This window comes from Sphaeramia orbicularis, chromosome 2, assembly GCF_902148855.1.
Source record: "Sphaeramia orbicularis chromosome 2, fSphaOr1.1, whole genome shotgun sequence".
Taxonomy (NCBI): domain Eukaryota; kingdom Metazoa; phylum Chordata; class Actinopteri; order Kurtiformes; family Apogonidae; genus Sphaeramia; species Sphaeramia orbicularis.
This window is the reverse complement of record NC_043958.1, coordinates 12354109-12622694: the sequence shown is the minus strand read 5'-3', so window position 1 is coordinate 12622694 and position 268586 is coordinate 12354109. Positions and strand designations below refer to the sequence as shown.

General features: G+C 36.7%; 11 protein-coding genes across 23 annotated transcripts; 3 read left to right on the top strand and 8 right to left on the bottom strand.

The window, feature by feature from the left end:
* Positions 1-1316: 1316 nt before the first annotated feature.
* On the bottom strand, positions 1317-34659 carry LOC115434161 (voltage-dependent L-type calcium channel subunit beta-4-like). 3 transcript variants are annotated; one of them, XM_030155934.1, is made up of 14 exons: positions 34560-34659; positions 32904-32987; positions 20344-20514; positions 20088-20210; positions 18512-18639; positions 13671-13747; positions 13218-13237; positions 12004-12084; positions 10231-10289; positions 9681-9790; positions 9418-9569; positions 7920-8015; positions 5522-5707; positions 1317-4238 (listed from the first exon to the last, which is right to left on the bottom strand). In XM_030155934.1, the coding sequence occupies exons 1-14, from the start codon at positions 34620-34622 to the stop codon at positions 3975-3977; spliced, it is 1614 nt and encodes a 537-aa protein (XP_030011794.1). In that variant the 5' UTR covers positions 34623-34659; the 3' UTR covers positions 1317-3974. The 3 variants fall into 3 exon arrangements, with proteins under 3 accessions (XP_030011794.1, XP_030011777.1, XP_030011784.1); XM_030155917.1 differs by lacking the exons at positions 32904-32987; positions 34560-34659 and adding an exon at positions 25588-26058; XM_030155924.1 differs by lacking the exons at positions 13671-13747; positions 32904-32987; positions 34560-34659 and adding an exon at positions 25588-26055 and having other exon boundaries at positions 13218-13236.
* Positions 34660-53002: 18343 nt separating this feature from the next.
* On the bottom strand, positions 53003-110455 carry LOC115435929 (semaphorin-5B-like). The gene is made up of 23 exons (XM_030158563.1): positions 110317-110455; positions 100712-100755; positions 86214-86405; positions 82916-83015; positions 81370-81415; positions 80936-80998; positions 80729-80827; positions 79480-79693; positions 79111-79396; positions 78065-78200; positions 76656-76863; positions 76357-76564; positions 75704-75821; positions 74439-74623; positions 74206-74349; positions 71812-71959; positions 68556-68781; positions 66533-66754; positions 65101-65271; positions 61890-62039; positions 61579-61614; positions 59148-59359; positions 53003-57301 (listed from the first exon to the last, which is right to left on the bottom strand). Exons 3-23 carry the CDS (start codon positions 86359-86361, stop codon positions 57140-57142), a joined length of 3282 nt encoding a protein of 1093 aa, XP_030014423.1. The 5' UTR covers positions 86362-86405; positions 100712-100755; positions 110317-110455; the 3' UTR covers positions 53003-57139.
* A 1910-nt stretch (positions 110456-112365) lies between these two features.
* kpnb3 (karyopherin (importin) beta 3) lies at positions 112366-123379 on the top strand. The gene is made up of 26 exons (XM_030158553.1): positions 112366-112532; positions 114629-114709; positions 115220-115412; positions 115646-115748; positions 115864-115960; positions 116049-116153; positions 116395-116517; positions 116606-116726; positions 116808-116895; positions 117078-117184; positions 117705-117829; positions 117930-118019; positions 118099-118272; positions 118365-118583; positions 118770-118853; positions 118934-119066; positions 119269-119390; positions 119529-119625; positions 119736-119908; positions 119989-120100; positions 120200-120255; positions 120341-120463; positions 120987-121206; positions 121314-121542; positions 121623-121764; positions 122302-123379. The coding sequence occupies exons 1-26, from the start codon at positions 112455-112457 to the stop codon at positions 122386-122388; spliced, it is 3282 nt and encodes a 1093-aa protein (XP_030014413.1). The 5' UTR covers positions 112366-112454; the 3' UTR covers positions 122389-123379.
* Positions 123380-124683: 1304 nt separating this feature from the next.
* On the bottom strand, positions 124684-138412 carry atg13 (ATG13 autophagy related 13 homolog (S. cerevisiae)). 2 transcript variants are annotated; one of them, XM_030158573.1, is made up of 18 exons: positions 138253-138412; positions 137580-137660; positions 136856-136936; positions 136632-136751; positions 136394-136440; positions 135548-135688; positions 135301-135341; positions 134073-134169; positions 133424-133531; positions 132954-133047; positions 132693-132791; positions 132000-132083; positions 131193-131302; positions 130817-130970; positions 130103-130180; positions 129913-130020; positions 129562-129690; positions 124684-126344 (listed from the first exon to the last, which is right to left on the bottom strand). In XM_030158573.1, exons 2-18 carry the CDS (start codon positions 137646-137648, stop codon positions 126267-126269), a joined length of 1638 nt encoding a protein of 545 aa, XP_030014433.1. In that variant the 5' UTR covers positions 137649-137660; positions 138253-138412; the 3' UTR covers positions 124684-126266. The 2 variants fall into 2 exon arrangements, with proteins under 2 accessions (XP_030014433.1, XP_030014442.1); XM_030158582.1 differs by lacking the exon at positions 132693-132791.
* A 165-nt stretch (positions 138413-138577) lies between these two features.
* Positions 138578-144057, top strand: harbi1 (harbinger transposase derived 1). Of its 3 annotated transcripts, none has more exons than XM_030157556.1 (7): positions 138578-138688; positions 139229-139394; positions 140251-140453; positions 141095-141182; positions 141274-141481; positions 141564-141739; positions 143134-144057. In XM_030157556.1, exons 2-7 carry the CDS (start codon positions 139230-139232, stop codon positions 143332-143334), a joined length of 1041 nt encoding a protein of 346 aa, XP_030013416.1. In that variant the 5' UTR covers positions 138578-138688; position 139229; the 3' UTR covers positions 143335-144057. The 3 variants fall into 3 exon arrangements, with proteins under 3 accessions (XP_030013416.1, XP_030013426.1, XP_030013434.1); XM_030157566.1 differs by having other exon boundaries at positions 138639-138745; XM_030157574.1 differs by having other exon boundaries at positions 138656-138688; positions 139226-139394.
* Positions 144058-144545: 488 nt separating this feature from the next.
* Positions 144546-179202, bottom strand: creb3l1 (cAMP responsive element binding protein 3-like 1). Of its 3 annotated transcripts, none has more exons than XM_030157532.1 (13): positions 178789-179202; positions 165405-165537; positions 164164-164250; positions 158469-158623; positions 158276-158357; positions 156447-156643; positions 154329-154475; positions 153963-154021; positions 151719-151787; positions 149301-149403; positions 148956-149112; positions 147383-147548; positions 144546-147279 (listed from the first exon to the last, which is right to left on the bottom strand). In XM_030157532.1, exons 1-13 carry the CDS (start codon positions 178894-178896, stop codon positions 147243-147245), a joined length of 1500 nt encoding a protein of 499 aa, XP_030013392.1. In that variant the 5' UTR covers positions 178897-179202; the 3' UTR covers positions 144546-147242. The 3 variants fall into 3 exon arrangements, with proteins under 3 accessions (XP_030013392.1, XP_030013405.1, XP_030013397.1); XM_030157545.1 differs by having other exon boundaries at positions 148956-149007; XM_030157537.1 differs by lacking the exon at positions 164164-164250.
* A 4273-nt stretch (positions 179203-183475) lies between these two features.
* LOC115433862 (ras-related and estrogen-regulated growth inhibitor) lies at positions 183476-200445 on the bottom strand. 3 transcript variants are annotated; one of them, XM_030155421.1, is made up of 9 exons: positions 200180-200445; positions 199910-200001; positions 196887-196943; positions 196505-196578; positions 196105-196243; positions 193447-193540; positions 191427-191498; positions 189616-189765; positions 183476-183541 (listed from the first exon to the last, which is right to left on the bottom strand). In XM_030155421.1, the coding sequence occupies exons 2-8, from the start codon at positions 199959-199961 to the stop codon at positions 189657-189659; spliced, it is 597 nt and encodes a 198-aa protein (XP_030011281.1). In that variant the 5' UTR covers positions 199962-200001; positions 200180-200445; the 3' UTR covers positions 183476-183541; positions 189616-189656. The 3 variants fall into 3 exon arrangements, with proteins under 3 accessions (XP_030011281.1, XP_030011295.1, XP_030011289.1); XM_030155435.1 differs by lacking the exon at positions 183476-183541 and having other exon boundaries at positions 189356-189765; positions 199910-199988; positions 200170-200445; XM_030155429.1 differs by lacking the exon at positions 183476-183541 and having other exon boundaries at positions 189356-189765; positions 199910-200002; positions 200178-200445.
* A 2163-nt stretch (positions 200446-202608) lies between these two features.
* On the bottom strand, positions 202609-210629 carry ndufs1 (NADH:ubiquinone oxidoreductase core subunit S1). Its single transcript, XM_030155412.1, has 18 exons — positions 210536-210629; positions 210227-210318; positions 209859-209966; positions 209651-209727; positions 209438-209519; positions 209180-209310; positions 208840-209025; positions 208460-208594; positions 208185-208299; positions 207916-208061; positions 207703-207831; positions 207171-207300; positions 206919-207079; positions 206546-206700; positions 205650-205825; positions 205175-205309; positions 204506-204578; positions 202609-202912 (listed from the first exon to the last, which is right to left on the bottom strand). The coding sequence occupies exons 1-18, from the start codon at positions 210627-210629 to the stop codon at positions 202821-202823; spliced, it is 2217 nt and encodes a 738-aa protein (XP_030011272.1). The 3' UTR covers positions 202609-202820.
* Positions 210630-211998: 1369 nt separating this feature from the next.
* On the top strand, positions 211999-217292 carry unc50 (unc-50 homolog (C. elegans)). 2 transcript variants are annotated; one of them, XM_030158608.1, is made up of 7 exons: positions 212025-212098; positions 212595-212638; positions 213570-213841; positions 214199-214319; positions 215059-215198; positions 215706-215813; positions 216685-217292. In XM_030158608.1, exons 3-7 carry the CDS (start codon positions 213574-213576, stop codon positions 216819-216821), a joined length of 774 nt encoding a protein of 257 aa, XP_030014468.1. In that variant the 5' UTR covers positions 212025-212098; positions 212595-212638; positions 213570-213573; the 3' UTR covers positions 216822-217292. The 2 variants fall into 2 exon arrangements, with proteins under 2 accessions (XP_030014458.1, XP_030014468.1); XM_030158598.1 differs by lacking the exon at positions 212595-212638 and having other exon boundaries at positions 211999-212098.
* Positions 217293-218118: 826 nt separating this feature from the next.
* On the bottom strand, positions 218119-225934 carry LOC115431805 (inosine-uridine preferring nucleoside hydrolase-like). Its single transcript, XM_030152459.1, has 8 exons — positions 225826-225934; positions 225166-225346; positions 222295-222474; positions 222090-222201; positions 221874-222010; positions 220534-220614; positions 218589-218705; positions 218119-218505 (listed from the first exon to the last, which is right to left on the bottom strand). The coding sequence occupies exons 2-8, from the start codon at positions 225343-225345 to the stop codon at positions 218353-218355; spliced, it is 960 nt and encodes a 319-aa protein (XP_030008319.1). The 5' UTR covers position 225346; positions 225826-225934; the 3' UTR covers positions 218119-218352.
* A 4587-nt stretch (positions 225935-230521) lies between these two features.
* On the bottom strand, positions 230522-266136 carry arhgef7b (Rho guanine nucleotide exchange factor (GEF) 7b). Of its 3 annotated transcripts, XM_030152435.1 has the most exons (22): positions 265729-266135; positions 262370-262453; positions 256037-256121; positions 254065-254189; positions 253673-253877; positions 247868-247959; positions 244698-244792; positions 243288-243383; positions 241133-241255; positions 240915-241053; positions 239798-239857; positions 239440-239586; positions 239184-239270; positions 239018-239096; positions 237811-237947; positions 237512-237736; positions 236346-236439; positions 236079-236168; positions 235466-235624; positions 234508-234604; positions 234144-234198; positions 230522-231553 (listed from the first exon to the last, which is right to left on the bottom strand). In XM_030152435.1, exons 1-22 carry the CDS (start codon positions 265891-265893, stop codon positions 231431-231433), a joined length of 2562 nt encoding a protein of 853 aa, XP_030008295.1. In that variant the 5' UTR covers positions 265894-266135; the 3' UTR covers positions 230522-231430. The 3 variants fall into 3 exon arrangements, with proteins under 3 accessions (XP_030008295.1, XP_030008299.1, XP_030008308.1); XM_030152439.1 differs by lacking the exon at positions 235466-235624 and having other exon boundaries at positions 265729-266136; XM_030152448.1 differs by lacking the exons at positions 262370-262453; positions 265729-266135 and adding an exon at positions 258061-258077 and having other exon boundaries at positions 256037-256123.
* Positions 266137-268586: the final 2450 nt, after the last annotated feature.

Here is a 268586-nt window from a genome sequence, read left to right as displayed (position 1 = left end):
CCAATGGGATTCATGCTATGGGGCAGAATGAGACAGTTAAGCGTGCTTGTAAACAGTAGCTTCTGCACTTGTCTTCAATCCACTAACACACAACAAAGAGATAAACAGGGAGTGAGGGCAAAGAAATACACACATCCCAATAATAATCTGTGCCCTTTCACCAGATTCACATTACAGGAACATTAATCAAAAGCTCCTTTAGTTGTTTTTTTTTTTTTTTTTTTTTTTTTGCTTACTCATTTTGTGCTATAAAGTTATTTTAAAATGATTCTTTTCCTTTTCCTGTACAGAGTGATCTATAAAGTGTGAAAGTTTGGCTTCACATCAGACTTATTCTAATCAGGTTGTCAAGTGAGCGTCAGATTTTATGTGTAGTGTCTTTCACACAACTAAGGCTGACATATATTGTTAAAAATAAGCTTTCTTGAAAAAACACAGCTCTGTATGACTTGATTTCCTATTCTGTGCAACAATTGTACACTACTATGGTCTGATTTTATGGTTTTATAATTGTATTGTCATTTTATTTTAGCTCATTTATTTAGTTTTCCTTTATTTATTTATTTATTTATTATTTCTATTTACCTAGAAAATCCTCAGATTTATGGTAATTACTTTTAGGTATGTATTTTCTGTATGTGTGGATTTGGGTTTGGATTTTTCTGCCAGGGTTAGGGTAATGTTATTTCTTTGTTCATTTGCTAAAGAAAAATAAAGGGGGGGGGGGGGGGGGGGGGCAAAAAAAAAAAAGGAATTAGGAACCAATTATCACTAATTTTGCAGCCCACTGTGAAAAATGATCACAGAAATGAAAAGCAAAGCATGGGGAAGTGCAAATTTAATAACGCCTGGTTGGAGTAAATAAATACATTTTCCTAAAAAAAAAAAAAAAAAAAAAAAAAGGATTTAACTTTCAAGACTGTTCTTCTCATTGGTTTTTGCATTTATGGAGGAGAAATGAGTGTTGTCAGGATGATAAATGCAAGTTTGTGTCCAATAATAGAGCTATTTAATAAAATATTAACATTAAATATAGTTAAGGATCCCACTGTGACAGGGATTATCATTTGTATTTAAGCCTTTTCTTTCTCTCTTAATCATAAATTCTAAATGTCTTAATCATTAACCTCTGCTTAGACGGACAAAACCAGAGAATGGCCCCGTCTACATTTTTTTTTTTTTTTTAATTTTTATTTAATGCTGGGACTTCAAGAGAGCAATAATAAAATGAGCTTTCAATTTGACTTGGGTTTTCACCTCAGTTTCTGACATTTCCTGTTTGCAGCCCTTTCTCTGGTGATTGTACTGATTTTTTATGAGTCTATCGCCATCTAGTGGCTGTATGCTCCATCTACAACCTCAGACCCAAACATGAGCAGCTTCTTGGCTGTAAATGCAGCAAAGTAAGGCTCAAATCAAGTTTTCTCTGAGTGTGTTTGTTGTTCTTATTTACAAGAACCATAACATCATAATACAAAAACCTTTAAATAGATGCACTCTGTACAGACCTCAGATAAAAATCATTTTGCAGCCCATTACATGTAACGGAATGGATCCTTTTTTTAGCCACTATTATTTTTCTGAGCAGACTGTTCAAGAGGTTTGTTCACTGTTTGTAAGGCACCAATTCTAATGTGGTGCTGCAGCGATCACTACTGTACAAACGCTGTCTAAGTGTTTAGATTAGCTTCATTATTGGTCTGAATATGCCAGAAAACATCTGATTAACATGTTTTACACTGTACATATCAGCAAATGAATCACTCATTTCACTGGTGGATGCTACCATGAAAAGAAGGAACAAACATGACATGAGAAAATAAATAAAAAAAAATGAAAATCTGGATTTAACTGGTTTGTTAAGTTCATTTTGATGTTTATTATGTCAGGTTTGGTCCTTCTTAATATGCAAAGAAAATATAAATAGCTTTTTAATTCAATAAAATATTAGGACAACTTAAGACTATACTTAAATTTGATGATACACGTTACGAGTTTGTTCTTACAGAAAGAAACAAAAGAGAGATCAGACTTTTTAAGACCCGTTATCTTGTCATCTTAATATAACAAACTATTTTTTCCTAAACCGTACCCTAACATAACTTTGCTACGTCCTAATATGTACTTTAATTCATGACGTTGGATTGAGCCTAATCTAATTCAAAGCCTGTTTTAATCACAAACAGGTTTAGAAGTTTTAGATAATTTATGTATAATTATTATGAACTGGTTTGATATGTCAAGAAAACAAGATATGTGCGTTAAACTTGGAAAAAAAAAAAACCCTTAAAAAGACATTTAGCAGCTTTGTTTGCATCCAAAGCTTCTACAGATAAGCTTTTGCCCGTTTTATCTCAGCTGAACCTTTTTGTGAAGGTCCATGTGGAGCTACATCACTGTTTGACAGCTTCAGTGTACTTTCTACCGTTTTACACTCAAATTATTCAGTTTTAATGGAAACTTGAATCGTTCTAACGCCTCCTCTTTTGTGTCATGCATCCACTGAAACTTGACGTTAGTTTGTGAGCGACTTAAATCAACATCTAAACGTTTCTGTCGAGGGTTATTGAGTTATAAAACCTCAGGCTTCCAGGGATCATTCATATGTAATTTGGGCCATCTATCTCTTTTCTTTTTTTCTTATTTATTTTTTCGCAGAAAGGCGCCCTATAGCTCTACAAACACTGACTTGATTACAGTAGGGTTCTATTTAATGATTGGAGGAAACATGCTCTGCAGTCAGGACAACATGCCAGCTACACAGAGGATGAACATGATGCAACCGATCCTGTCATGTGACATTCCCATTGGAGGAAACTTAGATGGCGATGAACCAATTGCATGACCTGTTAACCTTTACATTAGTTTTACTTCTATTCATCTTTGATTCCAGTGCTAATAAATTATCCAAAGCTTCTGTCGTTCACGCTGGCAGGGGCAAAATGATCAGCAGAACATCCTAACCTGCTCAAAGTTTCTCAACATTTAGTTTTTTTTTTAATGCCAGTCCCCATCTTAACAACATCAAATGGCATGTCAAGCAGTATTTTGCTATTGTTTTTCACTATCCTACTGTGTCTGACAGACTATTGCCTTCTCTAACTCTCTAAGTGCTCACTGTTCAGAACAGAAGCAGTATTGCCTTCCTCTACAGTGAAACTGAGATCTGATCCCAGCACCATCACAATCTGTTCTGCTCATGACAGCGGGGGTCTTCACCCAAATGAAATCCTAACGCTATGCTACAGAAAAGCTGGCCTTGCTCAAAGTGACTTTCAAATAGCAAAATAGTTTGGGAATGTGAAGCACCAGTTTTTTTGTTTGTTTTTTTTTAGAAACTAGCAGCCAGAGATCATCCGACTAACCCCACCACGTACGGCCTGTTCACAATCAGGTGATTTTGTTTAGAAAAAAACCGACCTCCGTGTCTACAGCTCATCACAGAGGATCCAAAGTACTAGGTATAAAACATCAATGGAATGGATGCGGAGGTTGGTCATCTATCAGCATGCAATAAGCTAAGTGGTGAGAGGATTTATACATGGCCCAGGGTAGGGGTCAGAAACACCGGCAGCCTTCAGCAGTCTGTGTGCGCTGGACTTCCCTCTGACCCGGTGTTGAGTCCCAGGCGCGTGGAAGCCCAAACACCACCGGCGTCTGACCGCTATCCAGAATGAGCTTGCCGACGTACGCCACAAGCACAATCTGTGCTGCACGTCTGCTGAGCGTTGTGTTAGTACCAGGTCCCGGAAACATAAACGAAAGGAATTCAGATTACAGCAGAGGCGAATCCTGAACCTCTTTGTTAAGCTGTTGAATCATGTGGTTGAAATTTTACCCCTGGATAGGATTTTGTTGGGCTTTGAAAGAGAAGAAAAGCCAAACAAACTCAAAGAAAATGGTACAATTTGGGACCGTCTTGGCTCTTTTGCAGCGTTTATTTCGGGGCGGCCCTGGTGGTGGTCGACACGGGCTCAGAGCCGGTGCCGGGAGTCATGGCTGTAGCTGCCTGGTGAACTGCGATTGCGATGTGGCTTGTATGCATCCTGATAGGGGTCCTGGTAATCCTGGTAGGGGTCCTGTTGCTCTCGGCTATGCTGCGAGCCAGACGACATGCGGTTGCGTCCCTTGTGCGCCCGCTCGTTGTGGTAGTTTTCGTCTGATGTCATCAGGTTGCGTCGTTCGTTTGGAGTAGAATGGTCTCCTGTGTGGTTGCTCTGTCGCATTCTTTGGCTCTGCTAATCACACCAACAAACCAAACCCAGTTAAACATCTGATCTGGAAGCATTTGTGCCAGTTCATTTCCACATTTTAATCGTTTATTCCTTGCTATTTTTTTCTACAAAGCTGCAACTTCAACATAACTTTCAGATTTTTTGTTTTTTTGACTATTAATTGTTCCCATATTAGTTTTCAGAATCATCTACTCTTTAATTATATGATTGGATTTTGAGTATTTCTCTATTTTAACTGTAATTTCATGAGTGTTTTGCCAGATTTTGGGCATCACAGTCACATGACAAATAACAAATGCTGACTTTCCACCACTTTGTGACAGTTGTTCAGTTATTATCTGCATAGATGTAGTTATTTGGGAAAATACAGCTTTCTTATGCTTTCTTTTGTGGAACAGATGATGTATTATTTTATGATGTATTGTAATGCAATCTACATCTGTGCCACCATAAGGATATAAAAATCCTGTTTTGGAGATTGTTTTAAGGACAAATACAATTATTATTTACAATTAAGTCAAAACAAAAGTGTAATATTAACTGGACACATACTAATAAGTTTGATCTCCTTAGTTAAATTTTACAGCCACTTATGGAGTAGTGCTGTGCATATAAAGAAAGTAGTATAAGACTGATTTACTTATCAAAAGATTGCTATCTAAACTCAGTAATTAGAGGTGCATGTTTATTCATTCATCTTTCAATTAACAACATTGTTCCTATATCTGGTCAAAATAACATCCAGCTTGTCTGTGTCTCTATTACCTTTCAGTAATTCAAACAAATATTTCTCAGTTGTATTATTTTTCCTAACCTGAGAAACTGAAATGGCTGTTTTCTAGTCAATACTTGGTACATTATTATGATGCAAATGTTTCTATTTTAATCATTTACTCTAGAAACATCTCTAAGCATCAGTGCCAGCCTAAGTTTTCTTAGATTTATTTATTTATTTTTTTTAATGTTTTTATGTTATATACCTGTTGTGAAGCACATTGAGTCTGCCTTGTGCATGAAATGTGCTCTATAAATAAAGTTGAACTGAATTGAATAGGTTTACAGTAGTATTGCACATCACTACCTATGACTGTGTGTATTTTACCCTGTTTGTTTACATTGAATATCAAGCTTCATTCTAATAAATGTCAATCATACATGCATTTTAACAGAGTATGGAGTCAGACAAACAGAAAGAAATGAATGAAACAAAAAAACCCAAAGCCCTTACTTTCATTATGTCACAAATACAGTTTAAAAAAATAAAAATTCTGTCTCTGAATGTGTACCTGCAGTCCAGAGATGCTGGTGGGGTAGGGGGTGAGGGTGGTTGGGCCCAGGTTGCGTCCCAGCAGAGGGTTCAGGGGTGTTGCCATCGAAGTGTGGGTTGCTTTCCAGTAGGCCTCGAGGTATTCAGCGAGATGCTCACAGGCGTCCTCCAGCTGGTTCTCATCCAGGATGATGTCAAACATTTCCTGTTAGAAGCAGATGGTCACAGGGAGAAAATCAACGACGGATAATCATCTGATGAATCCGATCAAAACAAAAATGTGTGTTTGTTATTGAATCTAGCATAATCATAATGATAATAATAAACTTTATTTCGAACATACAGTCATGCAAAAAATTATTAGACCATCTCTTGTTTTCTTCAATTTCTTGTTCATTTTAATGCCCAGTACAACTAAAGGTACATTTGTTTGGACAAATATAATGATAACAACAAAAATAGGTCACAGTAGTTTAATTTCAGAGCTGATATCTATCCATTTTCCATGGTTTTCTTGATAATAACCAAAATCACTTCAGTTCTTACATCAATAGCTATGGCACTGTACTGACAAAAACAGTGTTTTTAGGCATTCCATGTTTTCTTTTCTGTGTTTTAGTCACATGACACACACAGGAGTTAGTACTTGATTGCATAACCATTGTTTTTGATGCGTTTTGATGGTCTAATCATTTTTTCCGTGACTGTATTAAGGCAACAGTCTGTCTTTGCAGGCAAAAACAAATTACGAATTCAAACAAAACACTCCAAAATATTGAAGGCAATAAGTTAAAAAAAAAAAAAAAAAGTCACACAATGTACAGCTATTTCATTGTGGCTCTTTAACAATGCTTAATATCCAAAATTGAGTAAGGAGAAGCTAAGCTTATATTATCCTACCCCAATTTTACATGACTTGGCTAATCAGCTGATGAAAACAGTCCATAAAAAAAGAATAGGCCATTTGTTAAATTACTGAAAAAGAGAATAAATTATAACATACCATCAATAACTATAACTGCTGTATTCCCATTCATTATTACTATATCTCTGGTAAATAAGGTTTTTATACATCCTTTTAAATTTTATGACATTTCCACACTGTTTGATATTTTGTTTCATTTTATTCCACAAAACCACTCCAAAACATGACATGTACTACATATACACAGGGGATCCATGTAGAATATTAGACAGTAAGTAAAATAAATACAGTGTAGATGATTGTACAACAGTTATAAGAACAAATGTGAAATGAACATATGAACAAGAGCAAGAGCACAGACAAAACCATCGACAACGAGGCTGATTAAATCCATACACACAGTAACAACTAGTAGACTCTCATTTACTACTAATAACACCTGCAATGAACTCATCCCACAAACAATATCGTTTGAATATTCACAGGCAAGGAATGTTTATTCATATAAAGGCTAATTAAACAGAAGGGAGCAAATGAATAAATTAATAGATCAAATTAAGATACAAATTAAGATGCTTTGGATTCAGTAGAGAGTAAATAATGTGGTGACAGCTGCCAGAAAAATATTTAAACAAATCATTGAGCCTCAGAGCTGCACTGTGTGACAGGATTCAGCTTTAGGAAACACTAATTTCTAATAAAACTGTACCAAAGTCTAAACAGAGGTTGATTTTACAGATACCTATGAGTGTAAAAACAGTTAGTCATTATTATAGACTTTGGTATTATTGTCTGTTTCCTAAAAAAGATGATGTGATTTTGATTATTTTCAACCTCTGTGGAGCAGTTTAGCACAGATAATAAACTAAATTAGGTATAAATGTATTCTTCACAGTAACAAAAGTGTATAAATTCAACATCGTACCCCTAAAATGTGCTGTAGGGTCAAAACACGGTATTCGAAATCTCTCCGATAGGACATTTTAAAGACAATTTGACAGATTAGTGTTGATAAATGACCCACATTTTTACTTTTAAATTCATTTTTGTTTTAAAAAATTAATCGGAAGGAATGCTTCTCGGGCCAAAAAAAGAGGTTGTTCGAGGTGCTCTTTGCAAAAAGGGATTCAAAAAGTAGATGTCAACTGAAAGAAAAATCCAAGGCACTCTCTTTAAAGATTAAACTGCCTTTACTGACATGGCACGATCATACCTAGGGTCTAGATATAACCGTGCCATGTCAGTAAAGGCATTTTAATGTTTAAAGAGAGTTCCTTGGATTTTTTGTTTTAGTTGATATTTTTATTTTAGTTGGACCATAAGGGATTATCCAAAACAAGGAGTTACTTTATATTGAAATAAATGTTGGAATGGCAATCAGTTAAAATTCAGTCTCTGACAGGACATTACTGTGTTTTGACCCTGGACAATATGAAATACTTCAACTTTGCTTTTGCGTAGACGTGTAGATTGTACATAAATGCGGACGTACCGGGGGACACTGGGCCAGTTTGTCGGCTGCCACAAGCTGCACATTCAGGTGTTTGCTCTGGGACTTCCCTCTGGATTTGACCAGCCGTTGTAGAACCTAAAAGACAGGGTGATGCTCCAGTTACTGAAACGCTTCAAGTCACTCCTCATCACATGGAGGAAACACTTAAGTTTATCATATTAATGTCTTATTTCAGGCAGTGATCAGAACATTGCGGTGTACGTCTACGTGCAGAAACTCTACTACATTAGAAAAAATCAAATTCTTACCAAGTGTATTTTTTTTTTATTTCTAGTCAAAATATCTCATCACACTTAAAATAAGACATAATCACCTAAAGAGTAACTTCCCAGCAAGATATAGGAACTTATTTTTAGACAATAGATCTTATAATAGAAATCTTACCAAGATAATTTTCACTCGTTCCATTGGCAGATTTGTTTGCTGAAACTAAGCAACAAAATCTTTTTTTTTTTCTTCCTTTTTATTTTTTAAATTTTTTTCTTCTTTTTTATGGGCTCAGCTGGCTGACAGGCAGCTGTCTGTACCAATAAGGCAGCAGCCAACACCAACTGTACTCCCTGTACTCCCTACTGTACTTTTTTTTTTGGCTTAATTCAAGATTTTGTTTGTTGGGAGAACAAAATCTTGAATTATGCAAAAAAAATCTGCCGGAAAAAGTGAAAATTATCTTGGTAAGATTTTCTGAAATAAGATTTTCAAGATCTATTGTCTAAAAATAAGTTCTTTATATCTCACTGAAAAGTTACTCCTTAGGTGATTTTGTCTTATTTTAAGTGTAATGAGATATTTTGACAAGAAATGAGAAAAATACGCTTGGTAAGATTTAGATTTTTGCAGTGTAATCTACAGATATTCACATCAAGTTTTCTCCTTTAGTTGCCAGTGCTGTTTCAGTGCTGTAATATTTGCATGTTTTAAGTGATACTAACTTCATTTTAATATTATTTTACCTTTATTTAATGTGTTTGAAACCATTTGAAGCTTGATTTTACTGGCGAGTCATATTGGAGCAGTTAGTAAAGTCTGCGTAAAGCAAGATCCATCCATAATACCTGACAAATAGTTGAAGATGTCACTGCTTTAATCACTTACTGTCCTGTTAAATTAAAGGAAGATGACACCAGTGTGGAGGTGCAACAGACAAACCCCTCCATGCAAAGGTGACGTTGTGCAAATGGGAAAAATCTTGTGACTTCATAAAAAAATCCTACAGCTCGGGTTTGAAGTCCAGGATTTCATGCTGCTTTTAGGGGGAAACATTGTGATTGTGGAGGGAAAATATTAACCTAAAATCAAGGCCGTTACCTTTGGTTTCCTGGAATTTCTTTACATGTTTAGTTGTTGTTAGTCTGCTCCAGCTAAATGAGTCTGAGGGATATTTAAGTTGATTAGTCCACTGAACCAACCGGATCAATGTGGCGTTCAGGAAAAAAAAACAAAAAAACACTGCTTTATTGTGTTTCTTATTTTTTACCTTTGGCGAGGAAACTTTCACATGGACGATGATGGGGGCCAGTGAGGTCTTGAGGAGCTGGGCTGGATGGTTAATAGTGTCAGCATCCAGAACCACCAGCTGGAGGGAGCGTGCCAGCTCAAAAATCCTCTCAATCTCACTTTGTACTTCAGCTAATGAGACACGTCAGTAAAAAGTGTTAGGAATTAGGCTCCACCAGCAGATTTTTTTAAACCTTTGAACTTTAGACGAAAAGAAAAGAACGGCGGAAGGAGTTTTCATACCTAAGCTGGAGCGGGTGTTGGATCGTTCGATGATGGCCCTCTTACTGGGGTTGTTGAGAACAGACCGCTTGGCTAATGATATATCTGCTGTGACACGTGTGATCGATATCCTGCACAAGATATCAATGAACATTTCAAGAAAAATCAAGTGTGTACAGGGAAAATATGTGGTTTACTTCTGGAATATCCTGTAGTTGTGCACCCAAAACACCCTCCAGTCCAACAAGTAAAAACAAATAGGCCTGTTCCAGTGACATTTCTTAAAGTTAATCACTGATTTTCATACTTTTGATCACATTTACTGCAAAATGATGGGAATTATGTACTAACCATGCAGCTATGAGAAAGTTGGATAGAAGGTTAGAGGGTTAACATTTGAGAAACTTTCTTAAATGCACCCTGTAAATGATAATTATTTGTGTTTTGGTCAATAATAGAAGGATCTTAGGGTTGGGTTTTTTTTGTTTGTTTGTTTGAGAGACAGTAGGACTTGATAGAATGGTTGATGTAAGGGATGAAGATAAGATTAGAAATAAACCCAGTGTCTTACCTGCCATCAAATCTGTGTTTGAGGAAGTCGAACAGAGCTTTCTGCATCATGTCTGTTACCTGTATCGTAAAAAAGGAGGTAGGAGAAGTAAGTCAGTCAAATTAAAATTAAGTCCAGTTATTTTCAGGATTGATCAACGTGGTTAACCACATTTTTAAAAATAATTAAGAAAGGATTTCACATCGAAAGAAGATGAACTACAGTAAAACTCCTATATTGACAAAACATTTTTGGCTGACTAAAACTACTTGGAAAACGTTGTTCAACCTTTGTACATGTGATATGAAATTGTGATAAAATATGAAACAAAAAAGGCACATGTAAATGCCACTCTGTTGAGTTCAATGCAAATATTGCTCTAAAAAAACCCAGAATTCATGTGAAAGTGCAACAAATGTCAGTTTGCTTGCTGGAGCTTCTCTGACCATTTGGTAATAAATAATGAGGCTTACGCTGTCGGGGGTTGACAGCAAGGGTATATCCCCGAAATCCCCCCAATCCTCTGCTATATATAAATCTATCCACGATAACTGTTAGAAAATCGGTATGAACTCAGTTTGAGCTACGTCGACCTGATAGTGGCAGAGAAAAAACTCCGCCTAGTAAATGAAAATGACACCATTTGAACTCTGGATGGTAGCGAGAAAGTGGACATTAGTAAGATGACCAATATAAACCAAATTTTATCTCATTCGGCCTATTACTGCTTGATTTATGTGCAAAAAACAGATTTTCAACTAAAGCGCGCCCATTTGGATGACTGATAATATTTATAGAGAAGCTGAAATTGATAGGGGTCTTCCACTAGGGGTCCACTATGTTGGTTATCAAGGGAGAAGAAATTAAAACAAATATGTCCTAGTTATCGTGCTCACACAAAGGATATTTGGCGGCGGCGGCAGTGTTCATGGTAAAACCCATTATATCCCCAAAACTAGATTTCAGAGTTATAAAAATAAATATATGCAACCAATGAACACCTAATAAGTTTAGGTTTACAGATTTAGATTCAAACATTACATATTGTGGCCAAATAAAATTAAATTTTTTTTTTTTTTCCTTTTGTGACCCAAAAGGTAAATTATCTCAATGAAAACTGATGTAAACATGAATGTGGTTAAAATAACAGATAAATGCATGGACTTCATAAACCCCTCTATTAATAACATGCTTTTAAGAGAAAGATTCAGTCTGAGAATAACATGAATATTGGCATGTGATGTGACAGAGTGACTGTTCTTTTTTCATTTCACATTGCACTTTATGTATTCATCACATACTTTATTGGGCTTTACGGGTATTGTAACTGTATTATACTTGTACTGTTTTATTCATTTTTCGCAATGTAACGTTGCTACTTTACAGTGTTACATGTACTCCATGTGTCTCCCCCTATCTCCCCCCTCTCCCCCAGTCTCTCTATATCTCTATCACTCTCTCTTTTCTCCTCCTTTACTCTCGCTCTTTAACCCCAAATGGTCAAGGCAGACGGCCATCCTTCAGGAGTCTGGGTCTGTTCAAGGTTTCTGCTGTTAAAGGGAAGTTTTTCCTCGCTACTGTCACCAGTCACAAGTGTTTGCTCCTGGAGGATTCTGTTGGGTTTCTGTAAATTTGATTTGATTTTGATTTGATTTGATAAAGCACTTTGTGACTCTGTCTGTGAAAAGTGCTCTATAAATAAAATTTACTTAAAAATTACACATCCTCAGATCTATTTTAAAGTTAACCATGGCAGTTATTCGTCCCCTTGTCATCGCTCCAGCTTTTTCTCACCTCGTAGCCTTTGAGTGAGGGTCCCACCAGGACCACCGGCCTCATGGAGGGAACCACATCATATGGAGGGATGTGCTCCGTCTGTTAATATGAACACGTTCAATCAGCATCAGCAAGTCATTGCAAAACAGAACAAAGGCCAAAATGAAGTTACAACACAATCGGATAAACTCTAACTACACGACTGATGTAAATGCATACTTCCATGTTAAGACATGTAGCAAATGATAACGTATTTATTGTTACAACCAGTCAAAATGTGATATTAAATGGTAGTGAGAGTAAAGTAACGTAGTTAAATCCTCTGCTAAATGTGAATGCTATACTTGTCCTGTTGATGTAGTTTATGATAAACTTGCAAATTCTAAACTGTTTGGTCAGTGAAAAACTTTAATTATCTTAATTTACATTTTGACTTGCTCATAAATGTTTTATCATTTGCTGCATGGTTAAATGAATATGATTCACTACTCTGATGTAGTAAACTGCAATCAAACCCATTAACACAATACCAGACCAAACACTACAGTAAGAAATGCCATCACTCTAAACCCTCTTTAAGTTCTATTTTCAGCAACTGAGTATTTGCAGTGGTCTAAACTTTTAATCTATTAATGATTTAATAATAATAAAAAACCTTGAAATTACATACTGGAAACTGTAAATGTTGTAATATTTATGTTAACTTTTTCTGTTCAGTGACTACTTTTACTTTCAATACTTAAAGCACATTTTGCTGATAATACTTTAATATGTCTACTTCAGGTTTTAAGTGGATAACTTTTGCTTGTACTCATAGTATTTTCAATATAAACAGACTTCCTGAAAAGGATCTCATTACTTTTTCTACCACTATCACTAATTAAAATATCTCAACTAAATATAATCAGTGGATTTCAGCTTATTAATGCATAATTAAACCCCCCCTTCCTTGTCTTTGAGTCAACAGGACAAACATATTATTAATTTCCTTATTATTATTAAGTTATCCACAACATTGTCCACTTCCTGAGTATGGAAAATAAAGAGAGGGACAGTACTCTAATACTCTGGCATCTCAGGAATGGTAATGATTTGGCGCTGTATACTTCAGTAGGGCTGAAGTATCTGTGCGATAAAATGTTTCAGTGCTACGAGCTTCTGTCAGTTTATGATGGCAGCAACAAGAGATCGAGCGAATGGCAAATGAGTGGGTTTTACCGTCACCAACTTACCACTTTCTGTTTCTGCTTTCCTGTAGGAGGGGAGAGAAGACAGTGACAGCGCTGTCAGTGGCATGTGAGAATATTTCACAAACATTCAGACAATCACAACTCTTTGCAAATAAAACCTATCAAGGATAACCGATATGATATAAAAGATTAAAAAAAAAAGGTTTGCTATTGTCCTAAGGTTATATTCACAAAGTCACATGAGTGCAGTTCAGGGGGGTCATAGTCTTGTCGTTGGGTTCACACTGTGGTAAGCCCCAGTCTCAGAGCGCCTGCAGTCCTCAACTGGAGGAAGAGGAGGATCATGGGAAAATGTACCAACAACTCTACGCAGTGAACTTATGCTCTATGCGGAGACATGGGAAGCCTTTATAGTCTTATTCTCTGTGTGCTGTAGCGGCTCTAAAGCTGGCGGCTGGCTATTAACGGCCCTCTCCCCCTGACTGATGTTCTCACCTGCCGAGGATATGAGGGGTCGGATAGAGGCTGAAACCTCATCCTCTACACTGGATGAAGAGTTCCCTCCAGACTTACTGGAAAAGACAAGAGGGGATAAAGAAAGACAGAAACACAGCATGGCATTAATGCAGAAAAAGGTAATTATCAACTGTAAAATCTACACATTATTATTATTTTTTGGATGGTGGCTGATTTTTTTTTTTATTTTTGCAGGTGTCAACAAGTTAAACTGCAGATGCTCCTAAAATCCATACAGAACTAATCTGGGTAAATGGTGGATTTTTACATGGTTTTATGTTTTTCTACCTTCCAAGCTTAAAATGACTCCTTAACTTTCTATCTTGAGCATTTTCTATCACTATGTAGAGAAGGTTTCAAGGACTAAACCCAAGTTTTTAAGACCTGACAAACTTTTAAAAAGCTTCATAGACAACCAAAAAAGGCAGACCCTACAGGAGACCCTTTGTCCTCCATGAGGTTGTGCAAAACCTGAACAAACCAAACCAAATACACATATCATTTCAATGCTTTGACGATTTTACTACGATTATGCCATCTAAACCCTATTGTATTTATAACTACTTTTATTACAGCTACTTCCTTGTAAATAACTAATCTTTCGATTTATCTCTGTATATATAAATATATATATTTTTTAGCATGTTTTGAGGAATATTGCCTTATACTGTCTTGTATGTAATCATTACACTTGGTCAAAAGTGATTACTGATGAGTATAAATAGGAATAAAAAGAGGAATGTGTCTAAAAACAGAATTAGTCCAACTTTACGGGCAACAGCGTGTTATTAATGTCTTTAATCTATTCTTGTATTTTATTCTTTTATTTTGTTTTTTATTTATTCTTCTGTACAGCACTTTGGTCCACCGTGGTTGTTTTAAACTGCTTTAAAAATAAAGTAGAGAGAGAGAGCTTAATTGTAAATCTTCCCCTATAAGTCACTTTGGAAAAAAGCATTTGCCAAATGTATAAATGTAAATATAAATGTAAATGTATTAAATTCTGCATGTCTCAGAGGTCCAGCTCAAGAAATGTCCATTAGATGTTTGTAGAATGTACAGTCTGTTCTGGAACGTACTATTTACATCTCTACAGAAGAGAACTGCAAAGTCATGAATGTTTTCTATTGTTTCAGATTATGCTCCATTGTTTATTCTGTTCATCATTTGGATTAAACTTTCTGTTCTTTTACACAGCACAGATGCAGGCAGAATATTTGCCTGATGGCAACACAGACAAACATGTAGGGGGGTGAACATGACATATGACATGTTTTCAGTGAAACTTCTGTATTTCTGTACATTCTGTATTTTTATTTATTTTTTTTAATGGTAATTCAAATTAGTGGCAAAGGAATTAAAACCATGCCAGTGCAAGCATCCTATGTGCTGAAATGTAGTAATGATGGGATAAAAGCAACTCATAACACAGTGTTATTGATAACTTTTTTAAAAACTGTTGGCTTTTCAGGGGTTAAAAAAACTACGCATATGATGTCTACCAGTATCATTATATTCATACACTGTATCTGTATAAAAGCAGAGTTAGAACCGACCCTGTTACTATAACAACTGATGCATGATTCATATGTTTTAAACTACTGTCATAAGGATTATCAGCTATAGATAACAACACATATATATTTCTATATATATTTTTTTTACACTTAGTTTTTATTCGTTATTTCTCATTTTGTCATAACAAACAACAATCGGCAACAGATGATAGTCACAATCTAACAGTAATGATAATTAGGTTACAGTTATGAAATAGCAATCAGGTTACCTCATTAATAACACTTTTAGAGTAGCAGTTTATAAAGCATTTCACAGGACTATGAGACAAACCACACATTAATTGTAGTTAAAGAAACAAATCCTTTAGCCCCAACAGATATACATTTTATATACTTTTATATATTTTGCTCAGTATATTCTCTGCTTTCTCACTTATGTGAAGATTTGCACAATGGCCCAAAATAAAAAGAAAAAACTGATTAAATGTGATTACCTTGTAGTGCCTTATATAAGTATTTATTCATATGATCTGGATAACATAATTAACAGACATAAAAAGAAAAACCTGTGCAGTTTTTCTCTAGTTATTCCTGTCATAATATTTAGTCCATGTGGGTGTGAAAGGATGAACTAATGCTCTGTTCTTCCAGGCCTACAGCTCAGACTCTCCCTCTTAAAAGGCTAATGCAGTCGAGGGTGAAGTGGTTGGATTGTCCAGGGGCTTTGGTTAGAATAACCCACAGTTAGTAAGTGAGTTGTTGAGACACTGCAGTCAAGTAAAATTAGTATGAAACGCAACGACACAGCATGAACAAAGTGAATGTAAGTAACGGAGCAAACTCTGGATGACAGAACCTTCAAGACACATTTCACCCAGCGCAGAAAAGAGGCTCATAGAGTTGATAATTAGAGCTATTGAAACTGTTTTCACTGGTACATCGTGCATCAGTAGATAAAGGAATCAGCCATGAAAAGTGCAAGGGCAAATTTGGGGTATTTCAGCATTTATTTTTTTTTTTATTCTTTGTTTCTATGTGTTACAAAACGTGTTCATATTTCAGAAGTCGTTAAAGTTGTTAAAAGTTCCACAAAATGTAATTGTTTTAACGAATCCTCCAACATTGTGTCATTTCAACAAACGCTCAGTTCATCAAAAATTAAAGAAAAAGCCTTTCCTCTCCCATTAATTACATAATAATTTATCTGGACATGAAACTTGAAATAAAATAGTTCCAACTAGTACTGTATAATGGAATATCAGCCAGGTGGGCCAAAGTTTTACCTGTATTTTTCTCTCAATCAGGACTTTTCATACAGGACTACATTTGCCTTGCTGTATCTGTACTTTAATTCAATTAATTAATACTTCTTTCATCACTGATTATAGCGTCCATGAAAAATAAAGTGGCACTGTCATCATTGGACAACCCTGTACAAATAAAGGTTGAATGAATTAATCTTTTTTTTAATTTATTTACTTTCAACATATCAAAAATATCTTTTTATGAGCAGCAACAGAAAGATATGCCCACACTTTCATAAGCTGGAATGTAGACAGTTCAGCCACAAGTATCCTAAGTGAAGGTTCATTACTATTTGAAGATGATTAATTATTTTTGTTTCAATAGCTAATCATAAACTTACCAAACATCTCAGGTTTAAGTGCTTTTTAATTGTGTATTTTGGTTTTTATGAGTAGTTTTTATCAGTTTGGTTGCACAGAGAGAGTTACTTCAAATGATAATCAGATGTGGTGGCAAAATTCACCATATATGTGCTAATATCTTCTAATACATAAGTGCATTTTTGTTTGTTGTTTCATCATATGGTGCCACGTACCACACCATCATACCATACCAAATACAACCTTTTTTATATATATATTTTAATATGTTTTTCAAAGGTTAAACTGGTGAATCTGCTAAATATTTCACAACAAAAATATCTTATATCACTTGGTAAATAATGTGCTATATTGGTAACTAGCAAACATCTTCTCTGTTGTAACGCTGGACCCAGATTAAGACTTTAGAATGACAATGGAAAGAAACTTTTAAACAGCTGATAATGAAATGAATGAAGCTTTTTCCACAGTCCGGTGTTATTTAGACCAACATCACATGCTGGTTTGTTCAGGTTTGTTCTGTTGCAACTTGAATGTATGTTTTTCTGGTATTGTCATGTTAATATATACATTTTTTTTTAAAGCTTGTGTTGTACATTTGAAACCAGCAGCGTTTCATAAAGGGATCACTGCTCTGCTTGTTTGTCACTTTAATAATGTGGTTTTAATGATCCTGTTTCACTTTACAGTCATGGAAAAAATTATTAGACCATCGAAAGTCATCCAAAACAATGGATATGCAATCCAATACTAACTCCTGTGTGTATCATGTGACTAAAACAGATGGAAAAGAAAATATGGAATGCCTAAAACCACTGTTTTTGTCAGTACAATGCCATAGATATTGATGTAAGAACTGAAGTGATTTTGGTTATTATGAGGAAAACCATGGAAAATGGTTAGATATCAACTCTGAGATTAAATTCTTATGAACTGTTTTTGTTCTTATCATTATATTTGTCCAAACAAATGTACTATTAGTTGTACCAGGCATTAAAATGAACAAGAAATTCTGCGACTATATGTGTGTGCTGCCTAATTCTACTTAGACACTGAAAGGTACATGTTAATGCAGGGTTAAATACACACAGATCACATTCACTCCTTCTACGAGCACAATAATATTCCACTATTATTAAAATCCAATATGCACATAAACAGCACATACTTTTATTAGCTATTCTAATTTAGGCCTCATTCTGATTGAAATGTTTTTATAATATGTGTTGTGCTGATATTATAGGTATTATAGATATGATAGGTTTTTCCCACAGTTTATGACACATGAACTACAAGCTAATGTTTTTTTACAAGAATGGAAAATAGAGGAACACACCTTCTTTCTAAAACTTTATATAACTGGACATCAACTGGTTTTTGTATAGATGCAAATATTGCAATGCTACAATACAAAGCAAGAATCCTGTTTCAGTCAGAGTGTACACAGCTGCATATAAACCGGATTATTTTCACTATCCATTAAAAAAACGAATAGCTAGAATAGTACTTTTTTGGAAAAAAGGGTGAAAACTGCAACACTTTGTGCATGTGGTCACTGTGATTAGTAAAATCATAGATGGAGTTAATATAAAAGCTGGACTTCCTCCAGCACTGACCTATAGTTTCGCATTGACCTACATTTTAACATTGTGCGAAAGTGTGTTTTCCTGTTACTTACCCTTGGACTCGTCCTCTCTTTTGCTCCTGCTGAAGCCGGATATTCTCGAGCTTCAGGGGGCTGGGGATGAAGCCGATCTCACAGCCCTCTTTTACTAACCGACCGATCCACCAGTCATTGTTGAACTTCTACGGACGACAAAGAAGAGACACAAACACACAGGTCAGGGAAAAAAATATTATAATAACTTTCATTGTCACATTTTCCTGTGAACCTGTGTGATCTGTGGGTCATTGGATTACTGTTGTTAATAATTTGGGGACCCCAGTGACACCACAAACAAAAAACTCACCGGCTTCTACTAAATTTTATTAACATGTTAACATGATGTAAAAACCATATCGTTTTTTTTTTTCTTAAAGTTGCATAGTTGTGTTTGGCTTTGATATTGTTGCTTATAGATAAAATATTGCATTTTATGACCAATTTTTCTAAGACTAGGATCTGTTGACCCTGAAACAGTTCTTATACATGCATTTTCACCTTTTAATTCTTCTGTTACAGGCTTTTTTATGAGCAAAAAATGATATAATACCAATACTGCATATTAATGTGTGTGTGTGTGAATAGATATAGAAATATAAAAGAGTAATGTAAAAGGAAGAGGGAGATAAAAATATATTATTAATAATATTTTATGGAGAGGGGGTGGGATTAAATAAATTGCACTTCTTCCCACCCCTTTTTGGGCTTGTAAATGAAACTATTGTGCTGTTCTTCTGTCTAAGATTGTCTCGATTGTTGATGTTTGTATTATTATTTATGTTTTGCTTGTTCATATATATGTTAAATTTCATTGCATGTTCAGAATAAATCACTAAATCACAATCATTAAACCATTAATAACATATAATGAATAACAATATAACAATATCATAGAAACACTGAATAATACCAATACTGTTTAGAATAAGAATTTCACAGATGACTAATAGTGAGTCTTTTGTTTATTTTGTTACAACAGACACTGAGCCCACCAATACACTGATCATTGTCTGATTTCTGGAGTTATCAGATTATTCAAGGGATCATACAAACAGTATAATCTGATATGTTTTGCCAGATAACAGCAGTTACCTGATTATGAGAAATCGGATTAACACACCTGGATTTCTCCCCAATACTCCAATACCTTCTTGCATGTATACAAGTTAATCTGCTTTATTTCGTTCTTTTACGTCTGCACATGTGTAAAAACAATTAAAATTGTAGAAAACAAATGTTACAAAGTCAAATATGAGCAATAACAGGAATAACAGGAAGTTTAAGTCTACCATTACTATGTGCGCATGTACTCCAAAAGAAATCTGATAACGAACTGAAGTGTCTGAACCATGGTTTTTGATTGTTACATTTCCTAAGTACATGTAAATGTGTCAGATCTGGTTATTACAATTATCTGATTACTCCTAGTTATTGGATTTTTATGATCATGTAAACAGCCTTACTGTTGAATATCATGTTATTGTCTGATAAGCTAATGGAAGTCAACGCGTCTGATATTAGCTGATGAAGATTCTGATCATATATGTATGCATGTCTACTACTTTTTTATTTGTTAAATGTCCACATGTACCTCTTTTATGTGGAGGAAATCCTTGGCGTCAAAGGAAATGGCTGTGGCTGGTACTGGAACATCCTCATCCAGAGCTCCACAATAGCTGACATTGGTCCTTACAGCAAATGCCACTGGTTTGGTCTGATTAAAAGATGTGAAACAGAGAAATATTCACCAGTTTTCAATATTTACTGACTGACATTGACACATTTTCCAGACTTAACAGAGAAATCCTTCGCTTAATCGGACTTATTGCGTGACGTAGATTAGCTACCTTGGCTCTCTCCAGTTGAATGGCGGCCTGCTGCTCCCTCTCCTGACGGCTCTGTCCCGGTCCTTGGCTCTGGCTTGGACTCTGGCTCTGGACCTGGGCCTGCACCTCCCGTTCCTCCTCCAGAGAGACATCTGAGTCTGATGGTCTGCTAGTATATGAGTCAGCTGAGCCCTACGAGCCGAGAAACACACGGGCTGCAGGTTACTGGAACCGTATAGTTGGGATACAGAATTTATGAATGCAGAACAGGTGAAATGGATGATGGGAAAAAGAGCAGACTGCCAGGAGCATCTCAGACAAAGTGGACAAATTTCCATTCTGGTGTGGTCAGCAGTTTGCGCAACCACACAAAGCCAATCACAGACAGTTCAGGGGAGTGAATTTTTCCTACTCCCAGACAGAAACATGCACGCGTCTGAATCTTAAACATGTTTCACCTAATAATGTCACACAGACATTAAAAAACTACACTCAGACACTTTATAAACGCAATACACCCCCTTTTTATAACACTCAGAGATAGAGGAGACTAAGAAGAAAGAGCAGTGTCTCCATTATTTTATTTTTATTAACCTTTATTTAACCAGGAAAAAAAAATCCCATTGAGATTAAGAACCTCTTTTGTGAGGGAGTCCTGGCCGAGAGTAAATATAACACAGTTACAAGATTACACAGTTAAAACACAAATAACACACATTTAACAATAAAATTTTTTTGTAAAAATAACATTCATGGGCAAGTTATGGAGTCAGACTCCTTTGTGGGTATTTGATTTGTTTTTTCATGATATTAGATAAAAAAAATAACATCTTTGGATTAAAATCCATCTTGCCTGCATTAGAAATTGAATATCTTCTGATACATTACAGTTGAAACAATTTAGAGGAAAAATAACAAGCAGATCAATCAAAAATATAAAGAACATGTTGCAAATTCACTCATCTACAAGTAATGAACACTAACTAATGTGCCAATAATTTAATGATTAATCAAAGAATAATATACATCAATAAAATAATAAAATAACTGATTTATGTAGAATTTAACAAAATATAGTGATAAACTGTGATTTACTGGCCTTAGATGATCCATTGAAATGTGTTTTTTTTCCTCATTCATTCAACATATATGCTCAATTTACACAAATATGATTCAAAAGCTATATCAAACTATTAATCTGTCTTCCAAAAAGCTAACTAAGATAATTTTACTTCAGCCTAATTAATAGGTTAACCATTCTAGATTTAGAATTACTATGAATAATCCACAGATAAAACTATAAAATGTTCAAAAAGGACCAAAGTAAAATCAGTTTCACCTTGTTTTAAATGTTTAATTTGTCTCTTACAGCAGTGGAAGCAAAGTCACCATCAGATACTTCTATAATAGACAAATGAAGTACTTTAAATACAGTATAATATATATTTGTATTTCCTGAGAGCCTAGAGTGAAAGCAGTTACCGTACCAATTTAGTGGATGAGTGAACTCTTTTACTTACTAACACAGGGTGAACTGAATTCCACAGTGACATTCCACATTCGGTTATTTCCACTGCTATAATGACAATAATTTCAAGATAAAGACGATATCTATTAACATCTGGAGCTTTTCCATCCACATCATCATCATCTTTCCTCTGTAAAGTGGGACAAATTCTACTTGTTGGTTATAGAAACCCATCAGATAGATTCACCTAAATGACTAAATGGTGGACAACAGTGCTATCTTGTGGCCAAAATCATATAACTGCATCCCTAAATGAAAGTCAAATTAAGTGGATAATGAGCTAATTGATGAAACAATGTGTCACATGTTTAATATATAAAAACACATTTAATAGATTAATAGTTGAGACAAAATATGCAAATGTAAACACCTTGTCTCGAAGCACAGACATGAAAATACTCCAACCAATAGCCTATATCTTCTTTTTTTTTAATTTATCTATTTATTTATTCTTTAATCAAAATATTTTAGATGTTATTTGAACTCATTTGCTGTCAGTCAGATATGGATCCTGTGGGTCTGTCTTCACACAGTCATTATTCTGGTTGTGATGATTAATATTCTTGTGATTATTGCTCAAAATACAGTCATTTAATCCTGTTGTGTAAGATTCATTTTCTATCAAGTGTCTGCTAAACTACCTGATGTACCCGCTCATGATGAAGATGGGCAAGGTGCAGGCAAAGACTGAAATGTTTACAAGACAGCAGAAACTTTAAAGTGTTTCAATTGCATTTGACAAGTGGCAGAAAACCAGAAGAGTGTATTTTGCAGGTTTTTCCATCTATATTGTAAAGATGAACCAGCAACTTATATAGATGGAGGAATATAGAGGCATGAAACACCTGAACAGGACAAATGTGGGTTAAATTAACAGTAAATGTCCATAATATATCCAAATATTTTTACTCACTGCTGTACAAGCACATACAGTTGCGGAAAAAATTATTAGACCATCAAAAGTCATCAAAAACAATGGTTATGCAATCAAGTACTAACTCCTGTGTGTATCATGTGACTAAAACAGACAGAAAAGAAAACATGGAATGCCTAAAAGATAACAGCTCTGAAATTAAACTATTAAGAGCTATTTTTGTTGTTATCATTATATTTGTCCAAACAAATGTACCTTTACTTCTACCAGGCATTAAAATGAACAAGAAATTGAAGAAAACAAGGGTTGGTCTCAAGTTTTTCCGCAACTACATGTAGAGTGTTTCCATATTGTGCAGTTTTATACCTCTACACCTCTACGTCTCAAGTAACTGTACTTTTTTACGCTTATATGATATGATGTAGTTGTAAACAAAATATCTGAAACTGGCTCCACATTGATGCAAACTTCATTAAAATGATCTTAAATGTCTTTGAAAACAGACCATTCTAGTCTATTTTCCATTCAGCCAATCAATACAGTGAGAAACTGACTTTTATTTATTTATTTTATTTATTTATTTATTTATTTAATAGGGACAGTGCATATTAATGAACATCTACAACAATTGCAGCTGTAAATATGCCAGATTGTAGCAGCAGTGCTAATTTCCATCTGTAGTCCCTAGGCAGGTGACAAGAAAGACAACTGACAAAAAGGCAAAATATTGTAAAAGACATTATAAAAAAAACAGTACAAAGAAATGCAAAACATCCTAAAAACACACAGGACAACACAGTGAGGATGATCTACTGATGGTCACAGGCTTGGTTTTCCTTCATCCAGTGTTTAAGTTGTGATTTGAAGGAGGCATATGATTGTGAGTCTCTTATGTTGAGCGGTAAACTGTTCCAATATTTAGTCCCAGTGACTGAAAGTGCAGTTTGTCCAAAAGTAGTGCGCCTGCGTGGCACCTCACAGTCTCCTCGAGCTGTGGCCCTGGTGACCATCCCACTGACAGAGCGGGATTTGATAAAATCTGTCAAGGGAGGAGGGGCAAGTCCATGCAAGACTTTAAATATCAAGCAAGCATTTTTAAAATTCACAAAATTATTAAAATTAAGAAATTTATATTTATCTAAAACATTTTACTTGTGATACTTAAAACTTCTACACTTTCACTTTAACAACATTTTTGATTTACTTATAATACAGTACACCTATACAGTGATATTTGTGCATGAGAAATGTTCATTCACCTAAGGCTAAAATACCTTATTCATTTATAGTCTCTAACATCCAAACTTTTGTCATTAAACTCCATAATACCTCTGCATAAAGACTTATTAAACAACTCTTACTGTGGGTTTTAAAAGCGTATTTGTTGTCTATTTTTTTTTTTTTTTACTTTGCATCCGTTTTCTTGTAACTATTAGAACATCCTTTTGGTCCTTTGAGAGATGCTCGCAGCAGTTCATCCCGCCATTTAGTGCAAATTTCAGTAAGACTGGACAAAGCATTTCCTTCTGCTGTGTTAATCTAAACAATCAAGCACTAATGATGATTCAATTACAGAAGACCATTAGTTTGAAGAGGATCAATCAGCGAGTCATCACAGCTAAGCACTTTTTTACAAGCTAGCAGCAGCAAGGCCTGACTTCAGCACACTGCTCATTTGGATTCTGCACTTTCAATCACAAAGTGGCATGTTTTGGGGGGAACTAAAATAGTGAAAGGGAATATATAGTAACAATAAGACTGACGACATAAAGTAATACATTTTTTAAGAATTGACAAATTATGGCTCAGATACTTTACACATGCAAAACAAAACCAAGTTTTGGAGTTTAAAAGACATGGGCACTATTCTTAAAGGGATGCTGCACTGAAAGATGCTACTGAGGTGCATTATGGGAAATGTAGGAAATGAAAATAACCCACAAAAGGGAGTAAAATCTAAGGTTTTTGGCAACTGCTTCTCCAGTGTCAATGAGCTTATCCACGTCTTTCACATTTAATGCTGATGCAAAGCTAAAATTTCTAAATAAACAGATTGTTATTTTACACTCACACGTGCACAGATAAAAAGCTTTATGTACCCTGTCAGTGTTGTTTTTCTCATCATCCTGTTCTACTAACCCTTCATGTTATTGTATTCATATACTGTATTTCCGAGAAGAAGATGAGTATTTAAGGCTGTACTGTAGCGTCCAAGCTATTATCCAATGGAGTAGCTTCAGCATGTGACTCATCAACATCAGAATCCACTTAATGACATCACGATGCATGTTTCTCCGAGCCTCAGCAGAACCTATAATACATCACGCAGTCGCAGGGACAGATAAGAAATGCTTGGCTGCATATCTTTAAGAAGTGAATAAATACGGGGATTTATCCTCCCAGTGTAGATGTGAAATGAGCCTTAAGGAAGGAACGGGTAATTAACATCTTTCCATCTTTGAATCGTGGCTCAGTCCATCTCTGAGAGGTGATGAACACTAAATGGCTTCTCCTGACTTGGTGGCTTCCTGGCGTCCTTATTTTTTCTATTAAACAGGATTACAGGGATATACGGCACACACAAGACAACATATAAACAGAAATGTGTGCAGAATTGTCACACGTCAGAAGCCATCTGCCTAATGTGCACCCCCCCCCCCCTCTCCCTCCGCTCCCCTCCACACACACCAACACCCAACCCCCTTCCAGCCAAGCATAGCCCACGATCACGCTACACTGTACTGCTGGCTAACCCATCAAAGGCCTCGTGTGTGTGTGTGTGTGTGTGTGTGTGTGTGTGTGTGCAGCTGAGCCATCAATAAACACACACCGACACACTGAACACAAAGGTCCAAACACTCACCGCCTCCGAGTCTTCAAATCCATGCAGGTACAAATTGTCATACATGGAGGTTTGATATTCCAACGAGCGCCTCTAGAAGAATGAGGGGGAAAAAATGAGAGTGGAGGCGGAGGAGGAAGGAGGGGGCACCAGTGAGAAAAAAAAAAGAGGATGGATAAGGGGGGGTATGACGACAATCCCTTCTCTCCACAGCCCGAGAAGAATAATTTAAAAAAATATCTCCCCTCCCGTTGGATTGCGCCTGGTCCTCCGGAGGCCCCGTCGCTTGATGGATGCAGCTTCTCCCAGATCCCACAGTGCTGCTGGCTGGCTCACATTATAGGATGGAGAGGCTCTCCCTGGAGGTAGCCCAATCCTGGCATTTCATTTCATCAGGCGCACACACCAGCGCAGACACACTTATATATATATATACATACACACACAGTGAGCAGCAGAGGCGGCAGCAGCAGCAGCAGCAGCGGCAGCAGCAGCAGAGCAGTGGATCCTTCCTCAATATCCAAGCCTGATGACAGAGCCAATGTGCACGGAGCCGATTGGCTGGCTGGCTGTCCACTCAGCTTGGATGAGCACTCTCCTTGATTCTTTTTTTTCCTTTTTTCAGTGCAGGAGGTTGGGGTGGTGGTGGTGGTGGTGGGGGTCGGTGGAGGGGGAGGGGATGGAGGGAAGGTGGAGGAGGAATAAATGAGGGGAACAGCATCCTCCATTTCCCTGTTACATCTCATCCTCACTTTGCTTTTTTTATACATGACAAGAGCACAGACATGTTTAATATGGAAAGGTGGACGAGTACATTATTATCTTTGCACAGTCGATTATATAATATACTGTATGTAATGTGTGAATTCAGACATATTTTAAAAAGACTGGAAAAAGATAGCATTTGTGTTTAAGGTGAATATTTTTGTGTTTTGCAAATTATTACTTATTTTTAAAAGATAGTTATTGCAACTGGCAAATAAAGAGTGGAACGTGTTTTCTACGTTTTAAATAACTGACTGAAATGTGGTTTAGTTTGAATGTTCGCTTTATGCCCTTTTGACTATAATAAAAAAAGAACTGACTATTTCATTTTATTTTTATTGCACTAATAAAATCATCTTATGTATCAAGATGCATTGATGTCCTGTATTGGATTATCATTAAAATTGTAAAACTGGATGTAGATATGACTAAATAAACTCACATTAAAAGAGTTAGTTTATTATTTTTACATTATTTAGATAAAATATACATATTTTAAAGACTTAGTGAAAGTATATGTACTGAACTGTTGAAAAGAAACATCACTGCTACCTGCTGGACAAACAAAGTAATAAAAATATAGTGTGAAAATCATCGTTTTATTTATTGACCAACACTGTATAATTACTGTCAAATCATAATATTACATAATTTGTCGGTTAATACTGACTGACTGAACATTGGCCAGTATATGATTATTACTAATCAAAACTGAATCCAATAACTTTATTCAAAAAACATAAACATTAATTCATTACTTCATCATACTGGATGGTAGAAGTCTTCAGTATTTGCCATTTTATCGAGCAATTTACAAAATTTTGAACAAGTAAGTAATAGAAGAGACAACTTGGAGAAAGTTAGTGAACCCTTTAAATGTCTGCATAAAATAAAAATAGATTAAAAACAAAACTAAATTGGACTTTTAACAAACCAACTACTTATTTATTCATATATATCTTGATGCACCCTTCTCTGTTATTCAAAATATGTACTGGTATTTGCACCTTGTTGTTCTGTGTTTTTATGTATATCGTTGTATTTTAACATAACTGGCTGCTATTACGACTAATTTGGGATTAAGGGATTAAGACAGATCTGCAGTTGTAACTAGTGCATGTAAAATAAATGAATTCAGAGGTCAGGTTGTCAGTATGAGTCCTGAGACCCTTACGCTGCTCTTAAAGATGAACAACTGATCAGAGGAATGAAAGTTGAGCGAAAAGAGATGATGAGAAGGTCCGTCACCTTCAAATTATGATTAAAAAAAAAAAAAGATATTGACAGCATCTTTTAAAGGCACTTTTGTGTTAACTGCTTGCAACAGTGAGGTCTTCTTTGTGTAATTTTTTGGTGCATTACTCAGTTGAACAAGTAGGAAGTTACTGCCCTCTGCAGTCTGAAGGAACATGTAACATATCATATGAAAAATGAAACTCAGAAACCATCTACACGTCACTGTACAGCACTGGTCGATGAGTTGTTTAGCTCAAGGCACAAACGATAAATGCAATATCTCTTCATTTTACTAAGTTCTTCACTAACTTTTACATCATTAAAATAATCGATATAAAGACAGATACATAACTCCTGTTCATCTTACATAATTTTTGTCATGTTTTATCTTATACCTAATTTGTGTGTTTTATATAATTTTGTCCATAAGGTGTTTTTCATGTTTCATCTGTTTGAATAATGACAAATTTCATCACATATTATATTCCTCTTGTGTATTTGACCCAATAAAAACATCTCTGTCACCCATTTTGGGTTCTTATAGGTTCAGGTAAGACTGTATTTATGATTAGAAGCTCCGTAAACAGTGTGGATAGTAGAGGGTTAAACATTTTACTACTTCTAAGTTACATGGTCTCGTAAAGCTGCTCTCAGCAAATTCTTTCATTGTCCCTGTTTGAAGATTCCACACGAATAATAGGAAACACTTTGTGAGCCACTGATATTCCACTGTTTTTTGCAGGAGTTTATAATAGCATCGTCCTCATTTCAGTAGAACCACGTGATACAATAAATGTGTCAAACAAATGCACTAAGGCAACTGAGGACAAATACTTTATTACTCTACTTACTTAAGGAGCTCAGATATGTGTACTTTACTTAATTATCTTTTTTTTTTCTAGCCTACGTTTTACCACAAGTATCTGTGCTTTTCATTTTTAAATACTTCAGTTTTGCTGTATCTGAGGGGAATTATTGCTTATTTTTATTGTATTTCACGTTGAACTTTCCCAACCAATCACCACTCATGTCAATCTAATAATACATTATATAACAGGCTTTCTGCAGGTATCAGCAAATCTAATTTAATGCTTTTTAATGTCACTTCAAACAAATTTAACGCCAATGTCCAACTACAGATACAGTTTTATATATAGTTTTATGGAAGTTTACCATCGACAGGCTTTAACCCTTTCATGCATAGTGGTCACTACAGTGGACAGTTATTCTACAGTTGTTCGATTGTATATTTATGGATTTTGTTGTTTTAGTTCCATATCGGTTAACACAGTGGACGCTTATGCATCATCCCAAACACTGTAATTCATACCATTACTGTAAATTTGCTGTTCTAGATAAACCTGATCTGCACTAACATGTTTGATTGTAAAAAAAAAAAAAAAAAAAAAAAGCAAACTGTTATTAAACTGTAACTAACTTTTTTTTTTTTTGCATATAATCTCCATGCAGGTATTGTTGAAATATGAGAAAACATCAAATTAGCAGCATTAAAAATGTTTTTATCTCATAGTTTTCACACAGTATATCAGTAGATACATGTTTCTTTGCTTCCAAAATTAAATGCATGATTTTGTAACTCCATGCAAAATCGGTTCATAAAAAAAATAAATACATAAAAATTCAATCACATCGGTTCTTTTTTCATGCCTGAAGAAGAATAAAAACACTTAGGAAAAAAAAAAAATCTTGATTAAGGTTATCATAATTCATGCATGAAAGGGTTAACCAGGTTTTGAATAGTTCCTCCTCCAATCACTTCTGCTGAAACTTGGAATTTCCTATTTTTACGACATTTGTTAATATTCCCTCCACTCTTTTGCCACAGCATGAGCATGCTCACAGCACACTGCATTCCAAGCATCCAGTGTTGGGACTTTGTGTATCGGCCATAAACAATAGCCAATTAAAGGGTTTCGCCTGTCACACTATACTTTGGATCAAAATTATTAAATGTTTATATAATCAAAATAAATCGTAAACAACAATATTTTTTTTTCCATCGAGTATATTTTATTCTTTAATGCCTCTGGAGATCAAAGTGAATGCTTTGTAATGCCATTTAAGGCCTTAATTTTCCCAAAATCTATTTAATGACTTTTAATGCTTTTTCCTGACCCACAGAAACCCTGTATAATAATAACATGCAGAAAAGATGATCCCTTGGAGAACCCATCAGTGTTTTTCACATGTGACAAATATAACAAAATAAAAATGATATAATATAGATGTGAGAGACTAGGACAGAGGAGAAATGATGTCGTAATGTTTCATGTTCTGTTGCTGACAGTCAAAACTGAAGTGAACATTATTGTGAAGATGCAATAAATATTCATTCATTCATTCATTCATTTTCTGAACCTGCTTTCTCCTCATTAGGGTCACGGGGGTCACTTGGAGCCTATCCCAGCTACATAGGGGCAAAGGCGGGGTACACCCTGGACGATTTGCCAGTTCATCGCAGGGCTGAACATATAGAGACAAACAATCACTCTCACATTCACACCTATGGGGAATTTAGATTAACCAATTAACCTATCAGTGCATGTCTTTGGATGGTGGGAGGAAGCCGGAGTACCCAGAGAGAACCCACGCAGACACGGGGAGAACATGCAAACTCCACACAGAATTAATGCAATAAATATATTGTTTTTAATTATTTAGAATAGATTTTGCATTATATTAATATGATGCAAAGTTTATTTAGCTTTACCATCTCTATTTTTCACTTTGTACATGTCTGAAACTAAAAAAAAAGTCTCTAATATTGGAAATAAAACATTAACAAAAACGAGAGGAGGCTAATATATCACAAGAGGATTGGGAGAATTTATGTGAGCTGTTTGAGATTTTGGTGGAAAATAGCCTGTGTTGCTCCATAGAGAGTTCTGTCGAGGGACAAAAAGACCTTATCTCATTTTTCATTAGTACTGTTCAAAAGACTCCATCTTCCAGGCAAATCATTATCATAAATTCTTGTCTTGTCCATTTTTAAATGATTTCCATTTTGGACATTTTTCAATAAATCCTGCTGGAGTACTCAACATAGGCGTTTAATTTGGGAAATTGTAGATACTGCAGATGGGTGACAAATTAAAGGAAAAAACAGTAGCTTAGAAAGACGTTAAATCAGAACGTGCCTTCAGATTAGCTTCAGTGAACATTGGTACTGATTCTCCAACTTTATGAACTCTACTGGTAGTATACACACATTCCTAAAAACATATTCTATCATTTGGTGTTTTGATGATAGTAGTGAGAGCACTGTCTGACATGTAGAGTCGAAGATTTATGTTCAGAAAAAGATGGGTTCACGGCATCAAGCATATGTTTATGGTTATGATCAGAAATTAAAACATACACAATGTTTTTGGTTTAATGCGCACATAATTGAAACCATTTTTACTTTGAATCTTCAAAATAAAAACAATTCAAAATAATTGTAAATGAATGGGAAAAGGACAAATGTGGATGTAGATATTTTTCGAATTGAATTGGGTTCGGCTTTGAGACGCTTTCAATGAACATTGTTGTCATACTTTTAATTCCTTTTTAAAAATAATGGTGACGTTTTATATGCATGTTCTTCTCAGTTTTAAGATTAGTTTTAGTACTGACTTTTATTGTGTTTATGTATATTTTTAGTGTGGATGTGTGGCTGTGATTTCCATTTTGTGTAACTTCTGCTGCTGCTGCTGCTGTCTTGGCCAGGACATTCTTGAAAAAGACATTTTTAATCTCAATGAGCTTTTTTTCCTGGTCCAATAAAGGTTAGACAATAAACAACAAAAAACAAAACAAACAAAAAAATAAACGACTGTTGCAAAAAATTTGGTTTATGTTAAAATCAATAAGTAATGTTAAAAAAACAAGCAAAAAATGATGAGGACGGTGGAGTCGAAATGCTTTGTCCCTGTAGATAATAATTTTTGGGTATCAGAACACCTTACAAACACATTTGACTGATATTTTACTGTGTTTATATTTTTGTTTAGCATTGACCATTGATTATTTGTAACATTTTTTTTTTTCTTTTCTTTGCTTTTTCATTTATTCCACCTGTCCTTTATGCACATTTTTTATCTAGTACAACATGAACTATTATGATACTGAAGTCAAAGTTTATATTTACAGGGACTGAAGAGACGTAGGGTTTGCACAAGATGCTTTGACTACTATGTTTTGGTTTTTTTGACAAAGTAAAAATAGACACTGTTATTGAACAATGCTGTTAGAGAGAAACACTGTTATGTTTCTGATGAGGAGGGACTGAACTGGGCTCAAATGGATGACTCCCACCCTTTGCACTGCCACTTGCAGCTTCTTCTCTATGAACAGAGGTTTGTAGATGTAAGACACAACGATACAAAAACAGTTTTGTTCCTACTGTATGTCTGTCTGTCTGTCTGTCTGTCTATCTATCTATCTATCTATCTATCTATCTATCTATAGCATACAATTTATTCATTTATTTACTTATTTATGGATTTATCTTGTATTTATGAAGGTATTTACTAGATTTTTAACTTATTTTTTATTGTTTTTTTAATGTCTTTTAACCTTGGTTTTAGTTTAGAGGTTTACTTTTATCTTTTATCAGAATCATGCTTTTCTTGACCCATCTCTCTCTTATGTTTAATGTCCTGATTGGTGAAACTTGGAGCATTTTTGTTGTATAATGTCTATAGTCGGCTCATGTTTCATATTACATGTCATTATATTTTGAGAAATGTCAAAAGGATGTCATCATCTACCTGCGGGTATGATTAAAGTAACCTGAACTTGAACCAAATAGTGTGCTAAAATAACTTATGTCTTCAGTTATTTCCATGTCCATGTGATGACCCAATGTGATAAATGTGGTGAAGGGTTAGAATATCCATATCTGGTGGATATTTGGTGGTATTATATACATGAAAAGTGTATGTATTTATGTATTTAAATTGCAGCTACTCTTCTGTATTTCCTGTTTTTACTCTTGCACTTTGTTTTCTGTATTTTTGCTGCTGTAAACAATGTAATTTGCCCACAGTGGGATCAATACAGTCAAATCTTATCTTATTATATGAATCCCAAAAAACACTTCAGCTCAGAATCTCCTGTATGTGTTTAACCAGGTTCTGATCTTCCTGTGAAGGCCACCGCAACTGATTCACATCATTTTCATCAGATCACTCATCAAGCCCTCATGCCCTCATAGATGGAATTTAGAGAGACAGCTTTTTTCCTTCCATTTCTGACCTGTCTGTAAGTAGGATACTGAGTGCTTCTGGCAGAAAGGCTCCTCCTGTCTAGGGACTTTGTGTGCAGCTCAGTACCTGTCTGAGGATGAAGCTGGTGGAGGTGGTGCTGCCATCAGACCTCTTGAGCCGACTCCTCCGAGAGTAGGTCCCTCGATTTACCTGAGCGAAGAATACAGTATATATTTGTAGATTTACCTATAACAGGACATGGCAGGGAGTCGTACCTGCTGCTGCACGACACATGTAGTAGTTTTATATTATATGCTTGCCTTGCAGACTTACTTTTCCCCTTACCTCCGACTTTCTTTCTTTCCATTTCTCTTCAAAAAGTCCAAATATACCAGCAGAGTGAATCTCCAGAGAGCTAAATTAATTATCTGCCAGTGATTTGCCCCATTTCTGTTCAAATCTCCAGAGTTAATGACAATGTCACCGTTAAAAAGTCAGAGCCTACTTCCCTGAATTTATAAAACAGGGCCATTAATCTGGGCCACCATCTCTCTCTGTCTCACATATGAAGCCAAAAGCCAAAAAGAGGAGGCATGAGGAATAAAGTCAGCTTAGTCTATGAAGACCCTGCTATAAATACCAGCAAACAGCCTCCAAAGAGCAATTGAACTGAAGAACAATTATTTATCATCTGGCAAATGATAGCATACATGCTGTTCTCTTCTTTCCTGACTATTCTACTGTTTTTACACAGAATTCCTTATAGATTAACACAGTTTGCACTTAAAACAACAACTAATCCTCAAAAAAGTACACATACATGATACATAATTTACAATCTTCATGGGATCCACCTTATTTATAACCATTACTGCTCATCAGAAGCTTAATGTGGTGTTTAAAATGATGACAGCGGAAAAGAAATAGTTTTATCCACCGTAAGAGTTAATATTCAGTTAAAGTAAAGCACAAGTGGAGACAGGGCTGGTATATTACAAGGACTGAGGTTAAAGGATGGCAACATAAATGCAAATACTTACATTCATAAGGATTAAATAGTTCTATTTAAAGTAATAATTCATGTAAATCTAGTCTAGGAAAACTGAAATGTGCCCACACCAATTTTGTTCTGTCCAAAGTATAACAATGATGCTTAAAAACAAGTATCACAAGTTAAAAAGAGGAATGAGAGGTCAAAACAATGAAAGGAATATATCAGTAAGCTGTGATATAAATAAACAAAGCATTCATACAAGTGATGTGTTTGAAACTTAATGTGTTCAGTAAATTATCTAAATCCAAACTTACAATGAATGCATTAGTAAAATACCACACACACACAAAAAAAAAAATCTCTAAATACATACACGTTACATTACAAAATTATTACAACATTTTAAAAAGCATATTATTGACCCACAATAATGTCATCTACTTCTACGTTGACACTTTTATGGTCATTTTACTTTGACAGAATTCACTTATTTTTATGTCGAAGTCATATTCGAAGCAAAAATGACAAACTTTTACATTTGTTGTGATAAGTAACAACTGTAGAATGTAGATACTTAATTAAAAACTTCTTTTCATTTCATTAATATGGACCTTTAAATAAATCAAGAATATTAAATTATATTGAAGCAACATAAGCCTCCATGTGCTAATATGACAGAAATAATAATGTTGTATTTGTGGAAAAGGAAACTTTCCACTGTGCCCTCTGTGTGTGCTTTTGTTGAAATGGTGCGTTCAGGGTCCAGGTGAGGCAGGAGAAGCCCTTACCTGGAAGATGGGCGCCTGGATGCCCTCGCCTATCTTGTTCCGGATGTAGATGTGTCGGGACATCTCGGCCAGGACATCCGTCCAGAGCGCTGGCTGCTCGGGTCCAGCCCAGCGGAGGGGTGGCGGGTTGCGGGCTGCGTGCTCCAGCTTCACGCCACACTACGGAACATGAGCGCTCGCGAGCCGCTGCGTCCAGACAGATGTTTCGCTTTGGCTGCTGCTGCGCGCGCCGGCCGGGCTGCTCCTCCTCGCGCACACTGCTGCGGCTGAATGATGGACGGAACTATTTCACACGGGGGGCGGGGGGGGGGACACCTTAAATGAACCTGGAGAGTAGGTGAAGTGTCTTAAAGAGGAACAGGGCCGCTATTTCAGACACAACACCCAACTATTTCTGCTGCAGGCTGGAAACCATGGAAACACATTTACGGCACCCGGGCTAAAAATGGATGTCCCCATTATGAAAACTCACCTCTGAATTATACTATGTCATAATTACAATTTACTATATCGGAAGACTTACTTTTTTTTTTTTTTCCCCATACTTTATTTACAAAATACAGGACATGGCATGGAGATAAAAACATAATGCTTGAGGTGAGGCAGGAAGAAATTAAATACAATTACATAAATAGGTAAGTAAATTAAATAAAATAAAAGTAAAGGAATAAACAAGAAGAGAAAAAAACAACAAACAAACAAACAAAATAATAATAATAATAATAATAATAATAATAATAATAATAATAAATAAATAAATTACAACTTAAATTCGTCACATAAGGCTTTAGTCTTCACAGCTTTAGGGTTAGTGCAAAAGCTAAGTGTGTCTACATAGGATTTCAAATCAGATTTAAAGACCACAAAGCTGGGTTTCTGATTGGCAGATTTGCTTGTATGTATATGAAATTTAGCTAATAAGGAGATGAGATTAAGAATAAACAATTTCCAAACAGGCAAATCAGTAATAAAGAAACCAAATAAAATATCTCCAATTTTGAAGTTAGAAGAAATATACAGCTTTCTATTAACAAAAAAAAAAAAAAAAAAAAAAAAAAATTAATATCACACCAAAAAATTGGACAAAAGGCACATTCCCAAAATAAATGAGTTAATGTTTCATCCGAATTATGACAAAATGAGCAAAAAGGGTCGACATTGATCTTATACTTATAATATAATCAGAGCTGAATTAGTTGGATAACGAAATAAAAAACTTCCTTGGTAATAACCATACCTTTTCCCATTCCACCTCAGAATATAAATTACTCCAAAAAAAGATGGAAGCTGGCTTACAAATTGTATCCCTTTCAATCACTTCTCTAATGCATTTATTATTAGTTTTTTTACTCAAGAATGGATCTAAATTTCCTTTGTATAATTCTGATTGCGCAATTTGAGGGGTAATGGTTGTTGAAGGACTAATAGTAGAAGATATCAAAGTTTTTAAACCTGAAGGGATAGCATCAAACACAACTGCATATTCTCTTGGGAGTACCGGAATTTTTTATTCTAACAAAAATTCACTCTAAGTAAATAACTGACCTTCCTTGTTAAACAACTGACAGACAAGCAGTATTCCATAATCAACCCAATTCTTTAAAAACACGACAGACTTATGTTTGAAACACATATTCTGGTTATTCCATATATAACATTTGTGAGGGGAAAAGTTTGTCAGAAGACTTACTATCCCACAGTTATCATCAAGACTTTTAACCCTTGTGGATCTCGAATTTAATACCTTCTGGAGCCAACAGTGCACAAAAAATATTATACAATCTTCTTATATCAATATTTTTCTGCTTTATTGTGCTGTAACCTCTCAACTCTGCTCAAAAGTACAAAATGCTCAATACTAGTCAGCATTTAACCCTTTAAACCAGTTTGAATACCACTTATTTAAAATAAAATAAAATAAAATAATTATGATACATAGTGGAGGTATGTGGTATTGTTTATACCAGTCTTGGATATGTCAAAAATGAACAACAGCACTGATTTCATTGTATTAGTAGTTTTTGTTCAATGCAGGACCCTCATGGCAAAAAAAAAAAAAAAAAAAAGACTTACACTTAAACCACATATTTAATCACACCTAAAAAGTACTAATGCAGTGAAATCTGTGTTATAACTCTTTGATATATTTTTTTTAAAAAAAAGTCTCTTCCCTCCATGTGTTATATGGAAATATCTCCATGAATTAAAAAAAAAAAAAAAAAAAAAGTGGCACCATGTATTCAAACTGGCTCTGAAGGCCCTGAGGACCTGAAGGAAACCCACACAGCATGGAGACAATATGTAAACTCCATACAGAAAGGCCCTGATACAACTGGGAGGCAAACTCACAATCCAATTCACTGAGTTTGTAGAGTTAATACTGAAAAAGCCCAGAGGGGAGCTGAGGGACACTGGCTCGAACAAGGGCTTTTGTGATTTTTGCAGTCGCTGAAGTAAATAGTGATTGGTTCATCTGCAATAGACCTTTTTCACAGCAGACATTTGGACTTACAGCAGCAGAAAATGCACAGTTATGATTTCTGTTATTCACTCTGGCTGCATTCCATATAAGTTCATGGTCTTAGCTGGTTCATATATATATATATATATATATATATATATATATATATATATATATATATATATATATATATATATACCCCCCCATAATCATGTTGAACACATTATTTTAATGTTTTAATACATGGAATTAGGCTGTTAATAAAGCTATGTACAAAACAAACAAACAAACAAACAAAAAAACAATAGCAACTGCTTATTTGGTTCTAATAAGAAGAATATGTGGAAGGACATATGCCTGCACATGTCAGATTTAAGTTTCATACCATGTAAAAATAATATAAAGCACTAATTGGAAAAAAGTACCTGTAGTCTGTATAGAAGGTCTGGTTTCTGAATCACTACTGTTAAAAAAAATACGCAAATACAAAAAAATAATGAAGGCAACTCTACAAACAAGTAATTGAAAAGCATAAATTATGGCATAGACACAAGAAAGTTTATTTTGTTTTACTTCCGTGTCTACAAACTACTTTTGATTAAATGCCTTCCATTTATATTGATTTCTTTTATTTGGAGGATTAAAGAAAAATAAATCTTTTCTGCATCTTTTGTGCTGCACATTTGATCTGCAAGTTTGGGTGAAGCGGCAGAATATTCTGTAGAAAACTGAGCTTAAACATAACCTTAAACCTTGTAATGAAATTAGTTGTCGATGATTATTGCAACTTTTGGTGTTAGGAATTTTGTGTTTATCACCTGAAAATAAAAGAATCACTCAGTCAGTCTTTCCTTCAGGTCAATAAAACCTTATCTTGAAACTCCTCCCATTATAAAAGTAAAAACCTATTACACTGTATTGAATATAGTGCGGTTATCTGCAACATCTTTTTCCCAAAGTCTAATTATGTTCTTTTTTCCGGACACAAAATGCTGTTTCTGTTTTGACCACCAGATGGCAGCATTGTCAAATAAACAGTCAACTTCATGTCTAAAAAGGAAAGTGAAATGTGTGATTCTACTGCTGGCCTCCTAGAGGGTGATACTGTACCTTAAACATTGTATAACAATATTCAAGAATTCAGGTTTATTTTTCTGTATTTATGGAACATTACTTACATTTTGACATATTTTTTTTAATTAATTTATTTATTTCTTATGGGTGAACTTGGAAACACTGAATGCTACTGCTTAAGTTGCTCAGACCACCCAAATCCTCATTTTTGGCCAATTCATTCATTTGACCAGTAAAGGAAGGAGCTTAACCCTTTAACTCCTAATGTATCTGTGGTAAGTGTTGTGAGTGGATGCTTTTTTTTTTTTTTTTTTTTTTATTTTATTGTATTTCAAATTTCATTTTATTTCTTGCACTTCAAAAATTCTATGTATAATCAAATATTTTAATGTGTGCTGTTTTTTATTTTTTATTTTATTGTAATTCTCTCAAATTTCATTTTATTTCTTGATGTATAATCAAATCTTAATGTATTTTAATACTGTATTTTTTTCAATCAATGTGAAGCACTTTGGGCTTCAATTTCTGTATGAAAGGTGCTATACAAATAAAGTTTATTATTATTATTATTATTTATTTATTTATTTATTTATTTATTTATTTATTTATTTAACCCTTTCATGCATGAATTATTAGAACCTTAATCAAGATTTTTTTTTTCCTGAGTGTTTTTATTCCTCTTTAGGCATGAAAAAAAAAACAATGTGATTGAATTTTTTTTTAATCAACCTGTTTTTCATGGAGTTACAAAAATGTCCACTCAGCTACACCATGAATTTTATTCTTGAAGCAAAGAAACGTGATCATAAAGTGATATGAAAACAGTGAAATGAAACCATGTTTAATGCAGCTAATCTGATGTTTTCTCACATTTTAACATATTCTAATACTAGTTATTACTCACTTCATGGAGATAATATGCAAAAAATAAATATTAACAATTGATTTCCACTTAAGAACCAACCAAGAACAGCAAAGTTACAATAATGGTATGAATTGCAGTTTATGAGATGATGCATAAGTGTCCACTGTGTTGGTTGATATGAACTAAAACAACAAAACCCATGAATATACAAGATTAAAGCTGTAGAGTAACTGTCCACTGTAGTGACCACTGTGCATGAAAGGGTTAAAATATTCATAAAAATTCAACTGTTTACTCAATAGGAAAATTTTCACAATGTGCTGACAGAATAGAAGTTGTTCTTTACATAGATATCTGAGCATGCTCAGTGCACACCCCCGCCGCCTGTGTAATGGGGGGCAAAACACAGCAGCGAGTGATCCACAATCACTATAAAAATAAACAGTTTGGGCTTTTTTAAAATTTATTTATTTATTTACTTTTTTTTTTTTTTTTTTTTACACCATTTTCCTTGTTGTATTTTTGTTTTTACTGTTGTTTGCAGTGTTGTAGTGACATTCCTTCATTATATTACATTTTTTTAACAGTGTTTTTATCAAGTTTTGACCATGTTTCTGCTTTTTGGAGTTCAACCAGGTGTGAAAAAGCAGCTGGACTGATTTAGAAAAAAAAAGAGTCCCAATACAAAAACTACTGGGCCCAAATTCAAATACTTGTTGTTCAGTGCGTCCCACTTCACAGTTCATGTTTATCATCCTAAATCTCTTATTAACCCTTTCATGCATGAATTATGTGAACATTAATCAAAATTTTTTTTCTTTATTCCTCTTTGGGCATTAAAAAAACTATGCGATTATTATTATTATTATTTTTTTTTTGATATGAAGCTATTTTTCATGGAGTTGCAAAAATGTCCACTCAGCTGGATACCATGTGTTTAATTTTTGAAGCAAAGAAACATGTATTTACTGATATACTGTGTGAAAACTATGAAATAAAAACATTAAATGCTGCTAATTTGATGTTTTCTCACATTTTAACATACACTACAAACAGAAGGTTAAGGATATTTTTAATTTTTGGGCTTTTTTTTTTCAGTTGGGATTCTTGCACAATGCTTTTTACTTTTTTTGTGTGTGAATTGCAACACATTTTTTTAATGACCAGACATAGTTTTATTTACAAATGGCAAAAACGACAAAAAAAAAAAGAAAAAAAAGAAATATCCTTAACTTTTTGTTTGTAGTGTACTCTAATACTAGTCATTACTCACTTCATGGCCATAATATGCCAAAAAAAAACCAATAACATTTGTTGTTAATTACAGTCTAAAAACAATAACATGTTAGATCAGGTTTATCTAGAACAGCAAAGTTACAGTAATGTTTTCAGTGTCAGTGTATGGGATGGTGCATGAACGTCCACTGTGATGGCTGATATGAAACTACAACAACAAAACCCATGAATATACAAGAGAACAGCTGGAGAATAACTGTCCACTGTCGTGACCACTATGCATGAAAGGGTTAATGTACATTCTGAAAGCCTTATTACCTCCGCCAAGGAGGTTATGTTTTTGCCAGGGTTTGTTTGTCTGTTTGTTTGTTTGTCTGTCCGTTAGTGTGCAACATAACTCAAAAAGTTATGGACAGATTTGGATGAAATTTTCAGGGTTTGTTGGAAATGGGATAAGGAAGAAATGATTAAATTTTGGTGGTGATCGGGGGTGGGGGGACCCACGGGGGGCCCACTGATCAGCCTTGGCGGAGGTCTGCGCTCTCCGAGTGCTTCTAGTTCAGTAAATGTAATTAAGCTTTACTGTTTTGACACCTAAAAAACACACTAAAGCAAAACCACTGAAGAAAAAGATCACAAGCACATACTCACAGCAGCTTTTATGACACTGAAACAAACACAAATCCACAGCTGCATGTTTACCTGAAATAATGTCTCAGGGATTAAAGGGTTAAATTAGGGTTTTGGTTTTTCCTAAAGACCCTAATACAGTATGCAAGACATCAACCTCACTCCTATTAGCAGGAACAAACCAGCAGAAACACAAGTAGAGCTTCACAACAGTTTCCCTCTGAGGGGATGCTGCTAAAACAGGTGCAGTTTACACAGATACTAAGGCTTTTCCTCGTTAAAAATAACCAAGAACATTTTGTAAGCTCCTCTCTACTTTCTAAAGTTGACATCAGAGTGGTAAGTGGTCCACTTCTGCGCGCTACCTGAGTGTTTCTAGATTCACCTGGCCGATAAAGCGTTATGTGGAAAGCCTTGAAATATCTTCGTCACTATACTGTAAATAGCCTCCACCTCTTTTCTTCAGCCCAGCGAACCTGAAGACACGACACAGCAGTAGAAAAGTAAATAACCGAGTTCAGCTTTCAATTACATGCGCTTCAGGTCAAGTATTTCCATTTTGTGCCATTTTACACTTAAATTGGACTGTAGTAAATATTGTGTTTTTTATTGCAGTGGCTTCATCTGAGTCCAGCAGCACTGATAAAAAAAAAAATCTAAACCCTTAAAGACCCAGTGATACTTTTGCAGCAGTTGCAAAATAGTTTTTTCTCTATAGTTGAGTTTTCTTAATAAAAAAAAAAAAGACAGAAATTATAAATTATTGCACACTGTTTGGTAATTAGCTGTACTGATAAAATACTTCAATAAATAAGCAAAGTTACTGTAGTTCAAAGATTCATTACACTGGTCAACAACAAATTTATTGTTTAAGTTTTTTGAGCTGATTTAGGATAATTTTGGTGTGCTGAATCCAAAAATCACATTAATTTTGCCCAATCAGGTCAACTTTCTGAACTATGCTACATATTGGCTTTTTAACATTTTTGCTTACATTTATGGGCATTTTCACATCATATGATACAAAATTCTTTCATATTTCTTGCAATAAACGAGTTCTGAAGATTTTACTTTTGCCAATTTACGATTAATGTTTTTTTTAATATTACAGGTGAATGAAATGGCTTCGACTAGAAGATCTTGCAAAAATAAGCCTGACGTATTCTGCTACATCTGCGGTGAATACACCATTGTACCTAACAGGAATCAAGTCACAAGTTTCATAAAGTGTGCTTGTGAAAATGATTTTTTTTCTCTTAAAACCTATTTTGGGTGAGAACGATATAAAAAATCAACTGATAAAGTCACAAAAATGCAATCAATTTTGTGAGAAGATCAAATTTTTCAAAATCAAATGAGCAAAAAAACCTGACCTGATTGAGAAAAACAGATGTCATTTTTGGATTTAGCAGTGCAAAATGGTCCTAATTCAGTTGAAAAAACCTAGACAACTTGCAAAAAACATTTTTTTGTAACCCAGTGTAATCTGTTCTTCCTGTCTGACTGGTTTGGCATCTTTCCAGAATACTCAAAAGCCTCTTCTCTACATCAGTAAAGTAATACTTCTTGTTAGAAAATACTGTTTTATATGAAAGCTGGAGGTTACACAGAATTTGATAGAGGTGGTCAGGGCAGGAAAAGCTCTGTTGATGGACAAATGGGGATTTCTTTTCAGTGCCAAAAACAACAAAAATATGTAAAACATGCAGTTATCATGCCAAATATCTCATATAATAAGCCTCACAGCACATATTGAAATTCAAGCTGTGCTGAATCCATTTGATACCTTTTTCCATTTGTTCATGTCATACAATATTTACAAGTGATGAGAACACACACGCAGGAAGTGGACGGAGCCCAACAGCCAGAAGGGGAAATAAACAGAATATTAATATAATAATGTTTATAAATGTTATGTGCAGCTCCACTGTCAAACTTGAACTTGAAAAAAAAGTCACAACCTGGATTTTACTGAATAAATATTTCCACTGGCTTAATACTGCATTGATTACTATGTTTCAGGTTCCTTAACTCTAACTGATGCAGCGAGTATGTTCATATGTCTTAAAACATCATCAGTTTGACATAGAGTGTAAATATTGGACTGTGTTTCAGTGGAAGAAGGTCATGTGGTCTGATGAGTCCAGATTGACCCTGTTCCAGAGTGATGGATGCACCAAGGGAGAAGCGGATGAAGTGATTACCCATCATACTTTGTGCCTACAGTATAAGCCTGTGGGGGCAGTGTTGGTTCACTTGTTCAGGTCGGGGTTCAACAGTGTGATGTGTCTTTAAATAAAATGAGTTCAGCTGAACCTGAATATATTGAATGACCAGGTCTGAACATCAGTGGAGATTTTCTTCATGATGACACAGACATATTTCAAGATGACGATACCAGGATTCATGAGGATCAGATAGTGACAGAGTGGTTCAAGGAGTGGGAAACCTTATTTTAACCCATGGAACCTGAACCACACTGAGGATCTATGGCAGGGCTGTCAAACTCATTTTGGTTCAGGGGCCATATTTATTCAATTTGATCTCAAGCGGGCCACACCAGTAAAATAATGACTTAATAATCTATAAATAATGACAAATCCAAGTTTTTCTCTTTGTTTTAGTACAAAAAAAAAACAATTAAATTATGAAAATATTTACATTTTACAAAAAAGATGTGAATAGCCTGAAAAAACAGAAATTTCATTTGAAAAATTAATGCAATTTTAACAATATTATGCCTCGACTTATTATTTATACATGTACATTTACACACAATGTTACATAAACATTTGGTAACAGGCAGAATATTGTTAAAAGTTTGGAGTTTGGAGCAAAATTTGAAAAATTTGTACAATACTACATCTCTTATAATTAATACAACTACAGATCACAGTGGAGCCATAAATGCACAAAACTTTTAGTAACAGGCAGAATATTGTTAAAACTGCACATTTCGGGTTGTTCATCTTTGTTTTTATTTATGTATTAATTTGCATTTTATTGTCAAAGAATAGTTTTGTAAATGTAAATATTTTCACACTGTAATGTTATTATTTTCACTTAAATTTCCTCCATATAATTTTTCACAAAGAAAATATGTAGTTGTCATTATTTATGGGTTATTGTGTTGTTATTTTGACTGTAGATCTTATTGGTCTGTATGTGGAACCTGAACCAAAATGATTTGGACAACCTGGACTGTTCAGGTTAATATTTGCACTTTCATCCTGTGGGCTGGAATGGAACCTTTGGCGGGCCAGATTTGGCCCCCGGGCCGCATGTTTGACACCTGTGATCTATGGGATGTGATGGAGACTTTACACAGAAGTCTGACTATCCCATTATCAGTACGAGGTCAAAAATGAACGCGACTATGGATGAACATAAAAGCTGTGACATTTGTGCATTCTTTCAGCACTGGTGTCAAACATACGGTCTGCGGGGTAAAACCGGCCCTCCAAAGGGTTCAATCTGGCCCCTGGGAGGAATTTTTAAAGGTGACACAAAAGACACTGACAATCATATTGTATTGATCACAAAGCTCAGTTCTATATTTTTCAGTTCCAGACGCCTGTAACTAAATGTTTTTAGTAACTGAAGACCCTGGTGCTAAAAGTACTGAAGTCACAAAAAAAGTCTGTCAACCCTTTGATGCAGGAATATCAAGATTTTTTTCCTGAGTGTTTTTATTCCTCTTTAGGCATGAAAAAAAAACCAATATGACTGAATTTTTTTTTTTTTATGAACCTATTTTTTTATGGAGTTACGCGAATGTCCACTCAGCTGGACACCATGCGTTTATTTTTTGAAGCAAAGAAACATGTATTTAAAATGCAATATCAGAAAGTGATATACTGTGTGAAAACTATGAAATAAAAACATTTTTAATGCAGCTAATCTGATGGTTTCTCACATTTTAGCATACTCTAATACTAGTTATTACTCACTTCATGGAGATAATATGCAAAAAAAAAAAAGTTAAAGAAAACTTTTAATTACTGTCTAATAACAACTAGCAATTGATTTAGACTCAACACTTTACTGCAGATCAGGTTTATCACGAACAGCAAAGTTACGGTAGTTGTATGAATTGCAGTGTATGGGATGATGCCTAAGTGTCCACTGTGTTGGCTGATATGCAAATAAAACAACAAAACCCATGAATATACAAGAGAACAGCAGCAGAATAGCTGTCCACTGTAGTGACTGCTATGCACGAAAGGGTTAAAAACATTTATAGGGTGGACTTATACAAAAAATACATGTTTATATGCTCAACTTGAATTGTCCAAAAATGTGACTTCAGTACTTTTAGCACCAGGGTCTTCATTTGTAGATCCACTGTGATCTGTAAGCTGTAATACTCATAAGTAAATCACAAGCTGATGTATAATATGGTTAAAATTGCAATTATTTTTCTTAAGAAGTTTCAGGTTGTTCACATTTTTTGTTTAAGGATAGTTTGCAAATGTAAATCTTTTTGAGCTAAAACAAAAAGAAAAATTTGGAGTTGTCATTATTTCTAAGTTCTTACACTATTATTTTACCAGTCCGGCCCACTTGAGGTCAAATCAGGTGAACGTAGCTCTTGAAATAAAATGAGTTTGACATCCCAGTTGTATTGCATAATAAACAATGGCACAATGAATGCATCTTGTGCTCAAAGCTAAAAGAGGTCCAAGAAATATGATGTGTGTGACTTTTTCTTAACCGGGCCGAGTATATAATGATATCACGAGTAGGTCTTCAATAAGCCACTTCATTGTCTGCATGGACCTTTTTACAACCTCATGGATAAAAACACCATCATCCAGAGGAGTAGATAACAAAATAAGCACTACTTTTATTTACGACTCTCGTGGCAACAACTCCATCCACCCTTGAGTACATTTATATTGTTCTTTTTTTTTGTTCCGCGTACTTATGTCTTCACATGTTCAGAGACGCTTTGATCAGACAAATCTCCTATGTGAGGATTATCTGAGTTTAAAGGTGGAGGATTAAGCTATTTTTCTCCCTTTTTTTCCTCAAGTAGGATCTAATCTCTCAAAAAGTGAAACAGTCCTTTCCAAATGTACTTAGTATTGACTTTATCGAATAAATAAGCTTTCAGTAGAGGAGGTGACACAATGGTACGGCAGCTGAGAGAGGTCGACACACTGGAACTAAAGAGGAAAAATATAAACTGACAAAACCAAACACATGACCCTTTAATAGATCTTCAAACACATCTCATACAAAGCAGAGGTTTCTGTGATAAACTGAAAGCTGGTTATTATAGAAATGGAAACCTTTGCTGTATCTGTAGTATAATAGTATATAGGAAAAGGACAGAAATAGTAGAATCATGTAGTGATACTGTTGTAAACACTAATGAACTGATAATATGTAATTGTAAAAGCACATGTTACACTGGTGATAGAAATCCTACATCCCACTTTTGTTTTCCTGGTGGATTCTTACAGATTTATATGTGGACTTTTGTGGCACGGGACGTTTTGTTGTCACTGATAATGTTAATGCAGGCTGTCATATCCTCCTGAGACCCAGGAAAGTGAAAATTTTAGCTTTTTTTTTTTTTTTTTTACATTAAACAAATGTCTTAATTGGAAACTGCATAATGCAGTTTTTCAGATATATTTTTAAAATTATTGTTATTTATTTATTTTTTAATGGAATGTCCTTTGCAATGGATAAGATTTTTGTAAAACTGTCAAACTTTTGTCCCCCACAGAGGAGAAAAATGCAATGCTGGGTTTCAGGAGGATATGTCTCCACACATCACTGCGCAGTCACGGAAAAAAATTATTAGACCATCCCTTGTTTTCTTCAGTTTTCTTGTTCATTTTAATGCCTGGTACAACTAAAGGTACATTTGTTTGGACAAATATAATGATAACAATAAAAATAGCTCATAGTAGTTCAATTTCAGAGCTGATATCTATCCATTTTCCATGGTTTTCTTGATAATAACCAAAATCACTTCAGTTCTTACATCAATATCTATGGCATTGTACTGACAAAATCAGTGCTTTTAGGCATTTCGTGTTTTCGTTTCTGTCTGTTTTAGTCACATCATACACACAGGAGTTAGTACTTGATTGCCTGACCAAATTTTTTTGATGGTCTAATAATTTTTTCCGTGACTGTATCTGCCTTCATGTTCACGCTCTTGCCTGCCCTCCCTGTCTCCTCATGTTCCCTTATGTGTTTTGGATTTGCCCAGTTTGTGGACTATAAGTTGGAATCATGGATGTTGTAAATGTTGCTGTAAGTTTTCAGTTTTGCTGATCATTAATTGTTTCATCAGTCTGCGCGTGGTTCCTTCCTTGACCAACAAGAGACACTTGTAGTTGGATTTTTTTGTCAATAAACTCCAACATCTGGATCCTCCCCTCACTACTAATGTGTGACACTGGCTTAACCCAGGGTTCCTACAAGTTTGTACAACTTTAATTTAACTTTTTCAACACTACTTAGACCAGAAATTAATGCCCATTTCACAGCCTATTTCAGGGCCATCCTGGCAAAAACCATTTACACAAACACTGGTCATTTCAAATTGACATTGAGGACCTTTGGCTATGTTCAGACAGCAGGTCTGAAAGCACAATTCGGATGTTTTGGTGAAATTCAATTGTTTTATGTGCTTGTTCACATTACACATTAAATGTGACTTCTATCAGTTTTGAGTATGAACAGAATGCGACCCTGAAGTGACCTGTGTGCACAAAAGAGGTCCTGACGTAATACATGATCATGCAGGTATGCGCTGTGTTTACTTAAGTCAATGTGTTTTTCACGCTGCTCCTCCTCCTGGGAAGTAATTGTGATGATTGTTGCATTTCAGTGACGTAAAGGTCGGATAAATGCGACCTGGCTGTTCAGACTGAAGTCGCATTGCAAAATATCAGTTAAGTATCGGATTTAGGACCACATATGAAAGTGACCTGAGTCGGATTTGTGCTGTTCAAACTGTCTTTAACCGATCGGATACATGTCGCATACGGGCAAAAAAATTGGATTTGGGCCACATTTACCTGCAGTCTGAATGCAGCTTATTTTTCCATTACTATCATATGTTCACCATCAGTAGTAAAAATGCAAACAGCTGTTTCTAAAGATGTTTTTATGCACAATTTTGCTAATGAGAACAGTGCTTTTCTCTTTGCATGTTATGAAGGCTACTGTCTGTCCCTGAACTTTACACAAAAAATACGATAAGGTTTATCTTTCTTGAAACTATCTATGCTCATCATTCACTTTCCATCTTCATCGATTACAGCCAAATGATAAATAATCCACAAAATAAAATTTGCCTGGACCAATGTCAGACATAAAACTCTGGTATTGTACGATTTGCACAAAACACTGAAATCAAAACACTTTTAAAAATCTACAAGGAACAAACATTTTTGCCTGAACCAGATGGCATCATATATAAAAGATGATTTAAAAAAGTCCTACTACCAAATGCTTCGAACGGACTACAACCCGGTGTTTATTGTTTGTAGTTCAGTGAGCAGCTCCAATCTGCTGTATGAAAGCTTAAAAACCACAACACACACCAAAATAGACGACCCTCATGCTCCATATTTATTTATTCATTCATCTCGATTTGTGTCTCCCATTAAGCACTGGAAAAACTGGAGCAAAAGTCCATAAATATTACACAGAACATAAAGGAGGCACTTGGATTCATTCATTTTTTCCCGGTTTGCTTTAATTCTACCCAGTAACCTATTGTAATACTTGAGTATTCTTCTCTCTCTCTGCTGCTCTCTTATAAAAAAAATAAAACTCATTTTTCCTTTCTACTGTCACCTTGGGTTTCCTCTCTCTAATCTGATTCTGTGAAGTGTCTTAAGATATTCATGTCTTATAATTGGGACGAAATATACAAAAATGAATGGAAATGAATATTAACCCACAACGACCCAAACAGCCACTGGCATCCAAAACCCTCTACTGATCTAAAATGTTTAATAACTTCTGATCCACTAATCCTATCAATACATGTAAGTAATTGGTGTAAAATACAGTTTCTCATCTTTTCATGGTCATCAGATATGATCCATTTGGACGTTCAGAGGCTCCGTAATGAAAGTGGAAACGCTGTCATCTTCTGCAACATTGATTCACCAGTAAAACCCATGGAGTTGGATTAGTGACAGTGGATGGAGACACTTGGTTTATGTTCAGTTATTGATATCTTTGCTGAAAAAGCCACTTTTTCTTTAGTTTTCTCAGTTTCTGATATCCCAACCCTCAATTTTAATCTGAGGTTTTATGAACATCTACATGATCAGTAAATTAAATATAGGAAAATACATGATTTACACTGAAAAAATACAAAATACAGATGATAATGATACAATAAATGGTGAGTAATCACTCAGAAAGGTTAAATAGACAGAAAAACTCATTTGGAAGGTGCCATAAAAGTAGCACTGGGTCTTTATGAGTTAATATGAACATAAAATTAATATATTCCCATTTCCAAACCAAGCAGCACCTTGTTAAGAAACTTTTCTTTAAAGAACAGACTAAAACTTTACCTGAACAGTGTGTATTAAATACATTTCAGTTAGCCAATACTTTTTCTCCTGCTTTATTTACAGATTTTAATGTTAACATCTAAAGTCAACGCCACTGTCTGGTTAGAATTTCATGTGATATTGCACTTTTGTATTTGGGTTTGAGATCTTGGAAAATAAATACATGTTGAATGTAAAGTTGATAGAAACTAAGAAAGCACAAAGAAATGGATGATATCTAAAATTCTTTAAATGCGATTTATTATATTTTTGTATTGAAGAAATTAGCATTTATTGTAAGACTGAAGAAGAAAAGTTGGAAACCTGGGAGTGAAAATGCATCGATATGTAAACTATTGCCTACTTTATGCTTATTGTTAACTATTTAACTTTTTTTCATTTATGTTTTAAGTTTAAGCCTCAGAATTTTTTCTGTTTTGTTGTGTAAGAGAAAATAGTTATTATTTTCATTCATGTACTTAATTTTTTATTTTAATTTATTTTTTATTAGATTTTCTTTTTTACCAGTACAATAAAATGTATACATTTAAACACAGCTCAGTTAGTTTCTTTTCCTTTTTCTCAGCTGTATGTGTATTCCTACAAACCTCCATAGGCAACATGGGATAGAAATTAAAGAAAACAATAACAATCACAGCAAACAAACAAGAAAAGCACTCCGCCAAGACACATCTGTCCCCCGCCGATCACCACCAAAATTTAATCATCTCTTCCTTGTGCCAGTATCAACATTTCCTGAAAATGTCACGAAACTCTGTCCATAACTTTTTGAGTTATCTTGCTAACAAACAAACATGCATGCATGCACACACGCAAACACACAAAGCAAAGTGACCACAATACCTCCTGGAGGAGGTAAAAATGTTCACTCCAAAAATAAGACTATAGGCGTAAATCCTCATCAGAAGCAGGACGATAACACCTTGATAAACAACACGGGGCTTTGCATCACCAATAAAAATTATTGCGGCAACAAAGGTGACATAGGTTCCCATCTTTTAGTAAAGGTGGTTTTCTGAAGCCTTAGTAAGAATGTGACCTGCTCCATTTGGTAAATATCCCAAACTTTTTGAATCCATGTATTATATGAGGGAGGTTCTGGTTTCATTTATCTGATGGTTATAGACTTTAAAGCAGCAGTGGAAAAATATACTTAAGAGGTATTTATCTGCCCTTCTATCCAGACCTTCTGCTATTACTCCCAGTATCACCACTGTGAGGTTTTGTGGGATGTACTTTTCATTTTTATCATAAAGGGACAAAATAAACAGCCATCTACTTATATTACATATACATTTGTTATTGATGAAATAAGTAATTTTGGGGGAAAAACAAGCAAAAATCATGTGAGTTGCAGCATTGGGAAGGTGTTTACTTCCAAATGTTTTTGTGTTAAGTATGTTTTGTGCACTGTCCTCATGTGTTTCCTACCTGGTGGTGTTGTGATGAGGCCACTGCCACTGACTGGCTGTTTTTGTTGTGATCAGGCTTTTCGGCTGAACCACCTGCCCAGGGTCAATGGGAAACACAAACAGGATTACAGCCTCGACCGTGGAGGGCAGGATTTCCAAGAACTGGGCCACAGCGGTGCCTTTCATCTCACGGGAGCATTAATCCCACCAGCAAGACAGACTTCCCCATTAGTTCAGAGAGTAAAAGCAATGGACCTGATCGAGGCTCAGACGTTTCTCACTGGTCTTGGTTTGTCACACATTAGGCGGAAGATGCAATCAAAGAAAGTAAAGTGTGCCAAAGTTGACCTAAAGTCAGTATGTGACCTCAGTGTTTGGTTAGAGTCACAGAAAATGGACAAGACTGACTAAATGGGACAAAGACAGAACTGGTCCTCATACTAGTGACATAAAAAAGACCAAAAAATAAATAACATACACAACTTCATTCTAAGCTGCTACTCCTGTTGTGTCTATTATTCATCAGATACGATCCTCTAACATGTTCAGGTAAAAAATAGAAAGTCATCGTGCTACGGGGATAAAATGCTGGACCTCGAAGTCCTGCTGGCTTACCTGCCTCATCTCCTGCTGTTAATTATTAAAGACACATTGGAAGTGAAGATAGTAAATGCAGAGCACTGGGTGAGCCTCTGCTTCCTGGTTCAGCTTCACTTAAAAGACAAACAAAAAACCATATTGAACTGGTGCAAACTGCAGAACGCAACTAAAAAACAATAAGACTTTTTACTGTGGAAGTGAAGCTCACAATCTACATTTAATGTATATTTAGTGTAAACTGAATTATATGTTTAACCCATAAAGACCCAAACATCCAACATCTACCAAAATCATCTAATGATAGAAACTGTTTAATACCTGCTGAACCACTGTTCATAAAACATCAACAAATATCAGATGAAGTTAGTCCTACTGTTTTTATCTACTTTTGAGTTAATATTGTCATAAAGAGTAGGATGTCCTGTGTCCTCAAATTCATCATCATCAGTTTAACTAAGATCACATCTGACAATGATTACACCAGGAATTTGGATTCTTCTATGAAGTAAATGAAAATGACCTAAATCTCCTTATGAAGGCTCTATTCTATGGTTTATGGAGAATAAGAATGACTTTGTAGATGTTTCATTTGCTTTATGGATATTCTAATCACCAATTTAACCCATAAAGACCCAAACAACTACCGATGACCAAAACCATCTACTGATCTAAAATGTTAAATAACTGCTGATCCATTAATCCTATCAATACATGTAAATAATTGATATAAAATACAGTTTATCATCTTTTCATGATCATCAGATATGACCCATTTGGACGTACAGAGGCTCCGTAGTTACCATGGAAACACGGTCATCTTCTACAACATTGATGCACTAGTAAAACCCATGGAGTCTGATAAATGACAGTGGATGGAGACACGTGGTTTATGTTCAGTTATTGATATCTTTGCTGAAAAAGTTGCTTTTTCTTCAGTTTTCTCTATTTAAAAAAAAAACAACTTAACTTTAATCTGAGCTTTTATGAACATCTGCATGATCAGTGAATCAAATATAGGAAAATACCTGATTTCTACTGGAAAAACACAAAATAAAGAGGATAATATTACAATAAATGGTGTTAAATCACATAATAAAGGTTAAATAGAGAGAAATTCATGTGGAATTGCCACAAAAGTAGTGCTGGGTCTTTATGGGTTAAACGTAATAGACTACAGTGATGACCTTTAACAACTCAGTAAACGGCAGTTAGTGGTGACTTTCAGGTGATTATATAACATGATGATGATAATTTTATTCCTTCTCTGCAGTAAGATCCACTAAAGCCTCACACAGGGAGCCTTTTGTGGATGTCAGAAAAATGACTTCTTTACAACTGTGCTCAATAATATAAAATTGTAATTATTAAAACAGTCACGAAGCTACTCATACGCAGGCTGAGAGCTGAAATATTATTGAGTCTCAATTGATAATAGAAACATTTTTTCAGATTAAAACACTTTTAATTAGTTTTTTTTTTTTATTAAGGAACAGCAGTTTGCATGAATTTGATGAAATCATTATGACATTGTACCACAGATGGCTGATGTTTGGCACCAAAATTGATTTATTTATCTTTTTTTTTTTTTTTTTTTTTTTTTTTTTACAGTGTACATTATAGAAAAATATAAAGTACCAAAAGTTCACAGTGTCCAAAAGGCAGTGTTTAGTCAAATTCACATCATCATATTCAGCATAAGTGTTTCTTTTTTTTTTCTTTCTTTTTTTTTTGGAGCAAAGCAAATACATTTAGTGAAGCTTAAGCAAATTTGAAGCTATATATTATCATTAGGAGGGTCTTTAAATACAAAACACAGCATTTTTTTATCACACAGAATGAAGATTAAAACTGAATATTTTCATCATCTTGGCCAAATATACACAGAGATCATTTGCACAGTTTATACATGAATGTAGTGTATAGTTTGGGGCATGCCAGAACACACTTACTGTATTATTAGGTGTGTTTGTTTCATGCTACATAACACTGTAAAGGGTTAGAAACACCTGAATTCAGTTGTTGGTATTTACATTTTAGAAACAGAAGAAATGCAACACACATTTTACAGCACAGACTTAAATATTATTAATACGTCAGTGTACAGAGGGTGGATGAGAAACCCCAGACTGGGAATATTCTGTTTTGAACACTGTTAAAAACATCTGATTTATTCTGTTCACATACATTTTTTGATGAGGTGGATTAGAGGGTAAAGACTTTGTGCAGTCATTAAAATAATCCAATTGTACTCATATGGGAGGAGCTGTAAAAACCCACTTTTGGCTCGTTGTGCTGGAATTCACTGTAATGTTTCAGTCAAGGAGTCTAATTTGTGCGGTTCTGTTTTTGCCTGCATTTATAGCTTTGTTTGTCAGAAGCATAAGGCAGAAATTAGTGCACCGATTTTCAATTATCCATTTAATTTTTGAGCCGGGCTGAATCCTGGACCTGTTTTTCTATTTTCCTAACATTGTGATGGGAATATTCACCTCAGATCTCTCATAATCTCAAATAAATTTAAGATTGTACTGACTGTAATATAAACAAAGGGCGATCAGCAGTAAAATTTAAATTGATTCAAGAATTAGTGTCTTTTACTCAAGGCAAATATTTGTCTACAAACTAGAATAAAGTTTAACATATAAGGAAAATAAAATGTACAATAATAAATAATTAAATATTTACTTTGAGGACATTCCAGTTCTATTGTTAGGACCAAATGAGGTTTTTTCTTTTCACAAATTACACTGTAAAAAAAATCTAATGTTATGGTTTCTACACTGTTGCAAGAACCGTTCTCTAGACATGAACCTTGTAGATTGCTGAATGTGTTTTTGTACCTACTAGACATGCAGGAAATGGCCTTCACCATTGGTTTTGACAGTGTAACGGAGCTTATTTCCTGTTTTACAGCTTCCATTTATCACATTACAACATAAAAAAATCAACTTAAAGACACATCTGAGTAGGAAAATTGGAGCATTAATCCCTTACAGATATGCTGTATATGCTGAGCTGTGTGTTTTTTTGTCAGTTACCTTGTTTTGCCAAAGCGAGGGCTCGTTTATGTCGTCACTGTCTTTTATATTGTCATTTGTTATGCACCAACATCTGAAAAATATAAGTGTGAATAACAACAGTATTCCCTGTTTAAGCAAGGAACAGCAGATATAGAAGCAATCACAAAGACTGACATTTGTGAACTAAAATAATTCATATAATCTGCTGACAGTCAAAACGTCCAGTACATACAGTGGGACAGTATCCTCTTCAGTGTTGTCGTCAATCATCTACACTAATAAAGATTGAAATTAAAGCCAGAAATCTCCAAGCGTCTTTTTTTTTTTTTTTTTTTTTTTTTGCTCCAAGAATGTTGTGGAGGTTTCTTACTCACAAGTGTTCATACAGAGCAGCCTCCGAACTCACTGGCGAAAAGAAGCAGAAATTCTCCACAAAAATACCCAGGGGGTGTCAGTCCAGGGACAACCTGGGTACATATGGTGTCTGAGGTCTTGTTGAGGCCCTGAAGGTCTGGGTCCGACCCTGCTTCCACACTGACCTGAGCACAGACAGAGCACCTCAGGGTGTGTGAATAAAAGTGGAGAGGAAGAGGACAGCCGTGTGGTTTCCGTTAACAGAGCAAAGTGCCCTGGTTCAAGTGTTTACGTCACTGTCGCTTAATCGCTGAAATTTTACACACAAAGGACTGAAGTTTACCTGATTACACACAGATCCTTGTTAGTAACTGGTTCACTGCCTGTATGACACACTCCGAGGACACTTCTCTTCTCAAAAACAGGAGGGAGCAACAAAGCAAGCAATCATAATCCGAGGCACAAACAAACATCTTCTCTGGGTTGATGACACTTTCCAGATGCTGAAAAAAAAACACCTGCATCAGAAAAACTCCTCTCATTGTTGGTCCTGTCACAGTTTGTGATATTTGTTCTGTGTTTATCTGTGTCCATTGTCCCCCACCAGAACTGTGGCTTCATGCAATTGTGGGGAAAATTTGTGTTGGAGAAGGTGATTGTGACTTTACAAACCTACAGAGGGATAATTCAGAATGTGGTGGTAACTCCTGCAAAAACAAGCACATATCTGCAGAGAAGACAGGATCCACTGACAGACCATAAACAGATCTGCTCTGCCTGTAACCAAGAACTTTGTGTTTTTACAACTTGAGTTGTAGTTTTGTAGCTGTGGTTATCACTCCTGAATTTTACACAACCAGTAAAAAAAGTTATAGAACACTCCTGCCTTTTGATGAAGCATAAAACTGTCCGATAGTACGACAACAAATAAAAATCACAAGAAAGTTGTTCAGCAAACAATAAATTTCAGTATTTTTTTTTCAAACAAAAGCTCCAAATGTATGTCATTTCTGTATTTCTTGAATGTAACGGTCTGGCCCCTTTTTGACCTACTTTATCCAATCAGAGAAAACATCTTTAAGTTTTGGAGTTTTAGTGAATAGAACATGGACTCTGCTTTAGGTGAAACTTTAGGAAATTACAAAGTTTCTCTTTGCCCCTTTGATTGACCTTAGAAATAGGAAAATGTATCTTACAGATTACTCAATAATATAAGTCATCATGTGTTGGAGCCTGAAGTCCTCTCCAGTTGTTACAGAACAGAATTTGGACAGAATTTGAGTTTGCAGAGGTTAAAACTAAGAAAATCAGATATGTATTTAATCACAATCCAACTTTTTGTTGTACTGACTGGTTCTGTCCACTGCAAAGAGTCTAATCTGAAGGAAATACAAAAGAAGCAGAAGCAGATTTTCTCCAAAGTTTTCCACTGTGATCAAGACCGTGTGTTCAATGTTTTTCCTGGAAATGTCACCTACCATTAACACCCAAACATTTACAGAAAGAATTATCAGCCAGATTGAACATTTCCTACTACATTTACAGTGAACATTTTCCTATTAAGTGGATTATCAAAGGTTTATACAACACCTCTCCTACAGATCTGACCTGTCTCAGATTGAGGCATTTTTATTCTGACTGGACTACTATTTCATTTATTATTGGAACAATAGGGTCATGTAAAAAGATGCCCTAGTTTTCTATGTGAAGCCACATTCTTGATTTGTTATTTATTTTTTTTCATAGCATATACTACCTCACAACTGTGCAATATTGTCCGTATGTTTGCGCAGGTTTAGTGATTCAGTTTGTCCATTACTTTAATGGAGACAGAGGATGAATGTTCAAGGTTTTGTTAACTTCACTGCTGCTGAAAAGGACTAAATTAAACAATGACTGCAACCTGAAAAAGCCTATATATTATAATTTGCATCTATTGTGTCTGACCTGACTGTTTAACTTTAAGTGTACATTAATTAAATAAAAACAGGGTGTCCTGAAACATCTGACTGGAGTGTAAACAGCAACACCAAACTCACAACAATAACAGAAGTTGTACTAAACCTTTTAACTCTGATTTTACTGCATGCAGCTCAATGCTTACACACTGTATGTGATCAAGACCGTGTGATGGTCAATGTTCTCTCATTTCTAATGATTTATATCAATTCGACCCCTCTCAATATAAAAGTGAACGCATGTAATCTGTATAATTTGGGCAAAATGGTTCTTTAAGCTCTTATAAATAGTTGTTAAAACTTGTCTGGAGAGATGAGGAGTATTGTTGAATCCAAATCTTGGCATATTCTTCGGAAAAAGAAAGACTCAGAGGGTGTAAATGAGGTGGATGGTGGGTCCAGCCTCCTCTCAGCTGTGCATGTAGGTCCTGCAGGGGGAGTCCGGGTGGAAGTCGTACTTGCTCAGGCCAGGAGGGTAGTAGGTGGTGGTGAACATGTTGCTGGAGGGCAGCGGCGAAGAGAAGTGGTTGCAGGTTTCATCGTTAACGTGGAGATTGTTCTTGTTTAGTGTCTGTATCAGGTAGTAGAAAAACAGCAACAACCGATCATGAACGACAACATTTAAGATCAAATAGATTATGTTCATCATGTCCTCCATTCCAAATGTTAGAGATTTTCTTGTGATCAGACAAGTAGAATTGAGGAAAGATGGGGTTTTTTTTACCTGTTGATGGATTCAATTCAAAAGATGGATCAAGGAGGCCACTGAAATAAGAAAACGTGGGAGCAACACCATAAACTGGGGCGAGGGGGCATACACTCTTCCTCATACCTGGGACATTGTTCTTCACCGGTGGCGGGGGAGCGGAGAACGGACGTGGTGGGGACGGGAAAGTTTATCTTGAAAAGTTTGCTGGCCCAATCAGCTGTTTTTAGACCCATCACACCAGGAAGCATTTGATAGCTCTGATGAAGGCTGAAGCTACAGCCAAAACCATCAGCAGGTAAAAAAAAAAAACATCTTAGATTTAGAGACTTAGACTTTAAGTGTATACAAAGTGTATACAGAACGAAATTTCGTTGCATTTAGGCTCGGGACAAGAATCTAATGTAAAATGCTAAGTTATTTCATAAATAATGATAAAATACTACTATACAGTTATTAAAAATGTATGTACATGTGTGCAAAATACGGCAGAGTTTTAAAATAAGCAACAGGGATAAAAAGCAGCAGTGATTAAAAAAAGAAAATGCAGCAGGAGTAAAATATGGCAGTTATCAAAATATACACCAACCTACAGCAGTGTACAGCAGGCACCAGTTAGGAGTTCAGCAGCTGTTGTAGAACCTGGTGGTCCTGCACCAGATGCTGCGGAACCTCTTTCCTCAATTCTACTTGTCTGATCACAAGAAAATCTCTAACTAACATGTAAGATCGAATAATTTTGTACTGTAGCGGGGTGGTTTTTATTTACGCTTCAAAACATCTGCTCGTTTCACGTAGCAACAATCAATATTCGTACTATCGTGAAGCATGTGACAAAGATCTGCAGGCTGGACACAATGCTTCAGTTTAAGTCTATAACTAAAAGAAACCTAAAAAAAATCACATCAGCTCCAAAATACTTCACATTCAAAGCAATTTATTCTTTATAGTAAATTTTGCTGGCCTGGCAATGGAAAAAGGTACTGTATAGCCTAAATAGTCAAAATAGTTGAGGTAAATCTTCAAAGTGTGTCTAAATTTGTGTTTGATAGCTCACATTTCCCCTGAAGCTGCTAAAATTATGCCAACACTGGAAAAAATCTAAATTTTACTAAATGTATTTTTCTCATTTCTAGTCAAAATAAGCAAAAAAGATCTGCCAATGGAACAAGTGAAAGTTATTTTGGTAAGATTTCTTGAAATAAGAATGTCAAGATCTACTGTCTAAAAATAAGTTCTTATATCTCACTGAAAAGTTACTCTTTAGGTGATTATGTCTTATTTTAAGTGTGATGAGATATTTTGACTAGAAATGAGAAAAATACACTTGGTACGATTTAGATTTTTGCAGTGAATGACATTCCATTCGCTCTCAGATCTGAAAACAAAAAAAAAAATCAAACATCTATGTAACTGAAACCTATATAACACTCTTACATTTGAACAAAATTAATGTTTTCCGCAATCATTAGCAGTCTTACTGGAATAGTGAGCTGTTTATTACTTAAGTATCATACAGTGCCCTGAATAGGGTGGTGTTGTTAACTGTCCTCAGATAAACACATAAAAAAACAAATGCCTGTGAAACTACCTGCAATCTTTCTTTTTATTATCCTTTAAACACAACATTATTTCATAAACTATTAATGTAGGAAATGTTTATTAATATCAAATGAGCTGCGTCATTGTTAAAAATGTGGAATCAACCCACCTTAAACTCCATGGGGATGTATTTCTCGTTCTTTGGCGTGGCGTTGCCCTGCTTGTTGTAAGTCAGGTGGTTGGGGGTGCTGGGGTGGATGACCGCTGACTCCGCAGACGGTCGGTTCAGGTGGTGGCAGTATGAGTAGCCCAGTGCTGACAGCAGGGCCGCCGCGAAGAAACTGGCCGAGCCCACGGCAACCAACTGGAACAAGGTGAAGGCTGAGACACAAGAGAGCGAAAGGGAAGGAGGATTAAAAGGCAGAGGGAGGTTCAAGAGTCAAGATCAGGAATTCTCTTCTACTGTCACCACCATCAGATTGGAAGGAGACTCAATAACCCTCATCCCTCCAAAACAAGCAAAAAAAACCCTCAAATATTGGAAAAAAGAAAAAAATGACATGCTTTGCTTTGTCTATCAGCACCATGTAAAATGATGCTCTGATCATGATCACACAGAACATTCCAGAGTTTAGCACCAGAACAAGACCAGCCCTTCAGTGGAAGTGTTTTTGATTTCTGCAATTTTCATTCTGGATCAGTTAGTGCGTTCAAATATGGAGAAACACCTAAAACAGACAAAACGTGTGCATGTTTGTACCAGCATATCATTAGCACAACATCTTTTGTGACTAAGTGCATTAAACAGGGCAGACTTTGGGCCCAAATCCTGCAAATTTATTGGGTATAATTCATTCTTTGTGGTTTCAGTCTTGTGATTTGATGGACTTGAGTGTTATTTGACTCACATCTTAATTGTTATGGGTCAGCTACAGGTCTGAATTATTTTTGGGTTCATGTGTTACTTTGTTTTGCACATACTATTCATTCATTCAATCGATCAAAGTTTTTTTATATAGCACTTTACAACAACATAAAGATGACTGAAGTGCTTTACATCTAAAAGCATGATGAAATTATAAGATAGAAACAGTTTAGTCAAATATAGGGGTGTGTATTGCAATACTAGGACCACAACACCATATATTGTGATATATCACAATACTGTTAACAGGGTAATATTTTTGGTTTGCTTTGTTTCTTCTTCTAAGAGATTATTTCCTGGAAAAATCTAATTATACCAAAAATATGCACAAATACTTAACTGATTTTTATTTGATCAGAACAGGATTTAATATTACATTACAACACTTTCCTCTGTAAGAACATTTTTTTTTTTTTTACAGATAAATAAAAATAAAATTACAAGTACAAAACACACACAAATAAATAAATAAAATTGTTTTACAGACATTACTGTTTAAGATCCTGCTCAAATCTTCATATTCTATTAATTGTGAAAAGAATGCATAGTGCACAGTCCCCGAATCATCCAACATCAGAACATTATTTTTGTGCGATCCCAACAGAAGAACTAATATCTGCCTCTCTCAGACAGTAAAAAGTGCTTTTAGGATGACTGAAATAACCATTACTTAACAAAACAGTATTATCAGTTTAAAAAAACTACATGCATGACCTGTAATATCACAATACTACTTTTTTAGTATATAAACAATGGAGCCAAATACCCATGTGAATATAGAAATAAAAGAACTTGCGGGATTCCCCTAAAATAATAAGAAACAAAAACATGAACCTCCGCCATATCTCCATTTGAATAAATACCTAAAAATATGGGTACTTTTTAATATCGATAGTATCATGAAATGAAAATATCACGATATACTGTGGAACCGATATTTTCTTACACCCCTGGTCAAATAAATCATAAATATGCATAAAACAATACGACACAACACACAAATTTAAAACCTAATAGTGTCTCAGTGCTAAGGGTTAAAAGCCAGTCTAAACAGGTGTGTCTTTTACCTGGACTTGAACAGGGACAGGTCAGTGAGTACTATTGCACTGTACATACTGTTTACACTTCTTTTTTATATATGGTGCACATATTCTTAGAGTGTGTTTTATATTTTAGCTGAGTATTTTAAGTTTAGCCATGAACGTAAATGTTATTATGTGTACACAAATGATGACAACATTCTTGCATCTTGTATCCAAAGTTTTATCTTCAAATATCCACATCGCAACTTTTTTACTATCGCGTTGCTTTCTGGCATGAAGTGACATATAAAATAAAGGCTGACTTTTTCTTTTTTTCCCTCTATATACAACAAAACTGCAATGAAAACACAGATAATGACCAATTATCCAGGGGATGTCACATGGGGATAAAGCCACAAAAAGTCAATATGGCATCAACTTTATGTGTAGAATAACTTGGTAACTTTGCAACAACAGCTCAAGTTCAGACTACAATGAGCTGTGGCAGCACAAACAGGAGAGGCAAGACATTAAATGCTGAAAAACACATTTTCTCTGAGGAATAGACCTGTACAAGAGGACTATGTGAGCTGAGAGCCAAGTGTAATGACTGGGCAGACTGAATAAAAAAGATATCACTTTGTTTTACTTACTTCCACAGCTCTGCTCCTCCTGTCCAGGTAAAATGACTGCAGGACGGAGAAAAAAAAGAATAAAAAAAAAAACAGAATTTAGTCGTGTACAGCTGCAAAAGATCAAACAACAAAAACGGCGAGATCAGTTCTTTTTCCTCAAAGGCTTTGCTGAACGCTGACATCTTTATTAATTCATCTTTTTAATTTCTACAGACAGAGTGAACAAGTCAGCATTTGGACTGATTGAACTTTGCTAAGAATCTGACTGGATTTCTCCGGCTTTCTCCCGACACCGTGTGCAATAATTTATCATTTACATACGTACTGACCTGGCACCTCGTGGGGCTGGCATGGCCTCGACTGGGTGATGTTGCTCTGGCAGAGACTGGCCTCGGCTTCCTGGTCGTCACCGCATCGACGAGAGCGATGCTGCAGACCCTCGTCGTCACAGTCCCCCCATCCGGTCCATTCAGCCCAACCTGACAACACCAACACACAGGGAAGAAAGTCAAACAACATAGAGAAGATCACCACTAATGAGGAGAAGAGCAGCTCATTTTTCTTTCTTTTTTTTTTGTTACTTTATTTTTATTGCTTGAATTCTGTACAATACAAACATAAGGGACATTTGGGATACACTGACCATAAAAAACCTTTGTGAATAACAATTGGTTTTAGTAATGTGACGCTGAAATGAAAATTGTCCATTTCTGTCATTTATCGTGACACTGTTCTTCTCAAGTCCTCAATCTATGGGTCAGAATCTCCATCTCAAATATTCCATTCACAATTTGTAGCCAGTCGTTAGTTGTAGGTGGTTCTAATCTGCACCATTTTTACAGGCTGCTAATAGTATTTTAAACAAATATGTAACATTTTTAATTACATTATTATCAATACTATATCCAAAATACATAAACAAACATGTTTTAGGGATGAGGACAGCAAATTTTTTATATAAAACTCATATGACTGCTACATACGAGATTTTTTTCTACCACTCACAAAACATAATTGATAGTAATAGTCTTTGTGCCCATAAGAATAAGGTTAACTGATGATTATTTAATTATAACTTCCCTCAGCACAAGACCAAAAGAGGATGACATTTGTCAGAAATGCCAAAACTGAAGCTGAAATGTGTAGATTTTTGCCAACTGCTTTAACACTATTAACTGAGTACCAAAGTTTAAAGTTGGCGAACCTTTAAATATGTGAAAAAATGTAACTAAGCTTCATCTACACATTGTAAAGAGCTGATATGAAAATACACCGCATGTGAAAAAGGAATATAACTTAGAATTAAATCAAATTCAACTGATTTGCAATCACCTATGAAGAGTTAGTTGTATAAATATCAATTTTTCCAGGATTCCACACATAATTTCAGTGTTTGTTAAGGGTTCAGTATCAACTTTGCGCAGCAGGTCTATATGGTGGAAGCAGAAAAAGTCCTGTTCCCAGTCAGTCATGTCTTCAACATGTCAGTGTTGGGCTGTGAATGCATTTGAATGTTATGTACACACAGATTCTCATGATCTTGCTCATTGATACTGAAGGTCAAAAAACCTTTGTGACTCAGGAAGAATTTCCAGCACCTTAAAATATAGATGTCATTAATAGAGAAGAAAGGAAGAGCACACAAAACAACACACCACACTACCAGTGGAAACAGATGTCCTGACAGTTTGGCAAAATGAGACAATAATGAAGATTTCCAACCTGATGGAGTCATGTGCTGCTTTTACTCAAGATTCAGCCCAAAATTTAATGAGCAATGACAAAAGATATAAATACTACACATTGTTCTACTGATGGATACAAGAAAGATAACTGTAGGAAAAATCTTTCCCCAACTCAGTTTAAAGAGACTGTAATGAGTCAACACAATGGACTGACAGCAAAACTGAACAAGAAAATGGCCTTTTTTTAAAACAAAGATATGATATATTTGAGTGTCTAAATGCTAGGATCTGGACAAATGTACTCAGAAAAGGAAAAAAGAAAGAAAAGTTAAGTTACTACCTGAGACAAAGCAGGAGAAAGTATAAATGCAGTCTTGTCCTGGTATTAACATACAACTAAATACATATATATATTAACAGCTGTATGATTTTCTACGTGGAATGAATCGTTACTTTACACTTGTAGACATTTATGAGGTTTCACAAAAAGGACACATTGGGCTTAATGGTTCCCATCAGCCTGTTACACATCAGCCTCATGTGTGCCCACGAGGGATTATATTATTGCACAAAAAGTGTAAAATGCATACAAAGTTAATTACCTCTGTTCACTTGTTATTTCTTTACTTATAAATGCAGCACTTCTGAGATAAATAAAAAGTTGTTTCATCCATTGTTGAGGTCGGAGCTCGACTCAAAGGACATTTTATCAACCTGTTTATTTTTACCCGATGCATGCTGGGACAAGCTCCAACAACCACGTTGTTTTCTGCGCAGCACAAATATTGATTCATCATCTGCTGCGTGGAGTAGATTTCCCAACAGTATCCATACAAACACTATTATTTGATGTGGGGAGACAGAGTGAGCCTATGGAACTTATTTATGGCGAAACAATTTAGATAAATGGGGAAAAATAGCATTTCTTTGTGAGGCAATGGGACAAACACAAAATTTAACATTTCCTATGAGATAAAGGTACTAACATTTGGAGTTCTACATCTGCATAAATTTTAGCTGTTTTATTCACAACCAAAAAAAAGAAGAGTATTATCACATTGATGGCCCAGCATTAATGTGCAATTCATGCAGAAATTTAAACCTTTAAGACCCCTTTCTTTCAACATAGAAAATCATTTTAAGCCTCTGTCTGCAGCAGCTACAGCGTTATAAAATGTATTTTCTGATCACTATCTGTACAATTTTTACTTTAACTTCATACAATAATGTTAAGACGAATCCAAAACACTCAATTAAAATAATTAATGCAATAGTGAATATGAACAATCTAGTGTCATAGCAAACAAGAGACAGTATTTCTATTTTCATATGTAAATAAAAGACTTCAACACCCTCCAATAAATCACTAAATGCTTTGAAAGATTTTTCCTGCAACAAATAAACACTTGGTAAACCACATACCTCCTTCAAGGCCTGGCGCTTCCTGACAAGGATCTATTCCAAATAGTTGTAATCATGGCCTCTGCCCTCTGGATTATTCAACAAGTTAGTGTGATTTTTTTCTTTTCTATTCTTTTCTGATAGTTTACTGTAATACAATCATATCCAATTGTGCATTTTTTCAAGAAAACCTATTTGAATGATGAGGAACTAGATGAGAGCGCATATTTCACTCAAGGCCTTATCTTCCAATGTTCAGAAAAGTGAAAATAATCAAAAATCTGCACAAAATTTTCATGGCTTTTCCTTGGCCCATGACCTACCGTTCCAGCCAGGGAAACAATCAGTCTTTGGCAGAAGCAACTAAAAATCTACTCACAGTCTTCTTCAACTAACACCAAAAGAAACACTTTCTTTTACATAAAAACCACATCTTTGTGTACAGTTGTCGTACCTTCACAGGTGTGTGTGTTGCAGAGAGCCTCCTCAGTGTGCAGGCCGATACAGATGTCTCCTCCGTTGGCGGGGAGGGGGCTGCTGCATGTGCGAGTCCTCTGGTAGTGACCCCCCCCACAGCTGGCCGAGCACTGGGACCAGGATGACCAACAAGACCAGCCCCCGTTCACTGAAAGGAGCCATCAGATCAGCACCTTGATCTCCACCCTTCTCTTTTTGTTTTTTTTTTTTTTTTTTTTTTTTTTTATTGAAGCATAAGAGACACAACATCTTCCAGTCACATTAATCTGTTACATATTCCTCACAGTGTTCACTACCAGTCAAAAGTTTGGACTTACCTACTCATTTAAATGACATGAGATGGACCACAGATGGTCAACCAGTGCTCATCATCACTGGGAACTCCTTCAAGAATTTTGGAAAACATTTCAGGTGACTACCTCGTGAAGCTCATCGAGAGAATGCCAAGAATGTGCAGAGGGGTAATAAAAGCAAAATGTGGCTATTTTGAAGAATCTAAAATACAAAACATGCTTTGAGTTATGACACACTTTTTGTTTTACTACATAATTCCATATGTGTTCATTCATAGTTTTGATGCCTTCAGTGAGATTCTACAATGTAAATAGTCATGAAAATAAAGAAAAAATCAGGTGAGTCCAAACTTTTGACTGGTAGTGTATATATTTAAAAACACATTCTCCATCAAACAAGGTACAGTGAGGCTAATACATTTCTGGTTGTCTCTGTCCCACTTTCTTAGGGATTAGAACTGACATCTCCACCCTTTTCAACCCTTTAATGACGGCAATCTCTCCGGTGCTGCATTTGGCACTTTACAGCATTCAAACTACTGGAACTCCTGAACCATTCACGCTATCCACAAAATTAAAATGGCACTGGAAAGCTGAGATCCTGAGCTTTTCGACACTATATAACACTTTATGACTTAACAGCTGTCCAATGTGGGACTGCACTACAAGTAGGAAGGAACTGTTTCAGAGACTTCCAAACTGGCTAAAAAATAAAAGAACAAAAAATATGAAGCCATAATACGGACACTGAATGTTCAGGACTAAAAAGCATGTTTGAGCAGACGTAAAATAGGTCAAAGTTTATTTCTGCAATCTCAAAAAGTTTGATTATGGACATTTACAGTTGTGTCTGATAATAAATATGCTAAAAACTTCAAGTCTGTTTTTTTCTTTTCACTAAAACACACTGTTTTAAGCATTCATTATTTAAAATAATGATAATTAATGGCCAGATATTGAAAGTTAAATTCTTCCTGAAAAAAAGGTGCAATAGAATCATCAAAAAAGACATTTCTGGCACTTTAATTGCAAAGAAAACATGAAGACACCTAGGTGGCCTGTTATAATGGCAGTCTTAAAGGGGTTTACTCCTAACTGGACAGGAGACATTCTTACCTGGACAGGGCTGGGGGTTGCAGTCCTGGTACTCCACCGGGGACCCCACGCAGGCGCTGGGGTTGGTCCTTCCTTGTGGCGTCGAGCAGCCACGTTTTCGTGTGCGGAAGCCTCTGGAACACTGTTGAGAACAGCTGGACCACATTTCCCAGGTTCCCCAGCGAGCACCTTGGGGCTGGGACAGAGTTCGGCTGCTCGTCTTTACCAAGTCTTCAACAAGAGCTGAACACAGCAAACACATTTCACTTGTTTTGTTTGAATAAAAATACATCAAAGTTCACCATAAAAACTATGAAAAGACATTTTACTGAATTTTACTGAAACATTTTCAACCTATTTTCTGCTCTGTGGGTTTGATCATTTTGAGCTTCTAAACTAAATTCAAATGGAAAATGCAGAATTGCATCTTTTATTAATCAGGCTCAGCAGACAGAAAGTACATTATGAAACATTTATTACTGAATTATATATAAAAAAAAAAGTTTTCTCTTTATCAACAACATTCAGAATTTTTTTAAATTATGAATTGGAAGTTATCTGTGAAGCTCCAAATGGAATCAGAGAAATATTTCATGAGTTTCCATTACATTTCTATAAAATTGGTTCCATTTTCTTGATGCTTGCCTCATGTTGTCTGCAGTATTCTGTTTTTTAAATTTATTGAAACTTTTCAGATTTCAAGGCCACACTTCTCATGGGGGAAGAAAAATATTCTTGCTCTCTAAGGGAAGGAGGAAGAGGATGGTCGCCCGCCTCTCCTAAAGGTTCAATGAAGTTTAATCAATCTGCTGATCGATGGTCCCAGACACAGCTCTGCTGCATTGTGTTGTATAAATGAACAACCTGCCAAATGTGTTGTGTTCAGCCACACCAGCTGGTTTTACAAATACTAACTATAAAGTGTCCACCATCTATCACATCTGGTCTTCAAGAGGATCACTGTAATAAACACCCTCTCCTCTCCAGTGCAGTGAGTGTGAATTCAGTCCAGCTGGTTGTGTGTGTGTGTGTGTGGGTGTGTGTTCACAGTGATGCTGAACCAGTTAAATATGGACATTCTTTTCCTACATATGTTGGTTAATTTTTGTCAGAGTTCAGTGTTGAGATGTGTGTTTCTGTAACAGAGAGTTCATATCTTCAATGAAATTGTTTTGCTTCTTTGAAAGTATATTATCATAATGTTCTGGCAAACAACCCAACAATAAAACTAAAAGTGCCACTCACTTTGCTGGATTCTATGGAAGACTGACTTTGTGGGTTAGGTGCAGGTACTACTAGTTGTAAACAGTGTAATTAATAATTACAAGTGCTATATCTGATATATCTCTTATACTGCAAAAATCAAAATCTTACCAAGCAAACAAATCTGCCAATGAAACAAATGAAAATGATCTTGGTAAGATTTCTTGAAATAAGATTTTCAAGATCTAGTTCTTATGTCTCACTGAAAAGTTACTCTTTAGGTGATTATGTCTTATTTTAAGTGTGATGAAATATTTTGACTAGAAATGAGAGAAATACACTTGGTAAGATTTGGATTTTTGCAGTGTAAGTATCAGTAAGTAGCTGTGACTCTAGTTAAAAGTAACTAAATATTAAAAATTAAAACAGCTTTCTCTTTTCCTGTAATCAACTTTATTTCATTTAAACTGTTATATAGAAGCCAAATATAACAGAAGTCATTAGTATGACCTGGATTTACTGCCTGACACATACGTTGTATGAATGTACACACACATTACTCTGTTGAAGAAATACTGCTAAAATTTCTGTTTTCCAGTTGTGTTAGTGTTAATCAATACTAATACATGTTTCTTTAGTGACCAAATAATCCAGGTTCTTCTCAAATAAGTGGATCAGTCACTGTGGGCTGAAGTGCTCAATGAGCTGACTACCATTCACAAAGTACGAAGTGTTCTCAACTTCGATTTCCACTTAACTTTTATCAGGAAGATCCCTGAGAACAAAATCAGTTGTCTGTTGATGTGTGTGTGTGTGTCCGGTATTTATTGTCAGTACTCACAGTCAGTCTGGCAGGCCCCAGAGCCGTCATTAGGACAAAAGCGAGTCTCCACCTTCTTCTTGCCCAGCTGGAGCTGCTGAGGTTCAGGCAGCAGCGCCCGGCAGGTGTATCTGAACCTCTGCTCTTGCCGTGACCCATCATGACTGACATTGACTGGCATCCAGGGGGTCCAGGGGGTGTTGCGACGCACTTCAGGGCATGCCTCCAGGTTACAGGCCTTATACTCCTGGAAGGCAAAACAATACATCAGTGCATTGAAAGTCTGACTTTAAAACATTCTGAAATGTTTTACATTGTTTTATCTTCCAAAACTGATTGTGTGCCTGCAGAGACAGACTGTTGCCTTAATACAGTCATGGAAAAAGTTATTAGAGCATCAAAAGTCATCAAAAACAATGGTTATGCAATCAAGTACTAACTCCTGTGTGTATCATGTGACTAAAACAGACAGAAAAGAAAACATGGAATGCCTAAAAGCACTGTTTTTGACAGTACAATGCCATAGATATTGATGTAAGAACTGAAGTGATTTTGGTTATTATGAAGAAAACATGGAAAATGGCAGATATCAGCTCTGAAATTAAACTTGTATGAGCTATTTTTGTTGTTATCATTATATTTGTCCAAACAAATGTACCTTTAGTTGTACCAGGCATTAAAATGAACAAGAAACTGAAGAAAACAAGGATGGTTTAATAATTTTTTTCAACGACTGTATATCCAAAACAAATGCTGCAGTCTTTCCTAAAAGGACTCAGTAAAGTAGATCTATGTTTAATGAGACTATTTAATCTCCTCTTGTGATAAAGCTTGAAGCTGCATGTGGTTATGGACACTAGATGATAATTTCAGTCAGTTCTGATGAAGTGTTTGAGTCACTTATGAGTCTCTGGGGTTAAACCTTTGCTAATCTCTAATGCTGGGAGCAGAACTATGAAACTAGACTTGCATTCAGATCTACTCTGTTATTGTGCTTTGGCTATGCATTTACCATGTATCCTTGTTGCTGCACTGCGTCAAGGGGGATTATTTATATGCACATCCAGTAGGTGAGAGGCTATTAAGTCATATCATAAAAGACAGTGGTAGCAGGTCAAAACATTCTGACCTGATGGAGATGCATCAAAACATTGTCTTGGAATAAATTTTGTGGTTTGGACAGTTGCTGCTGCCTCCTCTTTCGTTTGTGGTTTGTTGTGAGCAGTGCGACCAAGCTCCGAAATGCATATATCTCTTAAGAGAGCCCCCTTACAGGCAGGTAAAATAAAGTGGATTTGGATGTATACATCCTCTGCAGGTCACTGGAGAGTTTAAAGTGACTTTACCCCAAACTGAGTCTAACTCCACCCACTGCTGCTACAAAGTCGAAAAGAGACTGAGTGTGGTGATGAGTAGTTCAGGGACATCAGTAAAACAGAGACTTCTGAGGATTTGAAAGGGTTAGTTTGACTTTTTTTACTGGTTTAAAAATGTGTCCATGTGTGAACTGTATTAAGAATATTTTTGGTGTTTTTTTTTTTTTTTTTTTTTTTACAGTTTTTCACCATCAGGGAGACTCTGAAGTGGTCTTAAACCTACCAGAGTTCCTTTAAAAAAAAAAAAAAAAAAAAAAAAATTCTAATATTTTATTTTGGATCCAAATCAACCAACAAATGAAGTGATCAAGGCAAAGTCACCATACTTGTGTGTGTCCTGTGATTCAGAAAAGAGCAATTAAATGACTTCAGTTTGACCTTCCACAAAATAAATGAGGTTAGGCAGAATCTGACTGAAGGACAAGTAACTGAACATCTCTGATTAGAGGCGGTAACACTGAAGTTTTTATAGAAATTTAAAGACTAAAGCTTGATTAAAACTTCATCATCAAGGTGGGGAGGTTCAAGAAGGATGGGGTGTGGAGATTTCAGCCATTTCCATCTACAAAATGCAGATTTTTACATATTTATTAATGTTTAAGCATATAATTACCAGCATTGATGTGCTGTATCCCAATTAAGTCATATAATTCCCTTTACAGCTCAAACCAGGAAACAGGAAATGGTTGCACTCCTGCAGTTAAGATAATTTTTTTCCAAAATTAAGGTTGTTCACAAAAGAACCTTAAATTCCCTTAAGGTTTCCTTAAAATGATGAGGGTATAATATGTAAAATGCTTCTGAGCTTATGTGGAGTTGTATTGTGCTGGGAGGCAGTTGTTGGATGCTGTTTATAAGATAACGGTGGCTAAAGTTGCACAGTGTTGCAATGAGACACCAATTGGTCTACATAGTAATCAGTCCACAAGCTGTTAAAATGGATAAGGGCAACCTAGACAGTCAAAGAAAAAGCTAATTATTTAAGGGTATGCCGATCTATTCTCACATAAAAAAAATGTAAAAAATCATTTTAAACAGGAACAAAAGACTTTAGCAAAATAAAATCCCAAACTGAAAGTATCCCCAGTGATTTAACAATAGGCAGTTGATTTTACATTGTACATTTCACTAGCAGTCATTTCAATATTCTCTGTTTTCTGGAGCCGTCCTCTTCCACCCCCTAAGCAATTAACTGCCGCTCTATAATTTTATGCTGCAGGTCGTTCCTGTCAGTAATAAGTGAGGAACAGTGTGTTGAGGTTCCCATTGCAACAAGAGGAGAATGAGGTAGCAGCGCACATCTTTAATGCAGTGGGAGATAGAAGGGGTCCACCTAAGGATTATCAGTACAATATAAAGATCGGTTTGTTAACAGAAAAAAATAAACATTCAATTAAGGTCCAGTTAGCTTGCACTCATGCCAATAACGTAGCAGCAGCGTCGTCTGTTGGTACCCATAATGCTCAAATGAGACCAACCTTTAGCAGGAATCACATGCATGGACTCTGTGTAACCTTTAAGTCCCTCATATATGGAGGAACTAAATCATAGGGAGAAATTGTTTTGTGGTTTGTGCAACCAGCTCCTCGTCTGAATCAAAGGAACCGAACTTATTGAAAAAATTTAATAACTGTTTGTGTTAAAATACAGTGGATTACAATCATAAAAATTGAGCAAAACAACATTAAGACTTACCAATGATTTATTTTACTTTAAAGTTCTGGTTCGTGATCAGCCACAAAAAAGCAGGAGAAAAAAAAAAGCTAAATTAAACCCGATAAATTAAGGCTGTGATGATGGAATGAATAAAATGTGCTGACTTTGTAATTCCTCTGCACACACGCTGCTGTTACACAAGCTACTTTCACTTTTAATTAGTCTCTGCTCATGCACTGCGGTACCATGGCGCATCCAGGACAGCTGTTGCCATTCTCACAGGTTCTGGTCCTGGAGTGGACCCCCCCTCCACATTCTGCACTGCAGTGAGCCCACGGTCCCCACGCTGTCCACAACACTGGCAGTGGGCATGGTTTCTTCTCATTACACAGCCTGGAAACACACAGAACAGAACCGACTTATTAACACAGCATTTGTTTTCAACCTCCAATCCTCTCTTCCTGCATCTTTAACAGGGTTTCTGAAGCTATCGGCAAATCTAATTTAATACTTTTTAATGCCACTTTAAACAAATTTAATGCCCATGTCCAAATGCAGATACAGTTTTATATATACACTGAGCAAAAATACAAACACACCATGTGACACTAACTTTTTAATAGCAATAGGTGTTGCACAGTATGTTAAATTGCACACAGTTTATTCTGTTGATCAATGTGGTACAGATTACTGTCCGTTAGAACATGATTGTGGCGTCTGGCATTCAGGGACATTCATGTGGACACGGTGGGAGCCAGCTGAAAAAAATCACAACTCCATATTTCATGTGTCCACCACTGGCTTCCCATAGAGCACAGGTGTCAAACCTGGGGGTTTGCCTGGGGGCCAAATCCAGCCGGTGGGATGAATTTGTGAAATACAAAAATTACACTAAGATATTAATAATCCTTTCAGTTCAGGTTCCACATTCAGACCAATTCAATCTACTGTGGGTCAGACCAGTTAAATACTATCATAATAACATAAAAATAATGACAACTCCAAATATTTCTCTTTGTAAATGTAAATATTTCCATTTATTTACACTAAAACAAAGTATAGTTTTGCAAAAAATGCGAATAACCTGAAATGTTTTCAGCGAAGTAAGTACAATTTTAACAATATTCTGCCTGTTACTAAATGTTTTGTGTATTTGTAGATCCACTGTGCCCTATAAGTTATAATGTACATGTGTAAATGATAAACTGAGACATAATATTGTTAAAATTACACTTATTTTTTCAGTTTGTTCATGTTATTTACATGTTTCGAAAGGATAGTTTGTAGATGGAAACCCTATTCATAATGTAAGTTTACTTTTTTTGCTCTAAAACATAGAGACAAGTTTGGAGTTGATATTATTTCTATATTATTATGTTATTATTTTACTGGTTCAGCCCACTTCAGATCAAATTTAGCTGAATCTGGCCCCTGAAGTAAAATGAGTTTGACACCCCTGCCGCAGAGCAACACATCGTCTTCTCATTGAGTTGACAATATTGTCAATTGTGGCCCATGGAATGTTATTCCACTCCTCTTTGAGGGCTACATGGAGCTATGGGATATTATCCGGAACCATTCCTGCATGATTTGCGACATGTGTGGGATGGTGACATCTGAGGAAATGTGAGGGCCTGAATACTGTTCATGCTGTTTGAGCAGCATCTGGACATGCTACACCTGTGTTGTGAGTGGAATCACTACACCACTGAGCAAGTGCTCACTCACAGAGATGGACACCAAGTTTGTTTAGAACTCAAGAGAATTAACCATGTTTTACAATTGTAAGACATCATGAGCTCATTTTGGGCAGTGCGTCTTGAGTTACACAAATACTGTACATGGTGCGTTTATGTTTTTGATCAGTATACATTTACCGTCGACAGGCTTTAACCAGGTTCTGAATAGTTCCTCCTCCAATCACTTCTGCTGAAACTTCCATTTTCCCATTTTTTCTGACATTTGCTAATATTCCCTCTGCTCTTTCACCACGGCATGAACACGCTCAAAGCACATTGCATTCCAAGCATCCAGCGTTGTGACTTTGTGTATCGGCCATAAACAATAGCCAAGTAAAGGGTTCCGCCTGTCAATCATCACACTATACTTTCAATCAAAATTATTAAATGTTTATATTATCAAAATAAATTGTGAATAACAATGCTTTTTTCCCATCAAGTGTATTTCATTTTTTAATGGCTCTGGACATTGAATTTAATGCTTTTTAATGCAATTTAAGGCCTCATCAACTTGCCCAGTGTTTGTTTGTTATTTATTTACGTGTAGTATATATGTGATGCTGCGCAGAGGTAGGTTTTATGTAGGAATAAGGCTATTAGAGTGAGTTAGCCTCATCTATATTCTGCCAAGGGGTAAGTGCAAGTATAAAATAAAAATTGTCCATCTAGCTACAGAAACCATGAAACACTGAAAAGAACCTGAGGCCTAAAAATGAATGGTTGTCAAAGGTACTGGCACAGCGGTCGGTGTGTGACCCTCTGAGTTGTCCTTCATTTCCTCCAGCAAATTCAAAATAATGTGCCTTGGTGATTAATGTGTTAGAACGTCGCCTGCGCCTTTCTTTTCTTTCCACTTCTGCTCCCATCTGAGGAAGAAATTCATTCAAACACTACTCTCACCTCTCCTCTCGGCCCTGACCCACACAGATACGACCGCCGTGACGAGGTGACGGGTTGTTGCAGGATCGCTGTCTAACTTCAAAACCGATGCCACAGCTGCTGCTGCACTGACCCCATGAAGACCAGGGCGTCCAGCCGCCGTTTCTGTTGTGCAAAGCATGAGACAAGAGCAACTTATGGAATACTTCAGAAAAAAACTAACTGAATATGTTAAAAAAGAAACTAAAATGTACCTGGAGCAGTTTGCCACCTGGATGGTCGGGCCCTTACACTCCACCCCTCCACATCGAGCTACTGGCCCGTTACATGAGCGGGACCGACACACACAGCTGCTGATGGAGCCCTCACCGTCGTTGTGGTTACACGGTTGCCATGGAGCCCAAGGGCTAAAGCCACCATCCTGTGTTAGGTTCCTCACCTCCAGATTTGATACGACAATCAATCAGATTGAACTGGATATAAATGTAATAAAATGTATTGAAATGTGCAAAATACTTTACACATTTTATTAGTGGCTGTAAGATTTCATCTAGGAGGTAAAAAAAAACAAAAAAAAAAAAACGTATCCTTATTATAAACCGTATCCCTATCCAACCTGCGGCATGATCAGCATGTGCACATGCTGTGCTGTAAATTGTATATAGCTTTGCTGATTTTTGATTTGTCTTTATTTTTGATTTTGCACTTCTTTTGCTCTTGTGTGCTTTTGTACTTTGCTGCTATAAACCTGGCATTTCCCCTTGTGGGACTAATAAAGGCAAATTTTATCTTATCTTAGCATTTAAAACATTGTTTTAACTGGATGATTTATAAAAAGTATGTTTTGGCAATATAGTTATAGAAAGTAAATCTTGGAAAAAAGTAAAGACTGCTCCTCATTGAAAAGAAGATGATCAAAAATGATTAAACAAAGCTACTTTTTTTTGCTCCAGCAGTGGCATAAAGCCCCAACAGCAATGTGAAAAACTGGTAGAGAACAGGACAAGACATGAGAATACTATGACTGAAAATCTGGATTGTCCTAACAAACACCAATTTCTCTCTTTCCAAAGTAAAACAGTACCGTTGAATTCAAGAAAAATGTTTATAGTGAGAACTGCACTGGGTCCAAAGTACTTAAAGTAATGGTGTGAGTGAATGTAGAGAATCTGGGGCTCATCTAGGACAAAGAAGGATTTAATGGAAAATAAAAAAGTTGAATGAATATCCTATGATTGACAGCAGGTATCCCAAAACTGAACAATGTAAAAAATGCCATCCAATGCCCTGACCTCCTTTCAGTTATATGGACACTTATTCAGCTTTTTTAGTCCCAGTTTTATTGTGCTGTTTTTAAATAAATGAACAATAAATGGATATAAACATTCTTTCTTTGCATTATTTTAAGTCTGAAAACACTGTATTCGTGTTAGTTTGATCTAAATTACATGACTTCTATATGGAATGTGGTGTTGATTTTACTCAAGTTTCTTCAGAGCTGCGTATGTGTGTGTCTTACTGGGCACGCGCTGATGTTTTGGGTCCACTGGTTCATGTTGGAGCTTTCCTCGATGGTGGTGCAGCGCTTCTTTTCATGGTCCCATCCACAGTATGGGTCCCGCGCCTCCAGGCATTGGCTGACATAAGTTTTAATATATTATTATTAATGTTGTCACAGATATACGATCCCAAGGTGACAAATTAACCTCAACAGACGACCTCTAGTCTTTTTAGATGAAAACAGCCTCTATAATTAATAACACTGAAAAAACATTCACAGATTGGAAACGGAGCCTCATTGGATATGGTTCAAAGGTTTTTGTCAGAGTGTAAATGTATTCTATTACTACATTTATAGTAGTTGATATATTAATTAACAGCCTGCTTAAGTAACAACAAAATCTTGCCAAAAATGGTCCGAGGGTTCAAAAGTAATTTCTCTACAGGGAAAATGAATGGCCCTTAAAATAATTATCTTTGTCAGCATTTATTGCAGCCTTTTCAGATGCTGTAACCCACATTCACTCTAATGTTAAGTTCAGAAACTAATCTATTTTTTTACTATATTAATCACTGCAAATTCTGGATTTCCAAACGGTTGTGACTTATTTTATATGCATGCATATTTTACACTGTCTTGCCTTGAAACTATAAATCATATGTGGATCATACCGTTGTGATGGATAGCTGGAACAGCGCTCTAATGGGATCTTAACCAGTCTGTCATGAAGCCCCACAAACAATGACCTATCACTCTGGAGGATTCGGAGGCTCTTGATTGGTCCGATTACGCCTTCAGGGAGGATCCTCAGCTCCTCCAGGTAACAGCCCTGAAGGCTTTTATTGGTGGTTGAGAGAGTCTTCAGGATGGTGCCATATTCTGATTTAAAGATATCAATGTAATCACCTGAGAAATATGCTTCAGTCTGTACTATTTTAACTTGAGATGTGGTCATTTCTCTTTTGCTCACCAGTGCCGATGTACATGACATGGTAGAGGGTGTCTCGGCCCTGTACGATGTCCACCACCAGCTGGGAAAAGCGAACATTGTCCTGGGTGAGCAGTGGGTTGATGGTGACGGGCTGGACCACGTCGTTCATCAGGAACAGTCTCTGGGCGTCTTGGAGGCTGCGTTCCGTCAGGTTCCCCCCTGGGCCACCCTCCTCCAGTGTCCCACACTAAACATCCAGGACAGAAGGTGTTACAGTTGTATCATCAAAACATTTTGATTTATTTTGTTGCATGTGTCATCATCTCCACAAGACACATTTACAATGACACCTGTGAAAGGTCGTTTTCAAATGCAATATGTCCAAAGTAGTCGTTCAGTAATTCTATTTAACCCATAAAGACCCAGTACTACTTTTGTGGCAGTTTCCAAATTAATTTTTCTCCATATTTAATCTTTCTCAAGTGATTTATCATCATTTATTGTAATATTATCCTCTTGATTTTATTTTTTTCAGTGTAGATCGTCTATTTTCCTACATTTAATTCACTCATCATGTAGATGTTAATTAAAACTCTGAATAAATTCAAGGTTATTAGATCAAATCGGGAAGAAAAAAGAGAAAAAAGTGACTTTTTTAGTCAAATATATCATTAACTGAACATAAAACAAGTGTGTCCATCCACTGCCACTGATCCAACTCCATGAGTTTTACTGGTGAATCAATGTTGTAGAAGATGATGGTGTTTCCACGTTCACTACGGAGCCTCTGAACGTCCAAACAGGTCACATCTGATGACCATGAAAAGATGACAAACTGCAATTGACACCAATTATTTACATGTATTAATAGGATTAGTGGATCAACAGGTATTAAACAGTTTCGACCAGTAGATGGTTTTGGTCGATGGTGGGTGTTTGGGTCTTTATGGGTTAAAATAAAGGTTAAACTGGCATCACTGAACATCAACTAATAATACAATCAGTGTAAACCTCACTAAAGTATTTAATGCCTTTACAATCAAAATTTTACACAAGTACAGTCGAGTTAAACCAATTTACTTAATTAAGGGGAAACTTTTACTGAATTTTCAGCACCAAATGGCATTAGTGGCTGTTATACTCTGTCGAAGGTTGTTGCCAAAAGTAATATATTCAGATGAAACCCCTTTGTAACCAGCAAGGTTTGGATCAATAACTAATTTAAGTACAAAGAACTGCACTTACTTTCCTGATAAAAGTGTGTAATATCGTTTCCTTAAATAGTTCCTTACCAAATCTAGTCTGCATGCAACTAACTATACTGTAACATAAGAAGTGATACTTTCTCTACCATACAATCTATCTTTCACAAAACATATGCTGTAGAAAAGAAAATGCTTCAAAGTCCACATTTAGCTTATAAATCTTTGTTTAAGTATAAATGTTACCTGAAAATTGGCTATGGGGTTTGGTGTGGAGAGCCAGGCTGTACGAGGGTTCTCCTGGTACCGGAAAGGTCCATTAAAGGCCAGGGTGATGGAGCTCAGATTAAAGGCACAGACAGCTGAGGCTGATATACTGTTCCTGAAAGGAGATGAGAGCGTGTTAATGAAATGACAGTCACATGGCAGACTTTAAAGCAGTGTTTTTCAACCTTGGGGTCAGGACTCCACGTGGGGTCGCCTGGAATTCTAATGAGGTTGCCTGAAATTTTTAGTAATTGATAGAAAATTAAAAAAAAAAAACTAAGTAATAAAAAATATATGGGGAGTTGAGAGAGACAATCACAATCCATAAAAGACAGAACAAACTGTGAAGCTGAAACTGAAGCACTGTGGTACTGTTTATCTGTGAAATGTTCATTGTGGTCGGTTTCAGATGCTGCAGCTCTTTCATAATTCATAGTTTGACTTCTTGTTTGTTCAGTATTAATTGTCAGCCTTGTAAATCCAAGCTGGACTGACTGTACATATCCTGACCAAGGAAAATAAAATTCTCACTTTGTGCAGTAATCTACACCTGGCTTTTCTGCCTCCATCCCTAATAATATACATTATATAGACTAAATGTCATCTAAAATTAAAGTTTATTTGCAGCATAGTATAGCAAATTATTGCATGATCAAAAACAAATACATTTTAGCAAAAAAAAAAAAAAGTCTCCGTTCAGGAATGTCTGGGGTCACCAGAAATTTGTGATGTTAAAATGGGGTCACGAGCCAAAACAGGTTGGAAACCACTACTTTAAAGGCAGACAGACAGACAGACAGACAGACAGACAGACAGACAGACACTTAAAATATAGTTTCAACTCAAACTGAGCTACATTTTAGCATCTTAACATCAACTTATCAAAGAAACAATTTATAGTTCATCAACTTACTTTGGAATAACCTGTAATGAAAGACTTGACTGACATATATGTGGACATTAGAGCAGATCAGACTCAGGTTAAAACCCAAAAAGATGCTGATATTGTGCATTTCCTCACTCACACATTAGTAGTGAAGATGCCATAAATCAGGTCTTGCTCTGGAAGGTAGAAGGTGCTCTGCAGCTCGTTGAAGTAAAAGGGAATTTCTCCTGAGCGAGAACAATTGAGTCGGGCCTTCATGAAGGTTGTCCATGTGTCTTCTAGAAGAAAGCGTCCACCCATATCGTTCTTACAGACCCTGGCCACGCGGGAGAACACCATCTTCCCACAGTCATTTTCCACAGCAGTTTCTCTCAAGAAGAAGTAGGCGAAGCGGCCGATCTCATACACCGACACAAAATGAGGCTCTGGAAGTGGCAAAAGGTCAGGTTTCTAAGGTGTAAAGTGTGAAGTAAAGCGTAACGATGCCAGCTGATGCTGCTTTGGTTACCGTTCAGCCATTTGGAGTTGTACTGGGCGGTGCGGAGAGGCGGCATGTTCCCCAGACTCCTGTAGATGACGGGGTCGCGTCCTGAGAAGTCAATCACTGTGGCAGCGTACAGCTCTCCCTTCTCTGTCACCATGGCGGTGGAGTTATGGCGGGGGTCATAGGGGCATCGGGCCACACCATTCACTGAGTCAAGCACCTGACTGACATTATCGATCTGGAACAAAAAGCACAAAGAGAAATGTCTGACAAATCACTTTTTCACTCCTGGTTTCAAAACTCCCATTTACTTTAACTCAAAATATAAAATTATTGCCATTTATTTGTCCAGAAACTCTACGGTGCCTTGGTGGACCTTCACTGGAATTACCAATTAATTACCGATACTGTTAATTTAGGGCATCTGTGGCATAAATCATACACTGTAGATGAAATATGCTTTACAACCATTTTTTAATACTTTTCCTCTACTTGAAAAACACATTTTTAGGAACACATTAGATTTTTTATTTTTTTTTTAAATCGACAGACAAAACACAAAAACTAGGGGTCACTGGTTGAACACAAAATATTTAAATGACACACAGTAGCAATTATGCATTGTTTTGTTTATAGTTCAGCCATTTTCTCCAGCGCTTTATGAAGTTATGTTCCTTGAGCCGCAGGTAATAAGTCAATCTTTCCATAAAGTAGATTTCCTCTATTATAGCCACTGATCCTCACGGGGTGCATCAGTTTTGAGCCAGTTCCTTGTAATGGCCTTTTTGGAAGCAATTATAAGAATGTTAAAGAGGTATTTGTCTTTTTTCTCTAAAACATCTCCAGGTAGCAGTCCCAGCATATTACAGATTTTACCTGTTTTTTCCTGCTGACTAATATTTCTGTGCTTTATATCCTGTATGATCCAACTACTTTTCAGAAAATAACATCGTTTTATCCACATAATTAATGGATCAGCAACAAACATGGATGCATTTGTTCGTTAAATTATAATATATTTCTACGGCTTGAGTTTATGTTTATAATTGGCTCTTTCATTCAGCCATGAAAAGACAGGAAACATTATCATCTTAATTTGTAAAACAGATTAATCTACAATTTATTATTACTTAACTACCTAACTGACTACACAGTGAATCACCACGGTTTTAACAGGAAACACTATTTTTCAGTATTGTTTTTTAAGCTCTTTACAATGATGCAGATATTCTACTCAACTCAAACCACCTTAATGATAACCTGATGTACCAACCTGCCTGGTCACACAGACGGGGGTGAAGGCGTTGGTCCCACAGGTGAAGAGTGTCGTCCCACTGATCAATAAAACCCGGATGTAGTTTTGACATTCATCCTACAGACAAATGCAGCACAGCTCAGTTTCTTCAACTTAATAAAATGAAGCCACTGTAAAGTAAAACACAAGCCTGAGTAAATGTAACTGTAATCCGGATTTATTTACCTCTGATTTACCTTTACTCTGACATGAGTGTTTTGTGTCTTCATCGGGTGCCCATTCTGTCGCCTGAACAAAAATGGAGACATTTCAGGCAGATTTTATTGTTTTTTCTGTTCAAGAAATACATCAAAATGCTCCAGTATGAGACATTGCATAAACATAAATGTATAAAGTAGATATAAAGTATTAAATACATTGTAAAGCTAAATTTTTCAAATTTTGTTTGACGCCTGGGAAGTGGAAAAGTTTAAGTTCAAGTGGAAATTCACAAAATTAAGCCACTTTCCTTTATTCATGATAATTTATTAAAAGGTCCTTGTCATTTTTAACCTTTACCATAAATATGAGGACTATGTAACTAAGGAGGGAAGAGGAATTTCAGATTTTTTTAGCAGAACTAAAAAGCAGAACGATAGTTTCAGCTTGGCCGTCCTTACCTGTATGAGGGAGGCGTTGTTCAAACTCAGTCTGAAGAGGAAGTTCCTGTAACACACAGGTTTGTTAATATGCTGGATGGAAAATAAAAAAGAAAAATGTCGACAACACAGGTTTCAGTTGTCTGGTTGAATCCTCTTTATTTGTATTGGTTTTATTTTTGGATGTCTCATAAGTTTGTTCTTGTAAGTCTGACTACAGATGGTGAATAATATCTATGTGCATTCACTAAAATATGATAATTAATTTACTGGAATTCAACAAAGTAAATTTTTATAGCTTTTTAAACTTTCTCTTTTTTATAATTGGAGAATATTTTTTGCAGTTCCACGTTACTGACTCCTTTATGATAAATTAACCCATAAAGAGCAAATAATAATAAACAGACAAAAATACAGTTTGTCATCTTTTCACGGTTTTGGACGTTTGGACGTTCAGAGTAATGAACATGGAAACACACTCATCTTCTACAACATTAAGTCACCAGTAAAACCCATGGAGTTTGATCAGTGACAAGGGATGGAGACACTTGGTTTATGTTCAATTATTGATATAGTTCAATGAAAATGTCACTTTTTCTTCAGTTTTTTTTTTTTTTTTTGTTTCTGCGATAATAATTCCCAACTTTACTCTGAGCTTTTATGAACAGCTACACGATCAGTGAATTAAACATAAAAATAATACCTGATTTTTCACTTAAAAATGCTAAATACAGTTGATAATGTAATAATAAATGGTGATAAATCACTTAAGAAAGGTTAAACATAGAGAAAAAAATAATTTGGGAAGTGCCACAAAAGTAACACTGGGTGTTTATGGGTTAATTTATGAATTTGACTCAGATGCAACTGCATCCTGTTTGTAATAAAATCACATAACGTAAATCATTAGGTTTTTCCTGCTGCAAACAATTACTATATTAGCTTATAACAATCCTATGTTGGTCGACCACTGGAAACAGAAGCTGAGGAAACAGCAGGTGAAATCTGAGGGAAAGTTGATCACTGTGACTCATCTGAAAGAGGAGCTGCAGAAGAAGCTGATCATAACACCTGCACCAACATTATATAACCAGCTTTTAAATTATACTTCATTATTGAAGATGAAACCAGTGGCTTCTAAACATCTATTAAAAAACAGTGTGTATGTGACTTGCTCTGCCAAACAGTTATAGTTTTCCCTTCCATTTCTCATGTGGTTTTATTTCAATAAATATTCCCATCATTCAATATCCTGGTCTACTGTGATTAAGTTCAAAAGTGTGTTGAAAATCCTGACTCTCTCGGATAAACAGAAACAGTGATCGGGTGTGTGTAAACTTCTGACCCTCAGAGAATGTGATATAATAAACAGAGGCTGAAAAAAGAAATTCCATCAACTATTATTCTGAAATTTCCCATCAAAACAAACCGACAGAGGGAAGATCTATTGAAAAGAAATGTTCGGTGTGGTGAAAAACTGTGAATGAATTTAGCCAAGATGCCTGCAAACTTCCGACCTCAGCTTTATGTAGCCTGCAGTGTCGTTTGTGCTGCCTGTATTTATCACCTTGCTCCGACAATGAGCTGGTTTCTGGTCAGGTCCAAAGCCAGCTGGGAGAAATCCTTCACCCCTGAATGAGAGAACTCTGACATCCACGGTCTCAATGCTGGACGGAGAAAGAAAAAGAGGAGGGGTTAATAGATTCAGACAACTGAAAGGGAAGGGAGGAGTCTAAAAAAAAAAAGAAAAAGACAAGGAGGGAAAGAAGAAAAACATTAGGGTAGGAGAGACGATAAAAAGAAACACGTTATCCAGTGTTTGTGTGCGAATCCTTCACTTCTGGCTCCGGGTTTTCACTGATATGTCACATTTCGCCCCAGACTCAGTGAAATATCTAACTGCTAAGTCACCTGATCTTGCTGTTCTGTGTCCCATGAGTCTTTGAACTTTGGGCCAAGATGGAAGTTCAGAAGCTCAGTCTAAAGCTTCAAACCTCACAAGTGGAGAGGTGAGAGTTAATTAGAGTCAGGTGATTTACTAGCAGGTGAATAAAAGAATCAGAGAGTATGATTATGTCTGAGTGCATTTCTATTTTCTTTCAGTATAGGGCTATGAAAATATGAAAGAGCCCATAGAAGTGCAAGAGAGCAGTGGGTTCAAAACTAAATCTAGAATAAAACTTACAATTAATCACATCAAAATTTGCAACGAAAATGCTTCGTAAAGATAAAAATCATCCATCAAAAATAAACCAACATAATTCATCATAAATTTAAATAATTTCCAAATCCAATAAGAGACAAAATTACAGATGGTTCTCTGTGAAATTGATTTAATTTAAAAATTTCTCTCCAGGCAATAAAAAAAAAAACAAAAAACGATGCAGGTGCCTGTAGTGACTTGACTTTATTCGATGGAAAAGTTGTATAATAAAAGTATCCAAAACAATAACAGCAGCAGGTACAAAGCAAACACTTTGAGCTCAATGTGAACTGACAGCCAGTCAAAATAATATCATCAAGCAGCTTTCACAGCCATTAGACAGCTGAGGAGGGACTTCTAATGAGATCACACTGTAGACGCAGAGGATAATGCATTTATTTTTTACATATGAGCCTGGTTTTACCCTGGTGTATAATGTTGAAGTGTCCAGAAGAGTTTTTACTGCATCGTTTTTAAATTATTTCCAGCGTTTCCTGTTATTATTTTAATGTAGATTATTTGAACCTGAGAGCTTTAAACACAGCCAGATTTTAATTAAATCGATATGAAAGCTCTTTTTTGTTTTTAGTAACATTACATCTTTGTTAACACCTCATAAAAAAGTTATTATGACCAACCACTGTGTAAAAGTGATTTAACACTATATTAAACCAAATTGTCTGGTCTTTCAAAGCCACGTTCACTCAGACTGTGGACAATGAACCTATGGCTCATGTCATACACTGAGACCCTGGAGACACACACTAATATTCAGACTATTACAGTTTTCTTTTGTAATTTGTTATGGAAAAAGAGTTAATTCTTTTTCCATCTGTCTGACAAATAAGAGAAGGAAATCTGTATAAGTTCTAGTAGACAGTATGAACCTAATCGGACCAATATTCAGACTTATCTGTTAGTTCAGACCAGAGTACATTACAGTACAGACCTGCCTTTTCCTCATACATTTCTAATCTGGTGTCAGGTGGGACTGCATTCAACAGTATCTGTAATCCTTTGATAAATAACTGGTCAGCTGTGTGGTGCTGAAAACAGTGACAGAAATAGATAAATATGGATAACTTCTCTCACTGTGGAAAATGAATCTAAAATAACAGAGGTGTGGCAACTCATTTCAGGGGGCTGCACGATACTGGAAAAAAACTGACATTGCAATTTTTTTTAACCCTGCGATATATACTGCGATATGAAATAGCAGTGTGGTGCTGATGTAAATGATCAAACAAATTACTTGTTTTTCCTTTGATTGTGGCAACAATTGTCAGGCACTATCGACACAGAGCACATGTTCCAGTATCATCCTTCTTGTAGCCAAAATAATTCCAGATAACTAATGTCGCTTTTCTTTTTGGCACCAAGTCTTCATTTTCGGTTATTTTCTCTTGTTCGTTGCTTGTTTTTCAATGTTGGTACCAGCGACTCTCTCCATGTGCAGGGGCGTGGTCTGCTTCAGCAAACTGATTACAAAAAATTGTGATTGGTGGATCGCTGCACCCAGTGTGTGTCAGGTACCCAGGTTGAAATTAGATGAGAACATGTTGAGTTCATTTGCCTCCTACATTGCAGGACCTGAAATGTGACTATTGCGCGCACGCACATCACGATGACGATGCTCAAACGATATACTGTGCAGCTCTAGTGGATGCATATACACTTTTGCCCATTAAGTTGGAATAAAATATTTTACTTCTTCTCATGAAATGATTGTGACAATGTGATTTATTCTTGATAGATTAAGTGTAACTGGGACTCAGTATGTAATCATTGCACCTGGTCAAAAGTGATTATTGATGTGTATAAACAGCAATAAAAAGAAGAATAAATTCCAAAAAAAAAGATTCCAACTTTATGGGCAACAGTGGAAATGCACGCAGAAAAGTTTCTAATTCTATCCTCTGCAAAACCATGTGAAATGCACAGGAAAGAGCTCAGGTGCTAAAGCTAAGACAATGGTGTAAAAGATATAAGATGATGAAATCTACGTAAAAGACATAAAACAAAAATCATGTACAAAATGTAACAAAACAACAAGAAAGACCCAAAAAAAGGAATTATTTAGAAGACGTATGATGAAAACAATGGAAGGAAACAGACAATGCAAGGGAGAAAGAACATGAGATGAAAATAATATAAAAAACATAAAAATATAACAAAGTAAGTCATGTCATGTTTGATTTTTTTTCCCTGAGTGACACACTGTTATAATTTTGGGTCTTAAGGAGACATAGAGTTTTTTTTTTTTTTTGGTGGTGGTGGTGGTGGGGGGTCTGAAGTTGAAAATGCCTTGGAATCACTGTTAAGGAAAATAATGCAATGCTGTAGGTTTAACTACCGACAGTTTATAAAGTTCTTCAAATGGGCTCAACCTGAAACGTTCCCAGCAGTAAAATGTCATATACTTCTAAAGGTGTCAGTAAAATGGATCCAAAAACATCATAAATAGTAAAACACTGACCAGGGCCATTACACTGCACTATGAAGGCTTTCAATTGAACTACTATAGTATATTTTGCTGATGATACTCATCACTTTTTAATACTTAGTAGACATTTCAACAATAGGGTGTTACACTTGAATATTTGAATACTTCTGACAGTATCTATCTCGTCTGAAAGTTTTGTCGACTGGTCCTGACACTCACCCTGGTAGGAGACGACAGGATGCTCCTTCCTGCTGCAGTTTGCAGGTTTGATAGGTGGTTGCAGTTGTGACAAACACACGGACCAACAGACGAGCAGCACGAGGCCAGAGGGGGAGAGGGCCCACGCCCCCCACCCAGACGTAACCATAGTTACAACCACATCCAGTCTTCTAATTGGTCCTTGGGAAACACCTGTCAGTAGAGAACAGATATGGGTAAGACTGTCTCAATTAACTGTCATTCAGAAACCAATGATTAACTATTTTTATCTGTTCATTTTATGCCACTAGAATAGTTCAACCCTAACAAACATTTATTAGTATTCAACACTCGAATGCATCAACAAAACTTGCATTTCTGTTTGACTTTCAGGCTGTGCAAACAAATATGACAAAAATTTGGCATGAAAAACTTGCAAAGCATATTGAAATGGATGATGACAAATAAAACAGTATCTGTCTTTTCTCCAACTGCGGAAAACAGTATGAAAACAGCGATGAAATATTTACATTTTCTTTTTTGCAGTGAACTGACACATCCATCGTGACTATGCAATAACATTTATTGTAATATTAGACAGATATGAGTCAATTAAGGTGGCTACGATTAGGCTACAGATGCACTACAGTACTGTATTACAGTATGAACCATCTGTAGGAGGCGTAAAAGTCAAAAACATTACCTCTAGTTTCAACATAGTATTTACATGTGGACAAAATATGGCTGCAACTAAAGATTGTTATTTTTGAACAATATAATTATTTTCTCAATTGATCTGTTTTGTTCTCTTTTTTTTTGTCTTGTTTTGTTTTTTTCCTCCTATATTTTGTATTATGTTTGTATCTGAAATAAATTTAACTAAACTAAACTAAAATTGTTTAATATAGCAATTTTTTTTAAATAAAGAAAAGTGGCCTCTAAATGTATTTCTACATGTGTTTTGGTCAATCAGCACCTCAGAAATCCCAATTTTATTGTCTCAAATAAGCTGTAAATTAAAAAAAAAAAAAAAAAAAAAAAAAAAGAAAAATTTGGCATTTTCCCCCCATGAACTAATGGATTAACTGTCACAGCTCAAATTAAAAATTCACTTCCATTCAGTATTTGACATTTGTACAGCCGTCACTGCTCCCTGGTGCCTGTCCATCCATCTGGATTACATGTAATCCCAACCCCCCCCCCCGGCCTGGTGGTCCCTGAGTGTCTGCCCCTTCAGTGTCAGCAGGACTCAGTCATGGCTAAATCAGCTCCAAAGGCCACAGCCGCCAGTCTTTCCAACGCCGGCTCTCAAACCGAGGGTGCCATCAACGGGGCTTTTGATGACTGACGAGACACATTCACAGACAGACTCGGGCTGAGGGACAGACTGGGGGTGTGAACTTTGAACTGGGAGCCACATGAAGGGGCTTTGTGTCACCATCAAAACACATTTATGTCCATCAAACCCCAACCTAGGATGATGATTACTAAGAAAACACTAATCTGCATGTAGTCCGCCAATGTTTTAATTCAGTAAAACCAAATACGACACAGTCAGTAAGTAAACATGTAGAATACTCTATATGCGTCTGCTAGGATATGTAGGTCAAAACAGAAAATACACTTGTTCTACTGTTACAGGGTTAAATTTGACAGTGTTTCTGTGGCTGCAAATAAACTATTACTTTACTAATTCATATTTTATCATTTTTATTCTTATGCTTCATATAGTTTCTGTTGTATAGAGTTGGCTTATATATCAGTATATCTTTTTTAGTTTTGTATTTCTATATTTTTTATTTTTCCATTTTATTTGATGCATATTGTCTTGTGCTGCTGTACATTTGAATTTCCTCCTTGGGGGGGATCAACAAAGTATATTTTATCTTATGTTATAATGGTTTTCTTTGGGGAAAAAATGACTAGAAATCATTATCAAAGTAATTCAAAGTATGTTCTATATGTTACAAAAGCATACGTTAGGAGGAGTATTGTCTGTTTAGAATAAGAGTAAAATATAGAATATTTTCTGCATGTGGTTGTTGTAATCTCGTTAAGATGCAGTGTTTGTTAACATGTTAAATGGAGGATTGTGTGACAGCTTCAGTTTCAGTGGAGACAAATGGCTCAGGCTTGTTAAAAGTTAAAAACAGTCAGCAGAAAAGTAAAAGTGAAAACCTTGAAAGCAGCTGAAAAGTCAGCCATCCCTCGTGGCTGTATATAATGGCATTTTAAAGGGGTTATATTTTACTAAACCCACTTTTATTAGTCTTTGGTTCATTTATTTGTGTATTTGGACCCTAATAGTTCAAAAAGTTTGAATTTGAACTCTCCAGGTGCTGCAATGTTATCTTTACATTCATTTTTCAAAAATCAAGTGGATTTCTACAACCTGTTTCAATTCCCTCTTAATTTGTTACATTTTATAACTCGTTACGTCATGACATTTGCACATATAAGGTTGAGACTTCAGACGAACATTTCTCCAAGTACGGCATAATTGTTTGTCAGCAGCAGCGGTTGTTGTAAAAACTGGAAATATGTCCAAACTTCAAGCCAATTACTTAAAATGTTCAGTTGTTGGTTGAACGGGGCAGAGCAGCACAGCCGACAACCTGAAGGGGGTGGGGCATGAAGTGACTCATGTGCATTTAAAGGGCCAGCGCTCAAAACGACCTTTCTGGTGTCATTACTCAGAAATAAGGTTGAAGACGGACCTGTGGAGTTGAATTAATGAAGAATTCAGACCCAAGCGTAGCATTTACAGTTTATGTAGACCACAGGGAAATGTTTTAAAATGCAGAATTCCACTTAAAAAAAAAGCTAAATATCATTCCTTTAACAATTTTAACTCTAAAAAAGGGTGGCCAGCTCAAATCCAAAACCCAAAGGGTAGAAAATTGGTTTAACTTTAAAATCACAACTTTGTCCTAAACACTTGGAACAGAACCACAGAGTGTTGTAGCTTCTTCAATTAACACTCTCCAGTCCTGGAGCAGGTGGATCTGGGTTATGATCCGTGCATCTCCTGCTCACTCGGGGGTTGTTCAGGCTTTTGAGTGTCACATAATGAAGCAACGGGAGCAGATCCTCCACCCATGACCTCGCTTCTGTTTTACAATGACATCCCTCTCAACATTTACAGACCAGCCGATGAGAGGCCTAATGATCTGTTCAGTAAAAAATAAAAAAGAGGCCACGTCTGAAAACTGTGATTTAAACAAACTAGTACCCGAGCAGAGGTGGTAACTAATCGATTCATCTACAAAAAATACCCAATAATTAGCTAATTTAACCCTTTCATGCATGAATTGTGAGAACCTTAGTCAAGATTTTTTTCTTCAGTGTTTTTATTCCTCCTTAGGCATGAAAAAAACAATGCGATCGAGTTATTTTTTTTTTTTTAATGGAGTTACAAAAATATCCATGCATTTAATTTTTGAAGTAAAGAAATGTGTTTAAAACCCAATATCATAAAGTGATACAATGAAATAAAACATTTTTAATGCTGCTAATCTGATGTCTTCTCACATTTTAACATATTCTAATGCTAGTAATTACTCACTTCATGGAGATAATATGCAAAAAAAAACCTTCTTGTCTAATAAATAACAATTGATTTACACTTAAACATGTTAGTGCAGATCAGGTTTATCTAGAACAGCAAAGTTACAGTAATGGTCTGAATGTCAGTGTATGGGATGATGCATAAGCGTCCACTGTGTTGGCTGATATGGAACTAAAACAACAAAACCCATGAATATACAAGAGAACAGCTGGAGATGAACTGTCCACTGGAGTGACCACTATGCATGAAGGGGTTAATTCACTTTTTAATACGTGAATAATCACTTCATGGTTTTTTAAAGCCAAAAAAACATAAAAATACTCGCTTTTCACTGTTGCTTTTCTTACAGTCAGTCGCTGTAGTTTCATGAGAAATGTTTTGATAACCTGCTTAAAATGAAATCATTGTAATTAGAGATTTAGGCTTTTTTACATGGACATTAAAAAAAATAATACCATGATTTTTTTCCGAATTGCTATTATATGTCATAGGTAGAAGTGTTTGTTTATTCATTCTCTTCTGTTTTGACATTCATATTCAAATAAATATGTCAATCAATCAATATACATAACAAGTACTTAATCAGAATATTACTTTTTGTACAAAGTGTTTCCGCCCTCTGTGATGCATTTTCCTGAATTTCTCTTTGGGGATGAATAAAGTTTATCTGTACAATAATCTGCCATAAATGTAACAAAAGTAGTATTTTTTTCCAGATAGAAAACTGCTAATTTTTCATCAGATATAATCATCAGATACTTTCCTCCTCAACAGTAAAGTAAACTTTTCTTGAAGGTCTCCATCAGCTAAAGGAGATAATCATTCGGATTAAGGGTTTAAAAGATTATTAGGAACCCATTTGTTTTCTATTGATCAGATTAACAACCTACAGTAAAGTGATCCTTCTGATTGGGTCTGTCTCTTGTGTCTGAGGGGGTTTAACATGAGATTCTTCTTCTGATTGGGCATTTATTGTGATTATGACAACACAAGGGTCCATGTTAACAAAGCTACTGAAGGATATTTACATTTTGGGAGATACAACGGAACAAAAAGACCCTACTTCAACCTAAAAGGGTCACTTAAAATTTCTCTTGGCGATATGTTTATTAGGGTTGGTACACATTTTTCTAGGTCAAATTCAAGCACTTTTAAGGGTCATTTTCAGATTTTTGCAGCATAGCACCTTATCGCTGGGGTAAAATACATATTTACACGAATACATATACTCATGATTATTTATTTCACTTTTTATCACAATGATGTACATTGTATTAGGCAATAAACATCTAAAATGATGTTTCATAAGAGCAAAAAGTATAGAAATTGAAGAACGCAAAGTTTTATCCAAAAAAAAAGAAGCCAGTTGGCGTTTTTCAGACACACTCGCACCGAGACAAAGATTAAGATAAAAATGTTCCTGGAATCGACCTGAGAACACCTTCTGATTTTTTTTTTCACTTTATTTTTATTGTTTGATTTCTATACAATAAAAACATGAGGGACATTTGGGATACACTGACCATAAAAAACCACTGTGACTAACAACTGGTTTTAGTAATGTGACGTTGAAATGAAAATGGTCCATTTCTCCTATTTCTCATGACACTGCTCTTCTTGAGTCCTCAATCTGTGGGTCAGACTCCCCATCTCAAACATTCCATTCACAATTTGTAGCCAGTCATTAGTTGCAGGTGGTTCTAATCTGCACCATTTTTTGGTAATAGCCTAATTTTCTTTTTTGACATAAAAAGTTTTATTTTTCAAAATGTATCACCTTTTCGTAAGTAGCTTTGGCTTGGCATCTAAGCTGGCTGAGTTAATATTAAAAATAAATAAATAAATCTCAACATACAGTAGAATTACAATTGCAAGCACTTTCAAGCATTTACACTAAAATTCAAGCTCTTTTCAGACCCTGAAAACAAAGATTCAAGCATTTTCAAGGATTTCAAGCACCCATACAAGCCCTGGTTTATATTCATTTCAACCCAGGTACATTTCGCTGTAATGCAGTTAAAGAGAAATTTACAAAACAAACATGCACAAGTAATACTATAAAATCAGCGTTTGCTTTTTCCTGTTTCCCTGTGGCTGTGAGCATATAAGAACATTGACTGATTCATGGAAAAACACTATAAAGCCAGAAAAAAAACCCTGTGAACTGATTAGAAATACAGAGTGTGATTCATGTGACCTGTATGTGTTCGGGCTGAGGGAGAAAAACCACAGGAACATGGACTGAACATGTGACCTCCACACAGACAGAAACACTGCCAGGACCTTTTTTTTTTTTCCTGGGAGCTGACAAATACACAGCCAGCATACATGAGGTACATTTTATTTTTCAGCATCTACTGCAGCTCTATTTGCATTTTGTCGCCCCTGGCCTGTCGCCCCTCTCAAAGATTCTGGTTAGTAGCTGTTAACATGCCAGCAGAAAGTTAGTGATACAAGCCACAGTGTCCTCCTCTGTCAACATGCCGATTACTTCAATTTTCCACCAGATAAACACCAACACAGAGGTTCATCTGTTACACACATTTTGTAACCTTTCCTGAAAACACTGTAAATGCATTTTATAACAAAAAGCCACAGTGTCACTTGCACATATCGTCTATTTTTTATCACTCTATTGTAAAAATCATTGTATATCCCAACAAGGAAGCAAGCTTAATGTATGCAGATCATAAACACACATAATGGGGATGACTGCAGGAGGGGTGTCATCCACGTGTATCCATTCTGTAAATACTCCCAGTGACAAAGAAATGAGGTATCCATCCAAAGGTAAAGATCATTTGGGCCTTTGTATGTCACTGCAGTCCCAGATGAGGACTCAGCGGGTGACCTCGTGTTGAGACCTATTCGTTCAGAAATGGGTCACGCAGGTAACATCAGATCAAGATTCTATAGTCGTGTGCAGTTGTATGTCCTGTTGCAAACCACCACGATGCCATTCAGAAGTCAGTGCTTAGCAGAATACCCCTAATTTTCTTCAAAGCTTTCAACTATCTTGGCATATTCTCCACCAGTCTTTCACTTTGCTGTTGGGTGCTTTATGCCACTGCTGGCCCAAAAATGCAAGCAGCTTGCGACCATCAATCTTCCTCTTGATCACATTCCAGAGGTTTTCAGTGGTCTGAACATTGGATTGACATCTTAATTTTTTCCAGAGCTGTGTGTGTATCTGCCACCATGGAAATGAACACTGGATTTTAAGACAACATCTCCAAACTCTATACAGAGTGCTTGCCCTTTAACCAAATAAAAATTCTTTTTTCAAAACTGGACTTCATGTACTTTTATACTTGCATGCCTATGTTTTTGGTTGAGATTGTACCTGTTGTGTGTAGTAGAAAAGTTCGTTTTATTATTATTATTATTATTATTATTATTATTATTATAACAACCTTTATTTTAACCAGGAGAATAAAACGCTCATTGAGATTAAAAATTTCTTTTTCAAGAGTGTCCTGGCCAAGACAGCAGCAGCAGCAGCAGCAGAAGTTAACACATAATGGAAAACACAGCCATACATCCACACTAATATACATAAACACAGTGAAAGTCAGTACTAAAAACAAACTTAAAACTGATAAGAACATACATATAAATTATTTTAAAAGGTACTAAAAGTAGAACAACAATGTTCGGTAAAAGCTGAACCCAATTCAAACCATTAGAAAAAACGTCTACACCCACATTTGTCCTCTTCCCATTCATTTTAATAAATGTATGAATGTATGGATGCAAAAATGACAGAAACGTTTTCGAACATATGAAAATCACAAAAGCATGGATATCACATAAACAAGTTTCACTAGCATCATTCCAGTACCGACCGGTTCGTGAAATCATATCAAGTTCTTTATGCTTTCCTTGTGTATTTGTTATCTTTGCGCATACTCTAAAACTCAACTATGCAAGAAACTTTTTTCCATACTTTATTAAGACTTTCACACAAAATTCCAGACTTTTTAAGATCTGGGAAACAGCATTTCAAAATTCCATACTTTTTTAAGACTTTCAAGACCTGCGCAGGCACCCTGTTAAAATAACAACCTTTTTACAGTGGATAAAAGTTCTAGTAAAAAATGCATGGTAGTACAAAACATCAAAGCTTATTCTCTGTTTTATGAAAAAGAAACAGCTCAGCTAGTGCAACAACAAGGCTGTGATGTGTTTTCGGCCAAGAGTGGAGCTTTGTAGCACAGATGTATTAGTCCTCTTACAGACTCACAAACAATTAAGTTTTTAGAATAAATAAGTCAATTTAATTAATGCTCCTAAAGTTTTAAATGGCAAACTGGTGCTATTTGTGGAAAAAGTTAGTCTAGAGCCATGTTAAACCATAACTGCTATGAAATACGATGTCTAATATATTCAGTGCAGTAGATCTTTACACCAACTGATACTCAAGGATATTCAAAAACAACAAATCTTCGGGGGAATTTTAAAGCGTGCATACAACATTCAGAGATCTAAAGAAAGCCTTTCTTCTACAACTTTCTATTCAGGGGCTGTGTTTTTGTCTTGAGACAAACTGAAGCAGTCGAACATTTCAGTCTTTTCAGAAGCGAAAGGGACGGCCCTCCCATGGTGCCTATATATGAATGAGTGGGTTCGACGGAGGAGCGAGTAAGGCTCCGATGAACCTCTTTTGTGGCCGTGCGTCAAGCAGGTTACTGAGCTTGAATACATTAAAGTGGGAGCCACACAGCCACAGTGAAGGTGCTGGTTCTTCCTAAGCCTGGATGAGTGAACCCCTTCAGCTTTTTATAGCGCATTATAAGTTGCAATCTGACCACAAAAGATGCCTGAAAATGCTTAATAGCGCTTCCAGCAGGATTACACAGACTACAAAATGAGCATGCTGAGATACTGGGTGTACATGTTAAGCAAGCTTCATTAAAATCCAGACAAATCCTCTTTACTGCGGTGTTATATGACAGGGAAATTAATTACAAGTAATTATTTCTTCATTCAGAAACCCTTTCATTTGTTCCTCCGTGGCATCAGAAAATACAAGCGTCTGACCTTTGTATATCAGCCTCTTGTCTAAACTCTCTCCACCCGAGTACTTGGACTTCATCCAAATATAATTAAAAGAAACAGTGAATCCCTACCAACACTTTCTCCCTGCCCCCAGACTAAAAATTCCTCTTTAAATAGAGAGCTCTATCATAAAAACGGCTGCTAAAACAAATCCCTGAAAAGCTCTTGGGCTGTAACATATCCCACTTTATCTGTGAGAGCAGTAATATGAATTACCAACAAAGTCAGTTCATGGAGATTTGTTCGTTAGAGCAAATGGACACTGAGAGGGCATCCAAAGTCTCTCCATCAAAATATTCAGAGAGGACCATTTCCGAGGCGGTGTTCTCAGCTCCTTCCTACCGGGGGGTGAATGGCCTCTCTGTGCAACCTGCCAACTATCTGCCAATGGCCGCTCTCTTTTACAAGTGAATAGACTGAGTTTAGCCACAGTTAAAAAGACACACTAACGTGCCATGGCTGCGCCACAATGGGCGCTTGGGTAATTTGCCAAAACTAATGATGCCGGTTTGGCCCCGGCGAGAGGAGGTAGAGAGCAGGAATCCTAAAGAGGCACACAGCTGCACCGATCAACCTCCTCCTATCTCCTCTTTCTCGTCTGTGTCTCCGTCTGCTCTCACATTATGAACTCTTTTATTTTATGCCATAAATGAGCCACATCGCCTTAACATCAAACATCTGCATTCTCCCAAGTTTTTTCACATTTCCTCTGAAAGAGAGCGTTGTAACTAAAGACATAACTCCACAAGGTGAATCAAGTTTAATTGCACCAAAAAGGAAAATAATAAGAGAGATTCATATCTATATTACACTGCTTCAAACCAAACTTCTACTTATGTCTGTGAATCTGATACAAGCACCTTTCTTTACTTGTTGCTGCAATTAAAGCTGTACTAATCAATATATCCTATGACTTTGTGTGATTTAAGTATTTTTGCATCTACCAAAAGCCATATAGACAGATATGTGAAAATGAAACTGTCAACATTTACAGTAAGTATATATTCATGAGCTAACAAGACTTAATTACTTTAATAAGTAATGGTTATTAGAACTCTAACAGACTTGTCACAACAAATGAACCACTTAATAAAGAGAATACTGTAAATAGAGAAGACAGACTCAAGTGTTATTGATTCTTTTTTCAGGTGGTTAAAATACATATTTGTGCTGCTCCTATCTGAGGCAGTGCATCAGTTAGCCTGTGTGTTGGTACTACTGTGCATTCTGACCGCCATCAAAAAGCCATTTGAATACAACATACACAAAAAAAAATAGCAACAATAAACAAGGCTTTTTGCACGCCACACAAAAGCATTTTTTGCTTTTGTGCATACACACAATACAGGAGTAGCAGTTCAAATTGTTTGTTAATGACATATGAATTATCACACCATGTTTAGAGACCACCACAAAGCATAAATCACAGCTGTCCTTAATTACAGTCATTCAATAGCTTTCTATAACAATATTCAGCAACACGTCCTTATGAATGACGAGGCAGCATGTTATTTTGTCACCTACATTAAACACTAGAGCTGTCACAAAATGTTCGATTTATAGCAAAAAATCAGCAACAATTTTGAACATGCATTACTGTTTAACTGAAAAGATGACAATTTGCTTCTCCACTGCACTAATTTGTACAACTTTATAGTCTATTTGTCTTTCAGAGTCAGTGAAACATCAAGAAAGTTCCCTGAAGATGCCAAATACCTGGAGCTTTTTCACGGTTTTCTCCTTCAACCTAACAAATCAACACAGAAATTAGTCACTTAGTTAAATGGAGAGGTTGGCTCTAATCGTTCACTATGTGGAATGCTTTTTCCAAGTGCTTTAGGGTCCCTAGTTTGCAAACTAATTGTGCCTTGAGGGACATTTTTAGCATTCCGAATTGAATTCCTTAAAACAAAACATTATCGGTCATTAGAAGATAGGAGAACTAAAAGCCATGTTCTGCATCTAGATCAGACCCTTTATGGACCAATCGATCCACCCTGACCTCCTCCCTGATTACACACTGAACTACTTTCGCCTTTTACCTTACAGACAAGAGCTATAATTCATCCAGCCACAGGTAAACAGAAATGATTGATATCGCCGCTTTCCTTGTGTGGACAGTCTCAGGCTTTTACAGTTTTCTTCTGTTGCAGCCTTTAACGTTTTACCGTTTCATGACAGACTGGATGGAGTTTGACCCACATTCTATGACCAAAAGCATAAAACTGCCATATGTGATAGCTGAATATGTCATTCCAAATCACCGGGATTAATCAGTTGGTATCTAATTCTTCACCTTTCTGGCTGTTTACAGCAGTTGTGAACCTGGTTACAGAGACTTGAACTCATTCAGCCACAAACAAGTGACAATAACGCCTCATTCAACACTCGTTCACGCCAAAGATGATGGATGGGATGGAGGTCAGGGCTCTGCACAGACAGTTCACTTCTTTAACACCAAACTGGAACAAACACATTTCTACATGGGTCTAGATTTGTGCATAGAAACACTGCCTTGTTGAAACATTAACTATGAACCAAATTGTTTCTCTCCATTAGAGCTGCAACGAGTACTAGAGTAATTCGAGTACAAAAAAATCCTCGAATCTTTTTTTTTGCCTTGAGTATTCGTTTAATTATTAATTTTGTTTAAGTAGTCACTTGCGGTCTGCCCCAGGGATCATGTTCTACACGGACTGTGAACAGTGATGCATGAGACTCAGAGTCAAAAAGTTGGTGATATGGAAGAGAGCGAGGAGACGTCCGCAAAAGGCAAAAAATGTCCAAAGTTAGGGGTCACTTCAAGCTTAAAAAAACACAATCTCGTGCAATGAGTGTAAGTACACATCTGAAGCCAGCAGAGGGTAAATGCCCATCCTCCACTCAATGGTAGCCTAACATTAGCCGATTTAAATTAATGTGATTGCTAACTGAGAAACACAGCAGCACTGGTGAGAACAGAGGCTATGCATCTGTTGTAGTCTATAATAATGAGTCTCAATGACGGCTCAGTGACGGCTTGAGGATGAAATGTGATTACTCGATTCATTGCTGAAATATTCGGTAGAATACTCGACTTCAAAAAGAATCAACAGCTGCAGCCCTACTCACCATTCACTGCTGACTAATTTTTCCATGTATGATGATATTTAATATGTGACTAGCGCATTGACCCATGGGGATCCACGGGTTCTAGATGTGGTAGTTTTTATGTGTATTTATGCGCATTTGTCCAGCAGTCACCACCAAAGCGTTCTGGCCATAGCAACGTAATTGTAAGGCTATTGTATTCCAAAATTACTAATCTCCGGAAACATTAGTCCTATCAACTTGCCATTTTCACTAGTCTCTTCCTTGACCAAAAAAATATAAGTATGCCAAACTGCAGCAGCCAGCTCTTTCTGAATTTTGTGTGAATCCCCGGACACATGGGCACACAGACACACAGAGGCCACTTGGCTTTTGTAATATAGATACTGTGAGTCCTTGTTTTCATATTTTGTTCTATTATTCATTTTGTTGTGTAGAAACTCTGTCAGAACCAAGAAGGAAATATGCATGAAGACAACAAAAACATGGAGGCGAGTGAATATGAACAACTGAGACACAATGAGGACCTTCTGCTAAACTTAGGATATACTTCTGTTCTGCCTTTCTCCATTCACTCCTCCTTTTCATTGTTTTTTGTCTGGCATGCATTTGGTTCAATAGATTTCAACCACACTATGAATTTTAAGCATTAACAAATGAGTAGAGCTGCATGTGATGGATGCCTGTAATGAAAGGCTCTGCTTTTCTACAGAAGCTTCAAAAAACCCATCCAATAAACTGTCGAGTTATTAAGATCCGCTGGACTCTGGACATGTCTGTCATTTGTGAAATAACATGTTAATTTATAAATAACCTGTTAAAGCTAAAACATTATTAACCACTGCAGTAACTTACCGATGGAAGGATCTGAACTATTCGCTCAGTTAAATCCTGGCAGTTCCTTTTTTTTGTTTTGGTTGTTTAACTCTCACTGTACTGAGTAGCCTCTCATTTCTTTAACGTCAAAAAGATTTGACAATACCAGGATTGATCAGGAGCATCAGGCTTGTAACAGAATGGTTCAGGGAGAATGAGACATCATTTTCACACATGGATTAGCCTCCAGAAAGTCCAGAGTCTAATCTGGGATGTGATGAAGACTTGATGCAGAGGTCCAATTCTCCATCATCAATAACCAAAATTTAATGGAACTATGGATGGAAAAATATGATGAACCTTATTGTGACACTACATAAGCATTATGTGGCGAAAAAGATGTAACAGTGAATGTCTCATGTAATCAAAACCAAAGGTGGTGCAGTCAAATATTGCATGTGCGACTTTTTTTTTTTTTTGGCCAGACAGTATATGCTGATGAAGATTATGGTGATGCCACCCATAATATAATTATTTATTTTCATGTAATATCTAATATCTTATTCCCTGAGAAAAATACCATTGGATGACTCATGAGCTAAAGATTCATCCTGAACTTATTTGTTATCTACACAACTAAAGCCATTTTCTTTTATTCAACTTATATTTTCATTTTCATTTTATTTATTCATTCCAATCTAAATGATTGGAAAGGAGCAGGATGAAGAAAACTTATAATACCTGCCCCTTTCTTTAAACATCTGCTTATATCAGATAAGTTGCTGTTACAGCTATTATAGTAAACAGTTTACATGACAGTCAATGAAAAAAACAAATCCAAAATCCATAAGTAAAATTATTTCATTACATGTTTCTATGAAGCTTCTCTCTTCTCTCCTTATACAACCTCTTAAACTGAAAAATATTCAGTGTACAACTAGACAAATGGAATATTTAATAAAGTAAAGGCTTTTTAGCAGCTGGGTAAAGCATGCAGGTGGAAGGACATGAAGCAAAAACAATGACACAGAAATTACAGTATGTGTCTTTTCACATTCCTTGAATTTGCTGATGACTTCTGCATCTCATACTCTTATTTACAGAAGTCCCTGCCTCATTGTCATTTGTGCTTTCACATGAATAAGCATTTTTCTTCTTATTCTTCTGAGTATATTCTCCTGGTTTTGTAAAAACTGCATGATAGAAATGTCACCAACACCCCTACTTGCTGCTGGATATTATAGACTTTGAACTAAGAAACTGGAAAAGTGATTAAATCATGTTTAATGTCTGGTCTAACCGATTTAGACATTTGGACCACAGCATATATATGTGACGGTTATTGAAGAAAAAAAAAAAAAAAATCGCCTCTATTGTAGGGAACAGGAGAACATAATAGCAAGCATACCCGCTGCTTCAAGTCAAAGAAATGTGGACACTGATTCTAAAGTGTGAAAAGGTAGTTTTAAACAGCACTTAAATTCACAATCAGTGTAACATGCGGCTCTTAAAAGGCTGACTGACCATCTATTTAATGGCTATTGTACAAAAAAACACACATTCAGACATAATTTTAGAGTCCAGACTGAGGGTATTGATCCAGGGTTGGGAAGCTTCTTTCCATTTCTGTCTGATTTCCCCTCTGCCTTCCTCCCGTGCACCAACCCCATGCCAATTTCAGAGAGAACAAAGGAAATATCCACAACTCATTACCTGCACCTGAAAATGTCTATCCAGACCATATCTAGTCTCCACAGGAGGACACTGAGCATACACACTGAGGATGAGAGTGAAATTTGAGAGAGGGGGGAGGGAGGGGGGGTCACTAAAGGAGAAATGAGTTTACCCATTGGAATCAGAATGGGAGAGTGACAAAGAAAAAAAATTACAGACAGAAAGGACAGCATGAACGGCTGGGTAATTTCCACATAGCATGCACATACTCTGATAAATGCAACATAAAGTACAGGGAAAAAAAACTACTTACTCCTTCACCATCACCTGATCAGTCGAGCGGCACCGGTCCAGACGCTTCACATGTTGAAACAGACAAGAAAGAATAGGTAAGAGAAACAAGAAAGGCAGAGAAAGAAGTTGTTAGACGCCGACACACAGTGGCACGTTGACCAGAGAGAGTGTAAGGAGGTGGAGGTGGGGAGGGTGGGGGGGGGATTCTGTTTGTGCAAAGCAAACTGTGAATGAAGAAGGGGATGTGTGTCCAGTCTGCTGGTTGTTATCCTTGTGAGATGCAGACATCTAGAGTAGTGAAATATGGATTCAGGTTTAACATATGATAATAAGGAGCTCAGTCCTGTGTGTTTTGATCTGGGGGAGGCAGTAATGTGTTTTTCCAACTAAGCTTCATTAAAGCGCTGAACCAGGCTTCAAGAATTTAGAATCAGCTCCGACACACCTGTCACATATTCAGGATCGACCACATACAGCACACTGTGTGACAGTAGAAAGATATCACACAGGAATATCTTTAATTTGGAAGACGCTTTGCTTCCACATGGTGCAAATGTGAGCTGGAAATGTGCATGAGGGAAACAACAAAAAAAACAAACCCTAAAGAACAGTTTTAAAACGAGGGGGTTCTAGTTTGGAGCTTCTACCTCTGATATGAGTCTGACTTGGACCAGACAGACTGAAACATGGACTTTCACAGTCAGACATCACCAACCTCCTCCTCCACATATACAAGAATTGTGTCAAGAAGTAGAGAAAGAGTTGACAGATTGATTAATTTATACAGTATTTTTTTCTGGCTGAATTGAAAGGTTCTAAAAAAAAAAACCAAAAAAAAAACCCAGAAGAAATCATTATGAACTACCTGTTTTCATTGAGTTAATGATTATAAGTGTAATAAGAAACGGGTCTTTCCATTGATTTCCATTCCATTCATTGAATTGTAGAAAATATGCTATATCATGAAATTAGGTTCTTAAAATAATCTATTATTGATGCTGTGATTATTTGATAACTTGATCAGTTCAAAATTAAGATGATAATTAATCTGTAATCAAAAGAGCTAAACTAGTGTTGGCTGTTACTGAAAAACTGCAACTTACACAAATATTAATCCAGAACCATCATGGCACAGAAGATATGGTTCAGTACATGTAGTTGTACAGAGGATATGTGACGCACGACATTAAAGAGTGTCAATTTGACTTGAAAACCTTAAGCTTTAAGCCATTATCAAGTTAGCAACAAGTCATGCTAAAGTTAGTACGAACTGACTGTGGTCAGACTGAGTCAGCTACACTGTGGTGGGTTCAATGAAGACCCACCTTCTTCTGTGTGTCAGGGTCACAGTGAACTATGACACATGGGGGGTTAGCCTGAAGCTCTGACAGCTTAGATAATGAATTGGATTACTCCTAAAGCACAAGTTACATTTTCAATTATTCTGTTCATTTTGAACTATTGCTTATGTTTTTTAATTACTCGTTTGTTTACTTTCCTTTCCTGTCTGTGCTTAGGGGTGACTATACAACATCAGACTAAATGAAAGTTAGACTTGTGCATACAGGTTTTTTTCCACATATGTACAGAACCATAACGTCTAAACCATGGTGTGGACCAAGCTATGACCTCTGTCTATCATTACACCCAAGGATTTTTGATAATTACTTAAAACAGGATTAATTGCCTTAAATAATGAAAACCTACATATCAAACATTCATAATAACTATTAGTTGCAGGATCTGTATTTCCTGTATCCAGTATTCTTTTAGTTTTATCAATAGTCTGTTTAGATTAGCATCAGGTATCTTTAAGCCTCAGAGCAGAGGCTGGGTCTGAGTATCCAATCAGAAAACCACTTGAATCACCCCAGTGACTGACCCTGGATGATCTCCTGCTACATGGATACTCCTCACTGTGATGGTGGACAGATGATGGTATTGTGGGATTGATAACAGACTGGCATTTGTGCCACTGCATGTGATCTTTTTGACACTGAATGTGATGCCTTTGAGCTTGGCTGCTGCTCGAACACAGCTGCAGTGTCATTAACGTGCAAAACATTCAGGGGATGAAGTCAACGGCAAACGCCATTAACTCAGACAAACATTTGTTTTTAGCCTAAACAAAGAAATGCAATCTGGCCTCCAGAGTCACCAACACCGCCCAAAGCAAACCAAACAAACACTTAGTGTTTGGGGCATTAATTAAGTGATGAAAGTTGCAGGACTGAAGTCTTGGAGTGGAAATATAACAGGCTTTGATATCCTCAGAGTTTTTCCTGAAGAGAAACTGGGCTTTGTAGACAAATTACAGCTTTTTGCGAATGCAGTAGTCCAGTTGTGTACAGAGTACAAGACAATGTAAATTATGTCTCCAGTTATTTCCCCTGAATTAGAAACAGTATACACTGTCTATGCATAATAAAACATAACATGCATGCATTTGAAAACCCTGGGCCTTCAGTCCACACCAAAGTTTTGGCACATATGGACAGACAGACAGACAGATTGATGACGAACTGATCACAATACCATGGGTCGAGGGCCGAGGGTAAAAATGGCAAAAATCAGCTGCTGCACAACGTCAGTGAAGTAGCCGTCATCATCAGATCCACTGTCAGATCCAATGATGGGTTTTGTTGAATGCATCTGTGATTTCTACACATAAAACAATCAAGACAATGAACTTCTACACTGAATAGGAAACATTTTGTTTTGTCCTGTGTTTTAGAAAGTTATAAGCAAAGTAACGTACTATACTTTTTCCTCACTCTTGTTTTTTAGTTTGTGCTTTGGACAGAGGCAGCTACAGCTACAGAGAAGGCAGGAGTTATTTGTCTACCACTGCCTCAGTCTTTATTTGTGTTATGTGGTGTTGGCATTTTAAAAGATCTAAAGTCACATGTTAAAACAACAATATTCATAGAACATACAATATTAATACAATACTACGAGCCACTACGAACAGTTTCTGATTAAGTCGTGTGACATGCCGATATTATTCAGATTTTAGTAATGTTTTACTGCAGTTTGGACATGACGACTTTGGAGGAATATTGATCTTATTTACTGTTTTTACTGTAGTTGCGACTCCCAGCCTTTGTGTAGGATCAGCTGGAGAGGAGATGGATGCTCGTAATAAAAGAAAGCATTTCTGTTTCAAAGGAAAAGCACCTACTTTCAAACATTCTCAAAGAGGGTTTCAACAGATTTTTGCAAATGTCAAAAAGTTGACCTTTTCAAGACGGCTGTATTCACACTGGGAAATGTCTGTCAACAGAGAAAAAGTGAGAAAACCTCTACTTTTAATCACCGTATGCATGGCTGCATCTAAACAGTAATTATAAACAAAGATTAGTTTTCATTAGCCATGTAAACAAGTATCAGGATTTTTGCAATCAGAAGAAAAACTTTTATTCTACCCATGTAAACATAGTCACTGACCTTTTCCAGTAGGCTGACAGATGACGGAACAAGAAATGGTGGCCATGTTTGTATGGTTGAATAAGTCGCCAAAAGAAAAAAAAATCCTATTTTGTCATGGGAGAGTTTTACAGTAATTGAAGAATGCACAGCTGCATGTAAAGCAGAATATTAGTGGAAATCCATTTCATTAGCAGTGCAAACAGCTTGATAAGAATACTACTGATGATTAATATTATTATTCTTTTTCAGAATAAGGTCAAAAAACAGAATATTTTGTGCATGTAAATGCGGTAAATGTGACATTAAATCACTTCACAGCGGCAGCCGCCTACAGTATATCACATCCATCATCTCAGTTGTTCAGTGTCAACAAGCTGAATTTATGACCGGTGCTCGTAGAGTTGACACGCTTTTTGTACCAGTGTCACACATGGTTGTGGAAGTGGATGCCAGTCTGAGGAGGTGAAGGGGTGACCTCCCTTTCAGAAATTAATGAGGCCTATAAATTATATCTGCTGACAGGATCGTTTAGCGTCCTGTGTGCCCAGCAGAGCATAAGAGACAAATAACGTAGCCCAGCCTCATCTCCAACCTTTACAGAGCGGGATATTCATCTCTCTCAGCCTCAGTCTCACCACAGCAGAGTACCAAACCCCCCAGAGAGGATGAATGGCTCGCTCCTGTACAAACTTCAGGATGACCTCCTCGGGCTCTGTTTTTACAGCCCTCCTGTCACTGCTCGGTCTGAAAGATTACAGGCACAGGGAGACGCAGGGGAACTCAGCGAAAGCCAGACCAGGACTGGTGAAAGATGGTGGACTTTAAAAACAAGAGAGGACGGTGGGGTCCAAAAGGGGCCAAACAGCTGCTCATAAAAAAAACGTTAAGATGATTTTAGTATCTGCATCTCCTTGGACTAATGTTGAAATTGTAGCTTTAGAAAGACAAGTGCAAATTATTTCTTGAGCATCCCCATCTGAACATTAAAAATGACCTGTCTCCCCCTGAGTGCCTCGGTGTATTGTTATAAATAAATTCAATGCAGACATCCTGTGCAAATGTGGCCTACACTGGTTAGTAAAAACCTTAAACCCACCAAAACCAGTCCCCCACCCCCACATCACAGCCCTCAATGGGTGCCTTGTCCAGCACATAGCGCTTCACTGTGAAACGGGTCTGTGTGTCACAAAGAAATATTGACTTTTAATACTTCAAACATTGAGCACGCTCCTCCTTAAACAACCTTGGCTGTGTTGATTTTTTTTGAGAACCTTGCAGTCAGTGAGGTTTATCTTTCTGCTGGAGCAATAAAACTGCACTTACTGGAGTCACACACACACACAGCCCAAACTGACTCTGAATTCAATGTGAAAATTTAATGGAAACTGTAAGAGTGAATCAATAAATATGAGAACATCATCAGCATCACCTCAGGAGGAAAAGGCATTTGTTTAACGCAACTCAGAACTTTTACTCAAGTGAAATGAAGCATAAATAATATGAGTATTTCATCTTATGCAGCTTTCTACTCATTTTAATTGTAGGTATTTTACTTTGACTTTACTCCACTACATTGTCTTAGAATTTGCACTATGGACTTCTTGGGACTACTTTTACTTTCTTACTCTAATTCATATTAATCCAGACAAACTTTTACTGAACAAAGGTTTTAAATGCTCAACCTTTAAATTGTAGTGGAGTATTTTCATAATATTAGTATAGCAGCATTAATACTTTTACTCCTGAATACTCCCTCTGCCACTAGGGACTCGCTGCCTCTAAAGTAAACACATGCATTCTTAAAACTCCAAACTTGTCCTATTTACTCTTTGCATCTTGTTTATTTGCTTGTGTAGAAATAGAAATGTAAAAATGACAGTGCGGTTTTTGCTGTCTGGGCTATTTCTTGGGTGTTGTGATGGCATAAATTCGAAAATTAACATCTCGACACTTGGGCGCTGTTCTAAAACCCTCGATATCCGCAGATACCAAAACCCTAGGTCCAATGACAGTTTCTAAACAAAAATTTTGTTCAAGACCATTTTTCAACTGAAACATTTACCCAAATCCCAGAAGAAAACAGACCTTGTAGACTGTGTGATTTGGGGGAAGTGGAAAAGGAATCATGTTTTCTTTTGTATTGTCCTCTATATGATGAACTGAGAGTCTCTTTGTTTAATGAGATGTTTATCTGAAATCCTGACATGTTCTGGAGCACTGATGATGACAAAATGAAATGGTTGTTTAGTTCAAATGTATATTAATTAGAATTATTTGTTTGTAAAGCCTGGAAAAAGCGTAAGTTGTGATGTTTAAAAAGGTCAGTACATTGTCTTGTTTATATCTACTGGGCCTGGTATTTGGTCTTTGGTTTATATTTTTGGTGTCTTATAAGCCAATGTAAGGGCTGGGCATATCCTTATGCAGCAAACAACAATAAAAATTCATTTATTCATTCATTGCAACAAAAATATAATTATTAAACAACATTAGATCAACTCATCAATTCATTGGTATTTTCCACACTAATAGCATTTACCATAAACTTATTAAAACGATATGATTTATTAAACTGTATAAAAGCCATTCCCAAAACACGCTCTAACATTAAGATTTAGACCTCAGGAAAAGAAATGAACCCACAGTTTTCTATTGGTAGAGTAGAGATAAACATATGTATCAATAATTAATCAGGATGTTGGGCGGACGGATGTTTTCCCACTATTGTTAATGGCAGACGGTGCTGTTGATAGAACTGTCAAAGTTGAATTGATGATTAATTGTAATAAAAATAACTGTGATTCGTGATATTATTGCGTATTCTGTTAACTTCATGCCATCACTGTTGCATAAGTCAGGTCTATTAGTTTAACTATCTACATACATCATATGAAGAGGAAACGATATTTACTGACATAGAATTTTAAAACACATAAAATGGATCAATTAAAAATAAATCAACATAGCACCAAATGCATTCTGACTAAAGACAAAATATTCCAGTTTTGAGGTGTAACCACATCATGACTTTGGGGTCTAGAAGGGGAAACCAGTTTTTGTCTGTGTGAATGGAATCCTATGGAAGAAAAGGCTCGGTTCAGAGTAAGTTTTTACAGTTTTCAGAGTAATTTTTCACAACTATTTTGTGAAAACGATTGGTTTCATAACAACCAGACGACCTTAATGTCTTATCCATAGACTGGACTCCAACACCACCTGATCAGATCTAACATTAACTACATGGTCATGTTGTGAGGCCCATTTACAGCAGCTGCACAGTCTGTCATGTAGCTCAACCAAGGACCAAATACAGATAATTTAATGTTTCTTTTCTTTTTTATATAGTATAAAAAAATGTTAAAGTAACCAAACTCACCATCACTACCATCACAGCTCAGAAATCCACTCTGCTGAACCAAAGGACTACGGTAAATATTTGTATAAGATTAGTGGACGTCAGAAACTTGGTACCATTTGCTCACACTGATGCATCAAGTCAAAATTTATTCTAAATAGCTATAGGTTAGCTGGTATGCTTTCATCAGCAAAGAAGAACAGTGCTCAATGAGATGACATTATTGACAAGTGCTGGCAAATAGTGGATAACAACATGGAAATAACAATAAAACATATTCTGTTCTGTTTCCCTAACTTGATAGAATTTATTTATTTCGAACATGCAAAAAATAAAAATAAAAACAAAATAAAACATTCAAATGGACAGAATCTACCTCCAAGCACATACAAGTCTGAATTTTGTATGGTCGAAAAGGAGTAGGAAGAAGTATGAACTTATTTAATCCTACCCCTCAGTGCTTTTACACCTTTATCGCTAACTTGATACAAGAGTCAAACAATAATAGAAGTGAATAGAAGTGAATGGACACAATCATCATGGTTCTGAAAAATAAGCATAACTGATATAATTGCGATATGATAATTATGTATTGCCTGTAGTAGCCATTACATAATATTAGGCTTCTAGACCAGAAATACTGACTTTGAGGGAAATTAATAGCTCAATATAGAAAATTCACCCCGAACTTTTGATATCAATTCCAAATTTACGACAAAGTACTTTGATTTAGATGTTCAACTGTTATGCATTCCTAATAAAAATAGCTAATTTAACACATGCTGAATGTGTTTTCAATGTCAGCATTTTTGGAGGGAGGAAGTGGGGGTGGTATAGGTCTATTAATCAATTATTGGCTTTTTCCTGGTCCAAATTATTGCTCTTTCCTATTGTTCTCTATTTTATGCAGTTAGGTCAGCACCCTTAAGTTCAGTCCAGTTCTACAACAAGAAGCTGCTGGTTAAGACTCTGCCAGTAACTGATAAATATAAGAGTAGAATAGATAAAATAAATTAAAAAGGGTGTGTTTTGACTCTCTGAAATACAAGGTGCTAAATGTTAAATGCTCCCACTCTAATGCTGGAAGACTGTGGCTTTCTCCCTAGTTTTCCGAGACCTGTTTGCCTAAATAAATAAAGGTTAAGGACACTCACACAGGGAATCTGAGTGTCCACTGTATATTTAGCTGTGTGAAGGAGGGAAACCATAACAACCCGCTGCCTGTCCATCAGCCGCCTCAGCAGTAAACTTGCTCTTTCTCCCCCTACATCCATCTTTCTCTCCTTTTCCACTTCAGCCTGACCTCATGTGAGACTGTGGAGGTCTGTGGGTAACACATTCAGGCGTCCAGTTAAATGATTTAATGCCACTTCCATTTAAGGGGTTATATATTAGCAGCAGGAGTTTGCACTAACTCCTTGTATGTAGGGGAAGAGCTTTAGACGCCTGGTTTTCTATTCAGCTGGAAGACTGTGTTGATACTGATATTCAAATTTTGTAATAAAAAAAGAATGATTTAAAAAATACTCTTAAAGTACACATTTAAACACACCTGATTTTTCAGACTTATCAAAGAATTTTAGATTCTTCATAATTGATAAAAAAAAAAAAAAAAAGAAGATATGACAAAATGGATCGTGTGAAATCATGTTAAAGTTTGGAAACATCGGGTGTTGGATGTCTGAGGTAAGTCTTAGAAAATCTAAAATCTTGTTGATATATGGAGCAATTCTTATCCTTTATCCATAATGTTTGGGTCCCTGATGATAGGTACACAATATTAAATATAACAAAAACACATTAATCTGCTGGTTATTGAAACAGATTTAAATACAGCTTCACTTAAATGTTTTAATATCTGCCCCCCACCCCCCCGTTTTTTTTTTAAGCCTGAAAACTCCCTCCAACACAACATAATGTGTGAAAAATTTGGATCAGGCTCCACTTTTGTTGCCAAGCTGCTGTTTTTCTTTTGTGTGAAGAAGCAGAGTTTTCAAAGCATTGAAACGACCCTATCAGGACACACATAATCATTGAGGAATGTGTGTTCATCTGTAAGGGGAGCATAGACAGCATGTGCATGAGCTACTGGAAAACTGAAGCAAAAAGCTGCAGAAGATCCTAACCTGTAAAGGATCTCCCATAAATTCTGTTTTGTGTTTGGATACTTCCACCTAAACTTTTCAAAATCCTGGAATTATTGCAGCTCTGTACTCAAATATTAGATAAAATGACAAAGGCAGCCTCCACTTGAACATGTTTATCGCCAAAAGGAAATCTATTTTACAGTCTTAAATTTGTTTCAAAGCACAAAACGAGCAATGAAGTAAAACTTTGGCATAAAACCTCCAAATGCAACATTTTTGCACGACTTCTTAGAATGTGCATATTTTATGTTTTACTGTAGTTATAGTATTCATCATATTTTTTATGCTCTAGTGACTCCGTTTAACTTTCCATTGCATCCATCCCCAAAATGATCATCAACATCAATTCAATAGTTTTGCAAAGGAAAATTACACAAATCTGAATTTTTCATGCTTGGCCCATTTTTGAAACAGCATCAGCCACATGTTACATTGCACTTGACTTTTTCCAACTTTATCACTGTTCGTTTTTATGCCTCTGCAGTAAAGTGTATTCCAACCGAATCTAAGCACAGAGTGTGTTAAATTTCCAAAGTGCATTTTTTATTTTTTTGCTACAACAGACTCAATCATCAATGTATTTTCTAACGGAGGTCCGATTCCATTTTGTTGTAAATTGGGGAAGAATCGGACCAAATAAGTGATAACTCCGGTGTTTCAATTGAAGCTAAAAGTGGCAGATCTCAGACGTACCTTTTACTTTTGTCTCATCGTGGGATTCCTGCAGATCCAAGTTGTCAGTTTTCTGTCAGGGAAGGTGTTCGAGACGTGGTGGTGGTCTACAATCCGGGAGGTGGACTCTGCTGCAGCCTGCAGAGCCCCGAAACCAGGAGCCAAGTGTTACTTCAGACCAGTAGGGGTGCTGTCTGTCAAAAACTGGAGGAAAAGACCCGGGTAAACCACCCCACGACCCCAGGGATTACACTAAACATCAGCTGGCACAGTATGATCATAAATAATACCGTTCAAAGATATGCACCTAAGTGATCTATTTGCATTTTATGTTTGTTTTTTATCTTTATTCTAATGCATCCTCAGAGGGAATATTGTACTTTTTCCTCCACGATATCTATTTGTCAGCTTTATTTACTGTTAATATTAAGATTTGACACAATAGAAAATATAACAAGCCTTTAAAACACAATGTTACAGATTTTCAGCTTTGCATTTCAGACGTCTATGTGTTAAATTGTGATTTTCTTCCCCCCTCTAAATGTTCAGATCTTCCAATGTGTCCCCAAAAATATCAAAGATGACAGAAAAGGTCTGCAAATTGAAAACAGATATGTGTATCAGAAGTTTATTCTTTCACCTTGTCAGTTCTTATGTCCTCAAATTGTATCTGGTGTCACTGTAAATAAAACTTTATATTATCCTCCAACAGAAACAATACAAACATGCAGCAAAAACACTGATATTGCTCTGATGCACGCACTAAACAAGTAGAAAAGGTTTACTTTAATGAAAATGTGCAGGATTTTTCATGTATTACTTAATTGGTATTTTCGCTTTAGTAAAGGGTCTGAATACTTGTCCATAGCACTGAAGAGAAGTCAGTGACTGAAAAGCCCATTTCCCTATTCCACAACTTAATCATATCATTATATTTGCAAAAAACAAAAACAAAAAACAAAACACAACGATAATTTAATTTGCAGAGGTGTGGACGATTCAATGAGGAAAACACGCATATGTACACAAAAACATAATCTTTGGCCATGTCTTGGCTGCCATCTACTGGTCAATTGTATAACAACTCTCCCCAGTATGGCTGAACTGGAAATGAACTGAATTGATCAAATTAAGTTATGTTTACAGATGACAAATATCTGGTTGTTTTCATTATTGGATGTGTTTAGAAAGACCATAGATTTGATAGGAAATACTTCATATGTGATAACTGAGCTGATACAATTATTTATAGAGAATTCAATGATAATGCTGTACCTAAAAACACAGTCACATGATGGACGCAACCATTAGCTTCTATTTGGTGTTGCAATACCCCATTTCTCCTATTTGACTCCTTATGTCCTGAGTCGTAATAAAATTATATATATAGCCTATACTGGCACTCAGCATATATTTTTTTTCTCCTTGAACTTCAATAAAGTTAAAGAAAAAAAAAATAATAATACTGGCCTAGCTACATTTATACCTCTTTCTGAAACACATGCTTCTTATTTAAGTGCAATATAGATAAAATGAGTTTAAGTGTAATATTTAACATTTTCACATAAAACATAAAAACATTTTCACATAAAAAATCTTGTGTTGTTTTTAAAATGGTAAATGGTCCCAAGGGAAGCTCTTTTTTTGCATTTGCATGAGCTAACATGACACTGTCTAAAGCATATTTTCTATATGTTTTCTATAATGTTATGGTATTAAACAGCTTGAATGGGTTTTCTTGTAATACCTTATTTTCTGTACTCCTCTTCTGTTACTGCCTACAGTTGAACTAGTTACTATTTAAGCTGCTGTTTTTAATGTGTAAAATGATAACTGCACCAGGTGCACATTAGACCGTTTGTTTGTTGTTTCTAATTAATTAACGTCATGCAGTAATTTCCCGCTTTTTGCTCGTTCTCTATTAACCAATAGAAACAACGCATTCACTTTCTGCGCCGATTTCGCCCAGTAGAAGCCGAGGAGTTGTATCAGCCAATAGCGTGCGGCTGCTCTGAGCGTTTCGTCCAATGAATGATCAGCGTGAGTCATAAAAAAAACCAATGGGACGGCAGCAGTATTGTGTGACCGAAGCAGGGTCTGCCGGGCCGGGCTCATTTCGCCGCTCCTCCACCCGGCTTGTCTTTTTGGAACTCATTGCAATGGCGGAACAGCAGCAGTTCTACCTCTTGCTGGGCAGCCTGATGAGCCCTGACAACAATGTCAGGAAACAGTCAGAGGTGAGCCTCAGTCGTCGCTGTTTGTGTCTTTCGTGTGTCCGGTCGGACTGAGCGGTGCGGACCGTTAGCCCCGCTAGCCTGGCCGCGCGCGCCGCACAGCGAGCTCTCACGTCAGGCTCGGTAGCCCACGTGCGATGTGAAGCCGACACCAAGTACTAGTCAGCTAACGCTAACTACCTCCACCATGTTGCGTAGTTATGTGGACACGGGTTAGATCGCAAATATAACAACCCACTCGTGACCCTGTGTTGTGTTTTGTGTGCGTACCCCTTGTGTCACGCTGCGGTGGTTCGATTAGAGGCGAAATGTCCTGTTTGTTAGTACCGATCCGTGATTCTCCAGCTGACACTGGGGCTAGTCACGGAGCTAGTTGAGTACAGGAAGTAGCATGAAGCTAAATAGCAGCTTGACTAGCCAGCAGGCTAACGCACGCTGAGCTGTATGACAATATAAGGTGTTTATAAGTTGTTTTTTTTGTAAGGTCACATAAGAAAATCAGAAATAAACCATGGGCGTTGAGCAGCCACGCAACCCACGGAAAGGCCAGTTCATTCAGAGGGCGAGTCATGTTAGCGGTCCTTATGCAATGGCCTTCAGTGCTTAAGCCTGTTAATAGGACCCTTACATTCATGCTCTTATTGCTATTTATCTCAGTTTCAGACTGTCGTGGTAAAGTCTGGTCTCAGGTTGTCCCCTCTCACTGGATTAGTTTCCCTGAGGATTTGTTTGGGCTCCGTCTGGTTGGTCTATTCACTTTATTCCCACCATGATTAGCCTCCCTTGTCGCGGCAAAGCATTGTTGCCACAGTTTCCTCTTCAGCTGCCGACTTTGGGCTGAATCTTATCACACTCCCCCCTCAACAACAGTCAGCGGTTTTCTTTATTATCCACGGACTGTCTGCCGCGAGGCTAAGCTCATTGGAATCCATCCTTTAGACAAACTACAAACTCTGTTTTACACATGCATAATAGGAATTGATCCATCTATATAGACCCTTAAATCTACCTACTGCACATCTGCTGCAGTTTCAGGTCCACAAAGATGCAGTGACCTTAAGTCTGATGTGGAGTTTGATTTGCTGTAGTAAACACATAATTTTGACTTATGACATGCCATATGTACTGCATTTGTAAATCATATACTGGCATAGAATACTTGATATTTCCAAGATGAACCCAAATTACAGGAGTCCATCTTGTAAACATTCAGTATCATATTATAGAGGGGCTCTTTGGTCTAAAACTGTTCTGACCATTCAGGTTCTACTTAATTGTGACTTCTCCCCCCACTCCCCACTCCTCCCATTCCTGCTTCTTTGTCATGCAGATATGCATGCTTAAAAACACACTTTCAAAGGGTTAAAAGGTCAATCTGGTTTCTCCAGGCAACACTTGCAAATGATGTGTGATCTTGGAGCACCCTGGGTACCACTATTTCCACACAGCAGCTTAAGCGTTTGCATTTGTCACAAGGACTTAATTAATCATCTTGAAGGACAGATAGGAAGATAGTATGCACAACACAACAAACAGGCTTTAGTATTACAACTTCTCATGGTAGGATTCATGTCCTGAAATGTTGTCTTTGATAAGCTGATGGATGTGTGAAAATTTAGACTTTGAAAGGAATTTATTTATGTTGATGACTTTTCAGTAAGTTTAAGCTGATTCACAAATATCCTTAAGTTGCCTGCAAAGTTTTAAGTATACACTAATGAAGCATTAGACAGATTCTATACATCTCCAAAGTGCAAATGAGATCTGCTTCTCTAGGGTTCTGTCTTACAGGAAGGAAAACTTCAGTTTCAGACAAATTTATTCAGTACTTATTTAGAAAGAAATCATTCGCAGGAAAACAAAGTTTTTAAATGACCTGACCTATTTGATGAGTGGGATCTGAAATCTGTCTGAGCAGCGCCCTCTGCTTTTGTCTGATCTAAACATCTGTTGTGGTTTGAAATGTCAGTGTGGAATTACAGGCATGTGTAAAATGACTAACAGGGTGTACATGACACTCTGCAGGGTCCTAGACTGTTTGTGTGTTAACTTGTGTCTAAGCGTTCATCCTCACCACTGTCCACTCGTTGTCTTTGCAGGAGACCTATGACACGATTCCTGGTCAGAACAAGATCACATTCTTGCTGCAGGCCATCAGAGATGCATCAGCTGCAGAGGAGGTTCGTATACCAATACCAAGTGCTGTTGTTGTTTACTCAACCCGTTATTGGAAAGTTCATTGTGTGATATCTGAGCTTTAAAAAGGTTGGACCATAACAGCATTTTAAGAATGCTGTTGGGTCATCATACTCGAACCTCAGCAGTCAGACACACAGGCCCGTTGTGAGTCACAGTTTTGGCATTCTGGCAGTTCTGTTTACCCTGAATCTACCAGCTGCTTGGTCCCACATGCTTCCTCCCTGTTTCTTTACCTCAAGGTGGATATTTTTAGAGTCTTGAAATGGGAGCAGGCTGAGGGTGCTTGACCCAGGGAGAGTGACTCTGCTTTTTGAGATGCTGCAGGTTTTATCAGTGCAATTTTTATACTCTGTTGTTGACCGTTCACTTAAATCCAACACATCAGATCCCTAGAGTCCAACAGCATGTCCTGTGACACTGCTCCATCCCTTAGCGTTTGAAGGTGAGCAGGTATTGTGGGTAAGCTGCTGAAACCTGCCTTGTCCCATCAGGTCAAACAGATGGCGGCAGTGTTGCTGCGGCGGCTGCTGTCCTCCTCCTTTGAGGAGATCTATCCCGGGCTGACCGTGGAGATGCAGACAGCCATCAAGACAGAACTTCTGACCAGTATCCAACAAGAGAGCTCCCCCAACATCCGCAAGAAGGTCTGCGACATTGCCGCTGAGCTCTCCCGCAACCTCATTGGTAGGATTTTGAAATTCTTTCAGTTAATAACTTGATTTTTACTCTGTACTTGAATTCTTAACATTTAGACTCTCAAAAGTTTGTGGATGGGTTCAAACAGACTATTCAGTGTTCTACAATTCTGTTGTACTGTTTTAGTTGAAGCTAAACATTATAAAGGACAAATCACAACTGATCCCACTGACATTTCATTAGCGTAATATTCAAATCGTTAACTTTGCTCTGTTTTTTAGATGATGATGGGAACAACCAGTGGCCAGAGGTGCTCAAATTTCTTTTTGACTCCGTCAACTCTGACAATGTTGGCCTGCGGGAAGCTGCTCTGCACATATTTTGGTGAGTTCCTGTTAAACTAATCACAGCTATCCCAGCAAAAAGCTTCCAACCAGTCTTAACTGCTTCACAGCACCAAGCAGTGGTTAAAAGTGGTTTGTGTCTTGATCTCTTCTAGGAATTTTCCTGGAATATTTGGCAACCAGCAGCAGCATTATATGGAAGTTATCAAGCGCATGCTTGTGCAGTGCATGCAGGATCAGGACAACGCACAGGTTGCACCATGGTTTACATCTTAGCTGTAAAGCAGTCATTTCTTGATTCTATGACTGTATATTTATTGTCTCTACATTCTCTATTTAGATTCGTACTCTGGCAGCTCGGGCTGCTGCATCATTTGTTCTATCTAATGAGAGTAACACAGCGCTGCTGAAGCATTTCTCAGACCTGCTGCCAGGCATCCTGCAGGTAAGACACAAGGATCCCTGGGACTTGCTCAGAATCATATCAGCCAAATTATCTTATGGTTTTACTGTATCAGAAGTTCTGGAGTTTATCTAAACGCTCTTTACAGGTTTATGAATTTGTCACCCATAAGTATCTGAAACTGTATGCACCCACTTATCAAATGAGTAGCATGTGTAAATAGATTGTGGGTTTGTTTTGAGAGCTGTTGAACAAAAGCTAACCTCAGCTTTTTTAAAATCAGGCAGTGAATGAGTCGTGTTACCAGGGAGACGACTCTGTGCTCAAATCATTAGTGGAAATAGCTGATACAGCACCCAAATACCTGAGACCTCAACTGGAGGCCACCCTGCAGCTGTGTCTGAAGGTGAGTCGGATGTTTTCTTCTCACTGACACAAAGCCTAAAAGGACAATGATCAGGATTGTTCATTTTCTGACTGTCCTGTTTCCGCAGCTGTGCGCCGACACTAACCTGACTAACATGCAGAGGCAGCTGGCATTGGAGGTAATTGTCACCTTATCGGAGACTGCAGCAGCCATGCTGAGGAAACACACTGCCATTGTGGCTCAGAGCGGTGAGGAATTGGTGTGATGGGCCTTTAATTCCAGTAACCTGCTTTCTGGGTCTGTTGTCTAATGGAAACTGTTGTGTTCAGTGCCCCAGATGCTGGCAATGATGGTGGACCTGGAGGAGGATGACGAATGGGCTATGGCTGATGAGCTGGAGGACGATGATTTCGACAGGTAACTGCCTTTTTGTTTTTATCCACGCTGCAACACAAGTCACTGTAACCAGTCTCTGGTTGGGATGGAAATCATTGGTCAACCTTCACTTAATGTATAACATGTAAATGATTTAGCAGGGAGACAAATCCTTCTGTGATTTAATGTAGCTGGCTTAATAATGACATTATTCTTCTGTGTAGTAATGCTGTGGCTGGTGAGAGTGCTCTGGACAGAATCGCCTGTGGTCTGGGTGGAAAGATCATTTTGCCCATGATCAAACAGCATATCATGCAGATGCTGCAAAACCGTAAGTGAACTCAGCATTATGGACAATGGATTTCTTTAGGACAAAACCTGAACTAGGTATAAAGAGCAACTTGCAATTTTTTTTGGTGTGGATACATCATAGAATTGCATACCGCATTTCCTTAAACTGGAAACAAATTCAGTGTCCTGCTCTGTGCACCCCTGCCCTTAAACCTGTTGCTTTTTCTCTACTTCATCAAGGGAGTAGATGTCTTTTTCCTGCTGCTATACTCTGTATGCAACCTGTTCTCCCTTTTGTGACATTAGAGTCTAACTTGCACATATATGATTGTAGATGTCACTGGAGTTTGTATGTTTTAAAATCCAGCTCTTAGACTATTTTCTTGCACATCATCTGGTTGTTGGTTTTAAAAATGGTAGTAGATATTGGATCTGCTTTGAAGATCAATGTGTGTCATTGCAGGCATTTCAAATTAGTTGCAGCTCTACACATTTGTTTTCTGCAGAAACCATTTGACTCTTATGAACTAAACTTGGTGTGTGTGTGTCTGTGTTGATAGCTGACTGGAAATACCGCCATGCTGGGCTGATGGCGCTGTCTGCCATCGGTGAGGGCTGCCATCAGCAAATGGAGGCCATCCTCAATGAGATCGTCAGCTTCGTCTTGCTCTTCTGTTCTGACCCTGTAAGAGCCACTGATGTTTAACATACATCTGTCTCAGCTCATTTCGATGCTTAAGTGCATAGGTTGGGGGTTTGATCTTGCCTTTTCTGTCACTTCTCAGCATCCACGAGTGCGCTACGCTGCTTGCAATGCTATTGGACAGATGGCCACAGACTTCGCCCCCACCTTCCAAAAGAAATTTCACGATAAGGTACGATGAGGTTATTGTAAATGAGTCACATTACTGTCTTAAATGACAAAGACTAACCTCGCATTCTTGTCCCCACCAGGTGATTTCTGCCCTACTTCAAACCATGGAGGACCAGAGTAACCCCCGGGTGCAGGCACATGCTGCTGCTGCGCTCATCAATTTTACAGAAGACTGTCCCAAATCTCTGCTGATCCCTTACCTGGACAGCTTAGTGCAGCACCTTCATGTCATCATGGTAGCCAAGCTGCAAGAGGTACAAACATGTGTTAATCGCATGAGAACATCTAACTAAACAGAACCTATACCTTTTTAAGTCTTTAATTATTTTGTCTGGCCTCCTCCCAGCTGATCCAGAAGGGCACCAAACTGGTCCTGGAGCAGGTGGTGACGTCAATCGCCTCAGTGGCCGACACAGCAGAGGAGAAGTTTGTGCCATATTATGACCTGTTCATGCCCTCGCTCAAACACATCGTGGAAAATGCCGTGCAGAAGGAGCTGCGGCTGCTGCGTGGCAAAACCATCGAATGCATCAGCCTCATCGGTCTGGCTGTCGGCAAGGACAAGGTACGTCTCCGTGGGGTTGTGTTTATTCCTCCAGATTTGAACGTCCCTTTGTACAGCGCTCTGTTTAAATTGAGTGCACTTAAAAGGCAACTTAAGCTGACCAGTCAAAGTCCCTCAGGTTACAAACCTACACCTTGATAAATATTTCAACCTTTAAATGTCTAACATGGGTCGTCTTGTTTCTAGTTCATGCCTGACGCCTCTGCGGTGATGCAGCTGCTCCTCAAGACCCAGACAGACTTCAATGACCTGGAGGACGATGATCCTCAGGTAGGAACAAGGCTGGAACTTTAACGTGTCTTCCTCTAACTATGATGGCCACTGTCTGATGGTCCACCTGTGTTGTTCAGATCTCGTACATGATCTCCGCCTGGGCCAGGATGTGCAAGATCCTAGGGAAGGAGTTCCAGCAGTATTTGCCTGTGGTCATGGGCCCTCTGATGAAGACGGCATCCATCAAGCCAGAGGTGGCCCTCCTTGATAGTAAGTTTCTCAACACTTCAAAAAAGAGAAGCAGTATCAGTTTAAACATGTTTCCTGTAGGTAAATGAAACAAATATTCCAGGGCGACTTGGATGAAAAGCTAAATTAGGCTTAAGGCTTATTTGTTATCTTCACTGAAGTCCATTAACTTGAATTCTACGCCTTAAATACAACTTTGACAGTGTTAAAATGTCTTTTATAGCCCAGGACATGGAAAACATATCTGAAGATGATGGTTGGGAGTTTGTCAACTTGGGAGACCAGCAGAGCTTCGGCATCAAGACGGCTGGTCTGGAGGAGAAAGCCACTGCCTGTCAGATGCTGGTGAGCAGCCTGTTGAAAGAGCATTGACATGCATGGATTTCTACATCATCATCTGTTTTTTTTTTTTTTTTTTTTTTTTTGTGTTATTGACGAACGTGCCGGTGTTCAGTTCTTTGACATGTTGAATTTCGGTTTCAGGTGTGCTATGCCAAAGAGCTGAAGGAGGGTTTTGTGGAATACACAGAGCAGGTGGTGAAGCTGATGGTTCCTCTGCTCAAGTTCTATTTCCATGATGATATCCTTTTGACCTGTGAACGATGGCTATAGCTGACTGTTCTTGAAGTGGTTTGCTTTTCTTAAGGAGGATTTTTATTCCAGTTCTGTAGTTTTCCTTGACTGTGTTACGTGTTCGGGTAGCAGCAGCTGAGTCCATGCCCCTGTTGTTGGAGTGTGCACGGGTTCGAGGACCGGAGTATCTGACCCAGATGTGGCACTTCATGTGTGACGCTCTGATCAAGGCCATCGGTACTGAACCAGACTCAGACGTCCTGTCAGAAATCATGCACTCATTCGCCAAGGTAACAGTCTGACAGAAAAGTCCCTCCTGAGAAGGCTGTGTTAAAGCAGGATATTTAGGCTCTTCTCTTTTCTGTTAAAGTGCATTGAGTTAATGGGAGATGGCTGTCTGAACAATGAGCATTTTGAGGAGTTGGGCGGTATCCTGAAAGGAAAACTGGAGGAACATTTCAAGAACCAGGAGCTTAGACAAGGTTAGTCCAGGGATGCATGGACCTAAAGCTACAACCACATGTGAAGAGTTTGCAAATGTAACAACTATTTTTTTTTTTTTTTTTTTTTTTTCTTCACAGCCAAGAGACAGGATGAAGATTATGATGAGCAGGTGGAGGAGACGTTACAGGACGAGGTAAACATTTCAGAACATGTTTTCGCAGATGAATTTGGTTTCATTTTAAAGAAATTATATTAATATCTGCTCTGTTTTCCTTCAGGATGAAAACGATGTGTACATCCTGACCAAAGTGTCCGACATCCTGCACTCTGTTTTCAGTAGTTACAAAGAGAAGGTTCTGCCATGGTTTGAGCAGCTGCTGCAGCTCATCGTCCAGCTAATAGTAAGTGCTTCATGGGTGAGCCACTAGATGGAGACAAAGCTTGCTCTTTTAGTTGAATTGTCTCTTTTAGTTTGAATTGTCCAAATGATTGACATCAAGTTGTTGTAGTTTCTGGACGTGTGCAATATGACTGTTAATTCTGAAAAAACTCAAATGTTCTGACCAGTACTGATATTCATACGTTCTATTGATAGGATTGTTACAAAGACAAACCAGTCCTTTTGAGCCTTACAGTTGTTAATTGCGCTTAAACCCATAACATAATAAACTCTACTAAACTTAGATGGGATAGATGGCAAGTGATGAATTACCAAGTGCAATGAAAGACCAGAACATTGGTTAATTTTCCTTTTTTTCATGATGGGAGTATTATTCAAGGGCTGAGCTGAAGACCTACATTAAACACATCCTTTTTAACATTCACATTTTAGCAGGTTCAGTGTTTGTGTTGATCCCAGACTCTAATCTCTTGACATGCTGTCAGAATACAGCAGACTGACGAACCCCTCCGTCTTCTTCTCAGTGTCCTAACAGGCCGTGGGCTGACAGACAGTGGGGTCTGTGCATCTTCGATGATGTGGTGGAGCACTGCAGCCCCTCCTCTTTTAAATATGCTGAGTATTTCTTGCGGCCCATGTTGCAGTCACTGTGTGACTCGAGCCCTGAGGTTCGGCAGGCGGCCGCCTATGGTATTGGTGTCATGGCTCAGTTTGGAGGAGAGAACTACCGCCCATTCTGCACAGGTACAGGCTTCAGGGGAATCAGGAGTGTTGTCCAGCTGGTGGGGTGTGGTGGTTGTCTGCAGATGATGATGATGATGATGATGACCTGTGTGATTATTTTTGTCCAGAGGCCATTCCCCTGCTGGTCAGAGTTATTCAGGCAGCTGACTCGCGCTCCAAAGAGAACGTCAACGCTACAGAGAACTGCATCTCCGCTGTTGGGAAGGTCATGAGGTTTAGGCCAGAGTGTGTCAACGTCAATGAGATCCTTCCTCATTGGCTGAGCTGGCTGCCACTCAACGAGGACAAGGAGGAGGCTGTCCACACATTTGACTTCCTCTGTGATCTCATTGAAAGGTAAAATGACAAAATAAAGCTTCACAATGCATCGTTTTCCGATCTTATTCTCTGTACTGAGTCCTGTTTTGTCTCTACAGCAACAACCCCATTGTCCTTGGACCAGACAATTCAAACCTTCCTAAAATCTTCCTCATCATCGCGGACGGAGTCGCAAATGAATCAGTTAAGTGTGAGGATGCATGCAGCAAACGACTGGCAAACGTCATCCGCCAAGTACAGGTGAGTCAAGGATCAGAGTAATGTTTAGCTGTAGAACCACATTAAAGTTCAGTTATGAAGATAATGTTTGTAGTTTTTGGGATGCCAGTATTCCATAAGATTCTGGAGGACATAAGTGCTGTGGTTTAGGCTCTAGAACCATTAGATTTTGGACCCTCAGCCAAAAAAATTTACATTAGACTTTGAATTTTTCTTTTTTTTTTTTTTGCCACATTTTCAGTACCATAGTTTGAAAGATTGGACTCAATACTTGGAGGTTTTGGGATCCTCTAATGAGCAATTTCACCAAATTTAGTATATATGGCAGTTTTATATGAACAAAAATTGGAGGAAGTTAAACAGGGACCACTTTCACTAGACCATAACGTAATCATTCAAGCAGGTTCAATCATGAAAGTTTTCTTAAATGTCATATAATAGAACTTCAGCCATTGGTGATTTATCTGTAACAAATTTGTGGAATGAGAAATCGGTCTCTAGTTGAATCATAATCTTCAAGGTCTCAGATTTGACTCTGCTGTCTTTGTTTTGATCTAGGTGTCAGCAGGATTATGGACACAGTGTGTATCGACGCTGAATGAGACGCAGCAGAAAGCCATACAGGACCTCCTGAACACCGCCTGAGCCTGTATCCCCGTCACCTCCCCTGCTCTTTAAAAAGCCCATGAAGAAAGCTCCCGGAGCTCCTCCATTCACTCCCTCTTCTTCCTCCTGCTCTGATCTGTAGTGTTTATGGACGCCGGCTTCACTTTCCCCCCTCATCACCTCCTCCACCCGAATAGTGTATAACCTCCGCCTACCTTCTGCCGACTGGAGGGAGCAGATTGGACGTTTGTGACAGTGGAGGACATTGGCCATCCACCTCAAAGACTCCTCACCCCGTATCCAAGGCAGTGGGAACGAGAGGACGAGCGTGTATCCCGGTCTTATCACAGTTCGCGTCTTCTATATGGACATTTGTTTCTCCAGCCATTCCCTGACGTTTGCCCAGAGGACTCGCCCTCCGATCTTATTGGACAGTCGCACTCAGAGGGGCCACAGTGGGGGGGAAGGGGGGACGAGACATTAAAAATGAACTGAGTAATCGAATGAGGTGAAAATGCACACTGGGCGATCACTGCCTGTCTCCTGTGAATTTTTTTTTTTTTTTTTATTGTATTTATTTTCTCGTTCTGTGTTCCCAGTGTTGGCTGGGGGGGAACAGGCCTCTGTCGCAGCCCACAGGGTTTGTTTCTCAAGTAACGGCATGTTTAAGTGGCTAACTCTAGAAATTATCAATAGTTAGAATTGACATCATCGTCGTCTGGGAGAGTTGACTTAACGCAGCTTTCCTCCATAGCCTCCCTGATAGCAGTTCACAGGAAGTGAAGGTGAAATGTCTCCGAACGGTTCTCAGCCCTGACGTAGCAGTTTGGTAAAAGGGCTCTCTGAGGAAGCGCAATAATATGTAGTAGTAGTCACAGCCATTGTGTGTGACAAGCTGGAGGAATATGAACTAGAGTATTTGTAAAATGCGTGCTACCATATTCTTAATTCTATGGTTTTTGACCCTTTGCAGTCCTGCAGGTTTGATGGAATTCAGAAACAACCAACAATAAATTCCATTTGAGAGTAATCAAGCTGGTTTTGCACCTCATTTATGGCTTTTTTTTTTTTTTTAGGGATATGCACCATTTGTATGAGCACGCTGAGACAATTGTATCCTTAGGTTCAACATAAGGGTTCAGAGTCATGTGAAATTACTTGCAAAAGTGTTTTTTAATGCTCTTATCAAAATCACAAGACATTGTTTACAATCTTGATAATCTCATTTTCCGGTCTTATCTTGCAAAATGAGCAGTTTTATCTAACAGATAACACAGCTTTGTTTTCTTGATTATTTCCCGCTAGTTAAAATAAACATCAGCCCTAACATTCTAAAAGTGGTATTTCATTACAGTGGGACCATTCACTGGGTTGGATATTTTAGGCAGCAAATGAACATTTAATCCTAGACGCTGATGTGTTGGTAGCAGCAAAATGAGCAACATAATTAACTCATTTTGCCATTTTTAACTTATCAACTTGGAGAATTACATGTTCATTTCCTGCCCAATATATAGCACCAACAGGTCTTATAGTAATGAGGTCAACATTAGTGTCAGAATTCTGGCTGACTAGTGTCATTCAGCTGCATCTCAGAATAGTGTGACTAGTTAAATATTTCAGAAGGTGAACATTTTTATATTCTAGACTCAGTGCATGTCAACTAAAATATTTCACGTGACTTTTGTGCATCTCAAAATAGATTTCATATCCAGTTTTGGTAAATCGCTACTTACAGAGTATAAATACCATGAGTGTCTACGCTTTATTACAGAGAGGACGATCACTGCTGAAAGGGCTGACCAGAGTTGTGTCAAAGTAGTCATGGAAAGTTGACTGTAAGAATAGTGCGGTAAAAGGTTTATAAGCAACAAGGATGACTGTAGCTTTGAAGACTGTCAAACAAAACTGTAGAACTTGAGTTTCAGAGAGTGGATGTGTCTGTAATAAATCTGTGACTTCCACAATATTCTTATTTCTTTAGATACATCTGTAGGTGGAATTTTGATGAGTATAGCCACTGATTCCGGCTTCCATTTTGTTACGTTCGTAGTAACTAGTGATCTTTATTGGCAGTGATGAGTGAAGCAGTTATACAGAAGGGGAAAAGTACTCAGAAGTTATGAGAAATAAAAATCTAGTACTGAAAGTGTAAACACATCAAACCTGTCATAGCATTGCAAAAATCTCAAAGACCAAGATATTAAACCTTAATTGTAATTCCAAGCATCATCTTCATACTTTAAATTCAAATACAGTAAATGTTCTCGTATTTTTTTCCACATACTTAAACTGTGTCATTGTGGCCAAAAAAACAAAAAAAAAACAAATACGTCATGTGAACTGAGAGTAGCCATGCTTTATTAGGACATTTTGAACAACAGCAAAGTAAATTAAAGCTTTAACCAAACAGTCAAGGATGGTGACCAGTCTCCTGATGTAGGCAGACAGCTGGAAATGTTCGTCCTACCTTTGTACAAAAATATACAAACTCCTGCTGAGCAGCACTGACACTTGGTTAAATGGATCCAACAGACAGAAAAACTACAACTCTGGATACTGTATATCCACACTTCTAACGGCCCTAATATTCAGTGTTTGTTTTGGAGACATGATTTCATGAATTATTCTGTCTATAGAATATGGAGAAGAGATTATTATACTTTGTTTTACTCTAGAAGCTATCCCAAAATCACAGATACTCATTTGACAGAAGAGAGGCATCAAAATCCTAACTTTGAAAAGCTGCAATCTGGAAAACCCTGGCCTGGTAAATGGAAAAAAGAACGTTTAGCTGCGATTTCAGCTAATTATTACATAATCTGTGCAGCTATAATTTTGATTCAATGCCTGTCAGTGACTTGAAGTAGACCTCCATAAAATAAACCCTCTAGGATAATGAAAACCCTCTTCTAAAAGAACAAAAACTCAACATTTACTGAATGGCATTAGGTGGAGGGCTGCAGCTAAATCTCCTGACACCCCCTTAGAGTCATGTAATTACTCTGATATTGGCAGTTTCATACCCAGACCCGCTGGGAAACACCCGAAAGGTGACGCACAACTTTGACAGCCCCAGTTAGTTAGTGCTTCTGACACAAGTTCTGATTGGCCGCTGATGTTTGAAGAGCTGGAAGGTTGTTTAAAACATTGACTGAATGTGTTTCCAGGTTACTTTATTACATCTTTGGACAAACAGGGTAAAAATGTTTCAGATTTGCGCTCCAGATGATTGTGAAATTACAGAAGCATCGTTTCAACAACCCTCAATTTACTTGAACATCAGAAGTGGATGACTTAGACAAACGATGGTTGACTAACACACACCAGGCACATACTGGGGCACCTTTGAGCAAGGCAGGTACACCCCAAACTAGTCCAGTGTCCGAAGATCTAAACTTGAGGGAGTAGTATTACATCAAGACCCTGCTTACATTTCCACAGCGAGTGCAATTTATCCACAGGAGCTGTCGTCTTCAGCTTCTCAGCCCGAGGGAAAAAATAAAGTGATCGGACGTTTCCTCAAGCGCACGACTGACCTTTCACCTGTGGTTCAGACTTGATCATAAAGGTCAGGTCACGCTGGGGAAACTCTCAGAGGGGAGTAGTGTTGGGCAAACGGTGTCCTGGGGTTTGCATGGCCATAAAAAAACAGAAACTTGCATGATTTCTGTGAGTAACGGAGGAGATGAGTCAGTATTTACAGTGACGACGACCTGTACAAGCTGGAAGGAACGGTGAGGAGAGGAGTGGAAGATGTCAGAAATGAGGGGGCTTCACATGAAAACATGGTGGTTTCGTCAGTGATTCTCAAAGGGCAAACTACGTCAGTGTGCTTCTCCCTTCATTCTTTGTTTTTCCATGTTTTCATACGATGTCACTATTCATTCATCGTCCTGGTCTTAACTCTTCTGTTTCTACTGGAGCATGTCCACAAAAGCGTCAAACTCGTCGATGTTCTTCTCGTAGACGGCCAGTTTCTCAGGCAGAGAGTCCTGTAGAGATAAAAAAAAAAAAAAAAAAAAAAAAAAAAAAAATCCACGTCGATAGTTAATATGAGCCGGTGTGGGAAAAAATACGGACCTTGTAAAATTTGGACCTATTTGGAATTTGCGCATGCGCGAGCGCAGCCTTACCGGATGTCAGGTTCAGTGACCCCTAACCCCTAACCCTAACCCCTAATCCTAACCCTAACCCAAAAGCGCACAATTCTACTCGCAAGGTACTTATTTCATAAGCCTCGCTGAACCTGACATCCGGTAAGGCTGCGCTCGCGCATGCGCAAATTCCAAATAGGTCCATATTTTACAAGGTCCGTATTTTATGCCACACCGGTTCAGAATATATGAATGATGAGTTATTCCAAACCAAAGCTGAAATGAACCCATTTTTCATGGCTGACTTCAAATTTCAGTAAGGGGCCAAATTTAATTATTAGTCATTTCACAGCAACTCGTGCGGAATTCAGAACATTCCCCTGCTCATGAAAAAACCTTAAATTCATTTCCAAAGATGTTCATTTTGACTTTTTGTTTGGCTCTCTGCACTTCATTTCATCATATGTTCAATACTGTGCAGAAGTCTAAGGCCACCTCTAGGCTTATCGTTTTTTCAAGGCTGAAACGAACATAAATATTTGTTTCTCTTTTCTTCACATAGAAGAAAATATATGAAATGTGTACAACTTCAAATGAAAAAACTCAGTTAAATGGCTTCTAAAGGCCACATTCCTTGCCCCTTTATGTGACCCCCCCTTTTTTTCCTTTCCTCTTTCTTACCATGAATGTCAATGTTTTTTGTGCGTGTGTAAGAAGTGTATTAATGGGAAAAAAGGTTTCAGGTGTTCTCATGTGATGAAGCCCGTGTCAAACTGAAATAAAGAAAATATGTGTTGGGAAAAAAAATGAGTTCTAAAGGTTAAAATCACTATTTAGTGTGACCTCTGACCCCATGACAAAAAGTAGCAAAAACAATTAGAAACATCTGACGCGTTGAATGAAATCTGAGATAAAACATCAGAAAATTAATGCCATAAATCTCATATTGTATGAACAAAAGGGTTAAAGACATGGTAACTGCAAAAGGAGGCTGCACTGAGTATGACTATAAGCTGTTTTTTCCCCAAAACCTTTGTTTTTCCTGCTGTACATACTTCACATATATCAGATTCGCTCTAAATACAGAGAGAAATGTGTATGTGTGGTCATTAGAACTTTACTAAACCAACAAACCTAACGTTGGATGAAGACTTTCACGCAGTACTGTACATCTAATCCAAGCCTCACAATTTGGGATTAAATTTTTACTGCAGTACAAGCGCCCACAACCTCATTTTGAGAGCACTTCTTGTTGCTATGGTTAAAAACAGTCACTTCTACATTACATCATTATTCAGTCTGAGCTCCATCTACAAATACTGGTTCCTTTTAATGGTTTTAAATAGAGTGAAATGCGTGGAGTCAAGGCTATAAATGTTTGAATTGATTTTATGTTTGTGTTTGCAGATGTTTTTAATTGTATAGTTTAATGACGTGACTGTATCCGCCATCTCAATGGGACCAACCTGGTTAAATAAAGGTTAAATAAGTAAAATAATAATAATAATAAAAAAAAAAAAACATTACTGGCTAATGTAAACTATAACGTGTGAAATATTACTGTTGTTGGCTCACACATTGTTTAGGCCACAAAGTGTTTGGTTAAACTTCAAATCTGCGGTCTATTTATCAAGAGATAGAGCCTAAAATTTGCATCATCAACTATCAATGTGACTGGACAGCATTAGAGCGTCACACAGAACAGCCTTACATTGTACAGGGGGTTTGTAGTTATAATAAAGTAATGGCATCCCGACAGGTGAGTTTAACAGTTCATAGAAATACTCACCTGGTTGTTGGTAACTGAGCGGTTCATGTGACAGAATCAGAAATGAGCTTTAGTCCGAGGCTTCAGAGAAAATTGTAAAAACGCAGACAAAGTTCCCAAAATGTAATGAACGCTTTCATTAAATCATGTTAATCCTTCAGTGTTCGATAATAAAACAGGTTTTCAGTGACTTTCTCTTCCATCATTGTTGCTATTGTAAGTCCCGCCTCTTCTTGATTTTGATTGGTTGGTCAAAAAAAAGTGACACTGATGAGCACAGTGCAGCCTTTCAAAGTTGAACTCGTTTCACCGCAAAATGCTAAGAGCAAAACAAATGTCACGTACCAACAGTCTTATCGCACTAATGACTTAAAGACTGAATTACACGGTGTTCTTTTGGAAAATAGGCCCCAACAGCCACCTATGGATCAGGCCCTGATACGCAACTTACAGTCATGGAAAAAAATGATTGGACCATCAAAAACAATGGTTATGCAATCAAGTACTAACTCCTGTGTGTATCATGTGACTAAAACAGACAAAAAAGAAAACATGGAATGCCTAGAAGCACTGTTTTTGTCAGTACAATGCCATAGCTATTGATGGAAGAACTGAAGTGATTTTGGTTATTATCAAGAAAACCATGGAAAATGGATCGATATCAGCTCTGAAATTAAACTCTCAGAAGCTATTTTTGTTATCATTATATTTGTCCAAACAAATGTACCTTTAGTTGTACCAGGTATTAAAATGAACAAGAAATTCAAGAAAACAAGGGTGGTTGATAATTTTCTCCATGACTGTACATTCATGTTGCTGAAAAGTCACATCAAATTACAGCTTGACAGCAAAAAATATTTAATCTTGATATTTTTTCATCTTGGACGTTGTACAACTTTAATATCGTTTCGTGACCACATGAACTGAAGACACAACATGACTCGCATACTCTACCTTTTGTATATATTAATTGTGAATGTCTTCTATTTCTGTTTAAGTAAAAGCAAACAGGTTGCATTTTTAATTTTTGTTGAGGATGGAAAATCTCAATTTTGATTTCTAGGTATTTAAACATTTTCCAGAGGAAAAACCCCAATTACTCAAATTAAGTAGATTTTTTTGCTCAGCCCTAAATTAGATAAACATAAATAATTTATGTGAATGAAGAATCTTTCATCATCTTTCATTCAGTGACACCTGTGCATGTCAGACACACTTTAAAATGCATTTGTACAAGGACTGTAGATATTTTGAGGAAAGGTTCTTTTAGACAAATGTACTTCTAAACCTGTGACTTTTGAGACTTTATAAACCATGAATGTTCTGCTTAAAATACAAATGTGTTACCAGGTCATCAGCCATCGACTGGGAGCTGATGTGCAGAGAGAGGCTGGCCAACTGAGGGGGGTTCTGAAACTCTCTGTAGAAAGTCCCAAGATCCATCGGTAACAAGTCGTCTTTAGAGAAGGCTGGACGCTGCAGGCACAAAATAACACAAATACTGCTTATTTATAGGATAAATATACCAAAGGATCCATATCTTGCTGGGGAGTCTTTAAACATCTATATCGGACAGGAAGTGATGATTCCTTTCTTGGTTTACATTGGAACAAACTGTGCTCTAATATACAGTTATAGCCCTGATATGCAGTCACAGTAGAGAGCACAAACATACAATATGATACAGTTAATACGTACAAAGTCGACCATGACAAAGTCGTCCTGCTGTTGAGATCCCTCTGAGCCCTGAGAATGAAGGCTGGCCTGCAGAGGAGATGAGGACGCAGGGGAGTCTGGAGGATGCACCTGAACACAACATATCGTCTTAGATTCAAGGGAGCACTTTCAGTCACCGGACAACAAGTAAAAATCTGAGGAGAATATGTACCATGGGGTCGTTCTCCTCCGAGTCCAGGCCGCGGGGAGCAAATGCAGCAAATGGAAGGTCTAGACTGGCTGCCGTCACCTACAAAGAAAAACAGCAGAAACAGTTAAAAATGTGGAAATACTAAATTACACTCAGAGGATAGACATTTTAATTTATACATAGATAATCTGGGGTTAATCCTCAAAGACCTGAACAGCTGCTGGCAACCAAACTAGTCTACTGATGTCAAGTGTCTAATACCTGTTGGGCCACGGATCCTATCAATACATGTCTGTAATTAAGGTAAAATGCTGTTTCTCAGCTTTTCATGGTCATTAGATATGACCCATTTGGATGTTCAGAGGTTCCCCCAGACACCATCATCTTCTACAGCATGGATTTGCCGGTAAAACCCATGTAATTTGACAAATGACAACAATAGGAGACTCTTGTTTATATGTTCAGTTTTTGATGTCTTTTCTGAAAAAGTCACTTCTGTTTTATGATATTATAACCCTTAACTCTACTCTGAGTTTTTATGGACATCAACATGATTGCAAATTAAATATAGATTTTATACTGAAAAATGCAAAATGCCGAAGATATTTTTATAATAAATGGTGATAAATCACTTAAATGAAGAGAAAAAATCCTTTGAGAGCTGCTCCAAAAATAGCACTGGGTCTTTATGGGTTAAGGTGAAGGAAATAAACTGAACAGTATGACAATATTTACCTGTGTGCTGGGTTTATTGACGAAAGCCCCCACTTTCCTTGTGAATGCAGCGAGTGATTCAACAGGGTCAGAGGGAGAAACACTCCTCCGGCCTTCATCTCTCCTCCCATCACTCCGCCCATCTCCGCTCTGTGACAGCCCGTCGTCATCACCACTGGAAACGACGAGTACAAGGTTTTAATCTGACTCAAGTCCCAACTATGAAGAACATTAAGAGTCTGAGGAGTCTTTTCTTTTAAAAGAGAAATAAAGCGTTGACTCACAGGTAGACATCAAAACAGGTTTAGGCTTTTTAAAATCAATCTACTGAAATCTGAATGACCAGTCTGGGATAAAATGCCATCGCTGAGTTAAAGCAGAGGCAGGAGAGGATTACCTGCTGCCAGGTGTGTTGGGGGCGTGGTCTACTGTAAGATGAGCATCAGCTCCATGAGGCGGCTGCGCGGGAACCAACACAACGCCGCCTTCTTTCCCAGCATGCAACATCTAAAGCAAAAAGCACAGGTGGACTTAAACCAGCTACACACCATCTTTTCACATCTTATAATATCTTTTCTATTAAAGATATTGTTGCTTTAATAGTGTGTTCAAAACAACTTGACTCACATGACACACACATGGAATAGTCATCACAGATAACACTTAAAATAAGAAACAGCACCACAACCACTGATAATGATGAAGGTTGACACTTAAGATGGTGTTTTTTCCATGTTATAAATATAAAGCTTAAAACTGTATCTAATAATTATCTTGATTAAAATTACGTGTTTTGACACTACTTATTTTTCCATCTAGATATAAGTATTTAAATCCCCTTTTAATCACCAAACCCAGACATCCCCTGTTTTCTGTAACAAAGATGAACGAAAAGAAAATACAACCGGTGAATTTGAGTTTTTCGCTTCAGAAATGACAAATTATTTCTACCTGCCTTTTCTTTTGCACTGGTGTGTTACATGCTGCTGTAAATTGTTACATTTCCCCATGGTGGGATCAATAAAGCCTTATCTTATGACTAAACAAATTATCAACATCACATTGTTTTTTTCAATTGAGCAATCAATTATGCTACTAAGACAAACTAATTGTTGCAGCTTTATAATGTACAGCTCATGTCTTAAATTCCAAATAATTTTGCTGGAGGTGAATTGAACAGATTCATGATCAATGGACGTTTTACCTGGTTTGGGTTGACGCCAGGGTGACAAAGTTCAGCAGCTCCTGTTAGAGCTGGAGACTGGTAGGATATTCTGGATGTGTACAACTACACACAGACAAAAAACATACAAACTGATGATTAGAAAACATGAAGGATTTCAGATTTAACAAGAATCAAGTTGAGGACATATAACACTCCCTTCAGTAATTGATAAGGAAGAAAACAAATATAGCACTTGATTTTTGGATTCACAATATGACTTTTTTTTTTTAACCATAATATCAATTCACATAGAAGCAAAAAGTGTAAAATTTCCTCTTCATACTGTAAGGTTATGTGCTTCAATTTTTTTTTATTCATCCAACTGTTGAAACCAAATCATATTCAGTTTCCTGTAAGATATATTGAAACAGCTTCCAAGAGGCTGCAAACAGTCTAGTGTTTGGACTTGAGAAATTACTAAAAATGACCCTCTCTTTTTAGCAAATAGTTTTTTTCCATTTACTAAGTAATCCAATAAAAGTTGCTCTTCTGCAATTTAACATCTCATCTTTTAAAGCTCCCGGCAGTTTGACCAAACTGCAGTCCATATACTTCCACATACAGTATTAGTACAGATGTTAAAACTGAAGTGTTCAGAAAAAGAGAAATCTGAAATCTGTAGAGGTCACACCGCACACAGACACACTCTCACAGCCGTCAGCGTAGACTCACAGTGTGAGTGACAAGTCCAGGAGCTGGTGGGAGCGGCAGACTGTCCAGGGGGAGGGGCTTAGCCAATTTAGAAGGTGATGGACTCAGTGTGCACACACACTGAGATAATCCACATAAACACACGCACACAGATAAACACACAGATATAAGGACAACAGGAAAGAAAACAGAGAGAGAAATGAAACACAGGTAGGAAAATGAAGAGAAGAAGTCACAATAAAGGAGGAGCATAAAGTGGAGTAAAGGAGTGTGGGATCCCACCTGAGAGGGAGGAGAGGTCGAGAAGGAGGTGGTGCAGACCTCCTGTGAGTCCTGGACCCCTGCAAATGGTCCTCCATCCTCCTCATCCGGAGGTCTGGGGACAAAAGGATTGTAGCAAAATGTTATTACATCATATGATTTTTAAACCTTTTGTCTTCTCAAAGGAATATACACAAAAATACCATAACGTATCAACCATGTGGGCAATACAGAGGAAAAGTCACAAAATAATTTTATTGATTTTTGCAGGATATACCTATCCTGCCTAACAAAAACCTAAACAGTGGTCCTTTGTGCTGTTCAGGACTCAAATATGACTTTAGATTTAACCCTGGATTTTCAATTACACAAGGGCAAAAGGATAATCCTGGGTATGTTCAATGCCCTTTATAGGATTGGGTTCCAGAGTGTGCATTCATCACGTCACCTTGAGAAGAGAGTCTATCTGTGGGATTTGTTTCCATAGTTACCTGTAGTTGCATGGCTGCCCCATGTTTGCAGGACGCTGGCTGCTGCAAGGAGGATCAACAAAGTGATCCACAATGATCCCCATGATGGGAGCCGAGCGCTCAAACTGCCTGCAAAAAGGACAAAGACACATCTGGTGATGTTCGACATTTCATTATAAATTAACAAATCCAATAAAAAGGAGAGGTCAGAAACCAGGGGTGGGTAATCCCAGGTTGATCAAGTCAAAGTCCTGCCATGTATTAGTTCAACCTGTTCACTTAACACAGGTGATTTTACTAATTATCCCCTCTACCTGGATGAGGAGTTGTGCTCATCAAAATGGGCTGGTTCAGTGAACAGATTGGAACCAACACATGGCAGGACTTTGACTTGATGAGCCTGGGATTACCCATCTCTGTCAGAAACTAACAAATTAAATTAACTACATTCAGTATCTTCACAGTGAAAGAGTGAGACTATGGTCAGAATGAAAGAAAGAAACATATATTTTCTCTGCATGAATTTGAAAAATCAGCTTTTGTATTTGCTCAGAAATATTACAGAATAACCACCAAAATGTCTCCAAACATGTACAATAAAAAAAAAAAAAAAAAAAAAAAAAAATTATCGCATTCCTTTATGAGAATATTGTTTTGGGTTGTTTCTTACCTGTTCGACATAAATGCCAGGTTAGTGCGGTAGGCACAAGAAAGTGTAACTGTACCAACTGGAGTACCAACCACACCGACACGTACCGTCTGAAAACCTTAAAAAAAACCACACAAAAATAAAAAATAAGCCAGCTTCTGCAAAACAATCAGAGCTACTAATGGAAAATGGCTTCTTCACTCTCCCTTATTGGGTTAAAGCACAATGCTTGCCCTGTGCATTTTTGTGCACTGTGACATACGCACAACCTAGCGCTGTGGAGCAGCATAGACACTAGTGGGCTGTAGAGACCAGAATGGAGTTTTTCTTAGCTAACTATCAATGTCAGTCAACTATCAGACCATGTGCAGACAAGTGTGTGTGGATTTCCAAATGATGTCTAATCAACTGAATTTACCACAGGTGAGCTCCAGTCAAGCTGTAAAAACATCTGAAGCATGAGCAAAAACAGGATGCACCTGAGCTCAGTTTTTCAGTGTCATGGCAAACACTCTGTATACTTATGTGCTTTTTATTTTTTAATAAATTTCCAGTAGTTTCAAACAAACTTTTTTCACTTGGTCATCATGTGGTATTGTGTGTAGAATTTTGAGGTAAAAAAATAGATTTAATCTATTGTGGAATATTATCATTCTATTCAGTACTTATTTACTGATGTTAACATTTAGCTGTTCATATTGATTGCACTCGTTAACACTGCATTATATGGATCTATATTTCTTTTTTTTAATTATCTTTTATTATTTTCAGGCAGCATTATCTTATCAGCATTTTACATCATGTATACAACCTCTATATATGCTAAGAAAAACAAACAAAAAATAAAAACATACTCATACAGGGAAGCAATGACAGAAATGAATCTGTATTTCTTATAATCTTTTAACAGCTTTCCTTTTCTTATTTGTCAGACAGATGGAAAAGTTTTATAATCTTTTGTTGCTTCGGTACAAAAGTTACCAAGTGCAGTGAGGTTTGCTAAATGCTGGCACCAGGTTATCAGATCAAACAATGGCTGGGATGTAAACAAGGAGATTTAGGTTTATTTTGGTTTACTTTGTATTTAGTCACAGTTGGCACCCCTCTTGTTTTCCTCCTGTGCTTTTTTTGGTTTGTATAAGCCACAGCACATTTTACCTCATTGCGTCTTTACACTTACAAATAACAGTAGTGTCTGTCTTTGAAGACTTGATTTAAGAAAAAAAAATGTTTCTGAGTTGACACTTACCTTCTCCTAACCCACTCAGCTGAACTTCCCCAAAGTAGATCCTAGACACAGAACAGACATTAATATCTGACATTAATCAAGATTTAAGAGTCAGCCAGTCAACTCACAAATTCAGCTTTAGAGACATAAAGAAGCTCAATGTAGGATCAATAAGATGTTAAAATATCTGCAGATTTAAAAAGACTGTAAGTCTGAAGCTTCACTGTCGAAAAACAGCACATAAACGAAAAAACTGAAGCTAACTCACCGGTATAGTATGACATAGTCATGTCCCTGGTTTCTGGACAGTTTGTAGGCTGGTGTTACTCTGGTGATAGCCAACAGGGACTTCAGAAGGACAGACAGACGGTTGTACACTGTATATGACACCTTGATGTCCTTATCACACCTGCAGGACAGACAGTGATAGGAGAATGATAATAAAATATCAATAGCAGTTCAATTAGTTATTTAGTTCCATAAAAATGTAGATATTTCACAGTTATATAGTACTTAGCAACTACCTTTTTTCCTCTCATTTTTGTGCATGCATGGTTTACGGCAAGAAACAGTTTTCCTCTTTCTGTCAGTGTGAATGTGTTGTAGGAGGAATATTTTATTGTTATTTGACAGCCTTATGAACAGTCACATGGATGAATTGGTACAAATAGATTTACTAGTTGTGTAAACTGCGAAATATCTCAAAAAACAGCAACACTGATCTATTTATATTTCAAAGCAGCTGACTGTCCATACCAGTAGTCTCATATGTGCTATGCTTTATTTTTTCTGTCTCTTTATCTTTTGTTTCTGCAGTATCAGCCAGCTTTGTATTGTTTTTATCACAAGAGTGACACATGATGATGCAACCAGTCCAACATCAGCAACTGACACCATTACAACCCATAAGGAGCAGTCACATGGGTCCATACAATAACACACTGTCAGTGAGGACTGGCTGTCCTCAATAACCTCATATGGCGATTGATAGTACAGACATCAGTGATATGATCTTTAATCCAGATCATAATCCCCTAGTGCCACCACTTAAAAAAAACTCAAATTCAAAAAGTACATTTTCATACAAAACAGAGAAATATCAAAGTCCACTCACTTCTCATTCATCTCCAGACACCAAGTCTCTAACTCCATTGAATCCCCCTGAAAACAAACAGAGAGAGAGAGACACACACAAACATCAAAAGAGGGACCTTGAAAAGGTGAACTTACCTTACCTACCAGGTTGGTTCAATAATAGACACCAGAGAATCAACAGTGGACTTTTGACTCTCTACTTCTCAATTCTGATACAAATCTTTTTTTGACAGAGTTCACAATGAGGGAACTTTTACCTCTGATGTCTTCAGGGAGATTTCAACGCACATAGAGCGTCCGATTCCTGGGAGTTGGCCAGCCAGTGCCTTTTTGGCTTCATGAGTCACCTCTGGGATATCTTTGATGGCCAAATTAAACTGGTCAAACACAACAACATCATCCGATAAATATTCGAATCCAAAACAGATAAAGTATCTGATGTTCAGTAGAAAAGGTTAAGTTTGTATCTCAAATATTTTACCCAATCAGAGCCAGTAGGTGATGAGGATGAGCGAGTGCAGATCTTTTCTCCGAGACGTGCCTGAACAATCACCTGGACAGTCTACAAATGCATATACAAGTTAAAAAACACCAACAAATTGTAGCCAGTTTATACTAGAGCTAATGTTCACCAAAGACACTGTCCCCACTATCATCAGTTTACTATACACAAATAGCAGACATAGGACTGTAGGAAATAGAGCAATTGAAAACACAGATTACAAACTGTTTTAGTTCTATTGCATGTTAAGAGGGAAAAAGTAAAACAGACAATTACACCATTAAAGCTTAAAACAGGAACAAAGCAAAACCAAAACATTTGTACAGCAGAGTAAAAACTCTACATAATAGATAAAAGAAAAGATAACATTTTGGGAATATGCCTTTGAATACACAATAAATGTCTTTTAATACACCTTTACAGTACACAGTAAGGTAAAAATAAGTAAACAAGCTGATGTATATGTTAGTCTGAAATATTCTTCAATAATCAAGAATTATTAAGTGTGTGGAAAACTCAGAGTGAAGAGACTATTTTCTGATATTTCAGTTCTTGTTCTTGTTCTAGTTGAAGTGGTTTATACATGTTTTGCAGAGGGTATTTTCCAGTCCTTTTAATAAGAGCTGTTCCTTTAGGTTCCTTTAAGGTATCTAAGTGCGTTTTCTCATGTGTTGAAATCTGCAGCGTCATGGTGGATTCTCACCTTCAAGGCAAAGAACTTGATAAACTTGTCCAGGTCTTTTTTATCCTGGGGACTCAGGTCACCGTCCATGTTGTCAGGACCCTACAAGAAACATTACATTGCATTAGAGACGAACCACGATAATATTCTTCTATAAATTAAAGATAAATTAAGTACGTTGTGTTCCTTTTTTACAATTCAGTCAAAAACACACACATAAATCAACACAGTTCAGGACATACAGCATATTATAACTGACCTCGAAAACTGAGCAGAGATTTAAATGCTGTAAAATACACTGCCACTACATATTTTACAGTAACTCATTCTTTAAGTCAATACACAGCTGTCAATTTTTTGCAACTTCTGTAGATTTGTACGAGGCCTAATATATGTTATAACTTCTACAAGCTAGCAAATAAGGCCTGGACGATGGCATGAATTTGCTTGAATATTATTTGGAGATCGAGCATGAACCTCACGACGGTGACAACCATGTAATGTTGCACAAAACGCAAGTGCAAAAATGGGCAATGTCAAAAATAGTTATTTCAGTGATGGTTATTGGATGATATTGTTTCATTAAGACGAAACAGAGGTGACTCACTGGTCAACGAACGCTAGCCTTAAAGCTAACTCTACCTAGCTAGCGACCACGCACTTTACCTTCACCGCATTAGCAGAAATAACTTACATTAGTTGTTTCCTTGTTACTGTAGCTTCACTAAATGTGAGTTAATTTGCTAGCGATGACATTTATCACCGAATTACACGAATATTTATGACAGAAGTTCAATTTTACAAAACGACAACAGCAGCTGTGCCACTTTTCTGTTTATCTTCTCCATGTCGACGTGTTTGGGTAGCAGTGTGTTCACTAAAGTACTTTCGTCATTCAAAAAATATATATAATTATGATAAAATATAAAAAAACATCGTTTTTGGAAGAAAAAATTAAATAACAATATATATATATTTAATTTTATTACTTATATGCAATTGTATGGTAATCTGCGCGTGAACACAATTTTGTTGAAACTGCGAATTAAAATCGCAAGATGGTCCTTGTGGTTTGTTTTTGTTGACAACATCATGGTGGATTTTGCATTTTTTCTTTAAAGGACAGCAAGGTACCCCATGGTTTTCTTGCACTAATATATTTTGCAGTTGGCGTATAAATAAGAGGGATAAGAGACACGAACAATGTTATCATTTACATGTATTCCACACTAGGAGTTAGAGGATGTCAGCACGGTTGATAATGTTAGCTACTCAGCTTGTTAGCACTTTAGCTTCCCCTGAAATACAAAGCTAATGCTAACTGTAAACATGGACTGCAATAGTTAGGGTTTTTTTTTTTTTATTACAGCCTGTTCGTATCCATTATTTAAGTTATAAAACCAGTGTAATGTCTGTAGATCAGAAAGCAGGTTTTATATTATAATTTCAGTCATAAAAATAATAGTAATATGATTGTTTTCCAAAAAAAAAAAAAAAATGCGAGGCAGTAATACATGTTTTATAACGTTAAGATGCAAAATATAGAAATCTTACCTGTTCAAGATGTTAGCACAATAACTGGAGGACAACGTCTGGGTGTTTACAGTAGGGAAATGTACTTTCTGATAAATGCTATGTGTGAATTAATGTAAATATGTTTGTGTCAGCAGCATGGCCATCCCTATCGCAATCCTGGACTGTGATCTGCTCCTACATGGACGAGGACATAAGACACTGGACCGCTTTGACCTGTACTCAGTGTCAGATAACTTCCTCCTTACACAGTTTGGCTTCCCCAGAGAGTTTATTTTGTATCTGGTGGAGTTACTAAGAGAGGTGAGTCTGTTCTGGTCGTCACTCTCCTTTGTCTTACCATTTTGACTCAACTGCATCAGCCTGGATGGAGTAAAGGTCAAGATTTGCCCCCACATATGATTGTATTGAAATAGGAAAATGAAAAGGTGTTCACAGGTTTTCAAGAAGTGTTGTATAATGCAAGACAACCAGTTACAGTCTTTAGGGCTGTGGAACTTAATAATTTAAATTATATTGTACCTTTTGTTATGTTTATGAATCAGTTGTAAGAGCTGTAGTGACCAAGCCTCTTTCTCTTAAGAGCCCATTTTGTATCAGTTAACAAGTGTGTGCACAGGCAGGACCCTTTGATTAGCATTAAAAATCCCAGTCACTTCATTTGTTGTATCTATAGGTGTGTTCAAACCCTGCTTTGTTTCTTATGCATGAATTGGATCTCATAGACACCTCAGAGACTTTCATTCTCAGGCTGAAACCAGAAAGAAACAGGAGACAAAAGACTGAAATCTGTTAAGGTTTCCAAGGCGTAATGATGCTTTGATTGTTGCCATTTGGTTAAACTAACTCTGACTGTTGAAACCACAGATTATGTTCTCATCATCTTTAGGGTATATTTTACCAGAAGAAAAGTAGTCTTTAAATATCGTACTCCAGACTACTGTTTGTTCTAAAACTATAAAGAAAAATTAAGGGACTTAAAACCTACCTTATAAGGTGGTCTCAAAAAAAGTCGCAGATATTCTGGATGCACAATGTGATCATGTATAAATATGACATGCAGCTTTCTGAGACACTACATTCTAAAGTTCAAGACCACATCTAGTGAACTGTTTCTTTACATGAGCTGTGTAATGTTTTTCTAAACTCTGTACATTAGAGTCTGTGCAGACCTACCCAGAGATCCAGAGCCATCAGCCCTGATGTCCAGGTTTTAGCTGCTTTGGGGTTTTACACATCAGGATCCTTCCAGACATCCATGGGAGACACTATAGGGATCAGCCAGGCGTCGATGTCCAGATGTGTTTCTAATGTGACCAGAGCCCTGGTGGAGAAAGCTCCACAGTTTATCACATTCATCAGGTGTGACACATGTTGACATATTTTGCATTTAACACAGTGTTTTTTTCATCTGCTGACAGACTTTAAACAACCAAACCTACTTGAATATTGTTGCACTTTTTGTACTTCTTACAGATAATGAGTTGTCTAATAAGGTTGTCTATGTGTATCTTAGGTATAATGTTTTTTAAGACTTTGTGAGGATCATTTTAATCTTTTTGAAGCACTGCAGGTAAATAAATATGAGTGAAGTATATTTGGAGTACCTTTCAGTCTAAGGTTTTATGTCTGAATACGATTAATGGTAAATACTAGGAGTAGTAAGAATGGTTTAAAAAGAATGAAATAATGTACATGAGGACCCCAAACCCACCACAGCCTTCCACAACCATCGGTACTAATCACATAAAAAAATGTGAAATATAATGCGCAGTTTTTCATCATTACAATGACATATTCTACGAGAAGAATCCCCAAATCTCATAAATTTGCAACTACATGATCTAAGCCCCTCCAGAAGCCGAGAGAAACCCTGACATTAGTGCAGTACATTTGTGTATGCATTGCACATTAAGCAGAAATAAACAAGCTTTTTTATGTGATTAAAAATGAATAAGCACATGACGATGTTAAATATTCTCCACTGGTTTCTGTGTCTACAGAGATACATCCAGCACTGATCTGTCCTTTCAGGAGTTTCAGAGGGTGGCAGGATTCCCCGGAGTTCTGGGGGTTCTGGATTGTGTTCAGGTTTACATTTCTATTATGTTGTAATAATAACACAGCTGAGGGTTTGTGTATGTGTGATGATCATCGGTGTGACTCCATGTTTGATCTCCAGGTGGCCATCAAAGCTCCCAATAGTGAAGACTCGTCGTATGTGAACAGGAAGGGCTTCCACTCTGTCGGTTGTCAGCTGGTCTGCAACGCCAGAGGTTTATTACTCAGCGCCGAAACCTACTGGCCTGGTGGGCTTAAAGATACAGAAGTTCTCCAACAATCTGCTCTGTACAAACTGCTGCAGGACACGGAGGAGGGCTGGCTGCTTGGTGAGACCTTCATCTGGACTTTCAGTGTCCTTCCATTAAGGTCTGGAAATGGACTCCCAACTATGAGGTTTATTTTTCCCAGGTGACCGCCGTTACCCTCTCAAGAAGTGGTTGATGACGCCGGTGGACTTCCCGGAATCCCCCGCAGAGTTTCGATATAATATGGCCCACGCAGCAACTCATGAAATTGTAGACAGAACCTTCAGAGCCATCCAGACAAGATTTAGATGTTTAGACGGCACCAAAGGATACCTACAGGTAAGCTTTTGTCCGCTTGTATTACACTATGTTATGCACAAAAATCCCAGAATTTGAAAAAAGAAAAAAAAATTCAGTCATACAATAACAAATGTAGAATTTTACACTTTAAAACCATATTGTGTGGACTTTGCATTCAATTTAAACAGAAAATAAAATCATGTTTGCATTTATTATTAATCTACAAAACACACTGCATGTATTGGAAGTTTTCAACCCCATAAAACAACCATGTACGTATCTGAGTATGATGAACCCAGTATCGTTTACATCCAAGATTTATGTGCAGTTTGTTTTTGTTTTTTTGACTGTAGATCAGTGCACTCACCATTATTCACCAAATGTGCAAAACTAGGAGCCACAGAAAAAAAGTTATGTACAAATGCAGCAAAAAGTGTGACATTAGCAGGAAAAGACAAGTTCAACAGGGTTCTTGCTGTTGAAAATGATAAAATCTGATTTTATGGCATGATATAGAGTACATAGGTGTAAAATTAAGATTAAAGTCAATTTTATTTTCCAGCCAGATTGAAATTTCCTGTCAAAAATGACTAGAAAAAAAGGAAGCTCTCCTTACAGCACAGGTGTCAGTCATACAGCCCGTGGGCCAAAACCGGCCCACCAAAGGGTCCAATCCAGCCCCTGGGATGAGTTTGTAAAATGCAAAAATTACACTGAAGATAATAAAAATCAAGGGTGAAAAATCATTTTAGCTCAAGTGGGTCAGACCAGTAAAATACTATCATAATAACCTGTAAATAATGACAACTCCAAATTTTTTTTATTTTTTTTAGTGTAAAAAAGTAAAATTACATGTAGATATTAACAATTACAGACTATCCTTTCACAAAAAATTTGAATCTGAAAATGTTTTGTAATTCCACTGTAATCTGTAAATTGTAATGCACATGTGTAAATGACAACCTGAGGTATTGGAATTGCACTTATTTGTCTTCAAACATTTCAGGTTCATGTTATTCATATTTTTAAGGAAAGTTTGTAGATCTAAACATTTTCACTATGTAATTTGACTTTTTTGGCTCTTATTTTACTGGTATTGCCCACTTTAGATCATATTAGGCTGAATGTGTCCCCTGAACTAAAATCAGAATCAGATTTATTGGTCAAGTATGTGAACACAGACAAAGAATTTGGCTTTGGTTTTTCTTTGCTTGTGATATACAATTTCAACATAAACCCAAACACACTTAAACATAGACCTAATATAAACAAACATTTGTCAACAAAAGGACAAAAATGAGTTTGACACCCCTGCTTTCCAGCATTCACCTGCAGTAATCCCAGACGTCAGAATATTAAACTCAAAACAAGCATTTTTCAAGAACTTCCAACTCATTTCTGGGTGTTTCTTACCCGTCCTGTCCTGTGTGCAGTATTCTCCAGAGAGGAGCTCGTCCATCCTCCTGGCCTGCTGCGTTCTCCACAATGCCTCCCTGCAGTCCGGATTAGACGCCTGGACCCTGGAGAGGACAGACCCTCTGGAGCAGCCCGAGAGTCTGGACCAGAGACCCGAGGACCGTGACAGCCGGGCCGAAGAGCTCCGTAAAGAGCTCATATTCAAACACTTCAGCTGAAACACCGTCAAGGATTGAATCCAGTATTCCAAAGGGGATCAAGAACAAGTCGGAGACAGTGTTGCTGATGCAGTTTTTTAATATTTTGCTGGTTTCTACTCTACTGACTACACTAAGATACATAGTTATATATGGAGGAACATGCAAGACGCTATACAACAAACCAAGACGACGCTTTACCTGAACACATTTCAAACAACTGACCCCAGGAGCGCATGATTATTCTCCGGGACATTCAAACATTTTCCACATACGACTGGAAAGGTCAGAATAATCAAGCCCCTCCTGGTCTTTCACAGCTCTTTAAACTGTATTCAGCTGCTGTGTTGTCCAGGTTTCTTTACAAGTGGAAAAAACCCCTTTGAATCCTCCCCTTCTCTTTTAATTTTTTTTCTTTTTTTTTCTAATCTTTCTCCCCTCCCGTTTCCAGTTCCCACATGATTCCACAGGATAAAATCTTGGAATATGTCACAATACAAAAACAAGGCCCTTATTTACAACAACTACACATTAAGTTGTCATTATTTATGTACATTGGTCCTTTGGGGTGAAAATGACAGGATGTTTGTGAAATGGGCTGCAGTCACATGATGAAGAAAAGAAGAAGTACTAACATTTAGAACAGTTTTGGGGAGCAGTGATCTTTTCTCATGTGATCAGAATAGTGGTAAAGAAATAAAGACTTTTTTTTATGTAAATGAGTTCCTGCAAATTTGAAGATCAAAAGTTTGTTAGTGGTTTTTGACTTCCTGGAATGTAATAGTCCCCTGATTGGCTTCATCAATATATACACACTTTCTACAAACAGGAATAAATACAACATATCGTACACTGCTGTCACATGATCCCATTTCATATCAACAATGACTGGAGGCTTCAAGATTAATAGTAGAAAAGTACATGAAAATACGAGTGAATATGGCTCAATGTGAGGACAGAAATGTCCAATGTTACCCCACTGGCTCCAAAGAACAAAAAGGAATCAAGTGAGATTTTTTTCTCCTAAACTAATTTTTAGTCAGAATTTAATGTTGTTATAGTGATCCTTTTTAAGTCCCTTTATCTTTCAAACCAAACAAATGTGCAATGTTCAATGTGGGTGTGCTCATGAGTTGGTAAGTATAGTCTTCTTATTTTTGTAAAGGTCAAACATTTTTATTTTTAAATTTTACTTCATAGAGATGTGGAACTAATGTTTATAGCACAGTTTCTGCTTAAGTGCTGCATATGTACAGTCTGAAAAATTGTCTGTTCTTGTGGTTGATCCACTCCTTGGTTGGTCAGTTTTGGTTTTTTATTGTTATTCTGGTGTGGGCGGAGCATACACATTAACAGTGATTATGGCAGCTAATCAAATAATCTTACATTGGATCGATTATTCACCTTTAGAAGTAATTAAAACACCCACCGCTAACCATTTATTGTCAGTTTTTACTTTAAACTTTGGTGATTATTAATAATTTACAGATGGATAACTGGTTGGTGGGTAGTGTCTAGGGGAGGGCTTCAACGTCTCTCAATGTCTCGCCTGGTCAACAAACATAAGGAACATTTTGAAATGACCTGAATGTCATTACTTTTTAATAGTGTTATAGGCCTAAATTTATTCTACTTTGTCCGCAAAAATGTGCCAGCTATACACGGAATAAAATATTTTTTTTGACAGCATATAAACCAAAATGTATTATTTTCTTGCCAAATTCAATACAAGATGCTCAATTTGCATTTGTTCGTCATTTGTCTGTTTAAAAGTAAGCCTCGAAACATGAAAGTTGAGCTTCTTCTTCATTACACAACGTACTTATGTTTTGGAAATAGTGTCCATCATTTAAAAAAAAATCATACAAATCTTGAATGTTTTCTTTATTGTAGTTGTATAATTTAATAAACTAGCGGCATTGTACTTGTGGTGCCATTGTACAATAGCGCCCTCCCGTGGTGCAACAGCCGTACACCCTCTCGTGCTGCAACATCGGGACAAACATCTGGACACGTTTCGGACACAGAACGTCTATTATAGTAGGATGCACCAGACATTGCATTATTGTAATGGAAATATAAAAGTAAATAGCAAACTCATCACCAACAGGCTACAGCAGAGCAGCCACCTCATGGTAATATGTAGATAGGTTTAAAAAAAAAATAAATTCATTGCTCTAGTCAGATTTCTTTCTTCTTTTTCGTGACAAAAATGACTCTTTAGGTTGTGAAGCTTGCCAACTTCTGGTCTAGAGGCAGTGGAAGTGTGTAGTCACTGCATTAGAGCCAAATTCTTAAATCAATACACCTTATCAGAATCTCAGATAATTGGGAAAAGGAGGAGAAATAGAATTCTGACTCATGTCCAGATGAGCCTGTGTGTGAGAATTGTCTGAAAGCTCACAGTGAGTGTGATAAGTGGGTTAAACTGACTGATCAGGCTGATTACAGGGCGTTGTCAGATCAGGAATGAATTAATTCCTGCACATGCTGCCTGCCGCTAAATAACATCATCTCTAAGTGTAAATGGTCCAGATACTGGCGACATTTCACTTTGGTTTACATGTTTGGAAATGGAGGATATTTAACACTAGATGTCACTAAATGTTACTCACTGGGGGCCTTTTAATATGTTTATAAAATGCCTAAAAATAGTACCATTCATTAATTTTAGATTTAATTTTATTGTACAGCTCCTTCACCTTTCACTGAACTTCACTGTTAAAGTAGTACTTGGAAAAAAAAACCTTCTCAAAATCAAACACTAACCAAAGGGTAGATCAAAATTTCTGATGTGGAAAATAAAACAGTGAGATTCGGTAATGTATTTAACCGTTTCCCTTTACAATTCTTGATCCGTGAGTGAATGTGTGAGGTTTCCATGTGACAGCAGTGCAGCATAAACACTGTATTACAGTTAACAGACACACAGATCATGTCTAAGCTTTACATTCAGTAATGGCATGTGATCTACACACCGTCATGTAAAACTTCACATCATCCTAAATGCCAAAACACAAAATACAATTCTTCTTCCTTTTTTTTTTGCATAAAATAAATATGCTCTTTTTTTGATGCTCAGAATATATTATATGAGATTTAATTGTATTTTTTGTTTTGTAAACATTATTTTAAAAAAGACAAGATAAACTAACCATAAAACAGAACAATATTTTTTTTTGTTGCATAAATTAAATATGCTCTTTTTTGATGCTGCAAATATATTACATATACAATTTTAAAATTCCATAAAAATACTTTTATGTTTCCCAACCTCTGTCAGGACCCCATTTTCTGGTCCCTTCACTGAATTTGTTTGCCAGGTTTGGAGTTATGGATGCAGACATTTGGTGGGGGCAGACACTGAAAGGCACTATTAATGTGAGATTTGATTTGGTGAAAAGTCAAAACCAAAGCAGTGACTAGACTTTTATGTGGGGGTTAAACATATAACTAAGTTCCACAGTGGAGGTCAGCTTTGTTTATAATGCATACAAAATATAAAATAGTCCTGAAAGATGCAAGGTCTTTTTAAAGAGGTCCTTTCTTTAGTTAAGTGGCTTTACTTTAATTTTAGCTCAGCATGTCTTATTCTCTGTGAGTTTTACAACTTAAGATGGATTCTTTGGTGTTCTATGGAGTACTTAAATTGGATCAAATATATATATTTTTTTTATCAATTCCAATAATATGGCCCCTTTCAAGTCAAGTATATTCAGGTGTTTAAGGAGTAATCCAAAGTATGACATACAAGCAGAAGGACTGCAGTCTCTGTTGTCTTAAAAGGAGAAGGATGGCCCAGGTTGGATGTGGCTTCAGTCCAGCTAGCGATGAAAATGTGAAGCAAGGTGGATCACACGCCCGCTGAGTTGAGGAGTCTTGGGGTCAGAGGTGAGGAGGTATGGGAGGTGGGGTGGGTGGGCTGTCTGTCAGAAAACCTCTGATACACCATCTGGTTTTGTTTCTCTGAGGAGAGTAAAGAGGCACTTAGAGATGCCGACAAAATGATGAAACATGTTCAGCGTGCGGTGTGTAATGAGTAGATGGGGAGGTGGGCTGTTTGCTTTACCTTTGGTGTAGCTTGGGCTCTGTTGTCTGGTTGCTGTGGTCTGCTGTGTAACGGCTTGTCTGGGTGTGGGAGTGGCCTTCTGATTGTAGCCTCTCTGCCTCTGAAGTCACTAAATTCTCCTCTAAAGGAGCGCCCTCATTGTAAAAGAGGAGGCTGCGGGAACGGACTGCAAAACACACACAACTTCATTTTAATGCCATTTGGGCTGCAAAGTTGCTATCAGCTATCACATCGTCATATGTTGGTTGTGTTAACTACATATCTGTAAAATACCAACTTTTCATGAGCTCAGAATAGACCTGCTGTTAGCTTTGTCACAATATATTTTTCAACAAATCCAGGAGGATTTTAAAGAGTCCATTTAGTTATGAAGGATGATAATTGTACAATACAGGGTGGGGAAGCAAAATTTACAATATTTTGAGGCAGGGATTGAAAGACAGTGTATGACCAGTTAGTTTATTAAAAGTCATGAGAATTTATTTGCCACAAGAAAATTTACATAATAGAAAATGTTTTTATTCTATGTTTCCTCCTTCTTTCTCAATAACTGCCTTCACACTCTTCCTGAAACTTGCGCAAGTGTTCCTCAAATATTTGGGTGACAACTTCTCCCATTCTTCTTTAATAGTATCTTCCAGACTTTCTCGTAATAGTTTTGCTCATAGTCATTCTCTTCTTTCCATTATAAACAGTCTTTATGGACACTCCAACTATTTTTGAAATCTCCTTTGGTGTGACGAGTGCATTCAGCAAATCACACACTCTTTGACGTTTGCTTTCCTGATTACTCATATGGGCAAAAGTTTCTGAAAAGGTATGGATAATAGTGTTAGATATGATTATGACATCAATATATGTTTGGTTTCAAAACAATTGACGTAGTGCCTGCTGAGAAAAAACAACTAAATGTTCATTGTAAATTTTGCTTCCCCACCCTGTAAATGAAAAGACTTTGACTGAACTGGAAGAAAATGACAAACTTTAATCTAAGGAGGTACTAAAGCTGCAAACGCTACATTTAGAGCTCATTGATACAGCCAGAAAAATTAAATCATAATTTTTTTCAGTGTTATTGACTAGTTAGGATTTTTATCCATTGTTTTCTGGCAACGTGACCTGAAGATAAAACTCAAAAATTCTCTCTTTCCTAAAACTACATGCCCTATGTAACTGGAGAAACACATTCACTATTAATGTAATACACAATGCAAACAGGCTACAGTTGGATTTTTGCTTGAGCAGGCAGCTTTCCCGAGAAATAATCTCAGTTTTACGATTTAGGTATTTTTCATGATTTCCAAAACAGAAATCCTCCTGCCAAACTACACATAGAGGCATAAAATGTTCCAAACATAATAAATACAGCTATACCCTCTGATATGGTTGCAACTCAACCCCAATGCAGTTCCATAAAAACACACAAAGGAAAAGTTGAGTCCGTCACATATTTTTCCATTGTTATTAGAGTGAAGAGGCACCTATGTAATTATTCACTCCGAACATGTCGATTTTATGCTAATAGATAACATAAAACTGTTAAAAGTTGTACTGGACTTATTTGAGGACCTACCCTGACTGGTGGTGTACAGGTCCGCCGACGGGAGGGAAGGAGAGGAGGACGGCTGAGAGGAAGAGGAGGACAAAGAGGAGCTGTGAGTGAGGAAGGACAGAGGAGAGAGGCAAGGCGAGAAGGAGCCCAACACCAGGATGAAACACACTGCCATCATCTGCACAGAGAGTAAATACACACAAGCAATAAACAATTCACATCAAAGTGTCCGAAAACCACTTCTACAGAGAGAAACAGACGTAAAGAGCATCAATACTTTGATGTTGCGACCTTAATCCTGACGAAATCCAAGTGTATTTGCAAACTTTTATGTCTGTGTGTGAGGAATTATGATGTAATATTTACCATGAGGCATGTCCCAGTTTGAGTTGAGGCAATTTTACAAGAGCGAGGGACCACTTTCCCTGAAATCAAAGACTGAAGCTTCTGGAGCTGCTGTAGGAGAGACCTGGAGAGAGAACGCACGAGAAACAAACTCAAACAGACGGAAGGTTTTTGCACACAAACAGTCCATCTGTTCTCTTATTTGACTTTTAAAACTTTATTCTATCAGCAACATGAGCGAGTGCAGAAAGCAAAAGGACGGCGGAGCTGTACACCAGTCAAACCACTACGGTACAAGTAAAGCATCAGGATCTGGAGAGCAGGGTTCTGATGGTATGAGCTGACAGGAGCTGTATGAACACACATTGACCAGTAGGTGGAGACAGAGAGCCTGTTACAGCCCAAAACCAGTAGCTGAGCAGCAGAGAAACCACCCCATAATGCACTCAGACATCAAGTGTACTGGTCATCGTGTGTATACCTCATTTTCATAATTTATGCTTGTATGCAGCTTTAAATTGTGTGTTGCCAGCTGCAGTACAATTACAGCATATGGGCGGATAACCACCAGCACACTCGCATGTCACAACTCCTTAATGATTTACTGCCTAAATGACTGCTGCTGAAAATACACAGCACTTACATGGACGCACTGGGTTGAATAAGTGACTGTGTTGTGTTGTGTGTCTTAATATTCAGCACCGGAATGGAAAATTTTAGTTTAATTACTTTAAAGCAGAAAGAGAGGGCTTGATATTTCCAGCTCATATTTAAAGCAGAGGATTACCAAAGACACCAAAACCAGTTACCCATTTCAACATGAATCAGAGAACAAACCAACCGCTAATAACTAGATTTAAGGCATTTTTAGGAACTTCGACATTTTTAGGCACATAAATTTTGACCATTTTTAGACCTGCACATGCTCTGGACCTTACAGAGAGTGAGTGTGCTGACTCATGTTTCCCCAGTTTGTGCCAACTCATTGTTCCTCCGTGTGGTGGTTTAACATATTCACCAGTGTGTGTGGTAAGGGAGGGGGCTGCCTTCCATGATGAAAGCTACGGTTAACGCTCAGCTTTAATGACAGGCTGAGCTTCTGCAGACAGACGAAATGGGGAGACAGACACCCCCCCCCCCCATAACCCACCAGCACACCACACCTACCCACCGTACACCCACCCACTCCAGAATAATAGCAGATTGGTTTCATATTGTTATAATAACAGAGGACAGGCGGCTCTTCGTATGTCTATGATTATGGAACAAATTCATCTCTGTGTGGTCAGTAAAACACCAAAGGCTCCATTAGTTTCAGACACACAGAATATAGATACTGATATCAAAGTAACCTACATTAGGGTGCAAAAGGTTTAAGTCAGTATTTTTTTGTAATGCATTACTTCAATGTAACGTGACTGCAGCTAGTCATAAGGCTGTGGTTTCTGATTCATCATAAATAAATGACTTCTGATTATTTGTCTTCACCCCTGCAGTGCAAGGAAGTCATTTCAACAAAATAAAAAGCTTTGGGAAGCTAAGAAATGAGTCCTATTATTTTTTTTTTTTTTTAATTCCTGAAGGCGTAGGATTAGATAAGTTTATACTTCTTCCTACTCCTTTTCGCTCATGTAAATTTTGAGGCTTAAGATGTTGCAGTTTTAAGTCACCGTTTTGTTTTGTTCTCATTCTCTTGATCATTTATTTGCATTTCTGTTTTTAAATTGTCATTTACGTGATCGAAATAAAGATATCAATCAACTTATTTCTGAAAAGAAAAATAATCTTTCTCACTTCAGAAAATGTGTCTAATTTTGTTTTAATACTGTAAGAAATCCTGAGCTTAATAGAACCACTAACAGACAGAATCATGGCTTTCATACGATCTCAGTAGAGGAACAAGAGTCTTTTCCTTATTTCAAAAAAGCACTTCCACATTTTTTTATTTAACAGTATCAAATCTTCAATAAGTGTGTTGTAGTTGTTTGTAATATGCACAACTTCAGGCTTTTTCTCTTGGACTTCTATTGTAGTTTGGCTTAGTCCATCAACAGATTTGTTTAAGAATATTTAAGATCAGATATGCCTTTATTAGTCCCACATGGGGAAATTCTAGGTTTGCAGCAACAAAAGTACAAAAGCACACAAGAACAAAAGGAGTGCAAAATCAAAAATAAAGACAAATCAAAAATCAGACAAAGCTATATACAGTTTACAGCTGTGCAGAGGCTGATCATTTGGCTCCTCTTTTTTGCAGCATGATGCATCAGAGAACATTTTAACTTATCAAGCAACATTTCGCAAACTTGTTGCCATTTTCAGTGATAATACTCAGGACATATTCTCTGTTGGGTATAAAGTCACCAGATTTGGGCTCTGAGCTGCAGCTGCTGATGCATTATGAAGACGCAAACACCAGTAAATGAGTGCATGTCTCACCTGTTTGCAGTCTCGAGGTTTTCCACTTTTCTCCACAAATCACCATTTTCTGACGTGTACCCCTCCACTCTGTTAAACACAAAGATTTGGGTCATTGTTTTAACCCTCCACTTGCTGTAGATAAAAGAGGTTAAAGGGCTCTGAACCTCTACGGGCCTCTACTGTTAAAGTAAGGGTTCAATGTGTTACAACTGATTGCACCTAATTCAATTAGACACATGACAGAAGTGCATTACGAACCATTAAAACCAATTTCACGAGTCACATTGTAGTTCTAGATAAGTCATACTTCACTTTATAAATTACTGTCATAGTGAATAATGTGGCATTAAATTACTTTTAACAGAACACAAACCTGAGAAAGATACTTTTATTGCATAGTCACTGGTAAAAATAATTCTTGGACTAAATGGAAAATGCATAAAAGTCATAAGCTTGAGCTCTAGTGGACTCTATATAGATATATGGTTCTCACAGGGCAGTGATCCTTATAGAATATGATACATTATCCCAGTAACTGTATGAAATAGGTCAAATAAGCTCAACCTTCAATATTTGCTGCTGTACAATCCAACATAAACATGAATGCAGCAGTAAAATGAATTAAAAACATGATAAATAATAGAACCACTGCACAATGACTACTTTTAGTACATGCTACATTATATAAAGTTTTGAATGCATAACCTTTATGTGCAGTGCTGTATAAAAGCTAATACTTTGAAGTTAACCATGTATACTGGATTTACTACAGGGAGATGCAATATCTCTTGAATAGTGAGTATAAATGTTAGTATGATCGCACTGATAAATATTATGGCTGCACATATGCACAGCATTTAGCTCAAACCTGGTAGCATTTAAGGACATTGTTCACATATATACACACATGAATAAGATGTCTCACTCCCTGTCTCCATCATCTCCTGTTAATCCTATTGATCTCCTTTATCACCCTTCATTTTGTTCATCTCTTACACTTCAACGCCTGTCTCCTAATCCTTTTGATCTCCTTGAATAAGGCTCATTCACACGCGCCTTTCAACAAAGGACGACATGTTGTTTTTCTGTGCAGGATCATCTAATAATCCTGTCCTCTTGTCCCAAAAAGAAACATAAAGAGGACAGATAGGGACAATTTTTGTTCTCACACTTCTCTGTGCATGCAGACATGCAGATTCAGTACTTTACTGGTATAAAACCTAGGTATAAGTCTTCTTTCCTGACTCTAATGGGCCATTTTGTTACCACCTGTGTGCACCTCTTTGGTTGGTGGGAATATGGTTTGTGTGTGTAACGCTGTGTAAAAAGCACCATCTGCCTGAGTGACCTCATGTGTTCAACAGGCTAATGGAGCCCTGCCATAATGAGGAGCATACAGAATAACACAGGAGATAATAGAGAAGAACATTACACCAAACTTTTAGTGTTGTTACATGATTTAGGGAAGAAATGGGGAGGAGAATGTCATAGGCAGCAAAGGGATCAGAGAAAATTAGTAATGTTTTACAAGAGCTGATAACATATCCTGGGAGTATTTGGTGTTTACTTGGATGTGGTCATTTGCACCACAAGGTCCTGAGAATATCTCATCCAGCACCAGATGGACCTGACCACTAAAATAACAAGGGGCATAAGGAGGTTTCTAATGCGCTCCCAACCTGGTTGTAATGTACCTCTGAACCTCAGCAATCTAAATACAAACATATTGCATAAAAGCAGGTGACAAATTAACTTTTATACACATATCAGGAGAACAGAAGTATTTGTAAAAGGTCCATAATTATGATCATTAGACAACTTCATCTACATCTGAAAACAATCTGGTCTTATTTGGATTAAATATATTTGTGTTTATGACAGATTCAGCTCTTCAGCTCTTACACATGAAGTTAGAATGGGATAGTCATGCATGTTGATTTATGTCTTTAGGCAGGAAAATGAAAATCACACTGTCACTGTCAAGTATATTGTCGTGGTGGTTAAGTTTTATAGAATCCATTAAAGCTGCATTTTGTTCCAGGTTACAGGATAATTTGTAATATGTGAATATATTGGGCTGCGGATTCAGAGCCTTTGCCTAGATGGACTAATAAAGTCACCTATGGTTACTTTAATACATTCTGAGGTGACTGTAATGAGAAAAAAGGGGTTGGAAATCAAAGAAGAGAGACAGATACAAAGGTAGACCAACAGGAGTGGAAAAGAAACAGACAAAAAAGGGGACATTTTTCCAATGCTCACTTTTTCTCCAGACATTCCACATACTCCTTTTTCTTCCTCCGACTCTCCTGAGCTGAGATCTGGATATAAAAACAGGAGAACTATCATTAATATTTTTTTCTATTTTGATAACTGCTTTTTTTTTTATATTGGGTAAAAAATACATTTTCTTAGGTGGAGTGTGTCAGTTCTTGTCTGAGCTTAGTGATGGCAGACAAAAGCAGCAGCTGAACTGAATCTTTGAAGCACTCATTGCTCACAGAAAGACACTGATTCTGTAAATAGTTGATGGTTTGATGAATCAGACATTTGTTTTGGCTGTAAGAACAGAATGCCTTCATGTGTCTAAATCAAGTCCAAGTGTTGGTCTCCTTCAGTCCTATTTACCTTATTTTTAATCTTCCGCCTGACTCTCTTCAGTGCCTTCTCTTCACTCTTGGTGAGAGGGAGTTTGTTAGGTACTGGGTATCCCTCAGCGACCAGGGTCCTCTTTTCTTCTTCTGTTAGCATGAGGGGTCCAGAACCCTGCAGCTTCTGCACAATGAAACATGCATCTTTTTAATATTAACAACCACTGTCAAAGAGTTATGTTACCAAACCCGACAGGGGAATGACTCATCAGTTGTTCCTATGAACAGTACTTCCACATGAATCAGCATCTATTGAGCTGATTCACCCTTGGATCAGATTCTCACAGTTCAACATCTGAATACCCACATTAGCATCTTTGCAAACCCTGCACTTATTATCTGGCCTATTCTACCAAACTGCTGCAAATTTTGTCTACTCAAACAAAAACAAATTTAAAAGCTTTTAAGTAAATCTTCGTTGATTACTATATTTGCTTTATCTGTTGGAACACAAAATAATTTTGCAGTAAGCCAACCATAAATCATCATTTATGGTGTACTTTCCTTTGGAAGATGGATGTCCTGTCCCTCTACATTTCAACGTATGAAAGTGATACTGTGCGCGGTTACCATGTGCTGACCATCATGTCTGGGATAGATACAAAAACATCTACCATTGTCACTCATAGTCCAGTCACAATTTAGTATTACTCAACTCAAAGTCAATCTGCGTAGTGACATAGAAATACTAAATGGGGCTCATATCAAGCTAACTGTTATCTGAAACAGATTACATGAAGATAGAGGATTTGTACAATAAAATGCCTTTTGTTTTATTTTTTTGGTTTTAGGACACCCAATTGCAGCAATTCATAAGAATAGTCCAGATAAGAAAATGCACTACAAATACTCTTATTCTCATGTCCCCAAATGGCAGAGTAAAATGGAAAGCAACGCAAAACATTACTTTCTTGTTTTACACCAGTCAGTTCCACTACTGTGTATGTAGGGTTTTCTGTCTTTTGCAAACATAGACCTGAAAATGCAATCAGTTTTTATAATTTAAGATTATAATCCCTTTATCTTGATCACTTGCATGTTGAAATTAAAACGTGCTGACAATTTTATACAGTGGTGTGCAAAAATATTAGAACACTTGTCAAATCTTAAGAAACTGGTGGTTTATTTGTTCCCAGAGCCTGAATTTCACTTTTTTTGCCATTGCAAAAGGTAAAGGCAAAGGTACTGAGAATATTTCACCTACAAATTTATCAGTCCAGTCCTTTTTTTACATTTTACTCTAATATTTAGTGTGGGCCCCCCTTGGCAACAATCTAAGGAAACTCTAAGGAAACACTCTGGAATGAGCTTCTGAGAGCGTGGAATGGCATTGGGGCTGAAACGCTCAGAAAATACATCAAAACAATGTCAGAAAGATGTGCTGCTGTGATTGTTGCTAAGGGGGGCCCACACTAAATATCAGACTAAAATGTAAAAAAAAGGACTGGACTGATAAATTTGTAGGTGAAATATTCTCAGTACCTTTGCCTTTACCTTTTGCAATGGCAAAAAAGTGAAATTCAGGCTCTGGGAAAAAATAAACCACCAGTTTCTTAAGATTTGACAAGCGTTCTAATATTTTTGCACACCACTGTAAATCTTGACTGCATTAATTTAATTTGACAATGTAGAAGAGATGCTAAATGTACATCAGGTGGCGAGGGAAACAGGATAGAAACCCTGACTCATCAAAACATGCCAAAAAAACAGTTTGTCAGTGGAGTTATGTTTGTGTACCTGACTAGTGTGTTGCTGATTAGTTCACATTACTTATTGGTTGATATTCTGACATTCCTGCCCTGACTCAGGAAACACTTTGCCGTTTTCTGAATCTGGGTCATGACAAGACACTAAATTCCTCTTTCTGGTGTCTAACACATCATATATTTCTTTGCTCAAGCTGTGGTATTTTACACATCCATCAACAGGTGATTCTTCATTCTTGAAATATTGTATTTAGATCATTTCAGAGACCTGAGGAGGTAATAGTAACCACAAACAGACCAAGTGCCCAAAAACAGCGACCTTTAAGGCTTATTGGGTCACATGTATCTGCTGGAGCAGATGGAAGATAACAGGCTGGTTCATTACTCACATGTGGTGCAGTGAGCAGAGGTGAAGAGGAGATGGCTGAGGAAGAAGAGGAGGAGGAAGATGCTCGTCCCCCCGGTCTCTGTTGTGGTGAAGGGGAGGATGGTGGCAGAGGGAGGTGTGGGGAAGAGGGGGGCAGAGAGCCGTCACTGTCACCGTGGTTACTGCTGGGAGGGGTGGGAGGGAGCTGGAGTGCATCCTCTAAACAAGAGGAGTGTGATGATTTAGATAACAAAGGATATTCACTTTTTATGACAAGAAGACAACTTAAACAACTAACTGCAACTACGCATTTTCCAAAACTCACTCAACATTATTCAGCTGTGATGACTAATTATTAACCGCCATAATGTTGGACAATCTCATGGAACAGACACATGTCTCCCAGGCTTTTTCATCCAGTGTGCTTTTTAGAATCAACCGATTCAGAAGTTGTCTAGAAAAAGATGTACCTGAGCAGACATTATTCAGGGGAATAAAATCTATCTGCATGTAAGCACATAGGAGCTTTATGTCTAGTTTGTTTTCTTTTTACCTAAACTTAGCCTGGACTTGAAGCTGTCACCCTAGTGGTTAAATAGTTTTGGAAGCAACCCTACAATTTATCATGTTCTGAATTAAAAACTGTAGTTTCTTCCTGGCTTTTTTTTGGTTTAAATTAAATTTCAGTCTTATTTTATAATATAATTCAGTGTTTCCCAACCACTGTGCCGTGGCACATAAGTGTGCCGTGAGAAATCATCTTGTGTGCCGTGGAAGATTATCCAATTTCACCTGATCGGTACTGTAATCCGCCCTGATGTGGTGCGTTTTTTGATAACCCCCCCCACACTAGTGATGCACGGACCTGTGGATCGGGTTGGGGCGATTATATTGGATCTATTATATGGATCTCAACCTGTAAGCTGGGTTTCGTCCAAGGGGTCGTTATTGCAGCTTTCTTGTTCCTGCGTCTTTCTTCACTTCAATTCCTGCAAGAGTATCAGCTGTGTGTTCAACTAAACAGGCCCAGGTTTCACACTGAGTAAGTAAATTGAGACTAGATTTCCATTTTATTTCAATAAATATATATTTTTTGTGACATTTTTGTTTGGTGGCATGCCTTGTGATTCTTCTAATGTAAAATACAGTCCCGGAAAAAATTATTAGACCACCCCATGTTTTCTTCAATTTCTTAGTCATTTTAATGCCTGGTATAACTAAAGGTAAATTTGTTTGGACAAATATAATGACAACAACAAAAACAGTTCATTAGAGTTTAATTCAAGAGTTGATATCTATCCATTTTCCATGTTTTCTTGATAATAACCAAAATCACTTCAGTTCTTACATCAATAGCTATGGTATTGTACTGCCAAAACAGTGCTTTTAGGCATTCCATGTTTTCTTTTCTGTCTGTTTTAGTCACATGATACACACAGGAGTTAGTACTTGATTGCATAACCATTGTTTTTGATGACTTTTGATGGTCTAATAATTTTTCCTGCGACTGTATGTGCTGCGGCTCAAAAAGGTTGGGAAACACTGGTATAAATGAATATCTCACATGATATTTTGGTTTAATTTGTCTGAATGGCTTCTTTGTTTTGAGGTTTAGATTTGTTCTCTTGGTTTATTGTCTGATAAATCAGGGAAGCTGCACTTTAGGAGGAATTTCATTGCATTTGAATGTGCTATATTGCTACGTACAAATTGAAAAGTAGGCGCTTTAGGTTTCACATGCTGGTATTATTGGAAAGCAACAAAATCGTAGAGAGGCTGACTTTAGCTTAAATGATATGTGACACCACTATAACGTGGGTGTGTTCATGCATTGGTTTGTGGTGAGTATACCGCTGGGCAGGCTGATGTACTGTCCGTGCTCTCTGGGTTCATCCTTAATGGCTACAGGCTTCACATCATCTTGACTGCGCTCCTAAATAAATACATGAACCATGGTGTTATTATAGTGATGAACATGATTGTGATGATCAATACATGATGTGCAGAGTTTAACTGTTATGGCACATGTCTGATAGATGCTAACCGTGTGTTTCCATGACGATCCTCTGTGTGGTGGGGCAGGATTTAATATGAGAGGCGGGCCTTCCAGAGGCTGTGGGTCTAACCTTTGACCCACATCAGGTTCCTCTTGTTTCACTAAAATTGCCGACAGGTCCTGACTGAAGCTCCACTCAAACTCTGATGGAGAGACAGAGTGACATGCAAAACTGCGATTAACAAATGTGTTTCAAATACGTTCCAAATACAAATATTCAGATATATGAAACTTCAGTAAGTCTTCAGTCTATCCACCTTGTAACACAAGTGAACGGAATCAAATGTCTCAAGTCAGAGTGAAAAGTAAGACAGGAAATACATCCAAATAACGACATTTTGGCAGTAAAAATGAATTACTTTTTCTAAAAAGCTCCTCATCTTTTTGAAAAGTAAATTAGATTCAGTGAGCAGGACTAAAATTGTCTTTGAGGAAGCTTTGCTGTAGGTCTTCCAAAGGGAAGTAACTGGTAGCCAATAAATCACACTTTCACAGTGCTTTCCCAAAACACTGAAGGACTTCCTGACAAGGCTGGTTATTAGAGACTGCTGGACAACATCTCTTTGGCAACGGTGGTGCATAATTTGCCTCCAGTGAGAGAATCTACCCTGAAATAAAAAGATGGGCTGAACCAGAAACTGGCCTTCAGCGTCTGTCCTTAGAGTGAAGAGCTGCTGCAGTTAAATTCTGAACTAAATATGCATAATGTAGGGAAGACTGGTGACCCAAGCAAAAGCTCACAGTGCAATTTTAAAGGAAGTTCACCAAAACACAATATATTTCAGTGAGCTTTTACAGGTAACCATTGTTTAGTCTACTGTGAACTACAGAATGTATTTATAGGGACATAAGTGGCACTGCAGAGCTGTGAGGCTACAGAATAGCCAGTAACTGACTTTGATGTCCTAGTGGGCAAGATGATGTAGAGGCTCCTGCCCTGCCTGACAAACCACAACACAAAGGGAAAATAGTGTCACTGTTTTTCAGTAATAATCAAGGAGAAGAAACATTGTCCATAGACCATAAATTAAAGCAGGAAAGGCTTCACAATGTTTCAAACAGACATGGACACTGGACTGTTCAAACACATAGGGATACACACTTAATAAGAAATCAATGACTCTGGCCAAATACAAATGCAAACAACTACAGAGTCACATCAGAGGTGGTCTGGGGTGAATTTGACCACTTCTTTTGTGTCTTGTCAGCACTAAAGCATCCTAATGAATGCCCAACAAGTACGTAACATGAAAAACCGTCATCAGAGTAGGAAGTGGTAACAATGAGGAGCGCTAATGTGCAGGTGAATCCAGATGTCAAGTCTGCATTGAAGACACCAGTGGGAAACCAATCTGGAGTCTGGGGACAGTCTCTGATCGTCACTAACAAAAGTTGACATGAGTAGACATAGGTGTGAACGGTGATGTGCCTCAGCTGTCCACTTGTGTTCACGTCACTGAAATGCATTTTAAAACCAAGCACAAACAGAGACAAAGTCCTGCTGTCAGCAAGGGAGATGTCAGAGTTGTAATAGAGAGAAAGAGGTCATTCATTCTTTACTTTAATCCAACTAAAGACCTTCCATTTATTTATACATCACAATCAAAGGAAATCCTGGTTGTGCTTATTTAGACAGAGCCTGTCCACACTCTCTAATGATGGACTCACCAACAGGTCTGCCACAGTTGAAAGTGAACAAAATATGCTTTGAATTAAAGGTAATAGTGTGCTAATTAGGCTCACCTCCAAGACAAGCTCATTAGGGAAAAGACTGCTTGATGGTAAAGTTTTGTAAGTTTTGCCAAATATCGAAATGAATGATCTCAATCGTGACATGTGCATAGAAAAGTACATTAGTGTGTGATTTTTCAGTGAATCTGTTTTTTGTCATTTTCAGAGTACGACATGAGTACCAGGCCTGACATCTTTGATGTCACTCACACCCAAAGAACAGCAGCATTTTAACAAGACAGGAACTGTGTGTGTGTTTGAGAGAAAGAGTGAACACCACTTTAATCACCGACCGGTTTCCTAGCAACATTCTGCTGGTAAAATGCTCTGAAGTTTACAAGCGTGTGTGTGCTCGCTGTGTGCAGGCAGGAGGGGGTTGGAAAGGGGAAGTCAGAGAGTCGGTACTAGTCTTGCTATCCTGTCCATCACTACAGCAGAGAATCCATCCGAAAAACAAATCCATATGGCTGTTTTCTGTTCTGTGGTCGTACACAACCAAACAACTAAACCAAACTACATAAGCAGCACAAACTGATAATAGCCACTGCAGTCAACGATCAAAAATCTCCTTAAAATTACCTCCATGATGTACAAACTAATCATGACATTTTTAGCTGTTTTTTTTTTTTTTTTAAAGAAGACGAAGAATTTGCAAATCACTCAAATTTGAACACATTTGTAATCGCTGTGAAAACATCTACCTGAATACAAGAAGATCCCGATTAATATGGTGAGTGAGATGCATTAACAAGTATTGGGGTTAAATTCAACTAGGTGTAACTTGAGAATCCAGTTTTAGTGTAGATCCGTCATTTACCTATCACCCTCAGAAGCCTCCTCTAATGAGACTGGTCCTGCTGCTAGCCTCAGCCTTGTTAAACCCACTGCCCTTGTTAAGCCATGTCTTGACTGGGGACCACTACAATCATTGTTTAATAAATTCCAGAAGCTCATATAGTAGCAGCTTGTCAATGAACAGGACCCTTTATCTCTGAATGCACAGGATGCTTAATCAAACATACAGAATAAAACATCTTTTTGGACTGATTAGTTTCGTTGAATATGAATAAAGCTCTATTTAAGTTGTAGGAAAGATGCTGCAGATTAATGTGACACAGTAAAACTTGATCCTCACAGTAAATATTTAATGGGGTTTCTTTGGATGCTGTTAGTCACACACAGCCTGTGTATGTGGGTAGAATCGGTACAAAATCCTATCACAGCAAGATGTTTAATGACTAAGGCTTCTGGCGGTCATAACGGGGGGTTAATGTAGGAGAGCTGGTGTCTGTGTTTGATCTCAGTAGGACAGCAGCAATATTAAAGCAACAGTAGGAGCAGCACAGTAGGAACTTCAGTAAAACACACAGAGTGTCTTTGAATAAGAGCAATGAACAAGAACACAGAGTGACTGAAATTTTAGAAACTTAAAAATATATGAGCACACAAATCAAAAGACGGGTTGAAACTGTAAAACTGTCAAGAGTTTGCAAGGTTATCTTCAACTTTCAGTGTGATTTTTTTAACATTATATATGTGAAAACCTTAATTGACATAATGGGTCAAGTATAATATACTTGGTGTCTTTCATCAGGAGATAGACTGGACCAACTCCCTCTCAAAAAGTCATGTTACAGAAGCTAACAACTTCACACTTTCATTATAATAGCAATAATATCTAGAAACCAAGGTGGATACTTCAAGATGAACCGATTCCAAAACGTTCTTTACAAGATTAAAAAGGTGTATACTGAAGCTGGAATCATTTCAGTGCCTAAAAATCTGAAAAAGGAGGCTTTCTGAGGGTACAGAGAGGGGCAACTGACCTTAATTTGCTGCTAATTTCTTCAATAATGAGAGGAGAAATAACAAATATTTATATATTGCAGCCTCAACAGTATTTCCTAAAAATTTGGATTAAAGGAGAACAAGTGGTTGCAGTTGAGCTGGTGCTTCCTGACATGCAACAAAGAATGAATGAGGTGAAGAAAGTCTGCGATGTGCTCCAAAAAGAAAAGAAACAGCTGACAGATCGAATAATTTCAGCCACAACTCAGTATTAAAGTTTTTACCACAGTATAGATATGGAAAAGGGACATCCTAAAGAATTCATGGTATCATTCTTTAAAGACAATAAAAGAGAGGGAGCTAGAGTTAGGAATTTCAGTGTGTGAAAATGAAAATCTCCCCTGTTTAAAGAGCAGAGATGACTAGAAAAGGAGCGCAGTTCAAGGATCTCAGAATGAAATTACACCTGAGCTAACATGTTTCTTTATGAGTGCTGTTACTTTTATGTGTACTGTCTCAATGTAAATTGTGTGGACGCAAGGAAGAACAGCTGCTGCTTTGCAAAAACTCGCAGGGATCTTATTATACAAACACAAAACCTTTAGTAAACAACAGTGTAACTGGTTTTACTCTATATCTGTTTCAAAAGCCAATCTGCCATTAATAAACCCTACTATGAGAGAGTGAAACTTTCCAGGCAGCTGAATCAATAAGGAGCATTGTGTTAATTCCCACTGTAGAGTTTGCCATATGTTCCATACCTCATATGTGAAATAACTGCAGCTCATAAAGCTACATGTTAGTTCAAATTTTGTATATAACGGTCCATTAGTGCTGTGGACACAGTATGGTAAAAAGGGAAATCTTTGGAAAGTATGGATCACAAAGTTTGGGCTTGAAAGAGCAGACGATGGTTGTAAATTGCATACTGGATAAAGTCCAAATGTTGAAATTGAAACAGAGATGATATATGTGCATGCTTGTGTGTTTCAGTGGGAATTGGCATGATATAAAAGTTCTATATCCAAGTTATGAGATACTAAAGGCACTGTCACCGATGCATGAAATTTGTCAACGGAAAAAATCTTCGCTGAGATCCAAGCTGTCAAAAAGTGTTTTATTAAACAATATTCCATCATGTAGTATTGTTTAATGTGACACAGTAGTTTTTATAAGCTCCCTTTTGCTACAGAGATGCAAATATACATTCAAACTGAACCAGATATGACAGATTTAACTGGAGCGGATCATACGCAATCCTTTACTGATTTTTATCTTCTAGAAACAACTTCACAGTTTTAAGATATATCCTGGACAGAACATAATACACAAGTTCAACAGCTGTGTACTGAGGTGAAGTAGATTTTTTCCTACTCAATGCGGTATTTTGGCAACACAAGCAACTTGATATTCATACCAATAAAGCAGATTTAATGGGATTAAAGGGAGACAGAAGAGACAGATAGAAAACAGAAGAGTTAGAGAGAGAAACAGAGAGATAGACAGGAAGGACAGAGAGAGATAACCTGACAGAAAGAGAGAAAGAGTTTCCGCTGGCTTCGGCTGAAGCTGCAGACTCAAAACCATATGCTTGTCATAGCTCTGTGTGTATTTGCCTGAGTGTGTGAGTGAGTGTGTGTGTTCGGTGGGCAGGGCTTAGCTGGAGGAAAACTGCTCAGACTGGGCTCCTGCTGTCTGAGCAGCAGGATCCCCGGGACAAACGGAGAACTGAAAGCGTAAAGACAGACACAGAGAGAAAGACAGGTAAAAGGGGAGATACCACATGACAGACAGAGACAGAAGATGGGTGGTGACTATAGGAAAGTGAGGAAAACCGAGGGACAAACAAGCAAATCTCAAAAATCAGCTGACCTTCTGTGACATTTTCAGACTGAAGACAACAGAGTGGTCTCAAAGCAAAATGAGATTTAACCACTGAGAGTGTGTACACAGGTCACATAGAGCCAGACTGAATATTAAATGTCATATCAGACCCACAACGGACCTAAACCGCAAACCAGTGTGATGGACCAGAGGAAACAGCAGTTTTCAGAGTTTGGATTGACTATGTTATTCTTTTCTGATCAGAAGCAATAATTAAGTTTTACCTAAAACCACTGAGATGAAATATGGAAGTAAATGAAGCCTAAGCAGAATGACCTACCAGACTCTTGGTCCATTTTGATTGACAGGGCAGGGCTCTGGGGGGCGGAGTCTTCACTCAAAGAGTAGCTGTGCTCTGCTTGAATATCTGCGACATTAAAATATTTGGGATTTATTAACTACCATTATAAACACTTATTGAATTTAATTAATGTTTAAATCTATCATCAGTGTTTTCTCTTTGTAGAGGTCTTGGTTACGATGGGAACTGGAACTTGGGAAAGTGCTATAAAACAACCTTTGTGACAGAAACTACAGACACTCTGATGAGGGATGCTAGCAAAGTATCAATGATACAACTCTAGCATCCAGTCTTGAAGGATCATCTTGGCGCCTCCTCCTCAGAGACAACTTGTAAGAGGAGGGTAAACAGACCAGAATGATTGACAGATTAAAGACAAAGTTTTGGAAAACGGAGAGTATCACAACAGGAACTGGCTCTTCTATCATAAAATGTGACCTCTTTCTGAAAGAAGAAGCCAGGGTTGATGTCAGTGGTTAAGAAGTAACGGCTCAATACAGTTGGTCTCCATGCAAATTGCTGGCTTACAATTCAAACCCCATAATGGGATTGGGGTCTCGTCAACCCAGAAGCTGGCTCTGGAGTGGAGCATCTGGCTGCTGCATGGTTGGAAGAAATGAGAGGGTCATCTATGAGTCGGGGGGTGGGGGTGGTACTGTGATATGATTTGAACCTGAAGGTAATTAATTGCATCCAATAGTAATCCACATCCTCACCTCACATTTCAGTCACTACACAGCCAATAATAAGGAAACCTGAGAGACTACAGCCAGTGATCTGATCCTCGAAGCCTTTGTTGGATCATTCTATGTTGAGACGTGACTGCAATTTTTGCCTTCTGAGACGCATCCGAACAAGCGATGACAAGGACATTTGTTCTTGGTGTGACTAGGCTGACACATGACAGACATCCCATTAAACCCTGAGTAACCATGACTCATCCTTTATAAACTGACTGATGTACAAAGCTCCCCAAGGACCGCCTTAACTGTTCTAACTGACAGCACCACCAGCAATTCACTCTTTATTTCAACAGATTTAACTACACAAGAAACTGTCACAGCAAAAGAAAGAAGAAAAAAAAAAAAGGAACACAGTGGTGGATGTTGTGCAGCATCCCGAAAAGTTAAATCAGCCTTGCTCTAGCACAGACGACGGCTAATGTAGATGTACAGCTGAGCATAATGTGTGTAGTTTTTCAGAATGAAAGATATGCTGACCTGGGCTGCTGTCCAGCTCCATGTGTAGAGGTGAAGGTCTGTCTGTCAAGAGAGGTCGCTCTAGTAGATGGTCTTCAAAGAAACTGTTGAATAAATCACTGCTGAAATCGTCCATCTGGTCACCTGAGAAAGGCTAGAAAACAAGAACAGAAAAATGGATGGAGATGTTTATTTTAGGTGCAAAATTATATTCAATCAGTTACAACGTCAGATGAGGTATGTTTTGTAAAATAGCACGTAATACACAGTCAGAGGTACACAAGTTGTTGTGCAAATTCAACAAGTGAAATGTGTGGTGTGAGCATGAAATATGGCAAAATGTCTAAACATGTCAGGGACTGAAAATTAATGAATGTAACGGTAAATATGTTAGCATTGTGCTTTTTTATATTGATTGTACATAATGTGCATTTTCAATGTATCACATTCATCATTTTGCAGCAAACAAACATACAACAGGCACTTCGGGGTTCAGTTTCTTGCCTGAAGACACTTTGGCACGTAGACTGGAGTTGGGGATTATGGACAACCTTCTCCCAAAATGCCGTTTCATAGTACTGCTAAAATAGTCCTGCATAGTTAGACCTCCCCGTGCCAGTGCTGGAGATGGCAGAGGGAGGTCTGACTATTTCCATATGATCGTCTACAATCACAAGGAAATAAGGGGTAAAAACTAGTTTGTACTTCATTGAAGAAATAACACTGAGAAGCACTAAACAGAGAAAGTGGTGACAACACCTTTGAAAAATGGTGTTTCTGTGAGAAGTTGCAGCTCAGAGTTTGTTCTTTGGTGTCGTGAAAGAGACTTTGAAAACAGACAGGCGGAGAATGTAAACTGAAATAGTCACCCAATGGCAAAATAAACATAAATACACACCAGTGAGATGAACTGGAAAGTCTCTGCAGAAAAAACAATGTACCTATAGTGTTCTGTATGAAATAATATAGTAGAGGATGTGATGTGCAGCTCAACAAAAAAAGAAGAGAACACTGGTGTTGCTACTTATATTTTCTGAGTAAAAGGAACATGTTAATTTATTCTACAAACTACTGACTGAACTGTACTCAAAATTCCAAGAAGAAATATTTAGAACATTTATCTACAGAAAATAACAACGGGTTAATCTGTAGATATAGTTTTCAGACATCCAACACTTCTAAGAAAACAAGTGCATATTCATTTTACACACAAAAAGGTCGACACATGACCATGCCGTGAGAATAAAGGCATTTTAATGATTAAAGAGAGTGCCTTGGTGTTTTCTTCCTGTTTATCTACTTTATGAATCCCTTTTCCAAAGAGCACCTCAAACAAACTCTTTTTGGGTCCTAAAAGCATTCTTTCCCTTGATTTTTTTTTTTTTTTTACTTTTCTACAAAAAAAATAAAAAATAAAAAATCAGTTTTTAGTGAAATAATCTTGATTACAATCATAACTTTCATGCATCTTGCTCTCCACCAGTCTTTCTCATTGATGTTAGGTGCTTTGTGCCACCCTTGGCGCAGAAATGCCAGCGCTTTGACAGCTTGTGACCATCCATCTCTGTCTTGATCACATTCCAGAGGCTTTAAAAGGGATTCAATGTCTGGAAATTTGGAGTGATCTCATTTTTTCCAGAGCTGCATACATAATAATATTGTATATACAGTACGATTGAATATACCGTAATATTTTTCTGTCAACTTTGCCCAAAAGTCAGAAAACATACAGCGTCTTGATGACATAAATATTCAGTCGATGAGAAACAGCAACCGTGCTGATCGATTTATCCTTGGTCTGAATGAATGACTCACTGAGCTTACAGATGATATTCTGGAAGCCTAGGACAGCATGGTGCTCTGATTTCACTGGTTTACACACATATTAACACACACACACACACACCCCTACACACACACACACACACACACACACACTATGAGTCACCCTGGTCTTGAGAAAACATGCATAAAGCTGCACAAAAGCAGACAAACACAGATGAATGGTTGGAACCAATGACTACACAACTCAACTTTGTTTGGAAGCAGACAGACACAGTGACAAAAATAACTTGATTTAATTAAATACAAATACAATTAATGATTTACATGTTTTATCCTAAGACTTTGGCTAAGTTTCTTTTCCAGAAACTAAAAGAAATGTCACATGTGATTAAGAGAGTTCACAAGCAAAGAACAACAGAACTGACTCTATTAAAACCATTCATCCTTTGGTGTATATCTAAATTCCTCTGCAGAAAACATTTCCTTTTCTATTAAAACTGCATCAAATTGAAATACTAGTGCTAGTATGCAAATACAAATCTGATAAATATATATATATATATATATATATATATATATATATATATATATATATATATATATATATATATATATATGTATTCTCTCTATATAAAAACAGTCTGTATCTGTACGTTCATCTGTAGCTAAAAGATAAATATAGCATCTCTGTTTGGAGTTCACTGGCACTGACCAAAGATTATTCTCATTGTTGATGAAGCCATCAATTTTTTTCTTAATTGTTTGGCCTATAAAACATTTTTTAAATGGTAAAATAGGTTGTCTGGTAACAATCAAAATATGTTCAGTTTACAGAGTTTCTACAGGTTTGTACAAGTTAAATTTAAGACTTTTTAAAACCCCGTGGGAACTCTGAGTTTATTGCCACAGACTTTTAGAAAAATTACTCAAAAGCATTTAATTGATAATCACAGGTGATAAGGTAGTACTTAACAGTATCTGAAGTGATTCATCAAATACTGCTGCTTTATAGTATACAGAACATCACTAATCAGGTGAAATACCTTTGAAAGAAAGAGTTATTTAGAGTAAAGGAGAGCGGTGCATGAACTGATGAAAACATTCACATGCCAGCCTCAAGGATTTTGTATTGCAGTGTAATTATTATGTCGATGAGTCACAGAGATCAGTGTAGAATGAGTCCTTTAAGTATCTGGGTCACACAAGTGTTGAAAAATCTCAAGTGGGTATGTATGTTTGGAGGCTCGCGTGTGTTTTTACTGTAATTCAGGAGGCATGCAGCTGTCAAAGGCAACCATGTGGAGCAGGAACACACACACACATATATGCACGCACAGAAAAAGATGTTACACATACAGATGGTGGGTGAAACAAGAGAAACATGTGACTGAGGCTTTAAAGCTAAAATATGAAACTGCGGGCACTCAAATTACAGAACTACTGAACTGAACTATTGAACTGTAACGTTTCTCTGAAGATCTTACACTGTGAACCTTTTTAACTTGCCATGTTTTCTGCTCTTCAGAAGAATCACACATATTGTAACTGCTCAAATATCAATATTAAATGGCCTGAATTCCAGTGTTATTATGGTATTTTTAAGAGAGCATTGCATCATGGGTCATTTGATGTCAATGTCAGTAGGCTGGTGTACTTGACAAAACAGATTAAAGTGATTATTTTCAGTCTGCCATCATGTCAGTGTATTATAGTCTTGAACCTGCAGGACTTTGTGGAATGTGTTTTGTTGCAACTGAGGAAATAAAGTCATGATGACCGAAACAAGCTCCACAGTGATGTTTTTTTTCTGCAGAAATAAACAACATAAATTCTTCTGCTAAACAGACAGAAATTAAAACTGCTCCAGATGAAGAGTTCAGAAACACAGACTGAAAACTGAGAAAGAGAAAACGATTCTGAGAGGAATCAACTCCACTGGAGGCTGCAGATGTCTGACTGCAATAATCACAGTTTCAACCATGTCATTTACATGTTGCACAGTAGACATGGTATTTACTTCAGCAATAAGAGCTGCCTCTTACTTCTTCAAGTCATTGTCAAAACACTGCAGTAAATACGGTCATGAATAATGTTTGTTTGTCCATCCATTGGTTTCATGACTTCAAAGTGAATCTGTGCATGTATTGGTAAGGAACGGAAGCAATGTAGGTATCATAAGTTATATGGAAAATTTAGATAAGGAAGTACAAATGGAATGGGGAGGCATCATAGAACTTCATGTTTTATGTCAAATGCTTACACAAAAAGCCATCACATCACTGGAAAAAATCTAAATCTTACTAAGTGTATTTTTCTCATTTCTAGTCATTTTTGCTTGAATTAAGCAAACAAAAAAAATCTTGAATTAAGCAAAACAAATCTGCCAATGGAACAAGTGATAATTATCTTGGTAAGATTTCTTGAAATAAGATTTTCAAGATCTATTGTCTAAAAATAAGTTTTTATATCTCACTGAAAAGTTACTCCTTAGGTGATTATGTCTTATTTTAAGTGTGATGAGATATTTTAACGAGAAATGAGAGAAATACACTTGGTAAGATTTGGATTTTTGCTGACTTTGATAATAGCGTAAGCCTTTCATAAACTATAAGGAAAAACTGGTATTTGGTTGGTTGAAACTGACCTACATTTTACAGGAAGTGAGTAAAATTGTGACTCAGATGGTGGATTTCTGGCTAGATTGCCCACCTTTATGTGTAATGTGTTCATTGTGCACAAAATCTCAAATATGCAGGATTATAAGGATCAAAAGAAAAAAATATCACACTGATTGAGTTATAGACTGTAATTATCATATTTGATAAACACAGTTTAACTAGTAGTTCTATTCACAGGTGAGTACAAGAGCTGGTATTGTGTATGCACACACACTTAAACACATGTGAATTTTCACTCACATATAAACACACATGTGCAGGATAGTGTACACTAACAGAGCAGCGTTGTTCTCCTGCTGCAGTCCATGCAAGAACAATATCCTTTTAAAAGATCCACACACTGCACCTTTAACTCTGCCCCTTTTGGGAACAGACTGGCCTACTCAAAATAAACAGTGAAAAGTTTCCTAAATTGAGGAAAGTGGGTACAATTGGGATAATGACAGAAGATGAACAGCGAAAGAAATCCAGGAGAGGCAGAGAAAAGACTATAATTTTTTTTTAATGATCTAAATTTAGTGCTAATAGCTCTGTTAGTCAAACACTGTGACTATTATGAAGCTTTCTGAGTTTTGCTCCAATATGTTTGTAGCAATGACAGATCATTGCACTAATATTAGATACATTTACATGGGCGAGAGTTTGTTGTTTATTACCTCAAACACACATGGAGTCTGTTTTACAGCTCTCACCACCTATTAGCACAACTGATGTTTTTCTTATCCATCAGCTGGCAAAAGAATCAAGCTGAAAGGAGTGTCAACTATTCTCTCTTATTTCCATTATTTTATACTCTTCTTCATTACTATTACTAATCACAGCCCTGCCCTGATCTGTCTTTGCTGTCACACATCAATTTATATTCACAAAAATACAAATAACAATATATGTATTTGTTTATATTTAGATTAATTACACAAAATCATACCACACTGCACTAATCAAGGTAGCATAAACAGCTACTGAAACTGAAATACTAAGGTTCTTTGTGGCATTTACACTGCTGAATTGCCTGGGAGACAGAGAATGGCTAGCTTATTTATCTCTGCAAATAATGGGTGAAAGAGAAGGTCAACATTTTGTGGATGTTCTTTTCTTCAAGACAGCACTGACACTGACCTAAAATGCATAAAGAAGCCCTAGCATTCATTATTTGTTCTAGTTCTTTTATTATTTGCCTCCTAAAGTACCACCTAAAACACCAAAAAAACTAGAGGCTGTTATTATTTTTATGACAAAGTGCTCAATGAGCCTGAAGTGTTTCTGTGTGAGAGGCTGAAACAGCTGCAGCCAGTGTGAACAGAGCACCAGAGGTCTGGAACGTTCATTACCTGATCACTTCCTTCTCTGCTGGGAAAAGAAAGCACCATATTAGGGGGGGAGCAGTGTTAAAACAGAGTTGACAGTTTTTACAGCGTATTTCAGTGCCGCTGTGTCATTAGGGGGGATGGGTCTGAGAACTTCACCACAGACTGAAAGAGTCTGAGAAGACAGCCAAAAGGAGTAATTATAAATGTGGAGAGCTCCTCTGTTATGCCTGTTATTAACAGCACAGAGTCTCAACACATCTCTCCTCTCTCCTTTCATTTGGCTGCTTTGATACTTAAGGTGAAATATTCAGAAAAAAGACAAACTATCAAGTTGTCTGCAAGTGCAGTTTTGTGCCAAGAGAAACTTCAGGACTGAAGCCACACTGCAGGTCTGTCCATTAGTGTGACACTTACTCCCTTTATTTAGGAAAGCTGAATGGTACATTATGGCCAAATATTCAGGTTAAGAGGCAAGAGCGTCCAAAATCTATTTTTCTTCTTTTGCTGATGTGTGATTTTTAGACCTGTCTTTTTCAGATTCTATGCAAATCAAATGGAATCCGAGATATTTTTTAAGAAGCAACCTCAGTCTTATCTATCGTAACAGAATTATTGGGACTCTAAATCAATATATATCACAATCTTATGTTGGTGAGAGTCACTCAGTGACTACAAACATGGAGCACAGAGGATGGATAGTGAGGTTTTGGAGCTTTTAAGTTTTTGGCACCTCAAGCAAACTTTGAGGGTCAGTGTTTGAAAGCATAGCAAAAGAAATGACTGGACAGATCTTGCAGCAGTAGTACAGTAGTAGCCTTTAAGGTTTTAAAAAGTTGGATGAAATCTATTTCAGTAAAGTCATTCCTGTCACAATCCCACCACTCTTGGGTCTGAGTGTGTTTTCACACACACAACCAAGCACAAGAAGCAACTGTTCCTCCACAAATTAAAAACCTGGCTCTCTCTGCTCATCCTCTTCCTCATTATCATCTCCTCATGAATTCTCTGGCGTCTGTCTCTGCTGGGAAAAGGACCAGGTTAGAGGCGAAGACACTGTTAAAATGCACAACATCTGTAAATGCTGAATGAAGAGGCCTTCATGTTCTCTACTGTACAACAGCATGCTGCTTGTGATGTCTTTGTGACTATTCTTTAGTGCATGTAAGTCAGTTCGGGACTATGACCAGTTCATCCTCAAGTCTGACAAAAGCCGCAATTTAACAAATAATGTGAATAGCCTTAACAAAAAGTTAATCAAAGCAATAAATCCAAACTGAGCACTGAGGCTTGCAGTGCAGATGCAGGCTTGTGAAATCTGTCAAATGACCACATCTAAAGACAGTAATGTGTGTAAGTGGTCTCATGAATCGTAGAAATTGCAATAACAGTGCATTTTATTGGAGTCACTGTCCTGGAAGCATACACAACAAAAAACAAACCCTGAGACACAGATTCACATCCGGCCTGCTTTACTTTAACCGAAGCTTAGATATATTTTAAGCAATAGCTGAATTTACAGTAAACCTGCCACGGTCGCAACTTAATTCACTTTATGCACAAATAATACACTTTATAGTCATATTCATATTATGTTCATATATTTCTTAGTTTATCATGTACTTGCTATTTGTTTTCTTTATGCTGTTGTCCTTTTGTTGTCTTGTGTGTAAGTATCCACAGAAGTGACACACAATACACTTCACTGCACGTTGTACAATATATGATTGTGTAAGTGAAAAATAAAGCTCATTTAATTTTGATTTGATTTGAAACTCTGTGCACAAAGTTTTTAGATGCGATGGTAGCTGCAATATGTCACTACTACATTTAAAGGACCATGGTGTTTTGCACGTACAAGTATGCGTATGTAAGAAAGGTAAACATGAGACAGGTTCATTACTGTTGTGTTATATGATAATCCACTGAAGCTAATCTTTTTGAGTTGCACATCTGTATAAAATACCATAAAATGACCCTAATGGTTGCCAATTAATAGGGGATAAGTATTGTTTGATGAGTTGAAATTGTGTAAATATTAAGATTATGGTGGTTGATTTCAATGTAATGGATTCAGTTTCTGCTCATTATAACCAAATCATCCAACAGATGTGATTTTCTTACAGCTGCAGTTAAAACATCTGCTATGAGAAAAGCCTGATTTTCATTTTTCAATAGTTTGGACCAAAACAGTAGTATCATCTTTTCATTATAAAATATATAATCAAAGGAAATAATCTCACTACACTGAAAGATTTGTAACCTCCCTTAAAATGAGGCATTAAATTCTGACAGTGGACATCTGTGGTATGAAATTAATCTGTATCCTATTATCATAACAAAAATCATCAGTGTAATAGATAAGAATATGTGCAGCTGCAGTGGTTCCCTTGGCAATGTCTGACTGTGCTGGATTCGGTCTGCATTAGAGAGAGAGAGAGTGCGAGAAAGAGGTGAAATGAAGTTATAGTTCTCAGTAAAACAGAAAAAGAGGAGTATTTTTCCTTCTCACACACACACACACACATACACATACAGAGCTGCATGCCTGCTCACATTCCTTCTGGCAGTTCAGCAGCCAATAAGCAACGGACATGCAAATTAGATGGGTGTGTCCTTTTAAAGCTGGAGTACAGGGTCTGAACGGAGAATAGAATAGAATAGAATAGAATAGAATAGAATAGAATAGAATAGAATAGAATAATAAATAAATAAATAAATAAAAGAGCAGAATATACAAACACCACATATTGCAAATGTATAAAGTGCGGTCTAGCACATGCATATACATCACAGATCTATTTTTTTTTTTTTTTTTATATTTCTATCTTATTTCTTATTTAATCTAATTACATCCTTTTTATTACCACTGTGTCAACATTAATTTTCTCTATGGGGGCCAATACAAGTACAAAGTTACTCTTATCATATACAATTGTGTACAACTATTACGATAAACAAAAGTGCACTAACATTTCTTGACTATGACTGTGTATACACCGAGTAAAATATGTATAACAAATGTTACATTACATATATATTATAGTGTATTTCTTTCCATAGAGTAGAACATATATAGGGGGGGACAACAATGTAATATGGCTTCCTTCCACTATGTAAAAATATCCAACTCCTTGACAACTAGCCATCCTATTCCTGTGAGATACAGTAGTAGTATAAAGCAAACAGGCTCTGAAGTATCTGCCACACCATGTTCACATTTATCTACAATTGTTCTAATTAAAAACCATCTAATTAAAACCAAACAGCTCAGAGCGTGTCATAGGTCTGCAGAATGTGAGGAAACTCTGCAAACTGCAATAAAACAGTTCAGTATTGTGATGAAAATATGAATTGTGATAAATAAACTATCTTTGCAGGTAACCAAACTGAATCATTTCAGTAGCCAAATCTTTTCAGGATAAGTGTGACTGAATAGTGTGTATAAATATATAATTTTTCTTCTTCACTGTGATTCAGTCATTCTTTTATTTTATGTTTAATGGTGTTAATATTGTGATGACAATAAAATGCAATTTATTGTTGAGCGTTTGTGTGTAGGATATGTGACTGCAAGGAGGTTGGAGTTTTTTAAGATAAAAAAAAAAGTGTACAAATAATACTCATATTTACTATGTCTGTCACAATTATTACACAATCACTTTATCATGAGTACTTGAGCTGAGTGCAATGCATAGCTGTTACCAAATTGTTTCCATTCGTCTACATAAAAACAGCTGGCTAAAACTAACTGAAATATCATATTTCCATCACTATTTCCACATCATTTTCCCCCATTTGAGGTTTGACTGGTGGTCTTTTAATGACGTTATATTGTTGCATTATTTTCTTCTATGGTCTAACAGGCCCTCCGTGAAGAATTAGTGCCAATATTCCATGAGTAACAAGGGCAAACAAAAAAGGCAATTTTATTTTTATTTTCTCATGTTAATAACCTATTGGTGATTCAAAAGCTGCAGGTGCATTACTAAACTATTATTATTAACTTTATATTATAATCCAATCCTCAAATTAAGAGAAATAGGGAAATCATTCATTCATTCATTCATTCATCATCCAAACCCGCTTTATCTTCACTAGGGTCATGGGGGGGTCGCTGGAGCCTATCCCAGCTACTTACGGGCGAAGGCGGGGTACACCCTAGACATGCCGCCAGTTCATCGCAGGGCTAGGGAGATCATGAATTGTAAATATTTGTATGGCAGTTAATAGTCAACTAATAATTTGATGATCATCCCTACCCACAACACATGCATATTTTACACTGAGGAGAAATTAGACCCATTACTGTGCTGAATTATATACAAGAAAGCCCTCATCCATCTTTTCCCATGTCCTCAGTGGTACAGCCCAGCCTAGTGGCTTTACAGCAGAGTGGACTACTTTATTTAGAACTGAGACGGGGGGGTACAAACCACAAGCAGACTGCTCGGCTGACTCACTGACAAGAATAAAGGTCTTGGTGTATGTGTGTGTGTGTGTGAGAACCTAAAACTTGAACTTCTTAAAGGAATGGAAAGAGGGATACACAGTCGCTGAGCTAAAAATAAGGTCAGGATAAATCCGGTTAACACATTTTTTCTCTCTATTAACCTTTGTAGTTACCCTGCAGAGAAATGGTTCCCAGTTGTTCCTTCCCATTTCCTGAATTAAGAGAGAAAAACTCGGTCAAGTATGTCGTGCGCAGAGGGCACGGCACTATACTTTTGGCATTTTGTGTGTTCAAAACACCCACAGCAACTTGGAAACCTGTTGAGATTTGGAGAAATAGCTGCAGGGTGTGAATTATAGGCAGCCAGGGGGAGCTTGAGTGCTCTAATAAAAACAGAAGCTCCCCTGAAAATATGAAGAGTGGCATGCTGTGGGGTCTAGGAAATAGTACAACCAGTAACAAAATGCTATTTATGCCGTGAAGCTCTTTTTTTTCTGCTTCTTCATAATTTTGTAACCATGCATAAAATTCACTTATTAATGGTGTATGACTTATGCATGAGGGTGATTCATCATTAATTCGCTATAATAAAGATAAGAACATGCATGCTATTCTTGTCATCCTGAAAGTGTGGCGGTACATTATCATTAAGTATTTAGTTACTTAAAGAATGAAAAAACCCAGAAAAGAACAAATTTTCCCAACTCGTGCCAAATTGCTAATATTAATTCATCTGCTTTGTAGTCAGCATAAAGACATTTGAAAAATAGAGGCCACTTAGTTGTAAAATTAGGATTTAGAACACTTTTAGGTAAGACAGTAGGTTATCATCGTCAACTTCATTTTCCTTCTCAACTTTGTAAAACAAAGAACTAAATATTTGACTTGAGCAGATTCTCTGAACTATTATTAGAGGTACAGTATGTCTATCCTTGCGCTCTCCAGGCCCCTGTGGTGCTGAAAGATGCACAGCAGGCAGTAGCACTTACTTTTCATCTATTTTTTTTATTCTTAACATTTGTTTTCTTATAAAGAGGTGCAAAGATAAATTAAAGAATCTGTAACTATATACATATTGCATCTGTCTTTCTCACCGTAAATAAAGTGAAAAAGTAGCCAAGCATAGTTTGTACACTGAATAACTGGTGCCAAACTTGTTAGATTTGACATACGTCATGAAAAAAATGTTAGTCTAAACACAATATTTGCATGCATATTATTCCGTATATGATAATATACCAAATTTGATAATCATCATAGCGTTTCAGACATGCAGGAGCATTCTTATGGGTTTCAGTTGGGATTTTTCACTATAGTGTGCCTGTTATCAGTTAGTACACAGAAAAAATACACACAAAGAAATGTATACTCACAGAAAAAGGTGAGAATTTGTACAGTTGAATCAACCTTTCGTAAGAGGAAAATGTTCAAAATCATCCAAATTTGGCACAAAGAAGTAAAATGGCACAGATGGATCCACTGTTCCATATTTTGAAAGGATAAACAACATGCTAAGGTTGATGCATTATCAGAGAATGCGCCACTGTAGGTAATAGTGAATACTGTCTTTCTGTTGAAAACGGATAAAAACATGTATATTTTGTGCATGTAAACATATCCACTGTGAAACATACAACTATCACTTGGAGTTTTTACTATTGACATGTATTTTTCCTGCATAGAAATACACTTCCACTTCACACTTGGCTTCTTGCAGCAACACAGCCAAGATCACACTGATGGCCAAACATGATTCTGCTCTACCACATCCTTTATCTCAACTAGAGCAGCTACAGGTCTTCCGCATAAAGATTACTAAACATGATACCAGCACATTCATGCAGTTAATGCCTCTGGAGTTTACTGTTTTGGATGAGAATATAGGCAAAATATTGGCCTGAACAGGTGGGTCTGAAGCAGTCTAACTGTTGGTTTTAATGAATGCGGTTGATTTAATTATGTGTGTCTCAGAAGAACTTTTTATTTCACAAATGAGGTGAATGGTATATAAAAAGGAAAAAAAAGTGGTCAGTAGCATAATGGAGCAAGTGAAGCTAAAGTTCTGGGCTAATTACAAAAAACATGCATGACTGATATGCATTATGTGGGGATTTACAATGGACAGATGTAATTAGGACTGCAACAGACAAGTAATGTGTGGATTATTTCTTAATGATGTCATCAGTCAGAGTCAGACACAAGAGTATCATTATTTCCTTACGTCTAAGTAATTCAATCCAGATTTGTCTTCATATTATGTAAGGATCTATTATTACTTCGGAAAACAAATGCAATATAGTTGTCATAATCAGGATTTTATGAGCACATAAGGGGCTGAAAATAAAAATTCTTACAATGTAGAATAAATCCAGTCCTGGTCCTTTAAAACAAGGAAATGCATCAAACCTTTTGGTAACATCTGCCTGGGAGATTAGTTTTGAAAATGTTAATGTATATTCAACGTAGTTTATCAACTGTCTCTAAAGAATTGCTGTTCATTCAGTTACCATGTGTAGAAATATTCAACAGAAGTGATTTAAGGGCTGTTGAAGTAGTATGAGAAACCCTGAGGAGTTAATGAAAAGAAATGGTCAAAGTGAATATTGTTCACTGATAGATAAATAAACGTTACAGCCCACATGTCTTCATAATGGAGCCTCAAATAAGTACTATATGTGTCCACAACTGGACAGGAACAGGACATGCACTACTGCAGGTCTGTGCCTGACTGCACACCTGAACCCATTAATAGTCAGGTGTGGTGCTGTGAGGACTTCAACACCTGCCAGCTAAACACACACACACACACACGCACGCACGCACGCACGCACGCACACACACGTTAGCCAATAACACAGCAGCTTGAGGCACTAAACTCACATGTCTCCCAAACTGATTTACACAATAACAGACTTCAGACGGAAAGGTACACGCACGTAAAGGGTAAAAAAAATAAAAAGCCCGGATGTCAGTCAGGATCTAGAGATGACACCGCCCTCCTGAGGTCCGGCTCCGGGCGGAACAGGCAGTGAGGGTGCGTTTGAATCACAGACTGACATAACAGACTGTTGACATTATGCTACACAGATAATATTCATGGATATATTAAGTATAAGGGTTGTCTACGAAAAAAAATATTTTAAATAGAAGCAAGAGAAAGGCTAAACAGAGGTAGGACTCACCACATTAGTGAGAAAATCTCCGTCGCTGAGTTCCTCCAGGTCCAACAGGTTGGTCCCTCCGGATGGGTAGAGTTTCTCTGCTGCCAAACTGTCTAAAATAGACTCCATCGTTGTTGTCTCGTCTTGTATTCAGCTCTTCTTCAAATTAACAGCTCATTCAGTTTCAGCCGTTTGTTTTCAGCCGGCTGTCGCGTGAGTTGCGGCGTCAGAACACAGCCGCTATTTTATTTTTTATTATTATTATTATTTATTTATTTATTTATTTTACAGCAAGGTAACGACAAACCGGTTACACGAGCAGGGTCCAGCCGCTGATTTCTGTCACTGAAAAACTTGCAAATGTCGGTGATTTACATCCTTTTCCAGCTGCAGTGGAGACGCTGCTGTCCGTCCAGCTGTGTGTGAGTGCATCTCGGCCTGTCTCTCTCGCGTGCGCCGTCTCCACCACGCGCTGACTACTGAATATTCAAGTGACTCCGCCTCGTGGCGTCAAATTGCGACCACGCCCCCAAATTCAACCATATAAAATAGGGATTTACTTTTCCTACAGCACCGCCATTTTACCACTTAAAAAAATAAATAAATAAATAAATAAATATATAATAATAATAATAATAATAATAATAATAATAATAATAATAATTATTATTATTATTATTATTATTATTTTTAGGGTGAAGTGCGTGTTATTTTATTACTTTTTATTCACAAGTCTTTGTATTTAGGTACATTTAGTGTTTAAGCTATGTAAAATTGGCATATACATTTCTGTTCATATCTTTTATATTATATTTTTTAGATTTTTCAGCTTGTTTTATTATTTTTTATTTTTATTGTTTATTATTTCACAAGAGTTTGTACTGAAGTAGGTACTTATTTACTTTGTGGAGTTGAATAATAATAATCAGACATTGGTACTCTGGTTTACTTTTTTTGGGGATATTTTAGTTGTTTTGTTTGCATATTGTTAGGATATTTTAAGATACTGTGTCTCTGTGATTGTGTGTAACATTATGCCTTTTTGCAGCCGAAAGTCAGCAACTGAAATTTTGTTATGTGTATGCATAATGAAAATAAAGAGTTGAGGAAGAATAAGAATTTGAGTTGATTTGTTGATTAGTTGTGATGTCATCATTAACACATGCCCTCCACCCAAATAATAATAACAATAATAATAATAATAATAATAATAATAATAATAATAATTATTATTATTATTATTATTATTATTATTATTATTATTATAAAGTGCATTAAATACTCTTTTAGACTTACCATAATGCAGCACTCAAGCAGAAACAGTGCCAAAATTGATTCCCTTTCTCTCTGTGACATAAATCTCCTATCAGCCCCACCCTAAATAAAAATTAGATGACTATGTGAACTGAACTATGCATACGGTTTTGACAAATGAACTATTTGACTATTTGAGCACATTTATACTTGAAAAAGATAGAGTTATCATCATTGAATTAATGTTGTTTTCCCTCTGAACACTTCTTAGGGAAACTACTTTGTTTGCTTTGTTTATTTTTTAACAGATTTTTACAATTAATTGCTGTTCAGTGAGAGGCTACAACACCAGAACTGGATGTGAGTGTGTTTTGAAGCCACCAAACATTAGACAACTATGGAACACAACACTTCCATTGTCATGTTTTTGCTTATTCATGTATTATCATGTTTTGTCTTGCTTACTCCTGTAGGATTTTACTCTGTTCTTTCTATTTTCTGTGTGTTAACTGTGAATATTGTTTCACTGTTTACTTATATACATGCAGTTAAAAGTGAACCATTTGACTAACACTGGTACATTTACAGTTGTGCTGATGGATGTGTACAGTCCCCCATGAAATAACAATTAAACAAACAAAAATAACACGTCTGTTTCCCTAAATATAAATTGTGACTATTTGTTGCAGTGTTCTTCACAGGTATATCCCCTTTAAGTTTACTTAGGATTAAGTAAAGGTTCCAGTTCTTACAATAATCATACTGGCTCACCCTGATGGTCTCCAGCCGTGGGGTAATTGCCCACTCGGGCCGGATGGTAATCCAGCCTCGGCTCCATGGGCTCTGCTATTGTGCTCACAACTTCCTGGAAAACTTAAATGGAGCTGAGCCATCATTAATGTTATTAGTTCCACCTGGGTTTTTATTGCTATGACAAGCCCAAATGTCTACTGTGAAGGTTTACAGGCAGCCACTGGAGAATTGACCAAACACCGTCACATTTACTTCTTTTCAGATTCTCAATATGATTAACAGTTTTAAAAATGGGCTTTACTTGTGGACAACCAGTACTTACCTTTTCACCCTGGGGAGGGTCTTGTAATACAAACCTTTGTTGAGGAATGTGTTTGTTTGTGACAAGAAACAGAAAAAAAAAGAGAAATGGTTGTAACTTTGACACCCATGGACCGCCTGGAGCTTCTTCATGCACACAAACATGAGACTCAGTGGAAATGAGGTAGATATTTCTTTCTTTTACACATTGCTCGGCCTCGTGATTCCTCCTCTATCATCCTTCTCCTGACTTTATCTCTTCTGAGAGGCAGACACAGACTGAAGAAGATAAATGAACTCAATGATAGAAGAAACGTAAAGATTGATAGCAGTGGGTTAGAGTAAATTGCAGGGATGCACTAGCCAATACTGATACAATACTGGAAATCACATTTTGTCTGATAACTAGTGCTGATACTGATGTTACTTTCTGTTTCTTCTATTTGTTTTTATTATTTATCCTCCATAAATAAAGAAATATCCATCCATCTATCCATCTAATTTCAAAACCGTTTGGTCCTTGTGAGGGTCATGGGGGTGCCGGGGTCTATCCCAGCCACCTATGGGATGGATGTGTCACCAGTTCATTGCAGGACTGACGGTAAAATTCATCATACATATAAATATAGTAACTATTTTTCAAGTTTTTCAGTCCTTTATTATATTATCTTTGAATGAACACAGTTTCAAACACACTAATATATGGAAAAAACCTTTTAATAGGGCATGACTGATAAAATGAGATCTTATAATGTGATACAGTGTATGTCATTATGTCAATATCGATATATCAGTGCATCCCTATTAAATTGTCAATCATTTTTAATGAATATAATCAAAATGTTGTGGTTTCCCTTTACAAATGATAATGTTGATTTATTCCAAAATGTACGTTTTGGAGTTAGTAGAATGTAAGTTAATAGAGTATTATGTTTATTTCACCTGTTCAGCCATGTTCCAGTAGACTCAAAATTTAGACTAATTGGTGAAATCAGCCAAAAAATGAAACTGTATTTGGATTTCTCATTTGTACCACTGGGCAGAATGAACAAACATCCAGTAGGTCCCTTTAACCCATAAAGACCCAAATATACACTAGTGACCAAATGTATCTACTGATCTAAAATGTTTTATAACTTTAAAGCCATTAATCCTATCAACCCCTGAAGATAATTGGTGTAAAATGCAGTTTTTCATCTTTTCATGGTCATCAGATAAGAACCATTTGGACGTTCAGAGGCTCCGTAGTGAACATGGAAACACAGTCATCTTCTACAATACTGATTCACCAGTAAAACCCATGGAGTTGGATCAATGACAGTGGATGGAGACGCTTAGATTATGTTCAGTTAATGATATATTTTACTGAAAAAGTTCCTTTTTTCCAAGTTTTCTCTGCTTTTGGTATGATAATCCTCAAATGTAATTTCAGCATGATGATTAAAATACATGATGAGTAAAATAAATATAGGAAAATACCTGATTTTCACTGAAGAAAATGCAAAATAGAGAGTATAATATTATGATAAATGGTGAGAAATATTGATTTGGAAACGAAAACACAAAAGTAGCACTGGGTGTTTGTTAAAAACACTGAGTTTCATTAAAAAATAAAAATTCGATCCCCCTTGTCATGTACAAAGTGCGAAGTTGTATTCCTTACTCTGGTTCTTGACAACTTAAAGTTCAAGAACCGTGTTGTTCACAGCACAGAGGGTGTGGCCCAGGTTATGAGACAGAAACTCCTTTGTTGTCCTCCACCATAATGATTACCATCAGGTATTTTGGTAACTGCAATTGTTACTAAGTGTTATGTAATGATCTCCTGTTACTTCACAACCTCCCTGTTCTTTCACAGTTTGGCTTTTTCTTGTTTTTCTTATCGTTCCTTTCACCCCTCTCTTCTTCCAGGTCTCGCTCTCTTTTTTCGGTCTTCTTTCTCTTCCCAGATATCCGTTTACGGAGGTGTCCGGCCCTAAGGGACACATTGGCACTCTCTGTTCTTCTCACACACATGCTGGTGTTGTATAACAATAATAAACCTCTATTCGTAATAACTCAAACTAATAAACCTGAAATGTCATCGTATACAGTTATGTTTGGAAGTTTCCCATATTGTACCACATGTCACTTAGACCAGCAAACACTACAAAATCAGACATGTTTTGTTGTAATATAATGCTTAAAATTTAAAGAAATATATAATTTGAACACTTGATTATTTATATATTTATATTATTTTGAACAGACAGGACAAATCTTAGTAGTTTATTTATTCCCCAAGTCTGTGAATGTTTTCCCCAAAGATATTCCCTCCTTTTTTGCTTTCATTGGTGCTGTCTAACAATGGCACAAAAATTTCAAGTGCATCATTATACCCTATGGATGATAGCATTGTTATCCTGGAAGAGGCTGCTCCCATTAGGTTTTTCCTTTCATTTCACACCTGTGTGTATAGTGACACTTCCTGCAAGACAAAGACAACACAATTTTAGTCATGATTAAATCTCAAAATACTGATATGAAACGCTTCTCTCTGGAAGAAAAACAAAGTCCAGGATGCAGATTAAAAACAGAAATGAGGTCTAATTGTGTAACATTAACCGAATTCATTACAAACATTGGACGATGGGCGAAAGTCTAATGGGATGATAATGACAATATGGAACAGGACACTGAGTTTTCTTTAATATATCTCTCGGTATTATCAAGAACCAACAAAAAAGACAATATCTTTTGGAAGAATGGTGTTTATTCCTCCAGTAGTTCCTGCAGCTTGATGATTAGCATACCTACATATTGTGTTAGTAATGTCCCACTGGAAAGCTGCTCTCTCAAAATGACACAGACCAACCAAAATCTGGAAAAAATTAGGAGTTTTCTCCAAATTTACAGACTTGGACCCATAAAAAAAATAAGTATTTTGATCAGGAGAAAGATTTTTGACCACAAACTGTTAAATAGAGACAGGCTGCTTGTATTTTTGTATCAAGAGTGACATAAAATATCCAGAAATAACATGAAACATGGTGGAGAGCATGATAAGACACAGTTTTATTAACTGATTCAAAACATTAGAAGCCATGAACTTTATTTCTTTATGTAATTATGGCTTTTTTGTATTATTGGCAATCTGAAAATCCATATGTTATCATATCAGCTCTGAATTGTGATTTAACTTTATAATCACCATCACACAAGCCAGTGGCAGACAGACAAAATACATGATCTCGACTTTATATGTTAGACTACTACCAAACTAACTACTGTGATTCATTGTGTTTATTACAATGTATGACTAAAACTTCTTTTGTAAATAATAAATACATTACGGTATTTATTATAGTTTGTGCTATAGGTCAATTAAAGCTCATCTAATCTCTTTTCAAAAGTAAATACATTTATTTAGAATTTGGGATTAATGTGTCATTTTTTTCCCTATTAGCACTGAAAAACCAGCACTGTTTAATGTTTTCCAGTGCTTTAAAGCCAAAAAAAAAAAACTATTATAAACAGCATGTGTAGAAAATAACACCTGCTGGAAGGGGCTAATTAGGTCACATGCTCCTGTCATGTATTTGAACCTGTTGGACTCCTACTGGATTATGGAAAAAACTATTAGACCACCCTTGTTTTCTTCAATTTCTTGTTCATTTTAATGCCTGGTACAACTGAAGGTACATTTGCTTGGACAAATATAATGATAACAACAAAAATAGCTCATAAGAGTTTAATTTAAGAGCTGATATCTACACATTTTCCATGGTTTTCTTGATAATAAACAAAATCACTTCAGTTCTTACATCAATATCTATGGCATTGTACTGACAAAAACAGTGCTTTTAGGCATTCCATGTTTTCTTTTCTGTTTGTTTTAGTCACATGACACACACAGGAGTTAGTACTTGATTGCATAACCATTGTTTTTGATGACTTTTGATGGTCTAATAATTTTTTCCGCGACTGTAGATGTATGTTTTTTTTTTATGTGGAGCGTATCAAGTATTGTTTAATGGACTTTATTTTTATCGTGGTAATGTCCAGCTATTACATTAACATTACAGTGATGTAGGGATGTCTGAAAATGCTTTAATGATATTTAGTACAAATCTCTGGCCCACCACTGTGTTGCTCACACACACATACAGTAAATGCACATTCACACACATGCAGCGGCAGCAACAGGTGAGTCACTGCTGTGGCTTGTATGTGCCTCATAATCCTTTCACTATACAGTCCGATGTATGTTTTTTGATTTGATTTTTTAGTGATTTATTCCAAACATGCAATGAAATTTAACATATATGTGAACAAGTAAAACATAAATAATAATGCAAAAATCAACAATCACGACAATCTTAGAAGAACAGCATCATAGTTTCGTTAACATGCCTGAAAAGGGGTGGGAAGAAGTGCAACAATGTTTAAATAAGTTGTGAATTTATCAATTTTGGTAAATTCATGCTTAGTCATTTGGTTTTAGTGGATGTTTCAGCCTAATAAAAGGCAGTCATCTATCTGATTATGTGTATAATTGTGCTGTCAGTGCTGCGGGGATACTGAATAAATAACATCAACTAAACATCCCCCCAAAACTGGTATTTATTTCATAGAATTTTTACACTGTGTACACATTCATGGTCATTCATGAAACCCTCTAATAGGTTGTTGATGCAGGTTGTGTCAAGGAGCTCTCTGATTGGCTGTCGGTGTTCTGATGCAGGTTATGACTCATGATGTTCTATTCTGAGCCGACGGTGAGGTTGTGACCTTTCATCTCCTTGGTGACCGCTGTGATGTCATTGCCCCTCAGCCACACACATTGTTGTGATCGTCACTCCCCTGTGTGTGTGTGTGTGTGTGTGTGTGTGTCTGTCGCTCAAATCCACTCAGGTTTGTTGGCATGACAGCTGAGAAGAGCGATAACGTCAAAGCACCAGCACGGCCTGTGTGTGCGTTCTTGTTTCAGCACACCATCACCTTCAGAAAATAACTGGTTCTCCCACCGTCAGCCTCCCTCCATCACTGACAGCCTTAACTCAAATGAGCATATTCACTGCAGCACCGACTCATGCTGGTGAATATGAATTTATAGTTTGATTTTAATGACTTGTGCCTCCGAGCAGCCTGTTAATATTAATCAGAAATCACCACTACCACTAAACTCACTGATGCACATGAAAACCAGAGCCAGCTGAACAGACATCCTCATCCTCGTGTTACAACCAAGGAGTTTATTTTGCAGAAGAAAGAGGAGAATTTCATGCTTCAATGAATATCACAAACATTCAGTCACACTCAACACATCTGGAGATATATGATGTGGGTAAACAAATGACAAATTGTATCTGTCAGTGTATAATAGCTCACATTTGTTCTTAAGAGTTCCTAATCTGTTTAGTATCTGTTATTTTTATTATTAGGACTCTAAACAGATGTAACTTTATTATTAAGGAAGCAAAAGTAATGTGTTATATTGTATAAATGTGAGATGATTTCATAAGTTTAGTTCTTCCCACTCCTTTTTGAGCAGCACATATTGAACTGATTTTATTACTAGTGTACATGGCAATTGCTATATTGTCTTGATCACCTTTTATTAATGTATTTGCTGTGCTATTGATACTTTGTACACTTAAAAATGTTTTGTTTTTGTTTCTTCTGCTCGAAACAAATAAATAAATGAAATGAAAAAATGAATGAATGAAGAGTAAAAGTTATATTCCACTACTGCAAAATTAGTTTTATGAGCATTTTTATCCCTTATTGTTACAGAATCCTCTTCAGTTATTATGATTCTGTCTAAAAATTAGATAGTATGGGCTTAATTTTTGCATTGTTGCAAAACATGCATTGTGATTGATTGCATATCAGTAAGCTATGACTCATTCCATGATAGAAACATTGGCAACTTGTTGTATTGGCTATGTTTTTTAGGGGTATTGTTAAACTATGTTAATATGACAAAACAAATCAATGAGCTCATTTACAACTCTGAAAAAAATGAAAAGTCCTCTGCTAATTTCTAGACCTGTACAAACCTGGAATATGATCTGGAGGAAGATTTTTGGTTGCATGGTGTTAAATAAAGACAGGCTGATTGTATTTTTGTACCAGGAGTGACATCAAACATCCAAAAATAAGTTGCAACATGGCAGAGAGCATGACAAGAACACATTTGTGAACTGATTTTAGGCAATACAAGCTCTAAAATTGTTGTTTTGGGTTTTTTTAAATTGCATTATTTACAATCAGAAAAACACTTTTACTAGTGTGACAATTTGTCATTTTCTACAAATGAATATTCTAGATACTAAACGTCTGTACAACTCCTTGGCAGATAAACAAAACGCTTATTATGGACTTGCATTATGACTACTATGATTTGATTTGACCTCATTTTTGCATTCACTTTGCAAAATGGGCATTGTGATTGCAACTGTATCCCTGAGCTAATTCTAATAATTCCATAAAGAAAAGGGGGGAAAAAACAGCTGAAACCTCAGTGTATTGTTTTTAGCATCATTACACATGACATGTTACACTGACTATCTTATTCTGTCTACAAGTGTTTTTAGAGACCAATGCATCATCATTTCATTTTTATATTTCAAATATGATGGGAATGTTTAAAAGACAAATAAAGAATCTGAATCTGAACATGCCAGTTGACATTAACATTTCCAAAATTGTGATAAATTAATAATAAATCTTATTGTATATAGTAGCAGACTGTACAAAATATCCCCAAAATCATGTGTTATAGCATGAATAAAGATAAAGGTGCGTTTGTAGTAAGTGGGTGGGATAATAAATGGTAAGTAAGGATATGTAGAGTAAGCACACAGTCAGTTTTCCCATAATTCCTTTGCAACTAGCTGGAGATTGTACTGCAGCAGTGTGCAGTTGTGGATAAACAGTGGCGTCAGACTTGTATGCTTTTTTTCCCTCTATAAAAACTAAAAAATCCAGCCAAATTAACCCCATGTTTGTGTCTATCTTAATCTTATTTTCTGTCTTGTACTGTGTTACTTTTGTCTCCTGCTGATCATAAAGTTCAGGAGTTCAAAACAGAGACAGAACCACACATGTAAGCAGGACGCGCAGGACACAGTAAAGCCAAGATTGTAATCAAACACAGCTTTACTCTTTACACACTGTTACATCATCTAGGCCGCCTCAACAACCATGTTAACTGTTTAATTTACCGACTGGGATTTTTATATTTTTGCATAAATCATACTTCATCATGTTACATTACAGCATACTATCCCCAAACTGGGTCTAAATCAGCTGAAAACTCTGTGAAGTCAATAAATTCTTCCAATAAATGTCCAATACATGCAACCAACACTGGAGTTAAACCAAATACTTTTACTCAGTTAAATATTTCCACTTTCTGCACTTTTTTCTGACAGACAATATTTTTTTCTGATTTTTCATTCCCTTCTTGTTCAGGGAAAACCACATATCTCCGAATGTGTTTATTTTGAATGAAAAACACTGGTTCACTTCAGGAATTTCCTCCCTCTTAAGCCAAATAAACCCTTTGATGCTTTGTAAAAAAAAAAAAAAAAAAAAAAAAAAAAAGTTGAAAACAGGTCTATTTTAACAGAACATGTTATGATGTTATAGAAAATGATGCTCTGCTGCAGATGAATCGACCAACAGTATATAATGTAATCATTATCAGCTCAGCCTTAAACATGTAGTTCAGTAAAATGCAACATATATACAGTGTATACTTGTTCTGGAGTATTTTCACAGTGTGGTATTAGTACTTTTACTTTCTCCTCCACTGCTTGCAACCATACAGTACAGGACATGACTTGTCTGCACCAATTAAAAAGACTTTAGCCCCCTCTACTGGAGAAATAGAGACATAACAAAACAAATCTCAACATAACTGAGATTGAAGAATTATGCAAATGTTGTAAAAAGCTAAAAAAGAAAATTATATACAACATGAAACTACTTATCATATTAAATGTACATGTGTAGCAATTAAAAACAATAACAAAAACTAGAAAAACAGGCAATATAAATACATACACAGTATTTGTCAGTGCACAATATAAACCGGTTTCTATCTATGTCTATCATTGAAAGTGCCATGTGTTGTATTTGACCTGCTATTTATTTTTATCTTGGAGAAACAGTTCTGCATGTAATGGTCTGTAAGAGCCTAAAAAGGGAAAATGATGGTCTATAACTGAGCTCTTTACCTGATAAAGCTAATTTCTTACAGTATTATGCCACATCCCATACAAATAAATAAAAACCTCATCATCATGCTTCTCTCTGTTTTCTTTTTTGTGTCAGTCCTGCAGATATTCAGGTTATTACTATCTTAAAATGAGAAACTTGTTTTACTGTGTTATACATTTAACATTAATTGTATACTTTGTGTTATATATACATCCTTACATGTGTGAGTAATGTTTGTCATAAACCTCTCTGCACTCATGATATCTTTGTTCAATTAAAAAAAAAAAAACTATACCACATGACTGAATTAAATAATAATCATAAATAACCCACAAGTGTAAAAGCATTGTTACTGAATGTGACAGCTAAATGGATCACCACTGCATGGTTTTAGACCGGGTCAGTTTCCTGGTCAGAGCGTGTCGAACCGTCAGCATGTAGGAGCGTCGGTCAGGCAGAGGGCGCTGCTGGTCCAGCACCTGCCTGGAACGCAAAACAAACAAAAGGTGACAGTCAAACCATAGGTGTGCACTGGCTTTTTAAGCACTAGAGTCTGCATTGGTATTTATTGTTGATTATTATGTGCATTTATTCGTAGTTGCTTTCAATGATCTTGTATTTGCACACTGATTTATTTATGTTTGTCACATTGCACTTTGGATGTGGGCAGATGTCTGTGGTAAGCTGCAAATGAATTACCTGTATGGGATAAATAATGTTTTCTGAATCTGAATCTAGACCAGAGGTGTCAAACTCATTTTAATTCAGGGGTCACGTACAGACCAATACGATCTCAAATGGGCCGGACCAGTAAAATAATAACAGTGAAAAAAGATAAATTCCATTCTAAAAATATCGACATCTACAAATTTGCTAAGAACACGAACAGCCATCAACAACCTGAAATGTCTGAAGAAAAATAAGTAGAATTTTAACAGTATTCTGCCTCAGTTTATCATTTACACAACACTTACAGATCCCAGTGGATCTACAGCAGGGGTCACCAACCCTGGTCCTCGAGATCTACTATCCTGCATGTTTTAGATGTATCCCTCTTCCAACACACCTGATTCAAATGATAAGCCTACCATCAAGCTCTGCAGAAGCCTGATAACGACCATCAGGTGTGCTGGAAGAGGGAAACATCTAAAACATGCAGGATAGTAGTTCTTGAAGACCAGGGCTGGTGACTCCTGATCTACAAATACACAAAACATTTAATAACAGGCAGAATATTGTTAAAATTCCACTGATTTCTCTTTCGACATTTCAGGTTGTTCAAATTGGTCAGGTTCGTCACATTTTTTGTGAAAGGTTTGTTTGAAAATGCAAATATTTTCATGTCATTTGACTTTTTTTTTTTACACTAAAACAATGAGAAAGATTTGGATTTGTCATTACATATAGGTTATTATGATAGTATTGTACTGGTTTGATCCACTTGTGATCATATTGGTCTGTATGTGTGTAATTTTGTACAACAAATTCATCCCATGGGCCAGATTGGACCCTTTGGCAGGCCGGTTTTGGCACATGGGCCATATGTTCAATTGTGGTGTTTTATATGTATGTTCTTATTTTGGTGTTTTATGTATAGTTTTAGAACTGACTTATTGTGTTTTATATTTTAACTGTGGATGTATGGCTGTGATTTCTATTTTGTGGTTAAATAAATAAAGTTAAATAAAGGTTACACTACTACTACTACTACTACTACTAATAATAATAATAATAATAAAAATAATAAGATAAGATAAGATAAGATACGATAAGACTTTATTGATCCCACCAAAGCGAAATTTCACAGTTGACAGCCGCAACATACAACACACCAGTGCAGAGAAAGACAGGTAAAAAAAACAAAAAACAAAAACATTAATGATAATGTTTGCCATCCCTGCTTTAGACTGTAAGGTTAAAAATGGAGCATAAAATAAAACCTCCTTCTGACGGTATATTCTCATTCAGTCTGAAATATAGATTTTATGCATAGCACAATAATACATGGACAGTCACTGGAATTGTAGGGTCTGTGTGAATACTTTGCACATTTCCTCTTATGGATTTCTATAAACTGAGGTGTTAAAATGACATTTGCAAAGTGTATATGTATGAAAAACCTCTGAGTGTGAAGTCTGTTTTACCTGATGAGTTGAAACACTGCTGCTTCCACTGCGAACACAGCCTCAGCCACAGACAGCTCACTGAAAACACACCTACACAGACAGCTCTTTATCAGTCAGAGACATTGACTCTCTGTGTTTTCCTTTTTCTGGTTTTTGTCTCTTTCTGTCTTGTACTTCAACTGAGCTTAATTTTATATAATGTAGAGTTAAAGCAATGTCTGAGCATGAAAGAATTTAAAAAAAGGTACAAAGAGACAATTTTTCAGAGGTACAGGGATGAGGGAGGGCTTGGGGATCACTGGGTGTTCTAAAGATGTACAAGTATGTGGTAAGTGTGTGTAAATGTATGTATAGGTGTGTATGTGTGTGTGTATATATGTAGGTGTATATGTGTGTATAGATCTGTGTATGAATATGTATTTACATATATGTGTTATTGTATTATGTGTTTATGTAAATCATATTATATGTGTTCATAATAATATAAAGCCGCAAATCAGATTATTTACTAGTAAGTATCAGTCATATTATGGCATAGTGTATAGATATGATTAGACGAGGAAGGTTATTATTGTTATTAATTATATAAGGAGAAGGGGTGGGAGTTTATAAGTTGTACTTCTTCTCCCTCCTTTTCAAATATGTAATATATATCTTATGTTTAAGTGTTTTGTTTATTTATTTTCTTCTGTTTAGCATTCATGTTCAAAATAAATACATCAATCAATCAATCAAAAGCTACCAACAGACTCAACAGCAGCACTGATCCATGCCAAAAAAACATGATCAGTAGAAACAGTGGGAGTTTATAGCACAACTTCACCTACTTCCAAGGTGGATGGAAAAAATGGAAGTCAAAACTCCAGCAGCACTTATAACTATATAGAACAACTTTAATAATATTGGAACTTTAATAGTATTTTTTTTTTTGCAGTATCTACCTTTTAAACTATCAGTGTTGGTAACATCTATAACAAGTGGTGCTCGACACAACAAACCCCGCCCCTTGCATGTATTGTAGCTTATATTGGCATCGATCCAGCTCATGTCTATGCATGTCCTGATGTCAGCATATCAATTGCCTCTATATATGTGCCAAGTCTGAAGTAAATAGAAACAAAATTGATGTTTTTATAGACATTTAAAATTTCGCCCATTTTAAGTAAATGGGAGAAAAAAAAGATTTTAAAAATTCATAAAAAATTGGAACTTTGACCTACTTTTCCCAAAATGTAATCACATCTACTCTGGGTCACTGGTAAGCTATAAACCAAATTCGGAATGAATTCAACCAATAGTTTTGCTGCTACAGACATTTGAAATTTCACCCATTATAAGTAAATAGATTTTTAAAATTCATAAAAAATTGGAACTTTGACCTACTTTTCCCAAAATGTAATCACATGTATTCTGCATCACTGGCAATCTATAAACCAAATTTGGTAGGAATCCACCCTGGAGTTTTGCTGCTACAGACATTTGAAATTTTGCCCATTGTAGTAAATGAGAAAAAACAAGATTTTAAAAATTCATACAAAATTTGAATTTGACCTACTATTCCCAAAATGTAATGAGATCTATTCTGGGTCACTGGCAATACATAAACCAAATTTGGTAGGATTTCAACCAGTAGTTTTGCTGCTAGTGTTAATTCATCATAAAATATAATGAATCTGCAAAATGGATATTAAATAAAGTTACTTGAAATCACAAAATGCAGTAAGAAGTACAATTATTTGCAGATGAGATACAGGGATCTCTAAGTATAAAGTCCCAGATGATGTAAATACTGAAGTAAAGTACAAGTACTTCGATTGTATACTCAGGTACAGTACTACATTCCATCATGTGAGCTCAGGGAAACTTTCCCTCTCCAGCAGCTGAATGAGAAACTTCCTGATCATTCTGTGAACCTTAAACATCACCATGAGGGAACATGAAAAAAATGTATTTAATGGAGGGCCACTTTAACAATAAAATAAACAGTGGTCGAGTGGTGTTTGTTCCAAGTGGGCTCACAGTGTGTTTGAAGCCTTACCTCAGATCTTTGGCCAGTCGCTGTCCTTCCTCTGTTGTCACTTCTCTGCCGATTTCTAAGTCTGCCTTATTCGCCACGAGCACCGTGGGAACCACTGACACACACACACACACACACACACACACACACACACACACACACACACACACACACACAGACCAGACAGACAGACACTGAGTTACAGCAGACACACACCGTGAACACACTGTTCCTGTGATGATTAAACCTGTGGTTCAGTAGTTCAGCAGCTGGTGTGTACAGTAAGTGAAGCTGACTGCGACCCCACTCATATACAGTAAGTCTCACATTTATCTTTTTATCCACTCGGCTGCACAACAGTGAGCGGTGTCACTGACATTATTTGGTGTAAACATGAGGTTAAGGAGATCCTGCAGATTTAAGTGCCATGTTAAATTATAGCATTAAAGCCTCTTAACCCTTAAAGACCCAAACAGCCGCTAGAAACCAAAACCATCTGGTGATCTAAACTGTTTAATATCTGTTGATCCATTAATTCTATCAATCCATGTCAATAATTGATGTAAAATGCAGTTTGTCATCTTTTCATGGTCACCAGATATGACCCATTTGGACGTTCAGAGGCTCCGTAGTTGCCATGGAAACACCGTCATCTTCTACAACATTGATTCCCCAGTAAAACCCATGTAATTTGATAAATGATAGTGGATGAAGACATTTGGTTTATGTTCAATTACCCTGGGTTACAAAAAAATGTTTTTTGCAAGTTGTCTAGGTTTTTTCAACTGAATTAGGACCATTTTGCACCGCTAAATCCAAAAATGACATCTGTTTTTCTCAATCAGGTCAGGTTTTTTTGCTAATTTGATTTTGAAAAATTTGATCTTCTCACAATCTGCGCCCAAACTTCATCTTGGTCACCAAATTTAATACCAAAATAAGATTGGTAAGCACACTTTATGAAACTTGTGACTTGATTCCTGTTAGGTACAATGGTGTATTCACCGCAGATGTAGCAGAATACGTCAGGCTTATTTTTGCAAGATCTTCTAATCGAAGCCATTTCATTCACCTGTAATATTAAAAAAAACATTAATCATAAATTGGCAAAAGTAAAATCTTCAGAACTCGTTTATTGCAAGAAATATGAAAGAATTTTGTATCATATGATGTGAAAATGCCCATAAATGTAAGCAAAAATGTTAAAAAGCCAATATGTAGCAGAGTTCAGAAAGTTGACCTGATTGAGCAAAATTAATGTGATTTTTGGATTCAGCACACCAAAATGATCCTAAATCAGCTCAAAAAACTTAAACAATAAATTTGTTGTTGACCAGTGTTATTGATAGAGTTGCAGAAATAGTCACTTTTCCTCCAGTTTTCTCTGTTTTAGATATAATAACCCCAACTTTAATCTGAGCTTTTACGAACATTTACATGATCAGCAAATTAAATATGGGAAAATACTGGATTTTTACTGAAAAAATAAAACAACGTAAGAAACAGAGGATAATATTGCAATAAATGGCGAAAAATCATTTCAGAAAAATTCACTTGGGAAGTGCCATAAAAGTAGGTTGCACTGGGTCTTTATGGGTTAAGTTCAAGCGCATGTTCAAGTTTTTCATTCTGATTTATTAGATAATAATGCAAAACATCATTAGCACAGAACAAACTCAACTTTATTTATCAATTACGTTGATATAAATGAGTCTAAAATACCTGTAAATGACTTGGAATGGATTCCACTTCATTTAAGATACAGAGGAATATGAACCCATTAACCCTTTCATGGATGAATTATGAGAACCTTAATCAAAAATTTTTCCTGATTTTTTTTATTCCTCTTTAGGCATGAAAAAAACAATGTGACTGAAAACTTTCTTCTGAAAAATACATTTAAAAAATAATAATAAAAGAAAAATAATTTTTAAAAAATTAAAAAATACATAAAAAAATAAGAATGAAAAAAAAAATTCTTATGAACCTATTTTTCATGAAGTTGCAAAAATGTCCACTCAACTGGACACCATGTGTTTAATTTTTGACGCACAGAAACATGTGTTTACTGATAAATTGTGTGAAAACTATGGGTAACGCTTGTGATTCTGGGGGTTTATGCTCAGGAGAGATCTACATAATGTTACCAGTTCATGTCAGGAAAGATATGTAGTGTCTTAAAACTCTGATAAACATATGTGTTTAAAAAAAAAAAAAAAAACAACGAAAAGAACAACAAAATCCATGAATATACAAGAAAACAGCTGTAGAATAGCTGTCCACTGTAGTGACCAGTATGCATGAAAGGGTTAAACTCTTTGAGTTTTCTACATGAACTGGTCATGATCTGCATCAAGAACAGGCACTTGTGATATTAGGAATTATTATTTTCTAAATGTTTTGTCAAATATAGACAGTTATCAACATCTCGCTCATCAATTTTTTTTTATTATCTATGTCTTCTACCTATGTCTAACATATTATATATGTATGTTGGCAGTTTATTTACTTTTATTTGCCCAGCAACCCAAACTATCCCATTTAGGGTCAGATAGAGCGAAGGAAAACCCCAAATCCTCACATCTGAGAAGTTGCAGTCACAGCTCTTCTGCTTTAAAAACTACTGTTGAGGTTTTTGTGCTTCTTTCTGAATATGCAAGTTGTATTTTAGTTCCTCACCTAAACTCTGTTTGGTCTGATCGATGAGTTTTTTGAGTCGTGGGACCTCCAGGAAGCTCAGGCGATGCGTAATAGAGTAGAGCAGCAGGAAACCGTCAGCCCAGCGGATGGACGACTCCAGAGACGATACAGAACTCTCCTGTTGCAAAGGGACAAGGTTCAGTTTTGTATTTTAGGCTTGTGTGGTGCATATTCATTCTCTTAAATTAAAAAAAGACTTTATATATCCAAAACTGTCTTTGTAAACAAGGCAAAGATCATGTTTTTATCATAATTTCTGACATATACTGTAGATGCTGCTAAAGCTGTAGAATAAAGATTTAGGTGTGCATAAAGAATAACTGAGTGGTACATTTTTGTTAATTTCTGTGTTCAAGTCTATAAATTCAGTGAAATTTACCTTATAAACTATGTCCAAAATCTCCAGATCCACGGCTTCCTGGTCCACCACACGACTGCATCTGTATGTGACCTCTGTGGTCAAACAATGACACATTTATTATTTTTTTTTTTTTACGCTTTAGGTGAATGCTATATAAAGATGGCAGTTAAAACAGGTGGTGAAAAAGACCTATATTAGTACATAACACAAAATATGAGAAGCAGATATTGAATTTTTGCAAATAATGTCCATTATTAGAAAATGAGCAATTTTTTATTTTTTTTTTGGTAATTATTCAGAAAAGTATGAGGACGTTACATGAGAAAAACAGTACTATTACTATAATGATTTGTTCCCAGTGTGTAAAGTTCTGTGCGATAAATATTTACAGCAGTCTTACCCTTTTTATGGTCATATTCACCAATGAACCTCTTGGTTATGAAACGAACGCACAGTGCTGCAGACACAAAACAGACACTGAACACACTGTAAAGCACACACACACTCCGACTCCTGTATATGTGTGTGTAGATGTACATGTTGCACGTTTATGTTCGATGTTGGGTTGTAGTATTGCCTCTGATCCTCTCCGTACCCTACCTGCCTTATGTAAAGTTAATGGACAAATGCTGTCTGTGTGTTTGCTGGAAGGAGTCTGGACGGGTTCATGTTTGTTTGACTTTTCGTCTAGTGTTTGGAGGTTCACTTTGTTTCCTTCATGCAGGGCACATTAATATTATTTACACTTGGTACTCGAGCCTTTAAAACTGTTTTTTTCATTCACTCCCAGTCTGCTATACTGTCCAGCATCTTGTCCATTGTAGAAAGCTTTGAAATAATGTGGGTTTTTTTTAGTCAGAAATCATTTTCACCTTCACATATAAAATCAAAAACACACAAAGAGTCTGCACATCCAAATCAGTTGCATCATTTCTTTGTTATTTGGGGCGAAAAACCTTCTTCAGTTCGCATTTTCCCCTGAAAATTCTATTTGATTGCACTAAACCTGCGCTTTAAACACTTATAAGTGCATATAAGTATTATAATTTATATCAGAAAAAGCTGATTATGCAAATCTGACTGTGTGTGAGGTGACTAAAAAAGTGCATGTGAATGGTTTTTGTGGATGCTTTGTGTAATTATAAAAAATACTGTATCTAGAAAAAAAATGTGTTAAAGCAAAGAAAGTGGAATTAATTTAATTATTAGTTTGTAAAAAGGAGATGGGAGTCTATAAGTTATACTTCTTCCCACACCTTTTTGAGTGCTGAAAATTTAGTTTGACCATGTTGTATGGTTCTTTATCACCTGATGATTTTATGTGCTCGAAATAAAACGAAACTAACTTATAAAATCAACACTGCAGAAATAAATCAATTCAATATGGTGCAGATTGACAACTGTTCTCAGGATTAATATCTGAGTGCCTACATGATTGAACACCACCTCTGTTGTATCAGTTAAATATACACACATGGTCTTCTCACATTAATACTTCATTTTCTGATTACATGCATGGCCAAGAACCAACACTGAGAATAATTCAGAACCAAAACATTTGGTTTTGAATAATGCACTAAACCTTTAAACTTAGTCAAGAGTCTTGGCATTCTCTGTGAACATCCTGTCCTCTACTGCGGAGCCTGTGGAAGGAGACTGAAAAGATTAAAAGATACTTTTCTAAAGATTAATTCACAGCGGCGTTCAGGTCATTAAACTCAAATTAGGATAACTGATGTGTAGGTAGTTAACCTTGATGTACCATGGTGCAAATCCCAAGTATGGAGAGTGTTATATGTTCTCTGCATAAGATTTGGCGATCATATTATATACAATTTGCTGGTTAAATATAAATATACCAGTGGTTCCCAATCTTTTTTGGCTCGTGATCCCATTTTAACTTCACAAATTTCTTTTTTTTTGCTAAAATGTATTTGTTTTTGATAATAATTGTAATAGTTTGCTATACTATGTTGCAAATAAACGTTAATTTTAGATGACATTTAGTCTATATAATGTATATTATTCTGGACGGAGGCAGAAAAGCCAGGTGTAGATTACTGCACAAAGTGAGAATTTTATTTTCCTTGGTCAGGATATGTACAGTCAGTCCAGCTTGGATTTACTAGTCTGACAATTAATACTGAACAAACAAGAACTGAAAGAGCTGCAGCATCTGAAACCGACCACAATGAACATTTGAGAGAAAAACAGTACCACAGTGCTTTAGTTTCAGCTTCTTCTTTTATGGATTGTGCCTGTCTCGCTCAACTCATCATATATTTTTTATTAGTACGTATTTTTTTGTTTTTTTAATCAATTACTAGAAATTTCAGGTGACCCCCAAGGTTGAAAAACACTGGGTTAAAGGGACCCACTGGATGTTTGTTCATTCTGTCCAGTGGTACAAATGAAAAATCCAAATACAGCTTCATTTTTTGGTTAATTTTACCGATTAGTCTAAATTTTGAGTCTACTGGAACACCACTATACAGGGTGGGGAAGCAAAATTTACAGTGAACATTTAGTTGTTTTTTCTCAGCAGGCACTACATCAATTGTTTTGAAACCAAACATATATTGATGTCATAATCATACCTAACACTATTATCCATACCTTCTCAGAAACTTTTGCCCATATGAGTAATCAGGAAAGCAAACGTCAAAGAGTGTGTGATTTACTGAATGCACTCGTCACACCAAAGGAGATTTCAAAAATAGTTGGAGTGTCCATAAAGACTGTTTATAATGGAAAGAAGAGAATGAATGGAAGATACTATTAAAGAAGAATGGGAGAAGTTGTCACCTGAATATTTGAGGAACACTTGCACAAGTTTCAGGAAGCGTGTGAAGGCAGTTATTGAGAAAGAAGGAGGACACATAGAATAAAAACATTTTCTATTATGTAAATTTTCTTGTGGCAAATAAATTCTCATGACTTTCAATAAACTAATTGGTCATACACTGTCTTTCAATCCCTGCCTCAAAATATTGTAAATTTTGCTTCCCCACCCTGTATAAGATTGAACAGGTGATAGAAACATGATACTCTATTAACTTACATGTTACTAACTACATAACTTACATTTTGGAATACATTTTGGACCCCATTTGAATTCCAGGTGACCCCAAAGTTGAAAAACACTGAAATATACAGTGCTAAAATGCTGCAATATCTGGAGAGTGTCATGTCCTGGGACTAGTGCCTGGACAGACTTTAACGCTTTGTTTCCCCAGTTAAAGGGTTAACACGAACATGACTTTAAAACCAGCACAGAGGTTAACACTAACAAGGTTTCCATATTAAGCCAGAGCTTTTAAACCATGACCAACACTTGAACCCGACCTTCATTGACCTGCTTCATCCGTGAACATGTGAGGATGTTATACTTCGGTTACATAAAGCAGAGAGTGTGACTGTTACCTGTTTTCCCAGTGTTTTGAGCTCCCAGGATGACAAGTTTGACTGGAACCATTTTCCACTTTCAATCTACCGTCTGCCTCTGCATTAAAAACCTACAGAGGTACAGAGGAAGAACAGTAAAGACTATAAATACATCTGGTAAATCTTTATATTTCAAAATCAGAGCAACACACTATGAGCATTTAAAGACAAAACATCAACAGCAACAGAAATGAGCAGCGCACAAGTCCAAGAACACAAACTGACTGGATCATGTCTACTCATACTAACCTTTAAGTCGGAATAAATGACAGAAATGAAGCGAGGATGTGAAATAATGACGCCCCTGCATTCAGATACTGAGCAGACACAGAACGGAGAGCTGCCGCTGTCTTCTCTTCTTCTCTGCTTGTGTTTAGTCGGAAGAGCTCGCTCTCTCTCTGAGGGGGAAGAGTGTGACGAGAGATATTTGTCTGGACAAACTGTTTCCAACTGCAGCAGTGGACAGTAACTGAATACCAGTGGTGGGGGACGTACGTATTCAGAGCATTTACTTCAAAGTATACTTGTCAACATTTGCTAGGGATCAGTTTTATATTTGCACAATAATTGATGTTGTATAATATTTTGGGTGACTTCATATATTATGTGTGTACTTTGGCTAGTCATGTAAAGAAAAATGGACCAAAAGGTAAAAAAACATAAATTTTTATTGCACTTTCTGGCAAAAGGGTGATACAACCCTAGAAATTAGAGTTCACAACAATTACTCTTCCAATTTTGTTTTCACTGAAACCACTCAGAATGTTCTGAAACACATATGGTGTGATGTCAATAATGTGTGTGGCCACCATCCGCATCCGCAGGCTGTACTCCACTGGGAAAGTAAATTTTCAAGTTTCCAGAATTACACCCCCGAATATAGCAAAGTTATAGTCCTGATCCCTAGCAAATGTTGACTAGTGTAATTGGACTAATGCAGTACTGTAAAGTTACTCTGGTATTTATCCAGGATGGTCCCATTCATGGAAATACATACTGTTAATAGATATACATACTGTCACATGCTGTTAATACTGTAAATCACATCTATTCATATTATATCCAGTTTTATTTTCTATTCTGCTAAGCTCTGTTCTTCTGTTATGTTATTAAACTGAACATTTTGATTATTTTTCTGATCTTATTTTTAGCTTCTCTAGCTTTATATGCACTCTATTCTTATTTCTGTAGCACTGATGTTTGTTAATATTGCTGTATTGACTGGAATTGCACTTATTTTATTGTACACACAATGACAGTAAAGGGTATTCTATTCCATTGACAAACAAAAGCTCTTCTTTCAAGGAATCCTGGCCCAGGATGACAGTAATAAACATGTCTGTGTCTAATTAAAGTGAGAGATAGAATGAAAGATAGGTAAAGAAAACTAGAAAAAGGTAAATAAACAGACAATATTTTAACTGAAATTACAATTTGCAATTCAGTCCATGCCCATGGTACTTAAAAAAGAAGAAGAAAAAAACCAGCTTCATGTAGGTCATAGTTCACCCCAGGAATGTTAATTAGAATTCAATCAATCGATCTAGTGATATAGGATAAGAGGAACATAATGATGTATGTTGAGTGCACGACATATAAAAACCTTGCATGAAAACACCATTTCACTGACTGTACTTTAGTATTAGCTGCCAAACTGTTCAACAGCTACTGGTTTTATCCATCATCATCATATATGACTTAATCAGATAAGAAATAATGAAGAATCAGTGTTTTTGCAGCAAGTTATTCTTATGTATTTTAAATAAATTAATAATACTTCGTAGAAACATTTTCGCTTTGACGTTAAAGATGACTTTTTTTTGTTAAAAAAGACCAATTAACCCATAAAGACCCAGAGTTACTTCTGTGTCAGTTCCCAAATTAATTTTGCTCTCAATTTAACCTTTCTTAAGCGATATATCACCATTTATCATAACATAATAAAATTTTTCAGTGCAAATCGTGTATTTTCCTATATTCATTTTACTGATCATGTACTTTAATTATCATGCTGAGATTCCATTTGAGGGTTATCATACCAAAAACAGAGAAAACTTCAGAAAAAGTTACTTTTTCAGTGAAATATATCAATAACTGAACATAAACCCAGTGTCTCCATCCACTGTCCTTAATCAAATTCCATGGGTTTTACTGGTGAATCAATGTTGTAGAAGATGATGGCGTTTCCATGGTAACTACGGAGCCTTAGAACATCCAAATGGGTCATATCTGATGACCACAAAAAGATGACAAACTGCATTTTACACCATTATTTATACCTATTGATAGGATTAGTGGCTCTAAAGTTATTCAACATTTTACATCAGTAGATACTTTTGGTCACTGGTGAATATTTGGGTCTTTATGAGTTAAACTGCTTGGGATTCCATTTACAAAACCAATAAAGTAAGTGACTACATTAAAAAACAGCTGCTAAAGTCAATTTTCAGACAATTAATCCAGTCTTTTGCAAACATATGGGGGATTTGTTTTTGCCTATAAATGATAAATTAATGAAACTATAGAACATTATCATGGATTAAGTTTATCATTAGTGATGTGGAACAAAACAAAAAAAAGTGGCTCTTCTTCTAAAAATGGATCTCCAAAACAAATAAAGCAAAGCCATATTATTGGGTTTTTTTTCACTTTGACACACAATAAAAAACAGTCAATTTGGAGTAAAGACATTTGCAGGTTTTTATTCATATTTGATAGGTTTCTCAGCTTTATTCAACAAAGTACGCTCCCAGGAGTGAAAACGATTATGAGTATACAACAACTTTAAATTAAAGGAAACACACTGAGCGTATTCAGAGAAGCTTGTTCTGTTTAAGCAGAGGTGGATGAGTTTATTGAGTTGAGACAGTATGTGTGTGTGCGTGTGCGCTCAGCAAATCGATGGCTCTTCGACAGCGGCGGCTCCTTCTGTGACGGCTTTGACGCATTTGGCCATCGTCTGGGAAGCCCTGCTGATGGAGTCTGAACACAGAGGAGGAAGGAAGGTGTTAGGGAGGGAGTTATACTCATCAAAAGCCTGTGGCAGACATCAGATACACAACACTGGAGCTTCACTGAGCCATTCAACTGGCAACTTTCAGACGCAGAGGTGTCTTTTAGGTTTTATGTTGCTCCGTTTAATTCAGGCATGAGGACACGTTGGAAATGGAGTGCAGTCGAGAGATAAAAATACTAGCAGGAAGGAGGAAGGAGTCTGCTCATTCTCAGGCTACATTCACGAGGAATTTTGAAAAGTTATTTTGTCACACAAGAGCCCAGAGATGTTTCTTATACTTCTAATCTTGTCAACAAATCCAGCCGCACCGAATACATCCAACAAATAGTAATATCTGTGCATCTGCAGTAACAGTCCACTTGTCACTGCTTAAAGAATTTTGTTTATACCTTCTACTTTTTTTTAGTCAACTGTGGAGCTCTACAGCACTGGTGAAGGTGTTGAACTGAGGTTACACATACAGAGTACATTCCTGCCAAGACTATTATAGTTTTGGATTTTTCATTATAGTTCAGTTTTATTTAGTTTTGACTTTTTTTCCCTCGAATTCAGTTAGTTTTAATTAGTTTTTAGAGCAGGTTTGCTAGTTTTTATTAGTTTTCGTTTTTTTCTAAATGCTTAGTTTTAGTTTATTTTTACTTTTTTTCATATCTTTTATCTTCCTCGCTGTCATATTCAAAGAAATTCCACACAGGACTCTGCTGCTTTCTCCCAACTTTAGTCTCCATGTTGCCAGGTAGAGTGGGGACGAGAAGCCAACTCAACACGATAGAGCTGCACAATATATCGTTTGAGCATTGTCATCGCGATGTACTGTTCGTGTGCACAATAGTCACTTTATTATTATTATAACCTTTATTTAACCAGGAAAAAAGCTCATTGAGATGAAAAATCTCTTTTTCAAGAGTGTCCTGGCCAAGACAGCAGCAGCAGAAGTTACACAAAATGGAAATCACAGCCATACATCCACACTAATATACATAAACACAATGAAAGTCAGTGCTAAAAACAAACTTAAAACTGATAAGAACACAATTATAAAACATTACTATTATTTTAAAAGGTACTAAAAGTATAACAACAATGTTCCTTAAAAGCATCTCAAAACCATACCCAATTCAATCAATTAGAAAAACATCTACACCCATATTTGTCCTTTTCCCATTGATTTAAAATGACTTTGAATGTATTAAAAGAGACCAGCTCCTTCAGTTTAATGTCCTTCTATTATGTTTCATTTTCACTTCTGCGGGCGGCATGGTCCACCCTGCCCCGTATCCCCATAGTATTAAAAGTCGGATGGAAACCAGTCTGCTATCCTTCAGGCTTTCCATTAATCTGACATCCTTCAGTGGACTGAAAACGATGCACAAATGTCACCAACACATGATCTGACCTGTGAGACCTGTGCTGCTCATTCAGACATGAAGCAGGCATGTCTGGTCACCCCTGGATTAACACGAGTAGCAGCTCCACAACTGAAGAGCCCAGTACTGTCTAAAACTGAACACACCAATTGACTTCACCTATCATTTTCTATAGTGAGTGTCATTACCCACCTGTCATGTAGAAGTCCTTTGCTGAAATTTGAGGTGGGACTAGAGGAGCTGCAATAAGGTCCTGGTTCACGGTCTGTGAAAAGAGCAGCATTTATAATACATTTCTCCAACTCAGCCAAACATATACATGTATGCAATCACAACCCTATTTATTAAAGTTTAGAGTTTTAATTTTCTATATGTGGATATTGTCTAAACAACCTTATGTACAGAATGAACCAGATAATAAAGAAAATGACAGTATCAAATGAAAAGAACTGTTCATGAGACTTTTTTTTAAGTGCAACAGTAAAACAGTGTCCTACAACATCAAATCTCTTCCATGATGCTGAAATAATGTGATACGTTAAAAATGCGTCTTTTTCAGGGGTTTTTATGGTTTAGAATTTTTCCGGTAGGACTAAATATCAGGGAATACTGCTATTCAACTAGATCAGAGCAGTAAAATTATATGTGAAATGTGATACTGGATTCAGCATCTTATAGAGTTTAGGAGTATTTCAATGACTTATGGTAATTGATTTACTGCTAAATGACTACTTTTAATTTTAGAGATATATTATTGATAAAAATGTATATATGTTGTGATTAACATGGTGTTTTTCTTCCAGTGTAGTTGGATTACAATCTGTCGTATGTACAGTGTGTGTGTGTGTGTGTGTGTTATACCTTAGCAAGGTCATTGGCCTGTTTAAAGAAGTTTGCCTCCTCCACATCGTCATAACGGACCAGATTGGGTGAAACCTCCGCTAACCTGGATCGCACCTCGTCCAGAGAGTCATACGGCAGAGTCACACCAGCCAGCTGCAAACAAACACACACACGTTCCTCTGAATCGTTGCACTTTTTGCGAGACAAAATGTCAATGAACAGCAGTGATTTAGTGATTAGTTTGTGCTACTTGAGAAGCTTCAGGGCTCCAGACAGTTTCTGGAGACAACAATCAAAGAAAATCAAGTGAAACACCAGGAGGGACTGACACTGAGTGTGCTTTTTGAGTGGAACGCAAATTAAAACTCTCATCAGAACAATGCCGTATGGTTTGTTTTGATGAGAACAGTATACAAAAAGCCATGAGGATGCCTGACATATGACGTTACATTTAATATTTATATTTGTCATAAAACCTGGACATCCTTCTCACCTCGGACACGGCTCTGATGATCTTCCAGTCCTCTCTGGCCATCCCAGGAGCAGTGACGGCCACTTTAGTGTGTTGGCTCCTCCCCTCTGTGTTAACGTAGGTTGCGTTTTTCTCTGTGTATGCAGCACCAGGTAGGATGATGTCTGCCATTGGTGCTCCTACATCACCATGATGACCTGTAGAGTCAAAAAATTATATTTAATCATCAGTAATTTCCTGTTTCTATTCTGTTTTTATAGTTTTCTTTTGAAGGAGTGATATTTTGCTTTTTTAAATAGAATTATGCATTTTAAATCATTTCCCTGTGGTCTACATAAACTGTAAATGCTATGCTTGGGTCTGAATTCTTCGTTAATTCAACTCCACAGGTCCATCTTCAACCCTATTTCTGAGTAATGACACCTGAAAGGTCATTTTGAGCGCTGGCCCTTTAAATGCAAATAAGCTACTTTATGCCCCACCCCCTCCAGGTTGTTGACTGTGCTGCTCTGTCCCGTTCAACCACTTGTGTTCGTTAATACAACCAACAACTGAACATTTTAGGTAATCGGCTTGAAGTCTGGACATATTTTCAGTTTTTACTACAACGGCTGCTGCTGACAAACAATTATGGCGTACTCGGAGAAATGTTCATTGGAAGTCTTGATCACATATATGCAAATGTCATGACGTAACTAGTTATAAAAAAAAAACAAATGAAGAAGGAATTGAAATGGGTTGTAGAAATCCACTCAATTTTTGTCAAAATGAATATAAAGATAGCTTTGCAGCACCTGGAGGGTTCAAATTCAAACTTTTTGAACTATTAGGGTCCAAATACACAAATAAATGTACCAAAGACTAATGAAAGTGGGTTTAGCTAAATATGACCCCTTTAAGTTGTCCATGCTGCATACCCTGGTAGATGACGAGGCTGTTCTGTGGCAGGTCTGCTCTGGTGATGCAGCCGGCGTCGGCTCCCAACAGGAACAGGACTTTGGGTGGATTTTTCCTGATGGCGTCTACTCCAGCCTTGTAGCCCAGGTCTAATGCAGCCACCTGACTAGCCACTCTGCTCAAACACACATTAACCACTTAGTGCCAATTACAAGGACTTACTTAAAATCCATTTTCTGAGGAAATATTGATTTTTTTATTGCAATAAAATAATTTAACAGCTTAAGTAACCTTGTATTTCACTAAAAACCATGAGAACTTCTTCAATGGTCAGTGGTAAAAGGGTTTAACACTTTTAGAACATTTATATAAGTGACTCTAATCCCACTGTACCTGTGCAGGACATTGAGGACTTTCCATCCTTCTTCGACTCCGCTGCTGGTTCTGGCGTTCTGTGCGATGGTTGAGACGGTGCTCAGAATAGCAGCTCCATCATCTCTCTGCAGGGCAGAGCTGCCGACAACCACAACTGGACGTTTGGCAGCAGACAGCACCTGCAGAAATAACAGAAACGGTCAGGACGTCTGCTTTAACCCAGCTCCACATTATTATGGATTAAAAAGTTAGGAGACTAAATATCATTACCTCGCAGAAGGGGTGTGTACCGTCAGCCAGCTCCTTCAGGACTGACGTGTCCTCTCCAAGGTGGTCGTATGTGTAACTTAAATCAACGTTGTGGCCCACCATGGCAACACGCAGCTCATTATGGAGCCAACTGATAGAAGAGAAGGGGAATGAGGAAGAACATCACAAAATTACATGTTTTATACAGATTTATAGACATTTTAAGACTTTAATCACATCCTACTATTTGGTTTTCTTTGTATGACTTAGAATTAAACATCAGCAGAACTTTTGAGGTGACATTTTTCCTAATAAATAAAAGAAAATTACACAAATCTACCAATTCAAAGTGCATAATGTCTGCCATCATGTCTTTCCTAAACTTGTTAACTAAATTTACTGAAGTAATGTCATAAGACAATTAGTTTTTAAGATCCTGAAAAGATCATTTTTCTGGTTCAGCAACTTAATTCTACAGCACCATTGAGAGTTCAAAGCTCTAAGGTAAAACACACACTAAACAGAGTAAAACCTAAATGTTGAGTGCCTTTACCTCTTGCGGATTCGGGCGTTGAACAGTGGGGCCTCGTAACGTGGGTTTGTTCCAATGAGCAGCAACAGGTCGCTCTCCTCGATACCAACAATGCGTGAGTTCAACAGGTAGTTGGAACGCAGGTCAGTGCTTTAATTACAAGAAGACAATCATCAGCCATGACTTCCAGATGCTTTATCTGGCGCAGCCTTTAAAACACAAACACACTCTCACCCTGCACCATCAGTGGGGAAGAGCTCTTCAGTGCACAGGCTTTCGGAGTCCAGTCTGTTGAGGAGGTCTTTAAGGGAGACCAGAGATTCAGCATCAGCCATTCCTCCTGCAATGGCTGCAACCTCATTACCCTGCACACCCTGCAACTACAAATGCAACACACACACGAATTAACACAAACACTCTAAAGACCAACAGTAAAAATACCTGAGCTACAACAAAGCAAAAGAGGTGAAAACTCTTTTTCATTTCAATAAGAAATAACTTACTGCTCCAGCAACACGAGTCAGAGCATCCTCCCAGGTGGTTGGAGTCAGCTGACCTGATTCATCCTTCACCATTGGCTGAGTCAACCTCTGCCTCTTCAGACCATCATATGCAAACCTGAAGACATTTTATGCATCTTAACTCATGGCAAGACATATTCTCTGAAGTGGACAGGAGTAAAATTGGGTAACGATACCAAAATAAAGATCACATATCTATTTGATTGACAACATTAAGACTTTTGACAAAATATGAACTACTTGAACCCAACTGTTACCTGGTCTTATCAGAGATCCATTCTTCGTTAATGTCTTCATTCAGCCTTGGCATCACCCTCATCACCTCTCCTCCCCTTGTGCTCACAATAATGTTACTGCCCACAGCATCAAGCACATCAATTGATTCAGTTTTCCTACAGGATACAACAGGAAACAGAAAGAGCTCATGTAAACACTAACAAAAGGGGGGAAAAGGTGAAAGATCACAATTGTGCACATGAAAAAGCATAACTTTTCTACAGAATATTACTGAATTTCAGTAAGAAATCACCCATTTAAAATCCCTTTAGAATGTACAAATTGTGAAAATATTCTAAAACCAGTTTTCTCTAGATTAATGTAGCATAAAATTTTCAGGTGTAGTAAGGGGTTTCTCTACCTGGTTTCCCATGGACGTGCTGTGAAAGCGTAGGGTTTAGACGTGAGCGCTCCAACAGGGCAGACATCAATAACATTGCCTGAAAGCTCTGACATAAACATTTTCTCCACGTATGTCCCTATCTGCAGGTTGTTTCCTCTTCCTGTCGTGCCCAGATCTTCAACACCAGCGATCTCACTGGCAAAACTACAAGATGATTCACAGAAGTGTATAAATATGTTACTGAATGCAGACACCCATAGTTACTTGAGTTGATATTAGCAAAGAAATCCAGTTATCATAACATTTCTGATAGACAAAGTAAGATTATGGTGATTACTGATACATCTACATTACTCACCGAACACAGCGTGTGCACTGGATGCAGCGGGTCATGATGGTTTTGATGAGCGGCCCAATGTTCTTGTCCTCCACTGCTCTTTTTCCTTCTGTGAAGCGACTGCGGTCTGAACCAAACTGCATGGACTGATCCTGAAAATGACAGAGAGGATGGTGATTAGAATTTAAAAAAATAACTATTCTGTTCTTTTCGGACCTCAGGCTGTTACTTTAATCCAAAAATACTGATAACAAAAATGGTGTGAAAAACCAGATATACCTGCAAGTCGCATTCTCCTCCCTGATCACAAATGGGACAGTCAAGAGGGTGGTTGGCCAATAGAAACTCCATCACTCCCTCTCTGATAAGATTCAAAAACACATGCAATTTATAGTGGATACAGAGATAAAAGTGCACAGATCATTGAGAAAAGATTAAGCTCAAGAACTGACTACTTCACTAAGGAGAAATGTTTGAATGTGAACTTTGTACCTGGCTTTCCGTGTCTTTTCTGAATTAGTGAGGATATTCCAACCCTTCATGACTGGCATTGCACAAGCTGCCACCGGCTGGAAGCACGGAACACACACAAAAATTAAACAGTGAAATCTTTCACATCTCTGTGCTTCTGTTGAATCTGATGCTCATGCTCTCTAAAATCTACTAACGCTATATGTCTGCTAATTAACCATGTTCTTACTTTTGGAGCTCTCTCAATCTCTACCAGACACATTCGGCAGTTCCCTGCAACTGAGAGGCGCTCATGGTAACAGAACCTTGGGATCTGAATTCCTGCCTTCTCACAGGCCTAAGTGAGGAAAAAAAATTGTCATCAGAGACAAAAAAAAACAAAACATGTGCTGCTCTACTTATCAACAATGTCAACATAATTTTAGTCTTGAGCTAGAAGATATATACAGGCATGTAACAAATTCAGGATACAGTTGTAAATGTGCTGCTAAAATGTAAAATGTCTGTGTCAGATCATATATGCCTTTGCTCACAGAATGTTTACCAGCAAAACCATACTTTTCATAAGCACAGCGTCTGTGAGAGCAGAGTGTTTACCTGCAGAACAGTGGTGCCAGCCTCAACCTCCACTGGTTTCCCATCTACAAACACTTCTACCATGTTGCTGGCAGCACGCACTGGAGTACGCACTGAAAGAGTCAACCAAAAGCAAGATAGAAACATTAAAAGGCTTCAGTTTAAGAAATGCTGGGTAACTTATTTTGAGTTTGGTTACATTTAATCAAGTTTTAAGTCGACTTATTCAAGTACACAACTGTAATGAAGGAAATAAATTTGTGGTTATGGTGACCTTGATGCACACATAAGCATATCAACACATTTCAAACACACACATCTGAGTCTCACCAGTGTTGGAAGGAGCCAAGCTGCCCTTGGCAGCTCCTGCCAGAGCACGGCCGACCGTTGGCAGTCGTAACATGATGCTCTGCAAGGAAAACATGAAGACAAGAGACACATGAGGCAACCTTATTTCCACATGTGTAAATTTTATTCAGCTATTTACATGTTATTACAGAGACTAGTTTACTCAAAAACAATTAAGCAAATTATATACTGCAATGGAAGACTGAATGAACAACATCCACAATGCATTATGCGTGACTACTAAATGTTATAAATGTAAGCTAATAAAACATAGGCTAGTTAAGACTTTGTTTTAAAATTGGGCTTTGACTTTATTGAGTTTTTTAAGGTACGAGTAAAAAAAAACCAAATTAATTGTTTCCTGCTCAAAACAGATATATGTCAAGTTCATTTTCAATGGTATGTTTGGATGAACGTTTTAGGTCAAAATAAGCTTTTTGCTTACATCAAGACATTGAAGTGTACCATCTCTACAGCTATATGACCTCTGATGAATAGAAAGCACTGAAAACAGATATATACATAGATGCACTTTTGTAGACAGGAGAATTTATTGCAGACCTACTGGGGTGACACTGGTTATTAGCCGCCAGTGCTAACAACAACAAACAAATGGTAATGACATGCCACCACGTTGTGGAGATAAAACATATTACATAAGGGGAAAACGCTAATGTGGAAATTCAAACTGTCCTAACACCTGCAATAACACCGATTCCTAAAATGTGCGTGAATAGTAGACGATAGATGATGCTAGTGGGTTAGCATGGAGCTACCAATGAGGCTAACAGCGCTAGCTACAGGTACTACTCAAGGGCACGGGCACTGCAGTGTTTGTTGCGAGGTTATTGGGAAATAAATGCAAAAACAATGCATTACACTAGGCTGTGAGTAAAACAAAGTATTAGACTTTAATATATGTCAGACTACGGTGTGTTAATCATTCTTACCTTTCGCTATTTGGCCTTCTTGACCAGAACAGCGGTGGACTAAAATTTACCACCAGTTTAATAACTATGGCGTATTTAGCGGAAGTGATGTAAGTCACACTTCCGTTTGAAGTTACGCTTCACGCATCTCATAATAAAAGCAATCCACATTTAATTTTACTGTATTTTTATATCACTCAAACCAAGTGAGATGGACATAAAATAATATCTCATTTTTTGTAAATGTTATCTTGTTTTGATAATTTGGAGATCACGCTGTTGGGGCGCATTTGTTTTGTGATTACGAAAGGGAAGTAACATATTTTTTCTACTTTTTATTAAAGTTAAAAAATCAGAATTTTAATTAAAAGAAGAGGAAAACAGATAAAACAGATACTTGCCATAATGATTGATTAAAATTCTGTTTACACGCTTCAATAACCGGACACAAGAAGGCATTATACCACAAACTACATTTCCCATGAAGAACGGGGTGATACCGGAAGTACCTACGTGTTCATTATCGTGACACTTCAGGAAGCATACAAACAAACTCGTAGCACTGAAAAATAAGAAGGATCGGTGCTTTCTCCTGGGAAGGGGTGCAGCAAAACAGGTAAATGTATTAAGGAGTTTGTTTTGCAATACTCACCTCTCATTTTGTACTCACAAAGTCAATTTCAAGTAAGACTAGGCCGTTTCATCCCATTAATATTAGCAACAAGCTAGTTGTGGGTGCTAGCAAACACAACGACAGGTAACAAGGAAATTAAGACCGTTTACAAAAATACGACTGCTCCTTAAAATGTTGTACCTTTATGTATGGTTTATCCACGTATAAATGCGTAAGATACTGAAACAGTTTACATACGTGAGTATAAAGTACATTATACAAGCTTGTGTACATTATGAATTATATTATGTGTGTGTCAGTCTTTTTTTCCTTTAAACAAATATTGGCGTTGAATGACAGCTTGTTGTTCCAAGTGACTGTTGGAGCCTCAGTTAGAATTACATGCATTTATAATTAACTAAGAGACAGTTTGCAAAAGCTCTCTGCTTGCTAGCTTGAAACTTGGTCCCTAACGGCTGAATCACTGTCCATATCTCAGAAAATTTCAGGAGCTGGAAATCCATGTTCACTCGCACCAGAAAGGTGAGAGTTCCTATTTTTTCTGTGATTTCAAAATCTACATCATCACGGTTAATGATGCAAAAAAGCTCCTCTTAGTTTGGCTCAGAGGACTGGCTCGTTTACATTCAGAAGGAGAATGCAGCTCAGCTTGTGTTTGGATCTTTAATCCTTTGGATGGACCAGTTTTGCAGAGTCTGATGTGCAGTGGTATAGTGTAGAAAAGACAAAGTTGCTGTGTCTGTTCTTCCTTTCCTGTCTGATGTTGTAGATGTCTTTGCTCTCTTAGAAAAGGCTTAATTGGAACAAGAACAAAGTGCTGTCTTAATGTGTGTGCACTCCTTTGTTCTATTTTCACAGGGACAGTCTCAAACTGGCAGTGTAGGACTCAGATAACCTTTAATATTTCTATAAGTTAAACTGAGGAAGCCTCTTAGCTGAGAGGTGAAATCTCTCAGTCAAGAACCTGGTACTCTATTAAAGCGCTCTGTTAATGTGATGACTGAAAATCTGCACAGATATAGCGTGTTGTTACTACATATGTATTACTATAAAATTATTATTTGTGATGCAGGATGTTGTTCCATATAGTCAACATATTGTATTTGCAGAAATGTGCTTTAACCCCCATCTGAATTTTCTCTCATTCTGGGTTTACTTTTCATTCTTGAAGTTTGATGGTAGCAACATATAGGTGTTTGGATCCTAGAAAGTAGGTTGTTCCAGTTTAGCTATATTGTACAAATGCATTAATATATGGTTTTCTTTATATCTTTGACTATAAAGTGTAGGATCCTCTAAGAATTCTATTCTTTTTAAATGTGTAGTAACCATACCTGCCATGTAGTTAGGGTGTGGATAAATTCAAATTTCATTGCATCCATCAGCGAAAAAAGAAAACATATCCAATCCTCCAGACCTGAGACAGCATATTGTCTTTATTCTGTTTTTTCAGCACCATGTTGCCGACCACCTCGCCGAGCAGCAACGGCGCCCTTGGTTCCCGGGATGCTGCACGCCACACAGCGGGTGCTAAACGCTACAAGTACCTGCGAAGGCTGCTCCATTTCAGACAGATGGACTTTGAATTTGCCCTTTGGCAGATGCTTTACTTGTTCACATCACCACAGAGAGTTTATCGCAACTTTCACTACAGGAAACAGACTAAGGACCAGTGGGCCCGGGATGACCCAGCTTTCCTGGTCCTGCTCAGTATCTGGCTTTGTGGTAAATATTTCATCGTTTAGTTTATCATTGAGAGAATTGTGCAGATAAATATGGATGCTTTATAAGTTAGGAATACACAGTTACAAATAGGCAGGGCTTTCCTTTACCAGACATCACCCTTTACCTTTTGTCCTTCCTCACTCTGTCTAATTTCTGTTTGTTCACTGTTTAAATTTATTTTTTCAGTAATTCATTTTCTTCTTGTCCACATCTGCCAGTTTCATTAAACAAACACAGATTTATGCATTGGCTTCATGTGCTCAGTTTGTTCAGTTAAAAAGCTGTCAACAGGCACTCGTAAAATAACCTGACTTAAGCTCTTCCCACAGATTGATTCAAACTCTTTTTCTTGTGCAGTTTCAACAATAGGCTTTGGTCTGGTGCTGGATATGGGTGTCCTGGAGACTCTGAAGCTGCTGCTGTGGGTGGTCTTTGTTGACTGCATAGGAGTCGGTCTGCTGATTTCGACACTCATGTGGTACGTAGAGGGACAGAGACTACAATACATATTCACACCGTTTGTGCATCCACTAAATGTGCGTAAGAGAATGATGGCTTCTACATACAACATGCAGGGCTGCCTTTAAATATGGTTCTCATTTGTCACTTTCTGTGTTGTTAAATGTCCAACATATTTGACCTGATGACAGTGAGTGAGATTATTATCCAACAACTTAAAATTCAAAAAATGTTATATATTTATCCTCTTTGGTTGTCATTACTACACTCTTACCGGCATTGTATTTAATATGTTCCACGCCATACTCAAAACATATAAGGAGCTTTTGGAGACCAGCATTACAGGGACTGAGAACCACCAGGTCGTCAACACACATAACATGGTTCACTAAAATATTACCCATCATGCATTGGGTTTTACAGATATTCAGCGGCTTGGAATTATCATGAGACAGTATCACCAACTTTGCCTGCACGTACTTTAACTCAGTATCAATGTAACACGTTTTCAATAAATGTGCAATGAGACATTGAAACCTAAAATGAAACACATGAGTCACATGTCATTGACCAGTAGAGGGCAGCAATTCACCACTGTAGTGTCTGGTCTTCTTACGTTCCATTGGTTGAACTGACTTGAGGCCAAATTATGATTTGACATTCATTCTGATTGTTGGTGATTGCAATTGATGATAAAAACAAACATAATATCTTTTTATTTGGTATCTGATTGTGTATTTTATATTAATCTTTTCCAGGGTGATTAGCAACAAGTACCTGCTCAAACATCCCAGTAGAAATTTTGACGTGGAGTGGGGTTACGCCTTTGACGTTCACCTCAACGCTTTCTACCCCCTTTTAGTCATCCTGCATTTCCTGCAGCTTTTCTTCATCAACCGTAAGTAGATTATGTCTGTGTCCAAGTCACACTTTATCACCATGTCTTTCTGAGTGTGCAGTCGCAGAAAAAATGATTAGACCACCCTTGTTTTCTTCAATTTCTTGTTCATTTTAATGCTGGGTACAACTAAAGGTACATTTGTTTGGACAAATATAATGATAACAAAAATAGCTCATAAGAGTTTAATTTCAGAGCTGATATCTATCCATTTTCCATGTTTTCTTGATAATAACAAAATCACTTAAGTTCGTATATCAATATCTATGGCATTGTACTGCCACAAACAGTGCTTTTAGGCATTCCATGTTTTCTTTTCTGTCTGTTTTAGTCACATGATACACACAGGACTTCGTACTTGATTGCATAACCATTGTTTTTGAGGACTTTTGATGGTGTAATAATTTTTTCTGTGACTTTATATAAAGGAGGCTGACAGTGTTAACTGAAATACGTTCATGATAAGGGATGTTTGTGTATTTGCTTAGCGTGTTGTGTGTGTTTCAGATGTGGTGGTAATAAACTCAGACTGGTTCGTGGGATACTTTGTAGGGAACACTCTGTGGCTGATAGCCATTGGTTATTATATTTACGTCACCTTCTTGGGCTACAATGGTAAGTCTTACCCACATTTCAAAACATTAAATCTTCATTCTGATAGTTTTCAGAAATGTACAGGGTTCCCATGGGGTCTTAAGTCTTGAATTAAAAAATCTCCATTTAATGCCTTAAAAAGTTCTTTAAAAGGTATTAAATTGGATATGGTAGGTCTTAAGTTATGTCGCCATAAACTTGTTGGCTGTTTTGTGCTTAAATGTGTCTGTAAATATCTCAGCTGCAAAGCCAGTAATGTTAGTCCAACCCAACAATTAATACTGAAATTAAGAACCAGCTGTCATTAACTTTGCAGCCCCCAGTGAGAAATGACTTGGAATAATGGGAATCAAGGCGTTGAAGTAAATAAAGAAATTTTCCTATATTCTAGGGGTCACAAATTTTTGCCAGTATGGCTGTGAAATGGGCATTAAATTGTGTTCTAAGTAGTCTTAAAAAGGCCTTAAATTCAACTTGAAGAAACCCTTCTAGCTTTATCACGGTACAAATAAAAGGGTATAAACTATAATGACCAAGCATTAAGACCAAGTCTGGTGGACCCGTCCATTATCTGACAATTGACACTGAATAAAAAAAAATGTTTATTTGTGTTCCCTGGTTACACCCTAGCTGCTAATTTCTCACTTTACTGAAGCTAATACCTACTTATCGGCCTGAGCTTTTAGTTTTATTGTGTAAAAAGACATAAGATATTGTAAGTAGAAGCATTTTTCTATATTTTATCAAGTAAATTTGACATTTAAGAGATATTTCTGCTGTTAAATTAATAGAGCAGTGAAGATAGGATTCATAGCTTTCGTTTCACTGTAAAATCTGTAATGTTGCCACTAAATGTTGGTTATTTTTTTGTGTGTATGCACCTGGTCCACAGCTCTGCCTTTCCTGAAGAACACAGTGGTGCTGCTCTACCCCTTCGCTCTGCTCGGCCTCATCTACATCCTCTCCATCTCTTTGGGCTGGAACTTCACTCGTGGGCTCTGCTGGTTTTACAAATACAGAGTCCAGTAGAGCCCGTTTGGACTCCAACTGACTCGAAATGTATCTTCAAATGACTCTTAAATGACAACAAATGTGTTTCCAGCTGCTGTCAGTCAACATGAGGAGAGATGTCCGGTTGACTGGCATTAACTGGGTAAACTGGGACTGGGCCGAGTCATCTCTCCACCGACCCTGGGCTTTAAACTCAGTGAAGTGTGTGGATTAGCTGCAGAACTACGGGGACAAATGAGACGCAGCTTTTACTGATGTTCTTTTGTATGATTTGTAAATAGGATCCCAGCAGGTTGTAATATATGAACTAAGTTGTTGCTGAAGAGCAAAAGTTTGCTTTGTTTCATTAAGTTTTCTTAAAAAGACTGAAAAAAAATCCTGTTTATTGAAAAGAAAAAAGGGAAATGGAAAGCAGATCTTTTTTCCTTTTTTTTTTTGTAAAGTGTACATTCCAGAGCACTTTCAATAAAAAGGTTTTAGTTACTAAAACGAATCTAGTTTTATTTTATTTAACAGATTTTGATCAGAAATGACTGCGTTAATGTTGCATCTGAAAGTAATTTATCTTAAATGGAGTCAGTGTTGGATGTCCCTTATATTTCTTGGTATTTACTGACATTTTATCAAACATCAATTTACTGACACATAAACAATACCAAAAACAGTCCAGCCTTTTAATGACATTTTAAGAGTAATCCAATTGTTTTCAGGTTTCTGGAGTAACATGCTAATGTGTGTAACTGTAAAAAAAAACAAAAAAAACGAGGGAACAAATTTGTTTAAAATGTAATGATTTAGGGTAAAACTTCATTCTTTGTGAAATAATGTTGTTAGATTAGCTTTTCAGTCAACATTCTGCTCACGCTGCTGGTGACACACATACATACACTCTACTCTGAGCAGAAAACAAAAGTCAGATTAACATCTTGTCTTTTTGTCTAGAGAAAAGACAATTCACAAAACTCTGAAGTAATTACCTAATTACACAATAGTTATTCAGACAAGAAAGCAAAAAAACTCAAATGTGCCTGAAAACCTATGAAACTCAGCATTTGTAGTCTCAGTCTGTCATTCATCACTGCAAAAATCAAAATCTTACCAAGTGTATTTTTCTCATTTCTTGTCAAAATATGTCATCACACTTAAAATAAGACATAATCACCTAAAGAGTCATTTGTAAGTGAGATATAAGAACTTTTTTGCTGAATTCAAGATTTTTCTTATTTAATTCAAGCAAAAAAACCTGCCAATGGAACAAGTGAAAATTATCTTGGTAAGATTTCTTGAAATAAGATTTTCAAGATCTATTGTCTAAAAATAAGTTCTTATATCTCACTGAAAAGTTACTCTTAAGGTGATTATGTCTTATTCTAAGTGTGATGAGACATTTTGACTAGAAATGAGAAAAATACACTTGGTAAGATTTAGATTTTTTTGCAGTGATCCACAGAGTCATGAAGCAGACATCAAAGCATTTAACTGAGAAGCTCTTCCTGTTACGAACCGACCCCGAAGAGCATTTAATCCTAAAGCTTGTTACGGTGTCATCCTACTTCAGTGAATTCACCAGCATTTCCTTGAACTTCTCCAAGTCGAACTTTTTCATGACAAAGGCCTTGTGTTTCTTCTTGAGCAGCTCCATGTAGTCCACCACCATCATACCTCGGGTGTAGGTCCCTTCCAGCTCCACTGCCACCGCCACCTGGACCAGGCAGAAAACATGATGTTAGAAAGCTCACATCATGTGGACTTTTAGTAACTTTTCGTAAAGCAGGGGATGCTCACCTCCTCACACTCTGTCACTAATGACTGATCCAGAGCTGCAGCCAGGGCGTAGCAGTCGCAGGAATTGAACCCTGTTCCTGCAGTGATCTCCTTTTGATATTCTGCTGACTGGGATTTCTGCAGGAATATGAGGAGCCCTCTAACTGATTTTGGATTACACATTTTGCAGTGTTTTGGGAGTGTCACTCCCAGATTCTGTTCCACAGTTCTTTTTGATATGGGAAAGCAGGTATGATTTCAGAGGTGTTTGTATGTTTACGGTACAAAAAGCCGTTAACTGTGTAACGAGATGTATTTCTGTTATGATGGAATGACATAAATACATTTAAAGATGTGTAAGTCATTAATGGTTTTCAAAACATTGGTTTGTAAAGATTTTTTTTCCCCAACCTTTGTTTATTTGAAGTTTTGTTGAAATTGGGTAATATAAACACTGTATCATATGTGACACATCAATTGAAAATAAGTTGTTGCACAATTTCCTTCTTTTTTTTTTTTTTTTTAACATGCAAACAAACCCAAGAACAAGTATACCAACCTTCTCCATTAACAAAACAAAAAACAAAACAAACAAACAAAAAAAAGGCTTGAAAGGTTCACATTTAGAATATTGATGTGTTATGCGTTACACAAGGTACATTACAGAATAGAAAAAACAAAGAAGAGGACCAGGCGGAAAAATTAACCATAAAGGTCTATCTGGAACAAAGGGGAAATTTGGTTTTCTGACTAGTTGAAACGGAGGATTTCAGATTTGTGAAAATTTATCAGCAGAGCCATAACGTGTCATTCTAATTTTGTTCCAATTTGAGGAAATACAGGCCGTCTCTGAGCCAGTGAATAAAAGAAGGGGGATGTGGGGATTTCCATTTCAGGACAATTACCCTTCTCACAAGAATGGTCATAAATGCAAGAGAATTACTTTGGGAAGTGGAGAGGGAAGGTGTCCCAACAAAAATTTGTCTGTAAAGATATTTTGAAGGGATACAAGAAAGAATCATTTTTGATGTATTGATCAGTATCCTAAAACTGATTTGGATTTGAATGTGGGCGAGGCGTATAAAAGCGTTTAGCTTCTGCCTAAGCCTGTTCAGCCTCAACAGAATTCACAGACAGTTGACTTTAAATCAACCTCATTGACTGCATGTTCTGTGTTATGGAAGATGACTGAATAAACTTAAACCTTAAACCTCATTCAGTCCGGCCCGCCAAAGGGTCCAATCCACACACAATTACACTGAAGATATCAACAGTCAAGGGTGTCCAGGGGCCACATCCAGCCCAGTGTGATCTCCAGTGGACTGGACCAGTAAAGTAATAGAATAAAAACCTAAAAAAAAATAATGGCATCTCCAAATTTTTCTCATTCTCAAGTTTTTACATTATAAAAATATTTACATTTACAAACAATCCTTTCAAAAAATGCAAATTATGTATGAACAACCTGAAATTTCTCCAGACAAATAAGGGCGGTTTTGCCAACGTTATGCCTGTTACTAAATGTTTGGTGCATTTTAGATCCACTGTCAGCACATGTGTAAATGAGAAGCTGATATTGCTCTTGAGAAATTTCAGGTTGTTCATGTAATCGTATTGACTTGTGAAAGAATGGTTTATAATTAGAAACATGTTCATAATGTAATTTTGCTTTGTTGTACTAAAACAAACAAGTTGTCAATATTTATAAATTACTATGTTAAGATTTTACTTGAGACCAAATTGGGCTGTATGTCAGTGACACCCCTGGTCTGTCTGCTGGTTTGTTTTGGGTTGGAGGCAGAAAAGCCTCCGCACCAAACAGATGAACACATGACAAACACTTAACACAGGAAGTTATTTGTGCAAACATACAGTGTGTAGAGCTGGGAAGTGTCATTAATGACACGGGTTTAACTTGCTCTGAATTTTATTGCTAATGGAAAAGAAGTGACCTGTATATTCTTACCTCCCGGGAGAGGCGGGAAATGTTGCACATGAATTCAGCCTTTGCAGTTTTTTGATCCAGGTACATTTTATCACAGAAACTCTGAGGGAAGAAAACACAGAGCAGAAAATATTGTTTTACATTTATATGAATGAATGAATGAATGAATGAATGAATGAATTGATTTTGGTTTGTACATCAATCATTGCACCCAGTACAATAATCACAATAAACATAAAAACCAAAAAAGGAATAGGCTAGAAGCAAAAGTTTATTTTTTTGTCTATCCTTTTCACCTAATACACTGCTTACATTAAATTAAATGTACACAGCATCAAGCATTCACACCATAAATAGAAAAAAAAACAAACAACAAAAACATATCTACTATCTCAATTCAATATTCCTAAATAATTTTAAACTTAAGGCTTTTTTTTTTTTTAACTTTATCAAAGGAGTAAATAACTTAAAATCATCATCAGGTCCATTCCATAATTTCACACACACACACACAACCCCAGTCCGTCTAGACTTCACATTTGTCCTCACTTGAGTCAATTCACAAATATGAAGATCTCTGAAATTATAATTACTCTCTCTTAATTCCAAGAAATCACATATAACTTAATCATATAATCATACAACTTAAAAAGGTCTGCATAAAAATGTCACGTAGGTAAAAGAATCTAAGTATTATTAGCAAAATATACAACTAAAAGTAGTTACAGTGCAAAATATCACCTGCTTTTGGAATCATTTTACTGCTTATACTATAAACTCATCATACCATCACTGTCCTGTTTGGACCATGCATCTGGACACCATGTAATGTTACAAGAGCTTAGAAAAATAAACATATTTTCAGTTTCACATTTTCCAGTGGATCTAGGAGGTTTTTAAATGTGTATTTATCTTAAGATGGACGAGGACTTTCTGAACCTTGAGTTTATCACAAACATTCTGTATTGACAAACTTGGAGATAAATGGTTTTCACTCAAAAAATTACAATGGTTGAATCTTAGATGTCATGGAGAAGATGTAGAGAGCATTTATAAGTATTTATTATTAGTAGTAGTTGTATTAGTACTGACTTTTACTGTGTTTATGTATATTTCTAGTGTGGATGTATGGCTGTGATTTCCATTTTGTGTAACTTCTGCTGCTGCTGCTTTCTTGGCCAGGACACTCTTTAAAAAGAGATTTCTGATCTCAATGAGCTTTTTTTTCCTGGTTAAATAAAGGTTATAATGATAAAAATATAATAATAATAAATACTTGCAGATTAAGCTGTGGACTAAAACTGTCTGGTTACATTCTACCACTGGGGCTGAAGGACATATAGACGTGTTTGTCTTCTCACCCATGACAGACTGTTCCTGCAGGTGAACTCCCAGGTGGCGATGTAGGTGGGACAGGTGTAACGATCCAGCACGATGTACGCAGCTTCTGGATCAGCCACAAAGTTAAACTCTCCACATACTGTGGTGTTACCTCTGGCTGTAAACAGACATGGCAGAGCTTTAATCAAAGCAGAAGACCACAGATATACAAATACATGCACAGACAGGTAACGTACAGTCAGTGTTTCCTCCCATGATGTAGAGTGCCTTCAGTTTCTCAGGGAAGGATGGGTCCAGCTGTACAGCGACAGCCAGGTTAGTGAGGGGTGCCGTGGCAACCAGAGTTACCTAAGGACACAGAGCAAATCAGTGTTCTTCTAAATAATGCATGATGCAGTATCTTCATCAGTAAAGAACATCTAGTCCTCCTCTGTTACTCGCCTCATTAGGATGTTCTTTGACCATCTTGATCATGGCCTGCGCAGCTTTTCTCTTCTGCAGCAGATCCAGGCCTGGAGCATCTGGATCTGGGACATCGCCAAGTCCATCCTTTCCATGGTAATCACTAGCATGTTGTTTACGGGCCAGCAGGGGATGTGAACAGCCACGGTACACAGGGATCTGCGGTCCAGGAAGGATAGTGTTAGTGACGCTGTTCAGCCAGGTGGCATTCAGTGCTAAAGTCAGTCATGTATTATCAAATAAAAATAAAAATATATCGACACCCATTGAAAAACAGCACAACTTGGTGATTTTTAATTTTAAAGATGTAAACACAAAAAAGACAATATTGTCAGCAACATTAATGCATACTTTTTATTTTATTTTTTTGCAATTTACACATGCATACATCCAGTCGCAGAAAAACTTATTAGACCATCAAAAGTCATCCAAAACAATGGTTATGCAATCAAGTACTAACTCCTGTGTATCATGTGACTAAAACAGACAAAAGAAAACATGGGATGCCTAAAAGCACTGTTTTTGTTAGTACAATGCCATACATATTGATGTAAGAACTGAAGTGATTTTGGTTATCAAGAAAACATGGAAAATGGATAGATATCAGCTCTGAAATTAAACTCTTATGAGTTATTTTTGTTGTTATCAATATATTTGACCAAACAAATGTACCTTTAGTTGAACATGGCATTAAAATTAACAAGAAACTGAAGAAAACAAGGGTGGTCTAATAATTTTTTCCACGACTGTAGTCCAGTTCTGAGAAATTCTTAGGCTATCCTGCATGTAGAGTACTGTGAAGATCTAACTACAGATTTTCATCAATGTCTGGGGACTGTCACGGCCATTCCAAAACTTTCAGGCAGTCGATCTCCAAGTACATTTCCGATCATGATCCTTATCATCTTTTACAGACATGATGAATTTGCTGTTATTTAGTCAGACCCATTCTTCCCCCCACCCCAACAGTGTTTCCTGTGCTACTGGTTGCAACACAATCCCACATCCTGATGGTTCAACCCTCATGCTCAACACCGAGTTCCTACAGGTTTCTAAGAATTACATTTAAGACTTTTTAAGACCTTTTTAAGACTGTTCAGAACAGAATTTAATGCCCATTCCCATGTCATACTGGCAAAAATTTGATTCTGCTAGAATTTAGGAGAATGCATTTATTTACTCCAACACCTTAATTCCCGCTGTTCCAAGTAATTTCTCACTGGGGCTGCAAAATTAGCGACAATTGGTTCCTAATTTCGATATAAATTGAAACAGGTGGAACTGAGTAGACTAACATTACCGTCTTTGCAGCTCGGACATTTAACAGACACATTTAAACACAACACAGCCAACAAGTTTATGGCAACATAACTTAAGACCTACCATATCAAATGTAATACCTTTTAAAAGGTAGGTTTAATCTACAAACTGTTCCTTGAAGGTTTCCCTTGCTGCACAGTGGAATACCACACAACTACTCCACTTTTTTTTTTTATATGAAATGCTTTTGATCTGTCATTCTGACCAGTTTATGAGCAGTTCACTCAGAGGGTTTTGTTGGTCTTCCAGATCTCATCTTGACTCTCCAAAGTTCTCTTTAACTGCCACCTCTTTATCTTTCACACTGTGGAAACTACATTTGAGAAAGCTCTATCGCCTTGTAGCTTCCCCTTGTATTTTGTCATTAACAGCTGTCATTTTCAGAGTCATCCACAGCTGGTTGTCCGCTGTTTGTACAAGGTTTGAGTTATCAAGAGTTGTTGAGAACTGTGAAAGTGGCAATAGCTGACACTTCCTACTGACAGTTTCCAGTCAACGATGAAGGATTTGAGCCGATAAAAACTAGTAAGAAGCTGAGACGTGGGGGCACTTATGATTTATTATGATTTTTGAAATTTATTTTTTATTGACATTCAGTATCAGACATTTGCATTTGGTACATCATATGTATATATCATGCATCTGTTGTCTGCTCTAAATGCCAGAACAATATTTTTGTTTTATGTCAGATCACCAAATTAAAGAGGAAAAAAGAGGAAAAACTATGTACAAGTAGGGAGTGATCTTTTTATTATGATTTTTTTAAAGTGGTGAACACAAACATTTAGTCATGTATTAGAGCAGTTCCTTTCTTACCTTTAGTATTTATATTTTATTTTACTCTATGCTAATACTCCACTACATATAAGAGGCAAACATCTTGTATTTCACACCTTATTATATTTTAGGATGGAGAGTTTGCAAAATTAATAATATAACACACATTTAAAATACATTAAGGTTTCCATGAGTTGTTACCGTCACATCAAAATTGTGATTTTTCTCTGTAAAATTCTCAGATCAGGTCACTTTAATAAATATTCCAATAACCTGATGTGTCAAAAATCCATAAACAGAACATATTTGTGTATTTGGGTTTTATATTTTCATTTTATCTGGTGTCTGTAAGTGAAATGGTAAAAACTGAACACTTACTTGTCGAGATGCACATTCTATATCTCATATTATATTTTACTTTTATTTTATTTTGTTTTCCATGCTAAGCACACTTTGCACAGGGGCGCTTGTTGCAATTTCATTTCGCTGTGAGTGTACCTGTACATCCACATGTGACAAATAAAAATCTTAAATATTGATCTTGAAATAAAATGTTCATACCAGTTTCACCCCTTACAGGAACAACAGTGAAAGTGGCTGATGCAATAATTTGGTTTTCCGTATGTTGCATTAATTTCCGTGTGTGTTAATGATCTTGTGTCATTGCTGCTGTACACCATCCAAGTCTCACCTGATCCAATTACACTAATATCCAAGCTTTCCCAAGTAAGGACAAAAAAAGAAAAGACTCACATCCAACTTGTTGCAGACTTTCAGGACACGCAGTGTGTTCTGCAGGACGTTCTCCAGAGGTGTGTTGCCATGAACACAGGTGATCCCCAGGATCTCCACGTCGGGGTCTGCAAGGGCCAACATGATGGCCTGAGCATCGTCCACCCCTGTGTCCACATCGAGGATCAGCTTCTTCTTCATCCTACATTCAAGTACAAGACAAATGTCAATTCAACCCACAACCAGTGGAGATTTAATTTACTCAGTGTTCATGAGTTAGTTAAAAATACACAACACTCCGAAAATTTTATTCCTTCTTTAGCAACACAAAATGATTGAGCCTATCACATGTAACTGATAAAAGCTGTATTATGTTCGACATGAATTCTCTTTGAAGCAGTGTAACAAAAGAAACACACCTTTAGAAGATTCCAGAACAATGGACGCCCTTACATTTGGAATATGATCCACACAAATAACTTTTTGAGTATTAAGTTACAACTGTGTTTTTTAAAAAGTTAAACCTTCTCACAACTTCAGTGGTCACAGTAAAACAATTCAAATAATATTGTTATTGTATATAGCGTACAAACTGCTGTTAAATACTTAACAAGCGATAACTCGACCAGGAAGAAACTCATGGAAATATCCACAGTGTGACATATGATCAGATGATCTTACCTGTTAAGTGCTGAGTGTCTGCTGCTGCTTCCAAAGAACACTGGCTCTTTTAAAGGGACAGGGAGGTGTGGCAACAAACACACTCTGCAGTCACTAGAACTAGAAAACTAGATTCTTCAGCCCATCATTGTACAGTTTGTTGCCAAACCCTTAAAGCCCTGGATACAGGCCATCACTCAAACTGCCCTGACATGTATATTTTGACAAGAGGAATTTTTGAGATGGGATCAGACTTGCCTCTTAATCGGATTGTGCAAAAAGTACAGTACCAGTTTTTGCAAACCCTGGACTGAACTTTACTGTAGTGTTGCACAGCGTAAAGATAGTGCCACAAAGTTGTGGAAACAGTTACTTTTGCTCCTAACCTAACAAAATAGAAGGTAGAGCTGTGGATTTTATAAAGACAGTAGATTTTAAAGGTATTGCATTAACTATAATCCTGCCTGTAGAACCATTACTGTATGGGGAATACATGGAAACTCATCACCTTCTTCAGATTCTACCAAAAAAGTTGTGCTCTGGTGCGTTCAGTTCAATATCAGGCAGAAAACCTGTGACTTTTATCTTGCAGTTAAAGACCTGCAATGCCAAAAAATACATTTGCATTGTCATTTAGCCAAGAAATGTCCCTGCAAATGTCAGCAGAGAAGAGACTATGAAGACACTTACCTTCGACATGACTCAGGCTAATACATATATCTTATTTCATGTGCAGTGTCACATAATGAAATCTACGGAGTTTTGCAACTTCTAGTATTTCAATATCTATGTAGAAAAGACTGACATCCTTAAAGGCTCCACAGCTGAACAGCATTCAGTAAAAAGGGGTGAAACCCTCATTACAGGTGCGGAAACAAGCAGGAATTTGGCATCCAAGCATTATTTCACCGACAGCTCTACTTCTTGTACAGGCATGTGTTTGATTATATGAATGCATTGATTTATTCAACACAAAGCACTTTTAGAGATTTAATGACTGATCTGTCTGAACAGGAAGACTAGAAGGACTGGGAACATTTTGTTCAACCCTTTCGTGCATGAATTATGAGAGCCTTAATCAAGATTCTTTTATTTTCCCGAGTGTTTTTCTTCCTCTAGGCATTAAAAAAATGAAGTGATTAAAAAATTTTTGTGAACCTATTTTTCATGGAGTTGCAAAAATGTCCGCTCAGCTGTAAACCATGCATTTAATTTTTGAAGTAAAGAAACATATTTACTGATATACTGTGTGAAAACTATGTAATAAAAACATTTTTAATGCAGCTAATCTGATATTTTCTCACATTTGAACAGATAATATGCAAAAAAAAACCTTTTTGTATTAATAAAAAACCCAAACTGTTAATTAACCCTTTCATGCACAAATTATGAGAACCTTAATCAAGATTTTTTTCCTGAGTGTTTTTATTCCTCTTTAGGCATGAAAAAAACAATGAGACTGAAAATTTTCTTATTAAAAAAAAAGTAAAAAAAAAAAAAAAACATTAAAAAAAAATAGTAATAATAATAATAACAAAAAAAATTCTCATGAACCTATTTTTCATGAACTTGCAAAAATGTCCACTCAGCTGGACACCATGCGTTTAATTTTTGAAGCGAAGAAACATGTATTTACTGATAAATTGTGTGAAAACTATAACTATTCTCACTACACAATGTTACCAATTCATGTCAAAAAAGATATGTTGTATCTTAAAACTTTAATAAAGATATGTGTAAAAAAACAAAATCCATGAATATACAAGACAACAGCTGTAGAATAGCTGTCCATTGTAGTGACAACTATGCATGAAAGGGTTAAAGTCTAATAATGATAGTGAAAAGCAACTGATTTCCACTCAAACATGTTAGTGCAGATCAGGTTTATGAAAAACAGCAAAGTTACAGTAACGGTATGAACGACAGTGTTTGGGGTGATGCATGAGCGTCCACTGTTGGCTGGGATGATGCATGAGCGTCCACTGTCAGCTGGGATGGAATTAAAACAACAAAACCCATGAATGTACAAGAGAACAGCTGGAGAATAACTGTCCACTGGAGTGACCTCTGTGCATGAAAGGGTTAAGTTTAAGCCACAAAGGCAGCAAGCCAACTGGCTCATCACTGCTGCCCAAGTGTGTCAAAAAAAGACTGCACTGTGTAAGAAGACATGTTTAGTATGGAGAGCTTGTAATTCAACTCCAGCTAGGTTTATGATCGTCACAAGTGAAACTGAAAATCCACTTCTCTCTTGTAAGTCCAGTAAAAATGAACACGAAGGCTGATGAATCTAATATATTTCGGTTAAGACTCAGCAGAACCAGGACGCTTCTTAAAGCATTATTTCCTAAATGCACCATTTAATAAAATCATATTTCTGATCATTTTATAAAAGCCAGATCACTCTGTACTTATCCTTTGGAGATATCTCTGTGGCATTGGTGGACGGTCTGGAAATCAGGTTTTGCAGGTTTTCACCATAAAGTCTTCTTCCAAACGGGATCAACTTGCAAAATGATTTGACAGATAAGTCTTTCATTTCTTCTCACTGACGTAACAAAATTAACTGAGAAAGTTGCGCGTAAGACAAAAACATTAATCTCTGAAACATTCCAGTATAAGACACCCAATGTGTTTATTGACTTGTTAATACCTACAAGTGCAGTGCAAACCTCTGCATCAGAAATGTTGGCAGAGTGTTCAATAAAAATAAAAACAGCAGATTTGGTGGAGATGTAAACCTGGGTATCATCGGCGTAGCAGTGGAAATGTGTAAATATGTGGTTGCGTTCAAAAAAAAAAATTTCATCTAGACATGAGGTTTCAGGTGTTTAATTCCAGACAAACAAACAGCTCAAATAAATAGGTTTGGCATGATTATAATGACTAACTACTGTACTCATCATCATCAGCATTACACTGGAACGAACAACACCTTCACATGAGTCACCTTGAGTTAAATACATATGTTGGAGTCACAGATGGACAGAGGAGCGTATACTGCAGCTCACATCAGTGCGGTTTGCGAATACAGCCAGAGACTGCACACAGACATCTTTAGAAACAGTCTATGGACATACACCCATCAACTGTTGAGTTACAAGTCAGAAGAGGAGGGTTTTTTTCTTCTCCAAAAAGGCACATCTTCTGACGATGAGGAGGTTTTTATTTATCTTCAGAGTGGTCATTTTGGTCAAGTAAAAAATAACAAAACAAAGCCAGTGGTTCATAAAAACAGCATCACAAATACAAAATTAAGAAATCACTCTAAGCTGCATATTCACACTGTAAAAATCATAAAAAAAAACAAATATTTCCAGTGTTGTATTGCTTATACTTTGGTCTAGAAACAGAAAATGCATCATAGTGTCTGTACATGTTGTTATATAACGCCTTTTTTTTTTTTTTTGGAAATAAAGTGTTATATTCACATGACTTTTTCCTTTAGGGTGGTTATATTAGCTCTGATCACTTTTAATAAAATTGCATTGGCTGCTGCAATAACCCATGATAATAAATTCTACATCTTGCATACATGACTATATTAAATCTATTAAATCGTCTTTTACTGAACTGGTTTGAGACTGAAGGTTCAGATCATAAAGGGTTCATTGATCTAAACTATTGACTTTTTCAACAGTTAAATTTCAGTCTAAACTGAATATATTTTGTTGTGTCTTATATGAACATTTAAGATGTGTATGACAGATTTTAGTGTTTTGGTGGAACTTTACAAAGCACATGATGTTCATTTTTGACACATCAGTAACGTCGGGCTGTGAGCTTTAACACCCTGATGGTTGAGTTCATTCCTGAGTAAGATGACTTCCAGCTTCTCTGTCAAATGAGACAAGAATTTAGATTTGACAAGCTCAACTAATGAGATATCTAATCTCTTTAAAATGGAAATATGTTTTTTTTCCCTCATTTCTGTCACTATACTGTTATGATGTTGGATGTTTGTATTAAACTTGGTAAAAGCTTCAGATCCTGAGGTGTTTTAAAGTAATCCCTGTCAAACAAAGCTCAGGCTTCAGCTTTTCTGGACGCTTCAGTACTTCTGGTAATTATATACATTTACATCTTATGATGAAAAGGATAAATCCACTGTTGTGTACTGCAGTTATCCTGAAAATGTCAACTCAAATATTAGCCAATCTGCGACGTCCTGTTCATGTCATGTCATCCTCTCTCATGTTCCAGATCAGAGTCTGGCCTCAATAAGTACGAATGCTTTAAAGTAAACTGGGGATTTTTAAAAAGTACACTGGAAAAAAATCAAAATCTTACCAAGTTTATTTTTCTCATTTCTAGTCAAAATGTCTCATCACACTTAAAATAAGACATAATCACCTAAAGAGTGACTTTTCAGTGAGATAAAAAACTTTTTTTTTGCTTGATTCAAGATTTTTTTTTTTTTTTTTTTGTTAATTCAAGTAAAAACATCTGCCAATGGAACTAGTGATAATTATCTTGGTAAAATTTCTTGAAATGAGATTTTCAAGCTCTGTTGTCTAAAAATAAGTTCTTATATCTCAGTGAAAAGTTACTCTTTAGGTGATTATGTCTTATTTTAAGTGTGATGAGATATTTTGTCTAGAAATGAGAAAAATACACTTGGTAAGATTTTGATTTTTTCCAGTGTAATGAGGGGACAAAAGTGAAATTCTTCAAATATATGGTGTCGTAGGTAGAGCTGAGCAGTGTTCATGGGGGCTGTCCATACCAGCAACAACAATAACCCTCATGATCAACTTTCTATTTTTTTTTTTTTCTTGCTTAACTACAGTGTGAGTTTGATGGATAAAAATTATTCCATAGTGTGGATGCTAACATCATTGCAGGTAATGATTACTGTCCTTAGTGTGGATGGACCATTAGAGGCTTTAAACTGAAGATTCTGCAAAACTACATTAAATGAAAATATGGAACTTTAAATGTGCATAAAATGCTCTTGATGTACAAACTGACACATCTCTTGCAGAACTTCCTCATAGTTGGTCCTTTAGACTTGACATAATTATGATAATTTAAGGTCATAAGAAATCTACATATCCCATAATGCAATACACAGGTCTTTTGACACATACAATAATATATAGGTCAGTCAAAAATGCTTCAAGAGACACTGAGAACATCCTGAAAAACTCTGAGGTCACTTACAGTAATAAGTGCTGGTAAATTTAGGTCAAATGTGGTGGCTGAGCACGCTAACTGCACAACAACCACAATGCAAGGAAATACCTTACTGAGAACTGCAACAAAACTGCAGCAGGAAAGGAATGTGTAAAAATGTATCTTCATGCATCAGGCCAGTCAGGAAACCGTGTCCTGTCAGCGGTGACGTTTCATACTTAATGCAAAGAAGCACAAGGAGGCAGGAAACACAGGGAGGGATGTGGTCATGCCTACCAGCTAGTTTGGCTTCACAGTTTTACGGTCAGGTGGCATTGCTTTGCTGGTGGCTTTTGGTCCGGAGTGGGGTACGGAGCTCACTGGAAGGTCAAAGGTCAAAGCAGGGGGAGACAGTGAAGATGCTGGCAGCTTCTGTCCACATGAACTGGTCATTTAAAGCCCACTGATCGTCTAAAACAGGTCATGAACTGCTCTGGTCCAGACAGTGAGCTCAGAGATTAGTCTCGTCCCAGGTGGGGTCGTTCATGTTTTTCAGGACCCTCCTGATGATCCTCTCCAACTCCTTCCTTGCTCGCTGCTCCTCCTCCAGAGTCCTCTTCATCCTCTTGTTGTCCTAGAAAAAGAAAGGAAGGGAAAGAACAGTGAAAGAGAGTGTCCATAAAATCCTCCCTGGTAGTGGTATTAAGTTGCAGATGTTCAAGTAGGGCATCACATTTTTCTTTTTTTTTTTCCAAGATCTTTTTATTGAAGTTTTCTCAGTATAACACAAGTGCAGTGCTTAATGGTCCTTACAGAAATCTTAAGTAAGCATACGTGTAAATCAATCGAAGCTAGCACCATAGAAGAAAAAAACAAAAAAACTAAGCAAAACAGAGCAAACAACAGACTGTACATAAAATAATCCCTCCTCAGTCATTGCCAGTGCACTAGACACAGTAAAGGATCACTATCACAACAGAAACCTGTGCTAGGAGTAAGTGCGGTGTGTGCAGCGTAGTTAAACTGCAAATAAACGTCAAGCATTCACAGGGTCTGGAATGTTTTTAGGAAGGGACCCCACACTGTCTGGAGTTTCCCATTTGATTGCTGAAATGAGTATCTAATTTTCTCCAGTCATAAGCAGGACATAATATCTTTTAACCACTGTGCATGAGTTGGAGGGGCGTCACATTTCTGATGGCTTTTATTCTTTTGTTCAGACCTAATGTGTTTTTGGACAGCTCTAAGTACATCCATTCACACCTGGCATTACCATATACAGTCATGGAAAAAATTATTAGACCATCAAAAGTCATCTAAAACAATGGTCATGCAATCAAGTACTAACTCCTGTGTGTATCATGTGACTCAAACAGACAGAAAAGAAAACATGGAATGTCTAAAAGCACTGTTTTTGGCAGTACAGTGCCATAGATATTGATGTAAGAACTGAAGGGATTTTGGTTATTATCAAGAAAACATGGAAAATGGCTACATATCAGCTACATATCAGAATGTATATTTACATGTATCTCAAGTAATCTCACCTCCCCACTCTGTATACAATGTGCAAATTAATAAGCTCATTTAATACCCAAAAACATAGCATTAGATTTAATTTAACTCGTGATTACAACACATGAACCAGCAGACATGAGCTAAGTCAGCTAACGTGCATTTGTACATGTCTCAAAGTGTATAGAGTTAAAGTCTAGAGGAAGTGAATGAAAGATGAATGGTTAGATTTCACATTTAATCACAAGGAAAATAAACAGTTTGTAAGCCGTATGCATTCTTGAAGTGATAATTGTAGAGTCATCTTGAGATACAGTATGTTTAGGTAAACACACTGAACAGAGACAGCTGACAGATTCCAGTACATATAGTTTTTAGGCAAATCACTGTGTTGATCAAAATCTTGATATTGATTTGACTAATACTAGACTGAAATGATAACTCTAAAACTAAATAGCAGTGCAGGCAAATGACTATCACTAAATAACATGACAGTAGTATGAACCACTGGTGAAAAAGCTCTGTGGACTTTTAAGATTCTCCGTCTTCTATCAGACACTGTAATGTGATCCAGTTGGCAGATGAATGAGGATGTATTTCTGCTAAAACAGACGACATCAGCTGAGTAGGCGTCTCTTCAGTGTGGCCATATGTGCCTCAAACCACCTCTGAATCAAGTGTGATTATATCCTAATGTGTGTTCACACCCAGCATTAGAGTGGTCCGAAAAATGATGAAAAACGCATGTTAATGTCCACAAAATACATTTACAAAAGTACTCTAATGAAGTACAAATCTGAGGTACTTTACTGAAGTGTTTCCATTTTATGCAGCTTTATATACATAGTATGGTGTTAGCACTTTTATTGAAGTAATGGACCTGAATTGGACTCCTGCTAGTTTCTAAATGTAGTTGATGTTTTAAATGTTGTGCATTTCAACAAAAATCAGGCAAAATCAGATCTGCTTTGAGGATTTACACAATTTAAATTACAAGAGAACCAGCAAATTCACTGAAAAACATTTAAGTGGGAATAGGGCTGCACAATTAAGCAATTTTAAATTGAAGTTGAATTTTTAAATTAGGACAGTTTTTAAAAAAGGGTAACCGTCAAATCGATTTCATCTCTCTTGTGTCTCAGGGCCACGCGCCTCTGGGCTACTGTAGGCTCCTCCTCCTAACTGTGAGAGTGGTCTTTCACAGAATTCTGTGTAATGACCATGGGCCCTAAATGTGTGATGGCATCTCGTAATTGCTGAAAATTCCATGATGGGTCCACAGAAGTGATACCAATGTAAGCTGTGGCCCATGCACAGGTCCCCCAATTTCAAAATAACTGCATGGGGATCACTCATCTTACGTGGTCCACGCACGCATACATGACTGATGCCTGTCACTGACTTACATTGATAAGTCTGCACACGAAAATGACATGCCGACTTCTGTAGTCTTTTGTAGTTTTACCCAAAAATCAAAATCAAAAATTGAGTTTTTAGAGGACAAAATCAGGATTTTATTTTTGGCCAAAATCGTGCAGCCCTACTGGGGGACAATCTCAACGTATAGGTTGGATGAAAACTGTTCATTCAGTAGAAAAATGGTTGAATGCAGCTGAAGCCACAGAAATACATTTGTTTGTCACATATAGAGAAACACTCGCCTTTCATTTGTACATTAGTAAACCAAAATGACATGAAGTCAGACTCACCTGTTTAAGTTCCTGGACTTCATCTTTCAGGCTGTACACAGTGTCCACCAGACTCCTGCACACACAAAACACTGATTTCAAATACGAGTGGCGACTGCTTTGTACTGTAGATCCAGAACACATGAGTATTTGGAATTACAGACTGATTATCTCTGTGGTTAACTGCATTTTGATTTACTGTTTTCTCTGAAGATAACTGCCTATACCTCAATCTAACCCATCCATCCCTAAAAACACCATTTGATCATTTAATAAACATTACATAACATGAATAAAGTTCATATGTTTTCAGAGCAGAAATGTTACCTCTGAACAGGCCACAGCAACAACACTGTGTCTAGCACCTCATCAGGCTGATGCTCACCTCTCCTCCACTACAGTCTGTCCGTTGCTTCTGGTTTCCTCCACGATGATCTTCTCCTCCTCTGGAAATAACATGTGTACGTCCTTCCTGCTGGAGCCTGAACAACAGAGTGCGTTATTCATCCAGAGCTGCACATTCAATATCAGTGTTGTTGGATAATAATTGACCTATCACATTAAAACATTACAGATGATAAACACAAGGTTCAATTAGGGAATATGCATTTTCTATAATAAAATGTCTAATTACATTTTTTTGTAATTTAATGAAGCAGTTTTTTGCTCTGAACCGAGGTTTGTTTCCTTTAATAGAGGTGGGCAAGTTACCCAGCAAAACTGTACATTCACCAAATTCATCTGTCATCAGTCCTCATAGAAAAAAGACCAAAAGGATAAGGATGTATATCAAACATGTGACTGACAGATCAGGTGAGTATAACCCTTATATATTTGCAAAGAGCCACACACAGTGGGATGCTCTGGGTTGCTCCAATGCAGTGTGATAGCTTCTGAACAGAATGTGACACTTTATGGTATCATTTAATAGCTGACAGTATAGGAAAAGAAGGAAATTAGAGGACAGAGGAGTAGCATGCAGCAAGAGTCCCCAAAAGTTCCTGGTCAGTAAATTAACAGTGAGGACACCAACACTGTTTGTTTTTTAAATGCCGGTCCTATTTTATACTTTATTTGTTGGTCGTTATATAGCTTGGAATCTGGTAAACACTTTGTTTGCATGCAGTGAAACACAAACACAGTTACATATGCTACGAGGTATTTTCTCATGAACCTAAATGAATACGAATGCACAAACTGCATTGACAAAAACACTACCTAAACACACAGACAGACAACAGGGGGAAGGTTTGGGGGATGTGAGGGCATATCCTGCAGGTCTACATCTAGTTTAAGGTCCCGCTTGGGCTGACTGTCTGTGGTTCACAACACCGATATCTTACGAGAGAATGAGGCGGTCCTGTAACTATGAGCAGTCCAGATACTGTCATAATCCGAGTCCTCTGACTGGTCCGAACAGGGCAGGTTGCCGGGTAACCCAGCGACAGTGAGGCTGGTGTCAGCAAGCACATGGTTGTGCATGAGGTCAGTTCCTTGCCAGGCTGCACCGTAAAGTAACCAGCAACAGATGGAGTTCGGAACAAACCAAACGAAAAGTTGAGGGTGAAGGGTGTAACACAAAGGCGGGGATGTGGGATGTTGTTTGTAAAACCATAATAAAAAGTTGAATATATTATTATATGTATAATACATATAATTATAATAGTAATAGAACAAAATATATAATTATATTAGTTGCAACAGAAAAAAATAACAGGTGAAAATAAATAAGGTAGGTCAGAGAGTGTTTTGTAAAACAGGTAAAAAGGTGGAAAAAAGAAGCAGGTGAACATGAGGAGGGATTAAAGATTAGCAAATGAAGGGATAACATTAAAAGACAAGAGAGAAAAAAACACTGTTAGAGCTAAAAGAAGATAACAAACAGTGGTTATCAATAAGAACCAACAGAGAGCAGAGTGTGAGTATTTTGTTTTTTTGGTTTGTACGTGGACTCACTGGAGTTAAGAGTCTGTCGTGTCTTTGCGCTGGTACAATACGCCTCAATCACTTTGAGAATCTGAGCGTCCTCCTCCAGAGCAGCTGTACCTGAAACACAAGGACAGGACAGACGATGGAACTGATGGCATGTCTTCATTAATTCATTCACCTAAAAAAAAGAAAACTCAGTCCATTTTTGTTCTTTTCTAAATGCTTTAGTGTCATTGTTAAAGTTAAAGTAACATATAGTGTGGTTTTTAACTGCAAGGTTGGAAAAGTACTCACTTTTTCTGGTAGAGAAATCTTCTTCTGAAGGTTTCCTCTCTGGTTTCCTCTTGGGGAGCAGCTTCTTCATATTTTTAGGACTCTTGCTCATATCCTGCACAAAAAAAAGACAATATATGTATAGAAGAATTTGTTTCTAGTGAAAACACATGCATATTGAACACGGAGACACTGGACCTTGTGCAAAAAAAAAAACATGTAACACAATTTCTTTTCTTTTTGTTTTTTAATAGTACATACTCTGTTATTTTATTAGTACCCATAGGTTTGTGGGTTTTTTTGCTCAGTTTCTCTAGGTGAGAGAACATTTTACGAATAGTTGAGTGCATTTTACCAAGACAAGAGAAAAACATCACAGCCCAGGAAGTATTTGTTCAATGCACTGAAATACATGTATTAAATTTTAGGAAAAGTAACACATAATACAATTTAATTCAGATTATTCTATGCTTTAGAGGAATTTCTATGACTGATTATTAAATTTGCAATTGAAAAATCAGAAATAATTAAAAATAACAAAAATAAATAATTTAATCTTTGGGGCACAGTGAAATAAATATTTTTCACTTTAACTTGTCATCCTTCAGTATTGATTTTGTCATGATAGCCCATAAATACATAAAAAAAAAGGGGGGGGGGGGGATCCTTGCGGATTTCCTTGGAATGGAAAGGAAAAGAAAATATGGTCCTCTGTCTTGCACTGAATAAATAATTTTAAAAAAATTCTGAGCATAATAGGCAGACAGACACCAATACTGACACTCAAAGATGTTTCCTTTGTTTGATTTGATTTCACCGCTACTAAATAGATAGATAGATAGATAGATAGATAGATAGATAGATAGATAGATAGATAGATAGATAGATAGATAGATAGATAGATAGATAGATAGATAGATAGATAGATAGACTTTATTTATCCCAAAGTCCTTTTTCTTACTGCTCTATGGTGTTTAGTGGGTGTAACATATGCTGATCGGCCACGCCCATCTTATTTATTCATTCATCACATCTGGGTAAGAGCAGATTTAGACTCTAAGAACATCCCAAGTTGATTCTTCTAATATATTCATTTTTTTTTTTTTTTAAATGTGAGAGATATTTTAAGACAAAGTTGCAGCCCATTCTGTCTTTAATGTGAATGTAAATACGTCTGTGTCCACTACCTCCTTGTAGCAGAGAGCAGCAGAGGGCCTGAGCGGAGGTGCAGGGCGGAGGCAGCTCAAGCTCCAGGGCTTGGGGGTGCTCGGTGGTTCCAGAGGCCCCCACATAGGGCTGCTGCCGTGGGCCGTTCCATATGAAGACAGATGGGGGAGCGTGTGGTAGGTTTGTGCACCGTTACCTCCACGAGAGTCTGAGTGTCTTGACGGAGTGACAGGGTGGGATGGCAACTACGAGGAGAATGAGGTTAAAGAAGAGGCGTGAGGGTAAAAGAAAGAGATGAGAAGGAAACAGGGAGACTTACTGTGTGGCAGATAGACTGAGGTTTGTGGGAGTGAGCATGTGCAGCCGGAGTGTGTGTGTATTTGGTGAGAAGGTCCAGCCAGTCCTGCAGCTCCTGTTGGCTGTTACACGCCACCTGCATGCGCTCACACTGACCACCTGCACACAAACACACCAGCAAACTAAGAAACTCCAATTTCAGTGCAATTTCACTAATCCAGCCCCTGGTAAGTTTGCATTTCTTCAATAATGTAAAGAAACATTTGCTGATTGTTTCTGATTGAATATATTTCCAAATAATTATTCAGTTACTTGCTGCAGCTCCACTTTGGCAGTTGGCATTTATTACACCGGCCCCTGAAGGGGAGGCAAGGGGTATTGTTTTTGGTTCGGTTTGTTCCTTTGTTTGTTTGTTAACACTTTAGCAGCAAAACAATTGGTTGAATTCATACCAAACTGAGTTTAAAGATTGCCAGTGACCCAGAATTGATGTGATTACATTTTGGGAAAAGTAGGTCAAAGTTAAAATTTTTTATGAATTTTTTTAACTTCATAAAGGGCCAGAGTTTGTTGTGCCTGGCACCACTTGTTGTTATTGCACTGGCTTTAGTACTGCCCTCTTGATAAATTGGCACTGTTTACACTGTGCACACTATTACATGTATGTTTACATTGTTACAATGTTATATTTGCACATTTTATCGTACTTTTATATTCTTAACTAAACCCTTTCATCCAGTATATCTCTAATTTGCACATATTTCAGTTGCACACTATTTTATATCTTATATTTTTCTAATATATGTCTATATCTTATTGTTACTTGGATGTAAGTGTACTGTCGCTGGCAGAGACCACCTGCAATTTCGTTGCACAACTTGTGTAATGACAATAAAGCCTATTGTATTGTATTGTATTGTATTGTATTCTATTCTATTCTACTCTATTTTAATTTTTATGTTTATTATAAGTATTAATTAGTATTACTAAGTGCAAGGATTGATGTACAAACCAAACCAAAAATAATTAATTCATTCATTCATTCTATTCTATTCTATTCTTTTCTATTCTTGGCCTGGGCTATCATGAAGATGGGACTTTTACTTTGATAAAGACAGAATCAAACTGACAAGGCTCATTTTTAGAGAAAAATTACACGACATAAAATCAGACAGCACTCTTCTTTGGTGAAAGTCAAAATGGCCCCAGCTGAAGGGACAAAAGCTCACCAGATATTTCAAAAGCATTCCTCAGGTTTTCTCCATCTTCTATTCTGGAGATAAGCATTCCTGACAGCGGCACCCTTCCCTACAGACATACAAAGTCAACTCATGTAAACTACTGTAGGTGGACGTATCTACTGTCTCCAAATACAGCATTTTCTTTGCAGCGTACCTGATAGATGAACCCGCTCATCCTCAGACTGGCAGAGAGCATGAGCAGAGTGTGAGGGAAGAGGACGAGGTAGCGCTCATTCGACTCCTAAGAGACAAATGACTTTTTACTTGTCAACTCTTCAATAATTTCTGAAACTTAACGTGTACATTAGGGTGACCTCCAAAGGACTCCACAGTTAACTAAAGATTTCTAGTGTGCAAAATGACTTCCTACAACCTGCAAATATGTGAGAAAAGGTATTATATATGTTTACCTGACAGTTCTGTGTGTGAACGGTGGCCTGCGACATGTGGAGAACAGGGCCGAGGGTTCTGATGTCATCACCTTCCCAGTTTCTGATTGGCTCGGTCAAAATCTGCAACTCCAGGTCTTTTTTCTTTCTCACCTCCAGACACCGAGTCTGAATGTAAACACACACAGATGTACAGAGAGATTATAAAGTGTACGGAAACTTCTGTATGCTTTTTGCAAGATGCTTGGTATGAATACATGTAAATGATGCTTTACCACAAACTTCTTATAACATTGCATGAAGAATTATTTGTTTATCTTAGATTTGCAAAATGCCAGGAGAATTTTTTGAATGTACTTCACATTTGTTTTTAACTTACTGCAAGGTTTTTGAAGGCTGTCATGGAGGAATGGAGGTCAGCTCTGTCAGGGTGTTGATCCTAAGATGAAGAAAATGCAAAACATGTTTAATTCACTGTTACAACTCAACATCATTGCTTGGGCTGGCACCCATAAAACTAAACTTGAGCTTATTCTTCATCTTCAAAAGTGAGCCTTGAATCAAGATGTTATCATCCTGCCTTTGACTAAGATTTTTATCTACAGCCTTATTTTTGGAGGTGGACATTATCTGTTTGTTGTGATTGTTTTTGTTTTCTTTAATTTCCATCCTATGTTGCCTGTGGAGGTTTGTGGGAGAACACATACAGCTGTGAAAAATGGAAAAGAAACCAACTGAACTGTATTTAAATGTATATATTGTCTTGTATTACAAAAAAGAAAATCCAATAAAAACTAAGTAAAAAAAAAAAGGCAAGCTTTGAGAATAATATTCTGTGTAGATCATAGACACTCTCAGCCCCTGTTTGCTAAAGCAGGTGTTCTTTGTGTTTACCAGGTTAATCGTTTCCATACTGGGCAATTTGTTTATGGCTCTGTTAAAAAGCTACTGCCTCAACATTTCAATAACATTTTTTCCTTTAACACTGAAATCCACAAGTATTCAACTTGTAGTAGCCATCTTATGAGAGCACCCTTTGCTCATACCAGTCAGACTCAGTTCAGTGTTCTATACAGAGGAAACAAAATATGGAAGAATCTGCCAACTCTTCTAATGGAGCTTCCTCAAATTCAGTTTAAAAAAGCTGTAGAAACTCTGTTCCTAAGTGACTGTAATTTTCCACATGGGATACATTTCTAAGCTTAGCATATCGTGAAATTTTTCTGCAGCTTGCAAATATTTTTCTATATATTTAATTGCAGTTGCAAATAATCTTTGAAATCTGGAGGTTGCCACTTGTTAAGCCCTTTGAGGGTTTTTAATAACCATCCATCACAATTTTTACCCAACATGTATTTATGTGTATGTTTTTAATGATGTGAAAATTAAATAAATAAAATAAAATAAAAATCATTACATGAACAGGTCAAATAAATAAATAAATAAATAAAATTTCCAAATGCAGAAACACAAGGGAAATCAACAGACACACAAACCTCCATGTGTCTGTCCAGCTCCTTCAGTAGTGTTGGGTATCGCTCCAGTCTGGTGAAGGGTTTACTCAGACTTGTGGTTAAAGTTAAGATCCCTGGACTGGACGCACCCTTTGACTCCATGTACTCCCCCAGCTCCTCACTGTGACACATAAAACTGTGAGTATGAGCTTTGGTTTGTGGTTCAAACTGATGCGTGGACAGTGTTTGTCTGAGTGTACCTGTGCTGGGTGAGTACACTGACGGCGTTTGGGTGATTGGAGCAGTACGCCACATAGATTATCTTCATCTGGGGCATGAGATTCAAGAAGAAGCCCCCGATCTTTTGCTGGCTCTCTGGGAGTCTACAAATAAAAATGACATAACAAGGTTACACTGGATAATGACAGCTACTGACATTTATTAAGAACAATGTTTAGGTTTCCAGGTTTGAAAGAGTCCTTTTAGCTGGTATTTGCAGAATATACAAGCATTTTTAACCCATAAAGACACAAACATCCACTGGAGACCAAAATCATCTACTGATCTACAGTGTGTGATACCTGTTGATCCACTAATCCTATTAATACATGTGAATAATTGTAAAATGCAGTTTGTCGTCTTTTCATGGTCATCAGATATGACCCATTTGGATGTTCAGAGGCTCCGTGGTGAACGTGGAAACACTGTTATCTTCTACAACACTGATTCACCAGTAAAACCCATGGAGTTGGATCAATGACGGTGGATGGAGAGACTCGGTTTATGTTCAGTTAATGATAGATTTTACTGAAAAAGTCACCTTTTCTTAAGTTTTCTCTGTTTTAGGTATAATAATCCTCAAATGTACTCTCAGTGTGATGATTGAAGTACATGATCAGTAAATTAAATATGGGAAAACACCTGATTTTCACTGAAAAAATGCATAATTGAGAGGATAATATTATGATAAATAGCGATACCAATTGATATCTTTGCTGAAAATGTGACCTAACTTCAGTTTTTTCTGCATTTATATAATAACCTTTGAATTTACTTGGCGTTTTCATGAACATTTGCAATAAATAAACATAGGAAAATACATAATTTACAGTAAAAAATGCAAAGTACAGAGGATAATATGAAAATAAATTTTTGGTAAATCACATCAGAAAAGTTAAATAGAGATAAACTGCGACAAAAGTAGTACTGGGTCTTTATGGGTTCATCATGTAAAGGTTAATTATGAAAAAGACTCCAGAAAATGAATTACTTGTGTAAAAAACCTTGAGTATAACCTGTAATGTACAGTATGGGAATGTGGGACTGTTCCTGTCTTCCTTGTCTATGATGGTTTTTGTGTGAAAACATAAGTAGTCAAGTAAACGTATGAATAGAATGTGGTTGTGTGACAAAGAGAGAGAATCCACCTTACACTCATCAGCATTCAACACATATACAGAATGTGATTTAAACAACAATGACCCTAGATATATTATACATTTAGTTATTATTCTACATGTTGGGTGTTTATTTGTGAATAAGTTGGACTTGTTTTCCAGGACACTAATAATACTTATCACTGCCACTAGATGGCTCTGTTTACACAGTAACAGTTACACAGGGCCTCAGTCAGATCATCTGCAGATGTGAATTCAGCTGCCTGGTCCACTCTGCTGTTGGAAATGGAGCTTGAAGATATGTCTCTGTGACTATGAGCGGACTGTGGTAGGGTGGATGGAATCTGACAAATTTAACACTCACTGAACGTAAGAATATTATGTCTGGCTGTATATAAATTTAACGAAGGTCCAGTAGTTGGGGTGGGGGGAGGGCAGTTGGATAGGAACTGAATACAACAGTTTTATGCTCAAGTTGCATGTTTCTTGTTATACATTTGAAAACTGAAAATAAAAAAGACCTTGATAAAAAAAAAAAAATTAATACTCATTGATATCCCAAAGACTGATTAACTGAGGCAAAATGAAGAATTTGTAATAAAATGTCGACCTCTTTTTAGGCTGCAGATAATTAATCTGAAGTTCTGCTTCGCTTCACTCAATAATTTTTCACGTTCCCTCATTCTGCTGTTCGTTCTTCATTATAAAGGATACACAGAGTCTGACACTGTCAGAATGTTTTCACATTCACATCTGTTTCTCTCAACCCACCTACAGTCTCACTTTAACATGTGCACCTACCAGCAGGATCTGTGAAATCACAAGTTTTCCAAGTGACATGTGGAAACCTGAAGCTATTTCTGCTAAGACACCAAAAATGTCTTTTAGGAAAGCAGGAGCATGTCTTCACCAATCATCAAAATTCACCAGTTTTTCTTATATTGTGGCTGGAGGCTATGTTTAATGTAATGTATCCCTGATCAGTTTAACATAAAAACCAGACAAGAGGTAAACTGACTTTGTGTGTTCCTCCAAAGACTGGACCAACATTTGCTGGAAGGTAGAGATCTCCTCCAGATTTCCCTGAATGTGGCCGATGTCAGAGCTGCTGAGTCTGCAGAGAAGAAGACAGGAGTCATTCATAATTCATGTTTACTCTTTCTATATATTCAGTAAATACATACACGTCAACATGTTACAAAGGCTTATTTGTCTCTGCTATTTGTTCTACAGATTTATTGCTGATGTATGCCAAAATAACTCTTAAAACTGTAGGGTGTAACAATATACAAAACAGCAAAGACCTGTTATTAGTGTTTATCCAAGGAGGGAATTCATTACATAACATAAAATGCATCATATATTTGTTTCATTACTTACATTGTTACATACTAGGTAATTTTTTTTTTCTTTTTTTCTTTCGTATCACTGGTGGATATTTTATGTAATTTAAATGTAGTTCTCTTGTACAAAGGCTATTAGCACTATTATATGTGCTATACTCCGTTGCATAATAAATAGATACTACTGTTGGCTTTGTTGACAACAGCATAAAAGTGCAAAACGTGTAATATACACACTGTTTCTTTGTTTTATCTAAAACAAGAGTAATACGTATTTTGTGTTCAGTATTTTTATTGTTTTTCAAAACAGCCACATAGCTTACAGGAATACAAAAGAGAAAAGAAATGAATAGATACAAAAGAAAGACAGAAAAAAAAAATTAAGTAAAATAAAATAGGGCGTACAACTCAAGATGATACATGATGGTACATGATGTTATATTACTAGTAAACTGGCTGGATTTCACATAGATTCCTACAAAAAACAAAGAGGTGAGTGGCATATTATCCTCCTGAGACCCAGCAATGCATTTTTGTCCTCTATAGTGGACAAGAGTTTCATAGCTTTACTTAAAATAAATAAATAAATAAAAATGCTCACTGAAAAGGACATTATATTAACACAATTTAAAAAATGTATCTGAAAAAACTGTTGAGTCATGCTGTTTCCAATTAAGACAATTATTTAATGTAAAATGGTGACAATGTTTACTTACTGGGTCTCAGGAGGTTATGGACCACTTCCCTTGCCAAGGTCTTCATTGGTTTGAGGCATATGATCCCCAAAAAAAAAGGCTGCCAAATCTTATAAAATGTCTTTAGATTATTACTCATGTTGTATCTGATCTTCTCCATGTGAAGCACAGAGGTCAGGTCTAGTAATACGTACTTTATGTGTGCTGTAATATGTGTTTTTGTCATACACTGACTTTCTTTAAACTTTATGTAATGTAGTTGTGTAATGATGCTCTGAAGATGTGTTCCTCACAAAATGAAATGCATACCTATAAGTTTCAGCATACCAGTGGCAGCCTCTGTTTTTCTTGTCTGCTGAATAAAACAGGAAAGATGATAAAAATAACTACCTGTCTGTGGGGTGAAGGGAGCGTAGGTATGAACCCAGGAGACTCTGCAGCTCTCTTGAGTATTCGGTCTCAGCTTCCAGGATGTTTTGTAGGACCTGACGAAGATATGACGCACGCACAATTTTATATTATTTACAGCAAGTGAAATAATTAATAGTTAATGGGAAACGATATGAGAACAGCTTTGGAACGGCTGAAAGCTTTTACCCACAAAAAGCCAATTTTATCTATAAAGCACTTTGTTAAACAGTTTAGAATCTAGACAAGTCTATAATAATCAGCCAAACTGTCTTTACTTCTGCTCTGTTAAAAATATGTCAATATGGCTGAAGAGACTGCAGCCATCCTCAGTGCTCTATAAAAGCCTGGTTGGGTAACACACCATTGTTGTAAAGCTAATGGAGAAGACATGAGAACCCTGTGGGAGCTGTACCACCAGACGAGCTGCTTTCCATGGGTCTGGCTCTTCAGGCTAATTGGTTAATCTCTCTACACCATCAGAAACCACAGAGTAAAGATGAGCTTAATGAATTGTAGCATATTAGACAAGTTATATATGCCCCTGCTGTGTCTACACAATGGATTAGGATGCAGTAGCCAGGAGCGTTTATGACTTTATTTTGGATTTAGGAGACAAAAATAGGGAGCCAGTGCCATGGTATTTGCCAAAAAAAAAAAAGAAATGGTTGTCCCTGCATACACAATTACTAACTTGTCATACATCACATTACATAAGTGTAAAAACATAGATTTTGTCTAACTTTAACTCATCTGGAATTGACAAGTTAGAACTGAACTGGTTGATTGTACTGGAGCGGAAACTTGTGTGGTTTTTTGGAATAAGAATAATGAAAATGAGGGAAAAATGAGACATCTTTTTGTTCTAAGGTATGTTTGACAAAATATAACAAAATCAAAAAAAAGGGGACGACTTACTGAAAGGACAGTTGTCTTTATACTCGTATATATACGAGTATATTGATACATGTGTGGACTAGATGCTGCTCAAATGTTGGACCCTCCCCCCTGCTGTCTTTTTGTTTTGTTTTCTTAGTATAAGTATTTGCGATATGGTATTCTCAAAAACAAATCAAAAAGTACATTTAAAAAAAAAAAGAACAGTTGTCTTTGTTTTGCTTTTTTAAACAGAGAACTTGTATGGAACGTTTATATGTTAAATTTCATGCTTTACCATTGTTGATTTTTCAGACATGGTATCCAAATGTGCAGAGTCGTCTGTTGTAAAGTATCTTTCCAAATGAAAAAAAAAAAAAGATTTTGTCTAACAATAACAGCGTTGTAACAAAACCTTTGTGAATAAAAGGTTGCAGCCTTTGTCCTGAAGCCTCCTGTGCACATCATCTGCCTCTCTAGCTTTAATGTGCACAGCCTTTCCTTTTATCCTTATTGTTTTATTGGGGGTGAGGGGGCTCCATTAAAAGAAAAACAACTTTTTATATATATATATATTTCTCTTTGACGTTTGACTCTGGAAACAGCTTTGACTTCAGGCTTTCAGGGTTTGAGTCTGTGATTCAGGTACTCTGACCAAAGATGCACTGCCCAGGGACACTGTGGCAGCTTGTTGCATTATTAAAGCACAAAAACACACACCAGCAGGAGCCAACCCCGGGGTGAGGCTGCCCCAGAAACCACTGGGATGGAAGGAATAACCTACATTACATCTGCTGCACTCACACACGCAGACGACACATGCACCTTCACAAATGATCACATGCTCTCATAAAAGTAATCTAACGTTTCCCGCTCATTAACTGGGTGTGCAGATGTAAAAATACTGATGGTGATAGTCCAGAAAAGCAGACACACATCCATTAAGTTGATTTAGTGCATTCCTCTAATGTTAAAGCTGCTTCAGGAGTTATTTACTAACTTTTTGGCTTAACTTGCAGATAAAGCAGATACAAGTAAAGTTCCCTTGAGGTTTAATGTTCTACAGTTCAAGTTAAAACATGCAAAGACAAAAAAAATAAACAGCTAAAGATGATATTTTCAGCAAAATGGCACATAAATGCACAGAAATTAGTGACACAGACTGGCAAACACACCTAAAGGGACCATTTTGAGACCATGGTGGACTCACCTCTGTCTGAGGTCTCTGCTCATAAATCCATTTGCACTTAAATGTCATTTTGCACATTCCCGATTGGAATATTTCACCTTGTTTTGCACCTTACAGTTCTATTTCAGCACATTACAGTTATTATCCAGATTCTACCCAGATCTTTTTATAGTTCTAATTTATAATGTACAGTCTATAGTGTTTTCTCCTATGTTATATTTGTCTTTACTTACGTTTGCTGTTGTATTATATTGTTATTGAATGTGTGTCATGCTGCTGCTACACCGCAATTTCCCAGTTTGAGATAAGTCCATCCATCCATCCATCCATCCATGCATGCATCCATCCATCCATAAGAGTCAATATTATACTGTGTTTACTGATATTTACACAATAATCATCATTTGCTGTCCACTCTCATTAAAAATGGGAATTCATTTTAGAACTAAAGTGCTGTTGCAACCATGCTTCTTGGAGCGTTTCTGTGTTTCAGTGTTTTGTTGTGCTTTCACACCTATCTCGCGTCGTCAACCTGTTAAAAATTCTTAATTTAGCTTCCTATGTTCTGCCTTTTTGCATGTTTTTTTTACACCTCTGAATACATTTTGCATAGAATGAGTTCTGATTTTTGTCCCTCGACTTATTTAGAGGAGGGTTAATGTAAAATGTTTACACAGGAACCTTTCGATTGTTGTAAGTCAGACTTTGAACCTTTCCTTTGAGACTTAGAATATACAGCCATTAAATGAAATGACTGATATTATACAAGTACTGATAACGAAGGGCAGAAAAAAACTATAACTCTTAACATTCTCTGTGTGCCATAAGCAACAGAATTTTGACTCTAACCTTAATTATTTTGCTCATAAACTGGAGTCAAGTCAAAAAAATAAAATAAAAAAACCAGTAAGCCTTTCTGCTCATCTATATTTTACTATAAACCTGTCAAATCCCCTGAAATGTCACTGTAACCTCATGCTTTACCCTGTTGGAAGTCATAGCTGATACTATAAACAAATTTGACAAGATAAACACACACATACAGTCCATACATAAGTAATAAACCATTGAGGAGTTGGATACTCACCACATTATAGTAGGTCTTACTAATGATGGTACTGTCAAATCCTTTAGGAGGACTTTTCACCGTCCCAGGCTTTTGTTTTTCTAATGTTTTATCTATAAAGAGAGAAACAGGGGACAAATCCATTGACATGTAAAAAAGTGAGTCATTGATCAAACAGAAAAAGCAATACAACTGTTACTGATTACTGTTTAAGTGTTGTTTACTGGAAGACTGTAGTTAATTGAGGTGCAGTACTTTTATTATCTTTTTTTTTTCAACAATATGTTTATTGAGTTTCCAACAGACCTATATACAATAAGCTACAAAAGAGGACATAAAAATTGACATGCAAATCATAAAGTATAAACTTAACTATGTATGACTGTGCAAATGAAAAGAAATAAAAGGAAAAACAGGGTTCATCCTTTTAGATCAGGGGTGTCAAACTCATTACATTACATGAACAACTGGAAATTTCTAAAGAAAATTAAGTGTAATTTTAAGAATATTACGGCTCAGTTTATCATTTACACAATGTGCATTTCAACTAAACATTTCGTAACAGACAAAATAATATTAAAATTCCACTTCCTAAGATATTTCAGGTTCCTCCCATTTTTGGTGAAATATTTTCGTGTAATTTAATTTTTTTACACTAAAACAAATAGAAACATTTGAAGTTGTCATTATTTATAGATTGTTACTATGATATTTTTATTGTGACTGATATATTTTACAAGTCCAACCCACTTGAGATCTAATTGGTCTTCATGTGGTCCCCAAACTAATTTGATTTTGACACCCTTCATAGTTAATATCTTCAGTCTATCACAAATTCATCCCACAGGTCAGATTGGACCCTTTGGTAGGCTGGATTTGGCCAAGAGGCTTTATGTTTGATAGAGCAAATTTTACACAGTTATTTGGACCCTTAACACTCTTTAAATATCAGGGGCACAGATTGTACTTGTATAGACTCCTCCAGCTTTTGGGATAATTCTTTGTCCCTTAGAAGTTTATAAATGAGCCCAAAATACTTTGAAATTTATCATGACTGATCTTACATGTATATATAATTTTTTTCCAAAGTTCATTTATTTAGGCCGCCATCCAATACTTAGTCGACCAGTACATTTCCACATTAAGGAAATAACTCTTTTAGCTTGTAAGAGATATATGTCTACATGGAACTGGGGAAAAACAGAACCACCAACAAAGGACCAATGATTGACAATCATTGAAGGAATATCTACAGTGATGAAAAAACTTATTAGACCATCAAAAGTCATCAAAAACAATGGTTATGCAATCACGTACTAACTCCTGTGTGTCTCATGTGACTAAAACAGACAGAAAAGAAAACATGGAATGCCTAAAAGCACTGTTTTTGTCAGCACAATGCCATAGATATTGATGGAAGAACTGAAGTGATTTTGGTTATTATCTAAAAAAAAAACATGGAAAATTACTAGATATCAGCTCTGAAATTAAACTCTTATGAGCTATTTTTGTTGTTATCATCATATTTGTCCAAACAAATGTACCTTTAGTTGTACCAGGCATTAAAATGAACAAGAAACTGAAGAAAACAAGGGTGGTCTAATAACTTTTTCCAAGACTGTACAATGGAAAAATTCACAAACTGCGACTACAAGAAGCACAAATGGACAAAAAATGGAACTAATGGACTGATTATAGAACCCAGAATGGTGGAAGGACTGAATAATGTGAATGTAATGTTACTACCCAAGCAAGGTTGGTTTGTTTTTGTTGTTTTGGTGACTATGTGTCTATAAAATTTCAATGAAAACTTAGGTGGAAAAAAAAAAAAAGATAAATGTCTATAAAGATCCGTTCTCTAATCTTGTCTTACATGCCTCTGGATAGATACCCAGGACATATTATGTAAGTTCCACTTCAATATTAATTAACAACATTTCCTGCACTAGTACTCCAGCTTCCTGCCAAAATTCCTTAATTCTGGAACATTTCCAAATACAATGAATCAGTGCGCCTTTTTCCTCTCCACAAATGTGCCTGAAATGTAGGGGTTAAATTTATTGAGTTTCAACCATTTACACTCTAGAAGCTTTAACCAGACCCTCAGCTTTTGATTTTTTATTATTTTATATACTTTATACTCACTATTTTCCCATTTTATTCCGCAAAAACATCCAATTATAGACCTTTAAGAATGTAAAGGCTGTGATAATATTTTGAGGTTTATCTAACCTTCAATTCTCCTACACAACATTCTGTTTCTTGGTATTTTGTGTCTGTTGCCACTAAAAAAGATAATAAACTGGGGCAGAGAAGGGAATCCAATCCAACTTTATTTGTAAAGCACTTTAAAACAACTGTTGTGGACCAAAGTGACCAAATAAAATCAAAACAAAAAAAATAAAATACAAGAATAGATTAAAAGACATAGAACTGTACAAAAAAAGAAAACAGTGCTGCACAGACGAATAAATAAAACCTAAATAAAAGAATAAAATACAAAAACAAATTAAAAAACATAAAAAACTGTACAATTTAAAAAAAAAAAGAAAAAAAAAAAGATAAAAACAAATGTACCATAAATATTGTGGTGCATGAACACTCAGCCAAAGGCAATCACAATCTCATCTTTTAGAAAACAGTGTTACGTATTAAAAATGTTTTAGAGAAATTGTGAAAAACATTGTGAAAACTTTGAATAAATTCTAAATCTAAGTCATTTGTCATCTGTTGTATATGTAAGTCTTGCAAGAAAAGTAATTAAATCTGCCACATACGTAAATGAAGTGCAGTAAAAAGTGGAGAGATTAAAACACACAGGTACCTCAACTTCTACTTAAATAAGCGACATGATTAAACAAACAAAAAAGCGATAGATATATTAAAAAAAATGAACTGCTGTCCCTCAGTGTCCTTTTGTCTGGCCCATGTTTCTGTTGCATGTTTTAGGTCAGGAAGTTCTCTGTACAGCAGCTCTAGAACTTCCTGTCTTTGTTTGCTTGTGGAGCTTCCTTCCTTCTTTCCTGCCTTCCCTCCATAGAAAGCAACACAACCGAGCAACACAATCAAATGAGCCATGAAGAAACGCAGGGGTAGGAACACAGGGGGCAGCAGATAACAACATGGGAAATGTTTGTTTGTACATCATTATCATCATCCTTTCTACATTAGGAGTTACTACTTGTATCTGGGTAATGACCAGTCCCAGTTATCGGTAGGAACATGCAGTTTGGAATATTTATATGTAGGTATCAGCTTTTTTTTTTTAGATGCAGAAATAAAAAGAAAAATCCGGATGGTTTTTCATAAACACTGGTGAGACAATACTGCACTGATAGTCCTGCAAAATAACTTAATTCGAAATAGCAGAGATTATTATCCCACCCCCCACAGGGCAGGCAAGGGGTATTATTTTGGTTCAGTTTGTTTCTTTGTTTGTTTTTTAACACTCTAGCAGCTAAACTATTGCTTGAATTCATAGTAAATTTGTTTTATAGATTGCCAGTGACCCAGAATAAATGTCATTACATTTTGGGGAAAATAAGTCACAGTTTCAATTTTTAATAAATTTTGAAAATATTTTTTTTTTCCCCTTTTACTTAAAATGGGCGAAATTTCAAATGTCCGTAGCAGCAAAACTATTGGTTAAATTCATACCAAATGGGGTTTATAGATCACCAGTGACCCAGAATAGTTGTGACATTTTGGGGAAAGTAGGTCAAAGTTAAATTTTTTTTTCAAATCTTTTTTTTTCCCATTTACTTATAATGGGCGAGATTTAAAATGTCTATAAAAATATCAATTTTGTTTCAATTTACTTCAAACTTGGCACATATATAGAGGCAGTTGATATACTGACATCAGCACATGCATAGACATGATGACATCAGCTGGATCGATGCCAAAATAAACTACAATACGTGCGAGGGGCGGGGTTTGTTGTGCCTGTGCACCATTTGTTAACTAATATAAAAGCTTGAAAACACATTTTCTCTGGTTATGTGAAAACAGTAATACTAAGTGTGTCGTGTTCCCTTCAATATATAAACTTAAAAAACCTGATCTCTTGCTGCAATCAGAACAACTCGTCTACAATAATGTCAAATACTTGTAAATGTCTGTGTCTATATGTGTCACTGCTGGGGACATCTTGCTGTACACAGTTACATTAGAAGATTGTCTTAATTATGAAGTCTGCTGGTATCAACTTAATTTGCCTCAGCTTGGCTCGACTTGGCTCCATTTGGCTCATTCCATTTCCACTGCAGGGACAGTACGAGTATGGCACTGTCTCAACGTGGCTGGGTGTCGTAGCAATGCAGTGTAAATTATTGTGACATTGTCTTCAGTGCCACAGTTGCTACGAGTGAAGCAACAGCGGAGGAGGATGAAACTTATAACTGTATGTTATAATATCCAAAGTAAAATGTTGTATTGAGATTTTTCAGGCAAGAATATAGTTGTTTAGACCTAAATCTGTGGTTGATTTACACTATCAAGATGGGGTCTACTTGAAAATGTGATGAAAATGTGATCTGATACTTGGGAAAAGTGAACCCTTTAAATAACAAATTCACAGGATATTGTTGGTGGCAGATAATAAAGCCATCACTAGGAAGTGGCGAAAAAAAGGATGCATCAAAAATGGAGGATAGGTGACATCTATAGGATGGAGAAGGTGACTCTCGATTAGACTTGAATCAGACAAATTCACTAATTATTGGAAAAACTGGGTTGATTTTGTAACGCTATTAAGAGCTGATTTTACTTAATAAGAGTAACGTGCATATGGACCCATGTAAACCCTTGGTTCATGTTACACACTTTAAATGCTGGGTGTTAATTTTCTACAGGGGAAAAGGGTTTCTAAAAGGAAAGAATGGAATGGGAAAAATACTTAATATTTCCCATTAACTCTAGTTTAGGTTACTGTGTATATTTTTGCTATTTCTGTCATTGCTCCCTGTATGAGTATGTTTTTGTTTTTTCTTGACATATGTAGAAGTTATATACATTACGCTGATAAGATAATGCTGCCTGAAAATAATAATAAAAAGATAATTGTAAAAAAAAAAGTCACATTTAGTATTGCTGTGGCTTGCTTAGACCCTCAGCAAAGGTTCTACTACAAACAGCAGCTGGACTGTAAAAAAGCTATTACATGGAACTGGGGAAAGACAGAACCACCAACAAAGGACCAGTGGATCCCAATTATTGAAGGAATATATACAATGGAAAAAATAACTCACAAACTGTGACAACAAGAAGCACAAATGGACAAAAAATGGAATAAATGGACTGATTACAGAACCCGGAGTGGTGGAAGGACTAATTAATGTGAATGTAGTGTCGTGTAGTGTACCCAAGCAAGGTTTGTTCATTTTTTGTTGTTTTTGGTGCCTGTGTTTATAAAATTTCAATAAAAACTTAAGTGAAAAAAAAAAAGAAACAGCAGCGAGAAATAGTGAAAATGCATAAAAAGTTGTTGAGCTGATGACAAGAGTGGAAAAGTGGCAAATGTAGGGAATGTAGCTGCATAATAAGAAAAACAATATTGACAATTATATCTTTTTTAAAAAACCTGCCTGCCATATAATTTTCATTTCATTTCATGTGAATAAACATGCATGCATCATAAGTCATAGTGGTTGTGTTTTACTTCTCTTAAGGTAATATACAGATGTGTACCAAAAACACAGTGTGTGTGTGTGTGTGTGTGTGTGTGACCAAAGTAGAGCAGTGAAGTCATTTCCATGGTAATGAACAGTGACAGGGTACAATGTAAAGTACATGTGTAACATCTGAAGACAAAGGAGCTGGACTCACCACTTCCTTTCAACTCCCGTACATAGTTACTGGGAAACCACCCAGTCTTGCCATTGAACGAGCCTTCCCACCAGCCCCCCTCCTCCTGCCTGCTCACACTGATGATGTCCCCCTTGGAGAAGGATAGCTCGTCCTCATTGGTCTGTTGGAAAGGAAAGCGCGCCTTGACCAGCAGCTGGCCACACCCACTACCTTCTGACATGTCCTGGAAATGAAAGAAAAGGAGAAGAAAGCGTTAAATTCTGGATGATAACATGGATGAAAACCAACAGCAGGATGGGAGGGCTTTTTTTTTTTTTTTTAACAAAACACTGTTGTGTATCTGATGCAATCAAGGTTTGTTTACTGTCATTAATGCGAGTTTTGTTTCTGACATCGTCATGGTAACTCACCAGGCTGCGGTACTGAGGCAGCAGCAGTTTGGAGGAGCGAGTCTGAGTGTTCAGAGAATCAAATGACTTGATCCTCAATGTTGAGGAGTGTGGTATACACACACTGTCCCCGGCAACACCTGATTCTACACACAAAAGTTAAGATTACATTCAAAGATAATATACAAAGGTTATCTAGAACTGCACTTTGATTATAGAATGAATATGGAGGCAAAAAAAAAGTGCCTTTTTTCACATTTTGAGATCCAGGTTGGGTTGGTATGGGGGTTCGGGGGGGGGGGTATACTTTGTGTGTCACAAAATCTTGTCATAAAATGTGAATTTCCTTCTTTTTTTTCTTTTTTTTGTATTGTACTTTTGGAGAAGCACAATGAAAATAAATTAAAAATTGATTAAAAAAAAAAGAGTGCCTTAGAATGTGCCAAAAGATAAAATAAAAAAAATAAATAAATAAACACACACTTTATATTTTTTTGGAAACTGAAGCATATCAGTATGTGGGTTTGGAAGAGATAAACTGAATTCAGCCAGTGTGTCTGTTATAAACACCGTCTGTTACGTAGACCACATGGACTAAGAAGTCAATCACTGTCCCTGTGCAGCAGAGAGAGGCTCCTGAGGCTGAGAGAGTAGGAGTGGATGGAGATGACATCAGTAACAGCACAGAGAGCCAAATTAAATACTTACATATCTCAGATTAATGATTCCTTACACAGTGTGTATGTTACAACAGGATTTCTGAAACTGAAACATTTTATTTTGTTTCTATCAGGGTTTATGCAGGTCATTAACAAGCATTAAAAGTCATTAAATAGATTTTGTGAAAATTAAGGCCTTAAATGGCATTACAGTGCATTAACGTTGATGTCCAGAGGTATTAAAAAATTAAATACACTTGATGGAAAAAAGCATTTTTATTCATGATTTTTTTGATTATATAAACACTTAATAATATTGATCGGAAGTATAGTGTGATGATTGACAGGCGGAACCCTTTAATTGGCTATTGTTTATGGTCGATACACAAAGTCACAACAACGGATGCTTGGAATGCAATGTGCTGTGAGCGTGCTCACGCTGTGGCGAAAGAGCAGAGGGAATATTAGCAAATGTCGGAAAAATGGGAAAATGCAAGTTTTGGCAGAAGTGATTGGAGGAGGAACAATTCAGAACCTGGTTAAAGCCTGTCAACGGTAAACTGTCATAAAACTATATACAAAACTGTATCTGCAGTTGGACATGGGCACTAAATTTGTTTTAAGTGACATTAAAAAGCATGAAATTAGATTTGCTGATACTGATACCTGCAGAAATCCTGTATATGACATTAGCCTCCTACAGTCTGTGCAATTTCATCAATCATACAAGTTGCAGTAGCCACACTGTGCTTCAAACATGTACTAAACTTGACTTTAACAAATAACAAACAAGCAGATTGTGCAATAATATAATCTAGAGAATCTCAGTCTATAATGCAATTAAAGATGCAGTAACTAAATCTCATCAGTGCTCATCTTCTATATTGGTCACAATAGTTATAAACGTGAAAAACTTATGAGCCACCTGTTACAAGAGTGATATTTGTATGAATGGAGAAAAAATACTAAATTGAGGGGAATGAGGAGAATGTGGATAACTACTGAGGTTGACACACCTGTTGCATTGATCAAAGTGTCGTTTTATCATGGGGTCCTATTGGTTGTAGCAGCAGCAGGTTTTTTTTTTTTTGTTTTTTTTTTGGGTGGGGGTGGGGGGTTGCCCTGACCAAAGATATTGCTATGTTTCTCATCTTTCAACTGGGACATAGGTAAATAATTCAAATTGTAGTACAAAACAGGAACTTGAATTAATTGAATTTACGTAAAATGATTATCCTCATTCATTCATTCATTCATTCATTCATTCATCCATCCATTCATCCACTCACTCACTCATTCATTCATTCATTCACTCACTCATTTGATTTATTTACCTTCAGTAGCTTTGTTAAGTGCAACCAAGGAGTTCAGGACCCTGGAGAAGTTCAGTCCTTGCAGAAGGTCATTGACTTCAAATGGCTAAGGAGAGAAAAAAAAAAAGAAAAAAACTACGGTTCCCATTTTATAACAATAATACAGTAGAGGATTGGAGGTAAAAAGATCCATAACATAGTTACAGAGCATAAATTGCCCAGAAATGGGAAAGAGTCAAGCAATTCAGACAAGTTATAATGAAAATTGTACTTGTTTCTCACAAACATATGCACTTAGTCGTGGAAAAAATTATTAGACCACCCTTATTTTCTTCAATTTCTTGTTCATTTTAATGCCTGGTACAACTAAAGGTACATTTGTTTGGACAAAAATAATGATAACAACAAAACTAGCTCATAAGAGTTTAATTTCAGAGCTGATATCTAGCCATTTTCCATGGTTTTCTTGATAATAACTGAAATCACTTCAGTTCTTCCATCAATAGCTATGGCATTGTACTGACAAAAACAGTGCTTCTAGGCATTCCATCTTTTCTTTTCTGTCTGTTTTAGTCACATGATACACACAGGAGTTAGTACTTGATTGCATCACCATTGTTTTTGATGACTTTTGATGGTCTGTATATCAGTACGATGCAGAACATGTAGTAAATGTGTACGGTGAAGGCACATGTTGGTCTTAAAATGAGGAAAAACCGAGTTTAGTCGGGGTTTACAGTATGACGTCCCTGCTCTTACTACAGTCTGGAGCAGGATTACCCAGTGTCTGAGCTCCCCCTTGTAATCTCCCCATCACAAACACACACACACACACACACGGAAATACACACAACACATATGCAACCATAATCAAAATACCTCTGAAGCTCCTAATCTTGTGTATACAACACACTGACTGTGCTTCTATATACCCAAGGAGGTAGAATCAAGCAAGAAGGAAGAAAGTCAAAGTTAAAATATTCATATTTTAACATTAAGATTTAATTTCATAATGTTAAACAATAAAAGCAGATATAACATGTGACACTTATACGGTCACATTTCATCAAAAATTAGGTATTTTCTTAATTTAGCCACAAAAAATAACTGTTCTTTACTGCTGTTGTCCTTTTTCTGTACGCATAACCATAAAAACCCACTCGTTTTAATTTATACACAGGCTCAAAGCCATACAGACCCAACAGTTTATACACTTCCATCTTCCTCACTGGCGTTTGTCCAAGATTCAGTATGTGACCTGGTATCCTCTGCTGCAGTGCCATTACTGGCTCTACATTTGCAAACATTTCAGGGATTCAGCTTTTGATTTTTTTTTTTTTTTTTTTTTGGTTTTGGGCTACATTACATCTCAGTATTCATGTCCAATCATGAAATGTGACACCAAGGACAACACAAGAGATATGCACAAGAAAAGCAGAAGGATCTTGTACCCCACTAATGGAGCAAAGGCACATTTGATAATGAAACATGAAACTGAAAAATTTCACGTGACATATTAGTCAGTCAACAGTGTTATTAATGATCCCACCAGATCCAGTATGAGTACGAGGGTCAGCACATTTAGCATTTACATGAACAGTATAGTACATTCAGGATTCCTTCCCAATTAAAAAAAAGCTAAAAAAAACAAAACAAAAAAAAATCATTTAGGCAACATCAGTGTCTCCTTGTGGGAAAAATACAAGTCACAACTCCCTACAGCTCTGTGTTATTCATTTGTACTGCTTTATTCAACAACCAAAAACTCTGGAAAAAACAACCAAGAAAATACAAATCCTGACAATGCAACCAGGAAATGTTTGCTAGAAATAGCTTCCAGTTATTTGTGTCCATCAGCAAATTTTTCAATCACTGTAAGTTAAAGGCGAACAAATCAGTCACAACCAATACATGCATCCATTAACAAATAGAAATTAAAATGTGTAAAGTAACAAAAGACCTTTCCTGAAGCTATGGGAGGCAAAAAGCACTTAAGACAACACAATCAGAGTGAAATAAATACCAGTGGTTAAATATCTTACCTCCAAATAAGAAGCACTTGATGTGATGTGTCAAAGAAAGGACTCTAAATGCAAACAATCAATACCTCGCTCAATTAAGTCTCATTTGTAGTAGAGGCTAAATTTATGGTTGTGACTGTTGTTCGATTCATTTTGTGGCTATCAGGGAGTCAGATCTCATTGACGGACACACTGGACCCGTATAATCCTCCTCTATTGGACGGGCAGCCTGGCTCGTCCTCTGCTCGTCCTATGACTGTCTGGGAGAATTACTACGCTGATGTCAGTCAGTCTGCGAGTAATGAAGGCCTTGGCTTCCAGCAACATGGCCAACATGCCTCTAATCAACCCGATTGGAAAATCTACTGGCTGCCTGGCATGTTACATTACATCAGCCAACCCGCCTACTCTCCTCCATTTCATCCTGCATCCTCTTTTTGCTGCTCCTTTAACATGCTTTGTACCCCCCCACCCTTCTCCTTTGTTATTGACTGCACCATCTAAATAATTTTCCAACTGTCTGGCTAAACCACATTAACTCTGCAGTCTGGGACTCTTCTCTGTTATGATCCCACAGCTTTTTCCATGTTAAAATCAATAGTGCGTATGTGTGTCATTGTACTCCCTCTAACCCTCACATCCACTGTGGAGCAAAGTATAACCTGGTATGACCCACTGTTGTGCAAACTCTGACAAATTAACACACCCTTGTATGCGCGTTTAATTGTGATAACAATGCATTTTAATGTGTGTAGACAGAGTTCACACTTTTCAGATCATTCTTCCAGAACATTTTCAGTCATGATCTATCTGATAGACCGGTTTAAAATTCACTCCTCTACGTGGAAGACTTACATACAGTACAGTCGCGGAAAAAATTATAAGACCATCAAAAGTCATCAAAAACAATGGTGATGCAATCAAGTACTAACTCCTGTGTGTATCATGTGACTAAAACAGACAGAAAAGAAAACATGGAATGCATAAAAGCACTGTTTTTGTCAGTACAGTCCCATAGCTTTTGATGTAGGAACTGAAGTGATTTCAGTCATTATCAAGAAAACATGGAAAATGGCTAGATATCAGCTCTGAAATTAAACTACTATGAGCTATTTTTGTTGTTATCATTATATTTGTCTGAAGAAATGTACCATTAGTTGTACCAGGCATTAAAATGAACAAGAAATTAAAGAAAACAAAGGGTGGTCTAATAATTTTTTCCGCGACTGTTGAATGGAAAAACTCACAAAGTGCAACTATAAGAAGCAACTGTATATAATTATCTATGAAATCTCCTCATATCCCCTAGAATTACCAAAAATTATCACAGAATAATGCAAACACATCTGCATTTTTGCTTACTGACAAATCTAGAAATTAACCTTTCAAATTATAATTACAATTCAGAGTTGAGATACAGTTTTTGATTAATTGCAGCAGCTTCTTATCAATTTATTACATACCCACTATCAGGCTATTGAGTTGAGTTTTTAACAAGGCATTCATTATTATTCAACTCTCACACAAAACTAACACACACTTGAACAACTGTGGCAAGCACATCAACTCAGGAGGGCTGATCTACTTTTTTCCACAAAGTGTGGAGCACTCATACATATTGTCAAACTTTTAAACTTTTCATATCTTTATATTTCAGTTTCTCCACAACTATTCAGGGATCAGTTTTCAAAGAAGTGGGCCATATCAGGACTCTGCTAAAGCTAAAAATCCTTTTGTGTACAAACAATATTATTATACTGTATGTCCATCCTCATAATTATGCTGAACTCTACAAAGTCCAAACTGGTAGGTTAGATGTTAAATCTATCTCATCAGACCATACTAATTAACTCCGCTGACATTATACAAATAAAAATACAAGATCCTCTTAATGTGATTAATGTGATGGCTTCTTCTTAAGTCTCAACTTCATTATGTCAGTCAGACACAGTGCCCATCTCTGCTTCTTGTTTCCATAACTACCATTTAATCATAACCTATCCTTATGCAGCAATAATATATTTATTAAGTCAAAACAGACATGCATGACATTTAATTAGCACTGAACATTGGAAGTTAATATCATATATCAAATCAATGTACATGATGCAGTTTTGTCTTTTAATAAGACTGATAGTGAATGCCTGAGTCCATTGTTTCACAGCCAAACTTTTTATTTAACTTGCATGAGGAGTTGTCCTCTTTGCTTTAAGCATAATCTTACTGTCCTGAAGACATATATGGGGCAGCAGTGGCTCAGTTGGTAAAGACCTGGCTTGGGAATCACAGTCCCCTCCTTTAAAAGCTAGTGCATGTGCACTGGTCGCTGGAGCACACGAGGTACCAAACCCCCACCTGCTCTGGGCATCCAACCATGTGGCAGCCTGTTCAAAGGTGTGTACAAAATAACAAAAGCCTGGAAAAATGGAAATTCCCCAATGAGGGACTAAAAAAAGCATTTTCCCCCTTTTTTTTTTATATGCGGATAATAATCATTTTTGGTGTCTGGTGTCAGAAACAGTGAAGAAATACATGTCTTGATGATATGTATTTCATGAAACTTCTTCTAAAAGTGCTATGTAAAAAAAACAAAAAAAAAAACCCAACAACTATATGTTGCTTATTTTGCAAAAAGAGGCACAAATCTGAGTCTGAGAAGTTGACTGATGATCAAAATAGCTGGAAATGTATTTATTGTAGATGATCGCATTCGTAAATAGACTATTAGTTGCAGTTCTAGTTACTTTCACCTTAAAACCCTGTCTATTATTGTAGATAAATCAGTCAATTGTCTGTGTATATTTTCTTTACCACTTTGTCGTTTATTTGTTGCTTTAAAAGCATCCCATTCATTCATTATCAACATGTGTAAGTATGCACATCAGGAGAATGTGCACAAATGTCAATGAAAATGATGGACATATAATCATGTCAGCGGGTGTATGTCTATCTATTGGGATACCAATATGTATCATCTGTGTGCAACAACAATCTGCATAAGCTTGTATTTGTAGACTTGAAGGTGGATGTATATCCTCTAACACATGTAATAACAAAATGTATGGAACTCTTTAATGAATGTTGAAATATAGCAGCCAGTTCTAGCAGACAGGTACAGGTGCCCATTCAATGCTATTTCAATGCTTGCACAATGACATCACAGAGGAACCATTCTGCACACGTGAAGATGATCTGATGTAACATGAGAATATATCTGAATGATATGACAGGACAATACCTAAGCTAACTCAACCCTCTTATGATGGGATAATATTGTGACTCAATGACCAACTTCGTTACCGTTGTACTTTAAGTTTTGATACATCCCTGTCTGTGCTTGTTGATGCTCTTCTCATGTTATATGCAGATAATGATCATTTTTGGTGTCTGGTGTCAGAAACAGTAAAGAAATACAGTTGCGGAAAAAATTATTAGACCATCAAAAGTCATCAAAAACAATGGTTATGCAATCAAGTACTAACTCCTGTGTGTATCATGTGACTAAAACAGATGGAAAAGAAAACATGGAATACCTAAAAGCACTGTTTTTGTCAGTACAATGCCATAGATATTGATGTAAGAACTTAAGTGATTTTGGTTATTATCAAGAAAACCATGGAAAATGGCTAGATATCAGCTCTGAAATTAAACTCTTATGAGCTATTTTTGTTGTTATCATTATATTTGTCCAAACAAATGTACCTTTAGTTGTACCAGGCATTAAAATGAACAAGAAATTAAAGAAAACAAGGGGTGATCTAGTATTTTTTTCCGCAACTGAACATGTTCTACTTTCATTAAGTGCTATATATAAAAAAAAACAACAACTATAACTTATTTTCCAAAAAGAGGCACAAATCTGAGTCTGAGAAGCTGACTGATGATCAAAATAGCTGGAAATGTATTTGTTGTGGATGATCCATTCATAAATAGCCTATTAGTTGCAGTTTTAGTTACTTTCCTCTTATAACCCTGTCTATTATTGGAGATAAATCAGTCGATTGTCTGTATATATTTTCATGTTTATCACTTTATCATCCCATTAATAAATCAAGCCACATCAACTTTCCATAAAGCCTTGTCTTTGTTAGTACATGTAATGCCCCACACCTCCTCTGCAGGTGTATAATCTGTTTACATGTCACCTGTCCAGCTGGCGCATGACAATAAACGGACCGTCTCGTGAGTGCCGTTAACTGAAAGACGTCACCGGAGAAAAGCTGTGACAAACTGCAGTGAATTTAAGGTGAAACTCTGAAACCATAGGTGTGTTAGTTGGTTGGCAGTCCTTCAGTGTGTTGTAGGTGAATAAAAACACACATTGTTATCTCACCTCTACACTGAACGCTCCGCAGCCTTTAACAAACTCGTTAATGTTCCGCTGACACTCGGCGTCGCTCCTCGGTTCCTGGAAAAACTACACACAAAAGTCACAAAATCAGCTCCGAATACTGACCCGGGATGAATACAAAGGCTTGTTAAAGCTGTTAAAACTGATTTTCCGTCTTTTAACAGTCTTATTCAGGCGGTGCCACTGCACTTGCAGCCACTTGCTGCTTATCAGAATGAGAAGTCACTTCCCCGGTTTGAACTTTCAGTATAAAAGCTCTTTGATCATTGATTCAAGTGTTTTTGCTGAAAACGATTTTATGAAAAAGAAAAATGCGTGAATAACCAGTTTCAGGAGGTAGTTCGATTTCCACTGTAGTAATAAAGCTGTTATTGTGGTTTACTGCGTCATAGTGCTCAACAATAACCAATAAATGGTCATAATCTTGCCTTATGAGTCAGTCTATTGTCACTATTTATCTTCAAAAAATGGAGTCGTAATATGCTCTACAGATTCACAAAAAATAACGCGCAATAACAAAACTGTAAACTGAGAAGTAACAACACTATAAAATGTGATCTACGTCCAGAACATTGTTTGGTGCTTTTATTTGAAGGGATGTTATCAGCGCTGGGTTGAGTAGTAGTCCACAGATCTAACTTATTAGATCCACAGGATCCACGGCTGGAGGTGGGGGAAGCCACCGGAGGATGTGACGTCACACAGAGGGGGGAGAATGGGGAGACAGGGATCCAGATTTTCCACTTAGTGCCATAAAATATGTTCTAATGGTTTTATTACGATGCAAGTACCACCTGTTTTTATTGTTCTTAGAAAATGTAGTTTAACTCATTGTGAAGATGCAACATGGAGCAGCAGCAGAAAAAAACTTCAAACTGCATCATATGTATGTTTTTCTAATAACTGTCCATATTTTAGCTGATTTAACTCATAAAGACCCAAACAGCCACCGGCAACTAAAACCATCTACTGATATAAAATGTTTAATAAGTCCATTAATAAGTCATCCATTAATCCTTTCAATACATGTAAATAATTGGTGTAAAATACAGTTTGTTGTCGTTTCATGGTCATCAGATATGATCCATTTGGACGTTCAGAGGCTCTGTAGTGAACGTGGAAACACAGTCATCTTCTACAACACTGATTCACCAGTAAAACCCATGGAGTTGGATCAATGACAGTGGATGGACACACAAGTTTTTGTGTTCAGTTAATGATATCGTTGCTGAAAAAGTACATTTTTCTTCAGTTTTGTCTGTTTCTGATATAGTAACCCTCACATTTAATCTGAGCTTGTAAATACATCTACATGATCAGTACATTAAATATAGGAAAATACCTGTTTTTCACTGAAAAAAAGCAAAATAAAGAAGATAATATTACAATCAATGGTGATAACTCACTTGCGAAAGCGTAATAGAGAGAAAAATTCATTTGAAAACTGAAAGTAGCACTGGGTCTTTATGGGTTAAATTAAATTTATTTGTTATAATTGTTTAACTGCATCATTTTGCTTTTATCACCACTTCTTACCTATGTTTTGAGTGTAATAACATTGTAATTAATTCTAACTAAATCTAAGGAATTATGAAACAAGAAATTAATTTGGCAGTTGAGACAGTGTTGAATGTAATGATTTCTTGAATGATGTTCAGCTATAAATGATGAATTACAGCAGTAAATGATGGCAGATATTGTGTTACATTGAGAGTTCTGTATGAAACTACTGTTACAGACATAGGCTACAGCTGTTTTGTTAAACAGGGTTTGTTAAATGCTCCTTTTCGGTCATAATGTGTGCATTCTGTTGAAATGCAAAAACAGATTTTCTTTTTTCTGTCTTTTTTCTTTCTCTTTTTTCTTTTTCTGATTGAAGTAAGCAAACTAAACTAATCTAATTGTTAGGTTTTCTGTTGTTTTTTTGCCGCTATTATTCATATTCTCTCAGTCATACTGCCAATGAGGCTTTCACCTCAGTATATTCCACGATTAAATAATGAGTATCATAAAGAATGCATTGAAGGAGGGATGTCATTGTTTTACAGGAGAGGCCATTGTGCTTGTGCTGTTATTCTGTTTTATTGCTTATTTATTGCTCACATCTTTTATGTGTTTTTTTATATATATTGCTGTTACCTTGGCCATGTCTCCTCGCAAATACATTTCTGATCTCAGTGGGACTTCCTGGTTAAATACAGTGTCATTATTGTTTTATATCCCAGCCCCCCATTGGTAATAAAACACCGGAATTCAATGTGTCTCAACACTTTAGTCCATATAGTGTATGCTGATCATAAGGTTGGGACCCAAAATAATGTATTGGTAAATAGTAATAGCTGGTGACATGGTGTGTTGCTAATATTACTTCAGCTTTAGTGATTAACATTCCAACAACAGTCCCTCCCTGACTCTTTATAAACCAAGAAACACCAGCAAAAATCTAGATGTCAAGGCAACTCATGGGGTATTTTGACGAATGAAGTTTGGTTCCTGGGGAGGCACCGAAAATTTCTGAAAAAGTTCCTGAATCACCACCACTGATTATATCAGTTAGTAGGTGAAATGAACACATCCCTCAACACACACAGCAGTAAAGCGAATCTAAAAACACTACTACAATATATTTTCATCATATTTTAATGATGAGTTTCATTCTTTTAGTTTAGTAAAGGACTTTAACGTGTTGTGGAGTATTTTCCTAATGTGGTACTATTTCAATAAATGACATCAGAGTTTCTTACAACAGTAAATAATGTCTTGCTTGGATTTTTTTTTTCTTCACAAATATTAAATCCATGTGGAAAGTGGAAGCAGAACTATTTATTTTATGTATTTATTTATTTAGCAGTTACAGTACACATTAATGAACATTTCTGTAAATGTGTCAGTATTAGCAAAAAAGCTATTTTTCAACTGTTGTCCCTGGGTAAAAAGTAAAGTCCCAGTATTCATTAAATTATAAACTTTTTTTTTTTTTTTAAATTAAGTCTACACCCACACATTGCATAGCAATATAGCTATAGAAATACAGGTTATATTTCATATATCCTGTGGTTTGCGTACTGTAATAAACTGTAATGAACTTTTTCTATCACATCATAATTATTTCCAAAAATGAATTAGTGTTCTATGAGGTTTGAGTTATTTTTGTTCCTTTCAAAACCTCCCTTTTATGCTTCTTTTACTATGTTTTCAGTGTTGTATAAGGGACAGTGAGTGCATATTTAGGCTTTTTATTCTTAATTTGTCCTATCCTTTATTTTTCCTGTGGTATTACTCTGTTGTTTTTTTTTTTGTTTGTTTTGTTTTTTTTTGTTTTGGACAGGTCCTCCTCTCACCTTGTCCACTGTCCCGGGTCTGAGTCGCTCCAGCAGCCTGCACAGCACCGCTCCATCCTGCAGAGACGCCTGCAGGAACGCCTCTGGGTCCGAGATGCTTTTCTTCGGAGACTCCAGAACCCCCAGGGTGATGAGCCATGTTACTGTCTGCTCGGCCGAATTCATCCTTGAATCTTTTATTCCATACAACAGCAGGCAGATCTTCTCAGCGTCTACCCTACTTGTGGTGCGTCCGAAATGAAACAGGAGGAATCAGCTCAACCTTATTCCAGCGTTAACTGTGCGACAAACAAAACAATAATAATAATAATGAAAATAAAAAACATAGAAATGATAAATATAGGTTCCTTCCTTTCAGAGCCTCGGCTTGTCCGGCACTGATCCTTGTCTCTGAGCGGATGTTGGCATCACCTTTGCTTGTGCACAACTGTTCCAGCTGCACCACAGTCAAGTCACACAATGGACAACACAGCTCCTACGGACACCTTTCACATTAAAAGTCTTTTAGTTCCTCACATGAACCCTCAGCTACCAAAAGCATCTACTGATATCAAATGTTTCATAACTTTAGAACCCTGTATCCTAAAAATACATAGAAATAATTCAGTTAAAATGCAGTTTCTTTGCTTTTCAGCTGCAAAAGATGTGCTTTATGTGAATGTGGCAAAGCATTAATTCACCAATGACAGTGACTGTAGACACTTGTTTATATGTTCACTTGATATATGTTGCTGAAAAATTTACTTTTTCTTCAGTTTTTTTTTTTTTTTTTTTTTGGTTTTATGGTTAGTATATAGTTTATAGTCAAACATTTTCATTTAATAAAAAGCTTTTTCTGTTGTTATTGTCAAGCTTCTTCTTGACTTTTTATTTTCTTCAATTCGCTGCACATTTATTGAACTGTTCTCTCTTTGCTATAACACATTTTATATGAGTTTCCCTGTGAAAACCTAAATAAATGTGGAGTAAATGTAGTAAAAATGGTCCTTCTTTTTATGTTTCTGACATATTTCTATTTGCCAAACATGACCTATCAGTTAACAACTTAATAAAATAAAACCAAAAAAAGGCTTTCAGTTTAAAATAATTTAGAAATATTGAATTGAGATGGTAGATATGTTTTTGTTGTTGTTGATTTTTTTTTTTTTAATGGTGTGAATGCTCGATGCTGTGCACATTTGGTTTAGTGTAAGCGGTGTATTGGGTGAAAAGGACAGGCAAGAAAATGAGCTTTTGCCTCTGGCCTATTCCTTTTTTGCTTTTTGTGTTTAATTATTGTACTAAGTGCAATGACTCATGTACAAACCAAAAATAAATTCATTCATTCATTCATTCATTCATTCATTGTTCTTTCCATGGAACAGGGCTTCCTTCACATGGGTAACTCATCCAGGCTTTAACTTTGAAGGCTGATTTGTGCTGTTTCCGTGTAACCCAAGTCTTTCTATTCCACTTGACGCTTTCCAGAGTCAGGACCGTCCCATTGAAGGCTGTTTGTTTAATTAACCTTATTAGAGTGCGTCCCCAGACCCCATAAACCCCCAGATTCTAAAATCAGCCTTTAACCCTCATAAATATGGGCTGTTTCAATATCCTCAGTGTTCATTTCTGAAGGCAACATTTTGTTGTGGATCCACAGGCAATATACTGAACTCCACTGAAAAATAAGCCTAACATCCTATCCGATCCCCCAAATTTTGACACATATTTCCTATTTTTCACAAAATCCTGAACTATATTAACAGTACATAGCTCGGCTTCTCTTAAAATGGCCTAATTTTAATCATGGCTCCTCTTGAAGAGCGCACTGGCACAGTTCATCCGAGGCCTGCCCTACTTTGTGTTAATGCACTTATGTATCCAACGAACCATATCTCCCATATTACATCGATTTTCTCCAGGGGTTTTTATTGATTTGATTATTTCATCAGCTGTGAGTAGCGTGTGAAACAGGTTTCTATCGTCCCCTGGTGGTGAGATTGTGACGTTTCTTCTCTATTTACTCAATAAAACTGAAAATATTCCCTCAGTTTTTCTTTATTTGATCTCCTGTTAACTTTCATTTTAGAAAGTTCTGCTTATTGTTACTACATAGATGTCATAAACCATTTTTTCTGCCAATATCTTTTAAACTTATTATTATGTTTTGTCATATTTGTAAATAACCTAAACTAAACTACCTTTATTGAGTTCCAGCAAATCTGAGGTACTTGAACTTTACTTGAGGATTTCCATTTTATGCAGTTTTATATGTCAATATAAACATGTCAGAGACAGATACTGTACTTTAACTTCCCTCTTTGAAAGTAGAAAATGCATTGTCAAAATCATACTGCTATATTTGACATACTGTATCGTGCAAAAGTCGAAGACCACCTTTAGCTTAGTTGCTTCTGCAGGGTTGAAATAAGCATACATATTTATTTCTTATTCTCTTTTTTTTCCAGATGCAACAAGAATATACAGGAATTATGTGCACAGCCTTAAAAAAAGACACAAAAAATGTCAAATTAACTATTTCGTGTGACCTCATCCCTATGACAAGAAGCAGCAATGTTTGTTGAATGAAACCTGGTATAAAACATCAGAAAATGCATGCAATAAGTCTCATATTGTCTGAAAAAAAAAAAAAAAAAAGGTTAAAGACGTGTTAAGTGCAAAGGGAGGTCACATTAAATACTACCTCTTTGGTTCATAGAAGCTGTTGTTCCCTAAAACTTGTGCTTTAAATGTTTCCTGTGTATCTTGGTTGTATCTTAATAAAGAGACTGCATGCATATGTGTGGTCATTATAACTGTACTAATACCTAATGTTGGCCCAAGACTTTTACACAGTATTGTACGTAGCTGTTACAGGA

Coding starts and splice junctions, on each gene's coding strand:
- LOC115434161 (XM_030155934.1), bottom strand. CDS start 34,622: ATGTCCCGACACATCTACATCCGGAACAAGATAGGCGAGGGCATCCAG. Junction 20,515..32,903: donor CCAGCTTCATCCTCAGACAG/GTACTGAGCTGC, acceptor CTCGGCTCGTAG/GGCTCAGCTGACTCATATAC. Junction 9,570..9,680: donor CAACACCCGCTCCAGCTTAG/GTATGAAAACTC, acceptor GTGTCTCATTAG/CTGAAGTACAAAGTGAGATT.
- LOC115435929 (XM_030158563.1), bottom strand. CDS start 86,361: ATGGTTACGTCTGGGTGGGGGGCGTGGGCCCTCTCCCCCTCTGGCCTC. Junction 74,624..75,703: donor AAAACATCAGCGCGTGCCCA/GTAAGACACACA, acceptor TCAAATCTGGAG/GTGAGGAACCTAACACAGGA. Junction 57,302..59,147: donor ACATCCCCATGGAGTTTAAG/GTGGGTTGATTC, acceptor TACCTGATACAG/ACACTAAACAAGAACAATCT.
- kpnb3 (XM_030158553.1), top strand. CDS start 112,455: ATGGCGGAACAGCAGCAGTTCTACCTCTTGCTGGGCAGCCTGATGAGC. Junction 115,413..115,645: donor GCTCTCCCGCAACCTCATTG/GTAGGATTTTGA, acceptor TCTGTTTTTTAG/ATGATGATGGGAACAACCAG. Junction 121,543..121,622: donor CTCTGTGATCTCATTGAAAG/GTAAAATGACAA, acceptor TTGTCTCTACAG/CAACAACCCCATTGTCCTTG.
- atg13 (XM_030158573.1), bottom strand. CDS start 137,648: ATGGACGGTGACCTGAGTCCCCAGGATAAAAAAGACCTGGACAAGTTT. Junction 134,170..135,300: donor GCTGAGTGGGTTAGGAGAAG/GTAAGTGTCAAC, acceptor GTTTTTTTTAAG/GTTTTCAGACGGTACGTGTC. Junction 132,792..132,953: donor CGACCTCTCCTCCCTCTCAG/GTGGGATCCCAC, acceptor GGATTATCTCAG/TGTGTGTGCACACTGAGTCC.
- harbi1 (XM_030157556.1), top strand. CDS start 139,230: ATGGCCATCCCTATCGCAATCCTGGACTGTGATCTGCTCCTACATGGA. Junction 139,395..140,250: donor TGGTGGAGTTACTAAGAGAG/GTGAGTCTGTTC, acceptor TCTGTACATTAG/AGTCTGTGCAGACCTACCCA. Junction 141,740..143,133: donor GCACCAAAGGATACCTACAG/GTAAGCTTTTGT, acceptor TCCTGTGTGCAG/TATTCTCCAGAGAGGAGCTC.
- creb3l1 (XM_030157532.1), bottom strand. CDS start 178,896: ATGGAGTCTATTTTAGACAGTTTGGCAGCAGAGAAACTCTACCCATCC. Junction 158,624..164,163: donor CAAAATGGACCAAGAGTCTG/GTAGGTCATTCT, acceptor TCTCTCCATCAG/AGTTTGAGTGGAGCTTCAGT. Junction 154,476..156,446: donor CTCTGCTCACTGCACCACAT/GTGAGTAATGAA, acceptor TTCATTGTGCAG/AAGCTGCAGGGTTCTGGACC.
- LOC115433862 (XM_030155421.1), bottom strand. CDS start 199,961: ATGGTTCCAGTCAAACTTGTCATCCTGGGAGCTCAAAACACTGGGAAA. Junction 196,579..196,886: donor TGAATATGACCATAAAAAGG/GTAAGACTGCTG, acceptor GTTTGACCACAG/AGGTCACATACAGATGCAGT. Junction 196,244..196,504: donor TTTTGGACATAGTTTATAAG/GTAAATTTCACT, acceptor CCTTTGCAACAG/GAGAGTTCTGTATCGTCTCT.
- ndufs1 (XM_030155412.1), bottom strand. CDS start 210,629: ATGTTTTCCTTGCAGAGCATCATGTTACGACTGCCAACGGTCGGCCGT. Junction 209,728..209,858: donor AGATTGAGAGAGCTCCAAAA/GTAAGAACATGG, acceptor CCGTGCTTCCAG/CCGGTGGCAGCTTGTGCAAT. Junction 209,311..209,437: donor GAGGAGAATGCGACTTGCAG/GTATATCTGGTT, acceptor TGTCATTTTCAG/GATCAGTCCATGCAGTTTGG.
- unc50 (XM_030158598.1), top strand. CDS start 213,574: ATGTTGCCGACCACCTCGCCGAGCAGCAACGGCGCCCTTGGTTCCCGG. Junction 214,320..215,058: donor CTGATTTCGACACTCATGTG/GTACGTAGAGGG, acceptor AATCTTTTCCAG/GGTGATTAGCAACAAGTACC. Junction 215,814..216,684: donor CACCTTCTTGGGCTACAATG/GTAAGTCTTACC, acceptor CCTGGTCCACAG/CTCTGCCTTTCCTGAAGAAC.
- LOC115431805 (XM_030152459.1), bottom strand. CDS start 225,345: ATGAAGAAGAAGCTGATCCTCGATGTGGACACAGGGGTGGACGATGCT. Junction 222,475..225,165: donor AAGTCTGCAACAAGTTGGAT/GTGAGTCTTTTC, acceptor CCTGGACCGCAG/ATCCCTGTGTACCGTGGCTG. Junction 222,011..222,089: donor CATGGGAGGAAACACTGACT/GTACGTTACCTG, acceptor GTCTGTTTACAG/CCAGAGGTAACACCACAGTA.
- arhgef7b (XM_030152435.1), bottom strand. CDS start 265,893: ATGAATTCGGCCGAGCAGACAGTAACATGGCTCATCACCCTGGGGGTT. Junction 262,454..265,728: donor GACCCGGGACAGTGGACAAG/GTGAGAGGAGGA, acceptor TTTTGTGTGTAG/TTTTTCCAGGAACCGAGGAG. Junction 239,271..239,439: donor TTCACACACAGAACTGTCAG/GTAAACATATAT, acceptor TTTGTCTCTTAG/GAGTCGAATGAGCGCTACCT.